The sequence below is a fragment of the Tachypleus tridentatus genome, chromosome 2 (genome assembly GCF_004210375.1).
Source record: "Tachypleus tridentatus isolate NWPU-2018 chromosome 2, ASM421037v1, whole genome shotgun sequence".
In the NCBI taxonomy this organism is placed as follows: domain Eukaryota; kingdom Metazoa; phylum Arthropoda; class Merostomata; order Xiphosura; family Limulidae; genus Tachypleus; species Tachypleus tridentatus.
In genome coordinates, this window is record NC_134826.1 from 89,615,204 (window position 1) to 89,858,996 (window position 243,793).

The window sequence follows — 243,793 nt, forward strand, 5'->3', positions numbered from 1 at the left end:
GAATATCTGAATTCCTTGTTTGAAGAACTGTCAGAATTGTTCAATATCTGATTCCCTTGTTTAAAAAAAAAAAAGAGAATTATTCAGTATCTGTTTCCCTTGTTTGAAGAAAGGACAGAATTATTCAATATCTGACTTCTTGGCTAAAAGAACGTTCAGAATTATTCAATAACTGACTTCCTTGTTTAACAAAAAGACAGAATTTATTTTTTAATATCTGATATCCTTGTTTAAAGAAAAGACAAAATTATACCAAATCTGATTTCCTTGTTTAAAGAAAGTACAGAAATATACAATATCTGATTCTCTTGTTTAAATAAAGGACAGTATTATTCAATATCTGATTAACTTGTTTATAGAGAGGATAGAATTATTCAATATTTGATTCTTTTGTTTTATGAAAAATCATCAACTTTCAATATTTGATTTCCTAGTTTGAAGAAAGGACAGAAACATTGAATATCTGATTTCCTTGCTTAAAGAACGGTCAAAATTATTAAATATCTGACTTTTTTGCTGGAAGAACGGTCATAATTATTGAATATTTGACTTCCTTGTTTGGAAGTCGGACAGAATTATTGAATATCTTTCTTTTCTTGTTTAAAGGAAGGAGAGAATTCTACAATATGTAAATCTCTTGTTTGAAGAAAGGAAAGAATTATTGAATAACTTTTTTTCTTGTTTAAAGAAAGGAGAGAATTCTACAATATCTAAATCTCTTGTTTCAAGAAAGGAGAGAAATATTCAATATCTGACTTACTTTCATAAAGAAAGGGCAGAAACATTTAATAACCAATTCCCTTGTTTAAATGAAGGACGGAATTATTTAACATCTGATTCCCTTGTTTTAAGAAAGCACAGAATTATTCAATATCTGATTCCCTTGTTTAAAGAAAGCGTTCAAACAAGAGTTCAAACAAACGCAAGAAATACTCAATATCTCATTCTCTTGTTTAAAAAATCGAGATAAACATTCAACATCTCACTTCCTTCCTTAAACAACGGACAGAATTATTCAATATCTGACTTCATTGTTTGAGGAAAAGAAAAAAACATTCAACATCTGATTCCCTTGTTTAAAGAACGGACAGAATTATTGAATATCTGAATTCCTTCTTAGAAGAAAGGTCAGAAATATTCAATATCTCATTCTCTTGTTTAAAGAAACGAGAGATTTTACAATATCTGATTCCCTTGTTTAAAGAAAGAACAGAAATCTATAATACCTTATTCCCTTGTTTAAATGAAGGACGGAATTATTTAATATCTGATTCCCTTGTTTTAAGAAAGCACAGAATTATTCAATATCTGATTCCCTTGTTTAAAGAAAGCGTTCAAACAAGAGTTCAAACAAACGCAAGAAATACTCAATATCTCATTCTCTTGTTTAACGAATCGAGATAAACATTCAACATCTCACTTTCTTCCTTAAACAACGGACAGAATTATTCAATATCTGACTTCCTAGTTTGAGGAAAAGAAAAAAAATATTCAACATCTGATTCCCTTGTTTAAAGAACGGACAGAATTATTGAATATCTGAATTCCTTCTTAGAAGAAAGGTCAGAAATATTCAATATCTCATTCTCTTGTTTAAAGAAACGAGAGATTCTACAATATCTGATTCCCTTGTTTAAAGAAAGGACAAAATTATTCAATATCTGATTCCCCAGTTTAATGAAAGAACAGAAATCTATTATTCCTTATTCCCTTGTTTAAAGAAAGGACAGAATTATTTAATAACTGACTTCCTTGAATAACAAAAGGACAGAATTTTTCAATATCTGATTCCCATGTGTAAAGAAAGGACAAAAATATTCAATATCTGACTTCTTTGCTTAAAAAACTTAATTATTCAATACTTGACTTTCTTGTTTAAGGAAAGGACAAAATTATTCAATATATGATTCCCTTGTTTATAGAAAAGACAGAATTATTCGATATCTGATTTTCTTGTTTAAAGAAAGGATAGAATTTTTCGATATATGATTCTTTTGTTTAAAGAAAGGATAGAATTTTTCGATATATGATTCTTTTGTTTAAAGAAAGTAAAGAAACATTCACTATCTACCTTCCTTGTTTAACGAAGAGTCAAAATTATTGAATATCTGAATTCCTTGTTTGAAGAACTGTCAGAATTGTTCAATATCTGATTCCCTTGTTTAAAAAAAAAGAGAGAATTATTCAGTATCTGTTTCCCTTGTTTGAAGAAAGGACAGAATTATTCAATATCTGACTTCTTGGCTAAAAGAACGTTCAGAATTATTCAATAACTGACTTCCTTGTTTAACAAAAAGACAGAATTTATTTTTTAATATCTGATATCCTTGTTTAAAGAAAAGACAAAATTATACCAAATCTGATTTCCTTGTTTAAAGAAAGTACAGAAATATACAATATCTGATTCTCTTGTTTAAATAAAGGACAGTATTATTCAATATCTGATTAACTTGTTTATAGAGAGGATAGAATTATTCAATATTTGATTCTTTTGTTTTATGAAAGGTCATCAACTTTCAATATTTGATTTCCTAGTTTGAAGAAAGAACAAAAACATTGAATATCTGATTTCCTTGCTTAAAGAACGGTCAAAATTATTAAATATCTGACTTTTTTGCTGGAAGAACGGCCATAATTATTGAATATTTGACTTCCTTGTTTGGAAGTCGGACAAAATTATTGAATATCTTTTTTTTCTTGTTTAAAGGAAGGAGAGAATTCTACAATATGTAAATCTCTTGTTTGAAGAAAGGAAAGAATTATTGAATAACTTTTTTCTTGTTTAAAGAAAGGAGAGAATTCTACAATATCTAAATCTCTTGTTTCAAGAAAGGAGACAAATATTCAATATCTGACTTACTTTCATAAAGAAAGGGCAGAAACATTTAATAACCAATTCCCTTGTTTAAATGAAGGACGGAATTATTTAACATCTGATTCCCTTGTTTTAAGAAAGCACAGAATTATTCAATATCTGATTCCCTTGTTTAAAGAAAGCGTTCAAACAAGAGTTCAAACAAACGCAAGAAATACTCAATATCTCATTCTCTTGTTTAAAAAATCGAGATAAACATTCAACATATCACTTCCTTCCTTAAACAACGGACAGAATTATTCAATATCTGACTTCCTAGTTTGAGGAAAAGAAAAAAAATATTCAACATCTGATTCCCTTGTTTAAAGAACGGACAGAATTATTGAATATCTGAATTCCTTCTTAGAAGAAAGGTCAGAAATATTCAATATCTCATTCTCTTGTTTAAAGAAACGAGAGATTCTACAATATCTGATTCCCTTGTTTAAAGAAAGGACAGAATTATTCAATATCTGATTCCCTAGTTTAAAGAAAGAACAGAAATCTATTAATCTTATTCCCTTGTTTAAAGAAAGGACAGAATTATTTAATAACTGACTTTCTTGAATAACAAAAGGACAGAATTTTTCAATATCTGATTCTTGTGTTAAAGAAAGGACAAAAATATTCAATATCTGACTTCTTTGCTTAAAAAAAAGATAATTATTCAATACCTGACTTTCTTGTTTAAGGAAAGGACAAACTTATTCAATATATGATTCCCTTGTTTATAGAAAAGACAGAATTATTCGATATCTGATTTTCTTGTTTAAAGAAAGGATAGAATTTTTCGATATATGATCTTTTGTTTAAAGAAAGTAAAGAAACATTCACTATCTACCTTTCTTGTTTAACGAAGAGTCAGAATTATTGAATATCTGAATTCCTTGTTTGAAGAACTGTCAGAATTGTTCAATATCTGATTCCCTTGTTTAAAAAAAAAAGAGAAATTATTCAGTATCTGTTTCCCTTGTTTGAAGAAAGGGCAGAATTATTCAATATCTGACTTCTTGGCTAAAAGAACGTTCAGAATTATTCAATAACTGACTTCCTTGTTTAACAAAAAGACAGAATTTTTTTTTTAATATCTGATATCCTTGTTTAAAGAAAAGACAAAATTATACCAAATCTGATTTCCTTGTTTAAAGAAAGTACAGAAATATACAATATCTGATTCTCTTGTTTAAATAAAGGACAGTATTATTCAATATCTGATTAACTTGTTTATAGAGAGGATAGAATTATTCAATATTTGATTCTTTTGTTTTATGAAAGGTCATCAACTTTCAATATTTGATTTCTAGTTTGAAGAAAGGACAGAAATATATAATATCTTATTCCCTTGTTTAAAGAAAGGACAAATACCTGACTTTCTTGTTTAAGGAAGGACAGAATTATTCAATATATGATTCCCTTGTTGATAGAAAAGACAGAATTATTCGATATCTGATTCCCTTGTTTAAAGAAAGGATAGAATTTTTCAAATATATGATTCTTTTGTTTAAAGAAAGTAAAAAAACATTCACTATCTAACTTCCTTGTGATAACGAACAGTCAGAATTATTGAATATCTGACTTACTTGTTTGAAGAACGGACAGAATTATTGAATATCTGAATTCCATCTTAGAAGAAAGGTCAGAAATATTCAATATCTCATTCTCTTGTTTAAAGAAACGAGAGATTCTACAATATCTGATTCCCTTGTTTAAAGAAAGGACAGAATTATTCAATATCTGATTCCCTTGTTTAAAGAAAGGACAGAAATATTCAATATCTGACTTCTTTTGCTTAAAGAAATTAATTATTCAATACCTGACTTTCTTGTTTAAGGAAAGGACAGAATTTTTCAATATATGATTCCCTTCTTTATAGAAATGATAGAATTATTCGATATCCGATTTTCTTGTTTAAAGAAAGGATAGAATTTTTCGATATATGATTCTTTTGTTTAAAGAAAGAAAAGAAACATTCACTATCTAACTTCCTTGTTTAACGAAGAGTCAGAATTATTGAATATCTGAATTCCTTGTTTGAAGAACTGTCAGAATTGTTCAATATCTGATTCCCTTGTTTAAAGAAAGGAGAGTATTATTCAATATCTGTTTTCCTTCTTTGAAGAAAGGACAGAATTATTCAATATCTGACTTCTTGGCTCAAAGAACGTTCAGAATTATTCAATAACTGACTTTCTTGTTTAACAAAAAGAGAGAATTTTTCAATATCTGATCCCCTTGTTGAAAAAAAAGACAAAATTATACCAAATCTGATTTCCTTGTTTAAAGAAAGTACAGAAATATACAATATCTGATTCTCTTGTTTAAATAAAGGACAGTAATATTCAATATCTGATTCCCTTGTTTAAAGAAAGCGTTCAAACAAGAGTTCAAACAAACGCAAGAAATACTCAATATCTCATTCTCTTGTTTAAAAAATCGAGATAAACATTCAACATATCACTTCCTTCCTTAAACAACGGACAGAATTATTCAATATCTGACTTCATTGTTTGAGGAAAAGAAAAAAACATTCAAACATCTGATTCCCTTGTTTAAAGAACGGACAGAATTATTGAATATCTGAATTCCTCCTTAGAAGAAAGGTCAGAAATATTCAATATCTCATTCTCTTGTTTAAAGAAACGAGAGATTCTACAATATCTGATTCTCTTGTTTAAAGAAAGGACAGAATTATTCAATATCTGATTCCCGTGTTTAAAGAAAGGACAGAAATATTCAATATCTGACATCTTTGCTTAAAGAAATTAATTATTCAATACCTGACTTTCTTGTTTAAGGAAAGGACAGAATTTTTCAATATATGATTCCCTTCTTTATAGAAAAGATAGAATTATTCGATATCCGATTTTCTTGTTTAAAGAAAGGATAGAATTTTTCGATATATGATTCTTTTGTTTAAAGAAAGAAAAGAAACATTCACTATCTAACTTCCTTGTTTAACGAAGAGTCAGAATTATTGAATATCTGAATTCCTTGTTTGAAGAACTGTCAGAATTGTTCAATATTTGATTCCCTTGTTTAAAGAAAGGAGAGAATTATTCAGTATCTGTTTTCCTTCTTTGAAGAAAGGACAGAATTATTCAATATCTGACTTCTTGGCTCAAAGAACGTTCAGAATTATTCAATAACTGACTTTCTTGTTTAACAAAAAGAGAGAATTTTTCAATATCTGATCCCCTTGTTGAAAAAAAAGACAAAATTATACCAAATCTGATTTCCTTGTTTAAAGAAAGTACAGAAATATACAATATCTGATTCTCTTGTTTAAATAAAGGACAGTAATATTCAATATCTGATTCCCTTGTTTAAAGAAAGCGTTCAAACAAGAGTTCAAACAAACGTAAGAAATACTCAATATCTCACTCTCTTGTTTAAAGAATGGAGAGAAACATTCAACATCTCACTTCCTTCCTTAAACAACGGACAGAATTATTCAATATCTGACTTCATTGTTTGAGGAAAAGAAAAAAACATTCAAACATCTGATTCCCTTGTTTAAAGAACGGACAGAATTATTGAATATCTGAATTCCTCCTTAGAAGAAAGGTCAGAAATATTCAATATCTCATTCTCTTGTTTAAAGAAACGAGAGATTCTAAAATATCTCATTCCCTTGTTTAAAGAAAGGACAGAATTATTCAATATCTGATTCCCTAGTTTAAAGAAAGAACAGAAATCTATAATACCTTTTCCTTTGTTTAAAGAAAGGACAAAATTATTGAATATCTGAATCCCATCTTTGAAGAATGGGCAAAATTATTCAATATATGATTCCTTTGTTTAAAGAAAGAACAGAAACATTCAATATCTGATTCCTTTGTTTAAGAAAGGTCAGAATTATTCAATATCTGATTTCCTTGTTTGAAGAACGGACACAAATATTCAATATCTCTTTTCTTGTTTAAATAATAGAAAGAATTCTACAATATCTAAATGTCTTGTTTCAAGAAAGACAAAAATATTCAATATCTGACTTTCTTGTTTAAAGAACGGAGAGAATTATTGAGTATCTGAATCCCATCTTCGAAGAATAGAAAGATTTCTATATTATCTAAATCTCTTATTTCAAGAAAAGACATAAATATTCAATATCTGACTTCCTTGTTTGGAGAACGGACAGAATTATTGAATATCTGACATCTTTGCTTAAAGAACTTAATTATTCAACACCTGAGTTTCTTGTTTAAGGAAAGGACAGAATTATTCAATATATGATTCCATTGTTTATAGAAAAGACAGAAGTATTCGATATCTGATTCCCTTGTTTACAGAAAGGATACAATTTTTCAATATATGATTCTTCTGATCAAAGAAAGTAAAGAAACATTCACTATCTAACTTCCTTGCTTAACGAACAGTCAGAATTATTGAATATCTGACTTCCTTGTTTGAAGAACGGTCAGAATTTTTTAATATCTGATTCCATTGTTTAAAGAAAAGAGACAATTATTCAGTATCTGTTTCCCTTGTTTAAAGAAGGGTCATAATTTTAAATATATGATTTGTTTTTTTAAAGAAAGGAAAGAAACATTCACTATCTGACTTTCTTGCTTAACGAACGGTCAGAATTATTGAATATCTGACTTCCTTACATAAAGTAAAGACAGAAATATACAATATCTGATTCCGTTGTTTATTCAAAGGACAGAATTATTCCATATCTGACTTCCTTGTTTGAAGAACGGAAAGATTATTCAATATCTTATTCCCTTGTTTAAAGAGAGGGAAGAATTATTCAATATCTGATTCCCTTGTTTATAGAGAGGAAAGAAATATTCAATATCTGACTTTCTCGCTTACTGAAAAGATAGAATTATTCAATATCTGATTCTTTTGTTTTATGAAAGGTCATCAATTTTCAATATTTGATTTCCTAGTTTGAAGAAAGGACAGAAATATATAATATCTTATTCTTTTGTTTAAAGAAAGGACAAATACTTGACTTTCTTGTTTAAAGGAAGGACAGAATTATTCAATATATGATTCCCTGGTTGATAGAAAAGACAGAATTATTCGATATCTGATTCCCTTGTTTAAAGAAAGGATAGAATTTTTGAATATATGATTCTTTTGTTTAAAGAGAGTAAAAAAACATTCACTATCTAACTTCCTTGCATAACGAACAGTCAGAATTATTGAATATCTGACTTACTTGTTTGAAGAACGGACAGAATTATTGAATATCTGAATTCCATCTTAGAAGAAAGGTCAGAAATATTCAATATCTCATTCTCTTGTTTAAAGAAACGAGAGATTCTACAATATCTGATTCTCTTGTTTAAAGAAAGGACAGAATTATTCAATATCTGATTCCCGTGTTTAAAGAAAGGACAGAAATATTCAATATCTGACTTCTTTGCTTAAAGAAATTAATTATTCAATACCTGACTTTCTTGTTTAAGGAAAGGACAGAATTTTTCAAGATATGATTCCCTTCTTTATAGAAAAGATAGAATTATTCGATATCCGATTTTCTTGTTTAAAGAAAGGATAGAATTTTTCGATATATGATTCTTTTGTTTAAAGAAAGTAAAGAAACATTCACTATCTAACTTCCTTGTTTAACGAAGAGTCAGAATTATTGAATATCTGAATTCCTTGTTTGAAGAACTGTCAGAATTGTTCAATATCTGATTCCCTTGTTTAAAGAAAGGAGAGTATTATTCAATATCTGTTTTCCTTCTTTGAAGAAAGGACAGAATTATTCAATATCTGACTTCTTGGCTCAAAGAACGTTCAGAATTATTCAATAACTGACTTTCTTGTTTAACAAAAAGAGAGAATTTTTCAATATCTGATCCCCTTGTTGAAAAAAAAGACAAAATTATACCAAATCTGATTTCCTTGTTTAAAGAAAGTACAGAAATATACAATATCTGATTCTCTTGTTTAAATAAAGGACAGTAATATTCAATATCTGATTCCCTTGTTTAAAGAAAGCGTTCAAACAAGAGTTCAAACAAACGTAAGAAATACTCAATATCTCACTCTCTTGTTTAAAGAATGGAGAGAAACATTCAACATCTCACTTCCTTCCTTAAACAACGGACAGAATTATTCAATATCTGACTTCATTGTTTGAGGAAAAGAAAAAAACATTCAACATCTGATTCCCTTGTTTAAAGAACGGACAGAATTATTGAATATCTGAATTCCTCCTTAGAAGAAAGGTCAGAAATATTCAATATCTCATTCTCTTGTTTAAAGAAACGAGAGATTCTAAAATATCTCATTCCCTTGTTTAAAGAAAGGACAGAATTATTCAATATCTGATTCCCTAGTTTAAAGAAAGAACAGAAATCTATAATACCTTTTTCCTTTGTTTAAAGAAAGGACAAAATTATTGAATATCTGAATCCCATCTTTGAAGAATGGGCAAAATTATTCAATATATGATTCCTTTGTTTAAAGAAAGAACAGAAACATTCAATATCTGATTCCTTTGTTTAAGAAAGGTCAGAATTATTCAATATCTGATTTCCTTGTTTGAAGAACGGACACAAATATTCAATATCTCTTTTCTTGTTTAAATAATAGAAAGAATTCTACAATATCTAAATGTCTTGTTTCAAGAAAGACAAAAATATTCAATATCTGACTTTCTTGTTTAAAGAACGGAGAGAATTATTGAGTATCTGAATCCCATCTTCGAAGAATAGAAAGATTTCTATATTATCTAAATCTCTTATTTCAAGAAAAGACATAAATATTCAATATCTGACTTCCTTGTTTGGAGAACGGACAGAATTATTGAATATCTGACATCTTTGCTTAAAGAACTTAATTATTCAACACCTGAGTTTCTTGTTTAAGGAAAGGACAGAATTATTCAATATATGATTCCATTGTTTATAGAAAAGACAGAAGTATTCGATATCTGATTCCCTTGTTTACAGAAAGGATACAATTTTTCAATATATGATTCTTCTGATCAAAGAAAGTAAAGAAACATTCACTATCTAACTTCCTTGCTTAACGAACAGTCAGAATTATTGAATATCTGACTTCCTTGTTTGAAGAACGGTCAGAATTTTTAATATCTGATTCCATTGTTTAAAGAAAAGAGACAATTATTCAGTATCTGTTTCCCTTGTTTAAAGAAGGGTCATAATTTTAAATATATGATTTGTTTTTTAAAGAAAGGAAAGAAACATTCACTATCTGACTTTCTTGCTTAACGAACGGTCAGAATTATTGAATATCTGACTTCCTTACATAAAGTAAAGACAGAAATATACAATATCTGATTCCGTTGTTTATTCAAAGGACAGAATTATTCCATATCTGACTTCCTTGTTTGAAGAACGGAAAGATTATTCAATATCTTATTCCCTTGTTTAAAGAGAGGGAAGAATTATTCAATATCTGATTCCCTTGTTTATAGAGAGGAAAGAAATATTCAATATCTGACTTTCTCGCTTACTGAAAAGATAGAATTATTCAATATCTGATTCTTTTGTTTTATGAAAGGTCATCAATTTTCAATATTTGATTTCTAGTTTGAAGAAAGGACAGAAATATATAATATCTTATTCTTTTGTTTAAAGAAAGGACAAATACTTGACTTTCTTGTTTAAAGGAAGGACAGAATTATTCAATATATGATTCCCTGGTTGATAGAAAAGACAGAATTATTCGATATCTGATTCCCTTGTTTAAAGAAAGGATAGAATTTTGAATATATGATTCTTTTGTTTAAAGAGAGTAAAGAAACATTCACTATCTAACTTCCATGCTTAACGAACAGTCAGAATTATTGAATATCTGACTTCCTTGTTTGAAGAACGGACAGAATTATTGAATATCTGAATTCCATCTTAGAAGAAAGGTCAGAAATATTCAAAATCTCATTCTCTTGTTTAAAGAAACGAGAGATTCTACAGTATCTTATTCCCTTCTTTAAAGAAAGGACCGAATTATTCAATATCTGATTCCCGTATTTAAAGAAAGGACAGAAATATTCAATATCTGACTTCTTTGCTTAAAGAAATTAATTATTCAATACCTGACTTTCTTGTTTAAGGAAAGGACAGAATTTTTCAATATATGATTCCCTTCTTTATAGAAAAGATAGAATTAGTCGATATATGATTCTTTTGTTTAAAGAAAGAAAAGAAACATTCACTATCTAACTTCCTTGTTTAACGAAGAGTCAGAATTATTGAATATCTGAATTCCTTGTTTGAAGAACTGTCAGAATTGTCCAATATCTGATTCCCTTGTTTAAAGAAAGGAGAGAATTATTCAGTATCTGTTTCCCTTCTTTGAAGAAAGGACAGAATTATTCAATATCTGACTTTTTGGCTCAAAGAACGTTCAGAATTATTCAATAACTGACTTCCTTGTTTAACAAAAAGAGACAATTTTTCAATATCTGATCCCCTTGTTTAAAGAGAAGACAAAATTATACCAAATCTGATTTCTTTGTTTAAAGAAAGTACAGAAATATACAATATCTGATTCTCTTGTTTAAATAAAGGACAGTGTTATTCAATATCTGATTCTTTTGTTTAAAGAAAGTACAGAAATATACAATATCTGATTCTCTTGTTTAAATAAAGGACAGTAATATTCAATATCTGATTCCCTTGTTTAAAGAAAGCGTTCAAACAAGAGTTCAAACAAACATAAGAAATACTCAATATCTCACTCTCTTGTTTAAAGAATGGAGAGAAACATTCAACATCTCACTTCCTTCCTTAAACAACGGACAGAATTATTCAATATCTGACTTCATTGTTTGAGGAAAAGAAAAAAACATTCAACATCTGATTCCCTTGCTTAAAGAACGGACAGAATTATTGAATATCTGAATTCCTCCTTAGAAGAAAGGTCAGAAATATTCAATATCTCATTCTCTTGTTTAAAGAAACGAGAGATTCTAAAATATCTCATTCCCTTGTTTAAAGAAAGGACAGAATTATTCAATATCTGATTCCCTAGTTTAAAGAAAGAACAGAAATCTATAATACCTTTTTCCTTTGTTTAAAGAAAGGACAAAATTATTGAATATCTGAATCCCATCTTTGAAGAATGGGCAAAATTATTCAATATATGATTCCTTTGTTTAAAGAAAGAACAGAAACATTCAATATCTGATTCCTTTGTTTAAGAAAGGTCAGAATTATTCAATATCTGATTTCCTTGTTTGAAGAACGGACACAAATATTCAATATCTCTTTTCTTGTTTAAATAATAGAAAGAATTCTACAATATCTAAATGTCTTGTTTCAAGAAAGACAAAAATATTCAATATCTGACTTTCTTGTTTAAAGAACGGAGAGAATTATTGAGTATCTGAATCCCATCTTCGAAGAATAGAAAGATTTCTATATTATCTAAATCTCTTATTTCAAGAAAAGACATAAATATTCAATATCTGACTTCCTTGTTTGGAGAACGGACAGAATTATTGAATATCTGACATCTTTGCTTAAAGAACTTAATTATTCAACACCTGAGTTTCTTGTTTAAGGAAAGGACAGAATTATTCAATATATGATTCCATTGTTTATAGAAAAGACAGAAGTATTCGATATCTGATTCCCTTGTTTACAGAAAGGATACAATTTTTCAATATATGATTCTTCTGATCAAAGAAAGTAAAGAAACATTCACTATCTAACTTCCTTGCTTAACGAACAGTCAGAATTATTGAATATCTGACTTCCTTGTTTGAAGAACGGTCAGAATTTTTTAATATCTGATTCCATTGTTTAAAGAAAAGAGACAATTATTCAGTATCTGTTTCCCTTGTTTAAAGAAGGGTCATAATTTTAAATATATGATTTGTTTTTTAAAGAAAGGAAAGAAACATTCACTATCTGACTTTCTTGCTTAACGAACGGTCAGAATTATTGAATATCTGACTTCCTTACATAAAGTAAAGACAGAAATATACAATATCTGATTCCGTTGTTTATTCAAAGGACAGAATTATTCCATATCTGACTTCCTTGTTTGAAGAACGGAAAGATTATTCAATATCTTATTCCCTTGTTTAAAGAGAGGGAAGAATTATTCAATATCTGATTCCCTTGTTTATAGAGAGGAAAGAAATATTCAATATCTGACTTTCTCGCTTACTGAAAAGATAGAATTATTCAATATCTGATTCTTTTGTTTTATGAAAGGTCATCAATTTTCAATATTTGATTTCCTAGTTTGAAGAAAGGACAGAAATATATAATATCTTATTCTTTTGTTTAAAGAAAGGACAAATACTTGACTTTCTTGTTTAAAGGAAGGACAGAATTATTCAATATATGATTCCCTGGTTGATAGAAAAGACAGAATTATTCGATATCTGATTCCCTTGTTTAAAGAAAGGATAGAATTTTTGAATATATGATTCTTTTGTTTAAAGAGAGTAAAGAAACATTCACTATCTAACTTCCATGCTTAACGAACAGTCAGAATTATTGAATATCTGACTTCCTTGTTTGAAGAACGGACAGAATTATTGAATATCTGAATTCCATCTTAGAAGAAAGGTCAGAAATATTCAAAATCTCATTCTCTTGTTTAAAGAAACGAGAGATTCTACAGTATCTTATTCCCTTCTTTAAAGAAAGGACCGAATTATTCAATATCTGATTCCCGTATTTAAAGAAAGGACAGAAATATTCAATATCTGACTTCTTTGCTTAAAGAAATTAATTATTCAATACCTGACTTTCTTGTTTAAGGAAAGGACAGAATTTTTCAATATATGATTCCCTTCTTTATAGAAAAGATAGAATTAGTCGATATATGATTCTTTTGTTTAAAGAAAGAAAAGAAACATTCACTATCTAACTTCCTTGTTTAACGAAGAGTCAGAATTATTGAATATCTGAATTCCTTGTTTGAAGAACTGTCAGAATTGTCCAATATCTGATTCCCTTGTTTAAAGAAAGGAGAGAATTATTCAGTATCTGTTTCCTTCTTTGAAGAAAGGACAGAATTATTCAATATCTGACTTTTTGGCTCAAAGAACGTTCAGAATTATTCAATAACTGACTTCCTTGTTTAACAAAAAGAGACAATTTTTCAATATCTGATCCCCTTGTTTAAAGAGAAGACAAAATTATACCAAATCTGATTTCTTTGTTTAAAGAAAGTACAGAAATATACAATATCTGATTCTCTTGTTTAAATAAAGGACAGTGTTATTCAATATCTGATTCTTTTGTTTAAAGAAAGTACAGAAATATACAATATCTGATTCTCTTGTTTAAATAAAGGACAGTAATATTCAATATCTGATTCCCTTGTTTAAAGAAAGCGTTCAAACAAGAGTTCAAACAAACGCAAGGAATACTCAATATCTCATTCTCTTGTTTAAAGAATGGAGAGAAACATTCAACATCTCACTTCCTTCCTTAAACAACGGATAGAATTATTCAATATCTGACTTCATTGTTTGAGGAAAAGAAAAAAACATTCAACATCTGATTCCCTTGTTTAAAGAACGGACAGAATTATTGAATATCTGAATTCCTCCTTAGAAGAAAGGTCAGAAATATTCAATATCTCATTCTCTTGTTTAAAGAAACGAGAGATTCTAAAATATCTCATTCCCTTGTTTAAAGAAAGGACAGAATTATTCAATATCTGATTCCCTAGTTTAAAGAAAGAACAGAAATCTATAATACCTTTTTCCTTTGTTTAAAGAAAGGACAAAATTATTGAATATCTGAATCCCATCTTTGAAGAATGGGCAAAATTATTCAATATATGATTCCTTTGTTTAAAGAAAGAACAGAAACATTCAATATCTGATTCCTTTGTTTAAGAAAGGTCAGAATTATTCAATATCTGATTTCCTTGTTTGAAGAACGGACACAAATATTCAATATCTCTTTTTCTTGTTTAAATAATAGAAAGAATTCTACAATATCTAAATGTCTTGTTTCAAGAAAGACAAAAATATTCAATATCTGACTTTCTTGTTTAAAGAACGGAGAGAATTATTGAGTATCTGAATCCCATCTTTGAAGAATAGAAAGATTTCTATATTATCTAAATCTCTTATTTCAAGAAAAGACATAAATATTCAATATCTGACTTCCTTGTTTGGAGAACGGACAGAATTATTGAATATCTGACATCTTTGCTTAAAGAACCTAATTATTCAACACCTGAGTTTCTTGTTTAAGGAAAGGACAGAATTATTCAATATATGATTCCATTGTTTATAGAAAAGACAGAAGTATTCGATATCTGATTCCCTTGTTTACAGAAAGGATACAATTTTTCAATATATGATTCTTCTGATCAAAGAAAGTAAAGAAACATTCACTATCTAACTTCCTTGCTTAACGAACAGTCAGAATTATTGAATATCTGACTTCCTTGTTTGAAGAACGGTCAGAATTTTTTAATATCTGATTCCATTGTTTAAAGAAAAGAGACAATTATTCAGTATCTGTTTCCCTTGTTTAAAGAAGGACATAATTTTTAAATATATGATTTGTTTTTTAAAGAAAGGAAAGAAACATTCACTATCTGACTTTCTTGCTTAACGAACGGTCAGAATTATTGAATATCTGACTTCCTTACATAAAGTAAAGACTGAAATATACAATATCTGAATTCCGTTGTTTATTCAAAGGACAGAATTATTCCATATCTGACTTCCTTGTTTGAAGAACGGAAAGATTATTCAATATCTTATTCCCTTGTTTAAAGAGAGGGAAGAATTATTCAATATCTGATTCCCTTGTTTATAGAGAGGAAAGAAATATTCAATATCTGACTTTCTCGCTTACTGAAAGGATAGAATTATTCAATATCTGATTCTTTTGTTTTATGAAAGGTCATCAATTTTCAATATTTGATTTACTAGTTTGAAGAAAGGACAGAAATATATAATATCTTATTCTTTTGTTTAAAGAAAGGACAAATACTTGACTTTCTTGTTTAAAGGAAGGACAGAATTATTCAATATATGATTCCCTGGTTGATAGAAAAGACAGAATTATTCGATATCTGATTCCCTTGTTTAAAGAAAGGATAGAATTTTTGAATATATGATTCTTTGTTTAAAGAGAGTAAAGAAACATTCACTATCTAACTTCCATGCTTAACGAACAGTCAGAATTATTGAATATCTGACTTCCTTGTTTGAAGAACGGACAGAATTATTGAATATCTGAATTCCATCTTAGAAGAAAGGTCAGAAATATTCAAAATCTCATTCTCTTGTTTAAAGAAGCGAGAGATTCTACAGTATCTTATTCCCTTGTTTAAAGAAAGGACCGAATTATTCAATATCTGATTCCCGTGTTTAAAGAAAGGACAGAAATATTCAATATCTGACTTCTTTGCTTAAAGACCTTAATTATTCAATACCTGACTTTCTTGTTTAAGGAAAGGACAGAATTTTTCAATATATGATTCCCTTGTTTATAGAAAAGATAGAATTAGTCGATATATGATTCTTTTGTTTAAAGAAAGAAAAGAAACATTCACTATCTAACTTCCTTGTTTAACGAAGAGTCAGAATTATTGAATATCTGAATTCCTTGTTTGAAGAACTGTCAGAATTGTTCAATATCTGACTCCCTTGTTTAAAGAAAGGAGAGAATTATTCAGTATCTGTTTCCCTTCTTTCAAGAAAGGACAGAATTATTCAATATCTGACTTCTTGGCTCAAAGAACGTTCAGAATTATTCAATAACTGACTTCCTTGTTTAACAAAAAGAGACAATTTTTCAATATCTGATCCCCTTGTTTAAAGAGAAGACAAAATTATACCAAATCTGATTTCCTTGTTTAAAGAAAGTACAGAAATATACAATATCTGATTCTCTTGTTTAAATAAAGGACAGTGTTATTCAATATCTGATTCTTTTGTTTAAAGAAAGTACAGAAATATACAATATCTGATTCTCTTGTTTAAATAAAGGACAGTAATATTCAATATCTGATTCCCTTGTTTAAAGAAAGCGTTCAAACAAGAGTTCAAACAAACGTAAGGAATACTCAATATCTCATTCTCTTGTTTAAAGAATGGAGAGAAACATTCAACATCTCACTTCCTTCCTTAAACAACGGACAGAATTATTCAATATTTGACTTCCTTGTTGAGGAAAAGAAAAAACATTCAACATCTGATTCCCTTGTTTAAAGAACGGACAGAATTATTCAATATCTGAATTCCTCCTTAGAAGAAAGGTCAGAAATATTCAATATCTCATTCTCTTGTTTAAAGAAACGAGAGATTCTAAAATATCTGATTCCCTTGTTTAAAGAAAGGACAGAATTATTCAATATCTGATTCCCTAGTTTAAAGAAAGAAGAGAAATCTATAATACCTTATTCCCTTGTTTAAAGAAAGGACAAAATTATTGAATATCTGAATCCCATCGTTGAAGAATTTGTAAAATTATTCAATATATGATTCCTTTGTTTAAAGAAAGAACAGAAACATTCAATATCTGATTCCTTTGTTTAAGAAAGGTCAGAATTATTCAATATCTGATTTCCTTGTTTGAAGAACGGATACAAATATTCAATATCTCTTTTTCTTGTTTAAATAATAGAAAGAATTCTACAATACCTAATTTTGTTTCTAGAAAGACAAAAATATTCAATATCTGACTTTCTTGTTTAAAGAACGGAGAGAATTATTGAGTATCTGAATCCCATCTTTGAAGAATAGAAAGATTTCTATATTATCTAAATCTCTTATTTCAAGAAAAGACAGAAATATTCAATATCTGACTTCCTTGTTTGGAGAACGGACAGATTATTGAATATCTGACGTCTTTGCTTAAAGAACTTAATTATTCAACACCTGAGTTTCTTGTTTAAGGAAAGGACAAAATTATTCAATATATGATTCCATTGTTTATAGAAAAGACAGAAGTATTCGATATCTGATTCCCTTGTTTACAGAAAGGATAGAATTTTTCAATATATGATTCTTCTGATCAAAGAAAGTAAAGAAACATTCACTATCTAACTTCCTTGCTTAACGAACAGTCAGAATTATTGAATATCTGACTTCCTTGTTTGAGGAACGGTCAGAATTTTTCAATATCTGATTCCATTGTTTAAAGAAAAGAGACAATTATTCAGTATTTGTTTCCCTTGTTTAAAGAAGGGACATAATTTTTAAATATATGATTTGTTTTTTAAAGAAAGGAAAGAAACATTCACTATCTGACTTTCTTGCTTAACGAACGGTCAGAATTATTGAATATCTGACTTCCTTACATAAAGTAAAGACAGAAATATACAATATCTGATTCCGTTGTTTATTCAAAGGACAGAATTATTCCATATCTGACTTCCTTGTTTGAAGAACGGAAAGATTATTCAATATCTTATTCCCTTGTTTAAAGAGAGGGAAGAATTATTCAATATCTGATTCCCTTGTTTATAGAGAGGAAAGAAATATTCAATATCTGACTTTCTCGCTTAGAGAAAGGATAGAATTATTCAATATCTGATTCTTTTGTTTTATGAAAGGTCAGCAACTTTCAGTATCTGATCCCCTTTTTTTCAAGAAAGGTCAGAAACATTGAATATCTCACTTCCTTGCTCAAAGGACGGTCAAAATTATTAAATATCTGACTTTTTTGCTTGAAGAACGGCCATAATTATTGAATATTTGACTTCCTTGTTTGGAAGACGGACAGAATTATTGAATATCTTTTTTTCTTCTTTAAAGAAAGGAGAGAATTCTACAATATGTAAATTTCTTGTTTGAAGAAAGGAGAGAATTATTGAATAACTTTTCTTCTTGTTTAAAGAAAGGAGAGAATTCTACAATATCTAAATCTCTTGTTTCAAGAAAGGAGAGAAATATTTAATATCTGACTTACTTTCATAAAGAAAGGGCAGAAACATTTAATAACCAATTCCCTTGTTTAAATGAAGGACGGAATTATTTAATATCTGATTCCCTTGTTTTAAGTAAGCACAGAATTATTCAATATCTGATTCCGTTGTTTGAAGAAAGGACAAAATTATTCAATATATGACTTCGTTGTTTGAAGAACGGACAAAAATATTCAATATCTGACATCTTTGCTTAAAGAACTTAATTATTCAATACCTGACTTTCTTGTTTAAGGGAAGGACAGAATTATTCAATATATGATTCCCTTGTTGATAGAAAAGACAGAATTATTCGATATCTGATTCTCTTCTTTAAAGAAAGGATAGAATTTTTCAATATATGATTCTTTTGTTTAAAGAGAGTAAACAAACATTCACTATCTAACTTCCTTGCTTAAAGAACAGTCAGAATTATTGAATATCTGACTTCCTTGTTTGAAGAACGGACAGAATTATTGAATATCTGAATTCCATCTTAGAAGAAAGGTCAGAAATATTGAATATCTCATTCTCTTGTTTAAAGAAACGGGAGATTCTACAATATCTGATTCCCTTGTTTAAAGAAAGGACCGAATTATTCAATATCTGATTCCCGTGTTTAAAGAAAGGACAGAAATATTCAATATCTGACTTCTTTGCTTAAAGAACTTAATTATTCAATACCTGACTTTTTTGTTTAAGGAAAGGACAGAATTTTTCAATATATGATTCCCTTGTTTATAGAAAAGATAGAATTATTCGATACCTAATTTTATTGTTTAAAGAAAGGATAGAATTTTTTTGATATATGATTTTTTTGTTTAAAGAAAGTAAAGAAACATTCACTATCTAACTTCCTTGCTTAACGATCAGTCAGAATTATTGAATATCTGAATTCCATCTTATAAGAAAGGTCAGAAATATTCAATATCTCATTCTTTTGGTTAAAGAAACGTCAGATTCTACAATATCTGATTCCCTTGTTTAAAGAAAGGACAGAATTATTCAATATTTGATATCCTAGTTTAAAGAAAGGACAGAAATCTACAATATCTTATTCCCTTGTTTAAAGAAAGGACAGAATTATTCAATATCTGACTTTATTGTTTAAAGAAAGGACAGAATTAATGAATATCTGAATCCTATCTTTGAAGAATGGGCAAAATTATTCAATATCTGATTCCTTTGTTTATGAAAGGTCAGAATTATTCAATATCTGATTTCCTTGCTTGAAAAACGGACACAAATATTCAATATCTGACTTTCTTGTTTAAAGAACGGTAAGGATTATTGAGTATCTGAATCCCGTCTTTGAAGAATAGAAAGAATTCTATAATATCTAAATCTCTTGTTTCAAAAAAAGACAAAAATATTCAATATCTGACTTCTTTGTTTGAAGAACGGACAAGAATATTCAATATGTTATTCCCTTGTTTAAAGAGAGGGAAGAAGTATTCGATATCTAATTCCCTTGTTTAAAGAAAGGATAGAATTTTTCAATATATGATTCTTTTGTTTAAAGGAAGTAAAGAAACATTCACTATCTAACTTCCTTGCTAACAGTCAGAATTATTGAATATCTGACTTCCTTGTTTGATGAACGGTCAGAATTGTTCAATATCTGATTCTTTTGTTTAAAGAAAGGACAGAATTATTTAATATGTGACGTATTTGCTCAAAGAACGTTCAGTTATTTAATAACTGACTTCCTTGTTTAACAAAAGGAGAGAATTTTTCAATATCTGATTTCCTTGTTTAAAGAAAGTACAGAAATATATAATATCTGATTCTCTTGTTTAAATAAAGGACAGTATTACTCAATATCTGATTCCTTTGTTTAAAGAGAGGACAAAATTATTCAATATCTTATTCCCTTGTTTGAAGAAAGGACTGAATTATTCAATATCCGATTCCCTTGTTTAAGGAAAGGACTGAATTATTCAATATGTGATTTCCTCAGTTTAAGAACGGATAGTGAATAAGGAGCCGGTTTTTTTCATTCAGTGTATAAGACAATGTAAAAGAATATTTGAGACTGGAGAATAGAAATAAGACGTTGAGGTAAAACAAGTACAAAGACATAAATATGTCTTTTTAAACAAAATTAATGTTTAATATTTTTCACACACTTCGTGGTAGTTCTGTTGTGTTTTTTAAAACTCCGGTTTTTATGAAGTATGCTTGAGGGCTTATGACGTAAAACTTCGGCGTTCAATCCCTGCGGTTGGCAAACTGCATATGCTCTTAAACAAATTTTACATACTGTGTATCTATTTGTTAGACACAAATGTATACAATCGCCTATCTGTACTTTTCCCAAAGTGGGTATGAAAACCTGATTGTAAGGGTTCTAACCCTATGGAAATATAAATGTAGAAGTAGATTTATAAGCGTGCTGACAAGCTACGAATCTGAATTAACAAACGTACAGATATACACGAAGGGAACAAGAACCAATCATGAGGAAACACAACCTGAAAGAAGAAAAGCAGGTGGTAACTAAGCGACGTAAATAAAAGACGAAAACCCGGAATAATTTAAAACCAGGTCTCTTTATTTAGGAATATTTCGAAAACATAATTAAATATTTACTCCTTAAGAGGTTTTTAAATATAAATAAAGGAAAATTTTGTTCATAGGAGGTCCCAGTTCATCTTCAGTGCTATTGACTTTCTTCGGAAGAACGAATTTGATGGATTTGATTTAGCCTGGGAATTCCCTCGGGGGATTCAAGACAAGTCTCGGTTTAGTGAGCTCGCTGAGGTAGGTACAAGTTCCTAATTACACTCAGCATGAATATTGTGTTCCAAGATAGAATTCCAGCATTTTGCTCCAGTGACGGATTAATCATTTAGTCTAGAATAAAGACAACACTCGACTCGCTGAATTTGATGGGTTTGTTCTTTGTCTTGAAAGCATCCAGAACGATGGTTATTTTGAGTGTAGAGCTGGGTATGGCCCTGTATTTAGCGTGCTCGGCTTTAATCCGAAAATTTCTGGTTCGCAGTTTGTTTCTGTAAAAGAACAATAACAAGAAAGAGGGGAGTTCAACTCTTTGAAATCGTGAGTGCATATTATTGTTTACTTGTAAGTTGGTAGTTCGGCGCAACGATTTAAAATGAACTACCTGTGATGTGCGCACCACAAGTGTCGAAACCAGGTTTCTAATATTATAAGCCTTAATTCTTATCGCTGAACTATTAGGGGTTTAGGGTGCATTATAAGAGTGAAATTCAAATCCTACTATTCTTTACCTTGAGGTACGTACGTCGTTTAGAAAACATCATGTATTGTGGCAAATGAAACGGATTTTGTTTGAAATATTTGCACATGCGAGAAGTGATAATAAAATACATGTTAGATTATTAATTATCTAATTCTGATACCTTTTAATTTGATTTGTTGAAACTCCCTTGCCGTTTTATGGGTTTCGGTTTGGAGTTAATGAAATGTTACTCGAAATTCAGAAGCTAAAATAAGCATAGGTTATAAATTTTTGGTGTATTTGTAGACTAGCGGGAAGGCAAGTAGTCAACGACACCCACCGCCTAATTATATTACCCAAAGAAAAGAAGTATTGATCGTCTCATTATAACAACCTCCATGGCTGAAAGGAAATGAGCACTTTCGGTAACGGGATACGGACCCCTGATTGCTTGTCAAGCACCCTTTAACCATCAAGCAATGATAAGCCCATAATTGTTAAAACGGTTGCTTTATTTCGTCAGAAAAGAGTATCCTAAGTGTTGGCGGTGGGTATTTTTGACTAGCTGTCTTAATTGTACTCTACCAGTTCAAAATAAAAGACAGTTATGTACAGATACCTCTGTACATATTGTGAATATTGTGAAAAACACGCCGTGAGTTGTTTACCTTGTTTATAAAACTAAACCACCAGGTGTCAGACTAACGGGCTTGTAAGGTTTATTCCTCGCATAAGCGATATATGTGTTTGTGTATACATCTCGTTTTGTTGAATGATGCTTATAATTGATATAAATGACCAATCGTCCCAAGGTTTACAGCTGCGTCACAATTCACAAGACAATTTAATATGTCAGTATAGCTGATATTTTCTCGCTTAGTTTGTATGAAATTCGTCCATCAGTCAATCTAATAACAAACAAACTTTATTGATACTTGGTTATTAGATTGACGTTTTTCTTTGTTTTTCAAGAAGGAGTAACTCGTAACGGAGCGGAAATTTCGCCCGAAATGTTCAAGATACTTTATAGATGAACGTTCTACACAAATATTCTACCTACCTGCATTAAGCTCTTCCCTAATTTGAATTGAGAGACTGGAGGAATGTATTTAATCAGTAACGGTTCCCTCTAACTTTTATTAATACTCTTGCCTGGTTTGGTTTGTTTTGAATTTCGTGCAAAGCTACACGAGGGCTATCTGCACTAACTGTCCCTAATTTAGCAGTGTAAGACTAGTCATCACCACCCACCACCAACTTTCGCGCTACTCTTTTACCAACAAATAGTGGGATTGGGCGTACTAAATAACCCCAACGGCTGAAAGGGTTAGCATGTTTGGTGTGACGGTGATTCCAACCTACGACCCTCAGATTACTAATCAAGCACTCTAACCACGGACCCTCTTGGAAAGGAAAAGCATGAAATGCTGACGTATCTCAGAACGACTGATATGGGTTGGGTATTAACACGTTTATTGATAAGGAGAGAACAACGTTTCGACCTTCCAAGGTCATCTTAACCTGAACAACATTTTTATTTCAGTTTGTTTCTCGTCATCAAGAAAGAATGCTGACGTCAAGTGTGCACCCTAAATCAATTGTGGGGGGAAGAACTCTGTTAGACGTAACCTATGTATATGAATTAATCTGATCTGACTATCTGACTAAAATGTCTTGCAGGAACTACCATGTGGGTCTCCGAGCTTGGGGGGAGGACATTTCGATCCTGTTGCGGATAAACAACCATTCCCTAACATTTCAGCAGGAAATAGCTTAAACTATATCTCAAGTACTACAGTTTTATAGGTGTTTTATTATTCTTAATTTATCGTTTAAACAACTGCCAGATATTCGCACTTCTTCATATTTTACACAATGTAAGTCAGTAAAATGTGAAAGGTTAAACATCGTTGATGTTGTTTAGAACACAGAATAATTTTTAAAGAAATGTCCAAGCTCAAAACAACAAGTGCTTGTTATCATGTTCTGGTTTTGTGCTGTCCTCTAGTGATTTGTAAAAGCATGCGTATTTATAAAACTTAAAAACAAAATGGTGAAACCAACAACGTTAGAGATTAAAACAGATTGATATTTTGAAAATCCACATAGCTTGGAAGCGCGAAAACACAGAATTAAAATGTTCGTTAACTGGTAGAAAATTCATTTAAAATTATACCTTCACAAACCAAAATAAATATAGCACAGTATTCACTTCCCTTTAACTGTGGTCTTAAACCATGAACACAACACTATACCAACTCATTTTGAATTATAGTGAAAAACAATACTATCTATTATGCACGTATGAGCAACAGTGAATACTGTTTGGTTTTTTTGTACACTCGTGGCAACAGTGAACACTATGTGACCTTCTGTATACTAGTGGCAACAGTGAACATTGTGTGGCCTTTTATATATTGAGGACTACACTGAACAATGTAATATTTGAATCTTTCATATAAGTAAGACGGCTTCTCTAACACAATTTTATACTTTTTACAGGATTTTAAGGAAGCTTTCGTAGGAGAATCTAAGTATTCCCAGAAACCCCAACTTCTTCTGTCATCCAGTGTTCCTGGAAACTTCGAAGCAATAGTTGCGGGATATGATGTCATGCAACTGAACAGGTAGGTTTTTTGTTACTGTTTTACGTTCCTGGATCATTTTTTTTTATATATAATTCTGAAATTTGCTGTTTGGTACAAGTTTATTTTTAATGATAGCTGAATATGTTTCACGGCTTTTGCCCTGAACTTGAGAGAACTTCATCTTTGAAAGTAAATAATGTCGAGTTTGTGTTCGGCGCGAGGTGAGAAATTGACAATGGGCAGAGAACAGATTGTGTAGTTTAACAACAACAAACAAAAATATCCTGAAAAAAGTAAAACTGTCAGCTTCATCTATTTAGAAATTATACTTGTAATTATGATAACAATATATTGTTTGTTAGTTTCAATGTTATCAATATATTATTTAATATTCATTAAAATATTGAAAGCATGATAGTGATTCTACCTCCACTATTTCCTCTAGATATGTTTAATGTTATGACGTACGATTTCCACAGCGACTGGCAACGTCAAGTCGGCCACAACAGTCCTCTTTATCCTTTAGAGGGCGCAAGCATCTATCATAGTAAACTTACAATGGTAAGTATAATTTACATCCGTCGATAAGACGTCTATTTCTCACCCAAAAATTTATCCTAGGTTAAAGCACGTTTTGTGTTTATATCATATGAAATATTTCAAAATTTGGGGGAGGACTTTATTGTAGTTTTGTTGACGCTTATTCTGATCTAGTTTTGTAAATGAAATTGAAGTCACTCATTTAAATTATAATAACCGCAACAGTACATTTTAATTAGCTGCAACAATACGCATAAATAACCATAACAACACAGTTAATTAGCCGCAACAATACATTTAGGTGCGAAGATATATTTGAATAGCTACAACAATACATATGGAATACCATAACAATACAGTTAATTAGCTGCAACAATACATCTGAATAGCCGAAACAATAAATTTGGATAGCTATGACAATACATCCAGGATATCTACATTAGCTGCAGCAGTAGACCTGAATAGTTACAACAATACATCTAGAAAGCTAATGTAGATATCCTAGATGCAGCAGTAGACCTGAATAGTTACAACAATACATCTAGAAAGCTAGTGTCTCTTGTTATTAAACTAATAAAACCAGTTCTTAACCTAGAGGTAAGCGTACTATAAGTCACTGCATCTTTGTTTGTTTGTTTGTTTGTTTTGGAATTTCGCACAAAGCTACTCAAGGGCTATCTGTGCTAGCCGTCCCTAATTTAGCAGTGTAAGACTAGAGGGAAGGCAGCTAGTCATCACCACCCACCGCCAACTCTTGGGCTACTCTTTTACCAACGAATAGTGGGATTGACCGTAACATTATAACGCCCCCACGGCTGAAAGGGTGAGCATGTTTGGCGCGACGGGGATGCGAACCCGCGACCCTCAGATTACGAGTCGCACGTCTTAACACGCTTGGCCATGCCGGGCCAACTCACTACTGAGACCTCTTGTTGGGCATTTCCTACACTGTTTAGGACTTTTCTTTGGTATGGTCTTAAACTTTTGACTAGTTAGTATTTAGGTTAATTTCATTGTGTTCATATTTTCCTTATTAATTTTTTTTTATTTTCCCTTTTCTTATTTTCATTTTTCGAAGCTCTACTCAAATAAGTGATTGAGTCTAACAATGCAAAATACATATTTTTTCTTTATGTTCATTGGCCTTAAGATTTTGGCCAGCAGTGAATATACACTCGGAAGAAGTTAACGTACGTAAAACTTCTTTACACTGTAGAGATTATATGCATGTCAAAAGCACAATTTTTAAATAGTTATTTTCCTCTTGTCAAAAGTTCACTTAGGCTTATACCATTACTTTAGAATCTAAGTTGACAAGCCGAACTGTAGTCTATATTACTGTCACCAAACTATCCAAATATAGCTCTGTTACTTTATCGTCGAGTTACCACAGTTGTATCTTATACTTTTAAACTTGCGCTGCATTCTGTTCTTTTTTGAAAAAAAACAACAAAACTTTCCATCTTATATTTTTTTCTATCGTTAGTTTTTCCTCTTAACATATTAATTGTTAGGCTATATTACCCAATACGACAATAAACTTTGCTTTGACGGAGCTCCTTCTTATAACTTTACTTTCTTGTTTTCTTTCATCTGTCTGCTGTTTCCCGCTTATCTCATACTATTTATATACCTATTACCAAATCGTCTGCTCTTATATTTTCCTCATCAGTGAGTAGCAAACACAACTTCCACTACTCGTCTGCTTTTACCTCTAATAATGAAATGGCCCTCAGATTATGAGAGTCATCACCACTCACCGCCAACTCTTGGGGTATTCTTTTACCAAAGAATAGTGGAATTAACCATCACATTATAACGTCCCTACAGCTGAAAGAGCAACCATGTTTAGTGTAACGGGGATTCGAACTCGCGACCTTCGGATAACGAGTCGAGCGCCTTAACCACCTGGCCATGCCGGGCCCAACTGGAAGATTATAAAACTATTTCTTAGTTAACTTCCATAGTACAAGACATATTCTTGGCCTGTAATAATTAGCTTCCATGTTACATTATTGATGATACAGATCCAGTGGCTGAAGAAATCTGGCTATGGTGGAGTTATGGTGTGGTCCATGGACGACTTTAGGGACTTTTGTGTGGGCCGTCCTTACCCCATATTGGGAACTGTGGCACAAGAACTAAAGGACTACAGAATTTCAAACCTGCCGGATATAACCGTGAACTTTCACAACCAGCCTGGTGAGTTCATTCATCACAAAATGTACAATTCATATTTCTTCTGGCGAATGATAGGGAATTGTGTATCATGGGAACGATTTCAAAATTTGTACTCCAGATAAGTTTATCTTCGGCTAAACAACGGTTTTGTTTCAATACAAAAGTTAAGCATTGTTTTTATTTGTAAGATAAGATAAATGCGGTTGAAATATATTTTTTTTAAATTCGCGCAAAACTACACTATAGCTATCTGCGCTAGCCGTCCCTAATTTTGCAAGGCTAGGGGGAAGGTAGCTAGTCATCACCACCCACCGCCAACACTTTTACCAACGAATAGTGGGATTGACAGTCACGTTATACCACCTCCACGCCTGAAAGGGCGAGCATGTTGGTGTGACGGGGATTAGAACCCGCCAACCTCAGAAAAGAAGTGAATTAAAAGATCATTAAAATAGGGGTGTGAACCCCCTCTTCTCCCAATTAGAGTAACACTATTCATTGTTTCGATTCATTATTTTTTCTTTAGTCTCAAGGAACAGTTGTAGCTTTAACGCATTCTACACAACGGACCATCTGCGCTCTGTTCTTCGCGGGGAATTAAACGATCGGATTTTAGGTTTGTTTTGGAATTTCGCACAAAGCTACTCGAGGGCTATCTGTGCTAGCCGTCCCTAATTTAGCAGTGTAAGACTAGAGGGAAGGCAGCTAGTCATCACCACCCACCGCCAACTCTTGGGCTACTCTTTTACCAACGAATAGTGGGATTGACCGTCACATTATACACCCCCACGGCTGGGAGGGCGAGCATGTTTAGCGCGACGGGGGCGCGAACCCGCGACCCTCGGATTACGAGTCGCACGCCTTACGCGCTAGGCCATGCCGGGCCCGGATTTTAGGACTGTACATCCATAAACATTCCTATGACCCATGCAGAAGCAAAAAGTTTCTAGAGGCGTTATAAAATGAAAATCTTTTTTTTTTTAAATTGTGCTTTAATTTTAACGTTTTAGAGATATACTAGTAACATTTTATACATACGTGTGTGTGTGTGTGTGTGTGTGTGTGTGTGTGTGTGTGTGTGTCATAAGAAACCTAATAAAGTCGCATTGTTTTGTAATAGATAAAACCACTTAGTTGAACCCAGAAATAAAATACTTACTTTTTCTGGCGCTTTATTTCATAAGACTCGAAGAAGAGATTTATTTAAATTTAGCATCTAAATAGAAAATTTATTTTATAGTTCAGGATTATTTCATATGGTATCATTGCAACATAATTGTAATACGTTGTGGTATTAAGTATAAAAACAATCACAAAGTATAATGAAAGAGATGAGTGTTTACCAAAGTACTAACACACTAGTTCCCTAACAGAAACGCCAACAAACAAGAGGGCACTCAGTAGGGAGCATACTTTCGAAACACTAATCATATTACTGTCAAGAATATACGATGTTGTGTGTATTCTAAAGACGGCTGGTGTTTGTATGATTTGTTCCTAGTTTCATCATATCATCCGAGGTTGTTGAGCTGGCTAGTGATAAAACATGTACATCAGTGAAATTAGGGTAAGGATATGACGATTGGCTACTCCTCGTTGGCATTATCCACGTCTTTTATCACCAAATAATAATTTGTTGCTTTGGGCGTCGCGTTCAGGAAAGTTAAAAAAAAAAAAAGATTGTTTGTCGTAATAGTGGATGGAATCATTCTGTTTTGTTATGACTGTCTTCCAAAATAATGGGATACCACACAAACAAGATAAAAAAAAAAGTTGTATTGTTGAATTTCGCACAATAATACTGGAAGTTTACCTGCGGCAGCACTTCTTAAATTGGAATTGCTAAAACTAGAAGGAAGGCAACTAGTCAACATCACCCATCGCCGACTCTTTTACCAATGAATGATTGACCGTCACATTATAATGACCCCACGGCTGAAAGAACGAGTAATCAAGGAAAATAAACATAATAGAGACCTTCAATATCCAGTTAACGAATAACGCAAGAGGTAATATGCTCAACATTCTATTAACAAAAACTCATATCAAGCCCTGGTCATCACCACCAAACAGCCTCCTCAAAAGTGTCGACAGATAAAACGCTGGATACAAACTAACAAGTATCTACAAAGTAAAAATAAATAAAAATAAAATTAATTGACCATCTAGATTCTAGACTACTAACAATGACAATGATTGATTGCCAGCCACCACAACCTTACTTTAAACAAGCACAAATATATTTTTAAATATTTTGAATTACAGATGTCGCTGTATTGAGATGACATTGTACAGATAGACTAAAATTCTTGTGATAAGTTAAGTAATTTTAAAAATCTACAAGTTTCTTACGAAACAAGCTATCAAGATGTAGTCGCCATTTTAACTCTTATCTGTAGAATATAAACTAATGAATATCGAGCAACACTAAAAACAATAATTCATAATTACACCTAAACGATCGAATAGACTTCTATGACAATTTGTTTTTTTAATTTTTAGATGTGAAAGAGGTAGTTTGTAAAGATGCAGATGGAGTCATTTCGTATCACCAAGACTGCTCCATGTACTATTTATGTCATGGTCAACGACGTCACCATATGCCCTGCCCACCAAACCTCGTTTTCAATCCTGACGAACATTTGTGTGACTGGCCGGAAAACGTAAGACTCTTGTTTACTGACGTCATCAGAGAATTCTATTGTTGCTTAGACCTTTATTCTATGCTATTTCGGGCTCGGTTTCAAGGTAATCCTCCAACGGCTGCGAAACCCGTTAACTAAAGGTTATTTTAACCCACGATAACCATTTACCTACCGCTGAACACTGGATGCGATCTATCCTACATGTTTGTATTATTAGCCAGACTTTTAAATCTACCAGACCTGTACCTTTTCCAACTTTTGAAACATACTAAGTTAAATTTGATCCACATCCAGGCCAAATGTCAGAGAGTAATTTGATTTGAGCTAAGAGATGGATATTTGGTATTATATCGGTACTGTTGATATGTTGTACAGAGGCCGGTAATACTACTTGTACTCATTTTCCACATTTCGTTTATTGACTATAAATATTGTAATAATATCTGCGACCAAGAAATAATTTGCATTAGTAAATCAAACACACAACGTTTTAGATTCAACATATCTTGATAACTACAGACAAAAATACAAAAAACAAACAAACCAACCAACCACAATAGATTGCTTGTCCAAAGTCCGGGTTGAAGCACTGAAATGTTGAGTTTACCTGAAATATTTATTTGAGCAAGATTTAATCGAGACTTTGAGTTTTTCTTTCACTGGATTAAAATTTTAAAGCGATTTGTTGCATGCCTGGACTATGAATCCAAGAATTTATGGTTCGTTTCTCACAGGTACAAAAACTTACTATGCCTTTTAAGACTGGGTGCATTATAACAGTAATGGTTAAATCTCACCATTCAGTAAGACAAGAATTGGCAGTGGGTGCTGATGGATACCTTCCTTCCTTCATCAGTTTAAAATCACAGAGAGTTATATGGTGCTAGGCCTTATGTAATTTGTGAGTACATTCTAAAATAATAGTAGTAATTATAAACTGTATATCCAATTCTTGAAATCCAATCAAAACTACAAGTAAATCTGAAGATTGAATATCAAAGTTAAATTTCTCAGTATATCTAATACAGGTAATAGATTACAGATGACATGATTAGCTTGTACATGTAAATAGCCTCCAGAGAGATTTTTGAATGATCGCACTTGTTAGTTTTGAATTTCTTGCAAAGCTACATAAGGGTTATCTGTGCTAGTCGTCCCTAATTTTGCAGTGTAAGACTACAGGGAAGACAGCTAGTCATCACCACCCCCTGCCAACTCTTGGGCTACTCTTTTACCATTGAATAGTGGGATTGACTGTCACAATATAATGCCCCTACAGCTAAAAGGGCAAGCATGTTTGGTGTGATGAGGATTCAAACCTGAGACCCTCACATTAAGAGTCAAGTGCCCTAACCAATGTTCATTAGACTGAAATTAATCAGCCCAATATCTATTTTGCAAAATGCAACTGACCATCGATAAACAGTCTAGTATAACAACAACAAAATTTTATCCATTTAAAGCCCACAAAAGTTATTACTTGTTAATATGTTAAAGTTTTGCACATTAACACCAAAATTACCAAATGGAACAACTCACCACCTCCTTGAATTGGTTTTTGAACATTATTTCATAATCTGTTTATACATTGATGAGTAGACTGGAATGGATGGTGACTGCTATCATAAAAAAAGAAAAGAAAAAAAAGAAACAAGTGTGGAGGGCAACGTTTTGAAAGTCTTTCACCTTCAAAGAATATTCATGTATTGCTTGTGGTCCACTACCTTATTTAGTGCTTTTATTTTTAATACCAAAAAAAACTATTAAAAAACTTTAATGTAGTAATTTTTGAAAATAAATAAACAAAAAAAACCTGAACGTTAGTACTACTGTTTGGAGTAATTTTATTTTTAATAAATTACCTCACAGAGTGTAAACTGTTATACTTTTATGTCTACTTTCACTAACGTGTCTTAGTGAAAAGATCACGTGAATTTTAACAGAATCTAAGTTTTAAGTGCCACATCATAGTTCATGTCTTGATTTCTTCTAGAGATGGGGCCTTTAAAACAGTTGATTTGGAATGTTGAAAAAAAATTATAACATCCACATAAGAGATCTTTAAAGAACTACAACTGCCTGCTGAAAGAAAAGAAAACATTTTGGATTCTAAACAGAAGATGCCCTCAGTTTTGAAGGTGAAACATTGTCTTTTCTTTTTTTAGTCCAATAAAGTTTACAAATTACCATGTCAACTCCACCTGAAGTTCCACTGAAACAATGTGCTTATGTATTGTAGTTCACTTTGACTCCTTCGAGGAACTTGGGACTAAGACCTGGATACCTCAAACTTTCTGAAGGAGTTTCACCTTTTTCTGCTACTCTGTAGTCCACAAGAATGTGTTTTCTGTAGCGCAGCTCCAACATTGGCTCATTTTCCATGACATCTTCTTGTCCTTTTCTTTCTTGAAGTAGAACTTCCCGAAGAAGGGGAGGAAATGGAATTTCTCTTGGCAGAATTCTTTCCACCTTAGGTTCTTTGAGTTTGTAATTCAGGTAATAACCTTCATCCTCCTTCGAAACTAAACAAAAATCTGGTTTATAAGATGTAGTAATTTCCCTGATTCCTGGGAATTTTTTTCCTGAAAAAAAATTTCTTTTTCAAATTACATTCAATATCCATACTAATTTAAGTAATTTAAGTAGACAGCAGACAAAGAACTAGATATAAAAATAAGAAATGTTTACAAAATAGTTTTAAAACATACAAAACAAATACATTTCATAAACATTCAAACATGACAGGCCTAACCACCAACACAACTAAGCACTAGTCAACAAACCCAAAAGTAAACTTTACAATAAATGTAACCTGACAGATTTACATGTTGATGCCACATTATGTTACACAGGGCAATGACAAGTTTGATCTTGTGGACTTACCTCTTGATGTTATGTTACATATAACAGTGACAAGATTAATCTTGTGGACTTACCTCTTGATGTTATGTTACATATAACAGTGACAAGATTAATCTTGTGGACTTACCTCTTGATGTTATGTTACATATAACAGTGACAAGATTGATCTTGTGCACTTACCTCTTGATGTTATGTTACATATAACAGTGACAAGATTGATCTTGTGGTCTTACCTCTTGATATTATGTTACATATAACAGTGACAAGATTGATCTTGTGGTCTTACCTCTTGATATTATGTTACATATAACAGTGACAAGATTGATCTTGTGCACTTACCTCTTGATGTTATGTTACATATAACAGTGACAAGATTGATCTTGTGCACTTACCTCTTGATGTTATGTTACATATAACAGTGACAAGTTTGATCTCATGGACTTACCTCGGAAACATTTTTCCACCCACACTCGGCCAAACTTGTTTTCCTACATGAATAAAAAATTTTAAGAATTAAAGAAAGTACAACTTTTAAAATTGTAATTAAGCATTTCAACCACTCAGACACGTCTTCTTTAGATCAATGCTATGAGTTTTAAGTTTTATAACACCATAGTGAAAAGGTATTCCCCTTTAAATTTCCCAACAGTTACCAGTTTCATGTTCATAGAAGTTATGAAATATTAAAATGTGTTTTTTTGTTTGTTATTGTGTATCTAAAGTCTGGCACTTGGATGGGTGGCTTATTTGTCAATGTGGTGATGAAGTAGGTAACACATACAGTGGATTTACTGTAAATCACAAACTCCATTTTCAACAAAGTAGTTGAGTTAATAAAAGAATTAAGTACAACAGATGAATGTACTTGAAATGATTTTACACAAACATTCTAATGAAAGCTTATCTGGAGTTATTAAATTATGATGTGAGTTAACCTATCTTGCTGTATAAATACATTGTTAATACATAATAAAGAATATCAAACTTCTGATATAGTTGATGATAATTCAGGCACGTGATGGGTTTAATTAAAAGATGTATGACGGATGACATGACTGGAATATGTTTTAGAATTGTGGGCTTGATTCAAATCTTCAAGAGGCTGAGAAAAGATACTGTACACTACACTTTTAGGGGCTTGCTTACTTGAGCATAAGTCAAAGATATATTTAGGGAATATTATGTTATTAGCAAGGAGAATAGCAAATTAAAGTAGAAATCAAAGAAGCAAGAAAGAAACTGGACAGAGTTAGGGTAATAGTTTTGGGGGGAAGAAGAAGGTTGAATGAAAGTACTGGAATCACAAGATAAGCCTACAGCAGCAGTTTCAAGCTAGTATTCAGTGTACTGGTCTCTAATAAATCTAACTTTGGAACAAAATTATCATGTTGTATACATAGTGGGGAGTGTCAGTTGAGTATACTGATAAATCATGCATAATGGGGACCTCCATTATGTATGATTTATCTGTTTTTAGTGGAAGAACATAGAAGGACTAGGACTAGAAATGTTTTGCTAAGTGCTAAAGTAAAGGATATTATGAAGAGTGTTGGCACAGTTTAGTTACTGGTAGCAAGAAACATTCTCTTCTTGTAATGCACATAAGACCAAATGATTATGGAAACTGAACCACAAGAGTTGCTCAGTAAGTTTCTTCAACGGTTTAGGAAGAGAAGTAGATGTGTGATCTTTTCTGGATTGTTCCCTTTGGATTGCTGCAGAAACTAATTACTTAGCAGGATATAAGAATTACATCACAGATAAGCAGGGATGTGCTTAGAGCAACAGGTTGACATGATTAGATGCGTGGTATAATTTTCAGGATAAGGGTAAATTATATGCTAAAGATGGACTCCACCTAATCAGGTTAGATAGTAGGATGTTTGGAGAAGCTTTTAAAAATATTTATTAATGATGGTTTAAACTTACATAATGGCAATGGAGTTTAGGGTATTTGAAATAAATGCACTGATAGAATGGCTAGGGTAATGAGGAGTTTGGTAATGAAAGGTTTTGAGAATAAATTATATAATGGTTCAAAGATACGTTTGTCAGACTTAGACACAAATTGTTGATTCAAAATTAAGATTACTTGTTATTATTCTAATGTTGAGATATTAGAAACAAAATTAAGTTCAGAGCTATAGTTGCAAAATGGAGAACCAGGGCTGTAAGTAAAGTCAGGCATTAAGTAACATCCAATACAATCTTAGTTGCCCAACGAAGTCGAAAGGTTCAGTGGAAGAGATGTCTGTTAAAAACAAAATTAAACTTAATTCATTTTTTTCAATTTTTCTTTGTGAATTACACTAAAAAACTGTTATGAAATGACAAAACAGCTGTTATAAAATGTTTTTAAGCTAAAAAGTTTCAATAGAGTTAGGACTACAATTATTAGTTTTATTTAAATTCTGAAATATCAAATGCAGGTGTGCACTTGTCATGATGGCTTTAGTGACATAATATTGATATTTTTCCTTTGCAACTTAAAATCCCTTTTCACCATAATTAATATTAATTAAACAAATAATGCATTGAAACTGATAATTACTTTTATTACTTTTTGTTCAAACAATAAATTAAAATTATACTTAAGTCCATAATGTTCACTATGTTACAATAATAGATTAAATTGTTCCAACATTCATGAACGGTTGATATGATATTCCATGACCATCAGAACAATTAATGATAAAATTATAGATCGTACAAGACAATGAAGTTGCTAGGCTTGAAAACATTTCTAATCATGACTACAATATATATGCTGCCACTTCAACTTTTAGTTAATTTTTAATAATTTGAAAAATAAATCACAATATATACATACATATATACACACACACATACTTGAAAGACCTTAATAAATCATATACGATGAAATTTCGAGCTGCTAGTGTATAGTGTGACCTATCATACACAGTTCTTTTAACTCTCTCTTCCATCTAAGCCTTAATTCCATAATTACTTAGTTATATATACATGTACACTAATATTATTAAAGTAAATTATTACTATAAAAATGTGTGCAATCTTTATTTTACTGTGGGAGTAAGTATAAAATGTAAAACAAAAAATAATTCTTACTTCATCCATTTGTGGTTCCACTCTTTTGATAATGTAAAAAGTCGGTTCGGGATATCGTTGAAAAGCACTTCTAACAACCAATCTTCCGACACCAAAATTTTTTAGATTACTCAAGATTTCAAACAGCGTCTTCCCCTTAAAATGGGTGATCTTCCCTATGTATGTAATAGGCATTCTTTTGTTTCTACCGAACCTTTATATTAATTAATAACGTGAAATAAAATATTCTAGAAAGGATAAAACTTTACTACCTAAAATTTATAAATCTTGAGTACCACACTTCAACCATTCAAGGAAACTACAACGCCCTCTCAGCCTGTTAATGAAAATGTTTTGAAATGAGATAACAATAATTTTTGTTTAAAAAAAAAAGAAAGACTTCTACTCACTTCATAATAATAGTAAAAAAAACATTCTGTCAAACGTTTCGCAATTGCAACTTCATCAGAGCTAGCAATAATGACGAAACGTTAGCAGATATAAAACATATTATTCATTGATGTCGAGAAAACCCACTTGTAGAGAAACATATATGTAAAAACGGCTCGTTTCAGTTGAGAAAATTTTTTACGTAGAGGAGTGAACAACGTTTCGACCTTCTTCGGTCATCGTCAGGTTCACAAAGAGAGAAGTAACTGATCGAAAGCTGACCTTATGTTTGAAAGGGGTTGTGTAATGAGTGTCGCAATGTAGAGGGCAAGCTTAGATGTTTGAATATACAATTTTATATTATTTATTTTATTATTATTATTTATTATATTATATTTTAATATAGATATAAAGGTGCTCCTTTGTATTGGTTTATTTTGGGCTTAAGTTGTTGTAGAAGTAAGGCTTCTTTAATTTTGCGTTTGTTTATGTTTGTTTCTTTATTTAGTATTTGAGTGTTTTCTATAGTTATGTTGTGTTTATTTGACTTGCAGTGTTCGAAAACGTGTGAAAGTTACTTTTTAAGTTCTTTAAATCTGGTTTCCATTTTTCTACTTGTTTCTCCAATATATAAGTCGTGGCAGTTATCACATTGTATTTTATAAATAATGTTGGTGTGATGTTTGTCAGTGTAGTTTTTACATAGTATAGACTTCAGTTTTGTGCCTGGTTTTCGAATAAATTTGGTATTAACTGGAATGTCATATTTTGTCACTAGTTTTTGCCAAATGTTGGTTATTTTTTTGTTGATGTCGGGAGTATATGGTATGCAGCAGTATATGGTTTCGTGATTTTTTGATTCGTGAGATATATTTACTTTTGTTGGTTGATTTTTGCTTTCTGTCTATGTGTGTGCGTGTAATGTTTTCCACGGTTTGTGGAGGAAACTTATTGATGTTGATGAAGTATTGTTTTATTTTGTGTAATTCATCGTTAATTTTATCTGGTGAGCATAGTTTTATGGTTGTGTTTATTTGGTTTCTTAGATTGTTGAGTTTTTGTTTTCTTTCATGTGCTGAGTCCCAAGGAATGTATAGTCCAGTATGGGTGATTTTTCGGTGGATTTCTGTTTTAAATTGTGTATCGGTTCTTGTAATTTTGAGGTTAAGAAATGATATTTGATTGCTTCCTTCTTGTTCACATGTGAAGTTAATGTTGGGATGTATAGAGTTAATGTGATTGAAAAAATTAAGTATGTGTTCTGAAATTGTAAATCCCGCCATCGTGTCGTCTACATATTTGTACCAGTATAGTGGTGGATGTGATGCTGTGTTAATTGCTTGTGTTTCAACTTGTGTCATAAAAATATTGGCTAAAACTGGTGATACTGGGTTGCCCATGCTTAGGCCATTTTTTTGTATATAGTTGTGGTTGTTGAACATGAAGTTTGTCTTTATCGTGGTGAATTCTATGAGGGTTGCTAATTGGTTGATGGGAATGTCTAATAATGGGTTAGGGTCTCGGATATAGAGTTCTAAGGCTACCTTGCAGGCTTCAGCGGTTGGAACTTCTGTAAAGAGGGATATAACATCGAAACTGGCCATTAAGGCTTTATGATTAAATTGATTAAGATTAGACTTGAAATTAAAAGAGTCTTTGATGAATGAGCTGGCTGATGTTACATATTTGGAGAATGCCCATGCTATGTATTTACCAAGATTGTAATTAAACGATTTATATGGGAACATTATTGGTCGTAATGGACAATCTGGTTTATGAGGCTTGGGGATGCCGTACATCTGTGGTGTGCGTGAGTCGGTTTTGCGTAGGTAGGAATAGAGTGTTTGTGAAATTGTGTTGGCTTTTTTTCATTTTTAGTAGTTTTTTGTTTAGTTGCGTTTCGTGTGTCTTTATTAGATATGTGGGTATTGGTTTAAATTTGTTAGTGTCTGATAGGATGTTCTTCATTTTTTGAATGTATTCATTCGTATTCATTATGACTATAGCGTTACCTTTATCTCCTTTTAGAATTTTTATGTTTTTGTCTTGTTTTAGATTTTTAATGGAATTAATGTCTCTTTTTGTAAGATTATTTTTTAACTTTCCGTTTTGTGAAATTATGTTGATGGTTTTGTGGGAAAATTCTTTGAAAAAATCGTTTAAAATGTTGTTTTAGGTGTTTCTGGGAAATATAAAATTTTAATTTTACCTGGGAAGTTTGGCTGTTGGATGTCAATAAATTTGTCTAAGTTGTCTTCCTTCTGCTGGTTGTTTTCGGTTGTTTTCTTGTTTTTGTTTTCTGTGGAAAGTATCACAAGTCTCCTGGCTAGATCTTCTAAACATGTTTTTATTTGTAAGGTTGGAATGTACCTAGGAGCTATTGCGAAGTTGAGTCCTTTGTTTAGTAAATGTATCTCGTTTGTGTTTAATTGTCGGTCGGATCTGTTAATTATGAGGTTGGTCAACGGTTTGTCATGTTGATGTCTTGTCTGTTGTTTGCATCTTAGTTTTTCTAGTTTTTTTGTTGTGGCAGATCTTTTTGTCTCTGTCATTTCTAGTATTGATTTGATTTATGTTTCGTTATATAAGTCCGTAAATCTCTGGTTTAATGCAGCATGCCAGTTGATGGTCTAGGTTTATTTTTTGGTTTTTGTAAGTCATGTAGTTCTTTGTATTTCGTGTTCAACATGGCTTTAAGTAGTTTTTTCTGTAAATTTTGGATAATGTTTGTGTATGTATTTAATTTTTTGGAATGTTTTACCTTTACAAAATTAGGGGTTAGTTGTTCTTTTCTACATTGTTGAATGAAATAGATGTCATTTCTTCTATTGATAATTCTTTGGTTGAATTTTCTTAGTTTCTTAACGTACGATCGTTTACATATATATTATTCATTGTTATTATCTGGAAAGTAAAAGTCGTTTTTCTTACTTTATTGTCTAAATGTCTAAATTCTTTTAGTTTGCACTACAAATTCGGAAAACACAAAAATACAAATGCGTTTTCTAGTTTACTAATACGCCTTACAAATAGTGTTTTGTAGGTTATTAGAACTTTTAATTTTAAATAGTAAATGGAGATATAATGTCTCTCTCTATATATATACGAGACCAAAATTGTCTCCTAGTACCACAGCGGTATATCTACGAACTCACGCCGCTAAAACTGGGTTTCGATACTCGTGGTGAGCAGAGCAGACATAGCTCATTTTGTAGCTCTATACTTAATTCTAAACAAAGGTACCAAGATTACATACATTATTTTAGGAAGATCACGTATTGAATTTTTAAATGTTGCAACAAGTACTTTAAAGTAAATTTAAGAATTTATTTAAAGTAATACCAATTTTTCGAAAACTGTTCTCTTGTCATAATTTTGGCACAGCTGTTCTCAATTCTGAACTGATACATTAAAGGGAAAGCAGCAATTCAACAACACCCACCGTCAATTTTTGTTTGATCGAATGATGTTAATCTGCTGTCATTATTACAGAGCAACTCATGCACACTAAAATGCTTCGTATGTGTAGCATCAGTAGAATGCGAACCTTTATTTCCCAGATTCACAGCGAGGAGAAGCTAATCACGAGGCTAAGACCGGTCCTTTTCGAAAAATGAAAAGAGAAGTCATTATTCTATACCTTAGAACATATCCTAGAAATATCCGGAATTGCGTTAAAAAGACATACCTTGCAGAAAATACTCTTTCATTTCTTAAATCCAGGCTTATCACCAATACAATTATGATAATTAATAAAAAAAACTGAAACACTGTATAAAGCGTTGCAAATTGAAGTGTAAAATACCATTATTTCCCATTTTCCTTTTTTTGTTTGTTTTAGCACAGAACTACTCAATGGACTGATGAAGCTAGTCCGCTCCGGGAATTAAGCCATGAATTATTGGTGTTTAACTTAAAATTATGGATATATAATATCACTCATTGTCATGTTTAGTTGTCTATACGATCACCCAAGCCTATATATTAGATAGTAACTTAAGATATTTTGAATTATCACATTAGAATTAATAACTACGCTTCGTTTACTAGTCTGTTGTCGTCTAGTTAAGTCCTGAGAAGAATTTGTTTTCATTAATTTGTTTTTGAATTTCGCGCAAAGCTACACGAAAAATATTTGCGCTAGCCGTCCATAACTTAGCAGTGTAAGACTAGAGGGATGGCAGCTAGTCATCACTACCCACCGTCAACTTTTGAGCTCCTCTTTTACCAACAAATAGTGGAATTGATTGCCATAAAATAACGCTCCCACGGTTAAGAAGGAGAGCATGTTTGATGTGACGGGGATTCGAACCCGAGACCCTCATATTACTACTAGATCCCCCTAACCACCTGACCATGCCGGGTCGTAACTGTTTTGTAACTCAACCACTACCGTCTCAGAAATAACCATTCTTAGGACTACTTTAAAGATGATAACAGATTAGTAACCGAATCATAAGATAAAAAGAAATTTAAAAAAGAGGGAGGCAAAAACATGAAACACTATTTTTACACCAAAATGCAAAATGGAAAAATTAAAAAAACAACGTGAAAATAATTCTCAGCCTATGATTTTCGAAATACATTTTACGGCCTGACATGTTATGATGATTAGAACGACCAACCTGCAATCTAAGAGTCATAGATTCGAATTTCGTCTCTGAACTTACTCGCCTTTTCAGCCTAGAGAACACTATAATTTGACGACTAACCTCATTATTCATTGATAAAGAGCTGTTGGTGAGTAGCGTTGATTTTATGCCTTCCCTTAAATCTATCACTTCAAAATAAGAGTCTCCTGCTGGTACAGCGGTAAGTCAACAGATTTAAAATGCTAAAATCAGGTTTTCCTCGGGAGCCTCAGCATATAGCCCAATGTGGTTTTGCTATAAGATAAAACATACACACACTCAAAATAAGAGACAATTAGCGCAGTTTGCCCTTGAATCGCTTGGCGCGAAACTCCAAAGCAAACACATGTGACACCCAGTATAAACTTGCATTATTTACACATAAATCGGATGGACAGTAATTAGCTATTCTGTAACGATAGGTTCCCTCTGTGATTTGAATTTTGTTTTTACTATTTGTTGCGATTATTGTTTATACACTTGTCTAGTGTTCAACAATATCTACAAACACAGACTTTCTTTAAAACAGTTGGTATATTTTTGATAACGCCCTCTAGTGGCTTAACGGTATGTCTACGGACTTACAACGCTAAAAACCGGGTTTCGATATCCGTGGTGGGCAGAGCACAGATAGCCCATTGAGTAGCTTTGTGCTCAATTCAAAAACAACAACAACAACATTTTTGATAAATACTAAACATGCACAAGTCTTCTGGTGACACAGTGGAATGTCTGATGACTTGTACTGCTAGAAACTGGGTTTTGATACCTGTGGTGGGCAGCGCACAGACAGCCCTTTTGGTAGCTTTCAGCTTAAAAACAAACAACAACAAACACATATACATTTTAGGCCTATGATATTATTATTATATACAAATGAATGCAACCTGTAAAAACGTTATAGAAGGAATAAAGTGATTGGTTATTGTTTTGCATTATTTTTTTCTGAACAATATAAAAGAGCTCACCTAATCATAGAACACATTATACCACTAATATCAGAAGTGGGATTATTTTGAGGCAGAGTCCTTACAGTTTTCAGTTTTCTACATTGGAGAAACAAGTAGAAAAATGGAAACCAGATTCAAAGTACACAAAAATTCACCTTTACACGTTTTCGAACATTGCAAATCAAACAAACACAACATAACCATAAAGAAGCCTTACTTATACAACAACTCAAGCCCAAAATTATCCAATACAAAGGAACACCTTTATACCTATATTAATAAGTATATTCAACATCTAAGCACACCCTCTACATTTCTACACTCAATTACACAACCCCTTTCAAACATGCGGTCACCTACCGGTCACTAACCTTTTCTTTCTTTGTGAACCTGACGATGACCGAAGAAAGTCGAAATGTTGTTCGCTCCTCTACTAGTGATTTCTCTACTCAAACCAGTCGTTTTTAAATATATAAGTTTCCTTATAGTTTTGTTTTCTGGAGCATAGTCCTTCTAGCTGGAGAACGTTTCCTACAATAAACAGATGTTTAAAGTTGTGACATATCACAAAAACATGAAGTGAAGTTAAAATTGCAACCTATAATATCCTTTTGTTGTATATTAGATGATGAGTTTTAATTATTCAATTAAAAGGATCACTATATATGTTACTCGTATAGCCGGAGGTGGGAAGGTGGTTGGCGGAGGGTGCAATCACTCTACTTAAATTGAACCGATATGTGTGTGTGTGTTTAAAACACATCTAAGAGGTGTAAAAGAGCCCCAGATCACAATAAAATGCGACATTTTCAGTGACAGTTAAAAACATTTTTTTAAAGGACACGATCCCTGATCTTACTCATTTCCTTTTTCGTCCAAAGTAGTAATCTTTCCCCTTATGCTCTTTCCACCCTTTCATTGGCTCAGGGATAAGTCTACAGTCTTATGACGCTACAAATTGGGTCTAGAAACCTGTGGTGGACGTATCACACATAGCCCATTGTGTACAGTTGTTCTTAATAGCAATCAGTTATTGTAGTTTTCTGCCAATGTACCTCTATTTCTTACAATGAAAGGTGGTAAATCTCATTGGAAAGTTTTATTCAGTGAGACAGATTACAATAAAAATAATGGAAAGTTTTTCTGTTACAATCATTCTGTTGTGAGTTCAATACGGAGTAAAAATATCGTTAGTCTTGATAGTGTATCGAATCGCCTCTTTTATTGGGCCTTCAATGCATTTAGTAACAAAAGTTCTAAAAATTCTGGAAAAGAGAGTGCTTAGTTTTGAGAACAACCAATTTAGTGGGCCCAAACCTGTAATGTGAATCTTCACTCCCTCTAGCGCCACAATGTTAAGCGTAGTTAGACGAAGAAATTAATTTGATGTAGACTGACTAATCATGATGACGATCTGGAGATTTTTTACTTTGATGTCGATTGCGCCGTCTAGTGACAGAAAAAGAAGTTTCTTGTGCCACTTGTATGAACCGCTCAAGTTTCGAAAACCCAACGCCGTCTGGATAATAGCGGAATTACCACTGCAGAACACGTGTGATTTTCCACTTCTGTAAATAGTGGATAGTCCATGGATTTCGCCATCTGTGAAGTCAATGTTTTTGGAAACATTTGGAAGAATGAAGGCATCAGATAGGAAACCCCTGACGTTCGCCAACATAAAATCTAAAAATACATTAACGTCGTTGAAACCGGTACAGTTATTTACTGCTCGCTTAAGAATTAGTTCGTCCGCTTTGAAATCTTCGCCAGCTACAGGTGCAAAAATATAACTTCAGTATTAGAATAATTTAGGATAATTTTAAATAGAAAATTAATTTGAGAAAAAAGGGTCTGAAACTCGAAAGATTTCGAATAGTTGGCTCTTCTTTATCAAGAGTAAACTACGCTTGGATCTTTTTTTTTCTAATTCTTGACAACTTTTGTGCGAGTTTCTATTAAAATTTCAATAGAAAATACAACTAAAATTCAAGTTTCGATACATGCGATGGTTACAGTACGAATATTCCTTTGTGTTATTTTGTGTTAAGAATAAATAAACGAATTTGTTTTGTTTTGGAATTTCGCACAAAGCTACTCGAGGGCTATCTGTGCTAGCCGTCCCTAATTTAGCAGTGTAAGACTAGAGGGAAGGCAGCTAGTCATCACCACCCACCGCCAATTCTTGGGCTACTCTTTTACCAACGAATAGTGGGATTGACCGTCACTTTTTACACCCCCACGGCTGGGAGGGCGAGCATGTTTAGCGCGACGGGGGCGCGAACCCGCGACCCTCGGATTACGAGTCGCACGCCTTATGCGCTTGGCCATGCCAGGCCAAATAAACGAACAACCCTATTTTTTATTAAAATTATTTAATCCTGTTTGACTGAAAGCTAATAAAATTCAATACACAAATTTAAGGATTTACGTCTAGTAATACAATACCTAGTAATAAATGTGATAATAACGCGAAAAAGAGCAACAGCCACCCTTCTTTTAAGCAACGTGAAATACAATACTCTGTAAAGTAGTGGATACGCAACAGAATTATACTTTTTATTAAATCAGCCATTAATTCAGTTGCAGGAAATTATTTTATTTTTCTCTAATGAATTCTTGATTTAATGTTTGCATTGTTAAACGGTGGTTTAGCGGTAAGTTTATGGATCTACAACGCTAAAATCCAGAGTTCGGTTTCTCACAGTAGACAAAATGTAGACAGCCCATTATTTAGCTTTGCATGAAGAAAACAATAACAGTTGTGTAAGTAATCTATAGTGAAGTTTGGAAATGTTATATAATAAAATTAATAGTTTTCTTACTTCTTACGTGACGTTGCAGTTTATTTTACCACAAAGTTACACAATGGGCTATGCGTACTATGCCAACTTACTGCATGGATTCAACCTCAAATCCTAGTGTTATATACATTCAAGTTTACCGCTAAACACCCAGGAGCATTATCTGTGATAAGCAGGTGTTACAGAAGTTTACATTTCATGAAGTTGTTTCTTCATTAATTTACAATTTTCTATATTAGAGTAACAACAACCCACTTAAGGGTTTTCAGTGAATATCCAAGAAGTTTTAAGATTTTAAAGCGACGACTTTGAAAAATGCAATCGTGTTAATTAAACACAATAAAGAATCTAAATTATGAAATATAAAACTATATGAAATATAATTGCACAACAGAGATCAACGAAGAAATTAGATAAAAAATGTGTTTGTTAATTTATCTTAATCCCAAGTTACAAAATGGACTACCTGTTGTCTGCCCACTATGAGGGATTCAACCCGGGACTTTAGCGTTGTAAGGAAGACGAAAAAGTTACTCTTGCAATTTCTAAAGAACGTTTCTTTCATATTTGAAGTAAATACCGCCAGGAGTCTAATTTCAACAATTAAAATAATTTAGAGGGAAGTAGTTTAATCATTTACAGTTATTTTAGGAATGTCTTCTAAGCACTAACGGTTAAATTTGATTGCCCAAAGTCGTTGCTCGGTGCTTAAAATATCCATGGTTGGAGTCCCGTGAGCCAAGGCCAGTGACGCATCTGTGACCACCTAAAATTACTGTGTTTTTGTGGAAGGGTACAGAATAGGCTATTATCACTTTGCCCACCAAAGTTAATTGTCGTAAATTACCTGTTCTCTGTGGCAAACTTTCAAATTAATGTGTGTGTTTTCACGAACTGTGCAAACAGAGAGATTCACACCAAAAACACTGGAATCAACTTAATCCCTGTTAAAATGTAACGATAGACCATACATGTAAACCTAGAAACACTTTTACACTATATCAGTTGAGTTTTATGTTAAACCAGTTCTAGTTCCACGGATTTACGACGCTAAAATGAAGGTTTCGGTTCCCGTCATTGGACACAGCATATAACCCCATGTGGCTTTACTATACACACACACACAGTTTCGTGTGAATATCTATTATTAAACACTAATTTTACATGGAATAAATTTAGTTTGTTCGAGTGTGTATATGTGTTTTCATATTGCAAAGCTACCTCGGGCTATCTGCTGAGTTCATCGAGAGGAGGCCCGGCATGGCCAGGTGGGTTAAGGCGTGCAACTCGTAATCTGAGGGTCCCGGTTTCGCATCTCCGTCGAGCCAAACATACTCGCTCTTTCAGCCGTGGGGGCCTTATAATGTGACGGTCAATCCCACTATTCGTTGCTAAAAGAGTAGCCAAAGGTTGGCTGTGGGTGGTGATAAGTAGCTGCCTTCCCTCTAGTCTTTCACTGCTAAATTAGGGACGGCTAGCGCAGATAGCCCTTGAATAGCTTTGCGCGAAATTCAAGATAAACAAACAATCTCATGAATCAACGACAGGCCTAACTTGTGACTTTAATATCGTTTTCGCATGACGTTCAGCTCCCTCTAGCTAAAAATGAAACAAACTTCTAAAGAAAAATGCATTACCTGCAACAGTGTTTTTCCCTTGAATAAATAAAACAGAAGTCAAATTTAAACATTCATAATCAACAATTACGTAGCTCTTAATAATTAACAATATTGATATTTATAAATATAAATATTACAATCTTCAACTTTGTGAAATACTAAAAAAATTTTTTGATTAACAATAAATCTTATTTCTTCACTCACTTGTTACCTCTAAATTATCCAGTCATCAAATTTTTAATGGTTCTCTTTTCCATAACATATTCTATGAAGGTGGAATGATATGAAATCCATGCTCACTATTTCTCGACATCACTTAGTCACGCCTCTTACTGTTTGTTTGCTTGCTTTTGACTTTCGCGCAAAGCTACACGAGGGCTATCTGCGCTAGCTGTCCCTAATTTAACAGTGTAAAACTAGAGAGAAGGCAACTAGTCACCACCACCAAACACCAACTCTTGGGCTACTTTTTTACCAACGAATAGTGTGATTGACCGTAACATTATAACGCCTCCACGGCTGAAAGGGCGAGCATGTTTGGTGTGGCAGGAATTCGAGCCCGAGACCCTCTGAAGAAGCAACCAACTAGTTTTTACGAGTTTTATATTTTTATTATTTCTTTATTATAGTTTCATTAAAAATTTATATTGACTAATAAATATTATATTTACGTGTGTGCTGACCTTTTTATTTAATTCTGTTTTTTAAGTACACGATTTTAATGTTGATCTCAGCATCAAACTCCGAATAAAGTACAGTTCTTTACTGCAAGGAATCAAAATTTCCACGTGCATGTACAGTAGGAGGGGTTACCAAACCCCTTATTTTTGTGATGTAAAAAAATTATGGTTATATTTTTATTGCACACCTAATTATGGATGATGTAGAAAACGATAAATACTATATTCTTTTGATGAAGCATCGCAATTTCTTGGATTGAAATAGTCGCATACAACGGTTTCTGTTGACACTTAGAATTGGAATAGCGGAGCCGTATTGCTACTGTCAGGATTCGTAGGTCGGATTCTTAACACTAGGTGTCTGTGACTTTTTAACAATAAATAGTAACAGTAAACACGCAGCACACAATCCAGTTCTTTTAAAATAATACATTAAAACAAGTCAAATGTACATAAGTAACATATAAATGTTCGTTGCACTGTTGATTATCATTGTTATATTCAGAGCTATAAATAGTTGTCTCTTCAAACAGTAACCATTCATTTTGTTGACCACATTATCAGTAATTGTTTCTCCAGATTTTGTGTATAAAGGTGGAAGCGTCAATTCATAAGCTTACGTCATCAAAACTCACACAGGAGTTTTTTTTTATATCTGATGTCAGATAAACTGTAGACTTTTACGAGGAAGATTTGACAAATCCTGATATTATTAGTCAATAATTTCATCAATAGAAGACTAGACGGTTTTTTGTATCTCTTCAGAACAGATCTCAGATATCGGCTGACTGCTTAAAAGCATGTTTCAGTGTAGCAAACACCTATATTTTACTGAAACTTTTTTACACTAAATTTATGTTCATGTGAGCATTTGGCATCTGCTCTTCACTAGTTGGATAATTACCTGAGGAAAACTGTGTGCTCTAGCTTTAACACATTAATCATTATGACACTATTATCAGTCTGGGAAAGATTGTGTGTTCTAGCTTTAACACAAAATCATTATGACACTGTTATCAGTCTGAGGAAGAGCGAGTGCCCTAGTTTTAACACATAATAATTATGACACTGTTATCAGCATTGAAATTGTATGTAAGCTATTTATGGAAAATCAGCCTCAAAAGATGGAACTTACTAACATGTTATTTCAGTAGTGACTACAAGTACATATGCATTAGCGAATGATTAAAATAGCTAATATACTGTTATTGTTCAGAGTTGTGTAAATTAGTAATATAATTTGACAATTAATAATTACCTCACACTATGTAGCACAGTGCTATACTATAATAAAACATATTTATCTTAATTTAAGTCTAACTTCCTATGCAGTGTTACAACATAATAATTATTTGTTGGCTTTGGATGTTTATGGATTTTATGTGAACAGCCATGCTATTGTTTAAGCTGTATTTCAGGCAAAATAGCTTGAAGACTTATATCTAAAGTATACGAAACTATCTCACAGTTTGGTATTAATTTGTGTAGTTAGGCTTGTTGAGAAGCTTCTGACAGATCTCTGTGAGAACTCAAGGAAGTAATTAGATAATTGGTTACTCAGAATGGAAGAAGTAAACCTCAGGACAAAGGACATACGAGGGCTGTTCAAAAAATACGCGGACTGTTAGAATTGCGCGGCTCCAGTTAGTTCCAGGGGAATCCGCTTGGTGTCGCTGTGTTTGCACAGATCAGCTGATTACGACGTCATTTCCCGATTGCAGATATCTTCATTTGTGTATCAGCTACGCGGTTTTAAGTGAAGTGCGATTTTTTCGTTTGGTGGATTTCAGAATGAATGACCTGAAGGAGCAACGACTTGCTGTGAAATTTTGTGTTAAACTTGGAAAATCTGCGACTGAAACTTTTGCTATGCTTAACACGGCTTACGGTGATGTTGCTATGAAGCGTACGGCATGTTTCAAGTGGCATGAACGTTTTAAGGATGGTCGACAGTCCATTGAAGATGATGAGCGTCCTGGGCGTCCTTCCACGTCATTATGCCAAATGCGGGCAACTCGACGTCTGATTGTCAGGGAGCTTGCTGAAGAGTGTGGGATATCAGTTGGATCTTGTTACGAGATTTTGACCGAAAAATTGAAGATGCACCGCGTTGCTGCGAAATTCAGCCCTCAGAACTCGTGAATTTTTGGCCAAACACTCGATCACTGTTCTTCCCCACTCCCCCTACTCACCTGACCTTGCTTCTTGCGATTTTTTCTTGTTCCCAAACTCAAAAGACCCTTGAAAGGAACAAGATTTGAGACGATTCCCGAGATTAAGGCAAATGCGACGAAGGAGCTGGAGGACATTACAAAAAAAGCATACCAGGACTGTTTCAACAAGTGGAAACACCGTTGGGATAAGTGTGTGCGTTGGGGAGGAGAGTACTTCTAAGGGGTCCCAGACCTGTAACTTCTAAATAGAGTACATTTTGTTTTATGACGTCAGTCCGCATATTTTTTGAACAGACCTCGTATTGCAGGTAAATGGCTCTGACAGAGACCAGGCATGGCCAGGTGGTTAGGGTGCTTGACTCGTACTTTGAGTGTCATGGATTCGAATCCCCGTAACACCAAACACTATTTGTTGGTAAAAGAGTAGCCCAATACTTGGCTGATGGGTGGTAATGACTAGTTGCCTTTTCTCCAGTCTTACACTGCTAAATTAGGAATGTCTAGCGCAGATAGCCCTCGTGTAGCTTCGCGCGCAATTCGAAAAAACAAGCATAAAATGTCAAAAGCTGGCGAAACTTTAGAATCCAATGTATCTAAAATTTGTAATGAAATCACGTAAAATGGAAGTACTTTTACCCAAAGTTCACTCAAGTTTGTCTATTTCTTATTCAAAATGATGTTTTTAATCCTACCCGTCTCTGGTTATGAATCCAAAATGGGGAGGTAAGGGAAATGTTTAAAAATATGCAGTTTACGTGACCTTTACCAAAAATGTAATGTGGTATTGTTAGAATTACCCTTCATTCCATTGATACAACTAATAAACACACGCATACAAACATTTACTTTAACTAAGAAAAAAAATAAATGTCAAAATGATGAAATGCAATTTGTTGTATTTCATTGAATTTTAGTCGTTTCTGTAATGTGAATGGAAAGCTTAAGGAAAAGACTATAAAGAATTTTGCTTATATAACTAAGATTAATATATTAGTTTCTTATTTTTAACATATACATTTGATGATACTTCCTCTTCATGAATGGTAGTGCGTTTATTTTAACGATTTTATGTAGCTTTAATTAATATAAAATTTCATTCTTGTATCTTTGGTGTTAGTGTCCTCTAGTGTTAAAATAAAATTGAACGTTATAAGAACGAAGACTTTGTTCTAGCTGGCGCGTTGAGTGAGTAGTTTATTTAATAGGTGGTTTGAAGTTGGATGTTCGTTAAATATAATAAAATTAGGGAAAGCAAAGTTTCATAAATACTTAAAGTAGTTGAGAACAATGAGTTATGGTAGTAGAGGTCCGCCTTGTATTGATGGTATGACTTCGTTAAAAGTAGATAATTTAACGTATAGAACAACGGCAGAAGAATTGAAACGTGTTTTTCGTAAATATGGCGACGTTGGTGACGTATATATTCCTCGTCACCCATTTACGAGGGACAGTCGTGGTTTTGCTTTTGTAAGATTTTATGACAGTAGAGATGCAGAAGATGCAATGGATGCATTGGATGGATATCGTTTAGATGGTCGAGAATTAAGAGTACAAATGGCAAGGTATGCTAGACCAACAGAAACATGGCGAGGGCCTCCAAGGGGAGGGAGAAACAGAGGAAGAGGGGGACGCTCACGTTCTCGTTCTCGTGGTCGACGTTCAAGGTCTCGTTCAAGAAGGTAAGTGCTTTTTGATGAATGTAAGTTGTGTAATTAGTACTAAAATAAACTTTAAGTAATATAACTTATTTATTAATTATATTATTTATTAATATAAAAGGGAATTCTTTATTTTTTTAGCAATACTATAGTAATAGTAATGTTAGTAGTAGTAACAGTTAATGATTTAGGGACTGTGTTACTGTTGATACTTATAAGATTAGATTGCCTAATTTTAACGGTATAATTTTAACTTAGAATATTTGTTGTAATTTTGTACGTTAAATGCTAATTTTAAATCGAAAAATTTGTGTAAATTAACTAGAAGAATCTTGAATTCTCGAGGCTGGCGTGATGTCATGTGATTTTGCCTCGTAATGCGATCGCCATTTTGACAAAGGGACAAACTAGCTAAGACAGTGTAGTTACGGTTACGCAATTGATATAGGTCTGTTGTATACACTTATTATCGTTCCTATATCATTGTTTGATAGTCTGATTTTTTTTTAGTAAATATCAGTTGTAATATGTGGAGTAGTATTTGTATGATATAGAGTGAAATGAACATACAGAGTTCTATTTTGACTTGCACATCTTTCCTAATCTTATTGATTCTGTGATTGATAGCATTATCATAACTTATCTCCTATTCATTAGCTTGTTATCGTGGGATAATACGTATTATAATATAAACTACCAGGTCGAAGTAGTTTTTAAAAGTTGTCTTAAGAGTATTCTAGTATGTTAATAGAATTCCACAAATATTTGCTTTATGCTTACTATTAAGGTGAGCTGGAGGGCTGGGTAACAAATAGAAGGAAACTTCAGTGTTTTCAAGTTGTATTTGGTGCATTTGAATGCACAACAGCATATTTGCAGGTTTGGAACAATAAAAGTTTGTCACAAAGACCTAATTGTTACAAATACAAATTAGCAAGTTTTCTAGATGTCTACATCAAGAGTTGCACTTGTTAATGTTAACAGTTAAGCCTAATCCCACATTAACTAGTATGTAACAGAAGGTGTGTTTGAGGCAGTACAGGTAATTTGTTATTGCATTATTTGTGAACAAAAATTCTTTCCTTAATACTAAATAATTCCTCTATTAGAATCTTTTTGACATTTTTAAGTAATGAAAAGAAAATAACCTCATTGGATTCCACAGTCACAAGTCAGATTACATGCAACTAATAAGTAATGAAAAACAATTAAAAATATTGCCTATAAATTGATATTCCACTTCACGAGATCTTCCCATTATAACAATGTACATGGTTTATCAAATTATCTACTAACCTGTTAGCCTGATACTGTAAAATCTCTGTAGTTCCAATAGTCTATCGATTTCAAACTTGTACACATGGATAAGTGAAAATAAAATTGTAAATGAACATGTCAATAAAGAAATATAAGTTTACCTGTGAAAATATAGGAGATTTTGTAACAATGTTGGTTGTAAGCTTATAATACTAGGATTGACAGGCATGTACTAGTAATAACCTGTAACTGTTATAGCATGATGTAATTGATACTACTTAGGCTATTGTAGGATACTCTTTCACGGTATCCATAGCCGATGATATGATATATAGCAAATTGTTGTCAGAACACCACTGTTTGTGTCTGACAATATGACAGATAGTAAGTGGTTGTGAGGACAACATATAGCCTGTTTACAATATCAGTTAATCATTTTTAGACATGCTGTCACTTTTAACTGGGCAGACTGATCTGTGAGTGTCTTGCTAGTCAGTACATAAAAAGAATTATAAAAGGTTTTAAAGTTTTGTTTGTGTGTGCTTCCATATAGCACTTCTAGATCCAATGAAACCCCCAGTATATCAGTGATCCTTATTAGTCTAGTCAGTTTGAACCACGCCCTGTTTTTGGTATACAACAGTCACTTGCTGGTTGCTGACAGATGATGGGCACGTTTATCAGTTGTTGCGATGTTTTTCAAAACAATTTACAACTAGTGGGAATTGTCTTGAAATAAATGTTGGTAATTCAGCATGTATTAGTACTGTGACCATTTTTGTGTTTTGATGTACAGTATTTAGTATTTTGTCTATGTGAGGTTTAGGTATTTCCAACTGAGATTTTTTATTCACAAGCTTTCACAACTAAGAACTATAATTCTCTGGATCACATAGTATTAAGGCCAGTCTATTTGGGTGTGAACAATTAACAGGTTCATAGGTCACCCATGAATGAGCATATTTGTTCAGTGTCATTCTGACATTTCTTTAGTAGTTTTGTTACGTCTCTGCACGTACAAGAAACCACATGAGACCTGTGTTAGTTATTATTTGTGGGTCGGGCCAGTTTGTAATTTTATGCTACTTGAGTACAGTTAACACATCAGAACATAAATGTTTTTGTTACTTATGATTACTAGTATTAGAACTAGAATAAATGAATATTCTGGTTTTTGGGTATGAAATACTTGGGTCTTGTATTGTCAAGAACCACCGGGGTTAAAAATATTGGTTTCTTAGCTGTTTCCTATCAGTTTACAAGAAATTCAAGTACAACAGTCATTCTGTTGTTTCCAAAAGTACCATGGGAACAGATTTCTTTCATTTATGATTTTTCAAAGAAGACCAGAATAATTTCCAGTTTGTTACATGTTGTGCAAAGTCTTGAACTTCCAATAACCATTATTAAAAGTTAGTGGTGTGATAAGTGTTTAAATCTATATGATGTTTGTAACATTGTCAAAACTTCCAAACTATCAGTATTACAGCCCATATGTAGTCTTTGTTGTAAGATTCACTTAATTATCTTTTTGAACAAATGAATTTCTTTTTCTTTCAGCATTCTAACTAATATTTCAAAGGTTTATACACTTTCTAAAAGTCTGTTATAAAACTGTCTACCATAGCAAGTTCTAATAAAAACAAAACCATGTTATAATGCAGAATTAAAGATGGTAGTGTTATTTACAGTTTCAGTGCTATAGTTCAGCTTTTTAATGAACTTATTTACAAAACTGGCATTATATTAGGCCCCTTTACCACACTGAAAATTAGTCTAACGAGAGAGAAACCAGCCTTTGATTACTAAATTTGTTTTTTCATGTTTTGTGTTAGCTGTGTGTTATTGTAATGACTAGTGGAGTGCAAAACTCTTCACATTGAACTTGAGGGTTTTATGGTATTGTTTTGTCCAATGACAGTTTGTGCTGCTAGTTTGAATGTCTTTTAAAATTGTTTGGATATGTGGATGTTTTTAGATTACTTATAATTTGAAAGTAATACTTGGCAGGCAAACTGCTAGAGAATTAGTAATTATGTATGAGAAAAACGTTTTTGCACACGAAGAGAAGTGTTTTGTTTTAATTTGTACAAATTGAGGATAATTTTATTTTGGGTGAACTATTTTATGAATAAAATAACTACAGATCTTTGGTAGTTTTTGTTTGTTTTATTGCATAAGATTTTCTTTTATCTTAATATAAAATTAAGTTTTTATGAAATATTTCTTGCTTCTAATAATGTGTTTACTTACCTTTTTTAAGGTCACGTAGTAGGTCACGATCAAGATCTCGATCTAGACGACATCGTTCTCGTTCGGGGAGTGACAGAAGGAGGAGGAGATCTCGTTCAAGGTAAGAAACGTCTTACTGTCTGTTTTAAGTTCATCTGTATGTGTTTTCCCAAGTATAGTAGGTTTAGATTGTGTTTGTAAGAGCTTCTTGATTTACTTTGCCCATGAGGAGAAAGACCTAAATTACTGGAACTTTGTGTTTTAGTTATTTTTCTATTTTAGTGATCTGTGGCATGGCCAGGTGTGTTAAGGCATTCAACTTGTAATGTGAGGGTTGCGGGTTTAAATCTCTGTCACACCAAACATGCTCACCCTTTGAGCTGTGGGTGCATTATAATGTGATGGTCAATCCCACTATTTGTCTCTAAAAGAGTAGCCCAAGATTTGGCAGTGGGTGGTGATGACTTGCTGCCTTCCCTCTAGCCTTACACTGCTAAATTAGATGGCTAGTGCAGGTAGCCCTAGAGTGGCTTTGCACGAAATTCAAAACAAACAATTTTAGTGATCCGTCAGTAATGTTACTTTGGAAATTTATTAGACCATCTCTATCCTAGCATCTTTATTGCTATTGTTTGTTATCTGACGTGTTCAAATGAATTGTTTATTTATTTAGAATAGAATTTTAACCATGAAGTGTATGTGTGCTAATAAAGTGGGTTTTATCCATCATGTGTGTTTTATTTTTTGTTAAAAAATTATTACAGGTTCTTCTATCACAGTATTTGCTTACATGTAAAAAGATGTTCAGTATAAGGCTCTCTCTTGGTGTTAAGTTTTGCTGCACATATCAGTATTAATCTGTAGGTGTAGGAAAGGGTCCAGTGTTTACTGGAGAGGGTATTATCCATTTCCTGAACTTATTCCAACACTATTGGTAAATAACATGCAGTGACTATTCACTGTACCACATTAACCTGTGAATGTTTTGCATGTACTTGATTATAGCAAGTTTAGAACTATAGAATATTACAAAGAAGTTGAAATGTTTGGTAGTAATAGCACCAAGTTCTGTGTTCTGTTCCCCCTCCTTAGTGATGGGTGCTCATTCAAAGATCCCTAATCTAACATTTTACTTTGTGTCCCCAAGTGCAAATGCTACTTCCATGTATTTTCAGTACATGTTCACTTGAGCTGAACTTGATTATTTGATATTACTGAATATATATGATTATCAATGAATTTCAGGAAAGTAATCAACCAATGATGTTTTCTATTATCCCAACTATCAAAGTAACTAAAATATTACCAGAAAGATTTCTCATTATTTTCAGTTAAGTATCACAATTCACGGAAGTTTATATTAAAAAGATCACTTCTGGTTATTGTTCTTAATTTCCAGTTTATTCAAGTTTTGTGTAAGAGAAATGGATTGGTCGAGTGTAATTGATTAATAAATGATAATTAATTACTGGACCAGTAATTGGACTAGTTCTATTTATCCCAAAATTTACCCTTAAAATGATGACAGTTCCTCACACACCATAAGTAAGGTGTTTGTGATTTTATGTCATCAGAAAGTAAACTGGTCAATTCACCCAGCTCTGCTTTTTAAAGCCTTTATTGTGCAAAAATGCTGTGTCTGGTTTTGCTGGTCAGTACAAATGAATATTGTTATTTATAAGTCCTAAGGAGTCAGACAGTCATAAAGCAAGGTTAACTAGTTAACACAGAGGACCACCTACGAAAGTTGTAATATTTTCAGAATGAGACCCAAAACTTGAGTGCTTTCGAATAGTTGACTTATTTTTCAGAAGAGAAAGTCGTAAAGGTGAGGTACTGGAGGGTGAATTATAAAGAATGAAGACTGCTTTAGTTACCAAAAACATTACAACATTCATGTTTCTTGTTCTTTGAATTAAAATGTGTATTTGTGATGGTAATTAATGATGTAGTTTTTAGATTGACTTGAATTCTTTTGTATTAAAATTTGGAAGAACCTGTTTTGATTTTAAAGACAATTTTTATTAATTAACTCAAGTGACTGTTTCACCCTAGCTTTAAAATTGAAATTTGTTTTAACCAGATCTCCATCATATAGTTGGAGTTTCCAGACTTATGTCTTGAGGTGCTGGTGTTTTAAGTTCTGTACTGAGAAGGTTTTGACCCTCTTAGAAAAAAAAAATGTATTGCATAACTTTAAAGTTATTAAAAAATGATGGTTTTAAACTATTAAGTATGTCCTTAAGTCTTGAATACATTTTTACTTCAAGAGGATTTCTTGTCATCATGAATTAGGAGTGTTCAACTTGAGCCCGACAGCATGATTATTCAAGGAGTATTGGCCAAGCAGGTTGTTAGTTGTGCTTGGAAACTGAATAGTTACGAGTAATGTTTCAAGTCTTGTTTCTTTATTTTCATGGTATCGTAGTTATGCTAGTTTTTTTTTTTTCTCGAAGTAAATTAGCATGCTGTAGTAACCACGTGATTAAAAACTTATTATTGAAATGTTCAGCTAGCTTCTAAAGTGCTAACATACTTTATATGTGAAGTGTTTTTCTTAACTCTAACGTAATGCCAAATTTGCAACTCAGGTCACGTTCTAAGAGCCGTAGTCGTAGCAAAAGCCGGTCAAGAAGAGACAAGAGCGTCAGCAGGAGTCCTTCGAAGAGACGAGAGGAAGAGAGGGAAAGTCGTAGCATTAGTCGCAGCAAGAGTAGGAGTGTCAGTAAGAGTCCATTGAAGGAAAACAATTTTGAAGATGAAGAAAATCACGTGGAACGAAGTAGGAGTCGGAGCAGAAGTAACAGCCGGAGTCGAGAAAGGAAAGAGGGCATGGAAGATGAAGACGAGAAGCAGGAGAGTGAAAATGATGACAGAAGGGAGAGCAGAAGTAGATCGAAAAGTCCCGAAGCAGAGTAAATTTTGTCCTTTGCTTTGGATGAAATAATAGATGGATTGTAAGAAATGGTTGAGATCCTGAGTAAAAAGGAGCTTTTTCTGATGCGACGGTTGACAGAAGGTTACGTGTTTGTTGTTTTTCTTTTTTATTCCTAAGTTGTTTTCTGCATGTCAGTAGATAGTGTTAGAAATATTAAACTGTATGTTAAAGATTTATACTATTTCCACATACTAGTGCTTGTGTCATTAGGAACAGTGGATAAGTTGGTGATCCAGGTTATAGGGTAGGTTGACCATATGTAATAAACAAATTATTTCAAAGTGGGATAGGTTACAGTTACAGAAAATAAGATGGTGGTATTTCAGTTGCAATATCAACAACAGAAACTAGTGTAATTCATGCTTTTCATGGTTGATGAGGAATACAAATTCTGCTGATGGAACTCTAGGTATTAGTTAAATGCTATTAAAATCAGAATGGATTTAATTTGTTGACTGTTCAAGTTCTGTGTGTAAGATTATTTTCTTTGTCACTACAATAAGTAAGTTTCCCATTTGACAACTCCTTTTATTTGATGTTATTGTTTGGGCTCTTATATTAAATTACTTTTTAAGAATTTCAGTTAAAGAAAACTGTAATTTTATTTTTCCTTCAAAAGTAAAAATATAAGAATAATTAAACTGTTGACAAAGAAATTAGAATTTAGATAACAAGGGTTAGAGCACTTTATGGTAGTCTTGTACTGCCTTTAAAAAATGGTTTTGTTGGATCTCGTACATCTGTAGCATTTATTTTGTCTTGCTATTTATGTTAAAAAAAAAAACAACCATCCAAATTTTAACTCTATACTAACTGTCAAAGTGTTTGCCAAATGTGTTATTGTATTGCAATGTTAACATTCTCAGCTCATCAGGTTTTCTTTGCCACTCGATGTGTAATGTCTACATTTCTCAGACTGTGTGTATCAGAATCATAACTCGGTTGTGCTAAAGCTTCTCTTTAATGTACAATTTTATGGAAATGTTTGGTTGACTTAGATGTTCAACAGAACCATGTTCACCGCAATGGAAGTCTCAATGTGTTGATCTTAAAAAGTACAGCAGCAACTTGTGTGAAGTATGATCGTATTTCTGGAAACAGTTTAATGAAAGTTTTTTAAAGTATTTTGTCTTATTTTAACCAGATATGCAGAGTAATGGTATATTTAGGAAATATGCACCTAAGCGTGTTGGATTTTAAATAAATTTACATCATAGTGTTATCAGAGAAAGATAACACCTGGTGTAGCAACATCAATGTACTTTTCTTATGAAGTACTGAACGAATATTTGTTTTACTTAGTAGGTACTTGGTTCAGTTAAAAACGTGTAAAGAATGGAGAAACACTTAATATTATTGCATAATTTACAAAGTTACATCAGAATTTTTTCTTTTTTTGAGTAGGGTTTAAAAATGTCAGTAGATTTGTGCTAAAGGCATATGGAATTTTAATTGGAAATTATTCATTAAGAATGTTGTGCCCAAACTTGTATTTCTTATTTCATTTGAACTCAAAAGGAAGTGGCTAAACTTTGTACTTTGTTTTGCTGCTTGTGAAAATTTGTAATAAAGATTACATCTAAAGGTTCTGGAAACATCAAAATGTAAGTAAGGCTACAGATCTTGAAATAAAGACTAGAACAGTACCTAACAGAAACAAGGTTTGTCAGAAAATAGTGTTTAGTACTCTATATAGTGAGCGTTCAGTATACTGTGTATAACAGTCAACACTTTTGGAGCTGTTGCTTATATATTCTTTACTGGTAATACTACACTTTTCTAGTTAATCATGATTCAAGTCCATAGATATAAATATAGTGGCGTGTTTTGCTATAATTTCCAGTGATGCATAATGCAACATAATTTTCTCCAGTGTGGACCACAAAGTTCACACTTTATTGAGAACACTTGTGTGGTGAAAAGAAAACTACACCTTATCCTATGGTTATTTTTGATTGCTTAAAGAGACCTCAGTGGTAGCATTAAATTCTGTGTTTATTAAACTATTCTAATGAAAAAATTTAATTGTATCATTTTGTAATCATTACTAGTAAAACAAGTGTTGAAGTAGGAAATAAATTTGGCTTGAGAGGCATGACACTAAAGTGAAAGACATCGTCAATTTCCTTCATGTTGGTACGAAGTAGATTGGTCATACTGAAATGTGTAATTGTTAGTGTTTTTCATTTTAGGACTTCTAAATAAGTTTGTCATACATTGTATCCATTTTAAAAAAGCAGTTTGTGGGAAGTATATGTGTACTGTTGAGTTATTGTGAAATTTCTTTTAAAGCTACAGCTTTAAGAGTATTGGAAATTCTGACCTTTACATTCAAAATTGTTGAACAGAAACACCTAAAAATTAGAATTTATATTGTGTGTGTTTAAGTGCTTGATTGTAAAGTTACAATAGTTAATGTTCATCTGAATGTTTGTGTTTACATTGAGTGCTACAATAAAAGTTCAGTCTTTCAAGAGTGATTCTAATTTCTCACATACATTTTTCCACTATCTGTAACTACAGGGGCTGTAGTAAGCAGTAAAGGTGGTATGGTGGCTGGGTTCGAGTGAGACCAGAACCTGGTGACTACCATGTTCCTGAGCCAGTTTGCTGTTTCCCCTGCCTGCCTGCAGAGGGCTGCTGTGCACCAGGTTCACTTGCAGAAAGTCGAGGTCGAGTTGTAGCAGTCAAACAGACGTGTGTACGTGTAGAAAGCAGGAGCTGTTTCAGAGCCTTTTTTTTATTTTGCAATCGTGACCTGGCTTATTCTGTTAAACACTAGTTTGTGAACAGGGTTTATTCAGAGATTTCTTGCCGATGTACATCATTCTTTTTAAGAATACTTTAGCCAAGCTGGCATGAGTTGTAAGAATAGTATAGGGTTAATTTTTTTTCCTTTTTCAGTCTGCTGTCTTTCCCACATTATTGGTGGAATTTAGTTATTATTTGACATGTTTAAAGTGACAGCAAATCTTTTGGAAACTAATAAAATTACACTAGTAAATAACAGTTACAGTATTCACTCTCATACATACTTATCAGGTGAATGGACATCACTACAGTTGGCCTTAGTTTCATCATAATTTGCCAAAATTTAATAGACGTTTTAAAAGAATTGAAGATTACAATTTAGGACCTCTGTCCTATGACAAGTTTACAAATACTGCTTACAAAGGTACTTTATACAAGTTCCATAATTCTGGAAATATCTTGGCAGGTTGGTTGGTCTCTAAGGGCTGTATCAAGATTTGGTTTGTATAAGTTTCATGTTAGTCAACATTTGTTAACCCATTGACTGCAGCTGCTCTAAATGCTCGTGGAACTTTAGTAAACCGTGCACTATATGATACACTCATATTCATCATCAAGAGGCAGACCATATTGTATACAGTGAATTGGCAGTTGATGGGTTAATATTATCCTAATATCCAGGTGTATTTATAGCTTATAATACCTGTGTTGTGTACAATATTGTGTATTAGGGATGGTTAAAGATCTTATGCCTACTTAGTATAGTTTATATACATGCAGTAAAGGTGTCTATTTGAAAACAGGACGAAGTTTTGTCAAGTTTGATTCATGAGTTGTGAATTAATGTTATGTTTCAACCAATCTTAGCAGGTTATTGTTGTGGGTGTGGGTGTTTGACGTATATCTTGCTTTTGCTAGAATTATATAACATTTGTGGTTTACTCTCATTTTTCTTCATATATATTCATGTGGGTCAGTAATTTTCCTTCAGAACTTTGTTGCTTTTCCTACTGTTTTGTAAATTGTGTATTTTTGGGATGTCTTTCTAAATTTAACCAAAATCCATCAGTTACATTATTATTATTATTTTTGAAGTAATTTTTATATTAACTATCTGGTGAATATGTTTACATCCAATTCTAAAGAAAAGTTTTGTTTTAGTATGTGGTTGTTACTTGCTTGGCCCCAGTCAAGCAGCTGAAGATGGGAATGATTTGTTTTTCTTGAAAGATTCCTGAGCACAAATCATCTGTAGTTTTGCTCATGCAATTCAGATGCTGTTTGGTGTATTGGCATTGCATGTTCTAGGAGGCCTTTTACTTGCTAAATTTATTGGAGTATTTAATGTATGGCTCAAGAGCTGTTAGTCGAATGTTACTGCCAAACAAAATAGGGAACTTGCTTTTTGATGGACCCCAATTTTCATTCATGAAATGATTAAGAGATATTTATGTATTGTGCATCTTGGCAACTAGTAAAATATTTTTTTGCTTGTGATGCTGTGCACATTTGCATAAGAACTTTGCAGAGTTATTTTTAGTTAGAGAGCACTGATGGTAACCTTGTTTACAGTTGATAAGTTTGTCGTCAATATTTACTTATTCTTAATGGTACATTCACCTATTAATGTTTAGTTTTGTTGTTATTTGTCCTGAGTTTGGTTGATTGTCATTTAGTTTATGAATCTTAGCTGTGTACTGAATAACTTTGGACCTTTTTGGAGTGAAATCAACATGGAATCCCGCGTATTAAATGGCACGTGAATGTTATTTAAGAAAATGTTATGCATAAAATTAAAACATTTTGTATTTTAAAGGTGATGAAGTAAGGTCAGTTTGTGCTGAAGGTAAAGCAGGTTATCTGAATACAAGGACTAACATGACCTGTGTTTTTAGTTTGGTAACCAGGCTTTGGTGGGAGTTCTTGCACTTGAAGAAGTAAATATTATTACAAGGTATAAAAAATTAGCCTAAAAAGATTGGTTTTAAATTAAGGTTTGTAAAATATTATCCTTGTAATGAACCACAACAGTATGGTAGTACTAACAGTGATTCAGTTTGTTTTAGTTTCTGTAGGACGGTTTCCATGTTTGACAGCTTCAGTATCAAAGATAAAGGAAGTGGCACCCAGAATTATGTCAAGCTTGAACTAAATCATTGAAACAAATCCAGCATCAATGAAGATTACTAAGTGTATGGCAGTCAGCCCATTAGTACACTGACCAAATAAACCTGTTAATGTTTTGGAGCCTGTCTGTATCTTTCTTTTTTGTTGTTTGTAGTTATTAATTATTACCAAGTTAGTATTGTTTCTTAATGTTGTGAGACATTTGTGTAAATTTATTGTTTTGTGTATAATTTTCTTGTAAATGTGGTTTTCAGAGTATTCCTATTTGCTTTGCTAGGGAAACTGGAACTCTATTTATTTCCATGTTCAAGCTGTTTAATAAATATTAGTAAAACCTTTCTTACTTTTAAAATCATCTTTACTTATGTTTTGAGTTCATTGTATTCTTGTACATAGTTTTTAGTTGCCAACGGTCTTGACCAGCTTAAAACTTGACTCTTCAGTATAAATTTCTGGTTTCAGTCATGCTAGCAATTGCAGCTTCTAGTATAAGTTTATGCTTTGTGAGGAAATGCATATTGGCAGTGGAGTTGCTTCACAGGGTTTGTAATGACATACAAACAATCTAAAACCGAAATACCATCATTATTATAGTTGATCTTACTGGTTTTTAAATCTCCTAGCATAGGTAAAATAAAACATGGCAACACAAATGGTTTTAATTCACAGAATGTGCTCAGTGTGTCCACCATTGTTCCTGATACATAAAGCTAGATGAGATACAAAGTTGGTAAGCACACAGTGAGTGATGAAGATTGCTATGTGTGTCAATAATGCAGTTGTTTAATGCTCTGAATTTTCTCTGCTCAGACCAGTTCTTTCAAGTGATCCCAGGAATTGTTGGTGCAGGTACTCTCCTATATGACTGCTGTAATGTGCAGAAGCACCATCTTGCTGGAACCATGTTGGGAAATGCTTCTTCATTGAGCATACATAAGTAGGCATCTCCAGTGACATTTTCACTAAAAAAGGGGAATATGATGCAGTTTTTCCACACCATACCATCACACTAGTAGCACTTCTTTCCTTTGAAAGAGTAGAGCAGTAAAGGTCGTTCTGAGACCAGTAGCAAGTGTTCTGTTGATTTAACTTGTCATTTCCGTAAAGAACAACCTTGTCATGAAACAGAATGACAGACAGAAAATTGGCATTTTGAGCATGTTTTTCTGTAACCTATTCACAAAATTCCACTCATTAGTTGGGATTGTCTTTGCTTAATTTTTGCAGGATCTGAAGTTTGTACAGATGCCATTAGCAAGCTTGAATACTGCAGTGGATGCTACTTTTAGACATTTCTATTGCAGAGGACATTTGCTAAAGAGGCTTTTTGGGACTTTTGCCAAAATGAGCAAGGATAGCAGTAACTGTCCTTGTAGGTCCACTGTGTGGAATATCTTTTGCAGGTGCTGTTTCCCTAAACTTTGGAACAAGTCTACTAACACAGCTCTGTTATTGGCTTGCAGTCTTTTGAGTTCAACAGCAAACTCTCTCTGGTTGCAATTTCCTACAAGTAGAATTAAGTAAACATTATAATAGAATGTAGAGAAATGTCTGTTATTCTATGTAATGTTTTATGCACTGCTGCTGGAGTATTCTTTGAAAATATTTTAAATAAAAAGTTAGCAATTACCCCCACGCACATAAAATATAATTACCTTGGTGCTAGTAAATGATGTAAAAATTAGTTTGGAAGTGAATTAACCTGAGAGAAAGTGGCTGTGTCTGTAAGTAGTGGTTGAAAATGTTTCTGATTTAGTGGAGACACACACACTTGGTGGTTTATTAGAATTAATTTGTAGCTATTATTGGGATAATTAGTTTTGTACCTGTTAATCGTTACTTCACTATCTATATATAGGTATATATATAACTATATATTACCATATGGAAAGAAAATACCTTAGTCATTTGTATATACTAGTTTAAACTAGGTAGCTTTTTACAGCTAAACTGCTGTTTCTCAGGGGAAATATGTTTCAAGAGAAGAAATGTCACTGCTTTACATTCTCGGAAACAATGGCATCATGACCAGAGTGCATAGATGTTTTTTACACAGTTCTATGACCTAGTGTTTTTGTTGATTGATGAACAGTTGTAACCGAGTTGTACTGGCTTTGGAAAAATCCAGCCTTCGCCTGTAATTCTGGATAAGGACAAGTCGAAATGAAGCAAGACTTCATGTATTGGTGGAGTGTTTTGAGGTTTCCTGTATTCTCCACACTGAACGTTTTAATTTTCATTATAAATTAAAGTAGGAACTTTGAAGGTTTTGAGAGAGAGGGCTCTAAAGCCTCATCCCTTTCATCTGGTATCATCTTTGGTCATGTAGATGTGATATCATTGACCACTGATGTAATTTCCGAGTTACCCATTGTTGAACATTGCATTTTCATGCAGATTTCCCATAGAAGAATATTTTAGCTTTCGCAGATGATGGAAGTTCAACCAGGGGTTTAAAGAGTCCCTAAAGGATCTTGGGTGTTTTGAAAGTTAAAATACAAGAAACCATCAGTCTCCTCTACTCCTAAAATAAGTAATTTTTATACCTTCTCTACCTGAATAGTGCCCATTAGCACACTGAACGTTGAAGTAACCTTTGTATCATTGACTCATATTCACAAGAGAAAGATGTCTTAGCCATTTAAATTTGAACAATTTAATGTAATCTTCAAAAAGATTACCTTTTCTCCAATGTTTGTAGCCTTAGTATTGAACACTTTTTTCAAATGACCAAATTAAGATGCATGATTAACTTTTATACAGGTAGTTATAAACATCAGGCTCCAATTTATCATTTGAAAATAGCTGTTTCTGAGCAAAGTGAAGAAGGGTTCCAATACACCAAAATCCATGGGTAATGTATTTTTGTACTAAATCCTTTATAGTTTTGAAACACCAGAATCAATGGTTACTCTGTTTCTATACTAAGTTCGTAAGGATTTCAATACACTTTAAGTCATTTCCAGTACATCCAAAGCCACGGATATTTTGTGTCATTGTCACATAAAAGGAGCCCTGTAGGACCGAATAGAAGCAAAGCTGTATAATTAACATATTTAACTTACATCAGTGACCATTAACTTAGTGTAATATGAGGTTTCGAATTTTCACCATTCTAATGTAGGGTGTTGTGTAGACTAAAGCACAACGTGACCAAATTACAATGCCTCATCCGAGGAAAAGAAGTGAAACCAACCAAGAAGTTCTACACAAGAAAGTTAAAACTTCTGTTTTGTATTATTGCATGATCTTCATCGAACAGAGAATTTCTAGAGCAGGTAAATCAAAGTAACGTGTGTCTGCTACTTGGAATAATACCTCAGTAGTGCACTCATGAGAAGAAGGTAAAAGTATGTTACAGATTTGTTACTTCGACTCAAATCGTAATACAGATACAGGAGATTACGTATAGAATATAAAAAGCTGCGATTGTCTTTCAGATGTGATTATTGTAAAACTTGTCAAATAACAGAGGGCATGCACTCTTGTTTATGTAATCAAACACTTGCCTGAACATTGCGATTAATTCTCGTTTTGTAAAATCCGTGTTGCAGTACTAGGAATGGTACAAAGAAGAAAACGAATAGTGACTGGTTAAATAGTAATGTTTTATTTAGTAAGTAGATCAATACCAAATATAAAATGCTAACTAATGCATAGAAGAGTAGTCGAAATGTTTTTTATAACATTTTGATATTTGACGTATTCACAAGTGCTAAATAAAAGTGAATAACGAACTATATCAGACGCTTTGCAAATTTACCACGGTATAATATTTCAATGAAAAGAAAATGTTCATTTGGTAACACGTAGGTGGTACTTTCAGAACAGAATCTTTATGGGTGTAGACTAAGCATAGTGAGAAGTAATGTAAAATATGCACTTCATGCAAATACAATTCCTAAAGTATAAAATATGAAATAAAGATATAGAAACGTTTTATGAAAAATAATCGCGAATAAAATAAAAATAAATCACTAACATGCTTTTGATGGTTAGTGTGAGGTTTTATAATGTTAAAAATCTGTTTTTGGTACCAGAGCGAGCATAGCAAGAAAATGGTTGAATTCTCAGAGTAGTCGTTGATTGGAAACTTTGGTTGAAGGTAATTAAATTGTAAATGTAAAAATTTTGCTTATATTGTATCGTACATCCTAACGCGAGTTTTTCATCTTTGAGTTAGATTATTTTTAAATAATATTTTGTTTGGTTTGAACTTTGCGAAAAGATACACGAGGGCTATCTACGCTAGCCGCCCTTAATTTAACCGTGTAAGACTAGAAGGATGGTGGCTAATCATCACCACTCACCGCCAACTCTTGGGCTACTCTTTTACCAACGAATGGGATTGATCGTGACGTCTCCACGTTGAAAGGGCAAGCATGTTTGTTGTGAGGGGGATTCTCACCCGCGACCCTCGGATTAACGAGTCGAACACCTGGCTTATTATTTTATGAAAAGTATAGTGTGTTGGCAGGAATCTGAAATTGTTTTTTTATTATTTTATTTATTTTTTCATACCTCTTGTAATGGGCCAATATTTTGATCACAATAATGAATATGCCAAGTAGAGGGAAACACAATTTGAAGCCCCCCTTTGCAAGTACAACGGTAAGTCTATGGATTTACAATGCTAAAATGAGGGGTTCGATTCCCCTCGGTGGACTACCAGATAGCCCGATGTGGCTTTGCTGTAAAAAAATAAAATAGTAATGTGTCTTGAAATAAAGGCCCGGCATGGTCAAGCGTGTTAAGGCGTTAGACTCGTAATCCGAGTGTCGCGGGTTCGAATCCCGTTCGCACCAATAATGCTCGCCCTTTCAGCCGTGGGGCGTTATAATGTGACGGTCAATCTTACTATTCGTTGATAAAAGAGTTGACGGTGGGTGGTGATGACTAGCTGCCTTCTCTCTAGTCTTATACTGCTAAATTAGGGACGGCTAGCACAGATAGCTGTCGAGTAGCTTTGCGCGAAATTCAAAATAAACAAACTTGAAATAAAATTCAAATCGATCTTAAGATTTATGTAGTTAAGCTAGAAATTAGAAGCAGTTACTTATTTGAAACCAAAATAAGTCAGAAAAAAATTATTTCAATATTTTTGTTTATTTTAAAGTAAAACCATACTGGACTATCTTATGTGTTTAACGCGAGAAATCGATCCAGGATTTTAGGGTTGTAAGTCTGTAAACTTACCGCTACCAACTAACTGAAGAAGTATATTTAAATATTGTAATTACTGGAAGATTTCACTAGGTGGCACTTTTATTTGTTGTTAAAAATCCGTTGAATTCTTTATTTTTATACAAGGAGTATGATATGTCTTGAAACTTTACGTAAAAATTAGAAAAAATGTACGATTATGAATACACTGCTTGCCAAAATATGCATTTTACGTTGTTAGACTCCACCACTTATTTGAGTAGAGCTTCGAAAGATGAAAATAAGAAAAGGGGGGGAAAAAACGCTTTTTTTTAGAATTTAATAGGGGAAATGTGAAGACTATGAAATTAGCGTAAATACTAGCTGGTCAAAAGTTTAAGACCATACCAAAAAGAAGTCCTAAACAAGGTAGAAAATGCCCAACAAGAGATCTCACTAGTGAGTTGAACGACCGTCATTGCGAATAGCTTCAAACATTCGCTTTAGCATGGTCGATATAAGCGTTTGCAGAAGGCTAGCTGGAATGTTATTCCAAACGGTGAAGATAGCTTCACGAAGATCATGCACTGTTTGGAATTGACGTCCATTTCAGTAGACTTCCATTGCCATTCACCCCCAAACATTTTCAGTGGGGTTCAGTTTGGGCGAACACGCTGGATGGTCCAAAAGAATTACGTTAATCGCCATAAAAAAAAAGTCCTTTGTCCTGCGGGCATTGTGGATTGCAGCGTTGTCCTGCTGAAAGCTCCAGTCATTTCCACACAAGCGAGGGTCGTCAGTAAATGAGGATGCTTTCTCAAGCATACCAATGTAGCCAACCGCTGACGCTCCCTGTGTCGTGTAAAAATGTCTCCAGTGGGATGTCCTTATCGTGCCAGTAACGTTGAAAGCCATCTGGACTATCCAGGTTAAATTGTTTCTCATCAGAGAACAAAACCTTCCTCCCCTTTTCTACGTTCCATGTTTGGTGCTTCTCAGGAAAGTTTAACCGAGCTGTTTCGTGATGTGGAAGGAGGCGTGGCGTTTGAAGACATTTATTGTTTTTGAAGCCTTTCTCTCGTAGATGCCGTCTTATTGTTCTTGAGCTGCATTCTGCGTCCGTAAGGGTCTTAATCTGGTTCGACGATTGGCTGGTGTCTTGCTGGACAACCCGTCGAATCCTCCTGCTCAATGCCGGCGAAATTTTCTTGGGCCGACCACTTGAAATTCTCGTTCCGTATCCCTCAGGGTCTTTTAAGAAATTTGCAACAGCTTTTTTATTACGCCCAATCTCGCCAGCGATGGCACGTTGAGAGAGACCTTGCTTTTGCAGCTCGACAATTCTGCCACGTTCAATCTCTGTCAATTTTTAGCCTTTGCCATGTTTTTACCCAATGTAACACAGGAATGTCAGTGGGAGTTGACCTCAAAATTACTTTTCCTCGAAACGCATCACAATAACTGAAACCGCAGTTGCATGTTAAATGTAAAAAAACCGGTTTTGTTTCTTGAATCACCCTCGGTATTTCTAGACAGGCAATGAATAAAAACCGTTAACCTCAGTGCAGGCCTTAAGATTCGACATGGCCACATGATTAGGGCACTTGACTCGCAATATAAGGATCGCGGATTCGAAGTCCTGTTCCACTAAACATACTCGCCGTTTCAACCCTGTGAGCGTTATAAAGTGAAGGTCACTCCCACTATTTGTTGGTTGGTAAAAGAGTAGTCCAAGAGTTGGCTAGTCTTTTGGTGGTGAATTAGGGACGGCTAGCGTTTATAGCCCGCATGTAGCTTTTCGCGAAATTCAAAACACAACATAAGTTTCTTTTAAAGAGAACGTTAGCCTAGTTTTCCTTTGTGCTAGGTAAGAAGGAATAGCTTTAAAAACCCATAGGTAATAAAGCTAACACGCAATCTTTTCTCGTCTAACCAAGAAACACGCTCTCTCTCTGCATGCCTATTTCTATTAACATTTCTCGTCTTGTCTTGTTGTAGCTTTGTTTACTTTCCTATTAACGGTTTGAATTTTCCGAGAATAAAAGTGTTCTATTCCCATTCTAGCTTACGTCTGAGTTCAGTGGTTTCGTCATCCACTGACTGATTCCTCCTGGCTCAGACCTAGACGATAAAGACCGGGATTCGAACATATCATACATTAAAGTTAGTCTTATTTGGTCAGTTAAAATTAATATTTATATACTATTTGGTTGGTACGTACACTGATACAGCAACTGATTTTGCTCTGTTTATTTCAGAGGCTTCCAGGATAGGATGAGACAGGTGTGAGCTGTTAACAGTAAGTCAGTGTATGTTAATGGCCATGTAGTCAAAGGTACTCGATTCGCAGTCTGAGTGGTGTGTTAGAATTCCCGTCACTGAACGTGTTCTCCCTATCAGCCGTGGGGACGTTATAATATAACAGTCAATTACAATATTTGTTGATCAAAGAGTAGTCCAAGAGTTGGCGTCAGGCGGTGTTGACTAACTGCCTCTTCTCCAGTTTAAATTAGGACAGCTGGTACAGTTAGCTCTCGTGTGGCTTTGGGAGAAATTGAACTAACCCCAGAACTATCTATATACATATTTAGATTTTTCAAAACCACGCTTAAGTGAACCAAGCTTACAAACGTCAACTGGATCTGCATGGGGAGTTTGGCAGGGACGTGGTCGAATGGAATTGTTGTTATTCCACATCATCGGACCACATATCACGTGAAAACGGACGTTCATTTTAATATGTTGCTGGATGGTGGTAAACTGTTGGGTCGCAAACTTCTCGATTCAAATCCATGCTTATTATCTTGTTAACTGTACCGCGATAAACGCTTAGTTGCGTCGCAACTGCTATTTAGGTTGGATGGTTCTTTGTCGAAACAACAGCCTTTTATATTAAGATTGATAGTATTGCTCTGAACTGGGTACTGGTTTCAGGAGCCACTTGCTCTCCTAAACGCTCTACTGTGCGTTTTTTCCACTCTCATGGAAATAAATTTATATTTCCTTTGTCATCAAAGGGGATTATTTAATAATTTCTCTATAACAAGAAACCATTTCTGTAGAAGAGCTGTACCATATTCTTCTAGTCGAAGTCTATCCGTGGCAGCATTACACTGTCGATTGATTTTTTTCTATTTCACACAAAGCTACCCAAGGACTCTCTGCGCTAGCAGTCTGTAATTTAGTAGTGTAAGATTAGAGGGAAGGTAGCTAGTTATCATTACCCACTGCCAACTCTTGGGCTACTCTTTTACCAACAAAGAGTAGGATTTACCGTCACATTCTAACGCCCAACGACTGGAAGGGCGAGCATGTTTGTTGTGACGGGATTCGATCCCGCGACACTCGGAGTACGAGTGCAGTGCTCTAGCCAGGTGGTCGTACCGGACCAGTTGGATGATTAATAATTGACCACGAATTAGATTTACAAAAGCTAAGATTGTTGCTCGCGGCGACACAGAGCCATCACATCAACATGTTTAAGTGGTTCAAATATAATTAATCCCCATGCATGAGCTACATAAAGAATTTCAAATCAGTAACACTGAGCAATTTCCTGAAGCTCTTAAAACAGAAAACATGAACTTTCGGAGCGACTGATAAATTACGGATTTTCGTCATTTCATTTTTTTTTTGTCATAATAATTTTCGCGCTCCACGTATTTAATTAAAGGCCGTAAATTCTGTTTCACACGTTCTCTGTATGAAAATATGTTTAATTTTAAAAATCTTGGTGAAAGGTGTCTTTATTTGATTGTTATACATATTCAGAGTTTACATAAGGTTGTTCTAGAAAATATCCTGCTATACGCTTTAGTCAGCGATTCATATATGGTCGAAAATTATCGTTCTGTCTAAATGACTGACGCGCGGTTTCTAGGCAACCGAAGTGTATGCAAATATACACAAATATTGTGGAGTGAGAAAAATGTTAGGAGCTCAGTGTTAGGTCGCACCCTCTACGATTACAATTCTTAATTGACTATAGAAAATAACGCAAAGAAAAGTCGATATTGCCTTAATTGACAATTCGGCCATTAGGCTTAGCGTTCAATACCAATGTCGCTGTTGTCTCGTGAAGAAATAAAGAAGCTGGAATTTAATCACACTTATTGCAGTTACGTTCCAAATTAATTCAGTCACGCTTTCGTCTTCCCTTTTTTCACTTCCTTTAGAGAAGTTTCGTTGTCTTTCTATTTACAATGTTTGCCCTAGGCTACGGTAGGGCTCTTTGCGTATAGCCCTAATTTTAGTTAATAGTATGTTCGTTTGTTTTTGAATTTCGCGCAAAGCTACAAGAGGGTTGTCTGCGCTAGCCTTCTCTATTTTAATAGTGTAAGTCTAGAGGAAAGGCAGCCAGTCATCACCACCCACCGCCAACTCTTGGCCTACTCTTTTGCTAACGAATAGTGGGATTGACCGTTTTATTATAACGCCCCCACGGCTCAAAGGGCGAGCATGTTTTGTATGACTAATTAATAGTCCAGAGGAATAACTGATATGGTCAACAGCAGCCAACTGCCAAACTCTTGTCTTGTCGAATATGACCTTAACTCCGATGGACTCCATGAGCGGAGCGAATGTTTGCGGCATAGGTCTGCGAACTATGACTCCTCGGATCACGTTACCCATTATGCTATTTCCGGCCAATTATGAATTTATGAAAGTCAGTAATATCACCATAAAAATTATTTCCGAGGTTCTGTCTGGTTTGTTGTTAAATGCAAATTTATATAGTGCTGTCTTCTCCGCATGGATTAAACATCGATTTTAACGTTTTTTTCCCGAATTACCGGGTAGCTACAAATATTAAATTATTGTTTAAACTAGAAAATAAAACCACTTTTTATCGGCCTTTTCAAATGCAACTCTTCAAAAACAGACCATTTTCTAAACATTTACAGGTTGCATTGAGTTCTTCAATTTATCGAGATATGCTTCCTAATACACTGCTGGCCAATGAACATAAAGAAAAATATGTATTTTTGCGTTGTTAGACTCCACTTATTTGAGTACAGGTTCGAAAGATGATAATAAGAAAAGGGAAAATAAAAAAAAATTCACATTTAATAGGGAAAATGTGAACACTATGAAATTAGCCTAAATACTAGCTGGTCAAAAGTTTAAGACCATACAAAAAGAAGTCCTAAAGAAGGTAGGAAATGTTCAACAAGAGGTCTCAGTAGTGAGTAGCACGGCCATCATTGCGAATAACTTTTTTATGTCCTATGTTTCGTGTTTCTCAGGAAAGTTTAACCGAGCTGTTTTGTGATGTGGAAGTAGGCGTGGTCTTTGAAGACGTTTACGGTTTCTAAAGCCTTTCTCTCGTAGATGCCGTCTTATTTTTCTTGAGCTGCATTTTGCGTCCGTAAGGGCCTTAATCTGGTTCGACGATCGGCTGATGTCTTGAGGGACAACCCATCGAATCCTCCTGCTCAACGCCGGCGAAATTTTATTGGGCCGACCACTTGAAATTCTCGTTCCGTATCCCTCAGGGTCTTTTAAGAAATTTGCAACAGCAGTTTCAGTATGCCCAATCTCACCAGCGATGGCACGTTGAGAGAGACCTTGCCTTTGCAGCTCGACAATTCTGCCACGTTCAAACTCTGTCAACTTTTTAGCCTTTGCCATGTTTTTACCCAATGTAACACAGGAATGTCAGTGGGAGATGTTGACAACGCTGTCAACACAAATGGCTAAATTTCGTTACGTGTTTACCGTTTAACGCTTCTTTTCAGTATGGTCTTAGACTTTTGACCAACTGGTATTTAGGCTAATTTCATAGTGTTCACATTTTCCCTATTAAATGCTACAAATTTTTTCATTTTTATTTTCCCTTTTCTTATTTTCATCTTTCGAAGCTTTACTGAAATAAGTGGTTGAGTCTAACAACGCAAAATGCATATTTTTTCTTTATGTTCATTGGCTTTAAGATTTTGGCCAGCAGCGTATAAACTATCGATTTAAGTATAAGCATCCCTGTTTATAGTGTAGAGGGATGTTGATAACTGATTAAGAAACGTAAACGAATATAATTTTGGTTACGAAGGATGATAATTGAATTCGTTGACCACGCAATTTTCCGGGTGATTTGGATTTACGTAATATTCTAAAGTTATTAATGACTTAGAAATTTATATCAGCGACGTCCATTAAGCTAAAAGAAGATAAACTTAAACGGTTATAAACAGTGGACAAAGAATATTTGAAATTACACGTGACAGTGGAACTCTATTTGTTTCAAAATTTTGCGCAAAGCTACAAGAAGGATATTTGTGTAATGCCGTAATTTTAAACTGAAAGATTAGAGGAAAAAACAACCAATCAACAGTGCCATCCACCAACTAACTCTTGGGTTAGTCTTGTCTGATCGAATAGTAGATTTAATATCCTACTTTTGAGCTCCGAAGTGCAGAGTGCGTTTTTCTCTTTCGGCAGTCGCAGTTTAGGTACGCTAAACATCTGGCCACAAACAGCCTGTTTGATTTGATGCAAAGATATATATCTAACATATAAGATTAACGTTAGAGAACATAGTCACCAGAGGTCGATATGTACTTAACACGTTTACCATTTAGGCCAGCGAAAGTCTATAATAATTACTGATTTACGATGGAAAGTATTAATTTTACAGGTGAGAAACTGTACACAGGAACTAGGTGCTTTTGCACTGATGTTACAAACTCTATCAATTAAATAAAACACAAAAAAAACAATAAACCAAGGTATGTCTGCGGACTCATATCTCTAGCAATAGGATTTCAATACCCTTTGTGTAGTTTTGTACTTAATAACAAACAAAAATTCATGGGTATCACTACAAGGCACTGTTGATATATGTGAGATAAAGATATTGATAAGGGATATTACGACAATACATTGTTAACGTGTGTCAGACGAAGATATTGATAATAGATATCACTACAAGACATTGTTAACGTGTGTTAGACGAATATATTGATAAGGGATATCACTACAAGACATTGTTAACGTGTGTTAGACGAAGATATTGATAAGGGATATCACTACAAGACATTGTTAACATAAGATTTATTTTGATTTTAGTCGATAGCTTTCACTTGTATTATTATAACACACCAATCTACTAAATATCAGTTACATTATTTATAATAATATGAATTACTGGTCGTAGATCCATTTTTCTAAATCTAAATGATTACACATTTGGTGGTTTAATTTCTTTTTGTCCAGTTTTAATTTGGTTTCTTTCTTGTTCTAGAAGTTAAATACGTTGAGAAGACAATTTACAGATTTCTCCATCAAGAAATTGCAGAAAGAAAATTAAAACCGTTGCATAACACTGAGAAATTTCCAATTGTAATGAAATTACGCCTCAAGTAACTGACACAGTTTCTGATATTAGTTATATATATATATACTTTACTACAGTTGACTTTATAAACAACTTAATACAGTTAACAATATATTTGATGACAAGAAACTCACTTGAAGTAAAAATGTATCTCAGAATGGCTGGTATGGGTAGTAACAGTGTTACTAATAAAGCAGAGAACAACGTTATTAGTTTGTTTGTTTGTTTTGGAATTTCGCACAAAGCTACTCGAGGGCTATCTGTGCTAGACGTTCCTAATTTAGCAGTGTCAGGCTAGAGGGAAGGCAGCTAGTCATCACCACCCACCGCCAACTCTTGGGCAACTCTTTTTACCAACGAATAGTGGGATTGACCGTTACATTATAACGCCCCCACGGCTGAAAGGGCGAGCATGTTTAGCGCGACGGGGATGCGAACCCGCGACCCTCGGATTACGAGTCGCATACGCCATAACACGCTTGGCCATGCCGGGCCTAAATTTAGACGCAATTTGAATAGTTTTCACCCATCTACCACTGACGACGACATTTTGATCGGAAGTAACATCTTGAACTCTCCACGATAAAAGACCGAATGAGTTTTTATTTCAGGGAAAATAAAAGTTGCAATACAGTAACCTTTTTTCAATCGGCTAAAAAATGACCTGCAAATACATTTGAGACGTTAAGCCTAAAACCGTAAGAGACATTTTATTAAACTTTAAATGAAAGCGTCCTCTGTAGTTCTGATATTTTGTTAAGATCAGGTTATAAATAACAACATAAAATAATATATCGATATATGTTTGATGAAACACTGAAAGAGAAAATGCACTGCCCATCTAAAAAATTAAAACTGATTTTATTAGGCCGTGAAAAGATATTTTGAAACGTATTCATGATGTACTCTTAAAACATATTTTAGAGTATACATATTAAATAACTATATCGTAAACCAGAAATGTAAAGTTATTATTTATTAAAACTCTTGACGTGTTCAGGCGTTTGACTCGTAATCCGAGGGTCGCGGGTTCGAATCCCGGTCGCACTAAACATGCTCGCCCTTTCAGCCGTGGGGGCATTAAAATGTTACGATCAATCCTACTATTCGTTGGTAAAAGAGTAGACCAAGAGCTGGTGGTGTGTGGTGATGATTAGCTGCCTTTCCTCTAGTCTTACACTGCTAAATTAGCGACGGCTAGAACAGATATCCCTCGCAAATTTCAAACCAATGATTAATTTATTTCGCGTCATCTATCGGGTGATTCTCAAAATAACTCAATAAGTCTGACACTCCTTAACAAATTTTTACCAGACTGCACATACAAGCACATATGTATAGTTTGTTTGTCTCTGTACTTCAGACTCTTTAACAAGAATAATTATTTATTAAACACTGCTGTGTCTAAACCAGTATATAATATTTTACCCATATTCATTTATTATTTCAAATACAAGCGACAGGTGGCGACTAATACTTGTTTTTTTTTTTACCACTTTTACTCGTGTGTTTGACAAATAACGAAACATTTTCTAGCGTTACTACTTAGTCTCGATTACTATTCAATATTATAATTTTTTCTTATAGATATTGTATCAACTAGCAGATAAATCATCATGATAACTTCTAGCTGTTTTTGTGCTTGGATTTTCCTCATAGATATTATTTCTTTCTCTTTATTTCGAGCCAGACACTAATGACTGTTATTGAATCTAAATAGAAATATCTTGTTCTCGAACGAATAGAAGATACAAATGTTTAAAACTATCGATCCCAGAATGACGCTTGGAAAGTCAGCAGACGAGATAGAAATATAAAGGTTTTTATCTAACTTTTTTTACCTTTAACAAGAGGGATGAATACATACATATGTTTAGAGAACAGAACACTAGGACTAGTATATTAGTTTTAAAACAAAATGGTTTTCTGGGTATCTTAACAAATGAAAACTTTGAAGTTAACGTTGAGTTGTCGATATATTATTTTATGTTGTTATTTATAACCTGATCTTAACAAAATATCAGAACTACAGAGGACGCTTTCATTTGAAGTTTAATAAAATGTCTCTTACAGTTTTAGGCTTAACGTCTCAAATGTATTTGCAGGTCATTTTTTAGCCGATTGAAAAAAGGTTACTGTATTGCAACTTTTATTTTCCCTGAAATAAAAACTCATTCGGTCTTTTATCGTGGAGAGCTCAAGATGTTACTTCCGATCAAAATGTTGTCGTCAGTGGTAGATGGGTGAAAACTATTCAAATTGCGTCTAAATTTAGGCCCGGCATGCCCAAGCGTGTTAAGGCGTGCGACTCGTAATCCGAGGATCGCGGGTTCGCATCCCGGTCGCGCCAAACATGCTCGCTCTCCCAGTCGTGTGGGCGTTATAATGTTACGGTCAATCCCACTATTCGTTGGTAAAAGAGTAGCCCAAGAGTTGGCGGTGGGTGGGGATGACTAGGTGCCAGGTGCCTTCCCTCTAGTCTTACACTGCCAAATTAGGGACGGCTAGCACAGATAGCCCTCGAGTAGCTTTGTGCGAAATTCCAAAACAAACAAAACAAAATCCCCCCTAACTGAGGTTTTTGAAACAAAAATTTCGAACACTGAAATAGCATAATTTATCCTTTTTTAAATAACTTAATGATGTCTCATACGCGTTTTACAATAATTTCCTCACATTTTAACTTTTCATGTTAAACTTATCTTCCTGGTATAAATATATGCTAACATCATACAATGTAACGAACCCTTTTTGTAATTTTTTTATCAAAATTACTGTGTATTTCTTTGCTTTCTAAATTATGTTGTCTTGACAACATACATACGAAAGAAGTTGAGCAAGTAAGTGGAATTTTTATTGAAGCGAAACAACTAATATGTACAGACAGTTAGGCTTAGTGAAACTAGACTTGAATATTTTTAATCTTTAAGTGATTTGGTAAAATTAGAAACGTTTGAACAAAGAACAGTTCAGTTGACTTATTAAAGTTTGGTCGGAATGATCAGAGTCCTGAAAGTTTTGGTATTTTCAATAAATATTAAAGTTTTTGTATGTGCTTTAAGAAATTTTAATATTTATAGCTAACATCATATTTTGACAGCATGTTTGTTGTGTATTTCATATCTTAAAAGTCCTATTTTTCTCTCCAAACTTTGCTTTTGTGACCTGGGTAATGAAATTTTCAAATTTACCCATTTTCCAGATCATTCCAAGTAGATTCAGTGCTGAGTAGCTGATAGAGAATTTTCTCGAACTTACAAGAATTTAAGAACTTTCTAGAATGTTGTAGAACTTACGAGAATTTTCAAGAACTTTCTAGAACTTTCCATAGTAATATATATATATATATACAGGGGATCACCACTCACCACTTCAATTTAGTTCTAGCTGCCTAAGTGAATACATAGACTTTTCTGATTTTATCAGAGATGGCATCAAGAGGCTGCAAGCATTCTCCAGACGTATTCTGCTATGTATGTGGTCAATTTATCAAGTTAAGAGCGAAAAAGTACTCTGTGATAGCATCTGTTAAAATGGTTGAAGCCCACAAGGCATATTTCAGCATGCCTGTCGGGGATCAAGACAAACCCTGGGCACCTCATTTTACCTGCAAGCATTGCAAAAAAACTCTAGAAGGTAAGATGGACAATTTTTGCTTGCTTGAGTAATAAGATTTTATATTGTACAAATTTTAGATCTTTTAAAATTTAAATATCTTTCAACTTATTTTTTCTTAAATTTCCAATAGTATAGAAAAAATATCACGTAAAATGTTTTGCGTGAACCTCTTACACATTAGATGTGGATGAAATAAATTTATTCTTCATAATAACAATTTTATTTTGCTCTTTTGCAAGATGGTACAGAGGGGAAAAGAGAGATATGAAGTTTGCTATTCCAAGAATTTGGTGTGAACCCACTGACCACTCAAGCAATTGTTACTTCTGCATGGTGGACTCTTCCAAACGTCGGGCTGCCAAGAATGCATTTGCTATCATGTACCCGCACCTTCCATCATCCATCGCCCCAGTGCCACACTGCCCTGAGCTGTCTGAGGCAAAGGTCAAAGCTGGTGTCTTCATTGGACCACAAATAAAGTAGATCCTGGAGTCCACAGAATTCCACAAGAAGCTCAGTAGGAAGGAAAAAAAAAACTTTGGGGCAGCTTTGTCACAGAGGTTCGGGGCTTCTATGACAATCACAAGGCCGAAAATTATGTGGAACTGATTGAGGCTCTGGTGAAGATCTACCGCAGAATGGGCTGTAGGATGTACTTGAAAGTTTATATTCTTGACGCTCATCTAGATAAGTTCAAGGAGAACATGGGAGCATACTCATAGGGGCGAGGCGAGCGCTTCCACCAAGATATACTGGACTTTGAACGCCACTACCAAGGAGCGTATAAGGAAAACATGATGGGTGACTATATTTGAGGGCTGATACGTGAAAGTGATTTACATTACAGTCGCAAATCTCGAAAAACTACTCACTTCTAAACATTTTTGTATAACTTTAGTATAAATATATGTAAATTTTGATTCATATGTTGTTTTATTCAAACCTTATGTAAATGAAAATGTGCAAATTTTCCCGTTTTTACATAGAAATTAGGTTAGTTTGTAAATTTCATTATCCAGGACACAAAAGCAAAGTTTGAAGGTAATAATGGCCATTTTCTGTACTTTTACAACATAAGCAAATAAGAAATAACACATACTATCCAGGAACAAAATTTGTGTTACGTAGTGTAATCTTTAATTTTTAGTTATTTCACCGCCATAAAATATGTTTTGTTCCAATAGTATGTAATTAGGAACTCGATTAACTTTTATCTAGTTATTTCGGAAATTGGTTATAAAATCGATATTAGAGAGTCATTGTTCTTGACATGTTTTTGTTATTGTTGATATTTCTGTTGTATTAGAAAATGAAGTACTGAACCTCAATGTGAAAAGACAGTTAGACTTTATTGATTTTCAATAAAGAATTCCACGTAACAAGCTTAATTGTTAAAGTATGTAATGTATAGTGAGGAATAGTAAAAAATAGAAGGCGCTTTCGCAATACAGTAATTTCTTGAAAGTTGTTTTTTAGCCGTTTCGCCTGCAATATTTTCGCAAGAAAGCATTTTATCTAATACTTAGTGCGTCATTAGACACGAATAAAAAAGTCATATTAAACAACAGTGAAAAGCTAATATCGTAACTAACCTTCCAAGTGAGAACTACAAAAATACATCTGTAATGGGGTCCAGGACTTCGAGGCCGACGAATCGGGTTTTAATTAATGCGATGCCATAAAATATTCCTCGTATTTTAAGCTGTGGGTGCGTTATAAGAGTGATAGTCTTTACGTGGGTGGTGGGATACTGCTGATTTGTTGGGTGCCTTGTGGTCAATAGTTCAAAATTAGGGACTGTATAAGATAATAGTTTTATCATGAATATAAAGTTATCTTTCCTGTCACTTATTTCTTATTGGAAAGAGGAACGTAATCCTAACCATTGCAGTAACGACGTAAAATAATTTGAGACAGATAAATTGAATTAATGTCCGGAATGCCAAATACGAGGGCTGTTCAAAAAATACGCGGACTGACGTCATAAAACAAAATGTACTTTATTTAGAAGTTACAGGTCTGGGACCCCTTCAAAGTACTCTCCTCCCCAACGCACACACTTATCCCAACGGTGTTTCCACTTGTTGAAACAGTCCTGGTATGCTTCTTTTGTAATGTCCTCCAGCTCCTTCGTCGCATTTGCCTTAATCTCGGGAATCGTCTCAAATCTTCTTCCTTTTAAGGGTCTTTTGAGTTTGGGGAACAAGAAAAAATCGCAAGGAGCAAGGTCAGGTGAGTAGGAGGGTGGGGAAGAACAGTGATCGAGTGTTTGGCCAAAAATTCACGAGTTCTGAGGGCTGAATTTCGCAGCAACGCGGTGCATCTTCAATTTTTCAGTCAAAATCTCGTAACAAGATCCAACTGATATCCCACACTCTTCAGCAAGCTCCCTGACAGTCAGACGTCGATTTGCCCGCATTTGGCATAATGACGTGGAAGGACGTCCAGGACGCTCATCATCTTCAATGGACTGTCGACCATCCTTAAAACGTTCATGCCACTTGAAACATGCCGTACGCTTCATAGCAACATCACCATAAGCCGTGTTAAGCATAGCAAAAGTTTCAGTCGCAGATTTTTCAAGTTTAACACAAAATTTCACAGCAAGTCGTTGCTCCTTCAGGTCATTCATTCTGAAATCCGCCAAACGAAAAAATCGCACTTCACTTAAAACCGCGTAGCTAATACACAAATGAAGATATCTGCAATCGGAAAATGGCGTCGTAATCAGCTGATCTGTGCGAACCTAGCGACACCAAGCGGATTTCCCCCGGGAACCAACTGGAGCCGCGCAATTCAAACAGTCCGCGTATTTTTTGAACAGACCTCGTATATCAATATAGATATCTCGCGTTTCTCGTAATATTAGCTCAATAGCTTTTTTATTACAATTAGACCTAGTAGTTAGAGGGCGCTCGACTCGCAATTTGCGGGTCGTCGGTTCAAGTTGTTTCACCGAACATGCTCACCATTTCAGCCGCTGGCGAAGAGAAGCTCAATAGTTGGTGTGCGGGGCTCACCTGAGATTTATTCAAGGAACAATAATCCACTAGTATAATGAAATTCTAATAAATTTCGTTTGATCACTTGTTGAATTTCACGCAAAGGTTCTCGAGGGCTACATACGCTTGTCGTCCCTAATTTTGATGCGATACACTAGAGGATTATTATTCCTTGAATAAATCTCAACGAAATCTTCATGTTAGTTGTAATAGAGGAAAAGCTTCTTTTAAAAATCGATTCCTTTCTTTAGAAGAATGACATAAAAGGCATTGATATACGGAATGAAACAAAACACAATATCCAATCTTATTTTTGTTTCTATATCAGTGAATCGACCTGTTTTGAAATATAATTTTAATCGTCCATTCGTCACATAGTTAAATATTTTTCTTTTACAAATTTCTGTTGTAAACTATCCAGTTTTCACACTCAAATAGCACGACACAGTTCGACTTAAGATCTGACAAGATAAATATTTCAATATCAATATCTTTAGTCATGAGGATTTTTATATCTTTAGTCATGAGGATTTTTATAAAGACATTCAGATGTAACGTGATACTGATGAAACATGTTCAGCATCTGAAGTTACACGTTTAGATCTGATATGTCATCACGATACCTGATAACTCATCTTCACTGCGTTGAACTTGAGGTTTTGATGTGATGTATTTGTCATCACGACACCTGATGACTCATCTTCACTGTGTTGAACTTGAGGTTTTGATGTGATGTATTTGTCATCACGACACCTGATGACTCATCTTCACTGTGTTGAACTTGAGGTTTTGATGTGATGTATTTGTCATCACGACACCTGATGACTCATCTTTACTGTGTTGAACTTGAGGTTTTGACGTTATGTATTTGTTATCATGATACCTGATGACTCATTTTCACTCTGTTGGACTTGAGGTTTTGATGTGATGTATTTGTCATCACGACACCTGATGACTCATCTTCACTGTGTTGAACTTGAGGTTTTGATGTGATGTATTTGTCATCACGACACCTGATGACTCATCTTCACTGTGTTGAACTTGAGGTTTTGATGTGATGTATTTGTCATCACGACACCTGATGACTCATCTTTACTGTGTTGAACTTGAGGTTTTGACGTTATGTATTTGTTATCATGATACCTGATGACTCATTTTCACTCTGTTGAACTTGAGGTTTTGATGTGATGTATTTGTCATCACGATACATTTTGACTCATCTTCACTGCGTTGAACTTGAGGTTTTGATGTGATGTATTTGTCATCACGATACCTGATGACTCATCTTCACTGTGTTGAACTTGAAATTTTATAGAAGTCAATATTACTTGGTTGAAACTAGCGTTTGGTTATTTTTCTGACGAGATGGCGGTTTGATTTTATTTTGGAATATCTTTTAATACAGATATTTAGATGTGTAATGGAATTAATGTTTCCACTACAACCGAGTAGAAATCGTTATTAGTAAATATTTCGTCGTCATACGTCCTGAAAATGTAAGGTTTTTTTCTTCTCTCCTCAGAGACGTTGTGCATTTGTGAAAGGGGTCTTACCAACATTCTTCTAGTGGGGTGCGTCCACTCGTGACTTCTGGAGATATTTGTCACGGTAGACATCCATTCTTGCTGTGTTAATGGAAACAAATATTCCTTGAAATACCTTTTACAAAGACAAAGATGTTTACTTCAGGTCAATAAATTGATGCAAAGGGTGGTAACTTCCAGTTATTTGGAACTTATATTGTGAAATGCAGGAATAGTTTGTTCTTTTTTAAATACAGGCCATTTAAGTTGTCACTCGATACGACATACGTCAAAAGTATGAAATTACGTATTCGTATGTTTACTCAGTATTAAAATATCCTACGTACCAAAAGTTAGTGAAGAAAGTGTTTACAGGAGATGAATTTTTTTTTTTTAATTTCAGGCATGAAGTTTTTAATGCACGTTCACGTTTGTCTGTGAAATTTAAGCAACAGTTTAAGTTTCTAACAATTGTTAGTATCCCACTAAAAATGGTATCACCCACCGTTTCGGTTGACATACTTCATGATGTATTCAACTTCTTCTTTAAATACGAAACCGTATCGTGAATATTGTCCTCATTTGTATCCCCCAAAGTAAACTAATTTATCTGTCCAAGATGTTTAGTTCCTAAGAAGTAACGTTGTATCACATAAAGAGACCTCAATAGGATTTGGAAAACAAGTAGATTGAAATATCGCAACCAAGGCGTTGAATTTTAACGTGTAACACCGCATCCAGAGGTCCGATGGCAACTAGAATCTTGAGAAACCATGGAACGTAAATCATAATGAGCAGTGACATTTTGCGGATGACCTCTGGTGTCGGCTTTAGTTAGAAAGTTTGGGTTAGCTTATCAGTTGAATAATAAAAATACATGCAATAACTATTCTTCGTAAGGTGCTTATGTTTATTCTTCAGTTGGGCGCACTCGCTGTCGGAGGGATTCCTTTTGGAGTTGTAATTGGTATATGTCTTGCTGTTCTATTCCAGTGGTTTACGTGCCCGGATTTTTAATATAAGGAAATATACTCTGTAGCCTGTTGCACTAAACGTCCACTTCTTACTTGGAAGGTGCGAGTGTGTTATAAGAGTGACGGTCAAATCACTATTTGGTCAGACAAGGATATGCATAGCTCCTGAATTCCCGGTAGGTGCCATTGATATCTGCCCTTCCTTTTATGTATAAGTTTAAAATTAGGTATAGTTATGTACAGAGGGTCTTTTGTGTAGCTTTGCGCTAACATTCTGAAATGAACGAATTTGTTCTAACTATTGGTATTATTTGGCCTGGTTTATCTCTGAAAATATAACCTGATGGCTAGAGTATTCGACTTGCAAAATGTGTGTCGCTGGTTCGAATCCCGTCATCAAACATGCTCACCTTTCAACCGTGGGGGTGTTATAACTTGAATACAACTTTCGTCAGTAAAGAGTAGCCCAAGAATTAGCGGAGGGTGCTGTCGTCCTTGTATTATCTCAATTAAGTTAGAGACAACTAGCACATTAGCTCTCTAGCAGTTGTGCACAAAATTTAACAAACATCTCCAAAAACGTCACTTTTCCTTGACGTAAACAGTTATTAGACTGTAATTTAGGGACTTTCTCTAAACGGTAATATAAAACTGCATCAGAGAAAGCGAAACGAGAAAATCGTTAAATCTTTTATTTTTTTTATTTTATAAGGAAGTGTTAATGTAAGTTATCGTAACTTGATTTCCTCGTGCGGCTGAAATGAGAAATGTTTTAGTTTAGACTTTAGACAAAAACAATTACTTTAAAATGCTGATCTTTTAAGGTTGTCTAGACAAATCCATAAAGATGTGAGGGAAAGAAGAACTGGCCAATCAAGTTGCGCCACGTTACATTAGCGTCCTCGACACTCGAGTATGTTTTTCTAAAATTGAAAGATGAAATTCACATAAAAATAAAAACAGTAATAACTATCTGGCTAATAAATTTTCTTTTACTATTCATTTTCCAAATGAACGTGACGACCAACGACTTTAAATTATGTAGTTAAAGACAAACACTTATTACAGGCTTAACTGCTCAGCATAGCCAGGTAGTTAAAGCGCTCTACTCGTAGAATGAGGGTCGTGGGTTCGAATCCCCGTTGCGCCAAACATGCTCACCCTTTCAGCCATAGGGGCGTTACAGTGTTTCAGTCAATCCCTTTATTCCTTGGTAAAAGTGTAGTCCAAGAGTTGGTGGTGGGTGGTGGTGGTGACTATTTGCCTTCCCTTTAGTCTTACACTGCTAAAATAGGGACGGCTAGCGCAGATAGCCCTCGTGTAGCTTTGCATGAAATTCAGAAAGAAACAAAGAAATACAAGTTAAAGTGAAGATTCGAGGTCCAGTTAATTTAACTTGTGTTTAAAAATAACGGTTTATAAAAGCAGCAAACATTGATTTTACAAAAGTTAAGAACACAATCATGAATGAACACATGCGCGCAAGGTTTACAAAACAAAGTTCCAGATTGACATATTAATCAAAACCTCTTTTGCTTCAAAACACTACTTTTAGAAAATGGAATCTATTTTTATTGATAAAAAGAGTCAAAACACAAGTAAGTATGTTATGTTATTTGAGTGGGTGGAATGCAGAAGAGTCGATGAAACTCGTATCCTACGTATGCAATCCATTTGAAGACCTGTTTACGATACTTGCAAAGTTTTATTCAATCTTTTCTCGACCTAATTATGTAGAAGATGAGGCTGGTATGTCCTGGTGTTAGGGTCGCTGAACTCGCAATATGCGAGTCGCGGGCTCGAAGCTCCGTCTCATAACGTACCTTTGGTGACAGTCAATCCCACTATTCGTTAATGAAAGAGTAGCCCAAGAGTTTCGGCTATTAGTTTATTACTGCTAAATTAGAGACGGTTAACGCAGGTGGCTCTATAGTAGCTATTCGCGAAATTCAACAACGCGAATCAAATTTGTAAGACTTAAAAACTGGCAGCAATAATGTTGTTTACATTTGCGACGCAATAAAGAAAGTAGATTTTAATTGTGACGCAATAAAGAAAGTAGCTTTAGTTGTCACACAGTAGACTTCTCTACGAGTCAGTTGATGCTTACAGATTCATGTTTTGTAACTGTAAGGGAACTAAACAAAACAGAACTAGGAAAAAACCCTGGCTATAAGAAGTTAATGTTGTTAGACGAGAAACGTGTTAATTTTTATAGATTTAATAATATAGTTTTAAAAATATCGCTAGGGCGAAGACGATGCTTTGCGAAGACCACTTCAGCAATTTAATTTTCTGTTATTTTCTTTTAAACACAGTTTTTATAAAAGAGATGCTAGAGAATTAACAATAGTAAAAAATAAAAGACATATCAGTAGTGACGAAGTTTATCTTCTTGTGTTAAGCCTAAGAGAACATAATAAGTAAATAGACATATTCGTTATTTAATTGGTTTCAGTCAATAGTTCCGAAACTTTAAGAGGTAAAAAATAAATTCTTTGGAAAAGTTGAAATATTTGTCCTTAGTTATGAATGAAATATTTATTAAAATAAGACGTATCGCCAAGTTTCTATCAAGCATTGTATACAAGTTTAATTAAACTGACTTAATAAAATGAAGAAGTAAACGAAGCTATTTGTAAATTAAAATAAGTCGTTCTCTTTAAAATAAAAGTTAGAGGAAGCAACCAAACGTTCGTCAAAAGATGTTGAGATGGAGGTGGGTGAGGTTGGTTGAATGAATGACGTTCTTATTGCACATTTTCCACGCATGCGCGTTACTGGTAGTGATATACATCAATATTATATTATCTTGTAGTGAGATACACCAATACCTTAATATCTTGTAGTTTTTTTTGTATTATTTTTTTCTTAACCTTTCTTATAAAATTTATTTTAATAATATTTAAATGATGTGTCTGGCGACCCTACTATAGATTAAATATAGAATGTTCCCGAACCAAATAACTTAATGTTCATTTAAGAGCTTACAGAGATTATGCAAATAGTGTATGTGTGTGTTTTCTTATAGCAAAGCCACGTCGGGCTATCTACTGAGCCCACCGAGGGGAATCGAACCCCTGATTTTAGCGTTGTAAATCCGGAGACATACTGCTGTACTAGCGGGGGGCTATACAAATAGAACCGGAAAACTTTAATATGAAAATATGATATTCTGTTATGTAATTCACGTTTCATGCTAATACGTTTCTTTATTTCTATTTTGTAAACGTCCACTTTTACTACACGGTTAAGAATTTTCGTGGATATATATATATATTATACACACTTGATAAATTCGGATTTTTTGTAATCTGTTGACTAGTACTATAAATTATAAAATTCACCTTTGATGTAAGCGTTCATGTGTGGAATAACTAGGCATAACGAATTACATTGTAGCGTGTTGTGGTAGTACATAAATAACTCGTACGCGACATACATTTTTTAAAACTTTATGTGTATAATACACGGACACACCACCTAACTGAAGCGTTGCACACTACATTTTACTGTACCCAGTGCTGAGTAGGTCTTTCGTTAAATATTAAACTCCTGTGATATTGTATAGCAGTGGTTTAGACATTATATACATACACAAGTAAAAAGGCTATATTAACGGTATCTGACTGACCTGGACAGTGCTAGTGAAAACTTCGGTTGTAAAAGTAGTTCATTTATGATAGTATACAGAAGAAAAAAAAGATTTAACACCTGAATCACCGTACAGTAGGAATGAACGTAAAGCTACCAAAGTACCATCAAGCTACAGTGAACATTGGTATTTGGAAATAATCACATTGCCGGTGACAAGGTATTTCTGAATGCGAAGATACCGCGTAGAAATATTTTATTGTTTACATGCGAGTATGTATATATATTTGTATACGCACACTTACGTATATATATGTTATTAATTTTCATTAACAATAGCTGTTATGATGTGCACCACACTGAGAAGTAAATTGTATTTAGTGTTATTTTTATTTAACTCATAAGCAAAACGCGCATATTTTGGTAAGAACTAACCAAACGACATTATTTGTTTGTTATATTATATCAGTTAACTTTGTTATCACCAACAATAATACATTTATTCCCTAATTCTAATGTACGTACAACCGTTAAAATAGTGAAACTAACTTATAGCTTAAGAGCTTACAGTTTATGTTGGACAGAAATGGCTCTTATACAACTTAGTATAAAGTAATAGACAACTTTGAAATTTATTCCATTATTTGGAATGACGTGGCTGAGGATAGATGTTTCCAATAACACGTTAACCTTATAACGAACCAATTGTAATTATAATTAGAGCACGTGGTTGTTAGTGTCCATAGCATTACTGCAGCTGTAATATTAGTTTTTATTAAATGATTCAGAATCAGTGTCTGTATCGGTGTGTTGTGAACATAGTTTGGGGGATCAGTTGTCTATAGATCGCTCAGACTCAGTGCTTCCAGCTGGTACGATCAGACTCGGTACCTTCAGTTGGTACAATCAGACTCGGTACTTCTAGTTGGTACAATCAGACTCGGTACTTCTAGTTGGTACGATCAGACTCGGTACATTCAGTTGGTACAATCAGATTCGGTACATTCAGTTGGTACGATCAGACTCGGTACGTTATGTTTATGAGCGGAACTTGAGTACAGCTATTCCTAACACAGTGATGTGGAGAAAACCCACTTGTAGAGAAATATATTTGTAAAAACGGCTCGTTTGGGTTGAGAAAATGTTTTACGTAGAGGAGTGAACAACGTTTCGACCTTCTTCTGTCATCGTCAGGTTCACAAGAAGAAGGTCGAAACGTTGTTCGCTCCTCTACGTAAAACATTTTCTCAACCCAAACGAGCCGTTTTTACATATATATTCCTAACATAGAAAGTTGAAGGATAACCAACTTTATTTAGTAAAGTGAAGTTATTAACATTTTACTGTCTAATGTTGGATGGAGGTGTAAGATTTCTGAGTGCAGTTTTTTGTTGATCTCAAGGCTTGGATGACGTCACATAAACAGAATACACTGATAATTGTGTTTGTTTCTTCTCAGAGTTATGTCAAGTGTCACACAGAACCGGTTTCACGAGACTTGTAAACCGGTTCAAACGGAACTCAAATAAGAAAGTCATTCATATCTAGAAGTATTTTAACATTTTTTGTCAACTTTCAGCGATATGAAGCGTGTCACGAATCTGATAAGTTCTCATTAAAACGTAAAACTGTATTTTTCTAAGCAGAGGTAGAAATGTTATGATAGAAGAACCATGTTAAACTGACCATGGAGGCAACTTCAGAACGTACTACGTTGTTTTCGTTCGCTGTTGACCCAAGTAACTTGTTATAATTGAAGTACTGACGGATGTTTGTTTCTAGAACTAATCCACGTGTTTAAGACAATTTTGTTTATCGTATTAAGAACCTCACTCGCTAATGTGTTATTCCACAGTACTAAACATTACAGTTTGTTAATAATGGAAGCAAAGAAATTTCTCTCTTATAAGTAACATTCTGTGTATGTGTGCCTAAACTGTCGAATATACAGAACCGATTGTTGCCAAACCTGGCGTGTTTGTACTATGTTTCTTCCCTTAGCTAAACAAGTACTTAACGCACGCCACGAGTACGTCAAATTATAATTACCGAACCGTGAGACCGATTATTACCAGACCTATCATATGCTCTTAACCTCCTTTTCCTCGGGAGTTGTACGAAGGAATGCTGTTTGTATCAGACCACCTCGATGTCTATCCCGAGTGATGAAAGAGTAGATAAGTTCGTCTTATACGACGTTTAACACGTTTATGTTTTGATGATATCTGATCTGTCGATGAAAGATGGTTAAGAGAGTATAAACAAAATTGAAATGTTAGGTACAAGTAGCTGATTATAATAACACAGCAATCTGGAGTGCCTGCTTACCAATTTTTTATACGTTTCAAATGTTCATCCAAATTTTAAATCGTTCGCCCTAGCAACAGTAGATGTCTTCTACAGCTTTACTTAATATACGATTTTTTATCCACTCTGTACTGCACAGGCTTTACCATTAAAGTGAGGGTAAGACGAATTTAACTGGAACTCAATTAATTTGAGGGATAAATTGACTATTTTTTCAATCACACACACACACACATATATATACATATACATATATATACACATATCTTCTGTTGTGAGGGTCTAGCATGGTCTAGTAGTTAGGGGCCTCAGTTCTCAATCAGTTGGTCGGGGTTTGAATCCTACCACCAAAGATGCTCGCCCGTTTTCAGCTTTTCATTGATAAAGAGTAGCACAAGAGTTGACGGTGGGTGGTGTTGACTAGCTGCCTTCCCTTTAGTCTGTCACTGGTAAATCAGGGACGGCTATTTGCCTTCCCTTTATTCTATCATGGTAAATGAGGAACGGCTCTCATAGTTAGCTCTCGTGTAGTTTTGGGCGAAGTTTTACAAACAAATTTTTTTTTCCCGTTAAAATATGTTTCTTAGTTTTCTTAAAATCTAACTGTGTAAATAACTACATACTAGATGATGTAAAAAGTTAAATGGCCGTCGAAGGCAGTATGTGTGTGGGTAGGTCTTAAGGGTAAGTGTCAGGTTTGGTGACAAAATGTCCATCGGTTCGACAGTTATAGGTGGATTCATACAGAGTCCTTTGTGAGATAATAATTTAGAAACATTCAGAAACCAGAATGAGCCGGGCTTTAAAACGTTGAATAACTTCAAGGAAGCTGAATCTTATAGACCTAAGGTAGTGTAGTATTAAATAACTGTCAACAGTGGAACTTTAATTAAACCCGTGTTAGAGTTTTCTTTGTAGAATCAAACTAGCAAAAAAATTTAAAAAAATCCTTCACTCGATTGCCATGTGTTGAGTGAACCCATATCACGTCCTTCTGGCTTGGATATCGGTTTTGTATTATTTTCTGCTGTTGCTGTAGTAACAACTGTAGAGGTTGTCTGTTTTAGTATACGCAAAGAAGCAGTGTCGAAGAAAATATCGCCCACAAGTGAAACTCAAGTGTTGAGTGAACTAAACACAGTGACTGAAGTTTATTGAAAGTTTCCATCGTTTTTGCCACATTGTTATATATATATTTTTTTTCCCATAAGTGTTGAGCTTGAACGTGTCGGGACCTTTTAGAATTATCGTAAAAGAGAATATATAATTGATTTGCACACGGTAAATTTCCTACTTTCAGGGATAAGGCGTGACTTTTGAATGATTGTGCTGAGATTGCGAATCTGAAGGTTTCTGGTTTGCGGTCCATTGATGCAAAGAAAACAAAACAGACTCTGCACTCTGAATAGTTACAGTTATTCTTACATGTTCAAGAGTTGGCGAAAGATGCTATTTGCTAGCCTCCATCTCTTCACTGTATCATTTGAATATTAGTAATTTGTGTAGCTTTGCGCGAAAATGCTTAAACAAAACATAATATTTCTAATTTAATAATAATAACTATATGAAAACGAAGGTCATGGACAGTGGTTTAAACAACCAGATCTACATATTTCTTGTGATATAATAGACGTTAAGTAACAAGTCCAAACAGCCGTAATTGTCGTTCCTAAGACAGTGTTACAAGGACAAGACAGAACAAGGTTCTTTTTTTGTAATGTTTGTAAAATAAATAAACAAGCAACAATTCAACCTTGTCTTTCATATATTATTTGTCAGTTTACAAAGTGGTAAGTGAAGGAAACTAAACAGTCCTCCTTTTTTAAGGGCTTATAACATTAAAATTGACAGTTTGATCCCAATGTGGTCTCACCTCAGATTTGTGCAGCGTCATGACTAACAAAAACACTTTTCTCCTTACTTACTCCATTGGTGGCTGATTAGTTAACCTTAAGGACTTATAAGGCTAAAAATCACAGTTCGATTCCTGCACTATTCACATCGTAGATAGCCCATAGTGTATCTTTCCATTCAGAACTAGTGGAAATCCTGCTCTGTGCATTCAGATATAGTGGACTGTTCAGGACTAGTGAACATTTTGCGCTGTCCTCCCAGGACTAGTGGACGTTGTCAGTGTGTCAAGAGTTTTAAGAGCGATTTTGTTTTGACGACAAAAATAAAAAGAAGACGCGAGAAATGACCTAAAACATTTGTTTGTCGTGTTTTGTATCCGTATAATTATTTGTAAATACGCTGTTACTGGAAAATCTTCTAACTTTTTCTCATCATTCCGTCAGCTGGGTTTCAAAAGAACGTTGCAGTTTTCGATGCCCAAGGGAAATCTAGTAGCCAGAAGTCTTTCGTCGCTAAGTTGAACCTGTTGTATGATGGACGAGAAGAATCATGACATACATTGATTTTTTGTTTCTAGTTTCTTCATTGTTTGACATTTTCCCTTGAAGTGGGTTTCTCGTCATCATGAGTTTCCTCATTTGAAAGGCGCTGAAACAAATTAGTTGGTTATATGTCAAGAGGGGTCTAATCTGGAGAGGGTCTTACAGAAGGTACTGAAGCAGGTGTCTTGTGTGTTTTTTTTTCCTTAGAGAGTTAACCATTGCTAGAAAGATCAACTCATGATGTTGATACGTTGAAAGAGGGCTTAGCTTCACCTGCATAAAATTTCATGGTCGTACCTGATGTATGAATTTTAGGATCATTGGATCGCGTCAGATTGATATAAATATATCGCTGCAAGAGTAATGTTCATGTCTCGTTATTCGATAAGACGAGAGTAGCTGAAGGATTAGCAGAGGTAGCTGATGACTCGCTGCCTTCCCTCTAAGGAAAGAGCTAATCAGGTGCAGATAACTATTGTGTAGTTCTGAAACAAAGGAATTTCGTCCTAATTTTGAAACTTTATATGTCGTTATTAATGATTTAAATAAATTTAAGCCTATTTTTCTGTTTTTCTTTAGAACCAATATAATTATGCTGACGAGCTCGTCTTATCTTCCATCTGGAAATTATAATTTTACTAGCTGGGCTATTAGCGTATAACAAACATTTTAACCATGTTAGTATTAAGGTTTTTCTCAGTGAGGGTTAGTAACAGCCCGATTCAACATTTTCCATGTGTTTCAGCTACACAATGCACCTTGTTTGTTCAATCCACCACGGGGACTCGAACTCTGGATTTTAACTTTGCAAGACCGTTGGCTTACTGCTGATTCACTGCATGGCCAGTATGTCATTAGTGGGTATATTTTCATTAAACAAGGCTATAGTTATTTTTGGTTGATAAAATAAAGAATAAAATTATCTTGGAAACCATTAGCGTAATAAAAATTACTTTGGAAAGAAGTAGCGTAAATAAAATTTATCTTTGAGAGCATTAGCGTGATAAAAATTACCTTGGAATGGTATGGTAGCGCAATAAAAGATTATATTGGACAGCATTAATGTAATAAAAATTATATTTGAAAGCATTAGCATGATAAAAATATCTTATAATGCTTTAGTAACGTGATAAAAGATTATTTTGAAAAGTATTAGAGTAATAAATATGTTGGAAGGCATTAGTGTTGTAACAATTGTTTTGGAAAACGTTAGCGTAATAAAAAGTATTTTGGAGGGCATTAGTGTGGTAAAAATTATTTTGGAAAGCATTAGCATAATAAAATGTATTTTTGAGGGCGTTAGTGTAATAAAAATTATCCAGGAAGACATTAGCATAATAAGAATTATCTTTGAGACCATTAACGTGATAAAAATTACCTTGGAATGCTTTGGTAGCGCAATGGAAGATTATATTGAAAAGCATTAGTGAAATAACAAATTATATTGGAAAACATTAGCATTATAGAAATACCTTAGAATGCTTTAGTAACGTGATGAAAGATTATCGTGAAAGATTATGAGTGTAATAATTATCTTGGAAGGACATTAGTGGAATAAAAATATTTTGTAAAGCATTAGCGTAATAAGTAATTTGGAGGGCATTAGCATAGTAAAAATTATTTCGGAAAGAATTAGCATAATAAAAAGTATTTTGGATGGTATTAGTATAGTAAAAATTATTTTGTAAAGCATTAGCATAATAAAAAGTATTTTGGAGGCCATTAGTGTAGTAAAAATTATTTTGGAAAGCATTAGCGTAATACAAAGTATTTTGAAGGGCGTTAGTGTTATAAACATTATCCAGGAAGACTTTAGTATAATAAGAATTATCTTGAAATGCTACAATAGTGTAGTAAAAAGTTTATGAATTTGAGGTTTGAGTGTTAAACCTTATTAACTAGTTGCTACAATGATAATTTAAACAATTTAGAGCTTGAAATCTCCCATAACCAGTAAGAAAAAAAAACACTTTAAAATATCAATCGACAGTATATGTGTTAAACCTAGTTGAGCAGTGACCGATATTCATTATGTTAGTGTTAAACCTATTTGAGCAGTGATCGATATTCATTATGTTAGTGTTAAACCTATTTGAGCAGTGATCGATATTCATTATGTTAGTGTTAAACCTATTTGAGCAGTGATCGATATTCATTATGTTAGTGTTAAACCTATTTGAGCAATGACCGATATTCATTATGTTAGTGTTAAACCTATTTGAGCAGTGACCGATATTCATTATGTTAGTGTTAAACCTATTTGAGCAGTGACCGATATTCATTATGTTAGTGTTAAACCTATTTGAGCAGTGACCGATATTCATTATGTTAGTGTTAAACCTAGTTGAGCAGTGACCGATATTCACTATGCTAGTGTTAAACCTAGTTGAGCAGTGACCGATATTCACTATGTTAGTGTTAAACCTAGTTGAGCAGTGACCGATATTCACTATGTTAGTGTTAAACCTAGTTGAGCAGTGACCGATATTCACTATGTTAGTGTTAAACCTAGTTGAGCAGTGACCGATATTCACTATGTTAGTGTTAAACCTAGCTGAGCAGTGACCGATATTCACTATGTTAGTGTTAAACCTAGTTGAGCAGTGACCGATATTCACTATGTTAGTGTTAAACCTAGTTGAGCAGTGACCGATATTCACTATGTTAGTGCTAAACCTAGTTGAGCAGTGACCGTTAGTGATTTCAAGAGGAATTCCAATTTATGTATTTGTGTGTTTGTTAATATCAGCCTCAGTGGTAACTCTGAGGGGTTCGATATCTGCATTGGAAGGCTTAATACATGTGGCCCATTGTGTAGCTTTTTGTTTTAGAACATAAATATAAACAAACAAAATTATGTTGATAATATTAAATAAAAAAAGATGTACGTCATTTGTTGTTTTGGCACTATCACTGAACTCTACGGAGAAAACACTTTTATAGGGGACAAGATGTATAGTTATTTCTTATCTAAAGTGCTTTAAATACATTGACCTTGTTTTCGTCGTGAAAGAAGTTATTGTTGCTGTGTGTTCTGTACAGGATATGTTATAAAAAGTGAAATAAGATTAAATATTCGCTTGGAAGGTACGTAATAACGTTATGTTGGAAGAAAATTGAAGATTCGTTTAGAAGGTAGTACATATTAATTTTGTATTTAATCAGAAAGTTTTGTCAGTCTCTAAAATGTTAAGTTCTCATCGTGGTCTAAAAGTCCGTAATTGGTTGTGATGGTGACACCCGCCTTCCTTCTAGACTCTCAGCTCATAACTAGGAACGGCTGGAGCAGATATCATTGTGTAGCTTTTCTTGAAACGGACGCAGAAACTTTTCATCCCACAGGCTTTTATGTACGGAAAACAGCTTGTTTCGGTTTGTCTTTACACGTGTTAACCTTTAAACAATGAGAATGCTGTAGGTAGCAGCATCACTTGAGGATAGCTGTCGTTTAAGGGTTAAAATCGCATTTCAAGAGCGAGTGGATGACTCCAGAACATCCGTTACGTTAACGGTTTGTTACGTGGTTTCATCAACTAAATACTTGTATACCTATTATGTCTGGAGAGAACGAGCAGCAATTTGATGACAGTCCTTCTTAGTTTAAGAACATCACAACGCCTACACACACGCCCCTCGTGTTAATTAAAACGGTCGAGTTCGTTAGCTCTTGAAGTAGCATCGGAAAAATACATTTTTCTACATTTATGTGCCAAATTATTAGAGACCCACAAATGATTCGGCATATGAGTATTACAAGTGTAGTTCGTCTAATTATCACTGAGGGCGTATGTGTATATTACATAAGAAGTGAGTGCTTTGAAACATTTTTAGGGCAGTTGTTTACAATGAGTGTTGTAGCATTTAAAAGCAAAAACCTCAGTACAATGCTATATATGCGTGTGTGGATACGAGGGTTACCACACAACTGTGGTAGTCCTACTTTATAATTAGACAATACATTCGTTTCTTATTTTCACATAGTTGTATTTAATAAAAGTAACTTTTTATCTGTACAAAACTTCTCTCGAAATAAAAGCTTCTGGTGACTTTCGCTGAAACGTTTAATATGACGTTTCTTCTGAGTGAAACGTGAATAGTAATGCACTGAAAGAACCGATTGTACATGTATTCTCATCGAATTTTAGTTTCAAGCCAGATAAGTTCGTGTAGCCGGAGTTGTTATATTAATTTCTGACAAAAACAGTCTATGAAATGTAATTTTCAAGGTTTTAAGATCCTTTTTATGGGTTTATTGGTAGTTTGTTCATTTTAAAGACAGGCGTCTCGTTGGAACATTGATTTCTATGCTTTATAGCTTATCAGTAAATTTGAATGCATAATTAAAGCCAGCAAACTGGGCTGGAAGTAAAAATTAGGACTTACTTTCTGTAATGACGTTTATAATTAGTATTTTAATACGTATACAGGCATCTGTGTTCGAATTGAAGAATTTATTGTGCAATTTTCAGAAATACAGATATGAAACCAAGTTTGGCATCATGGTCATCTGTGATCTTATCTGTAACCCACTAAGGTCAAGGTTTATAAATACAGATATGAAACCAAGTGTGGTATCATGGTCATCTGTGGTCTTATCTGTAACCAACCAAGTTTAAGGGCTATAAATAATATATGAAACCAAGTTTGGTATCATGGTTATCTGTGGTCTTATCTGTAACCCACGAAGGTTAAAGGCTGTAAATGGTATATGAAACCAAGTTTGGCATATTGTCTTAAAAGATTTTTGTCTTTCAGATTTAAACTCAACCTCAACGTTGAAGTAAAGTAGCCAACAGTAGCCAACTTTCCTATATTAGAAAAGGAGATTTTGTATTATTTGTAAGTAAAAAATAGTGTCCAAAAATGAACATATTAAAAATAAAGTTGAATAACTTTCCTCTTATTTCAGATCACAACAAAATTTGAATATAAACACAAGTAGTATATTTGCAAATTTTAGGTTTAATAATGAATGGACTTCTACAAGGCTTCCATCATTCGCTATAATTAATTTCGTGGTCAAATTCTGAGAAAACGTTTTCCAACACAGCAGAAAGGATAAACAAGACAGCATCACGAATTCAATGTTTCACTTCTTCAAGGTCTTTTGGTTTTTAATGGTAGATTGTTTTCAAAACGCCCCAGAGGTGAAAACCCAGACGGGCTAAATTGGGTGAACGAGCAGGCCATTTGAAAGGTTTTCCCCAACCAATCCAACTCTGGAAAATTTTGGTTTAGAAACACCAACAACTCAATCAAAGTAGGATGGTGCTCCATCCTGTTGGAAGATAGTTCTTTGTAACAAGTCATGAATTTCTTGGAGTTGTGGAATAAATAACTCTTATAACATGTGTAAATACGAATTTCCAGTAACAGAAACAAGAACAAAACACTTACAAGCCCACCACTTTGTTATCTCAAGTAACAATACAGCTATTCAACTTTATTTTTGGTATATTTATTTTTGTACACCCTTACAACAGCTGTTCATTTAGTGCAAGGAACTGTTATAACTTTCAACTTCCAAAGTTCTTATTGTTACGCCAAGTTAGGTTTCATTTGAGATACACGATTGTAACTGATGGACATCGTGTATTCATGGTATATCAAAGAGAAACTTGGTTGATATAGTATTAAATATTCTACGTTCACTTTAACTCGAGTTCTTTGAATTGAAGTTTCATCGCTGTGAAAGCGATAGAAGTACTTGACGTTTGAGAAATATGGCTCTAACCAAAATAAATAGCCAGAACAAAGTTGGTTATTAGAGCAAGGAGTGATAGATCGTTTCTCAACTGCTATCTTTTTCTCTACGTGCTCCCCATAAACTTGACCTTCTCTGATGAGTTATATAAAGTTATATAAAGTAAAATAAGCTAAAAATTCACGATTTTTTTAACCCTTTACATGTGAAGTATGATTTAATACACATAACAAGAACTAGTCTTATATGAAACAACAAAAATCTGGCAGACAACACACACACACGCTCAAAAACCGTCAGCATAGGCATGTTAGCTAAACACCACAGTAGAATAGGGACTAAAAGTGTTGTATCACTTTCATATAACACAGATTAAAAGACGCATTATTTGTTATCATTAGTTTCTGATACTCATAGTTTAAACAATTCTTATTGTTAACCTGTAGGATTCAGTGTTTAAACATTTCTTATTGTTAACCTGTAGGATTCAGTGTTTAAACAATTATTATTGTTAACCTGTAGGATTCAGTGTTTAAACATTTCTTATTGTTAACCTGTGGGATTCGATGTTTAAACATTTCTCACTATTAACATATCGAATGGTTAACGTTTCGAATAATATCGTAACAAACAGTTGATGTTATTTATTGTCTAGTACCCACGTTTTTTCTGTTGCTATCTTATAAAGTTAGTTGAATGTTTGAGAGTTTAAACTTTGTTAGAAGTAAAGCTAGTTTTCTCAGCAGGTAGTGATCTGAAGTGTATGTAGTGGACAGAATTCTATCCCGTTTGTTCCTTTCGATGCTTGAGTAATTTATCAAGATTAGCCAAAACAAATTAGGTGCAAAAACCTTACAGTATGAACTATTTTCAGTGTCCACCGCAGAGACTGAATCGTTAATTCTATCATTATAAGCCTTCGAGCTTACCGCCGAGTTACTGGAGGGCAGACAAAGGGTTGCTTGTTTTACTTACTGCAAAGCTACACAATGATCTGTCTATGCTTTTACCACAACAGGTATCGAAATCCAGATTTTGGTTTGAACTCCATGATGTAGCTGTTAAATCATCCAATCAGAATATAATCATAATGTTGAAACGAAACATTCAACGTTTAAAAGCTGGAAAATGCTTCTTGACTTGTTTTAATAAAATATGTACATTTTGGGGAAAAAAGTAACACACAAATCCTTGATCCATCAAAAATAAAACGTTAGACCACATCCACTTATTAAGCACATAAGAACTGTAGTGCAAAAAATATTTGGTGTAAAGATGACTGCTTTAATAACTACTTGACATTTACCAAAAGACTAAATCGTATGACCATAACCATCAGAGGATGGATCTTTTTTCATCAGGGACAAATAGGGAACCCCAGAAGAAGAGACCCACCTTTTGAAAGTGCTCGGGTTAGATGATTTCGTATTTTTGTGTTTAATTGATGTTTCGAATCTACGTTGCTTTTTTATCATAAATATTTGAGTTAAATCGCGACTTTAGAAAAACGTCTTTGGTGCAGCCACACGCACACGTACACTTGCTAAGATATGTCAAAATACAATGAAAATAATAATTTCACAAAGGAAATACAAATTAAATCTCATAATGTAGGTAGATTAACAATTAGAATTATAAACGGACTTTTTTCTACGTAGGTCGCTTGACTCGCAATCTGACGGACGCGGGTTTGAATCCCCGTCACAAACATGCTCGACCTTTTTGCCGTGGGGGCGTTATAATGGTACAGTCAGTCCCACTATTCGTTGGTAAAAAAGTAGCCCAATATTTGGCGGTGGGTGGTGATGACTGCTGCCTTCCCTCTAGCCTTACACTTCTCTATCAGGGACGGCTAGCGCAGATAGCCCTCGATCAGCTTTGCGCGAAATTCAAAAACAAACAAACAAACATGTAAGAGGGCCGAAGGTTCGTAGTAAGACTACTTTAACGTGAGAATAAAAGTCTGATTATAATTCTAAATAAAAGAAAGAAATAGGTTTGGTGATACTCTATCCCCCAGAAACACCAATAAGGCAAAGATATTCCCAGAATGTCCTTCACAGAATCTCAACATTTCTGTTGTGTATTTTGTGCTAAAGACAGATCTAAACAAACATATTTTTATGTCTTTTACTCTGAGAACTGTTTCTTCGTAGCAGGATATTTCTGATGTCCACAAATTTCGTGAAAGGCATTTTGGTAATGAGGAATGTTTTGTAGAATATGAATAGCATTTTTTGGTTTTTGGCAACTTATTGTAGTTAAGGTATCACACGACATGTAACATCTACTTTCAAGAGTATAAACATCGAATAATCGTAAGTGATCTTAATCAAGCGACTGAATTTATTTCACTTGGACAGAAAATAGTGTTTTGTTTTTTTCAATTCGCAAGCAAAAGATGAGGGTAATAACTGGGATACGTAAATGTTGATGATGAGCCCGACCCAAGTACTTCGAAATTTACTTGTCTAAACGGGAGAACACTGGATTGCATTTCAGTTGTCGAAGAATTTCCACTATTTGAAATAGTTGGCTTGTCAAAGACGGTTGAAAATTGATTATTCTGGGTAGGAACGCCCACTTGAAGTTGGGGTGGTTGTTTGAACGACGTGCCAGCTTTTAGGATTGATCCTGACGTAGCTAAGTTAGAAATGTTTTTTAAGGAGTCCATATCTCTTTCAAACCCACCAAGGTTGTTTTTATCATATACTTTCAAGCCCTGTGTGCTTGCAATTGGTAAATTATCATGAACGTTTACAGTGGACATTAGAAACCGTGACTGCTGGGTTGGTGTCATTATGAATAATCTCGTGTCTAAATGATATTGGGTTTTGGATGAAGACAAGCTCTGTTGTGTAGGTTGTAGAGAATCCTGTTGATGAGCCAAATATATTGCCTGTGGCTTCTGGAACTGGGAAGGGATTAGACATGAAAGGTAGATGATGTGGATGCTGGGAGATGGGCTGTTGTCCTGTCGTCCTTTGGTTAATGTGATTGGTAAGTTCCATTGGAGAGAGGAGATGATATTTCTTTCCGAGATTTTTAAGTTTTGTAGAGCCAAACTTAGTTTGTGCAAAGGTGGCGGTTGTAAAAGTTAGAGGAGCTGTTGAAATGGAAGGAAAATTGTTTCCCGAATTGTTTGGTTTATACGTCGAAGTTAGGTCAGAGGTGAGTAAGGAAGATGGGGAATAACAGAGAAATGTCTGGTTCAAATTCGACGTCACATTGTCCAGAGGTTCGAAGCATTGAGCATCAGGGTTAAAAGCGCCTGGGAAGTTGTACGTCGAAGGTTCTTCACAATTGTTTACTCTGTTGTACAGCCCTTTAACTAGCCCCTTTTCTCCTAGGCGGTACGACACTTCTCCTGGGTCGATACTGAGATACTTTGGTAAGTCCGTCTGAATATCATGTAGATCCACACCACATTGCGCAGCAGCAACGCAAAACACCGGATCCAGAGGGGGGGTTTCAAACAACGGTATCCAGACCCTTTCAAAGGTCTTTTTCTGGGTACCAGTGCCCAGCAAACTTTTGTCGCAATGCTTTTTCAAGTTCCTCAGCATAGTGATTCACTCGCCTTCGTGGTAGTTTGTTGTAAAGAAAGGAAATGAGAAAGTTCAGGGCTACTTGTACTTCAATGCGCATGTTTCTTGGAAACGAATGATCGGTTCTTCACTGTTTGGTCAGCAAGGAGAAACGTTTGTGGTTATTTTCATTTTAAATTTCACGTCGTTATGATGATATCAGATTACTTGAAGAGAGCGATCATAGCTTTCTTCTTCAAACATCTGTAAAAAGACAGAGAATTAAAATCTAAACGTCATAAAACTGAAATGAAGATGTTTAAATCAAATATACAAAGTTAATGTTTCTCTTTGATGATCTGTTTAAAATTGTTAGTTTTAAGCAACCTCCATCGTTTTAACAGAAGTTTAAGACGTTTAGAAGTAAAATTCCACCTTAATTGTAGAAAGTAACAACAGCATTTGTAGATTGTCAGTGTCGTTAATTAAAATATTGAAACATTTTTCGTAAGTTAAAGTTTAGCCTGGTGGTTGGGGCACTAAACTTGCAATACTTGGAATTGAAATATCTCCCAACTTCAGCCGTGGGGACGTTGAAAGGTAACAGTAAATCCTTATTCGTAGGTAAAGTATGGCTCAAGAAGTGGTGTTTACTAGCTACCTTTCTTTCAGTTTGTCACTTCAGAATTAGGGACGACAATTGCAGATAGCCCTCTAGTGTCGTTGCGCAGAACTCCACAATGAAGCAAAATGAACACAAGGTTATTTTATTCTACTGCTCTAGCTTTTAGGACCATGTGTAGAAATATCATACATTTCGTTAATTAGGTATTGCATGTTACTGATGTACATAACAGATACGTGATTGCTAATAAATAAGTCTAAATTAGTTGTTTAGCGCTGTCGAAACGAGGCAGACTTCATTCAGCTGTTCAAACGTGATACAAAGACAACCTGATAAAGAACAGTTACCTAACTGCTACAGGCTTGAATAACTCTTAAAGTATGACAGATAGACTCCTACATAGCTTACGAAATCATTTCACAACAGATTGGTAAAAAAATGGTATGGTACGTGAACTGGACCGTTTTTACATATAATATGGAAATAGTTGTAAGTACTATTCCCCCCTTAACATTTATAAAATAAAAGTAAATTAAGTTACTCAATACAAGACATTCATATCAATAATTCTAGTTAAGTGTGAAGGCATTAGAAAGATTTCATATACGAATGCTCTTGAAGAAATTTAGAATAATTGAAAATGTGAAAAATGCAACTGGAACAGTTCGTATACTGTGGGCAATCAGATGAAGTGAAAGTGTATTTAATACAGCAATATTGATATAATTACCTACATGGAGATGGTTTTGATAGAGGTCAGCGTGGTCTTCTTGTTGTAATTAAATCAATATTGAACAGAAACTAATAAAGTGTTGGAGGGAGGAAAAGGTTATTTGAACCTAACCCTCACGCGTTTACAAGTTCCAAACATCGATACCTGGACCGCAATAACCTGACCTTACCGAGTTTACAATTTCTAAATACCGATACCTCGAACAACTAACGTGGAGATCCTCGTGCACTTCTTACAATTGATATAGAATGTTTATTTGATGGTATCATGGGAAATAAGATATTTAAAACTGAAGTTATTATGTGCGTGCAGGTGCCGCTTGTATCAAAGAACTTGGTAGTGACGTGTACGAAATGTTTGAGAAATTGAATGTACTAGCAGATGTATCGGTGCCATGCACCGCGAGAAGGTTATGACAGTTAACACATCATCCGTATGATTCATTTAGAGACTTCATATAGAAGGGTCGTCTTTCGCTATTATCCACGGCTACATCTTTACTAGGGTTTGTGGCTATGTATGAACTCAACTCTTTCTTTCAGTAAGTTAAATGGCACCAAAAGAACGGGATTGGTCACTCTCTTAGTCATAGAATGGACAGCGTTGTTTGCGACATTTTTACACAAATCACACTAAACTCACGTATTGCCGCTTTTCAAACATTCTGTGTTTATTGATAAAAATCAAACAAAAGACATTTACGTTGTTTGTTTCGGTTATTTTATGCGATACCCGTTACTAATTTTAAGTTGTTAGACTAGTCTTGGAATATTCTAGTCGAATAATAGCATCCGAACCAAAGCGTGGGGCGAGTTTTAAATCAACAGGACACAAACCATGAAGATTCTAACTCACAGTCCAACTCGTTATTGCCGGCTCTAGAGTAAAGTAAGTAGTTAACACCACCCATCACCAAAAAACAGAATACTGGACTATACATTCCTTGGGACTCAGCACATGAAACAAAACAAAAACTCAACATACTAAGAAACCAAATAAACACAGCCATAAAACTATACTCACCAGATAAAATTAACGATGAATTAGACAAAATAAAACAATACTTCATCAACATCAATAAGTTTCCTCCACAAACCGTAGAAAACATTATAAGCAAACACCTAGACAGAAAGCAAAATCAACCAACTAAAGTAAATACAGCTCACGAATCAAAAAACCACGAAACCATATGCTGCTGTATACCATATATTCCTGACATCAGCAAACAAATAACCAACATTTGGCAAAATTAGTAACAAAATATGACATTCCAGTTAATACCAAATTTATTCAAAACCCGGCACAAAACTGAGGTCTATACTAAAAAAACTACACTGACAAACACCACACCAACATTATTTATAAAATACAATGTGATAACTGCCACGACTTCTATATTGAGAAACAAGTAGAAAATGGAAACCAGATTCAAAGAACATAAAAGTCACCTTCACACGTTTTCGAACACTGCAAGTCAAATAAACACAACATAACCATAGAAAACACTCAAATACTAAATAAAGAAACAAACATAAACAAACGCAAAATTAAAGAAGCCTTACTTATACAACAACTTAAACCCAAAATAAACCAATATAAAGGAACGCCTTTATACCTATATTAATATAATAAAATAAATAAAATTATATATTCAAACATCTAACACCGCCCTCTACATTTCGACACACAGTTACACAACCCTTTCAAACATGTGGTCAGCTTCCGGTCAGTTACCTCTTTCTTTGTGAACCTGACGATGACCGAAGAAGGTCGAAACGTTGTTCGCTCTTCTATGTAAAATATTTTCTCAACCCAAAGGAGCCGTTTTTGCATATAAAAGAATATTCTTTTCTTAACAAATAGTTGGGTTTCACTGCATCTTTATAAAACATCCTTAAGGTGCGAAGCGCAATTAGACATGAACAATGAATTATCGGATTCGCAATCTGGGCACGCTTAACCTGCTCTGTTAAAACTTTAAGGTAACAATTTTATCTTTCCGAGATGTGTCATTAAAACAACAGATTTCTATGTACAGCTCATGTTTCAAAATTCCATCTACAACTTATACTGGGTGTATTAGTTCATTTATTATTGTATTTTCAATCCTCATCCAATCCAGTCAAATTATTTAAACGTACTGTTAAATAATATTTGCATATGCAGCAACACCTAAGCTAGAGCAGTGACCGTAACTTCACAGTTATTGAAATTGCTCAGATAAAAACGTCTTGGTATATATTAGATTCACACGCACCAAAATATAATTTCTTTATGACTGAAAAAACAAAACAAATTTTATAGCTTATATACAGATGTACAAAGTTTGGTGGATCGTGCGTTATATATATGACAGATAAGGAGGTGAAAGAAGGTGTGAGAGAGGCTGGGGGTAAGACTTGACCAGGTGAGTTAGAGGTCCAAATGAACAAGATATAGCTAGGTTTTAGAAATCATGGACATAAAGGAAATGTCGCAGAGTAATGTGGAATTTTAAAATTAAATGTTTTGCAGTGGTAGTTTTGTTTTTTGTTACCATACCAGTTTTTAAATTATCACTTCTGAGATCTCTCTCTGTTATCTGTCAGTTTTTCTTTATCTGTTTTTACATGATCACATCTTGGATTTCTCTGTTATCATGTCAGTTTTTCTTTATCTATTTTTACATGATCATATTTAGAATTTCTCTGTGTTATCGTGTCAGTTTTTCCTTTATCTGTTTTTACATGATCACATCTAGGATTTCTCTGTGTTATCATGTCAGTTTTTCTTTATCTATTTTTACATGATCGTATTTAGGATTTCTCTGTGTTATCGTGTCAGTATTTCGTTTATCTGCTTTTACATGATCACATCTAGGATTTCTCTGTGTTATCATGTCAGTTTTTCTTTATCTATTTTTACATGATCACATCTAGAATTTCTCTGTGTTATCATGTCAGTTTTTCTTTATCTATTTTTACATGATCGTATTTAGGATTTCTCTGTGTTATCGTGTCAGTATTTCGTTTATCTGTTTTTACATGATCACATCTAGGATTTCTCTGTGTTATCATGTCAGTTTTTCTTTATCTATTTTTACATGATCACATCTAGGATTTCTCTGTGTTATGTCAGTTTTTCTTTATCTATTTTTACATGATCACATCTAGGATTTCTCTGTGTTATCATGTCAGTTATTTTAAGTGGAATCTCCCAGTGTTTTGCTTGTCTATTTTTAAATGATCACTTCCAGGATATCTTAGTGTTACTATTTAAGGTCTATCCTTTATTGTACGTAATAACTTCTAGGATCTCCGAGTGTGGCATGCCACGGAAAAGGTCTGTCTTCAACAAATCCATATCAGATTTCCCATATTTGGAATGTTGGGACGAATGATCGAGCACAGTTCGTACCCATTGCACGTAACGACACCTGGTGGATCCTCCGTGATTATAACATGTAGTGATTTTGCAACTGAACTATATTTTGGTGAGGTATATAATAACTCTTTTACTGATATAATCTTGGTATTGGCTTACAAAGTGCTAAACCATCACATTAAAATCAAATAAGATATACTATAAAACGTGCCCCTTTGATACAGCGATAAGTCTACGGATTTGCAACTCTAAAATCAGGTGTTCGTTTCTTCTCGGTGGACTCATCAGGTAGTCCGATGTGGCTTTGCTATAATAAAACGTACACACACACATACTATAGAACATTCTTTGTAAGGGCGAATGTACATGTATATTTACAGGTAAGCGCGAAACAATAGTAAGGTTTATCAAATAACACTAACTACCACGATAAATACATTACAAGTAAATAAGACACAAGCGGCGCTACATATCCTAGTTTTTAAACTAACACGTAATCGTTAAAGTAATTAATACTAAAACAGTGTATTTAACAAAGGAATAATAAACAAATAAGTAACAAGAGTTGAGTTTCTGTGTTAGACAAACAAATAATAAACAACTCTCACAGACTTCGTGATCAGGTTTATTATTGCTGTGCAAACTCGAACACAGAACTCTAGCCTTCAAAGCTGTGTTTTCAAAGGAAATATTTCAGAGTATCCTGATTTATGTTAATCATTTTAGCGATATATTTGCGGACTTACACGTCTAGAAACAATTTGTTTAATAGAAAACGCTATATCAGTTGATAGAACTTTTTTTTTCTCAGCTCAAAATCGACACGAAGCAGAAAGTTTACAGATTACGTGAACCCTATATAACACACACTCTACGTTTTCCTAACATTTTATCACTGTAAATAATTTATAATATAAAAACAACATATTAGATGTTATGATAGCCCATTTCTAATGATTAAAGAATGATTTCATGAGATTTAATACTTATTACAGTCTCATCGTTAATTAAAGTACATTTTTTACAAGCATCCTTTTGAATAAAACAAGACAATTTATATTTTTTGTTAGAAATGTTTTCCTTATTGTTGTTATTATGTCCTTTGTAGCTTGAAGTATCAAATCATATTGATGAAGAGACTCCCCCGACTATGAAGAAACTTGAGAGAAACTATCCCTTTGCTGAATCAGCGACCTCTGGTGGTGAGTCTAAAAATGCTACAATGGAAAAAGTTACATCACCACTAGGTAGTGATACGGATGACAACCGATTTGCCAGCAAGTCCGACTTTACCAAGACCTTGAATTCCACGGGCCTGGCTTTAAACGAAAACCATGTCTCGGTTTATCATTATAATCAGGTTGAAGGCAAGAAAAATGGAAGTCCATTGGTGACCAACACAACCAGCCTTCCAATGGGGAAGGAAGAATTGAAATCCGAAAATCCCGCGGAAAATTCCCCTCAGATGATGAAAAGAAAAGCTTCATTATCCATCTGGACCGGACAAATGGCAAACTTCAAAAATCGAGAGTCGCGAATAAGAAACGAGAGAGGCGTGTGTGTCGTCCCCCTATCAAAGAAAGAGAAAGAAAGAGAAGAGCTGCAACAGTTCTTAAAGAGGGGCGCGCCATTTTCTGCCCTCAAAATTCACGACTTGCAAAAGGTTGACTTGCCTCCAAACCTTCCCATCAGTCATCAAATGAAGAAAGCTGCATTTGATTACACCACTAATGGTCATTTGAAAAACTTTGATTTCAATAAACTTCAGATAACGCCAAATTTGGAAAATGGACCTTCTATTAAGAGACCGTTCCAGCTATGTCCAAGTGTTTCTCATGTTGATCTTAAAAGGACCACAGGTTCATCAGTCCTCAGCGCAGCCACTTCTGAAAGCAAACTTGTCAGCATCACCTAAGACTATTATAACTATATTTATACTATTTCATTGCTTTCTATTCTAGGATGAAATATTTTCAAATATCTAGCATTTTACTTTTTCAACAAGCCAACCGAGCAGTCAGAGGTGCTCTAGGTTTCCAACTTTGTCTTCTGAGACGACTCCAATACTCTTCTACATGGCTAACCACTTCTACCATTCTCTTCCCCTTGATGGTTTGTAACCTATTAAAGTTTCCATCAACGAAATGCCTCCTCTTACTATATGCCTGTTTTGTAATAATTTCCTGTTTTATACACATGATTTTATCCGTCTTTATTTCAATCAATTCAACCAATGAAATCATCTTTAAAAAACGTGTTTTGTTCAACATTATATCATTAAAGAAAAAAACCTCTATTAAAGAATATATTGACCACTGGTTATCGAGTGAAGATTGCCCACAAGTATACGATAAACAAAAATACAAATATAAATAACAATCTTTATACCACACATTGGCAACAATATATTTTCGGTAAGTAAAATATGACAGCTAACCCTTATTTATAGGGGGAGGGAGCGAAAGTGTTACATCACACGTGTCTACTAAGTCTAGTTGCATTAAATATGGAAAACGTTTCCAACGTCAGTTGGAATAAAACTTTCACTTACTGGACAAACGTTTGTTTTGTTTTTTTTAATTTCGCGAAAAGCTACACGATGTTTATCTGTGTCAGCCGTCCGTAATTTAGCAATGTACACTAGAGTGAGGGCAGCTAGTGATCACCACCCACCGCCAATTCTTGGGCTACTCTTTTACCCACAAATAGCTGGATGGATTGACCGAACATTATAACGCCTCCACGGTTGAAAGGGCGATCATGTTTAGTGTGATGGGGATTCAAAACTAGAACGCTCAGATTACGAGACGAACGCTTTAACTCACCTGGCCATGCCGGGCTTTGTAGTAACAACACTCTTTCAAATTGTAACAGGATTATATAGATTTCCTTGGAAATTGTGATGTTAAAAATTGTGCCGGTACATAACGGGTTAACGTTTTATAAGACAGAAATTCAATTATCTCGTTTCTGTTGAACAGTCCCCAAGTGGTACATTGGCATTTCTGCGGGTTCTCACTGTTCGAAACCGGATTTCGATACTTATGGTGAGCAGAGCACATATAGCCCATTGTGTAACTTTGTATAACTACAAACAAACTTTTGAAAGTTTTTTTTTTAACACACCAACACGTATACACAAATAGTGAACGTTTTTGAATGCACCGTGCATGAGAATAATCTGAGGCTTTTCAGAGAGTTTATAGATGGCGCTCATGCGTTAGAGATTGATTATATTTTAGCGCTGGAATCAAACCCCGGGTTTTGTGTTGCAAGTTCGTAAACTTACCACAGACTTACTGGGGCTCATGCGTAGGTTAACTTCTGAACATTTCAGCGGCTAACTCTGATAGATAAGTTATTTTCTGTTCTGTATTTTTTAACTCGCTGAACGATCTGGATACGAACTCGTGATTATTCTTACTCATTCATTTCGTTGATGGATTTCTCTCAATTTTGGTTTGTCCGCTTATGACAATATAATTGAAGGAACCAGTGTATACTGCATAGTAAATCTTCTAGCCGCGAACTTTCATAAAGCTACATTTTTAAACAAGAGATGGATAGTCAGATTGTCACGTGAGTTAAGCTGGTTGTCTTAAATCGATTTTTACACCCTATTGAGATCATTTTCACGCCTGGTTAGGTCCACATGTTTCGGGAGCAGTGCGAGATCAAATTTTATGTTATACTGTGTTTATTATTATGTCATGGCGTGTTCGACCTTTACGTTGTATGTTGTTAATAGTTTATTTATTTACCTCGCACTTTAGGTATCTTGATTTGAACAGTGGAAACTCAAGGGCGGCGCTAGTGTTGAAACATACGATGATTCGATCAATAGGCTTATTAAAAAAATGGACGCCGGCACCTGGGGTGATAATTTAAGCAACAAAATGAAATTGTATTATAAAGGACGTAACAGCTAACAACCATGTTACAAGGGCAGCTACAATCGCCTCGTAATGTGTGCCAGAAATAAACAGAAAAGTTTACATTTCATGCTAAACGTGCCTGCCTGAGTTTCATACGTACAATTTTCCAGACTAGGTGTTTTCAAACTGTGTGTCTGACCTGTTGCAGGTGTGGTCTGAAGGGGGCGCGAATGGTAAGTTCAATTATCTTACACCTTTGTTTCTGTATTTTTTGTTTAGCTTGAAAATGAAACGTCTGTAAAGCTGTATCGTCCTAACAGGAAATGAACTCAGTGTATCTTTCTTTTTGTCCCGTAATGACTCAACGGGAAGTCTAAAGGCTTATAACTCTAAAAACTGGCTTTCGATACTCGTGGATGGTGATGGTCACGAGCTGTTCAGAACCTTAAAAGCAATCAGGAAACTGGTAAGAGATGCTACAGTGAAGCCCACAGTGACTTTGAAAGATTTATAAAGTTCCATGTCTTAGATGGGTGTCAGCGTTCACAACAACATCCTGGTCCCCTACACAAAGCTGGCCTGTACGAGCGAGTGGCAAGCAAGAAGCCATTACTGAAAAAGAATCATCCTATACCTTGTATGGAGTTTGTGACAAAGCATGTAAATGATACTGCAGACATGTAGCAGAAGGTTATGTGGTCGGACAAGACAAAAATTGAGCCTTTTGGTCTAAATTCAAAGCGTTACATCTGGCACAAGCCAAACGCAACGTATCACCCAGTCAACATCATCTCAGCTGTGAAACACAGTGATGGCAGCATCATGTTGTGGTAATGCCTATCATCAGTAGGGACGTTTGTCGAGATTGAGGGAATGATGGACGGTACAAAGTACAGGTGAATCCTAGAGGGAAGCACGTTCGAGTCAACCAAGAAGCTAAAACTGGGTCGAAAATTCACATTCCAGCAGGGCAATGCCTAAAGTACAAGACTAAAGCCACATTGGAGTAGTTTTAAAAGAAGGAAGTGAATGACTTGGAGTGATACAGTCAAAGTACTAACTTGAATACAACAGAAAATTTATGGCGAAACTAAAAGATTGCAGTCCATCAAAGATTTCCAACAAACTTGTTAAAAACGGAGCAACTTTGTCAGGAAGAATGAACAAAATTTACACCGTCTCAGTGTGGAAACTGGTAGAGAACTATCTCAAAAGTAATTTTTGTCAAAGACACTTCCATCAGGTACTGACTTTGGGTGTTGAATACTTATGCAATGAGCAAATTTTGATTTATGTATATTATTTGTAGGTTTTGCTGACATTCAACCTCTTTCACACATAACGATGTTAAGTTTGATAATTAGAGTTCTGAATAAAAACAGTTTATGAAGAGATTGTTTAATTTTTTATATTTAATCAAATTTGGTAGGAGGTGAATTATTTTGGAAAGCACTGTAGAACATCCATTGACTAAACTATTTGCCAAATATGAAATATTTTGATGATCTCCAAATAGAGTGTCACTGCGGAATATCGTGACATCTTGTCATGAGCCAGAAGTTTAATTATATTTCTGTTTAAAATGGCTTAAACAGTTAGAGTAAATATTAAAAGTCAATATTGGAGCTCTTAACTCCATCGATAAGTTACATTCATACACTCAAAATTTGTGAGAATTAAATTGGAAGAGGAAAGCGAACCCAATAGTGTATAACACACCTCTCTTCCTGTTACGACACTGACCCTTGAACTTTAATAACAAGTAGTTGACATATTTTGCACTAGACCTTTCTACCCCACCCCCGTGTTGAAAACATGAAATTACCTAATGATCATTTTCTGTTCAGAGATCAATGACCAGTTTTGTAAGCAGTGGCAGATTTAAGGTTGTATGAACCCACGGGCTAATTATTTTTGTGTGCTTTACATCTCATGTAATTTTACAAAGAATAAGTGTCAATGGGCCCTGGAGCTGAGCCCTTTCAAGTCCATACCTAAATGCGTCACTCTCTGCAAGTTAGCACTTTGAATTACATAGCTTTTAAAATTCTCGTCAATGCCTCAGCTATAAGTCTGGGGGCTAGCAACCAGGTTTCAATGTTCGTGGTGGCTACGACACACATAACTTTAAGTGCTGGCAAACATGTTGAAAAATGCTTTATTTTATCCGAAGACTTTTTGGCTGGATTTCTACTTTTCCTGTCAACTCTTATTAGAATGTAATGCCGAGAAACGATGGGCTAAGTGACAACACAACTGACACTTTCAATTGTCGTTGATAGAAGTCTTTCTTTTTTACAATATTGACATTACAGATTGACATAGGAACAATCAAATATTTATTTTTATCTGTCTACAAAACCGTATATTAAACTTTCAGTGTAAGCAGATGTTTATCGTTATCACACAGGAACAAAAATTTATAATTGTTTTTACTTCTCATAATCATTTTGAGTTTTAGGTTAGTTTAATAAGATAACCATCATAGCCTGCTTCCAGTTAAAGTAATTAATGAAAAATACGCTAAACAAGAAATTCCTTATAAGAATAACCTTCAAAATTCGATTTTTAAAACCGATTATTTTGCTAACAATAACAAATATATATTCTTTGCTTTGAAATTTCTTTAGAATCTTTAAAACATAATTTTATGATTATTTTGGAAATTACACAGATTTCATCATGGGTATTCTGGACGTAAAATAAAGTGTACTGATTAATATAAATACATGTATAAGAGTAACTTCTTCGAATCTCACCGGTAATTCTGAAAGCTTGTAATGCAAACAAAAAACAAAAAAAATCTCGTTTAGATGCTCTCAATGGGCACAGATAGGCCAGGCTTAACTACAAAAAATGCTGAGCATGGTCGGGTGGTTAGGGCGCTGGACTCGCAATCTGAGGATCACGGGTTCGAATTCCAGTTACGCCTAATATGCTCGTCATTTCAGCCGTGGAGACGTTATAATGTAACAATCAATCCTAGTATTCGTTAGTAAAAAGAGTAGCCATAGAGTTGTCGGTGGATGGTGATGACTAGCTGGCTTCCCTCTAGTCTTACACTGCTAAATTAGCGACGGTTAGCGCCGATAGCCCTCACGTGGCTTTGTGTGAAATTAAAAAACAAACTGAAGTACTGGAATTCCATTGTGATATATCTCAAAGCAAAGATTTATAATGTTTCTCTCCCTCTGATTGGACGAGAAGTGAAATTAATTCGTAGGGTTGATCTATCAAGAGCACCGTTAGAAGTGCAGGTATAAATACAATCAGCTCGGTTCTCTCATTAGTTCAATTTATCTGTTCTTTTTTAAAAAATTTCATAGTTTCTGATTCAGCTGTTACAGGGAGTACGGTTTTCTCTTTCAATGTCAGAATTTGAGCTCAACTGAAATGTTTTTAGTTCGATGTGTGTTTAGACTGTTTTCCTTTTGAACGTGTCTTTAAAGCCCTGTACACATTGCTGTCTAAGGCCTTATTAATTCATACATAGAAAACCCAAAAACTAACAGATCGTAACGACCACTGTAGTTCAATACCATAGTTAATGCGGCGTGAATAACCTTGGCCGTTAGGGGGCGTTGTTACGTTTAGCACGAGATGCGAACCATTGAACAAAAAAAGTGTGATTTCTCACATTTCTTAATATCCTGACCATTAGGGGGCGTTGCTACGACCAGTCATCATGTGCATGAAGGATTCTAAGTATTCTAGCTTGCATTACTTTATCATTGTCAGTTATATATTGGATATAAGTGATAATTCAGAGAAACTTTTAAAAATATTTATCTGCATGTGTTAGCATATTCGATAATAAAAATGGTTTTAAAGATAAAACCATATATTAAGTATAATCTAAGAATCATTTTTAACTGCGTACATACGAAGTCGCACTTACAGTTTAGTCTTTTATATAGCAATCTATACATATAAAGTATTTCATTTGTGTCCTCACCCTCTTCTCAGTGACTGAGCGGTAATTCTGCATGCTTAGAACGCTAAACATCTGAGTTCGATACCTGTGGTGGACATAGCTCTGTTGTGCTGAGCTACAAAATAAAGATAAAAAATTTTGTACGAGTGTAAGGATATTTATTTTTCATTAGCTCAGCTATAAGTCTGAGGGCTTGTAACGCTAAAAATCGTGTTTTTAACCCGCATTGGGCTTAATGTAGGTAGCCTATTATATAGCTTTGTGCTTAATAAGCAACAAAATCGAACAAAGTGAAAACAACAAAACGGTAAACATTTAATTATTTGTTCATTTATTATGCACTCTGGTGGCTAATCTGATTTATAACGTCAGAAAGTAAAGATGGATCCTAAATATGTATAAATGATAATTATTACGTCACATTAACGTCATACTTTATAGACTTCTTTATCTGTGGCATTTTAATATTTGTGTCTTAATCTTAACCGCCTTCCTTAATGTCAGAAAAATGTAGGGCTAGTTAGACGCTCATGATTTTGTAATCATTTTCTTTTACTGGTAAACTAGGAGCTATTTATCCCCCACCTCCCTCAAAGCAACCCCTGTAACTCATAAGTGTTATAAAATATTATTAAAATAAAATGTTTGTTTTATAGCAACACTAGGCTTCGAACCCCGGATTATAGCGTTGGAAGTCCTGAAACTTAACGCTGCCCAATTAGTGAGGGTAAAAGAGAAAAGACGAGATTAAATTAATTAAACAGAAGGTTTGATAATGTAGCTTTTTGTTACACATCCGATACAAATTAAATTAATTAATGCTCTCAGTAAGTCGAGGACTTGTTCCGCTAAAATTTGATGTTCGATCCCTAAGAGCCCAGCATGGCCAGGTGGTTAAGGCACTCGACTTGTAATCTGAGGGTTCCAATCCCAGTCGCACAAAACATGCTCGCCCTTTCAGCCATGGGGGTGTTATAATGTGACGATCAATCCCACTATTCGTTAGTAAAAAAGTAGCCAAAGAGTTGGCGGTGGGTGGTGATGACTAGCTGCTTTCCCTCTAGTCTTACACTGCTAAATTCAAAAACAAAACAAACAAAAACAAACGATCCCCGAGGTAGGCATATCACCCACATCTCATTGTGAAGCTATGTGCTCAACAACAAATATTAGTAAAAGCAACCCTGTACTTAATTTTACATTTTTTTCCCCCCGGATTATGCCAATATATCTCATACAGCGAGATGCGGCGCAGGAAGCCACGTAAATCCAACAATATACAAAAATTTAGTGATGCTAATGTCAAGCGAAATAATTTTAAAAGTTTACTTTGTAATCGAATAGCAAATTTCACTATGATAGCAATAGTGCGATTTAACAAATAAATTGTAACTTAAAGCATTGCTGTTTAAATTGTGTATTTCACGTTATTAAATCATAAAAACTAATGCCATGGAAAATCGAGGAGGAAAGGTGGACTGTGGTCCTGCAAAATGTAAATCTTTTTATAACGCTAAATATTGGGTTTCAATACCCGCTGAGCCCAACACAGATAGCTCATCTTGTGGCTTTGTGCTTTATTACAAACAGTGTACATAAAATAATGTTTGATGTAAAGCGCTGTGGATATTTGACCTTGTTTGTTTTGTTTTTTTTTTGTCGTCGCGATGTCTAAAGATTAACCCTAAACTGAGGAGTTCTGTCTCAAATCATGTGACTGTTTTGCTTTTCACTTCGGGAATGCTGGAAATAAGAATAACGAAACAATATTGAAAAGATTGTAATCACCAGTGAGATTTGAAAGCTTGGTTTTAAAAAAACTATTATTATTATTTTAGTTATTTATTAATTTAATTAAGAAAAAACTTCCTTTATTTCTATGTATGTTAATGTGCTTATTCCTCGTTTGACGTTGTTTCCTCGACCAGGGGCCATGAAAAGCTTCTTGTTAAAATACGAATTTAATCTTAAGCCTTTTTTATTATGTTATGTATATAGACACACAAATACACACAAACACTGATATATTCGTGTTTCAAAAGTCCTTAGCCTACGTTATCCGATTCCGATCTCAGATAAACCATAAATTTTAAAGCAAAGAGTATAAGATTATTAGTAGACTGTCTGGTTTCGATTATCGTCCTACGGTACACGTTAATTATTCATTACTGTGTATTTAGAAAGTGTGCTGCGTAGTTGATAATTCAAATAAATAAACCACAAGTACCTCAAACATTAGGCCACAAAAATAACCAAAACTTTTGGTTTTTGCTCATTACAAAAGGTACACAATTGGCTATCAGTGTTCTACACACCACGTTTGTTGAAGTCGGAGTTTTAGTCTTATAAGCCTTAACATTTATCGATGAAGGAAGGGGGGAGGCAGCCAAAACGAGATTTAAAAAACACAAAATATCACTATGTTTCCAAGTTTGCTTTACATTTTTAAAACCTCATTTTAATTGTTTTTAACTTTTCTCAAAGAGTGAAATAACGTGCGTGTAGAAAATATGTTTTTCCGGAGCAATTCTAGCATGCAATAAAGGGAGTGCTCGTAGTGTAAATGGTTTTAATAACTTTCTCTAGAACATTAAGCAGTATTAAATATACACCAGTTTTTGGCAAAGTAACATTGAAATTTGTAATTTGCCTTACCAGTGAGGGGGGAAAAAACATACCATATTTTAAGCTTCGACTATCTTTATATTTTGTTTGAATTTCGCGCAAATTTACTCGATATCTGTGTTAACCACAACGATAAACTAAAGGTAAAGCAGCTAATCAGCACAGCCAACTGCCAACTCTTAGACTGCTATTTTACCAACGAAAAGTAGGATTGACTATATCATAACGCTCAAACAGCTGAAAGGGCGAGGATGTTCGATAACGGGGATTCAAAATTGCTACCCGCAGATTATGAATCCATTTTTTTTCTAATAATCAGAGCCCTCTATACTCTGATAATTACACAATGTAGATCTTGGTAAAAATGTATTTTCAATATGGCTGGTATGGGTATTAAAATGTATTTTCAAGATGGCTGGTATGGGTATTAAAACGTTAATTAAAAAAGTAAATTAACCTGTATTACATAAATATAAGGGTTCCTAATCTGGTGGTTTAGGACCACTAAAGTAGGTAACAACCGCGTCAGTCTAGATTGTTGTTTTATTTTCAAAGTTAAATATATAATAAATCACGATACAAGATATTCATAGTGTCACGTGAGTAGTGATTGCGCTTAGCCATTTAAAAAGGTTGTTGTAACCACTTTGTTTAGTCGTAACATTTAAATTGGTTATAATTTCTATTGTTTGTTTCCACGAAAGACACAGCTGTGGCAGAGATCTCTATTGTTCAATCTTGTCTGTTCCTAATTCTGAACTGCGGAACAAAGGAAAGGCAGCACGTGCCGCCGGAAACAGGTAGTTTTAGCTACGGTTGAACTCAGCGTATTTGATAAGTGCACGTCTCGAACTCGAGACCCTTAGGTCCTACTATCCGATAAGTTACTCACTTTCCTAGTTTGTTCTGTTAAACGGCGGTTTTATGAAAATAATAATAATGTGGAGCAAAAACAGTTTAGTAACTGTACTTGAAGCACCCTCTATACGTTTGAACTTGTTGTTTCAGTACGTTATTGACTTGTACCAAATATAACACCTGTGTACCTCGTATTTTTCTTAATGGCTCATTATTATTGGAGTATATGCATTTAGGGCGTGTTCACCAATATCACTAGAGTATACAAATTCCAAGACATGTTTATCATTTTCATTGAAGTGTATAAATTTGGGGCTTGTTTACCATTGTCATTGGAGTGTACAAATTCGAGGCGTGTTTACCATTAATTGTTATTGTTGTATAAGTTGCAACTATATCTAGTTTCAATTGTTAAGTCTTGTTAACTATACTCTTCAAAAAAAGAAACGCAAAAGGCAAAATATGAGACAAATTGTTAACAAGTTTATTCCGGGTAGTTCTGTATGACATGTGTGAAACTTTGCACATTTACTGCTAAACATCCAAAGTCTGCAAAGGCAAAGTCCACGCTCACTAGGTGAAGTTTAACGTCATTCAACGTCAATAATGAGTATGCCCCCCGTGAGCATCAATAACTGCTTGGCATCTCCTGCCCATGGAAGCGATGAGATGACGAATCACATCCTGTGGAATGGCTGTCCACTCAGCCTGCAAAGCCGCTGCAAACTAAGGTAGAGTCTGCGGTTGAGGTTGTCGCCGTCGCAGACGTCGGTCCAACTCGTCCCAAAGATGTTCGATGGAGTTTAAATCTGGTGATCTGGAGGGCCAGGGAAGAACGTTGATGTTGTGGTGTCTCAAGAAAACAGTGGTGAGTCGGGCTGTGTGAGGACGGGCGTTGTCATGTTGAAAAACGTCGTTGACGTTCACCATGATGAGTTGCACATGGGGCCTAAGAATCTCGTCGATGGTTGCGTACGGTCTGATCGGAAATCCTACGTAGCCATGCTATGGTTGAGGCAGTAGACGTCGCAGTGGTGGTCCTATCCCGAAGGTGACGTAACCGGATGTTGCGATCTTGTGCGGGCGTGGTCACACGAGGTCTGCCAGATCGTGTACGGTCACGAGTTGATCCATGTTGTTGGTGACAATTCCATAGCCTTGTGATGGTGCTTGGGTGGACATTTACAGCTCTGGCAACATCTTATCGAGATTCGCCTGCTTCCAAGCGACCAATGGCGTTGTTGCGTTGTGTTTCAGTCAGTTTTGGCGTAACTGTATTGCGTGTCGGTGGCTTAACACTGAGCTATGGAAACCGAGAACCCGTCACTCTTATAGGGATTTTGCACATGTTGCACTTGCAGAACATGCAGATCTCTCAAACAAATTTATTGGACACGCATGCGTTTTGGCGAAAAATCCGATGTTTTCCTCCGTTTTCAAAGTGCACAACTTTTATTGTCATTTTGGTCTGACAATCAGTGCCTTAACACGTGTAACATGATATACTCTGAGCTTGTAACGTTATTACATATATTTCTCTTTAAAATAACAAAAATATCCCTTTTGCGTGTCTTGTTTTGAAGAGTATATATGGAGAATCACACTAACAAATTCTGTTTGATGTTACTGTTTGCTCGTTGGTATTCTCTTCACCAAAGAAGAAAAACAAAACACATTTACACACTTTGTCATGTGATGAAGGGACTCAGAAAGGCCATAAAGTTGTTCTATTCATACAAAACATTATAAGAACTTACGAATGAAAGCCAAGAAGAACGCGATATGTCCTCAACTTCATAGCTGTTATATCCGCTACTAACGAGGCCTTTCATTTTGAAGCTATTATGGTTAGGAAACTAAACATTATTCAGTGTAGTAAAATCACCTGTGGTTAGTAAGTAGAATGACGTCTATTTGATTCGTTAGGGTTGTCTAGCTGCGAGTTTACTGTTAATCCATTCATGGTTAGTTCGGGGGGCGAGGTTGTTAGGCTGCGAGTATACTGTTAATCTGTTCATAGTTCACGACCAACTGCCGCCAAGAAAAACGTGTTTCGGAGATATATTTTCCTAGTTCTTAAAGTTTAAATTCTTCAAAACTTTTAGTCGGTCAAAGTATTACGTCACATAAACGTCACTAATGCTACAATGTTTTCACGGAACGGACGAAGAATGAGGTTTTAATGATTAATTAAATCTAACTTAGTTCATGATATCGATTTTTATGGGCTTCATCACGAGATCTTCACATATATGTGAAATATTAAGAGAGAGAGTAAGAGAGAGTAAATCAGCGAACTAGAACGTTGTTCACTTGAAAGTTAACGAATTATTTTTACAACACATTAGAAGAACAAACCTGAACTAATATCTTACTCAATAACAATTATTTGATTTTTGTGTGTGTGTGACACTTGACTAACATTCCTCTAGCGGAATTTAAATACAGTTAAAAGCGTAGGTGAAAGGACTGAATAGATAAATAAATATAAATAGCTCACCTTTAAACAGCGAAAGTTGATAATAAAAATTCTCTGTGTATAAAAGTAGAAAAATACAAAAACATATGCAACACGTATCTCACCTCCTCATCACAAACGCAAACGCAAACTAACGTGGCAGGGGTTTAGTTTAGAGCGAGAAAAATCGTAAGAATTCTCTCTCTAACTGGGGTGTTCAGGAACGTTGTGGTTCCTCTTCGTTCCCTTTCGTGAAAGGTTATTAGTTTTAGTTTTATTTATTTATTTATTTATTAAATAATTTTGACTCTTTTTTTGGGTGAAGGAGGTCATTCTTAATGTTATCCTAGACCGAGGCAAAGGCAGCACCGGAGAGAACGGCCAGGTCCCGTCCCGAAAGGCAGAAGTCAAAGTAAATACGAACACGAATTCAAACGACCCGACTCAGGGTCTGGCAATAAAGTTGCCTGTGCTGGGATCTAAAAATCCAAAGCCTAAGTTTTTGCTGTGAGGGGAAACGGGAGTGCCCCGAGAAAACCCACTTTCACAGGACAGACGCCGAAAGTCTTGCCTGTCCTGTGCCCGATATCTGAAAAAGAGAATACATATTATTAACATGAGTTTAATTCTTTACATACTTTGTTGTGTAATTTGTAATTCTTGAAATATGTTGTAAGGTGAAATGTATATTGTTGGTGCACTAGTTAATTTGTATAGTGATGCCGTTAGTTTGTTTCTGTTTTCTGCTTTTAGATAATATTTGTGTGATATTTCCGTTAGTCTATTTCTAAGTGTTGGTAAGTTACTGATTTGATGAATATAATTTACTGGCGTGAATAACGGTAGACTGAATGCAGAACTTAGTATTCTGTTCTGTTGAACTTGGATTTTCTGGAGTGTGTTATTTGACATATTGTATGTTACTTGACATCCGTACTCTATTAGTAGACGGATGTAAGCCTTGTATATTTGGATAATGGTGTTTGGTGAACATTTTGATTGTCTGCTGGTTGGAGTCATTAGGTGTGAAATCCGTTTTCTAATTGATGAGTGTATATTGTTAACATGTTTTTTCCATGTTAGTTTTGTGTCGAAAGTGATGCCAAGGAATGTGATGTTTTTGCTCATGTTAATGGTCGTATTTCCTAGTGATAATTTTATTTTTTCTAGATTTTTTCTTTGTTTTTTTAATTTCCTGTAGAAGGTGATTGCTTGTGTTTTGGTTGGATTTAACACAACTCTCCACTTGTTGCTCCATGTTGAGACGTTGCTTTGTGATTCTTGTACGCGAGACATGGCCATCACTGGGTTTCTGGAGGTGCTCCAGATAGCGATGTCGTCTGCGTATTGTGAATTATGCGTGTATGTTAGATTTGGGAAAGGTATGTCACTGACGAAAATTATGTATAGAAGTGGAGAGAGGACTGATCCTTGGGGCACTCCTGCGGTTATATTAAATGATTTGGATATAGTTTTATTGACTTTTACTTGTGCTGTTCTATCTGTTAAGAAATTTGAAATCCATTTAACTATCGTGGGATTTATTTGCAGGTGTTTTAGTTTGTATTTGATGGCATTGTGCCATACGCTGTCGAATGCTTTTTTGACATCTAGGAATACCCCGATGGTTACTTGATTGTTGTTATAAGCTTTATAGATTGATTCGGTGAGTCGTGTGAGGCGATCTGTTGTTTGCCTATTTTTCCTGGAGGCATTTTGAGATTCTGGAAGGATATTATTCGATTCGCAAAAATGGAGGAGACGGTTGGAGATAATTCTCTCCATCAGTTTGCCAAGGCAGCTTAACAGACTGATGGGGCGGAAATTATCTGGATTGGTTCTGTTGGTTTGTTTCTTTGGGATCGTGGCTATGATGGCTTTTTTCCAAGTGTCGCTAGTGAAATGTTCATGATGTTTGGGAGGTGTTGTAACAGGAGAGTAGAGCTTTTTTTCAGAATAATGTTTGGTATTTGGTCATCCTCATCACATGAGCAGACGAAACTTTATATACTTTCTCTCAGTGTTGCTGTAGCATTCCGCCATTCCATTCGTTATAGTTGTGCGTCAGGTTCGGTCATCGTCCGCTTTATAATGTAGAGCCACATTTTATATTTTCTTCATTTTAGTTATCCTCTCTTGGAAGCTAAGATGTTTTTATGTTTTTCAGGAGGTGATTACGTAGTTTGGCAAGGATGCTGGTATTTCAACATAAACGCTAGTAACGGATTTTATTATTTTGGGGTTGTCAACGCGACGTTTGTGAAAACGCAAAGCAGCACTGATTTTGCACCAGATCTTTCGCCCTTCTGTTGCCCAACTTTATGTTTAACTTGTCGATTAACTCGGCGGACGCGACACATATAACCCACTGAGTAGCTTTTGGGTCAAACAAACAAAAACATTTCTCATCCCCTAATGTTGACTTTTTTATTTCAGGATTTCGCGTATACTACATAGAGGCAGTCACAAGGGAACATAAACACCTCTTGAAGTAAAAGATAACTTACCAATTAACATACGAACACAAAGGAATATAAACACCTCTTGAAGTAAAAGATAACTTACCAATTAACACATGAACGCAACAGGACATAAACACCTCTTGAAGTAAAAGATAACTTACCAATTAACATACGAACACAACAGGACATGACCATCTCTAGAAACCAGAGGTGTTGTGGTGGATGGACTCTGTGTATAAGTTTACTTTCAATGTTCTTTTCATGTAAAAATATTCTTATACTACAAACATCGACTGAAAAGTTTCATTCCATTTATAAGTTCTAAACTTCATGTTTGTAAGAAAGGCCGAACACCACTTTCCATTCCGTGTTGACTATCTGCGCTCTGTTAACAGCGAGGACTCGAACCACCTATGTGAACGGTGAAAGTGTGTAAACCTACAGCTGACCCATCAGAAGTCCTCATACCAAATGAATTCAGTTTGTTTGATATTCACGCATAGCTACTCGTGGACTATTTAGAAGCTCTAGTCAGCTGTAATTTTGAGCTGATACACCATACGGAAAGAAGTTAGTCAACAACACCCACTACCAACTCTTGAGCTACTCTTTACCAAAGAAAAGTGGTATTAATATCATGGTTTGGTTTGGTTTTTGGAATTTCGCACAAAGCTACTCGAGGGCTATCTGTGCTAGCCGTCCCTAATTTAGCAGTGTAAGACTAGAGGGAAGACAGCTAGTCATCACCACCCACCGCCAACTCTTGGGCTACTTTTTTACCAACGAATAGTGGGATTGACCGTCACATTATAACGCCCCCACGGCTGGGAGGGCGAGCATGTTTGGCGCGACTCGGGCGCGAACCCGCGACCCTCAGATTACGAAGCGCACACCTTAACGCGCTAAGCCATAAGGTATTAATATAATAGACTTGAACATTATAACGTCCCCCACTCATGGCTAAAAGGGTGTGCATGATCGGTGACGGATTTCGATTCCGCTACCCACAAATTGCAAGTCGAGCGCCCTCTAGCCACCAATACGAGTTTATTTATAATCCATTTGTAAATATATTTTAGTCAAATACATCTTTGACAGTTAGTAACAAGTTTATGAACTTTCATTCTAAATGACAGGCTCACATATTTTTCGATTTATACTCTAGATAACTAGAGATGACTAAATAAGAAATAATATTAGCGTTCTTCAAAGAATAAAATACCACTAGGTGTCGTACAGTAATGTTTTTCGTACACCACTCCTCGTTACAGCCAAGAAGATGTGTATTTTTTGAAACGATTGAACAATAAAACTACGAAATGTATAATCAGTACTTTATTCATGAGCTAAATAAATAAACTCTCCCATTACGGTGGCACAGCAAAAAGTCTGCGGATTTATAACGCTAGAAAGCGGATTTCGATACCAATGGAGACAGAGGAGAGATAGTCTATTAGGTAGCTATGCGCAAACAATTAAATTAATAAATTAATTCGTTAGAAAAAAAGACATTAATTACGAGCTCTGTAAGTTCGTGTTTAAGTCTTTAAAACTATAACTGTGAAATGACACGTTTTTAAAGGGACCATTCACAATCACTATTTAGTGATCGGTTATTATTTATACGGAAATCATTTTTTGTTTACCTGTTAGGAGACGCTTGAATCGCTATCTGTTAATCTTTCAGCTGTAGAGGCGTTATAATTGGATGGTCTAAATTATCAGTTCAAGCAGTTATTCATTTTCAGTCCGACATGTATTATTGGGTTATTTAAACTTCATGTTTTGGAATTATTTGTAATTAAAACAAATGATTATAATTGTTTCGTCCGTAAACAAAAATTGGAGTCAGTTTCACATAATATTGTGAAATTGATTGGTCAGTGAACCCATAAATGGAAAATGTGTTTTTATAAAAACACATCACCTGTTAACAATGTGTTTTTTGTGGTTGTTTTTTACCCAACTCAGACCTCGCACGCGACACAGCTGCTCATCCATTTGTTCTTGGTACAGTTTCACCCAGTTATAACTCACAACCTTAATATCACCACGAACACAGTTTAGAATAGATCTGGCATGTTAACCCTAAAACAAACAAGGATACAAAAATATCAGTCTTACATTTTACGTTGAAGGTGAATTACACTGACCGATGATGATGTCCTAGAAAACTGAAGATGAATGACACTGACCGATGATGACGTCCTACAAAAGTGAAGGTGAATGATACTGACCGATGATGATGTCCTAGAAAACTGGTTGTTTTTGTTTCTCGTTATGCAAAAAGCTACTCAATGGGCTATCGGTGTTGTGCCCGCCCACGAGTATCGAAACATGGTATTTAACTTTCAGTTTACCGCTGAATTTCTGGGGGTTTTATTTCAAGAGAAAGATTCTTGCTGGAGTGAGCTATGTTTACACTGTGATTAATATGTATCGGATCTCTTTGGAAGTTCGATCAAAAACAAATTGTTTTCTGGTAAGAACATTTTTCGTATTTGATGTTTCTTCTCTTTATACGACAGAGCCGTCTAAAGCGAGTTGGTGTCTTTACTGTCCGACGTTTTAAACCAAGACACACAAAACATGGAGGTAATAAGTTGCTATTTTGAAAATATTTTCTAGAATATATAGAAGAAATTGTGTGTCTCGAAAATATTCGTTTCTTTGTTTTGTGAGGTCAAGTCATTGTCCATGAGCAACAGTGCAAGCACATGTAGAAAACATCAAACAGGTAAAACAAGATAAAACCAAATAAACAACAAAAAAAGAAGCTTTGATGTCAGTTAATAAAACGTAACTTTATTTAAATATTAGGTGTGTATTATCACCTTTAAACTTACTTTGGCTCTCTGTGTGTCACCACTTTACTGAGATATCCAGTTTATAAGTTTAGTTTTTCATCCGTGTTGCAGCCAAATAAATAACGGGCTTTGACGAGCAGCAGGTTGAGAAACATGGTTGTAGGTTTCCAAAACTATCTCCAGACGCCTGCGTCTGCCCTCAAAGTATATTTGTTGTTGTTAAGCACAGAACTACACAATTGTTGTATTTTTTAGCGTTATAAGCCTACTGATTAATCGCTGAGCCATTAAGGGAAAGGGGTGCTATTGTCAAAGAAGATGCCCCGAGATCGAACTCTCACTCCTGCCCTTCTGGACTTTCCTAAAATTGGTAGTAATCATAAAAATAAGTAACTAATTAGTAACTTCACTCGAATTATCGTATAAGCGAGTGGTGGTCGAAACTGTATTCCGTATAACCCTAGAGTTTCGCCAAGGGTGAGTGAGCAGGGGTTCCCACAAACATAAGAGGTAATTGCTGTTTTTAGGTATATATTTGTTGAGTATTGATTAGTCATTGACCAAATATACTTTTAAGTCGAAAGTATTTTTCTAATTTTATATGGTTGATACTTTCGTACAGGCTAATTCGTAAAGATGGGTTAAATTATGGGTTCAGTGACGAAAGGAATGAATTAAGAGAGTTTGGAGACCACTGGTATAATAGTGATTGGTGTTTGTGTTGATACCGAATAGACAATTAGATGTATTGCATCCATTAAAATAAAGTCCTGTTGGTTTATTTTTAAACTATTTAGAAATAAGGGATAGCGACGTGCGATATCAGACCTTATCTTAAATGGTTTCAAAGTGTCGTTTCTAGCAGTAACAAATTATATAACGGGCCATTGAAAGACGTATTTAATGACGTCACTCTTTTTTTTTTTTTTCACGCGCTTTAGCACACTCCACATGACGACAACGGGAAAGCTTAAAGTGCAGTGAATGTTTTATTCCAACTGACGTTGGAAACGTTTTCCATTTTTAATGCAACTAGACTTAGTAGACACGTGTGATGTAACACTTTCGCTCCCTCCCCCTATAAATAAGGGTTAGCTGTCATATTTTACTTACCGAAAATATATTGTTGCCAATGTGTGGTATAAAGATTGTTATTTATATTTGTATTTTTGTTTATCGTATACTTGTGGGCAATCTTCACTCGATAACCAGTGGTCAATATATTCTTTAATAGAGGTTTTTTTTCTTTAATGATATAATGTTGAACAAAACACGTTTTTTAAAGATGATTTCATTGGTTGAATTGATTGAAATAAAGACGGATAAAATCATGTGTATAAAACAGGAAATTATTACAAAACAGGCATATAGTAAGAGGAGGCATTTCGTTGATGGAAACTTTAATAGGTTACAAACCATCAAGGGGAAGAGAATGGTAGAAGTGGTTAGCCATGTAGAAGAGTATTGGAGTCGTCTCAGAAGACAAAGTTGGAAACCTAGAGCACCTCTGACTGCTCGGTTGGCTTGTTGAAAAAGTAAAATGCTAGATATTTGAAAATATTTCATCCTAGAATAGAAAGCAATGAAATAGTATAAATATAGTTATAATAGTCTTAGGTGATGCTGACAAGTTTGCTTTCAGAAGTGGCTGCGCTGAGGACTGATGAACCTGTGGTCCTTTAAGATCAACATGAGAAACACTTGGACATAGCTGGAACGGTCTCTTAATAGAAGGTCCATTTTCCAAATTTGGCGTTATCTGAAGTTTATTGAAATCAAAGTTTTTCAAATGACCATTAGTGGTGTAATCAAATGCAGCTTTCTTCATTTGATGACTGATGGGAAGGTTTGGAGGCAAGTCAACCTTTTGCAAGTCGTGAATTTTGAGGGCAGAAAATGGCGCGCCCCTCTTTAAGAACTGTTGCAGCTCTTCTCTTTCTTTCTCTTTCTTTGATAGGGGGACAACACACACGCCTCTCTCGTTTCTTATTCGCGACTCTCGATTTTTGAAGTTTGCCATTTGTCCGGTCCAGATGGATAATGAAGCTTTTCTTTCATCATCTGAGGGGAATTTTCCGCGGATTTTCGGATTTCAATTCTTCCTTCCCATTGAAGGCTGGTTGTGTTGGTCACCAATGGACTTCCATTTTTCTTGCCTTCAACCTGATTATAATGATAAACCGAGACATGGTTTTCGTTTAAAGCCAGGCCCGTGGAATTCAAGGTCTTGGTAAAGTCGGACTTGCTGGCAAATCGGTTGTCATCCGTATCACTACCTAGTGGTGATGTAACTTTTTCCATTGTAGCATTTTTAGACTCACCACCAGAGGTCGCTGATTCAGCAAAGGGATAGTTTCTCTCAAGTTTCTTCATAGTCGGGGGAGTCTCTTCATCAATATGATTTGATACTTCAAGCTACAAAGGACATAATAACAACAATAAGGAAAACATTTCTAACAAAAAATATAAATTGTCTTGTTTTATTCAAAAGGATGCTTGTAAAAAATGTACTTTAATTAACGATGAGACTGTAATAAGTATTAAATCTCATGAAATCATTCTTTAATCATTAGAAATGGGCTATCATAACATCTAATATGTTGTTTTTATATTATAAATTATTTACAGTGATAAAATGTTAGGAAAACGTAGAGTGTGTGTTATATAGGGTTCACGTGATCTGTAAACTTTCTGCTTCGTGTCGATTTTGAGCTGAGAAAAAAAAAGTTCTATCAACTGATATAGCGTTTTCTATTAAACAAATTGTTTCTAGACGTGTAAGTCCGCAAATATATCGCTAAAATGATTAACATAAATCAGGATACTCTGAAATATTTCCTTTGAAAACACAGCTTTGAAGGCTAGAGTTCTGTGTTCGAGTTTGCACAGCAATAATAAACCTGATCACGAAGTCTGTGAGAGTTGTTTATTATTTGTTTGTCTAACACAGAAACTCAACTCTTGTTACTTATTTGTTTATTATTCCTTTGTTAAATACACTGTTTTAGTATTAATTACTTTAACGATTACGTGTTAGTTTAAAAACTAGGATATGTAGCGCCGCTTGTGTCTTATTTACTTGTAATGTATTTATCGTGGTAGTTAGTGTTATTTGATAAACCTTACTATTGTTTCGCGCTTACCTGTAAATATACATGTACATTCGCCCTTACAAAGAATGTTCTATAGTATGTGTGTGTGTACGTTTTATTATAGCAAAGCCACATCGGACTACCTGATGAGTCCACCGAGAAGAAACGAACACCTGATTTTAGAGTTGCAAATCCGTAGACTTATCGCTGTATCAAAGGGGCACGTTTTATAGTATATCTTATTTGATTTTAATGTGATGGTTTAGCACTTTGTAAGCCAATACCAAGATTATATCAGTAAAAGAGTTATTATATACCTCACCAAAATATAGTTCAGTTGCAAAATCACTACATGTTATAATCACGGAGGATCCACCAGGTGTCGTTACGTGCAATGGGTACGAACTGTGCTCGATCATTCGTCCCAACATTCCAAATATGGGAAATCTGATATGGATTTGTTGAAGACAGACATTTTCCGTGGCATGCCATACTCGGAGATCCTAGAAGTTATTACGTACAATAAAGGATAGACCTTAAATAGTAACACTAAGATATCCTGGAAGTGATCATTTAAAAATAGACAAGCAAAACACTGGGAGATTCCACTTAAAATAACTGACATGATAACACAGAGAAATCCTAGATGTGATCATGTAAAAAATAGATAAAGAAAACTGACATAGATAAAGAAAAACTGACATAACACAGAGAAATCCTAGATGTGATCATGTAAAAATAGATAAAGAAAAACTGACATGATAACACAGAGAAATCCTAGATGTGATCATGTAAAAACAGATAAACGAAATACTGACATAACACAAAGATAACACAGAGAAAAGAAAAACTGACATGATAACACAGAAATACTAGATCATGTAAAAATAGATAAAACTGACATAACAAAAAGATGTGATCATGTAAAATAGATAAAGAAAACTGACATGATAACACAGAGAAATCCTAGATGTGATCATGTAAAAGCAGATAGATAAAGAAATGTAAAAGCTGAAATACTGATGATAACACAGAGAAATCCTAGATGTGATCATGTAAAAACAGATAAAGGAAAAACTGACACGATAACACAGAGAAATTCTAAATATGATCATGTAAAAATAGATAAAGAAAAACTGACATGATAACAGAGAAATCCAAGATGTGATCATGTAAAAACAGATAAAGAAAAACTGACAGATAACAGAGAGAGATCTCAGAAGTGATAATTTAAAAACTGGTATGGTAACAAAAAACAAAACTACCACTGCAAAACATTTAATTTTAAAATTCCACATTACTCTGCGACATTTCCTTTATGTCCATGATTTCTAAAACCTAGCTATATCTTGTTCATTTGGACCTCTAACTCACCTGGTCAAGTCTTACCCCCAGCCTCTCTCACACCTTCTTTCACCTCCTTATCTGTCATATATATAACGCACGATCCACCAAACTTTGTACATCTGTATATAAGCTATAAAATTTGTTTTGTTTTTTCAGTCATAAAGAAATTATATTTTGGTGCGTGTGAATCTAATATATACCAAGACTTTTTTATCTGAGCAATTTCAATAACTGTGAAGTTACGGTCACTGCTCTAGCTTAGGTGTTGCTGCATATGCAAATATTATTTAACAGTACGTTTAAATAATTTGACTGGAATGGATGAGGATTGAAAATACAATAATAAATGAACTAATACACCCAGTATAAGTTGTAGATGGAATTTTGAAACATGAGCTGTACATAGAAATCTGTTGTTTTAATCACACATCTCGGAAAGATAAAATTGTTACCTTAAAGTTTTAACAGAGCAGGTTAAGCGTGCCCAGATTGCGAATCCGATAATTCATTGTTCATGTCTAATTGCGCTTCGCACCTTAAGGATGTTTTATAAAGATGCAGTGAAACCCAACTATTTGTTAAGAAAAGAATATTTTTTTATATGCAAAAACGGCTCCTTTGGGTTGAGAAAATATTTTACATAGAAGAGCGAACAACGTTTCGACCTTCTTCGGTCATCGTCAGGTTCACAAAGAAAGAGGTTACTGACCGGAAGCTGACCACATGTTTGAAAGGGGTTGTGTAACTGTGTGTCGAAATGTAGAGGGCGGTGTTAGATGTTTGAATATATAATTTTATTTATTTTATTATATTAATATAGGTATAAAGGCGTTCCTTTATATTGGTTTATTTTGGGTTTAAGTTGTTGTATAAGTAAGGCTTCTTTAATTTTGCGTTTGTTTATGTTTGTTTCTTTATTTAGTATTTGAGTGTTTTCTATGGTTATGTTGTGTTTATTTGACTTGCAGTGTTCGAAAACGTGTGAAGGTGACTTTTTTATGTTCTTTGAATCTGGTTTCCATTTTTCTACTTGTTTCTCCAATATAGAAGTCGTGGCAGTTATCACATTGTATTTTATAAATAATGTTGGTGTGGTGTTTGTCAGTGTAGTTTTTACATAGTATAGACCTCAGTTTTGTGCCGGGTTTTTGAATAAATTTGGTATTAACTGGAATGTCATATTTTGTTACTAATTTTTTGCCAAATGTTGGTTATTTGTTTGCTGATGTCAGGAATATATGGTATACAGCAGCATATGGTTTCGTGGTTTTTTGATTCGTGAGCTGTATTTACTTTAGTTGGTTGATTTTGCTTTCTGTCTAGGTGTTTGCTTATAATGTTTTCTACGGTTTGTGGAGGAAACTTATTGATGTTGATGAAGCATTGTTTTATTTTGTCTAATTCATCGTTAATTTTATCTGGTGAGTATAGTTTTATGGCTGTGTTTATTTGGTTTCTTAGTATGTTGAGTTTTTGTTTTGTTTCATGTGCTGAGTCCCAAGGAATGTATAGTCCAGTATTCTGTTTTTTGGTGATGGGTGGTGTTAACTACTTACTTTACTCTAGAGCCGGCAATAACGAGTTGGACTGTGAGTTAGAATCTTCATGGTTTGTGTCCTGTTGATTTAAAACTCGCCCCACGCTTCGGTTCGGATGCTATTATTCGACTAGAATATTCCAAGACTAGTCTAACAACTTAAAATTAGTAACGGGTATTGCATAAAATAACCGAAACAAACAACGTAAATGTCTTTTGTTTGATTTTTATCAATAAACACAGAATGTTTGAAAAGCGGCAATACGTGAGTTTAGTGTGATTTGTGTAAAAATGTCACAAACAACGCTGTCCATTCTATGACTAAGAGAGTGACCAATCCCGTTCTTTTGGTGCCATTTAACTTACTGCGTCCCTCGAGTATGAAAACAAGAAATCTATACTCTCGTGGAAGCGTACATCAATCACAGCTGTCACGTGACCTCTTAAGATGGCTGTCGCTCTGCTGGACACATACGGGTTCCATAAGCGTACGATAAAGTCCGGACTTCCTGTAGCTAAAACATCAAGTCGACTAGTGTAGTCGAAACATCTTATTCCCTGTGTAAACGTGAGAAAAATCCGAAGTCAGTAATTCTGAAGGATTTCTAATCGGAAGTAAACTACGTAGATAAGAAATTAAATGCCCTGAACGTTACACACACGTTGTTGAATACATTCCTTAAAAATACTTGTACGACAAATAAACAGACCAGAAAACTAACATTTGTAATTACTATATGTAATTAAGTAATCTTATGACAGCCCTCGCCGATTACTTCGTTTTCATCCATTATCCAAATAATACTTTACGAAGCACGATCATCATAGGAAATTTAGATGTGGGTGTCCCAAGGACACGGGAACTAGGGGTGCTGAGGGTGCAAAAGCTCCCCTCTAGTTTGATATGGTTCTTATGAAGTAGCAGGTTTCAGTACCCCTTGGCTTGACATAGTTCTTATCATATAGAGAATTTCAGTACCCCTACTGCAGAAACTGTTCCGTCGCCAGCGCGCGTGAATCGCCCTGGAAACTTTCAGTATTATCAGGAACTTTTGGAAAAAGTTATTTCAGCCAATTACAAGAATTACAAGTGACTTCCGTTTTTTAAGTTCCTGGTTGTCTAGAAGACTGGTATTTAATGGCGAAACATTCGCAGCCTTAATAAATACACCAAGATATACAATAAGGCAAAGCTGCCCATGAATTTTTATTAGTAGAAACACGTACATTAAAAAGAGACTGGAATGTATTGTAAAGGATTAGTATCATAAATATCTGAAACATTTAATTAGCAGATTTCATTTTTTGTTGATCTCTGAGAATAGTTGGAGGTATTTTATTTAATGACATCAGCGATGACGATTCAGTTCTAGGGTATCTAATTTCTACTAAGGATTCCTCTCTTCTAAAGCAACTAGTTCGCTCAGTTACAGAATGTAAAATCATAACACTGATAAATTTAGAAAGGTTGAGCCTCCCTGTCACACAATATGCTCGCTCTTTCAGCCGTTGTGGAGTTATAATGTTACGGTCAATCCCACTATTCGTTGGTAAAAGAATAGCTCAAGAGTTGGCGGTGAGTGGTGACGAGTAGCTGCTTTCCCTCTAGTCTTATACTGCAAAATTAAGGACAGATAGCGCAGATAATTCTCGTGTTGTTTTGCGCGATATTCAAAACAAACAAAACCAAAGGTTGAGCCTATAACAGTTTAGGTTGAAGACAAAGATATTTCTCTATTGTAAAAATCCACCTAGTGGAAATTATTTTGAACTATGGAGGTTTTATTTTAGAATATGCATATTTGTGAAGATAAGTGTATTATGAGTGATAGATGTGGAAAATTATCTGTGATGAAATAAACAAGATTTTTTAGACCAGATCTGGTGGCCTAGTGGTTAGTGTGCCAACTGAGAGTCCAAGATTTGAGTCTTCTTTTTTTTGCTACACACACACACACACACAGATCATTTTCCTCACGTAGGTGCCACAGCTTAGTTGTAAGAATAGCTGTCAAATCCTATTATTAAATTAGAGTGTCCAAACAGTTGGTGGTAGGTGTTGTTGATTAGTTTACGTTTTATATACATATTTTTCAAATTTACAAACTCGTCTGTTATACATCACTTATAGATATATTTAACCTTTTTAAATTCAAAACATTTTAAAAGTAATGATGATAAAGCTTAAGAACCTGGGAAGAAATTGCAGTTAAGACTTACTTTAAGTATGGAAAAAATATACGGTTTGTTTTTGTTCCATACATCCTGCATCACTAGGGAGCGTTGACTGTCTTGTGCACACGTGATTATTTTCTCATTCTCAGCATTATAGATGAGTCGGTAGATGGATGTTTTGTGCACTCCTTCGAGTACTCGGATGGTTGTGTATTTTCTGTGGTATTTGTCTAAATCCTTCACAAAGTTACGAAGAAATGGATGTAAAATATTGTACGTTAAGAAGATTATATTCACAAAGTTCTTATCAAAGTAAACTACTTATTGAATAAATCAAACATGTATAAGTCTACATGATTCTTGGATTTCATGAAGAAAACCGACATGAAAGCCTATCTTGTTCTTTTATTGGAAAACCCCACTGCAGTAGACTAGTTTCGTCGAGTCCACGGCTCATTGTCAGTGTTTTGAAGAGAAAGGTTTGTAAAGTAGGCCTCACATAGTTGTAGAATCTGTTTGGTTGTTGGTGTTACATGAGTATGCACTACGTTTTTCTTTTTAAAAAATAATATATAATTCTCTGTTTCGTCAAGTGGTTACTCTCGGTGTTAACGATATTTTCGGTCATAAAGCTAAGCTTGCTGTTTAATTATGATAAACTAGGAAGCCGCGGGTTGGTAGCGTTAGTGAACAGCTTTTTAAACACAAGTGTATCAAACTGTCCTCAAACAACGTTTAATAAAGCGGTAACGCAAGCCAGAAATTAGAGTTTCGGATGACGGTCGTGGGCTGTGCGACTTTTATATTCGGCACCCCCTGAAAAATTTGATAATAAATGCTAGTTGCAATGTCGATTTTGACGCCCGTTGAAGTGGGCATCCTGTATATGGGGACACGTGCCACCTATCCGAAGAGCCGGTACTGACTAAAAGTCGGAGCTGCAAGTAAAATATTAACTAGTACAAGATAACAGGTCACGTTACTCAATCTCGGAGCGTTTATCTGGTGTTAAATATTATCTTGTACAAGTAGGCCTAACTGCTAGCAATGGTGCAGTAAAATGAGCCTTACCAAATAAGTTACTAAGATAGACTACTACAGAATAAAAAAAAAAAAATTATAAAAACATCATGAGTTTGTGAATTTAACATTTTCAGGGGCAAGTGTCATGACCGTTTAAAAAAAATGGGGAGTTTTAGAACCGTTCGTTTTGTTCCGTCTGTTTTTACTTGCTCCTTGCTGAGCTATAGAATTTATTGTTTATTTTGGGTTCGTTAGAACACTTTTCTATAGTGCTGCAGTAATATAACTCTGGACTATCTTCTTTTTATAGCTGTTGGCTTTATGGGTTTCCAACAAGGGCTCATCATCCCGTGTTCGTTTTTTCAACTTCGAAAGACAACAGCCCATTTCTTTCAGGCATGTGTGATATGTCTTGTTTATTATACATATTATCAACAGGAACGTTGAAAGGGAAAGGAAGCGAGTGAGTGGTGCGGCCCCAACAATATTCCATTTCTCAGCATAAAATCCAATTTTTTTGTGAATTATGTTGGGAAAATTTTTTCCGTTGTTTTTCAGCAGGGGGACAGGGACTCGTGAGAAAAATGTACAACTTTTAGCAGGGGGAGAGGGACTCGTGAGGAAAATGTACAACTTTCAGCAGGGGGAGAGAGGGACTCGTGAGGAAAATGTACAACTTTCAGCAGGGGGAGAGAGGGACTCGTGAGGAAAATGTACAACTTTTTGTTGGGACGAGTTATTAGATAAAAACGAGGCGCCTAGAAAAATTTGACAACGTGAATATAAAATTCCTAAATCTATTTTAAATACACTGTTTAAATCGGGGAGAGAAACACAACACTTTCCATACCCCGACAACACCTATTCTGTAGGGTTTGGTTTGTTTTGAATTTCGCGCAAAGCTACACGAGGGCTATCTGCGCTAGCCGTCCCTAATTTAGCAGCGTAAGACTAACTCTTGGGCTACTCTTTTTACCAACGAATAGTGGGATTGACCATCACATCATAACGCTCCCACGGCTAAAATGGCTAGAGTGTTTTGGTGTAATGAAGATTCGAACCCGCGACCCTCGGATTACGAGTCGAATGCCTTAACCACCTAGCCATGCCGGGCCATTCTGTAGGGAAAATTCAGCCATTAACCCCACTCACCCCACAAATAAAGGGGCTTTGTCCATGATCACCAGCAGATACAGTATTACATATGAAGGTAATTTCGAGTTTTATTCTTAACATTATCGATTACCTCAACAGCCGTTAAACGCATTTGTTCCAAACTATTTCTACACCAAGTTAATTATGGGTCCAAAAGCAACTATTCTGATTAATTAGCACTATAACCCGATTGATTGATTACTTATCGAATCCCGTTAGTTACCAGTAGAATCCCATAAGTTGCTCCTTCTCTGATTTCCTGCAATCTTTATGTAGAAACTTTACACTGACTGTTGTAAAACCTGAACTTTAAAACAAGTGGAGAAAGGGGTCAGTAACAAAACCAGACACGACTAGCTAGGCCTACTCTCTCTCTCTCTCTCCGTCAGCTAGAACTTGCACCTGTTATTTTACAGATAGGTTTAAGGTAAAGGATTATTTTTTACTCCGAACATCAGGGGTGTGGACACTGGGGGTGATTTAAGGCGAAACCCTCATTTGAGAGTTGTACTCGCTATTTCCAGCAGGGCAAACCTGAGATGTATTTTTTGATTTTCAAATTCTCTACAGTACGAGGTCGACTGACATGAAACTATTATTTTTTCTGTTGTCGCTCCCTCCATAAAAACTTTTTTACCCTATGCCTCCCCCTAAAAAAAAAATTTCAGACACACCCCTAGGAAGGAAGAGCTAATGTTTATATTCTCAGAAGACGTATAATTTACTCTCACATGTAGATCATATCTTAATGTAATGTTTTGTACCAAAACAAGAAACAACTTTAATTCGATTTTAAAAAGCCTAAGTAATATTTACTAAAACAACGTTTTGTATAAAATATATAGAGGTAATCATGGGACGTGACTGGTGCTGACCTCTTGAGTCAAAATGTTATTAGTTAATAGAAAACCATAATTCTATGAGAAAACTACCCGATTACTGTTACGCTTGTAGTTACATGTTAATTAACCTTAAGTGATTAAAACGTTTTGTTTTTCTCACGAGGTTGTGTACGGTAGAATAATGGTTGCCTTACCGAAAATGAAATTCGTTCCACACCTTCCATGTTTTGTCGATAAAATAATGACGTCATAGGCTGAAGAAAGAAGAAAATGACAACGTTTCCATTTCCACTTCCGGTCAGTAGTCTTGCTTCTCCGTTATCCTGAATTTAAGAGAGCACGCGTTAAAAAATAGGTAGTAATTCCTGTTGCTGACCACCTATCTCCAGACTGAAGTGTCCACTTGATCGTCTGTACAGAACCGAACTACAGGTGGAGCAACGTGTTAGTAAAGCTTTAATCGGACTTTTCAGACAGTCATTGCTGATTCCTGTTGCTACAGGATTGAAACCGTTTTGAGAAGGTAAATTTAGTAGTCAGTCGCTACTGACTTGTGTTGCTACAGAATTTAAACCAGTTTATGGGATTTAACCTTTGGTTTAACAGCAAGTCGATAATTACGGAGAAATTTTGCTTTCAGCACGAGTCTCCCAGAAGTAAACATTGATTACAGAATTATTAAAACAAAGTGCTAATTAGCAATAGTGTAGTTTCAAGACCAACCACTAGATGGATGATTAGAAATCTCAGCTTATATTTGATCAGTTTTCAATAATGAATGAAATACTTTATATTAATGTATTATCAACAGTTGTAAAAATACAATGACGTCGAAGCAAAAAACCTGAATAGAAACTAAAGATATTTCATGTGTTTTTAACGAAAATTTCATATCATTCGCTAATATATGTTAAATTATGTAATATTAATTTGTCCAGATGATAAATATCTTTGAAGGAGATTTCTGTCATTACAAGGCAGTGAAGCGTTTAATGTCTTAAATATGTTAAATTTGATACACGAGAAACGACACTTTTATTAAGTGAAATTCGCAAGAAATTAGACATGACGCAACCATCATATTGATTTGCGTTAAATAGCTACGTGACAAATAAGGTATGACTACAGTTTTGTTCATCTTGTTTTCAAACGCCACGTATTTAAAAACGATAACCCTGTAAATTATTAACTTAGTCAGCCACTAGATAGTAGCACTGCTGCTATATTCGTATTAGTAAGTCTTCAAAAGAAACCGAACTTGTCTCTTGAATGACAAATAAGAGGCGATTACGCACTAGATGACAGCACTGCTGCCAATTTTTAAACTAGTAAGATCAGAAGAAAGTGTGTGAAGAAGATTTTATATTGCGATGTTTGTTGATCCTAGGGGGGGGGACCTCTATTGGTTAGAACATTTTATATGTATGTTGAAAGTCAGTACAGGTCACGAGTATGAAACGTTTCAATGCTACAACTGTAACGAACTACCTTGTGTGTGTTTCATATTATTTGTTTTACCTTAGTAACCTTGTCACAGAAGGTGGTTTTATGAAAGGTTTATTTGTTACATAAATACTGGCGGTACATTACAGAAAAATAAGAATAAACAGGACTTACTTCTTTCCTAACCCAGTAGTCCATGCATAAAGGCACCTGTGGAAGGCCTAAGTTAAAGAAAGACAAACCCAGTTAAAAATCATTGTTTTAAAGGTTTTGATAGATATTAGATGCATTACTTTATATGGTTAACAAGTCAAAAGGAAAAACCACAAAGGAAAAATGAAATAAAACTAAAAAGGAAATGGATAATAAAGATGAACAGCTAAACTACCTCCATCAAAACTAATCACAAAACTACCTCCATCAAAACTAATCCGGGCACATTTAACCAAGAGTACTTGTATCATTCTACAGGGTGTTCGGAAAGTCACTGTGCAGTTTTGTAATCATATTTTATTCAGTCTATTTCAAGCCAACAACTGATAGCGGTGAAACAAAATAAGAAGGATCCAGGCCTGTATTGATGCCAAAGTGGGTCACTTTCAACATTGTTTATAATTGTCATTCATATTTACCTCCTGTATTCTATATTGAAACATGTCTGTTAATAAATATACAAGTGCACAGTGACTTTCCGAACACCATGTAGTTTTAAAATAGATAGAGATAAGAAACTAGCTAGTAGTTAATTGAGACAACAGATGGGTAAAAACTAGGAACTATGTATAAGACCAGTTATTTTACCTAGAGAAATTATACTGATGTTAAATAACTAGAAAATAAAGTTTTCGTTGTACTTCTATTACACTACGTAACACAACTTTTGTTCCTGAATAGTATGTGTTATTTCTTAATTGCTTACGTTGTAAAAGTACAGAAAATAGCCATTATTCCCTTCAAACTTTGCTTTTGTGACCTGGATAATGAAATTTAGAAATTAGCTTATTTTCTATTTGCACATTTTCATTTACATAAGGTCTGAATAAAACAACATTTTTGAATCAAGATTTACATGTATTTATACTAAAGTTAAACACAAATGAACAAACATGTTTAGAAGTGAGTAGTTTTTCGATATTTGCGACTGTAATGTAAATCACTTTCACGTATCCAGCCTCCAAATATAGTCTCCCATAATGTCTTCGTTATACGTTACCAGGTCACAAAAGCAAAGTTAGAAGAGAAAAATAGGTCTTTTTCCATCTACTTTAGGCATAAGCAATTGAGAAATAACATTTTCTGCTCAGGAACAAGTAAAAGTAAAAATTTTGTTTTATAGTGTTACTTGCAAAGAACATGTTTATATTTAAAGTAATACTTCTGTCAACACAGGGACATCTAAGCCTAATTATTTCAGAAATTAATGCTTTTAATTTTCCGTAGTTAAAATTTCACACCTTATAAGCGTTGTTTTGCCTCACCGTATAAACTATGCTACGTCTAATCATACCAACTATGCTATGTCTCACCGTATAAACGAAAGACTTCCACATGGGTGCTGGCTGAAATATCTATAAAATGGATGCAACTGTTCGTCGTTGACACAGCATAGAATTTACAGGTGCTCATATAAACTGCATCAGTAACAGAAGCTGGAGTAAAACGCTTTGAAGAGGCCGTCCCGTCTGTCGTCATTAGTCGATCTTCAATATCCAGGTCGTACTGATTCTGGAGTTTCAAATTCTGTTCTGTAATTCCTACATTCCCAAGCTTTGGAAAAGACAGCAAGTTTCTAGTGTTATCCAGTTACAAAGATAGAACATTACATGATGCAATAAACACACGTTACTTACATATTGGAAGAGACAGCACGTTTCTAGTGTTATTCAGTTACAAAGACAGAACATTACATGATGTAATAAACACACGTTACTTACATATTGGAAGAGACAGCACGTTTCTAGTGTTATTCAGTTACAAAGACAGAACATTACATGATGTAATAAACACACGTTACTTACATATTGGAAGAGACAGCACGTTTCTAGTGTTATTCAGTTACAAAGACAGAACATTACATGATGTAATAAACACACGTTACTTACGTGAGACAAAGAGACAACAAGTTTCTAGTGTTATTCAGTTACAACAGGGGTCACCAAACTACGGCCCTCGAGGTCATTTTGTCCGGCCCGCCAGCAGTTAGCTGCTTGGAAATAAAAAGTGACATTTCATCAAATGTCTGACTGTCATAAAATAAATCACACCGATGGTCGCTTTAAGCTGGCAAACACAAGACGTTATGATAAAAAGAAACAAGGCTGTCACGCGCATTTTTAACCAATAGGAAAATTCTTCTTTCATTCTTGCTGCCCTTTATTCACATTGAGGCTAGTATCTATGAAAGCATTAGGATTTCGAAAACAAGTACAGACTTAACCCTCGTCCTATCGACTCGTCTTGTAAATTCAACGGCCTAGGATTACCGCTTCAGCAAGCTCATATCTCTTAGTAGTCGGGTTATGCGCTTTTTTGTAACTCGATCTCAGGTAAGTGTCGTGGCAAACATACGTTTCAATATATTTTGTTTGTGCGTTCTTGGACAAGTACAATACTTTTCTCACAGCGTTCTGTGTTTTTCGTTTTCAGATCCTGTTTTTTTTTTTTCATCCATCGTTATGGCTGCTTTTAAAAGAAGAAAAGTGGCCTCTGAGTGTCGTGCTTTCAATGAAGAATAGGGAGAAAAGTACTTCTTTGTGGAAACAAAAAACCAGAAAACTACTTGTGTGATATGCACCGAAAGTGTTGCCGTTTTGAAAGAGTACAATCTTTGGCGTCACTATGAAACAAAACATCTATCAACATATTTGAAATTTTCAGGAAAGTTCCTTTCTGAGACATGAATCCATGAAACGTGTTTTTGAATCTCAAAAGAATCTCCTCACGAGAAAGTTTGCTGAAAATGAATCTGTCACTCGTACAAGTTACAAAATAGTGCATAAGATGGCAGAGTGAGGAAAACCTTTTACCGACGGCAACTTCATCAAAGAGTGTATGATGGAAGCAGCAAATGAGCTGTGTCCTGAAAAAGCCAATTTCTTTGAAAGTATCAGCCTTTCAGCAACTTCAGTTGTACGAAGAGCAGAAGAACTTGGAGAGAACATCGCATTACAGATACGCCAAATATCTAGAAACTTCCTATGGTATTCTCTGGCACTGGATGAGTCTACTGATCTCTCGAGTACGTCACAACTTCTCGTGTTCATTCGTGGAGTTAATTTGGACTTTCAGATCACGGAAGAGTTGGCATCAGTTTGCAGCATGCACGGAAGAACAAGTGGAGAAAACATTTTCATGGAAGTGCATAAAACTTTGCAAGACTGTAGCCTTCAGGGGAATCAGCTTAGAGGTGTAACAGTTGATGGAGGAAAAAACATGGCTGGAGTAAAGAAGGGTCTGGTGGGGCTGATCAGGAAACAGTTGGAAGATCTTCAACTACCAAGCGCTCTGTTCATACACTGCATCATACATCAGCAAGCACTCTGTGGAAAAGACTTGGATATTTCTTGCGTACGGAAACCAGTCATTTCTGCAGTGAACTTCATTTGGGGTCATGCACTTAATCATCGCCAGTTCAAGGCGTTTCTTGAAGAAATTGATTCAGATTCCTGTGGCTTACCTCATCACATAGCGGTGAGGTGGCTCAGCTGCGGTAAAGTCTTGTCTCGTTTTTATAAGCTGAGAAGAGAAATAGATATACTTCTTATCGAGAAATATAGAGCCGATCCACTTCTGTCGGATCTAACCTGGTTGTCAAAGTTGTCATTTTTGGTTGACATCACATCCCACATGAATGAATTGAACTTGAAACTTCGGGGGAAGAATAACCTTGTCTGTGATCTCTAAAGAATCATTAAAGGATTTCGGAGAAAGTTGTCATTGGTTGAAGCACATTTGGAAGGAGAAAACCTCTCTCATTTTCAGTGTTTCAATGAGTTTCATGTTGGAATCACAGAAGATGTCAACCTAGAGTTACAGAAAAAGATTATTGGTGATTTAAATAAGCATTTTTAGAGAGATTTTAGATCTCGACAGAATCGAAAGTGACATTCTCGTTTTTCAGAATCCTTTTGATTGTATCATTGATGACGTGCCAGTGGAACTTCAGCTGGAGGTCATCGATTTGGAAGGAAATGACTTGTTGAAAGCAAAACACAGAGAGGGGCAACTTATTGAATTTTACAGCTGCATACCTGAAAATGATTTTACAAAGCTGAAGCAGTTCGCATCTGGTATGGCATCAGTGTTCGGAACAACTTATGTCTGCGAACAAGCATTTTCAAAAATGAAGTATGCGAAGTCAGTACATCGATCAAGGTTGACTGATGAACATTTGAAAGCAATTCTAATGTTTGGTTTCAGCAATTCAAAACCGAACATTGAAGATATTTTGAAAGCCAAACGCCAATTTCAAAAATCTCTAACATTTTTGCGGCTTAGTGAAATTCAGATATGTACTCACTATGTACGATGTGACAATTGTTTTTGCTAATGTCACCTTCTTTAATACCCTTTTGGTAAATAAAAATGTTGGTTGTATTTAGGTTTGTTTCTTATTATATGTGTGTGTTGCATGCTACTCACACTTGGCTAATGTGGCATCCTAAACTTAGTGTTAAGTCTTTTACATAGAGCTTTCGTTCTAGCTTATGAGTATTGAACATAATGATCATGTGGCCCGTACTTCTTATTCCCCAACTAATCTGGGCCCCTGTGAAAAAAAGTTTGGTGACTCCTGAGTTACAAAGTCAGAACATTACATGATGCAATAAACCCAAGTTTCCTAGCCTTGGAAGAGACAGCAAGTTTCTAGTATTATCCAGTTACAAACACAAAACATTACATGATGCAATAAACACACGTTACTTACATATTGGAAAAGACAGCAAGTTTCTAGTGTTATCCAGTTACAAAGACAAAACATTACATGATGCAATAAACACACGTTACTTATATATTGGAAAAGACAGCAAGTTTCTAGTGTTATCCAGTTACAAAGACAGAACATTACATGATGCAATAAACACACGTTACTTACATATTGGAAGAGACTGCAAGTTACTAGTGTTATCCAGTTACAAAGACAGAACATTACATGATGCAATAAACACACGTTACTTACATATTGGAAGAGACAGCAAGTTTCTAGTGTTATCCAGTTACAAAGACAGAACATTACATGATGCAATAAACACACGTTACTTACACATCGGAAGAGACAGCAAGTTACTAGTGTTATCCAGTTACAAAGACAGAACATTACATGATGCAATAAACACACGTTACTTACATATTGGAAGAGACTGCACGTTTCTAGTGTTATCCAGTTACAAAGACAGAACATTGCATGATGTAATAAACACACGTTACTTACATATTGGAAGAGACAAGAAGTTTCCAATGTTATCCTGTTACAAGTATAGAACACTACATAATGTAATAAACACAAGTTATCTTGCTACAAACACTGGACATAGATGGACTGTAACTTTTGTTAACAGAGCTAAACTTAACCTGACTTCTTTGCTCAAGCCCTATTATTGATCGTTTCATCAGACATTTTTCTACCATACCTTTCCTACGACGATGTACACTTTTGATGGTGGCGGAATTAGAATAATCTTGGCCACGTATTCCGTCTGAGGGAGAGAAGTGTTAATAATTTTACTTCGTTACTTGATTAGTGGTTTATCAAGTGTTAACTAGCATTTGGAAACATAAAGTTAGAAGCTTTAAACTGTATAAGAACAAAATCAAACAGGGATTCAAATGAAAATAAAAAACAGCAAGTTTAGATGAAAGATAATATTACATATGGTGGGGAACCGAAATAGGCATGTGTTGACCCTGTGGCTAAACTTTATTTCAGAGATAGTGTCCCGGGCTCGAGTCCTTGCAATGAGTCAAGATATTCTCCCCGGCTTAAGCTGTACATTATAAGTGTGATAGTCAAACCCTCATTGTTTGGTGGTAGGTGTTGCTGACCTTCCCTCTAGCCAGTAGTTTAGAGAGAGCCTCAGTATTGTTGAGGTTAATATAAAGAAACCTGAAGCCAGTCCTGAGTGTTCGTTGTGTATGGTTACATCACAGAAATAAGTTGGTAACACTAATTATTTTTATTTTCATCTATTTAGCCCCTGTAGCTCGGCGATAAATATTAGGGTTCATAATTTTAAAAACCTTGTACAGATTTGCTCATAATAACAACGAAAATTTCCCTGTGGTTTAATGGTAATTCTGACAAATTCTAACGACATTTCTTGTCTATTAAACAACCCGTTCTACTAGTTACGAAACTTTTTAATGCTAGTTCCTAGTCGATCTCTCGTCAGTTTCTAGAATTCTACATAGTTTACAGTGTCGTCAAATGGTGTAGGAACTCTTTTTTTTTTTTCTCAACTCACTAGATATTGTATCACTACACACAAAATATATGTATTGTTATTGAGAAAATAATGATATTATATTGTCGTAGGAAGTAATCTTGGACTGGAGTGATTGGGTCTACAGCTAAACAATGTGACATACGATCCGTATAAAGAATACTATTTCTAGATGGGTTTGGAGACACCCCCCTTCCTCCCCCCAAAAAAAACTTTGAAGATTTACTGTGATGAGATTGAACCTTGAGTCATTTTAACTACAAATAGTGAATACACACAACGTAATATATTGAATTAAAGTTTTATTACATAAGTCGAAGCTATACGTGTCATGAAAAACTGGCCGGTCAGAGCCTGACTAACCTTACCATTTCTTACGATCTTGCACTATACATGTGTATGTGTATAATTTTGATAAGTGAAAATTTAGAAACTAAAATAGCGCGCGATAATCGCGTTAAAGTTGACATTCGTGGCTCACCTTGGTATGAGGGAAGTACTTGTATTCGTAATTCGTACTTAGAGGTGGTATCAGCCACGGTTCGGCTTTCTTCATTCGCTGTTGCAAATAGTCCAGTACGTCCTCCCAAGTAATAAAACTCTCCCTATCAGAAAATTCTTCGACCTGTTGAAAATGTTTATTGAAGTTTTTATTTTGTTATAGTTTTCATTTTATCGACTTTAATTGGCGAGTGTCACAGAGTGAGGGTCGGTTAACTGGAAAAAGTCAGACACATTCTAATAATTTAGTAAATCTTGATTATGGATTAGTTATTAGTCTGAACAGTGTGTATGTAATTGGTATAACATGCTAGACACGAATGTAGATGTCGTGAGTGGAGTAAATTAAATGTTCGTTGCCCTAACTTAATTTAGGAACGGATATTACAACATAAATCATTGTATAGCTGTTTTGTTGTTAAAAGTATGAAACGCTCGTTTACTATAGATTAAACTATATGCAATATTTGTTCGTTCGATGGTGAAATAAAAACTCGTTTGTAAGAAGAGATAAGTAACTGTTCAAAGTTTTGCTTTTCTTAGCATAATTAACATTAAAAGTAGAATAAAAATACATAAATGTACTAGTACTCAAAATAAAGATCACTGTTTTCAAAAATTTTGTTGGATGAGGATCAAAAGTTTTGCTTTTCTTAGCATAATTAACATTAAAAGTAGAATAAAAATACATAAATGTACTAGTACTCAAAATAAAGATCACTGTTTTCAAAAATTTTGTTGGATGAGGATCAAACCAACCTTTATGACCTTTGTCAAGTGATAATGTGTAAACGAAAAAGGAATAGATAAAAACACAAAAAATCATTTCCCATCAATTCATTTCAAGGATAACATCTTATTTCTCGGTAAAAATATGCAGAACGGGAGGACTTGTGGATTGGTTCGTTTCGTGTGACGTATGATCCATTTAATGTATTACGAATGTGGAATTCTATTTCAGTTCGTCGGAAAAGCCATAAGAAGGGTGAAACGAGCGAAGTTTTACAAGTAACGAAAGCGAAATATGGACAGTTTTTGTGTGAGACAAAACTTTCTTTTTTTTTATAATAAAATTGACATAAAGTTTAATAACTTATATTTTTCAGTTTTATTTTTTATTTTTCCCTGCAAAATAAAATAAAAATATGTTCATCCTTCTGTCAGTGAGGTAGAAGTAGCGAAAATAAAATTTCGCACAGAATTAAATAGAGCGTGTTTCATCTCTTTCACACGATTTGGCATGGCCAGATGGTTGAGGCACTCGACTCGTAATCTGAGGGTCGAGGGTTCGGAATCCCCGTCACACCAAACATGCTCGCCCTTTCAGCTGTGAGAGCGTCATAATGTTATGGTTAATCCCACTATTCGTTGGTAAAAGAGTTGGCAGTGGGTGGTGATGACTGGCTACCTTCCCTCTAGTCTTACATTGCTAAATTAGGAACGGTTAGCGCAGATAGCCCTCAAGTAGCTTTTCGCGAAATTCAAAACAAACCAAACAAACTCTCTCTCACACACACAACAATCATGCGCATAACGTCCATGTTATTGTATCCTGGTGGTGTGTAGAATCATGTATATTGAATTTGTTATAGTTGATTGAAAACTTTTGGTTCAGTTGTTTTTATATTCTTTATATAAATTATGTGACGCTTTAAGTTTGCTGAATAAAACAGTATTAAAGTATTTTTAGCCAAAATGGTTATTTTTAAACTAATATTGTATAACTACGCAAGCGTTTGACTTACGACAAATTATGTTTAGATACGCAGAGAGAAAGAGATATAAAACTAATTTTACAGGGTTCTTGATTTGTAGTGTTTTATTCTGTCTCGTTTCGCCCATACAACTTTTACTCGTACTGATAGGCTTAGAGCGTTGACTACGTACCTGGTGAAAGAAACGTATGGCTGCCTTTTGGTAACGCTTAGAACCCATAACTCGGTTAACTGCTAACACAAACGATTCCAATGGTAGTGGGGGGCTTCTAGATCGATGTTGAGTGATGCGTCGATTAGCTGTTGATACAAAATAAAATTTATTTATATGGTATTCATTTGTGCATGCATAGAAACATAGTAATGACTGTTGGGTGAATTATGGAACTATATCTCCAAATTATTTGATGTAAACATATTTATTGTCAATTAATATTAAGAAATATTAATTCTGATTTGGCCTAATTTTGGTTCGATGAAAATAATTTAATCCTGCTCAAAAAAAAAAAGACTAATTGAAACTAATAATATACAACTACGCAAGCGTTTAACTTACGACAAATTATGTTTAGATATGCAGAGAAAAAGAGTTAAGCCTATTCTGTAAAGAGATAACGTAAGTTAAACCTACTTTTGACAAAATCAATGTACATTAAGCCTACTCCTAGTAAATTTAACTCGTGCTTTCAGTGCTTTGATCGATCCTGGTAAAAGCACTTCCGACTTTAAAAATATGTATTTTTCTCAAATTAACAGTAATTTGTTACGAAAACTCAAAGTTTCTGGATATTCTTGTTTTCAAAATAAATTTCACAGACAAAACCATTACCGAATGTGATCAGGATTTTAACAACGACTTCTTACATAAGAAGTTAGTAAATGAACAATGCTACTTTTATTAATATACTGGCAAACGCGCACACCAAACTTTCCTTAGTAAAGCTATTAATGGAATTTACAATAAAAACACCAAATGGAAAGAAATGTGTTTCATATTAAATTACTTCTTCACCTGATGTTTTAGGCAGGAGACTTGGGTCAAAGAAACATGCCCGAAGTCGATATAGATGGCGTGGTTCGAATCTATCTTCTAAAGGAATATTTTCGTCTCTGCCGTTATCTTCTAGAAGTGATGATCTAAAGAGCCACAGTGCATTAGAAAATTTTAGGCTTAGTAATCCAGTATTTTATATCAAAAAGCGTTTTGACAATAGACGTACTGAACATCAAAGGAATTATGGATAACGCTTGCTCTTCTGAAAAATTTTCAAATGGATCGGTCGGTGTTTGACATTTTCAACCTAAACGGCTTAAATGACCCGGTCGTAAACTCATAGTGTTCAAGCATAGTAATCCTAATTTATATTTTCGGACTACGTTTAACTGAGTAGCAGGATTGATCGTCACGGTTGTAGCGCACTCGCGGTTGAAATTAGAGCATATTCAGCAGAATGAGATGCTTAAACCTAGATCTTTTGATCCCCAGCCTGGTACGCTCAACAGTGTAACACTTCCGCCCTGGAATCAGTGGGAAATGACCACTAAAACTCTTAAGATTTCCTTCAACGTATACTTCCCTTATTTACAATGCACACACCTTGTACTTTTATCTGATTTCATATTTGGTATTGGCTGAAAGAAAACCTGTGCAATTCTTTTAAACTTAATTTCAAACATGGAACAATCTTTATCTTAAACTGAATTTTGTATTTGTGTTGAAGCTACTAAAATTATCTGTTGCCGTCACTTAATCAGAACTAATAACCAGTGGGAAAATAGCCACTCACCATCCAGGCTAAGGGATTGACTGCCAATCTTATAATGCAATCAGAATTTTAAATTTGGATTGACCCTTCCTCCGAGATTAGTGCGAATTAGTGACCGCTATGACTTTAGTAATATACATGTATGTATAATTTTATAATATCACTTATCGTAAAAAGATTACATTCCCCAATGGTAATGTGTAATTTCGAAACATTTCTTAAGAACAGATAATTATAGGATAAATATTGTTTTAAGCAAAAGTTGTATATTTGTTGGATGAGGTTAAAATTTCCAAGTAAGAGATTTCTACAAATCATTTGAATAATTTTGGTTTTGCAAACTCTGTATTTGCTAACTCAAAGATATTCATATCCTAACAAGAAAAATGAAATTAATACCTAGTTAAGGCAACTTTGACAATGATAACCTCGAATAAACGATTAACATATTTGCCAATGAGCTTTTAGCATGATTCTTTAGCGATTTTTGGTCATGGAAAATTCTTTCAGTCTATTTTAACTCCAAGGTCTTCTCTTACGCATAGGTTCTTCAAGTGTTATCAAAGATTCTCAATTGGATTTAGATCAGGACTTTGACTAGACCATTCCAGAACCTTGATGTTATTCTTTAACTGTTGTGAGCTCCCTTCCAATGGCACAGTGGTATGTCTGCGGACTTGTAGTGCTAGAAATCGGGTTTCGATACCCGTAGTAGGTGGAGCACAAATAGTCTTTTGTGTACCTCGTGTTTGATAACAAAACGAACAACTATTTTGAGGTAGATGTTGATGTATACTTTGGATCATTGTAATGTTTGGACGTCCAGATACGCTATAAGCTGTGTTTTGCAACAGAAAATTTCAGATTATTAGCTAATAGTTTTGGCAAGCTATAGAATCCATTTTCCATGTATGAGAATTGAGTTTTTCTATTATCATTAGCGAAGAAACAGACCAATAGAAGGATATCACCATTACAGGTCAAACAACTCTATAGAAGGATGTCACCATTACAGGTTAAACAGCCCCACAGAAGGATGTTATTGTTAGAGGTCCAACAGCTCACAGAAGGATGTTACCGTTAGAGGTCAAACAGCCCCACAGAAGGATGTTACCGTTAGAGGTTAAATAGCCCCACAGAAGGATGTTACCGTTAGAGGTCCAACAGCCCCACAGAAGGATGTTACCGTTAGAGGTCCAACAGCCCTACAGAAGGATGTTACTGTTAGAGGTCAAACAACCCCACAGAAGGATGTTATCGTTAGAGGTCAAACAGCCCCACAGAAGGATGTTACCGTTAGAGGTTAAATAGCCCCACAGAAGGATGTTACCGTTAGAGGTCCAACAGCCCCACAGAAGGATGTTACCGTTAGAGGTCCAACAGCCCTACAGAAGGATGTTACCGTTAGAGGTCAAACAGCCCCACAGAAGGATGTTACCGTTAGAGGTTAAATAGCCCCACAGAAGGATGTTACCGTTAGAGGTCCAACAGCCCCACAGAAGGATGTTGCCGTTAGAGGTCCAACAGCCCTACAGAAGGATGTTACCGTTAGTGGTCAAACAGCCCCACAGAAGGATGTTACCGTTAGAGGTTAAATAGCCCCACAGAAGGATGTTACCGTTAGAGGTCCAACAGCCCCACAGAAGGATGTTGCCGTTAGAGGTCAAACAGCCCCACAGAAGGATGTTACCACCTTCTTGCTTTATATTTTTTTCTTTACTCTTCCTCTGATTGTAATCCAAACGTATCGACTACACTGCACAAAAAAGTTTTTGCTTCTTAACACTGTTGGGTATTCTTTATAGATTTTTGGCTGCTGATCATGAAAATCACATCCAAATTTGTCCATTACGTACCGTTTCATCGAAATCTTCAGTTTTGTCATGTTTTTTTCTTATATTTGTGTCCAAAAATTTTCGTTTCTGTAAGAAACCTATGAACAATGTTTTGTGCAGTCTCAGCATGTCCAGGCATGAAATCAGGCCAGATTGGAAGCTATTCTGTAGAAGTATGCAGCCCAAGCATGCGTGGGCAGGCCGGAGCCAGCTTGACACTGTCTTAGTAGGCTATAAAAGTGGCTTGCGTACACAGATGCTGCTCATTGGATTTATATAGACCTCATAGTGTGTACGTATTGTTTCAGAATATAGCATTGCCTCAGTAGCACTGTAACAAGTAAGTTAGATGTTATAGACGTTTTACAGGACGTTTGGTGTCGGTCAATATGTCTCGTCAATGTCGTAACAGCCGCGATACATTCTGCTATATTAGTGGCGAATATACGCTTGTTCATCAGAGACGCTCAATGACTGCTCTTGTGAAGAAAGCATATCATCTGTACTTCGGCTGTAAAATTGGTGATCAAGACCATGAATGGGCGCCTCACATTTGTTGTGCGACATGTGCTGTCTGTCTGAGAGCTTAGGTCAGAGGCGCTCGAAAGACAATGCCGTTTGCTGTCCCGATGATATGGCGAGAACAGAAAGACCATGTGACGGACTGTTACTTCTGTTTGACTAATGTGTTTGGTTTCTCTGCCAAAAACAAGAAGTCAGTTGAATACCCTAATCTGCCTTCAGTAATGAGACCCATGCCACATGACAGTCTTCCAATTCTGAAACCACCAGAGGAATGGACCTTAGACGAACCAGATGAAGAAACTGCAATGCAGGGAAGTGGCAGTGACATTGACCCGGATTTTGAACCGTGCTCCTCAGTCGATCCACATCCCATAACACAGTCAGAATTAAACGATCTGGTCAGAGATTTGGGTCTGTCAAAAGCAAAAGCCAAATTGCTGGGTTCGAGACTGCAGGAATGGTGTTTGCTGTCACCAGGTACGATATTTTCTGTTTTTCGAAGCCGCCAAGATGATATAACCAAGTTATTTGCACAAGTTGACAGTCTCTGTTTCTGTGTTGACATTGAAGGATTGTTCTCTGCTTTGGGTTGTGATAATGACCCGTAAGAGTGGCGTCTTTTTATTGATTTATCAATGTTAAGCCTCAATGCTGTTCTGTTACACAATGACAACGTTCACCCTTCAATACCTGTTGGCCATGTAGCACACATGAAAGAAACCTACGAGAACATGGAAATGTTGCTGAAGCACATCCAGTACAGCACGCACAACTGGAATATCTGTGGAAATCTGAAAGTCGTTGCTCTGTTACTGGGACTGAATCTTGGCTATACAAAGTACTGTTGTTTCATCTGTAAATGGGACAGTCGTGCCAAAGAGTCACATTATTCTAGACAGAGCTGGCCACTCCATAAAAAGTTAGTTCCAGGACAGAAAAATGTGGCGCATGAACTGCTTGTCAACCCCGCAAAGATTTTTTTTTTGCCTGCTCTTCACATAAAATTGGGTCTTATGAAGAATTTCATGAAAGCAATGAACAAAGAAAGCGAAGGTTTTCGTTATTTAAGACGGATGTTCCCAAGAATAACTGAGGCCAAGATCAAAGAGGGCATTTTTGTTGGCCCTCAGATCAAACATGTTATGAGTGACAAGTGGTTTGAAGATCTGTTAGTTGGGCCAGAAAATATTGCCTAGAAAGCTTTCAGAGACGTTGTTGACAATTTTCTTGGCAATTACAGAGCCCCACATTACATTCAGCTGGAAGACAAACTTCTCAAAGCATACAAAACAATGAAGTGCAACATGTCACTCAAGATTCATTTCCTCCACTCACACTTGGACTTCTTCCCCGCAAATTTCGGTGCTGTCAGTGACGAACACGGTGAAAGGTTTCACCAGGACATTGCTAGAATGGAAAAACGATATCAGAGCAACTTGAACCCGTCAATGCTTGCTGACTACTGCCGGACACTGCAATGTGATGCACCGGATATTAAATACAAACGAAAATCAAGAGCAAAACACTTTTCATTATGTTGAACTTAATAGCGTATTAGAAACATAAACGCAATTAAATACGTTATTGCCGGTAAACAGTTAACTGTCTATTTCTCAGAGTTCCTACGTGATGAAGCAAAACCAAAACTATATTTGTACATACCCACCAGGTACAATCAGCAAAAACTTTTCAGGAAGCAAAACTTTTCAAAATAATTGTTGTGCAGTGCTATCAGAATGATAAAATAGTCCATTTGTTTCGCCATTTTACAAAACTTTCATCCATAATTAATGCCCGTTATCCAAATGATGATTTGGAAAGTTTAAATCATTGTTGTTCTTGACATTTTGTTTTTCTAAGAACGTCTTTTGTTCTTCGTCCATTGAGACTTCACTACGTAATATTCAACCAATGGTTGGAATGGAAACTCCAACCCAACTTGCAGCCAGTTCATCTCAAATACCACTGGCATTCAATCTCAGATCCTTCTTTTCTTTACCTAATTTTTATCCTCCGTGAAAGTACCTCTTTCTTCTAGACCTGACAACACTTATTCTTGTTGATGATACATTGGGATAACCAAGTTCTTAGGACTCCTTACTTCACCACTTTTATGATAATTAATAAATGTCTGCTTAACATCTTCAAATACCACTTTTAATTTTACCAAATTATGTTACAGGTAACGATGACGAAAACTACGTGCTTAACTCTTTTGTGCTGTCTAAGAATATTCACCTACAGTTCAGGATTTTTTAGAATTAGGTTCTGCGTTATCAGGTCGAAACTTCTTGTACGTTGTTGTCATAGTACCAAAGAGCTATGAATATTTTTGAATGATCAGTTTTTGGAGTTCTGCAAAATCATTACTAAAATAAAGAAACGTAGAAACCAATTTGTAACGTTTTTCCTGCCTCATCTAAAAGCTAACCTTTTGCTAAACAAAAGTCCCAATATTATTAAATGGCGTTAGGGTTATGCAATATTTTGACGCCAACTGTGCATTACACTATTCTATGTTAATCAACAGTACGGCAAGACGTTAAACTAGAACAACAATCGATTACAAATGTTTAGTGGTTCTGTTGATGTAATTAATATTACTAAAACTTCAATACCTGGACTGTCTGCTACTTTCACTGGCCCAGGTACAGTTGCTACTAGACCTTGATCTCGACTTTACTTCTGGTAATTCTGGCAACTTTAATAAACTCATCTTCACATAAAATGATTTTAAGGACGGTTTTATTCAAGGAGACAAATTTGTTATTTTTCCTTTTGCTGTCGAACTGGTTGGTTATTTATTGTCTGCTTCTTTCTTATTTCTTTCATTTTGACAATCACTTCGTCTGGCAATCAAACGTTCACGTCTAAAGAAAGAATCGACCATTCTTAGTTCTCGAATATTTTGTCGTTACATGCGACCCTCGCAGTAGGTAAGGTGTTTGTTCGACATTATAAGATAATTTATTGTTAATAAAGACATATTTAATATTCCTAACAACTGGCCGAAACGGTAAGCTGGCACGTGCAATTACTAATTCACGTTTGTTGGAATTATGACAGATGCGCTGCAAGAGAGAGAGAGAGTGCTTCTAACCGTAACACATGTCGTTCTGTAAGAACCCTGGTGTCAGACCTACGTGTTTCTGAACTCGATTAACTACAATAATGCATATGGTCTAGGTGGGCTGTACAGTGTACACATATTGTGGCTCAACAAACTTCCGAAAAAGCTTCAAGTATCAACAAACCGTTGCTAAGCAACACGAATTAAGCAAGGCCCACAACGAGATAAAAAAAGTAGTGTGTGATTGCAATTTCGTGCACATTATAAGGTATATCATAACGGTTGCACACGGATTTCTATCCTCTTTAATTGGAAGTTTACAATATTACTCGACAGATGGCAGCATATTTCCCCTATATATTTTTTGTAACAATATTTAATAAGCGTGATAACCTTTAATTTTTAACACTATTATCATGGAATTACTTTTTATCCGAAAAGAAATAATAATCTGGAGTGTAAATAAGTTTGTTTGTTTCCTACTTTCATTATTACTTTCTGTGAGCCTAATGAATTTTAATGTTTTTTTTTCAAACAAAAAGCTGTTCTGTGATATACAAACAGACGTTTTTCAAAGTATTGTTGTTTTGGGCAATTCAAAAGATTTTTATTCATTTAGAAAAGAATCAGTGATGTAAACTGTTTTGTCTGTCTTGACTGTAAACCCTAGAGTTCGTGGTACGAGGCCCATTGTCTTAAAATGTGCTCCAAATTTTGGAGGTCTGGCATGGCCAGGTGGTTAAGGCACTCGACTCGTAATCCGAGAGTTACAGGTTTAAATTCCCGTCACACTAAACATGCTCGCCCTTTCAGTCGTGGGTGCGTTATAATGTGACAATTAATCCCCCTATTCACTGGTAAAAGAATAGCCCAAGAGTTGGCGGTGGATGGTGATGACTAGCTGTCTTCCCTCTACTATTACACTGCTAAATTAGGGACAACTAGCGCAGATAGCCCTAGTATAGCTTTGCAAGAAATTTAAAACAAACCAAACCGAATTCTGGAATCGCAGGTTCGTTATGGAAATGAAAGGCCTACCAATAGGTCAGATAAGAGTAGTTCAACCGTTAGCAGACGGTGCTGTTAATTAGCTGTCTTTCCTGTGAGTTATGAGCTCAAAATTAGGAACGTGTATGAACATGTAGGATTTTGTGTAGCATTGCGTGAAAATTTTCAAAAAAGGCAAACAAATATAGAATGTTACCAAAACTCTCCACTAGATGGCTTCCTAAAATTAGTCCGTATACATACTCTTTGGAATGATTATCTCTCGTCTGTGCTAATGAGTATTTGTAAGAAAAGTTTCAGATTTGGTCCGCAGTCATTTTATGCCGAAAGCTAGTTAATTGTGGTAATCGGAAAACGACGAGCTTGGAGAGAGAAGATTTTTTGATACGGGTGGGCGCTTTTGTTTAACAATGAAAAAACAAAAAACAGTTGACTTCTTGGTGGGGAAATCTAACTTTACAAACATATTGTTGTAACGTTCGCTGTCTGCTTCTTTTCAATTGTGGTGAAAAAAATCAACATCCAGTTTGTTCATTTGCTGCCTGCTTCTTTTAAATTGTGGTGAAAAAAAATCAACATCCAGTTTGATCATTCGCTGCCTGCTTCTTTTAAATTGTGGTGAAAAAAATCAACATCCAGTTTGTTCATTTGCTGCCTGCTTTTTTTTAAATTGTGGTGAAAAAAAATCAACATCCAGTTTGATCATTCGCTGCCTGCTTCTTTTAAATTGTGGTGAAAAAAATCAACATCCAGTTTGTTCATTCGCTGTCTGCTTCTTTTAAATTGTGGTGAAAACATCAACATCCAGTTTGTTCATTCGCTGTCTGCTTCTTTTAAATTGTGGTGAAAACATCAACATCCAGTTTGTTCATTCGCTGTCTGCTTCTTTTAAATTGTGGTGAAAACATCAACATCCAGTTTGTTCGCAAATTAGTGAATTTCCCTTATTCTTTAACATTACTACAAGCGTGAACACTTGTAACTTGCTGTAAGCCTACGTTCGCATCCACGCTAACTACAGTGTACGCAAGGTGTATAAAAATGGTTAATCGTATAGCAAACAGTGAAAACAGTTGTCATTTTTACTACTGCTTCTAACTCCCTATTGTGCTAAAAGCGTTAAAGCAAAATTATAGCCAAATTAGAACTGTCTTGTAATGCACCCTCTATCCAATAGATACACTGTAATATTAAAAATACAGAGTGGTTCCAAATGATATTTTCTATTATAAAATTTAATAATTAATCAACTAAGGAAATCCAATCATGCAGTTTTTAACACCTTGTATCCAGTTTCAAATAATGTTTATTGAAAAGTCGGTTTACTTCTTTGTGTGTACCATGAGTGGCTCTCATGAAGTCCAACCGATATTGTACACTGCTGGCCAAAATCTTAAGGCCAATGAACATAAAGAAAAAATATGCATTTTGCGTTGCTAGACATAACCATTTATTTGAGTAGAGCTTCGAAAGATGAAAATAAGAAATGGGAAAAAAAAAATTTGTAGCATTTAATAGGAAAAATGTGAACACTGTGAAATTAGCTTAAATACTAGCTGGTCAAAAGTTTAAAACTACACTGAAACGAAGCGTTAAACGGTAAATACGTAACGAAATTTAGTTATTTGTGTTCAAGCATTAGCGTTGTCAACATTTCCCACTGACATTCCTGTGTTACATTGGGTAGAAACATGGCAAAGGCTAAAAAGTTAACAGAGTTTGAACGTGGCAGAATTGTCGAGCTGCAAAAGCAAGGTTTCTCTCAACGTGCCATTGCTGGTGAGATTGGGCGTAGTAAAACTGCTATTGCAAAGTTCTTAAAAGACCCTGAGGGATACGGAACGAGAATTTCAAGTGGTCGGCCCAAGAAAATTTCGCCGGCGTTGAGCAGGAGGATTCGACGGGTTGTCCGGCAAGACACCAGCCGATTGTCGAACCAGATTAAGGCCATTACGGACGCAAAATGCAGTTCAAGAACAATAAGACGGCATCTACGAGAGAAAGGCTTTAAAAACCGTAAACGTCTTCAAAGACCACGCCTCCTTCCACACCACGAAACAGCTCGGTTAAACTTTCCTGAGAAGCACTAAACATGGGACGTAGAAAAGTGGAAGAAGGTTTTGTTCTCTGATGAGAAACAATTTAACCTGGATAGTCCAGATGGCTTCCAACGTTATTGGCAGGATAAGGACATCCCACTGGAGACATTTTCTACACGACACAGTAAAGGAGGTTCCATCATGATCTGGGGTGCTTTCTCCTTCCATGGAACAATGGAGCTTAAAGTTATACAGGGGCGTCAAACAGTAACTGGCTACATTGACGTGTTGCAGAGAGCATTCTTATTGACTGAAGGTTCTCGCTTGTGTGGATGTTTTAGCAGGATAACGCTGCAATCTATAATGCTCGCAGGACAAAGGACTTTTTCATAGCGAGTAACGTGATTCTTTTGGACCATCCAGCGAGTTCGCCCGAACTGAACACCAATGAAAATGTTTGGGGGTAAATGGCAAGGGAAGTCTATTGAAATGGACGTCAATTCCAAACAATGCATGATCTTCGTCAAGCCATCTTCACCACTTGGAATAACATTCCAGCCAGTCTTCTGCAAACACTTATATCGACCATACCAAAGCGAATGTTATCAGTTATACGTAATGACGGTCGTGCAACTGACTACTGAGACCTCTTGTTGGGCATTTCCTACCCTGTTTAGGACTTTTTTTTTGGTATGGTCTTAAACTTTTGACCAGCTAGTATTTAGGCTAATTTCATAGTGTTCACATTTTCCCTATTAAATGCTAAAAAAAGTTTTTTATTTTTATTTTCCCTTTTGTTATTTTCATTTTTCGAAGTTCTACTTAAATAAGTGGTTGAATCTAACAAAGCAAAATGCATATTTTTTCTTTATGTTCATTGACCTTAAGATTTTGGCCAGCAGTGTATTTCAGTCCACGTCTGCTGCAACATTTTCACAGCTAAAGTGGCGATGGTGTTTGTTATTCTGATCTTAATTTCCGTGATGTTTGATATAGGTGTGTGAAAAAACATACCTCCGTACTTTTATCCTGTACTGTAATTACGCTGCACCAAAGTTAGTGGTGTGGTCTCTTTGAGCCAAATGAAGCATTGTATTTTATCTTAGACAGCTATTTTACAGAGTAACACTATTCACTGTAGTGAAAAACAAACATAACAATAAAAATTGTTTGAGCTTGGCTTTATAATGCTGAAAATGTATGGTTATATTTCCTGAATTATTTAATTATTACATTTTAAAATCAGAAAGATATTTTTGGGTTACCCTGTATGTAGCTGCCAGCAATATATAATAATCTGATACCAACGTTAACTCCGTACGAAATGGCTCTATAAGACTGTAAGTAAAAGAGCGCTGAGAGCCAGGAATAGCCCGACATGGGTTAAGGCGTTCGACTCGTAATATGAGGGTTGCGGGTTCGAATTCCCATCGCACCAAACATCATAATATGACGGTCAATCTCATTATTCGTTGGTAAAAGAGTAGCCGAAGAGTTGGCGGTGGGCGGTGATGACTGCCTTCCTTCTAGTCTTACACTGCTAAATTCGGGACTGCTAGCGCAGATAGTCCTCGTGTAGCGTTGCACGAAATTCAAAAACAAACAAACAAATCAGTACTTCGTGGACTGTTTTGTGGCCCACAGAGGTGATTATTGATGGCTGAGAAGTTACATCACTATTAAGAGGAAGCCCAGTTCATTTCTTTTCTCTGTAACCCGCTTTGAATAAAATAACTGATAAAGAAATGAAGGGGGAAAATGGAACAAAAATTATGCATGATAAGGGCAGGTGTGAACCTTTCGTCGTAGGTTCTGTAACAAGCACGTCTTACTTCGAGTTGCTACCGATCCTGTGTTATTAGTTAACTCATCAGTGCAACACATCGTATAAAGTATGAGTTGAGAAAAGAACCACCTCCACTTAGAAGTTATTTGTTTAATTTCACGAAAAGTGAAAGCTACTTAACAAATACTCTCATCAAACAAAATTCGTTTCGTTGGGAGGGCTCAGATGACGTCATAATTATCCACAAGCCACACCCCTTCTTCTCGCACTACTTAAATTATCGACAATTTTTAAGCGTACTGGCAACTAACACGTGCTCTTGAAGAAAGCAAGCTCGTGTTCTTGCAAGAAGTGTTCAACTGGAACTATACTGCTTTAGCTGTTTGCGCATGCACGTATGACCCGGGAACTTGTGTACAGGAATGTGCTGGTTATCGACAACTTTGCTTCTTTTTTTTTTTTAATATTGTACATCCTTCACGTGTTATTTAGAGCTTCTAAACATGAAAGACATTTAAAAGACTTGTTGGAGATGTGTTTGTTTTGTTTTTTCCTCCCTGTAGAAAACAACCTCAAATTTTCTATTTGTGGAACCATCGACCTGGTTAAGAGATGTGTGGTCAAGCATGGGGGTCGTGTCTTGCCTCGAGGATATTAACCGTACTGTTCGCGCGTTCACGCGAATCACGAGCATTTATTACAAGTGACTTTAACTATGCTGGGAAAACAAGTACTTCTTAACAGTGGATAAAGTTAGCAACCGACTACTAATTCGGTAGTTGTAGCTAGCCTTTGTCGTCATGACAACGCGTCAACAACCCTGCTGCTGGCAACCGCCGACATTGACACCTATCTACAGAGAACTGTAAGCCATCAACAGTATTAACTTCTTTAAAGAATGTGTTGGAGAAAAACGTTAGTTCTTTTTTTTCATGTTTAGGCTTAAGCGGCTCTACGTTTGTGAGAACAAGCGTTACCTACTTTATTGAAGCGTTATGTAAAAACGTCTCGTTTGGGTTGAGAAAATTTTTTTACGTAGAGAAAGTTATTGATCAATTTCAATATATTTAAAATTTAGTCTATAAATGTCTTAATTTTAATATATGAACGTATTTTGACTTTTAGGTTTTGGCGCAGGATAAATATAGTTATAAACCATCCTTTATTTTGATATTTTTCTCGCTCGCTATACGTGTACACAAAGGTAGATTTATGTGCGTGTGCCATTTATTTTTATGTTTTAAGTTTTTGAGACCTAAATGTTATCCCGTTGTTCAAATCGAAATATACCCGGATAATTTATTTGTTTAGACTATGTGCATTCTGACCACTTCAGAAATCGATCCCCGGATTTTAGCGTGTAAGTCCGCAAGCATAGCTTTGAGCCAAGAGGGCTCCATATAATTCAAACCCTGCGAGATCTTCTCGCAGTATCGTGAGCTACATTAGCCAATCAAATAATATTTCAGTAGCAAGTTGAATATATTATAGATTTAACGTAGTCATTTTCATTTTGTTTTTGGGCTGATCAGTTTCAGTTCCCAGCGTGAGATAAGGACAGGCGAAATAATAACGTAGTTTGTGTCACAAGGACAAACACTTTAATCGTTATGTTACACACCGAACAGAAATCAACTTTCGGTTCGTTTACGGGCTGATTTTTATCTGAATCGGTACAGAAAGTACAACGTGACCCTGTTGTTGTGGAAAAGATATAAATGTATTTGTTGAGATAAGGAACGTTCTGTTCTCCCCTCCATATTTTTGTAATGTATGTACTTCTAGTAACTTGTTATCATACTGTTTAACAGAATTGCTTTGTTTGTTTGTTTCCCCTTTCCTGTGATGTTTGTTATTAATATATCTGTTAGTGTTTATGTATCGATACTACAACAACGTATCAATGTTTGCACACCGACAAGCACATTGAATTGTTTGAACGATAATTTTCTTAACAATAGCAATGAATAAATATAAAATATACAGTCAACCACTTTGGTTTTAAAGTGTATCCAATATGATTGCCTAGTGGGCCATTAAAAACCGTTTTTTGTACTCCATGTGTTATTTCAATAACGAAGATTACTTTGCGTTTGTTTTTAAACAAATGAGACTAACTACAGTGTGTTATTGACAGAAACATTTGAGCTTTCATACATCCAGCAAAACAGAGCGCTCGGGTTCACTGAGTAGCTGCAGTGGTTTATTTCAGCTGGATTCCATTTTTCTTTGTCATTTACTGAGCGCAAAAAAAAAGACCACTACCAAAGTGACAGTTGTCATTTATATAAGAAGAATCAAAGGAAAAAAATTATTTCTTATGTGAAACTGGTGAATGAAGGTTAAGAGTGGTAGACAGTGTATCCCTACCGCAGTGTGGGTCCTATTTCCGCAGTCACCTCCAAAACCTAGGGTACATTTTATATTCCCGCATTGTAGCTTGTAGCCTGGGATTTTTTCAGTTGATGAAGCGTTTTTTGTTTAATTTGTTTTTGAGTTGTAACAAACTAATATATAGTGAACAACAACAATAAGTATGTATAGTCAAACGCGTTCCTTCTTTTCACGTGTTTTTTCCTGTTCGTGTTCACTCCTATCTTAAAAATATTTTTTTCAAACACGAGCTGGAGGAAGTACTGTTTATTTGTTTGTTTTTTCATGAACTTCCTTCACAAAAGAAATATTTTGACTCTTACTATCTCTTTTTTTCCCAGATTGACCGTTCATGATATACGATTACTAACGGATCGATTCTGGTATCAATATGTTCAGGAGATAACGTGACAGACAGACAGATACATTGTTACGATATAATACATATATAACCCCCCGCCAGTACAGCGGTAAGTCTATGGATTTACAATGCTAAAATCAGGGGTTCGATTTCACTCGATGGGCTCAGCAGATAGCTCTATGTGGCTTTGCTATAAGAAAAACACACACATTTAGATGCTACCACATTAGATGTTTATATTAATGTATCACTTCTAGCTCTATTGAAACAAGCCTGTTTGTCTGTATCAGCATGGAACAAGCCAGGCGATTAGGATGCTCCACTCACAGTCTGCGGGTTCGAATCCCCGTCGCACCAGACATGCTCGCTCTTTCAGCCATGGGAGCATTATAATGTTGTGATCAATCCTACTATTCATTAATGAAATAATAGTCTCAATATTGGTGGTGGGTCATGATGACTAGCTGCCTTTTCCCTAGACCTTCACTGCTAAATTAGGGATAGATAACCCTCGTTTAGCTTATCGCGAAATTTGAAAAACAAATTATGTTGGTATTATAATATCGTGTATGTCTGAACTTGTCATAGTAAAACGTCACATTTGTCTGACCTACTTTAGAATAGACTTGGAGGAACGTCATTTGAGCGAGCCAACCTGTTTGCGACAGCAAACGCACCTAGTTTAATAGGGCACTTACACGTCTGTGGAAAAGTTCCATCGGCTCGAGATCTAGTAATAGAAATTTTCTAATAAGAGTGGGTTTAAAGTAAAAATAAAAAAATAAAACTAGGTCAGGTAAACGTAGAGGCTTATACCTTGTGACTCTGTGTTGAACCGTTTGTTTGTCCTGGAGGAAAACCTGCTTCCCTACCCACCGAGAATGTCTTGTTCGTTTTCTTAACACCGTTTCGTTAGGTAAGTAAGTCCACATCACAGTAGCAGACCCGAAGGAACACCCTCACACCTAGCTAGGCCAGAGACTCGAGTGTCTACGTGTCTGCAAGATGGTAGAGTGTTTATTAAAACTTAAATTTTATCTGAACGAACAAGCTTCATCGTAGTAATGGCACCGCAACAATAATGAAAATTAACAATGAAATTAAAGCAGCATTGTTCCTATTAAATCATTTACAAAAACACCCCCGGCATTTTGGGGGGATTTAACACCAAAATTCGAAGTTATAACCCTGCTGTTGGCACAGCGCAGAAGAACCTATTGTACAGCTTTGCTCTTAAACCAAACGAGTACGGCCAGACGTAGCTTAATGGCTAGTCTGCCCAAACTGAGAATATGAGGGTTCATGGTTTAGGCCCCATTGCCATAACATGTTTTTTATTTCTGGGCTAGTAGGGGCAATGTAAGAGTAGCAGTCAAACCTCACTTTTGGATCAAATAAGAACAGCCCAAGACTTGGCAGTGTGTGTGTGTGTGCTGTTGACAGGCTGCTCTCTGGTGTTTCAATTCAAAATTAGGAACAGCTGTAAACAAATGGACATTTTTGTACTCCAGCGCAAAAAAAAATCTTAAATAAGAAAAAAAAATAAAAGCTAGTGATCCATCTGAGTAGGTTTTGTTAACGGAACAGTGGTTAGCAGTACTCAGGTCAGTTCAGGCTCATTTCTAAACCTTCAAAGTGTTTCTTAAATTTCTGGCGTTTAGTCAATAAGGCAATAATTCTATACGGTCGTCTCCGTCGTGAAAGGTTTATATTTGTTAGTACCAGAAACGTTTCGTGGTTTAGGTTTATTTCAATTTACAGCTTTTTCAGTAAGAATAAGTTTTTAGAATAGATACTACAAGTTTTTAAAATGAAGATTGTTTTGTTCATATGAGAATGATCACGCTAGTGATCGAAACGTCGTACTTATTCCAGAAACTTGCTGTAAATTATAGTAAATACACTTTATCAGTAAGTAAACTAAAAACGAAATTTATAATTTTCTTGCAAAGTAAAGGGAAGGGGCCCAAGCTCCTGCCTTTCTTCCATAAAAATTATAACAGTTACATGATTACCACAACATACCCCTGATTCCATACTCTACTCGCTGTATTAAAAAAAAAAGGATTTCAGCTTTAAGTTGAATATCACACAGTGGTGTGCAGTTTTTTACAGTAAAATACAGTTGTAGTATTCTGTTAGGTGTTAATATGGAATAATTTACTGTTTAATTTTAGAATTTAAAAGTGTTTACAAGACCGATTTAATAGGAATAAAAGACACCTGTTTACTACTTATGGATTTTCATTCTATGTTTCCCAGAGACAACCCCCAACCCCCATAGTCTCATCTAACACCTCTTCCCCCCTTTTAAAAAAAGATTTGAAAAATTCCATTACTGAAGCAGTACAAGGGCTATCTGCATATAATTGCCCTAATTGTTTTACTGATAGTCTAGAGGGAAGGCAGTTAGTCAACACCGCCAACTCTTGGGCTATTCTTATCCAACAGTTACTAACTAAAGAAATAGTAGTAACTGTATCACCACTTATTTAAACTTTCACTTGTACAAAACACACACACATCAAATATATATATATTGTTTTTTGGCGGAATACAATAACGACGTTAAAAATTTTACATGCACGTAAACTTTGTCTAAAATACAGCGACATCTGTGTGTAAATATTTATAATACGTATTTTTGCCAAACATAATAATGTCTAACAGTTTTTCTCTGTTTACGGAAAATTCACTCAAAGATGAAGTAACCTTAATAGCGTATTGAAAAATATGAAAACAGATAGTATTATCATCATAATATACAGATATTATGAAATTCAAGTTTTATCGTAGATAATTTTATCGTATTTCTTCTCATCCAATTTTCAAGTCAATTTGTAACGATTGAATAATGAATTATTAGTTACTTAATAAATCGTACGTTTTAGTGTTAGCCATCCTACTAGAGTATTTAAAGTAGCTGTTGTAAAACAAGATATAAATATTCTTTCCACATCGTGATTGACCCAAAACTTTCAGTCGACCCTGTTTAACCAACATTTCTTACGTCTTACTAATTATTGAAAACAAAAGTTTAGTCACGTGTTTATCTAAAGGACTCTAGTCTAGTGTGAGGATTCCAAGAAATATAAAGGACATCACTGTTAATAATAAACTAATTAGGTGTATTTATAAACTCTTCCTGTTTGTATGTTTTTAAATGACTATTGAAAAGATTGTTCTAATCTTTACTAATAGATGTCGCTAGCGTGCGTTGTGCATATAACATCGTATTTTAGCAAAGCTCGTCAAAGCTGCATTGATAAAGGATTTATACTCGTATATGTAACATACATGTACTTATACAACAATGAAATATAGAATTAGCGCCTTTAAAACTGTATTTTGGATATTAAGAGAGTTGGTTAATAAGAATCAGACGATACCTGAAACCAGAAAGAGTTGTTTACTGAGAATCAGACGATACCTTAAAGCAGAGATAAATGTTCAAGTCAGCTACTTTGTTACTCTCTGCCTGGCAGGATTAATTGGCGCTGAGAACCCTGTTGATGGGCTGATTGCTGGAGTTGCCAGCCCGATAAGAGAGAGAGTTAATTCTCTGTCTTTCATAGATTGGTTTGTTCTTTATTTAACATGTGGTTTTAGTGTTTGTTTTGTACAGTTGGCTGTAGTCATTTACAGTTAACTTAAACAGTTAAGTATTTAACAGAAAGAAAGATTCGTAGTTATTCTAATAATATTCATAGACGAAACAGAAACCAGATTCTTAAATTGGCAACTCTACATCGAGTTTGAAGGTAAATATGCATCAGCGTATGTTAACATTATTTTTAATCGGCATTGTTATAGATAACGAAATAAAGGGTTTTGTTTTGTTTGTTTGTTTTTGGAATTTCGCACAAAGCTACTCGAAGGCTATCTGTGCTAGCCGTCCCTAATTTAGCAGTGTAAGACTAGAGGGAAGGCAGCTAGTCATCACCACCCACCGCCAACTCTTGGGCTACTCTTTTACCAGCGAATAGTGGGATTGGCCGTAACATTATAACGCCCCCACGGCTGGGAGGGCGAGCATATTTGGCGCGACACGGGCGCGAACCCGCGACCCTCAGATTACGAAGCGCACGCCTTAACGCGCTAGGCCATGCCGGGCCCCAAATAAAGGGTAAAGAGCGACCTCTGCCAGTATTCTGAAATAATGTACAACAAGAATGTTTAACCATCAAACAAATATTTTACCGACTGAATAGCAAAAGTTTACCATAGGCCTTTTTCTTTTTTTTTTTTCCTTAAAGCAAACTTCAGTGTGTTTGTTGTGATAGGAAGTATTATTTTTTTTTTTGTTATTACAGCTTGTTCAGTTTTACTCTATTCGCTTCTGTTTCAGAGTTGAAGGTTGTACATGCATTTGTCAAAAGCGATGTCGTGGTGATCTTTGTTGTTGTCATGGCAACCAAACTAATGTTACTTCTAACCTTCCCGAAGAAAGCACCTTGTCAACACTCGAGGAATTCGATTCCATCAAAGACATATTAGCTGTGAGGTAAGTTTCCTTTTACGTTGGCCTTTTATTTTTGTATGGTTCAACCATATTAGTGTCTGTTTGGAAACGTGTAACATAGGTATGGTGACAGATGAGACGTGATGGGTTGCGTTCACGTTGATGGTTTAATTCAAGCAGTCAAAAATCATCATCCTTGAGTGTATTGTAGAAAAACAACAACAAAATAATAACACACACAATAAAAGCAACAACAGAATAATAACACACAATAAACAGAACAACAGAATAATAACACACACAAGAATAACAATTACGTAACGCCGTCTCTACCTAATACTGTATCTCGGAACGGCTGGTACGGGTATTAACACTTTTATTAAGCAAACAGAGAACAACGATTCTACCTTCTTAAGTCATTTTTAGGTTAATCTAATACTATTTGTACTTGTTTTATCTGTGTAACTTTGCCCACACAGGCTTTAACAGAGGATTATTTGTTAAACATGGGCTACTGACAGAGGCTCATCTGTTAACCACCACGGGCTACTGACAGAAGTTCATCTGTTAACCGCAGACTGTAACAAAGGCTCATCTGTTTGTTTTGAATTTCGCGCAAAGCTACTCGAGGGCTATCTACGCTAACCGTCCCTAATTTAGCAGTGTAAGACTATAGGGAAGGCAGCTAGTCATCACCACCCACCGCCAACTCTTGGGCTACTCTTTTACCAACGAAGAGTGGGATTGACCGTAACATTATAACGCCCCCACGGCTGAAAGGGCGAGCATGTTTGGTGTGACCGAGATTCGAACCCGCGACCCTCGGATTACGAGTCAAATGCCTTAACACACTTGGCCATGCTGGGCAGGTTCATCTGTTAACCGCGGGCTACTGATTGGTTGTGTTAATCCTGTACCTATTTCCCTAACTCCGTTTTTCCTATTATTGTATTATATGCAATCTAACAGATTAATTGTGTCTCTAGGAGTTTATTACAGTAGACATGATGGTTACCTGTATGATCTCTGCTTCTCCCTAGTAACAAGTGTTCCCTAAAGTCAGGTGAAATTTCTAGTGAAGGAGATGATAGGATGAATGAAGTCTCACGATCTACCATCCTGTCAACCAGATAATAAAGTAACGTTTGACAGTAGTTAACAACAATTTATGTTTAGTTCTTGTGGTGTAAACACAAGTATTTACGTATCTTACGTTTGGTAGAAACTTCATGTTATTTGTTTCATCTGTACTCGTTAAAGGTTTAAGATTGGTTTATAACGGTGTCTGTACTGATGTGTTTTTAATCTTTTACTTCCTAATGTTAAATAACCGTAAACGTGTTACATTGGCAAAACTCAGTAGCATTCTAGGGTTCAGATCGAATAAAGTGCTTAGTGGTTAGCGTATTCCAGACCGTGAATTAGAGAATTCTTTGTTCGTGACCCGTTGCCTTAAAAACACGCTATACCTATTGACGGTCAATTTCTATTCGTTGATCAGATGAGGAATTGACCAAAAGTTGGCGGTGGATCTGTGGAATAGATACTTTATCTGTGACCTATAAGGTCATCATTAGAGAGTGTTGTGAGCAGACAGCCCTTGCAACAACCAGACTTGCTGTTACAATTGACAGATGGCTTTATTTACTCAGAAACAGGGAGACGAATCTATTTTCTGATTTCATTTTGACCGAATCATCTCTAAATTTGTTGTTCTAACTGATGGAAGGGTTTGTTTCCCTGAAGGTTTGCAGACCAATCAAATTCTCTGATTTTATTGTTTGGACGAATTAGCAGTAAAGTTTGACAGTAATATCTCTAGAAACTGGTAAAAGAAAAACACCTATTCATGATGGTAATTGACTGGTATGAGATTTAGAAAAACTGCATGAAATAAAATTATATATAATTATAGGGACGCATGCAGAAAGTTAAGATGGGGAGGCTTCAAAGCAGGTGAGATCGTAATGGGGTGTATGTGCCACCATAAATATTTCCAATTTAAATAAGTTCTTCAGGGGGATGAAAAATTTTGAGTTCTAGCGAAGGGGTTGTGGGGGAGCGATGCTTGTGATTGATTGTGTTCTTGGCTGATAAAATTTTATGTTGTATAAAAATATTATCACTGGTTACAAGTTAACAGTTTCCTGAATAAAATTCATTGGACGGAACGTAGCCTCATGGTAATGTGCTAAACAGCATATCAGAAGATACATAGTTCGAGCCGTGTTATGGCACTAAACACGCTAGAAACTTTCAACTATATATATATGTGGGGGGGGGGTAACCGTAGTAATCAGTATTCTGTTAATAATATTCCTGTAGGCGGCTGGTTCTCTTAATCCCCTTTCTTTCAGTTTAAAACAACAAATACTAAGAATGAACAGTTTTGTTTGTTTCTCACCATCTACACCTTTAGTGTCAGAACAGTTTTGTTTGTTTCTCACCATCTACACCTTTAGTGTCAGAACAGTTTTGTTTGTTTCTCACCATCTACACCTTTAGTGTCAGAAAAGGAAAAAACAAATTCAGGTTCACGTGTCACTTATTTTGTCGTCAGAGACTAAGAAGATATTTACTTAAAGATACGGTTATCTCAATAATTATACTGGATCTTGTAAATAGAGAAGAAACACAAGATATTTTTATTTTCGTGAATTCAATCGGCAGGAGTACAATTGCCGTATCGCTTCATTATGGTTGTCATGACAACCCTTCTCAAGATGTGGGTTTACCAAGTGTGTGTGTTTTCCCCCCACTTTCAGATCTTTCACTCTGTTCTGTCAGAGAGACAGATGAAGTGTTCCACTAGAAGTGTCTTTTGACAGTTATTGGTGCCATTATTTGATTATTGTGCTAGGAAGGTTATGTTTCATGATTTGGAAGGTCGTGTGAGCCATGTCCTGACAGTTGTGTCTTAATGGTTAGTGTATCGTGATGTGATGGTTATGCGAATCAATTTTGATTGTTATTTGGGTAATAATTTTATAGTTACATGAGTCATGTATTGATGGTTATCTAGGTTATGTCTTGACTGTTATGTGAGTAGCACACTGGTTATATGAGTCACTTCCAAACAGGAAAGCAATTCCTTATTTACCAATATGTACTTAACGCTAAACTAATATGAGATCCATGTAATCGAATACCTACACATATTTTGCATCGGATTGTCATGGGCCCATGATTTTACTAGTTACACGTCCCCCAACAATTAACAAAAGTGTAAATAAAAATTGCCGCCCACCTTACAATCCGTCTCACTAATTACTATTCCTTTTAGATCAACGGCTATTGATTTCACCCAATTTCTTTAATGGTTCTTTGCACTGAGATTTGTAACAATAAACTACTCAACAAGATGCGAGATGTGGACCAAGATGGTAGTGATAGGTGTAAAAAAAAGTCGGTGCTTTCATGGCTGAACAACCACTAAACCGTATACAGACAAACTTTGGCGTTTTGTTTATTTCTTTATAAACGAAATAACCAAGTTGTTTCGGTATTTAGTCCTAATGACGAGTTTTCGACCATGTTTATAAAATATATTATTAGTTCTTTGCACGTCATCTTAATTGGAAAAGCTCGATAGAGAGATTTTTCTTTCTTCACGTCTTTTCAAAAATTATAATTCTAAGAAGGTATCTAAATACTTATGGACGAGGAACTGGTTATTGGTTTCTATTTATAAAACAACTGTAGCTCAAGTAAAGCAGTATGTAGTGTTGTAACGTGTTTGAAGCACCTGATCAAACGTGATCTGTCAGAAGGGAGTAAACCTAATCACGTGTTCTCCGTGCAGTAAAGATGTGCAGAAAACACTTCCATATACAAGTGTCATGTCATGTGTGTTTATGTAGAGAATAAACAACAAACACTTCCCTATACAAGTGTCACGTCACGTGCATTTATGTAGAGAATAAACAACAAACACTTTCCTATACAAGTGTCACGTCACGTGTGTTTATGTAGAGAATAAACAACACACATTTCTCTATACAATGTCTTGACCAGCTAGTTGCCTTTCCGCTAGTTTGTCTATATACAAAACAGAGACTTAGAACCAATACAACTGTACGTTCCTGACAGACTGTTACCTTCTTCAGTTCTCTGTCGACCAATGTTTTAAGTCTAAGTTTTCTTCCTTTGAGAAAAACAAGTTACCACATTGTACAAAGAATGAAAGACTGTTTGTTTTGTTGCTTTTTTTTCATTCTAGAAGTTCAAACAAGTCATTCTATTTGGAAAGAATCGAAACGGTACCGTAGTCTACCTGTATAAAACCTGCAACAAGAGTCTTCTTTGATGCTATTATTTCTGCTGCGAACAAGAGGGATTTGGTCACAACCAGGCTTGAATCCACAAAGACGATTAACTCTTAAATTATCAGTTCGACGTTGTCTGAGTTAATAATGGAACAGTCATAAACATTAAAACAGATATACATTACAGTATATATGTATATGTATATATATATATATATATATATATATTAGGCTTAAGATGAACACAGACAAGATTATAAATATTTTACGGGATTAACACGAAGTATAAGCTTAATGTTTCAAAGTTACCATATTTATTTGTTTTATTGATGAACACACGATTACACATATAACTAGATAATAACACAAACATGGTGCTGGGTGATCTACAACTTCAGTGTTTATTACTGTAACCACAACATGGTGCTAGGCGATCTGCACTTTCAGTATTTATTACTGTAACTACAACATGGTGCAAGGCGATCTACCCCTTCAGTATTTATTACTGTAACCACAACAGGATTTAGAAAAACCTTGACGTTTGACGATGCACATCTTGTGTAAAAGATAAGTTGAAGGTGTTAATATGTTTGAAATGCAAAAAGACCTCCATAATTCAGAGTAAATTCGACTCTGACTCGGTTTTGGTGAGATATATAAACTATAGATATAAATTCTAAACAAATTACGACCTGAAATCAGCTTGTAGTCAGATGAGGAAAAAGCTGGGACATCGACCTCAACGCCTCTACTAGATATTTAGGGACCCTCTCATTAGATAAAGCAGTCTTTTTGCTTATGTGCATTAAACGAATCTTTGGAAAGAAAGGAAGGAAACGGTGAGTGACGCGCTTCTAACTGTTCATTACAAATAGACAAAGAATGATGTAACACGATGTTTGTTCTTTCGACGTTTCGACTGAAAGTTTTCTGCAGGATAGTTAGTGTGACACCGAAATGTTGAGGTCCTGTTATGACATTCTTAATATCATTTTAGCTTAGTTTCAATTCTTCATTATGAATAACGATTATTCATTACGAAGTGAAACCAGTAGTTTCCAGAAACTGAGGTTTCACAAAGTTCTATATTGATTGCTCTGTAGATTCTAGTCAGTCAGTAGGAAGTATACAGGCAAATTATTATTTACTTTTGATGTCTTTTAGCTCTTTTGTTACGAAAAATATCTTGATGTCCCCAGATCTTTTTGTATTGTATTAGATTGGGAAACACTGGTGCAGAAACAAAACAAACTGTTGTAACATTTTTTGCAGAACATTCACATCATCAGTTTATCATCGGAATCACACGATGGTGCTGAGTGGCACGCCGCCAGAGGGCGATACGTGTATCGCCTTCAAGCAATAATGGAGTGGTGCAAAGAGTAACCAGGTGGCGCGTTGCTACGCGCGAACTCGTAGTTTGAGTATTACACAACAAAGAGCATGTTGTTAGGGTCAAGGAAGTGACACCAGAGGCCGTGTTAGTGTAATGATCGCGAAGATAGATCTACGTGACCATAACTTTATAATAACAATCAAACTCTTAAAATTAATAATATAGTCTAATTTTCATAATGTTGTGTTTATTGTTTCCCTTGATAAGTAAAACAGTATACTATTTTAATCTCATGAACTTCATAGTTTTTCCTTACTTACGTTTCACAAAAACGGACAGTTTTGTTAAGGATAGTGTTTACATAGCTAAATAATTCAGTAAGATGAGGACTACATTGTAGGTTGTCTCGACATGTAATAAACATCTAAATTTAATTACATGTAAAACTATTATTTGTATTGGTTTACCATAAAATTGAAGCTTTCTTACACAGTATTTCATTTCGGTTTAAATTTCATTTATAAATATTTGTGTTATAAATGAGGACAGTGTTATGATGTAGACTGCATACAGATTTAAACTTGTCTCAACTTATGTTTATAGTTATTATCTATATATTTAACTGCATGTAAGACACTTGTTTCTATAAGTGGATAGTGTTGCTAGCACCTTTAACGTACTGCTTAAAAATTTTTATCACACCTAATGGTTCACTTTCTTAAATATTGAAGGTAAAAGTAGACTGCGTTTTCATTATTTAGTATATGTTAATATACTGATCATAGTTTTTGCTTCTATGTTTAATTTACATGGCATACTTTTTGTATTTTCTAGTATTTTGTATATAAAAAACTTACGAGTCATTAATTCGTATAATTAATATATAACAATTGTCCTTAAAAGTTTGTTTGTTTGTTTTGGAATTTCGCACAAAGCTACTCGAGGGCAATCTGTGCTAGCCGTCCCTAATTTAGCAGTGTAAGACTAGAGGGAAGGCAGTTAGTCATCACCACCCATCGCCAACTCTTGGGCTACTCTTTTACCAACGAAATAATATATTTCGACCGTCACATTATAACGCCCCCACGGCTGGGAGAGCGAGCATGTTTGGCTCGACTCGGGCGCGAACCCTCAACCCTCAGATTACGAAGCACACGCCTTAACGCGCTAGGCCATGCCAGGCCTGTCCTTAAAAGAACACTTGTTTAAGTTTCACGTTTAATTTTATAACTTAATTTGTTTTGCTAAAGTTTAAAGGATCTATATAAATAACTATGTTTAACCGTAACAGTCCTTATCTTCTTGCATATATTTTCATTTAGAACATTAAATGGACTATTACTTATAGGTGTTCTTTATCTCATATATCTGAGATCATTAACATTGAATGTAAACAGTAGAAAAGTGAACATATACAATTACCAAATGGTATGGATACTTCAACCCTAATGGATGTTTAGGCTAACTCATCACAGCTAATTGTGTGTCAGTGATGACGAGAAAACCCACTTGTAGAAAAAAAAATGTAAAAACGGCTGGTTTGGGTTGAGAAAATTTGTATGTAGAGGAGCGAACAACGTTTCGACCTTTTTCGGTAATCTTCAGGTTCACAAAGAAAGAAAAAGGTAACTGACCGATAGTTGACCACATGTTTGAAGGGGGTTGTGTAATAGTGTTGTAAGGTATGTTAGAACCCCCTTCAAACATGTGGTCAGTTATCGGTTAGTTACCTCTTTCTTTCTTTGTGAACCTGACGATGACCAAAGAAGGTCGAAATGTTGTTCGCTCCTCTACATAATTGTGTGCCAGTCTTCACAAAGAACAATCAATGTTATTAAAAAGTTAATTTTAAATTGATCTATCTGCGTGTGGTCATACCAACACGTCCTCTAGTGTCATTTCCTGACTTTAGAAACATACTTTTTTTGTATAACACACAAGTTACGATGTCATGCTTAACAGTGCACACTCTGGTAGCAGAAACTACCTTCATCAAGTGTCATGGCACCTGTCACGGAGGCTTAGCAAGGCGCCCTTTGGTTAAAATTCGTGGAACTACGACGTCATCATCTCTACCCCTACTCTACTGCTTGAGGTGGACACACGTTTCGCCCCTGGTGGCATACCACTCAATACGCACCCTAACTACCATGTTAGACTAAGCATTTCGCCTGGACTAAATTATGAAAACAGTGAAAGGTATTATTGGTACACTGGTAGCGTGATGGTCGGTTTACCCCTTACCCCCGGACAAAGACAGTTCATGTTAGTTGCGTCATATAACATGGAAGACTACAAATCTCAAGTAAGTTATTATAGTTTGTACAGTGAAGATGGCTTTAGTTTTACCGTGTAGTTAGCGTATTAAACTGAGGAACAGAAGGGAGGCACAATGTCAAGTGTGAGCCACTGGTGAACCTCCAGAAGGTGTTGTTCCCACCATTGCACATAAAACTGTGTCTTATGAAACAATTTGTCACAGCTCTTGATAAGGAGCCTGCAGCCTCAAGTACCTTCGAGACGTTTTCCCTGAGCTGTCTGAGGCAAAGGTCAAAGCTGGTGTCTTCGTTGGACCACAAATAAAGATCCTGGAGTGCGCAGAATTCCCCAAGAAGCTCAGTAGGAAGGGAAAAAAAAGCTTGGGGCAGCTTTGTTGCAGTGATTCGGGGTTTCTTAGACAATAACAAGGCCGAAAATTATGTGGAACTGGTTGAGGCTCTGGTGAAGAACTACGGCAAAATGGGCTGCAAGATGTCCGTAAAAGTCCATATCCTTGACACTCATCTTGATAAATTCAAGGAGAACATGGGAGCATACTCAGAGGAGCATGGCGAGCGCTTCCACCAAGATATACTGGACTTTGAACGCCGCTACCAAGGAGCGTATAACGAAAACATGATGGGAGACTATATTTGGAGACTGATACGTGAAAGTGATTTACATAACAGTCGCAAATTTCGAGAAACTACTCATTTCAAAACATGTTTGTTCATTTTTGTATAACTTTAGTATAAATACATGTAAATCTTGATTCATATGCTGATTTACTCAGATCTTATGTTAATGAAAATGTGCAAATTTGCCCATTTTTCATAGAAAATAGGTTAATTTCTAAATTTCATTATCCAGGTCACAAAATCAAACCTTGAAGGGAATAATGGTCATTTTCTGTACTTTTACAACATAAGCAATTAAGAAATAACACATACTATCCAGAAAAAAAAATTGTGTTACATAGTGTTATAGGGAAGACAGCTAGTTAAAAAAAATCCACCGTCTTCTCTTCGGCTCTTCGTGTCTGACGGTGTTTTGATATTTTCACCACCACCGTTGTAGCACATTCATAGCCCTGAAGTGCGAGTTGCATTTTTCTTGTAACATATAAATTAACATAATCTACGTTGTTACAGATGTAATATTTAGTTAGAGTTCTCTGCCGCTAGGAGTCTGTAAATGAGCTTAGTTCTGTACCACATCTTGTGTTGGAGGAGGGGCGACAAACACCCGACTGCCAATCACAGTCGTCTTTGAAATAAATGTTTAAAAAAGACAATATCAATAAATTATTAACTGCTGGCCATAAAAGAAGAAATCTGGAGGTTTTATTTACCAAGTTGCTTATGAGAAAGAAGGTAAGAATTTAACACCTGTCTATGATGGAGAGATAACATCAAATCAGTTTGTATATCCACTGTTGAAGTAAAACTTTATAATAAATATATTTGTGGAAGGATATACCGCATAACAAGATATAACTAGGTAACTAAAGAATCTAGAGATATTTCTGGCTGTTTTCTATGTGCTATAAGATTTACGACAGATCGCTTTTCTGTCAGACAAGAGTAGCAACTGACAGAACGCTTTTCTGTCAGACAGCAACTAGCCGTGGTTTTCGTTTACTAGCTTTCTTCACTCCAGTCGGTCAGTTTAAGACGAATTAATGTTATTCGATAAGAGAAAATTAATTAATATTAAGCTTTGAAGGAAAATGATTTTGATTGTCAGTTAGTTATTGTCTTGTCTACAAAAACTCAGATCCACACATATAAATAACACTGCACAACAATTTTTGCAAAGTTTTGCTTCCTGACAAGTTTTTGCTGATTGTGACAGGTACCTGGTGGGTATGCACAAATATAGTCTTGGTTTTGCTTCATCACATAGGAACTCTGAGAAATAAACAGTTAACTGTTTACCGGCAATAACGCATTTAATTGTGTTTATGTTTGTAATACGCTATTAAGTTCAACATAATTAACAGTGTTTTGCTCCTGATTTTCGTTTGTATTCAATGTCCGGTGCATCACGTTGCAGTGCCCAACAGTAGTCAGCAAGCATTGACGGATTCCAGTTGCTCTGATATCATTTATCCATTATAGCAATGTCCTGGTGAAATTGAAGATTTCGATGAAACGGTACATATAGGCAAATTTGGATGTGATTTTTGTGATCAGCAGCCAAAAATCTATAAGGAACACCCAACAGTGTTCAAGAAGCAAAAACTTTGTTGTGCAGTGTATTTACTCAAAATGTGTTTATTTTTATTGTTAACTAAAATATAAAGCACTCGAACATTGAGTCATTGGAGGCATTATATAAATAACTGTCTTAGCCTAATATACTCTTCAAAACAAGAAACGCAAAAGGGATATTTTTGTTATTTTAAAAAGAAATATATGTAATAACGTTACAAGCTCAGAGTATGTGATGTTACACGTTTTAAGACACTGATTGTCAGACCAAAATGACAATAAAAGTTGTGCACTTTGAAAACGGAGGAAAACATCGGATTTTTCGCCAAAACGCATGCGTGTCCAATAAATTTGTTTGAGAGATCTGCATGTTCTGCAAGTGCAACATGTGCAAAATCCCTATAAAAGTGACGGGTTCTCGATTTCCATAGCTCAGTGTTAAGCCATCGACACGCAATACAGTTACGCCAAGACTGACTGAAGCACAACGCAACAACGCCATTGGTCGCTTGGAAGCAGGCAAATCTCGATCAGATGTTGCCAGAGCTGTGAATGTCTACCCAAGCACCATCACAAGGCTATGGAATCGTCACCAACAACATGGATCAACTCGTGACCGTCCACGATCTGGCAGACCTCGTGTGACCACGCCCGCACAAGATCGCAACATCCGGTTACGTCACCTTCGGGATAGGACCACCACTGCGACGTCTACTGCTTCAACCATACCAGGGCTGCGTAGGATTTCCGATCAGACCGTACGCAACCGTCGACGAGATTCTTAGGCCCCATGTGCAACCCATCATGGTGAACGTCAACGACGTTTTTCAACATGACAACGCCCGTCCTCACACAGCCAGACTCACCACTGTCTTCTTGAGACACCACAACATCAACGTTTTTCTCTGGTCCTCCAGATCACCAGATATAAATCCCATCGAACACCTTTGGGACGAGTTGGACCGACGTCTGCGACGGCGACAACTTCAACCACAGACCCTACCTCAGCTTGCAGCAGCTTTGCAGGCTGAGTGGACACCCATTCCACAGGATGTGATTCGTCATCTCATCACTTCCATGGGCAGGAGATGCCAAGCAGTTATTGATGCTTACGGGGGGCATACTCGTTATTGACGTTGAGCGACGTTAAACTTCACCTAGTCAGCAGTGAATGTGCAAAGTTTCACACATGTCATACAGAACTACCGGGAATAAACTTGTTAACAATTTGTCTCATATTTTGCCTTTTGCGTTTCTTTTTTTGAAGAGTATATAATTGTAATTATAATGGTTTCAAAACTATTTGTCCAATTAATGTTTATTTGTTGTTTATTGCAAAGCTACACGATGAGCTAGCTATATGTGCTGTACCCACCACGGGTAGCGAAAATCAGTTTGTAGCGTTATAAGTACGCAGATCGGCCGCTTTGTCATTGGAGGATGTGAGTGGGGAACCCGATTTAAGAGTGGATAAAGGAAAAGCAGTACCCTAAGTATCTGATTCCTTAATCAAGAGAAGACGGGTAACAAACTTAGATACAATGTGGCGTATTTGAAAATACGAAGTACAAGAGACACTGAAATATTCAACCCTGTGGACTGAACGTAAAGGTCGAGGATACCTGTTTCTTATCTACTGACTAGCGTTGTTCAGCTCTTTGAATCCAATAACGGAATTGACTGCAAATTTTATAACGCGCCAACAAACGAAAGTATGGCATTTAACATGCCTAAAACCCCCATCGTTCAATACGTGGCCCAATATACCAATAAGTCACGCCCAGCACCTGTAAAGCGAAAGTAAAAGGTGATGATTTCGGACAAGGAACCAATACATTAAAGTATTGACATCAATACTGACCATTTTTCTAGTCCAATGGGAAGCTCTCGCTGCTTTGATTAGATAAACCTGGAGAAAATAGAGGGTATGCCCCCCAAAATATTTTGACCCAACAGTGAATGATGCCCCTTTGAACGGGAATAAAGTTTTGTGTAAAGTACCATAGAAGGTCGATGTTTCCATTATAAAATTCAGTAGTCATGGTTAAAATAGCAAACAAGACCCCCCTCTCAATTCAGATATATCCTGCCACCTATGAACATGTTTTTTTAATGCCATTTCGTGAAATGTGCTTCTAAGAAAAGCCGTCATAATCCATCTTTAAATACGTATCATATAGATTGTTTAGATTTTCTTCTCTCAAATACATCTCGGAAGAAAAGTTGTTTAACTGCATTTTTGATTTTTATTGGAGTAAGACTTCTATGAACTTGTGCGATATTTGGACTCTTTTATCTTCAGAGATTTTCAACAGTCGTCATTATGTTTGAAGTGGAAGAAGGAAGAAATACTTGGCATTTAGTCCTACCGTTTTACTGTGTGTTTAGTGTTAACAGTTGTAGACAGATATTTCTTGTGTTCTTACAACGTATAAAGTAATCGCTTCCTCCTATTCTCTTCAGACAATATTATCTGAATCAGGTCAGCTAACAAGACAAGAAAATAATACAAATGTGAACACCAGACTTCTTGGAAATTTATTCTTTCAGCTGAATCAATTATATTTATTTTGCCTGTGACTATGAATAGAAATGGATGCTCACTGTTTCCTCCAAGTTGACTTAAAGTTTGCTAATCTCAAACGTATTAAACCCGATCAATTCTTTTTTCTGCAACTATACAGCAACTTTTAGTGGACTAGAGTTTTAAGATTTTATTTTGGTATGTCCGTTAGGCACGTTTATCAGCAGGCTCGTTCGTGTCTTGGTTAAAAGCGTTTTAGGTTGCAGATGTAAAGGTTCAAAGTTCGAAACGTGATGGCCTGGCATGGCCAAGCGTGTTAAGGCGTGCGACTCGTAATCTGAGGGTCGCAGGTTCGCATCCCCGTCGCGCCAAACATACTCGCCCTTTCAGCCGTGGGGGCGTTATAATGTGACGGTTAATCCCACTATTCGTTGGTAAAAGAGTAGCCCAAGAGTTGGCGGTGGGTGGTGATGACTAGGTGCCTTCCCTCTAGTCTTACATTGCTAAATTAGGGACGGCTAGCACAGATAGCCCTCGAGTAGCTTTGTGCGAAATTCCAAAAACAAACAAACGAAACGTGATACGCCGCTGATCCTCTACTGAATTCTCAAACGTTTGGACGAGTTATGAAAGTGACAGAAAATACCAATATCAGATTATTAGTACTCTGGAAGCGGCAGGTGCTACTGGGTGAAGCCTTTTCAGTGGTCAGCATTTCTGATCTAAAAAGAGGCAATGACTAAACTTACGATTCTCTGACTAGCACGTTTAGTCATTATGTCGTATTCGAACTCAATTAGGTAAAAAATACCAGTACCACATACCACCAGTAAGTGGTCCTTTAAAATACTACATTATATGATTACAATGAAAGTACCAATATCACATACCGCTTGTCAGTGGCGGTTTAAAATACAATTAAATGATTACAATGAAAATACCAGTACCACATACCACTTGTCAGTAGCGGTTAAAATACTACAGTTATATGATTACAATGAAATTACCAGTACCACATACCACTGTCAGTAGCAGTTTAAAGCATCATCTAATGTATGAGTGTGATATCTGAATATCCGTTTTAAAGCATCATCTTATGTATGAGTGTGACATCTGCTGTCTGAATATCCGTTTTAAAGCATCATCTAATGTATGAGTGTGACATCTGAATATCCGTTTTAAAGCATCATCTAATGTATGAGTGTGACATCTGAATATCCGTTTTCTCAGTGAGTAATAAATGTCTTTGTTGATATCACATTGTTATTTTCATGGTGGTTTGAAGTGGAATTAGTCAGCATTTTAAAATGTTTATTGTAGTATTTCACTGACGTAACAGGAACTGATACAAATGATCCAGTAGGAATTTAGTGCCTTTTTTAAACGTTCTTTTGTTACAGTCAACACCTTCAACTTTTTCAAACGTTTGTCTTACCTTCCACTTCGTTCTGATATGTTCTTATTTTCTCTTAATGGAAATTGTGGTGAAAATGTAATACAATTGTTAGCCACGTCTCACAGTTCGTCTTGGAACAGAACAAGTAAAGAACAGCAGTTTGTAACGTTACTCATACTCGTGAAGTGACTTCTCACAGCTGCCTTTAATACTGAATAATAAAAGGTTTGGTTTGGTTTAAATTTCGCCTAAAACTACACGAGCCCTATCTACGTTAGTCGTCACTAATTTAGCAGTAAAAGACTATAGGGAATGCAGCTAGTCACCACCACCCACCGTCAAATCTTGGGATACTCTTTTACCAATGAATAGTGGAATTGACTGTAACATTATATCGCTCTCACAGGTGAAAGAGCTCTATGTTTGGTGGGACGGGGATTTGAATTCGCGACCCTCAGATTGCGAGTCAAGCACTCCCTTACCGCCTGGTTTGTATTGAAGGGAAGGCACGTAGTGGGATTTGACAGTCTCTTTTATAGCGCACTCATGTTCCGAAAGGGCGGAACGAGTTTTATGCTGCAGTGGAACTCGAACCGTGAACCATTGGATTCACGAACCCACCGTGCTATCGAATACAGTTGGTTGAACTCCTTTTCTATTGAGCTCTTCACACATTAAATTGAAAACAAAATCGCGTTTATATCATATTTTTTCTTAATATTGCTTCATTTGTCTAAGTTTCTTTTAGTAAGATACATAATGCAAAATCTCTTTCGTTTTCTGTTTTGTTTGTCGTAAATCTATTCCTAACCACTTCTACATTCTTGCTTAATTATTAGGCAAGTACCAAGCTCTCGTCTTAATTACGTGTGTTTAATTAGCACAGAGCTCTGAACGCTAGCCAGGCTTGTCACTACATTTGTGGTTAATAGCATATAAAATTAACAAACACTTTTGAATAATGCGGAGTATGTTTGAAAGTTACTTATCAACAGTCCGTCAAAATAACATAAATTTAAGTAGATATCATTATACTCAGCGACCTTTATGGAATACTGTTTTGGTGGGGCAAATTAATTAATTGCATTATTATGTACGCAATTTAAAATTACATTACTAATTATTTATATATGAGCAATAAGTGTGTACGTGTTTTGGACTTAGTTAAAGCGTCTAGAAAAGTTTGTTTTCAGCTGGTGATTCATAGTTGCTGTTGTAGACAAATACATAACGAACTACGTTAACTGCTCGACAACAGTCGTTCCTAAGCTGTTAAGGTTTTGGTGATTACATTTTCACAAGTTTTCAGCCATAGAAGCTGACGTAATAATTTTATTCTGTAGTTGTTGAAATTACTGGAGGTATCTGGTTTTGGAAAACAGTACATATTATTATGTAAAGTTACACATATATTTCATTTTAATGAATTAGTGCTCTACTTTTACTGCGCGTGTATAATCAGAATCAACAGAAACTGTTTGTCTTGGAACAAAGTAACACTGGAGTATCTGCTCTGTCCACCGCGGCGTCATTGAACCCGGATTTTAACGTTGTAATTTCGCGAACGTAACGCTGTCCAACCGGAGGACATTAGCACAGATTTTTTTCATTATTATTCAGCAGTTGTTTATCCCCAAAGGGATGACAGTGAGGTATAACTTTTGATTTCATAAAATGGTGAAATTGATTGGAGTTTACGCTACAAACACGTGCTTTCGTGTATATTTGCCACATTGTTTTTAATTTGTCATTTTCGGATTCTAAGTCCGGAACATGTTAAAACCATATTTCAGATTTATCAGGTGTTCTGCCAAAGAGGCCTTTCGTAATACTAAACCTCCGGATGATTAGAATTGTACTGTCCGATAACAATAGCTTTTCAGAACTGATCAGTTGAGAAACCAAAGTTTCTCTGAAACACATTTTTTATAGAAAAGTAAAACCCCCTTTGGATGTTACGAAAGGCCTCTTGGGCGATGATTTGTGACAGACAATAGGTGATTGTGAAATAGTATTTGGACATGAGAGAATCCATAATGGACAAATTAAAGGAATAGAAATAGTAATAATCTGTGTTTAATGGGGTTTTAACCACAAATTTCAGGTCTGCTTATTTGCTTTATCTAAACATAACTTATCTTTGGATAAAAATCTCTATACGCGCGAGTGATCCTTACGTGACACTCAGACTTGTCAGTAAAATATTTTTATACACCAGTAGGCCTAACATCTGTGATCAATGTCACGTTAACGAGAGATCGGTTTTATTTTTGACATTTCTCTTAATTTGTCTACTGCCCAAGAGGTTCTTCGTAAAATACTAGAACTCATTTAATTATCTTTACGTGACACTACAATCGTCACTATCGCATTTTTATATACAACTGACCTTCACGTAAAACTGAACCTTGTGTTCTTTAAACTATTAAACACCAGGAAAAACAATATATTATATAAAATAAGGACAAAACTGAACCTTGTGTTATTTAAACTATTAAATACCAGGAAAAACAATATATTATATAAAATAAGGACAAAACTGAACCTTGTGTTCTTTAAACTATTAAATACCAGGAAAAACAATATATTATATAAAATACAGACAAAACTGAACCTTGTGTTCTTTAAACTATTAAATACCAGGAAAAACAATATATTATATAAAATAAGGACTTTTATCTCTTTGTGAGATTTGTTCCCAGGACTGAAATAATAATTAACAGGTTAGGAAGTATGAACATTTCAAGTGATTCGTAGCTATGTTTGTTCAACTTATATAAATAAACAAATATGTATTTATGAAGTGTAACATACTTGTTTGTAATTAAGCACAAAGCTACACAATGGACTATCTATGCTCTACCCACCACGGGTATCGAAATCCGAATTCTAGTGTTGTAAGCCCATAAACATACCGCAGTACCGCTAGAGGCATAACCTACGGCATAACGGGGGTTAACAGATACTACAAACAGCCTATGAAATGTGTAACATAGATTAACAGATACTACAAACGGTCTATGTAACGTGTAACAGATTAACAGATACTACAAACAGCCTATGTAACGTGTAACATAGGCTAACAGATATTACAAACTGCCTATGTAACGTGTAACGTAGACTAACAAATACTATATTCGGCCTATATAACGTGTAACATAGGCTAACAGATACTACACTCCAGCCGATATAACGTGTAACATAGGCTAATAGATACTATAAACGGCCTATATAACGTATGACATAGGCTAACGGATACTACACTACAGCCGATATAACGTGTAACATAGGCTAACGGATACTACAAATAGCCGATATAGTGTGTAACGTATGTTAACAGATACTACACTACACTCGATATAATGTTCCATTTTGATTGTTTGTAAGTCAAGCAATACGATGACACTCCACACGTAACTCGTCCGTCATGTCCTCTTATTGACCGGTTCATCATAAAGGAATTCACGTGATATCAAACAGACGGAGAAACTTTTAATGTGAAGAAAGAAGAATAATAGTATTATGAAGTGACCAGCCTGACGTAAGTGTTCGTGAAACTTTACGTAGACTTCTTCTGATAAACGTATCGATACTTTCAAAGTAGAAATACGTTCACTGCTTGAGTTCCAGTTACATTTATAAAGATATTCACGGCTTGAGGTTAGCTTTAGGTCGAGTTACACAAACAAACTAAAAAGAAATAACACCACATGATACGATTTAACACGTAATTAGTTTTCTGGTTTCTAGCTAGCCCTGAATTATTAACAAACACCAGAAGATTCGTTCGTGTAGTTTCTTTCATTTTGTTGTAATATTACTGAACGACGATTTTTGTTTACAGTTTTATATTTTGTCCATCAAAAGTAAAATAGAAGATATAACCTGTAGCTTTGATCCACCACAAGACCCGTCTACTCTTATAACGTACCCATAGTCCTAGCTTGTTTGTTTGTTTTAAATTTCGCACGAAGCTACTCAAGGGCTATCTGCGCTATCCGTCCCTAATTTAGCAGTATAAGACTAGAGGGAAGGCAATTAGTCATCACCACTTACCGCCAACTCTTAGGCTACTGTTTTACTAACGAATAGTGGGATTGATTGTCACATTATAACGCCTCCACGGCTGAAATGGCGAGCATGTTTGGTGCGACGGGGATTCGAATCCTCGACCCTCAGATTACGAGTCGAACGCCTTAACCTACCTGGTCCTAGCTATTAGCATCTGCTCTCAGACTCTGTTTTATAGTGAACATGTTTGCAGGGAAGCCTTCTCACATGAATCCATTCTAAATATCTTTGTTATGGTTACTGCCCGTACAATTCTATTTGACGTCATCTGCAATGAAATGCTGGTGGTAGTGTTTGAGATTCGAACATGTAGAGAAAGGCTTCAGTACACTAGGAATGGTTTGTACAAACATATGGACCCTATAGAGGCTTCTGTCCACTAGAGATGGTTTGTACAAGCCTGGGGACTCTAGAGAGGGTTCAACCACTTGACAACGGTCAGGTTAAACTTCTTGACAGCGGTCATGCTAGTGTTTTTGAATGTCTTCATCAGGATTTGGTTTAAAATTTCAATATATTAGTTAGACATGTAGAGAACCAAAGGCATTGACAAACAAACTAAAATAACATACAAACACAAGAAATGTTATAATAAAGTTTACTGCTATATCTGATTGACAGATTAGTGAATAGACTTTAAACACTTAGCATTTGAAGGAAGGCTTGTCAATCACGTAGTAAAAACAAGAAACGCCGACACCATGCTCGTATTCGACTTAAATAAACTGGCCTAGTAGTTAAACTGGGCGTAGTTTAGTGACATCAGAAATAATCTGTCACGTGAAAGTAGTCAATACATAAGAGGCTATCTACGAAGTCATGTTACAGCCACAGAAATATTATATAGAAGTTTTAACTTCACAGAAGTGTTATATAGAAGTTTTAACTTTCCTTCTCACTAGTTATGGCCAGCTAGGAAATATCAAAGTTTTATGAACAAAAAGACAACCCAAAAAACAATGAAATGTAGTGAGGCGTTATTCTTTGTAACTTAACGGTTTTTATCATATTTTGTAGTACATATTTTATTTTCTCTAAGCCTAAATATTTATATTCTTCTAGCGACCTGTCATAAAAAAAAGAATGTTGAATTCGACATAACTCGCGTGGTTTTCACAACAGTGACTGTTTAAGGGGTCCGGCATGGCCTAGCGCGTTAAGGCGTGCGCTTCGTAATCTGAGGGTCGCGGGTTCGCGTCCGAGTCGCGCCAAACATGCTCGCCCTCCCAGCCGTGGGGGCGTTATAATGTTACGGCCAATCCCACAATTCGTTGGTACAAGAGTAGCCCAAGAGTTGGCGGTGGGTGGTGATGACTAGCTGCCTTCCCTCTAGTCTTACACTGCTAAATTAGGGACGGCTAGCACAGATAGCCCTCGAGTAGCTTTGTGCGAAATTCCAAAACAAACAAACAAGACTGTTTAAGTCTGTCGTTACTGGTAAAATTTTTATGATGTAAATGACATCGTAGGTTGTTTGCTTTAACATCAAATCTGTTGATAGTGTCATTAAATCAAAATGTTTCACTGAAGCCGTAAAACACACCCGTTAATAAAGGACTGGATGTTTAGTTTTTTACATCATTTAACAACATGTTTCAGAACATAAAATTATGTATTATTTTGTAATAATTTAACTACTTTTATAAGCCCTTTGTGTGGTCTTTATTTAATTTAAACTCCAGATGATATTTTATAAACAATAATAAATAACAACTGTTACAGAACGTATTTAATGTTTACCTCTTTTCACATTAACATCTTATAGTTATTAAGTAGTTCCTTCTGTTTTTGTTATGTTTTAAGAACGTGGATACCAATGCACGTGTTTCATGTCGTTATGAGAACATTAAGTCGTTTTGGTTCTGTTAAAAAAAATGAGAAAATTTAAAGGATCCAATATACGCACGGAAAGTCGTAATGGACGCTACACGAAGTACATAGGTTTTCAAAAAGCGCCACCAATACTTCTATGCAATTACAGCTATAATCACAGTGATGAGTACCTGCGAGACAGTAATACTGCGCATGCTCGGAAAACTAATGTTCAACAATGGTTTCGTGTGAGTTTAAAATACAACGAAACAATTCTCAGAAAACAAATAAAAACAGACCACCTGATTACGGAACTGTTTGTGGAAAGTCGTATCTCTACACGAATGTATCTGTGAATAATACATGTTACCCTTAGAGGAGCCAGAGTAAGTGCGGTTTATGTACTTCGGCCATCATGAAACATTTATAAGTATTTTCATTAGAATCTGTGTGTCATCGTATGGGAAGGAGGAAGAGGTCGATGAACCTGACCCTTCCAGGTCTTCAAAGACCTAAATCTCGATACCTGACAGTATTTCACAATGGCGTGCGATAATCAGCAATGTAACAAACATTTGACTTATTTTAATATATTAATTTAAAACAAGTGGACTGTTTGCTGTTAAAATTTATCGTCAACGTGTCACAGACACCTACTGTAAAAAACCTGATAAAACTTTCTTATAAATAAACGATACCCATGTATGTACGAAGACATGCACAGTTTTTACTGTACATTAATTGTGGGTTATTTGCTTTTTCTTGCAAATTCTATCAATTTTTAATTTATTACGAATATTCGTATAAATAGGACGAGTATTAACAGGAGAACCATCTTTTTAGAGAAACCTTATAATTTACACATCTATCAAATAACGTCTAACGCAGAGAAAACCGTGTTCCTTCCGTCTCCAATCTTATTGGTTCTTACCAAACTAACAGACGTCGCAGAATTCTTTTCAACTCCACACGACGTGAAGAAATGTATTCAAACATATACAAATAACCCTCTGTTCAGAGTTTTAACGTGTACTGATTTTTTATTTCCAGTACTTAGTTTTGATTCACCATCTCTTCTGTACAAGATTAGGTTACTGAGAGAAACTTTCAATTTTGAAACTTTTCCCTGAGGTTATGGATTGGAAAGAAAGAACCAAATTCGTTTCTCTATTTTCCAGTCCAAGCATTTTTTTATCTCTTGTATGTTGTGAATGATATGGCGCTGGGCATTAGAGTGGCGAAAACACAGTATTTTTATAAACACAGTATAGTTGTGTTCTCCAAGGTCTGTTTTACAAGTGTCTAAAACATTTCATTTTTAAAGGAAAATTGTTTGCTTTTTCACACCTAACGTTGTCATGTAGAAATAAACACCTCAAAAAGGGATTGAGTTTTAGGGGGAAGCTTTTCCCTACCCTATGGAAATAAAACCCTTTATATTATTTATTATTTAAGACATAACATAAATGGTTTGAAAGTGTTTAGTATTGATGTGTAGATAAGTACTAATTGCTCAAAGTTATACATTATTAATCAGATAAGTTTTATTTATTACCTCAAAGAGGGCGTGGAGCTGCTAGTCCTCGTTCGACTCAGTGTGATACCATAACATATTCTCCGAGCTGTAAGTGCTTTACAAGAGTGACAGTCAGTTCTAGCGTGGATAGTGAGTGGTAGGGTGATGGTAACTGTCAGCCTTCCAAGGTCAGTAGTTCAATGTTAGGGACAAGAATAGATAGGCTTAGTAACTTTACCATAAACATAAATACTTACTTCATAGACAGTTATAGTACGTGACCTCACGAGAAGACCTACTGTACTTAGATTATATTTTTCAAAACACCCTTAGAAATCTGACACTCAAATTTCTTTAATATGCAGACAGCTCCACGTTACGAGTTCTAAGATGCATGAAATGTTATTTACTGGATTGTGAAATGGAATGTTAAGTACGAACGGCACCTTATGCAGACGTGGGCTAAACGACTACTTAATCAACTCCTGGCTTCCGATACAGCAGTCCCTAATTTTGAGAGGGAGGGCAGCCATTCGCAAGAGGGCGCTTTGTTCGTTTCTATGAACCGGATAACAGAATTAACGGTTACGCTTATAATGCGTCTATAATTGAAAATTTGAAACGTATTTAGAGATCACATATCGAACCTCGGACTTTTCGACCTGCAGCCCCAGAAGCTCATCATTAAATCACACCCATAGATGGATATTAAATAAGTAAAAAGTCATCTAATTATGTTATATCTTTTATTGTAATTTGTTTCACTTATAAGTCACAAATTTGCTGCTGGTCGTATGGAAAAGTAATTTCAAATTCAGGTGTTTTTGAACTGTATTTCAAAACTAACACAGCATGAACTTCGATTTGTTTTAACATTCCGAGTTTTTGTGCACTCTAAGTTTGTCCAGTAAAGCATTAGCTGATAATCGAGATGAAATGATTTTTACAAACGTTGCATGACAGTGTACTTAACATTCAGAAACTGTGAGGTCGGGCTCTTGAATGACTATGAGTGTGATATGTCCCAGTGTTTCGGTAATGTATCATAAACCTTCTGCTTTAGTTTTACTTTAAACTTTCAATTTAGCTTAGCCAGACGCTGTGCCAATACATTCAATTTAACCTGGACAGACACTGTCAGAATACATCAACTTTAACCTGGACAAACAATGTCTCAATCCATCCAAGTTAATCTGGACAGACACTGTCTCAATACATCCAATTTTACCTGGACACAACTGTCATAATACATCCAGATTACATCAGTCTTCGTCCTTTGTTAAAGTACGTTATACACAGTCAGCTTGTCCCGTTTCTAGCGTATTGGAACTTCACATTACAACTTATAAAGATACGACTAAACCAATAAGTTATATTTAGATTGGAGTTAACAAGTTTCACCCCTAGAGAACAATAAAACAAGAAAGTTATGAAGCTGAACCCAGTTGTTAGTGAACAGAACCAAACAATTAGGGATACACATCTGAAAGTGTGCTTTCCAACAAGCTCTTCGAATGAGTAGCATTTGAACCCTCGTAGTTCCGTATCCTTTGGTGGACTACGCAACACACCATTACATTGAAATGGGGGGTATCCTTAATGATTTAAAAGATCAAACATTCTCCAGCAAACTGTCAGAGAAGTCATCAATTATGTAGGTAATGGTCTCGTGGATCGTCTCTTCTCCTGACGGCTACTTATTTCTGTTGTTGATGTAAGCACTGGGAAGTCATCAGTTTCAGTATACGAATGAAAACAAGTCTTAAGGTAACTGTGTTATTGGCCCGTCATGGCCAAGTGGTTAAGGCGCACGACTCGTAATTCGAGGGTAGCGGGTTCAAATCCCCGTCACACCAAACATGCTTGCCCTTTCAGCCGTGGGGGTGGCATAATGTTCGGTCAATCCCACTATTCGTTGGTAAAAGAGTAGCCCAAGAGTTGGCGGTGGGTGGTGACGACTAACTGTCTTTCCTCTAGCCTTCCATTGCAAAATTAGGGGCGGCTAGTGCAGATAGCCCTCATGTAGCTTTACGCAAAATTTAAACCAAACCAGTATTATAAAATTTATAAATGATAACCAAAACTGTCAGTGATATACAGGGGTATAGGTTTACTTGACTGTACAGCCTCTGGTATCGTCACATATTGCATACGTTTACTCGACTGTAAGCCTTTGGTATCGTCATATATTGTGTACGTTTACTCAACTATACAGCTTTTGGTATCATCACATATTTTATACGTTTATTCCACTATACAGCTTCTTGTGTCGTCATATATTATGTACGTTTACTCGTCTATACAGCTTTTAGTATCGTCACATATTGCGTACGTTTACTATACAGCTTCTGGTAGCGTCATATATTATGTACGTTTACTCGACTATACAGCTTTTAGTATCGTCACATATTGTGTACGTTTACTCGACTATACAGCGTCTTCTATCGTCATATATTATGTACGTTACAGTCTCTAATATCGTCATATATTGTGTACGTTTACTCAATTATACAGCTATTGGTATCGTCACATATTGTGCACATTTACTATACAGCTTCTTGTATCGTTATAAATGTAAGTTAACTCGAATATACAGCTTTTAGTATCGTCACATATTGTGCACGTTTACTAGACAATACAGCTTTGGGTATCGTCACATATTGCGTACGTTTTCTATACAGCCTTTTGTATCGTTATATATTATGTAAGTTTACTCGAATATATAGTCTCTGGTATCGTCATATATTGTGTACGTTTACTATACAGCCTCTGGTATCGTCATATATTGTGTACGCTTTCTCAACTGTACAGCTTCTTACATTGTCATATATTGTGTACGTTTACACGACTATACAGCCTCTGGTATCGTCATATATTGTGTACGTTTACTCGACTATAAGCCTCTGGTATGGTCATATATTTTGTACATTTATTCCACTATACAGCTTCTTGTATCGTCATATATTTTGTACGATTATTCCACCATACAGCTTCTTGTATCGTCTAATATTGTGTACATTTACTCGACTATACAGCTTTTGGTATCGCCACATATTGTGTACGTTTACTATACAGCCTCTGGAACCGTCATATATTTCGTACGTTTACTCGACTGTAAGCATCTGGTACTGTCAGGTTTTGTGCATGTTTACTCGACTATACAGTCTCTAGTATCGTCATATATTGTGTACGTGTACTTAACTATACAGCTTTTGGTATCGTCACATATTGTGCACGTTTACTCGACTATACAGCCTCAGGTATCTTCATATATTGTGTACGTTTACTCGACTATACAGCCTCAGGTATCTTCATATATTGTGTACGTTTACTCGACTATACAGCCTCAGGTATCTTCATATATTGTGTACGTTTACTCGACTATACAACCTCTGGTACCGTCATATATTGTGTACATTTACTCGACTATAAGCCTCTGGTATCGTCATATATTGTGTACGTTTTCTATACAGCCTTTTGTATCGTCATATATTGTGTACGTTTTCTATACAGCCTTTGTTATCGTCATATATTGTGTACGTTTTCTATACAGCCTTTGTTATCGTCATATATTGTGTACGTTTACTCGACAAAACAGCCTCTTGTATCGTCACATATTGTGTACGTTTACCATAGAGCCTCTGGTATCGTCATACATTGTGCACGTTTACTCGACTATACAGCCTCTTGTATCGTCATATATTATGTACGCTTACTCAACTGTACAGCTTCTGGTATCGTTATATATTGTGTACGTTGACTCGACTATACTGCCTCTGGTATCGTCATATATTGTGTACATTTACTCGACAAAACAGCCACTTTTATCGTCATATATTGTGTACGTTCTCTATACAGCCTTTGGTATAGTCATATATTGTGCACGTTTACTCGACTATACAGCCTCTAGTATCGTCATATATTGTGTACGCTTACTCAACTGTACAGCTTCTGGTATTGTCATATGTTATGTACGTTTACACGACTATAAGCCTCTGGTATCTTCATATATTGTGTAAGTTTACTCGATTGTAAGCATCTGGTACTGTCAGGTTTTGTCCATGTTTACTCGACTATACAGTCTCTAGTATCGTCATATATTGTTTACGTTTACTCAACTATACAGCTTTTATTGTCGTCACATATTGTGCACGTTTACTGTACAGCTTCTTGTATCGTTATATATTATGTACGTTTAGTTGAATATACAGCTTCTTGTATCGTTATATATTATGTACGTTTAGTCGAATATACAGCTTCTTGTATCGTTATATATTATGTACGTTTAGTCGAATATACAGCCTCTGGTATCGTCATATATTGTGTACGTTTAGTTGTTTATAGAGTTTCTGGTATCATCATTTGTTAGAAAATAAATAGTCACTTATTGTACGAATATCTGTATTTGTTTCATTATCTGAGGGTAGTGCACTTTTTAATTCGCAAATATTAAGAAGAAATCCATGCAGTCAAATACACAATAGGTTAAGAGTTAGGCGTAACTTTTGAACTTACAGAGAAGCATGTTTTAAGGCAGTTAAATATTCTATCTCAAATATACAAACATCTTTCTGTCTCGTGTGTAGTGTGTTTAGTTGTCTGTTGCTAATACGTATTTACGATTTGAATATTTGGTTACTAATTGCTACTTCTGAAATATTCAGCCAACATCTATCTTGTTACTGAACTTTGTTCCAAGTTTCTTCTTAATTTTTGAATATACATAATAGAGGTATAGAAAGAGCTTCGTAGTAAAGCCTATTTACATCAACTCGGAAGCAGCGTCTTCTGTCATTGTCATGATTAGTAGCGTTCTCTAGCGGTTCTATTTATAAACAATAAATTAACTCCCCTGCCAACAAGAAACAACTGTAATTTTCATGGTTATTTGTTTCATTTAGCTAGTGAAAATTAATAGTTTATCTTTTATGTCATTTGAAAATATCTCTGGCATTTCGATCTTGTTTAGCAGAATCACTCGTTGTCTACCTTATGATTTTAATACTCTGTAACAACGATTAGAAAAAAAAAAAAAAACCTTTAAATTTGCAACTAATTAGTTTGGAAAGGATTCTCCATAGATGTACTTGTTACCGTGATGTAAACCTTCTGTTGTCTATAATATTAATTGTTTTCCTTTGTGTGGGGCCCGGCATGGCCAAGCGTAATCTGAGGGTCGCGGGTTCGCATCCCCGTCGCACCAAACATGCTCGCTCTTTCAGCGGTGGGGGCGTTATAATGTGACGGTCAATCCCACTATTCGTTGGTAAAAGAGTTGGCGGTGGGTGGTGATGACTAGCTGCCTTCCCTCTAGTCTTACACTGCTAACTTAGGGACGCCTAGCACAGATAGCCCTCGAGTAGCTTTGTGCGAAATTAAAAAAAACAAAAACAGTCCTCTGTGTGATACATTGAAAGCTACAGTGCAAGTTATATGTTTTTAAAGCAATAATTCATCATATAGAGTGGGAAGGAATTGGTGTTGATTAAAAGTATTGTTTTTATGAAGGTAAAAATACCTAAACATTAATCATATATTTTGATTATTTGACCAACAGAAAGTAATTAAGTAATTCTTGGTACCACTAGAAGTAGAAAACTTAAACAAAATTATTTAATTTACAAGAAAAGTTAATAAGGTTTACATCATGCAGATATGTAAATTAGGCTGATGAACTTATGTTAATGAGTGAACGGGAAGGCAGGGAAAAAGTTCATACTGGTTACAAAACTTCTTAATTGTTATAATTTACTTATAATAGCTCCAGCCAGGAGGTCATCTGTTAACGCTGGCCATGGCTGTCTATTCTGTTCCTTCCTCAATCACTGTAGCTGACCTGCAACCATTCCGTGACATCTGTGACCCATTTTCTCCACGGTCGACCTCAGTCGTCCACCTTGACCTTTATCAAAGTTCTTTGGACCTTATATGCTTTCATAATATGTCCCAAATACTGGAACATTCTTTTCTGGATCTATTTTAGTGTACACTTTATTTTGGCCATTTCCAGTATTTCCTCTGTAAAAGGTGTTTTTGAATTTGTTTAAGACTCCACATTTCCAACGCTTCTGTATTGTTCCAGAATTCTCTGGTTAGTTTTCAAGTCCACACCACACATAAAAATGGAAAGTACATAAACTGTTATAAGTTTCTTCTCTATGTTTAGATCCATTTTCTATACATATTTTACTTGGTACCCACATTTACCATCTTCTGTTATTAGTTGTCCAAACTTGCCCACTTGTTCTACTGTGTCCACTCTGATGTTGACTTTAACTTGTACATCCTCACACTGTGATTTTGTTTTCCTTCCGTGATGACGAGAAAACCCACTTGTATAGAAAATTATATATTTAAAAACGGCTGGTATGTATAGAGAAAGCGTTAGTAAAGGAACGAACAACGTTTCGACCTTCTTCGGTATCGTCAGGTTCACAAAGAAAGAAAGAGTTACTGACCGGTAACTGACCACGTGAGTGAAAGCGGTTTTGTAACTGAGAATAGGAATGTAGAGGGCGTGCTCAAATGTTGGATATATTTATTAATATAGATATAAAGGTGTTCCTTTGTATTGGTTTATTTTGGGCTTAAGTTGTTGTATAAGTAAGGCTTCTTTAATTTTGCGTTTGTTTATGTTTGTTTCTTTATTTAGTATTTGGGTGTTTTCTATGGTTATGTTGTGTTTATTTGATTTCCATGTTTGAAAACGTGTGAAGGTGAATTTTTATGTTCTTTAATCTTGTTTCCATGTTTTTACTTGTTTTTTTAATATAGAAGTCAGAAGAGTTATTACATTGTATTTTATAAATAATGTTGGTGTAGTGTTTGTCAGTGTAGTTTTTACATAGTATATGCCTTAGTTCTGTGCCTGGTTTTTGAATAAATTAGGTATACAGTGGAATGTCATATTTTGTTACTAGTTTTTGCCAAATGTTGGTTATTTTTCTGCTGAGATCGGGAATATATGGTTTCGTGATTTCGTGGGGTATATTTACTTTTGCTAGTTGATTTTGCTTTTTGTCCAGGTGTGTGCATATGAAGTTTTCTACGGTTTGTGAAGGAAACTTATTGATGTTGAGGTTAAGAAATGATATTTGATTGCTTTCTTCCTGTTCACATGTGAAGTTAATGTTGGGATGTATAGAGTTAATGTGATTGAAAAAATTAAGTGTGTGTCAAAGTTACAAGAACCGATACACAATTTAAAACAGAAATCCACCGAACATCACCCATACTGGACTATAAATTCCTTGGGACTCAGCAAATGAAAGAAAAAAACTCAACGTACTAATGTAAAACAAATAAACACAGCCATAAAACTATGCTCACCAGATAAAATTAACGATGAATTAGACAAAATAAAACAATACTTCATCAACATCAATAAGTTTCCTTAAAAAACCGTAGAAAACATTATACGCACACACCTAGACATAAATCAAAATCAACCAACAAAAGTAAATATACCCCACGATTTAATAATTCACGATACCATATACTGCTGCATACCATATATTCCCGACATCAGCAGAAAAATAACCAACATTTGGCAAAAACTAGCAACAAAATATGACATTCCAGTTAATACCAAATTTATTCAAAAACCAGGCACAAAACTGAGGTCTGTACTATGTGAAAACTACACTGACAAACACCACCCTCAACATTATTTATAAAATACAATGTGATAACTGCCACGACTTCTATATTGGAGAAACAAGTAGAAAAATGGAAACCAGATTCAAAGAACATAAAAAGTCACCTTCACACGTTTTCGAACACTGCAAGTCAAATAAACACAACATAACCATAGAAAACACTCAAATACTAAATAAAGAAACAAACATAAACAAACGCAAAATTAAAGAAGCCTTACTTATACAACAACTTAAACCCAAAATAAACCAATATAAAGGAACGCCTTTATACCTATATTAATATAATAAAATAAATAAAATTATATATTCAAACATCTAACACCGCCCTCTACATTTCGACACACAGTTACACAACCCCTTTCAAACTTGTGGTCAGCTTCCGGTCAGTTACCTCTCTCTTTCTTTGTGAACCTGACGATGACCGAAGAAGGTAGAAACGTTGTTCACTCCTCTACGTAAAAAAAATCTCAACCCAAACGAACCGTTTTTACATATATATTTCTCTACAAGTGGGTTTTCTCGACATCAATGGAGGAAAGTGTTATTCAGTGACGAGACTTATTTCTTCGTACAGTGTCAAAGAAGTCTGCATGTTCGCAGATCTCCAGGTGAGAAACTTCGAGAATCTCACATCAGTTAGTTCGTAAAACATCCCTTGAAGAAGATGTTTTGGGGCTTTTTCAGCTACTATGGCGTCGGAGGCTTACATATCGTAGAAGGTATGATGCGAGGACCACAGTACATCGAAGTTTTGCAGAGAAAAATCGTTCCAGAATTGAAAAAGAGATTTCCAGATGGATCTGGCATTTTTCAGCAAGATCTGGCTCCGTGCCACACATCGAAACTTGTGAAGAATTTTATGTTTACAACGCGAATAAAGGTGCTGGACTGGTCTGGAAACTCTCTGGACTTAAATCCTATTGAAAATCTTTGGGCGATTTGTAAAGAAAGACTTCGAGGAAAAGACTGTACTACGAAAGATAAGCTAATTGAGGCCATAAATGAGGTGTGGTACCGCGATCCAAAAATTAGTAAAGATTGCAGTCAACTCGTAGACTCGATGTCAAAGCGGATTAATCATCTTTTGAAAAATAAAGGCGGTCATATCATGTATTAATTTGTGAGTAATTTTTGGATTCTCAGAAATAAAACGCAAAAAATTGAAGTAAATCGTAATTTTCCGTCTTGTTTTAATTAATTTGCACTTGGGTGTATGCACACACCTGGACAAAAAGCAAAATCAACTAGCAAAAGTAAATATAACCCACGAAATCACGAAACCGTATATTCCCGACAGCAAAAAAATAAACAACATTTGGTAAAAACTAGCAACAAAATATGACATTCCAGTTTATACCAAATTTATTCAAAAACCAGGCACAAAACTAAGGCATATACTATGTAAAAACTACACTGACAAACACAACACCAACATTATTTATAAAATACAATGTGATAACTGCCACGACTTCTATACTGGAGAAACAAATAGAAAAATGGAAACCAGATTCAAAGAACACAGAAAGTAACCTTTACACGTTTTCGAACACTGCAAGTCAAATAAACACAACATAACCATAAAAATCACCCAAATACTGAATAAAGAAACACACGCAAAATTAAAGAAGCCTCTCTTATACAACAACTCAAGCCCAAAATAAACCAATAGAAAGGAACATATTTATACCTATATTAATAAATATAATCAAACATATAAGCGCGCCCTCTACATTCCTACACTCACTTACACAACCGCCTTCAAAGATGTGGTCAGCTTCCGGTCAGTTACCTCTTTCTTTGTGAACCTGACGATGACCGAAGAAGGTCGAAACGTTGTTCGCTCCTCTATAAAGTGCTTTCTCTATACATACCAGCCGTTTTTACATATATATTTCTTTTCTTTATGTTAATGCTCAACCCATACATTAAATTTCGTCTACTCACTGAGTCCATTAATTTTCTAATGGTTCCTCTGAATCTACCAGTAGAATTGTATGTGAATGACATTATATTAACCTTTTCAATTCTTAATTCTAGAAGCTCGTCTATCTCTATAAATACCTGTTCTGTGTTGTTGTCTTAACCACACCTAACGCTGAAAGTGTTTAACTGACCTTCTTCTAAAAGAATACTTGCTCTTCGAACCAAGTACTGGTTATGGATGAATCTGACAGCTACACCGTCTGTGTCTTTCTTGGTTAACACATTTATTATCTTTTGATGGTACAGAAGTCTCCTTTAGTGTATGGTCTTGTTCACTTCCAGATAATTATCAAACTTTGATATAAGATTCAATATTTCTTCTCTCGTGCCTGTACTTTGCCTAAGCCTAAATCCTTATCTTATCTCCGACTCCAAAATGGTCAGATTTCTCCCTAACTTGATTTTTCAGCATTACTTTCACGAGGCGAATCGTCAGGCTTATTTTTCAGCGTTGAATACATTCCATTGCTTTTTCTCTTTTGACAATTTTATGAATAAAGAGTGGCTTAAATCACTAGGTATGTGATCAGATTTGTAGTTTTGTTACTATCATTAACATTAACTTTGATACAGGTGTTCTGTTGTTACTTTATCAACACTTCGTTCTTAAAACTTGAACCGGTGTCTCCCTTTATCATTCTGGACTCTCCATGATTAGGGTCATTCTACAAGTTAATTATGCACTTTGTCTATCTTCTGGTCATTGCAACTCTTTTAAACATAATTTTGCCATCCTTATATTTGATACACACACTATCTGACCTTATATCTCTTTTTTATGTCAATAAATGTTCCATCTTTTGCAACATGGCTCTGATCTCGTGGTTTTTCTCAAGTTCCAAGACCTTATACCACGTCTCATTATATATACCATATTACTTTCGCTTGCTTACATGCTTTCTTAACTTTCTCTCAAATTTTAAGAACAAGAAAAAAGGTTTTGTTGTTGTTATTTTCAGAGATTTTTTGAGGTTGTCATACTCAACAATCCATTTATTTTGAGAACAAAGTTACTTTTTCAGAATATTACTACTATACTTCAAGAAAGAAAAAAATCAAATCAGAAAACTCCTAAATAATTATTCCGACTAAAGTACGAGATAACATAGTGCTGTTTGTGAAGTGGTGGACAAACAGTTCATGTTTTGTTAAATCTGTTGCCAGATTTTGAACGAAGTAGGCTTTAGTACATTTTGAACTAAGTAGGCTTCAGTACATTTTGAACTAAGTAGGCTTTAGTACATTTTGAACTAAGTATACTTGAGTGGCCGACACTGTACATTTTGAACTAAGCAGGCTTTAGTGGCTGACACTGTACAATTTGAACTAAGTAGGATTTTGTGGCTGACACTGTACATTTTGAACTAACTAGGATTAATGGCTTAAGGTGTAAATTTTGGATTAACGAGGCTTAATGGCTCAAGCTGTATATTTTAATATAATTAGGCTTAGTGGCTCTCTGTGTCAGAACTCGTGTATGTACATTGTTGAGGCTCATTTTACGTCTAATACTTTTTAGGTATAACTTTAAAACTATGCAAGAAAAGTGTAATGACATAACAACGTACAAAGCAACCAAAACCTATTATGAATGCGCTATTTTAAAAGAGCACAGGTTAGAAAGCTAGATATACCGGAATGAATATCCCACACGCCGATTTTATTTTAAAATAAAAAATAAAAATGTAGCATTGGATAATTGGTAAACGTTGCCTTACAACTGATTTTTGAAATATCAATCGTTGTTATTGACTGACATTCTAATGTGTCACAAACTCATAATATGGAGAGCATTTTTCTATGGTCTCGGTTATATTATTGATGCTTCGTTTTAATTTTCAATAATAAGTTTTATCATTAAGTAACATCTCCTTGAAGCTTCCAAAAGTAGCGCCACTAGTGTTTTTATTGATCACTAATAGGATGGAGTGCCCGAATCTCTGTGTGTTTTGGAGATTTGAACTTCTTCATCAGGGAAAGAAATGATGGTAAATATTTTGTTTCGGTAATGTAACAGATACTTACAGTTTTTCTTCTAGTTTTCGACAGTCTTTAAACCCTAGAGGACTTTTCTAATAACTTCGTACAAGAAATTAAGTACTTAATTATTTTAAATGAAATAGGGATAAAGGATAATGTTTAAAACTGCAGAGGTGGAATATCCATCCATTTACTTCCTATGTCATGCATGCTAGTTGATAAATATCGTACTTTCCTTTTATAACAGCTTATATTTTAAGGTTTATCATTCGCGAATGTCTTTTTTTTTTTTAAATCATGAACATTAGTTAGCGTATACTCTCGTTTAAAAGCCCAGGGGGAGCTCTAGTAACTATGAGAGAAATGAAAATATTATGTCCTTAATAGATGAGAAAGATTGATCTCTTTCTAATTTTTTGACATTGGATAAAGTTTAAGAACTGATTCTTTGTTAAAGCTGCATTAACTGGAATTGATTTTTGTACAATCAGAGAAGACATTTATGAGGTTTCGGATTTCATGATGGCCCAGTCTCATTATGTTGTTGATATTTGTGCGAATTGATTTTATAAAATCACAAATATTCAGATCACAAAATCATTACCTTTGAGGTCAAATAACATCACCCCAAACGTTGGCGGTGGTTGCTTTTGTTTAATTACTTTACTTTTATCGTATCATCTCCAAATTAGGGACTACCATGTGCAGATACCTCTTGAAAATATAGTCAAACTCTCCGTCAAAAATGGCGTTCCATCTTAACTACAGTACACAGTAATTTATATGAAATATTGGGCTCAGCATGGCCAGTGGTTAAGGCTATCGACTCGTAACCTGAGGGTCGCAGGTTCGAATCCCCGTCACACTAAACATGCTCGCCCCTTTCAGCCGTGGGTCCGTTATAATATCACGGTCAATCCTACTAATCGTTGGTAAAAGAGCAACCCAAGAGTTGGCGGTGAGTGTTGATGATTAACTGTCTTTCCTCCAGTCTTACATTGTTAAATTAGGGGCAGCGAGCGCAGACAGCCTCGTGTAGCTGTGCGCGAAATTCAAAACAAACAAACAATACACGAAACGTCACTGTGAGTATGGCGTTTCTTTTACCTTAACCCAGTATTAAAATGTTTGTTTTTTCTGTAACACTGTGTGTTTTCAGCTATTTTTTATCTTTGTTTAAATTCAATGAATGTTTGTAATGTTTTTATATATTAAAAGTGGTGACCTTCATTGATAAGAAAAATAACATTTTTTAAAAATATAATCAAACCCACACGTAGAGTCCTAGTCAAAGACATGTTCTTGTTGTGAGGAGAGTACTTCTGTTTGAAATTGTGTTTTGTGGTAAATAAATTGTTATTGTACACACCTTAATTATTTCCCTATTTGTCTGAATCTTCAATACCCAAAGTGTGAACATTTTTAAGGGCTTTTGTTTGTGGAGCCATTCAATAGTTGGCGCCATTTGTATTTGTTATGTCGGTCACATAGATAAATAGATATGTACGTCCATTGTAGTAAGATTAGTCTCTAACATTAGCTATTTAACCCTTAAACGGCAACCATCATGAATTGATGCTGCTACTTATAACATTCCCACTATTTAAGGGTTAAGCCTCGCGATGGAACGTGTTTTTCAAAACAGTCGTTAGAAAGTTGCAATGATAGTAAACTATATTATTGTATGTTTTAGTTTCAAACAATTACAGAACATATAGATTTGAAATTTTTTGTTTTGTGAGACACAAATTTTCCTCAAAAGTATGTACGTTAACAATGATTGTTTTTGTTCACTCTAGTCATGTGTCAGAAAAACCTACACCAAAGAATAAACCACCATTTATGAGAGCTAAAACTCTTCCAGCCATGGTCACCCCGAGTCTCAGCATCATACAAGTCCAACCAGAAGTAAACAACACTTTCCAAACCACAGGTAAGTAGAAATCATACGAACAGGCTAAGTATTGTTTAATAAGTTCTGTTTTTATCCCATTATAATATTTTGTTTATCTAAAGTTGTGTACAATTTCAGAGGTTTCACCAATCGTGAAAGAGACTGTTCAGTGTTTTTAGACGTCATTAATTTCATTGAGTTACCCAGTATCACATCTCAAGGTTTTAGTCTCTGCTACACCACACGTTTATCACATTGTCTGTGTTAATATTACGATCTCTCTGTACCTAATGTCCGTCTCGTCATCACAACATAACCCAAAATAAGACAGACATGTCTCAAGATATAACATAACCAAAAAGGAGACATGTCTCAAAGTACAACGTAACACAAAAGAAAACATGTCTCAAGATACAACGTAACCCAAAAGAAGACATGTCTTAAGATATAACGTAACCCAAAACAAGACATGTCTCAAGATCCAATATAACTCAAAACAAGTCGTCTCAAGATACAACATAACACAAAACGAGACTTGTCTCAAGATACAACATCCCAATGAGAACATAGCCAAAAGCCAATCTTTCAGTCTACGTCGATTTAGAAATTTCTTGCATTAGATATTTATTGCTGTTTTATCTTTTAACACTTCAAATCTATCACACTTTCTTTCCTGTCGAGACCCGGCATGGTCAAGTGGTTAGGGTACTCGACTTGTAATGTTAGGGTTGCGGGTTAGTATCCTCCTGACATCAAATATGCTCGCTCTTTCATCCCCACGACTGAAAAATAACACGAAGGTTCTATCTAGATTCGAAACCACAATGAGAAATCGGGTTTACGATTGATTTTCTCGGAAACGAAAAGAGAAATGCCCTAACAATCACAGATTAGTTTCCATCTGCCTGCTGTCTAATTCACTTCTAAAGTTTAATTTGTAAATAGGCTTTATTTCGGTACACCTTTTCTAGACAAATATCCCAATATTCGTGATGGCGAGAAACCCACTTGAAGTAAAAATCATCTTTGTTAAGGATAACCTAAGATGTTCTAAACGTTGTTCTGTAATTTATTTTAATTAAAGTTTTAATAACAGATAAATATGGAAGACAAAAATCTCTTTTTTTATTTTTTCATCTATGATAGTGACGAAAACACTTAACAGATGACGATGTTTTCCCTGTTCTTTGAATGCGGAAGTTTTTGTACAGTTTATGTACAAAGGAGCTTTCTTTTGTACCTAGCAAAAAATATATGCGAAATAAACATTTTTTATGATAGAGTACATCAAAAAAGTTAATTATTTTTAGTTTATGGACTTTATACGTTCATATATTGTGGTTCGTCTTACCTATAACTTTATCATCTTCTTTCTCAAGGGATAAGTTTCTCGTCGATTTCACTTCGGAAAAACCAAGGAAAACCCTCTCTTCAGAAGATTTCAGAAGATGGTTACAGTAAGTTATATGTCACATTACATAATTATTGTTGTACATCTTTTATTTTATGGTGAACTTCTAAACACAATACTTGATTTGGGTACATTGAAAATAGAAATGTAGGCCCTCCCTAAGCCTATAACTACATAACAATGTTCTAGGTACCTTGTTATCAGTAGAACTACTTAACAATGTTCTAGGTACCCTGTTATCAGTAGAACTACTTAACAATGTTATAAGTTCCGTGGAATCAGTAGAACTACTTAACAATGTTCTACGTACCTTGTTATCAGTAGAACTACGTAACAATGTTCTACGTACCTTGTTATCAGTAGAACTACTTAACAATGTTCTACGTACCTTGTTATCAGTAGAACTACTTAACAATGTTCTACGTATCTTGTTATCAGTAGAACTACTTAACAATGTTCTAAGTACCTTGCTATCAGTAGAACTACTTAACAATGTTCTACGTACCTTGTTATCAGTAGAACTACTTAACAATGTTCTACGTATCTTGTTATCAGCAGAACTACTTAACAAGGTTCTACGTACCTTGTTATCAGCAGAACTACTTAACAATGTTCTACGTACCTTGTTATCAGTAGAACTACTTAACAATGTTCTACGTACCTTGTTATCAGCAGAACTACTTAACAATGTTCAAGGTTCCGTGGAATCAGTAAAATTACTAAATAATGTTTCAGTTTATTAAACACTATTTTTATATTGATCACTACTGACCTAAAGGCTTTGTCTTTTAAAACAAACAAAAATATATTTTGATTTAATTTGTTGTTTTTGTTAAGGAGATTACCGTACCTTCATTCTATTCTCTCGCATCACGTTTTAAAAAAATTACGTTTCAAGTTCCACACTTGGAAACTTTAACTTTACAGTTGCACGATTTTACAAATCAATCTAAAGTGTTCTTTAGACGAAACTAAAGTTTTACGTGTTTCTCGAATGATTATGTCGTTGTTTTCTTAAGTTTTCAAAGCAGCTGTCAGAAGCTGTTGTAAACTAATATCTCCCGAATCGAAAACATTTTTTCCCAGCTTTACATTTGATAGTTCTGGAATTCCATCGCGCTAACGTTTCTAGAGGTCCTATAACTCTTGTTTTTACTCCCTCATACATACGTGGAAAGTAAAATCCAGTCTGGAGACGTGAGAATGCTAGTGTTAGATCAGGGAATACTGGAAGTGGCAGCAGATAGTGAAAGAATGATAAAAAAACACGTAACAAATTGTCTTTTTCTTAAGCGAAAATCGGTAAAAATCAAGTAACGTGATAAATATAAATATCTCGCTTTGTTTGCGAAACATCCGCCAGACGCAAGAGCAGGTCTAATCGTGGCCTAGAGTTTATCGTAAGGTCCAAATATCGAGCTGTCATATATCGCTGAACACGATCTGGTTAAGAGTAAAAACAGCTTATGCGGTGGGGATTACTTACTGAACGTCATTTCTCTTTGGTCAGCATTTCATAATTGTGGAGAGTTTGAGACTTGAACATTTGGCCCACGTGTCTCACAACCCACCAGTGAGGTTGAAAATATCAACTATTTCATGTAATAATAAGATTTTATCACATGTTCTCCTTTCCTCCGACAAATACCTCTGTACCTTAATCAGTTTCACCATGAAATAACCAATCTTCTATTTCCTTGCGCACGAATGTCTTGTAAGTACGTTATATAAGGGATTCTCAAATCTCTCACCTAAGGAATCCTCAAATCATCTTAACTGAAGTCTCCCCACCTAATGAATATATAGATTCTGAATATTTTTCAGCTTGTGTATTTCCAACGACTCCCCCTGGGAGGGTTTGCGGCCCCTAGTTTGTAAACCCCTGCAGTTTGTGAGCCACGACATGGCTTTCCTCGAAGGCCTAAGGAAAACACCTGCATGTTACAGCGCAGTCTAGCCTAGGAGAGCTAGTTTGAATGAAAAAAGCGTATTATGGTTTCTAAAAAACTTCCTACACCTAGAGGTTGATGCTCTCAAAAGAAGGCATCGGTCCTAACTTACTAACTAAATTTAAGATATGCTAAACGTCCCAATTGTGTATGAGCCTCATTTTAGCAGCACACATAGACTTGTACCAATCGTTTGCTGTTCCAAGATTTATTTTATGATGAATTGTGTTCCCATAGCAACACGCGGTATTATCGTGAAGCGTGACGCAATTGCTCGTCACAACACTCATAAGTATTACCCGAGACAGTCGAGGTGCTCTCGAATACGACTTCCCAGTTATGGAACCAGATAAACAAGATAGAAGAGTTGTTCCAACAGGGATGAACCCCTTACGAGGGGTGGGACAGAGGATCAGGAAATGGCGAAAATTTACAATAGAGAAATCCAAGTCTGTAGATGCTTACTATTTCACATGTTCTCCAAGTGAGCGTCGTAGTCGTTTACCCAGACCCCAGACAGTTGACTATCCCTATCTGAGTAAGTTTACTATTGCAATGTATACTTCTTGAACTCAAGGTCTCATTTCCCGAATTCGCTGTAACGCATAACACCTAACGTTGTTCGTGAACCTTTAAAACAAGACAGGTAATTTGTTCACAACATGGCATTGTGTTAAAACATTGACCAGTAAAGATATCAAGTTTGTTCATAACGAAGTATTATGTTAAAACACGACCAGTAAAGATATCAACATTGTTCATAACGTAACATAATGTTAAAACATTTATCAGTAAAGATATCACGTTTGTTCACAACATGGAATAATGATAAAACATTGACCGGCAAAGATATCAAGTTTGTTCATAACTAAACATATTGTTAAGACATTGACCGGTAAAGATATCAAGTTTGTTCATAACTAAACATATTGTTAAGACATTCACCAGAAAAGATATCAAGTTTGTTCATAACGTAATATAATGTTAAAACATTTATCAGTAAAGATATCAAGTTTGTTCACAACATGGCATAATGTTAAGACATTGACCAGTAAAAATATCAATTTTGTTCATAACGTGACATAATTTTAAACATTGACCAGTAAAGATATCAAGTTTCTTCATAATGTAACATAATGTTAAAACACGGACCAGTAAAGATATCAAGTTTATTCACAACATAGCATAATTTTAAGACATTGACTAGAAAATATATCAAGTTTGTTCATAACATGACATAATTTAAAACAATGAACAGTAAAGATATCAAGTTTGTTCACAACATAACTTAATGCTACGACATTGAACAGTAAAGATATCAACTTTGTTCATAACGTAACATAATGTTAAAACATATACCAGTAAAGATGTCAAGTTTGTTCACAACATAACATAATGTTAAAACACGACCAGTAAAGATATAACGTTTGTACACATCGTGACATTTAGTTAAAACACGGACCAGTAAAGATATCAAGTTTGTTTACAACGTGGCATAATGTTAAGACATTGACCAGAAAATATATCAAATTTGTTCATAAATTGACATTATTTAAAACATTGACCAGTAAAGATATAATGTTTGTTCACAACATGGCTTAATGCTAAGACATTGACCAATAAAGATATCAAGGTTGTTCACAACGTGACATATTGTTAAAACATTGACCAGTAAAGATATCGAGTTTGTTCATAACGTGACACAGTTTAAAACATTGACCAGTAAGATATCAACTTTGCTCATAACGTAACATAATGTTAAAACACGTACCAGTAAATATATCAACTTTATTCATAACGTAACATAATGTTAAAACATTTACCAGTAAATATATCGTTTTTTTAAAACATGGCTTAATGCTAAGACATTGACCAATAAAGATATCAAGTTTGTTCACAACGTGACATATTGTTAAAACATAAACCAGTAAAGATATCAAGTTTGTTTATAACGTAACATAATTTAAAACATTGACCAGTAAAATATAAAGTTTGTTCATAACGTAACAAAATGTTAAAACACGGACCAGTAAATATATCAACTTTATTCATAACGTAAAATATTGTTGAAACATTGACCAGTAATGATATCAAGTTTGTTCACAACGAGACATAATGTTAAAACACGGACCAGTAAAGATATCAAGTTTGTTCATAACGTGACATAGAATAAAACATTGACCAGTAAAGATATCAAGTTTGTTCACAACATGGCTTAATGCTAAGACATTGACCAGAAAAGATATCAAGTTTGTTCACAACATCGCTTAATGCTAAGACATTGAAGAGTAAAGATATCAACTTTGTTCATAACGTAATATAATGTTAAAACATTTACCAGAAAAGATGTCAAGTTTGTTCACAACATGACATAATGTTAGAACATGGAACAGTAAAGATATCGAGTTTGTTATATATGTTAAAAATATATAAAATGTTAAATGTTAGTGTTAAAAAATGTTAAAACATTGATTAGTAAAGATATCACGTTCCTACACTTCGTGACATACGGTTAAAACATTAACCAGTAAAGATATCAAGTTTGTTTACAACGTGGCATAATGTTAAGACATTGACCAGAAAAGATATCAAATTTTTTCGTAACGTGACATAATGTTAAAACACGGATCAGTAAAGATATCAAGTTTGTTCACAACATGGCATAATGCAAAGTCATTGAACAGTAAATATATCAAGTTTGTTCATAACGTAATATAATGTAACAAAAGCCACCAGTAAAGATATCAAGTTTGTTCACAACATGGCATAATGTTAAGACATTGACCAGTAAAAATATCAAGTTTGTTCACAACGTGACATAATGTTAAAACACGGATCAGTAAAGATATCAAGTTTGTTCACAACATGGCTTAATGTTTAGACATTGATCAGTAAAGATATCAAGTTTGTTCACAACGTGGTATAATGTTAAGACATTGACCAGAAAATATATCAATTTTGTTGATAACTTGACATAATTTAAAACATTTACCAGTAAAGATATTTAGTTTGTTCACAACATGGCATAATGTTAAGACATTGACCAGTAAAAATATCAAATTTGTTCATAACGTAACATAATGTTAAAAAACGGATCAATAAAGATGTCAAATTTGTTCTTAACGTAACATAATATTAAAACACGTACTAGTAAAGATATCAAGATTGTTCATAACGTAACATAATGTTAAAACATTGACCAGTAAAGATATCAAGTTTCTTCAGAACGTAACATAATGTTAAAACACGCACCAGTAAAGATATCAAGTTTGTTCACAACATGGCATAATGTTTAAACATGGACCAGTAACGATATGAAATTTGTTCACAACATGGCAAAATGTTAAGACATTGACTAGTAAAGATATCAAGTTTGTGCTCAACGTGATATATTTTTAAAACATTGACCAGTAAAGATATCAAGTTTGTTCACAACGTGACATAATGTTAAAACACGGATCAGTAAAGATATCAAGTTTGTTCACAACATGGCTTAATGTTTAGACATTGATCAGTAAAGATATCAAGTTTGTTCACAACGTGGCATAATGTTAAAACACGTACCAGTAATTATATCAACTTTATTCATAACGTAACATAATGTTAAAACATTTACCAGTAAAGATATTTAGTTTGTTCACAACATGGAATAATGTTAAAACATTGACCAGTAAAGATATCGAGTTTGTTCACAACGTGATATAATGTTAAAACACGGATCAGTAAAGATATCAAGTTTGTTCACAACATGGCTTAATGTTTAGACATTGATCAGTAAAGATATCAAGTTTGTTCATAACGTGACATAGTTTAAAACATTGACCAGTAAAGATATCAAGTTTGTTCACAACGTGGTATAATGTTAAGACATTGACCAGAAAATATATCAATTTTGTTGATAACTTGACATAATTTAAAACATTTACCAGTAAAGATATTTAGTTTGTTCACAACATGGAATAATGTTAAAACATTGACCAGTAAAGATATCGAGTTTGTTCACAACGTGATATATTGTTGAAACATTGACCAGTGATGATATCAAGGGTGTTCACAACATGGCTTAATGCTAAGACATTGACCAGTAAAGATATCAAGTTTGTTCACAACATGGCATAATGTTAAAACATGGACCAGTAAAGATATCAAGTTTGTACGCAACGTGACATATTGTTAAAACGTTGACCAGTAAAGATATCAAGTTTGTTTACAAGGTGACATTATGTTAAAACACGGACTCGTAAAGATATCAAGTTTGTTTACAAGGTGACATTATGTTAAAACACGGACTCGTAAAGATATCAAGTTTGTTCACAACGTTGTATAATGTTAAGACATTGACCAGAAAATATATCAATTTTGTTGATAACTTGACATAATTTAAAACATTGACCAGTAAAGATATCAAGTTTGTTCACAACATGACATATTGTTAAAACACGGACCAGAAAGATATCATGTTTGTTTAAAACGTGACATAATGTTAAGACATTGACCAGAAAAGATGTCAAATTTTTTCCTAACGTTACATAATTTAAAACATTGACCAGTAAAGATATCAAGTTTGTTCACAACATGGCATAATGCAAAGTCATTGAACAGTAAATATATCAAGTTTGTTCATAACGTAATATAATGTAAGAAAAGCCACCAGTAAAGATATCAAGTTTGTTCACAACATGGCATAATGTTAAGACATTGACCAGTAAAAATATCAATTTTGTTCATAACGTAACATAATGTTGATACATTGACCAGTAAAGATATCAAGTTTCTTCACAACGTAACATAATGTGAAAACACGCACCAGTAAAGATATCAAGTTTGTTCACAACATGGCATAATGTTAAAACATGGACCAGTAACGATATGAAATTTGTTCACAACATGGCAAAATGTTAAAACATTGACCAGTAAAGATATCAAGTTTGTGCTCAACGTGATATATTTTTAAAACATTGACCAGTAAAGATATCAAGTTTGTTTACAAGGTGACATTATGTTAATACACGGACCCGTAAAGACATCAAGTTTGTTCACAACGTGGCATAATGTTAAGACATTGACCAGAAAATATATCAACTTTATTCATAACGTAACATAATGTTAAAACATTTACCAGTAAATATATCGTGTTTTCAAAACATGGCTTAATGCTAAGACATTGACTAATAAAGATATCAAGTTTGTTCACAACGTCACATATTGTTAAAACATAAACCAGTAGAGATATCAAGTTTGTTCATAACGCAACATAATTTAAAACATTGACCAGTAAAATATAAAGTTTGTTTATAACGTAACATAATGTTAAAACACGGACCAGTATATCTATCAATTGTATTCATAACGTAACATAATGTTAAAACATTTACCAGTAAAGATATTAAGTTTGTTCACAACATGGTATAATGTTAAAACATTGACCAGTAAAGATATCGAGTTTGTTCACAACGTGATATATTGTTGAAACATTGACCAGTAATGATATCAAGGGTGTTCACAACATGGCTTAATGCTAAGACATTGACCAGTAAAGATATCAAGTTTGTTCACAACATGGCATAATGTTAAAACATGGACCAGTAAAGATATCAAGTTTGTACGCAACGTGACATATTGTTAAAACGTTGACCAGTAAAGATATCAAGTTTGTTTACAAGGTGACATTATGTTAAAACACGGACTCGTAAAGATATCAAGTTTGTTTACAAGGTGACATTATGTTAAAACACGGACTCGTAAAGATATCAAGTTTGTTCACAACGTTGTATAATGTTAAGACATTGACCAGAAAATATATCAATTTTGTTGATAACTTGACATAATTTAAAACATTGACCAGTAAAGATATCAAGTTTGTTCACAACATGACATATTGTTAAAACACGGACCAGAAAGATATCATGTTTGTTTAAAACGTGACATAATGTTAAGACATTGACCAGAAAAGATGTCAAATTTTTTCCTAACGTTACATAATTTAAAACATTGACCAGTAAAGATATCAAGTTTGTTCACAACATGGCATAATGTTAAGACATTGACCAGTAAAAATATCAATTTTGTTCATAACGTAACATAATGTTGATACATTGACCAGTAAAGATATCAAGTTTCTTCACAACGTAACATAATGTGAAAACACGCACCAGTAAAGATATCAAGTTTGTTCACAACATGGCATAATGTTAAAACATGGACCAGTAACGATATGAAATTTGTTCACAACATGGCAAAATGTTAAAACATTGACCAGTAAAGATATCAAGTTTGTGCTCAACGTGATATATTTTTAAAACATTGACCAGTAAAGATATCAAGTTTGTTTACAAGGTGACATTATGTTAATACACGGACCCGTAAAGACATCAAGTTTGTTCACAACGTGGCATAATGTTAAGACATTGACCAGAAAATATATCAACTTTATTCATAACGTAACATAATGTTAAAACATTTACCAGTAAATATATCGTGTTTTCAAAACATGGCTTAATGCTAAGACATTGACTAATAAAGATATCAAGTTTGTTCACAACGTCACATATTGTTAAAACATAAACCAGTAGAGATATCAAGTTTGTTCATAACGCAACATAATTTAAAACATTGACCAGTAAAATATAAAGTTTGTTTATAACGTAACATAATGTTAAAACACGGACCAGTATATCTATCAATTGTATTCATAACGTAACATAATGTTAAAACATTTACCAGTAAAGATATTAAGTTTGTTCACAACATGGTATAATGTTAAAACATTGACCAGTAAAGATATCGAGTTTGTTCACAACGTGATATATTGTTGAAACATTGACCAGTAATGATATCAAGTTTGTTCACAACGTGACATAATGTTAGAACACGGACCAGTAAAGATATCAAGTTTGTTCGCAATATGGCTTAATGCTAAGACATTGAAGATTAAAGATATCAACTTTGTTCCTAACGTAATATAATGTTAAGACATTTCCCAGTAAATATGTCAAGTTTGTTCACAACGTGACATAATGTTAAAACACGTACCAGTAAATATATGAACTTTGTTCCTAACGTAATATAATGTTAAAACATTTACCAGTAAAGATATCAAGTTTGTTCACAACATGGCATAATGTTAAAACATTGACCAGTATAGATATCGAGTTTGTTCACAACGTGACATATTGTTAAAACGTTGACCAGTAATGATATCAAGTTTGTTCACAACGTGACATAATGTAAAACACGGACCAGTAAAGATATCAAGTTTCTTCTGAACATAACATAATGTTAAAAGACATTAAGTTTGTCAGGTTGTTTGTTGCGAGATAAATAATAAAGATAAACATTGTTAATTAATACGTACAGTAAACAACATATTACACTTAATAATACACCAACATAGTTATAGTAAGATACACAACAAGGATACACATGTGAACGTTATAATATACCAACATAGTTATAGTTAAATACACAACAAGGATACACATGAAAACTTAATAATACACAACCATAGTTATATTAAGATGCACAACAGAGTTACTCGTGTAAATTTTATAATACACAGCTCGGTTCATATACATGTTTCACGAGCTTGCAAAGCGCGAATGACCGTTAAGTCTGAATATATGCGCTCTGTAAGATATTTCACGTTTCAACTTGTTCATAACTCTCTTATATATGTATTTCCAGAGCACCCAGTTTTAAAACAAAATTAATCACCCCATATCTCTCCACATCTATAAAACTCCCTCGATCATCTACCTATGAAACATAATTGTTTAAAATTACATAATATTAAAGTGTGTCCACTGTTGTTTATTTAACACGGGTAATCAAACCTTGCATTTCAACGTTGTGAGTACGCAAACGTTCCACTGGCCTGCCGAGGAACAATAAATGGTGTTACTCGGATGCTGGAATTGTGTTTTGAGGATAAATGTTTTCATTATTTCAAGATTTAAAAAAATGCAAAATACTGTTCTGACTAAGCGCCATCTGGCGAGACATGACAGCTTCTCACCTACATTGTTGATCGTCCGTTTCTCTTAAATTGTGAATCCAAAAATACGTTAATTTTTACAATATATATAAATGTTCTGACCTCTCGTTTCAGAGGGAGTCCTCCAGACTTGCTGTGTTAAAATCCAGGATTCGATTCCCTGCAGTAGACACAGCAGATAACTCATTGTGGCTTTACTCTAAAATAGCGTATCAGTAACCTTTCACTGAGTTCCTTTCTTTAATGTCGCTTCATCATTAAAACACACGCATGCGCTCTAGGAAGATTAGTAATCAAGATATTAATGGGGTAAGAAGGAAAGCAGTATTTGTAAAAATATCGTAATTAGCGAGAACTTAGCTGCCATCTTTAGTTTAAAGCAGTAATCTTTATGGCCAAACACACGCACAACTTTTAAAATCATGTTTTCTTTAAGAGCTCTGTTAGAGCATCAGTTAAAGGTTACGTAATGCAGATAGCGTACCCTGCTGCCATCTGTAGTTTAATACAGCCACCTTTACGGCTTTGTTTGGAACTTTAAAAATACACACATATACAACCAGTGAAATCCGAACTTCCTTGGATTCTGCTCAATGGTAACTAAATGATTTCGTTACCCGTTGTTACAAAAGCGTAAATTTGTTATTTCAAGAAGAAACGGGTAGGCGAGGTGTTGACAGTCTGTCTTTCTTTTAATCTATCAGTTTAAAAATAGGGACAGTTATGCGCAGCTAACCCAGTGAGTGGTTTTCTAGAAACAGTGGATCATGTCAATTTTCTCTAGATTCATTTTCCTAAACTATGAAGCAACTGTGAAGAAGGCAAAGTTTCTTTCAAAAAATGAAGAAGAGAAAGTTCCTTCTGTAGATGAAGAAAACAATTAGAAGCTTTATCTTGATAAAATAAGTAGAATAAACAGTTGGATGCATTCTTACTCTAATCTCTGGGGTTATTCTATGGCTAAGCCTGAACCTTTGTGTCAGTAAGGCGTGGGGTAGAGTTTTCTAATAATATGTAGTAATATTGATTTTGTCACAATGTGTTTCGGGTCTGTCTCAAAGATAGAAATGGGCAGAAACGGTCGTTGAACTCTGTTCTGTCTCAAATTCGTCTTTTTATTTTGCATAACGAAATTGCACCGGCGGTAATACTAGCCCTTCGTCATATACCTGACTTTATGATAACACCAGAAAACTCCATTTACTAGGTGACAAGTGTCATTCTGTTTGTTTCTTCAAAACAAATCTACCCGTTGTTTCCACCCGGAATTTTTAGTTTTAAATCTGTAAACTTTCCGTGTCCCACCTGGGAGACGGGATAATTCATTAATTAAAGATCCCAGCAGTTGCCTTTTTTTCTTTTTTTTTAAGAAATGACCAATCGTTTATAACAATCCATCTGTCAATTCCCCTTGACATTTGTTTGCGTTATATATGACGTAAATCACAAAAGGAACTGACGTACCGGACGTGACAAATATTAACATCAGAGAGAAAATTATACGTTTAACTTGATTAAGAATTTTAATTCACTGAACTTGGTTTATTCACGTTAAATGAATTGGGTTTGCTAAGTTTTGGGTTTATTCATGTTTAAACGTGCCGTGACGAGCTGTATGTGTTAGGTTTTGGGTTTATTCACGATTTAACTTGCTGTGACAAGTTGTGTTGTTAAGTTTAGACATTTAAACTGTCTGAAACTTTCTTTAATTAATTAAAATTTAATGCCTGTTACTAAAGCTTCGTACTTAAGTTACAAAGGTTTTGAAATGGAAACAGTTGTTTTTCGTACACTTTTCTACGATTTCTACTAGACTCAACACGTCCTAACCAGTTACCTTTTGACATGTCATCATGCGTCACTTTGTCGGATTTCTAAAAAAATCAGGACGAGTTAACGATCTCTGTATGTTTCACAATATCGTCATAACTTTGTCATGTTTTATTCATGTAATTTTATAGGTTTATTTTAAGTGTCTGTACGTGTCTATGTAGCCAGTTTCACTTTTCATTGTTTGTTTGATATTTTAACACTAGGATAAAAATTGATTTCGAACCTCATTTCTGGTGTCCTACCCACACATGTTGTTTTGAAAGATTTTATTTAAATGTGAGTTTATTTTTGTGTCTGTTTTTACTAGCCTGGAGTATGATGACCACAGAAGAAGAGGTTAACACAATCTCCAAGTCTCCTAGCGTCTCTCCAGTTTCCAGCCGCCCTCCCATGTCTCCGACTAGTTCCCTTACTTCTCAACCTTCAGGGAGTAAACAAGGGTAAGTGACTTCATTGGATAAGTGTAGACTATAACACGAGATATCCGTGTTACCATCTAAACAAAGATGTTTTATTGTAGCTGTGATATTAAAATTGGACAATGGTTTGTTACTGTAACTTAGACAATAACATTTTTTTTTGTTAACCTGAAGATGACCTAGGAAGGTCGAAACGTTGTTCTCTGTTTATCAATAAAAATGTTAATACCCATACCTGCCCTTCTGCGATATAATAACATGATTAGTACCATTTAAGTTAATATTATTAATGAAAAATGTTCTATTAATAGTTCTCGGTATGTTAGTTATCTATAGTACGGCAACACTGAGTTACTTCTGTTAGTTATTATCGCTCCAGGCCTAAGCCTAATGAAATTAAGGGTCTCAAACAGTGAAACACACAAAATCTAAACTTAATGTAATATGCTGGAAGCTAAGGGTTTCCAGTAGTGAACTGCTGTTTTATTGTTATCATACTGGCCTAATATAACCTAAGAATCTGCAGTAGTGTACCATTGTTTTTGTGCTATCCACTAGACTTAAGCCTAATATAACCTAAGGATCTCTAGTAGTATTATCACACTAGACCTAAGCCTACTATAACCTAAGGGTCTTCAATTGTGAACCACTAATTTAAGCCTTAATTATACATATTTAGACATGAATGATAAATTGTACGATAGAAATTTAGCAAAATACATTTAACTAAAGTGGCCTGGCATGGCCTAGCGCGTAAGGTGTGAGACTCGTAATCCGAGGGTCGCGGGTTCGCGTCCGCGTCGCGCCAAACATGCTCGCCCTCCCAGCCGTGGGGGTGTTATAATGTGACGGTCAATCCCACTATTCGTTGGTAAAAGAGTAGCCCAAGAGTTGGCGGTGGGTGGTGATGACTAGCTGCCTTTCCTCTAGTCTTACGCTGCTAAATTAGGGACGGCTAGCACAGATAGCCCTCGAGTAGCTTTGTGCGAAATTCAAAAACAAACAAACATTTAACTAAAATAATTGATCTTTGTTAGTTAATAAAGTTTCCAGTGTTTTATTATTGTTATTTAGAGGGGAGCAGTCCCGGACTGGCTTAGCCAAACTGGCTCGATTCCTGTCACCTAGAGAACGACTTTCGGCATCCAAGACAAGCCAGTTCTTCAATGAATTGTCTCCATCCGAAGTGTAAGAATTATATCACATAACTATGGAATTATTTAACTTGTTAGACAGACAAACAGGAAGATATATGAAGATATATTCTGTCTGCATAACAGTGTTTATAACGACAGTAAAGTCATTGTTCCAATTTTCTTCATACGTTTTTCGTAACCAAAATTGAATGTTCTATGAACTCTTAAACCTAATGTGTTTCATTGTTATTATTTTTAAACAGTATCTACGCCTAACACAATATGCTAGAACATAAGGATTTTCAATGGCGAATTACTCGTTTTGTGTTATCACACTGGGCTTAATTATTTTACTGCGCACGCACGTGTAAGTTTGTTTTAATTTCGCGTGAAACTACATGAGGGCTATTTGCGCTAGCAATCCCTAATTTAGCAGTGTAAGACTAGAGGGAAGGCAGTTAGTCATTACCACCCATCGCCAACTCTTGGTCTACTCTTTTACTAACGAATTATAACGCCCCCACGATTGAAAGGACGAGCATGTTTGGTGGGAGGAGGATTTGAACCCGCGACCATTAGATTACGAGTCGAACACCTTAACTACCTGGCTGTGCCGGGCCACCGCACGTGTAAGAAACATTTCCATTCATGAGAGTTATAACGTATCTCACATTTCATCATTAATTCTTAATGTGCTGGTGGGGCCCAAATATTTTTCATGTATTTTTGGTCGTTTATATAAACTTGTATCGTTGCTGTTTGAAAAATAGGTCGTACAGTTAGGGTTGACATCAACCGTGTTGGACAGAAAAAAAAAACACACACAATTTTTTCTTTTTGCAATACTGTAACCCTTTAACCAGACTCGTGCACTTACACTGTAAAACAACAAACTTATTAGCTGTTGGATTCTGTTTTAAAATTGGGAAAAAAAGATCGTGTCTCGGATCACTTCTCATGGTGGTACTGTAATAAAGATTTTTTAAAATGTTTTGTTTAGATTTTTAAGGCCTAGAATGAAATCGTGGTTTGCCCACCCGACTCTCAATTTTGCTGCTGCGGATCGAAACCCGTCACCGAACATGTTCGACCATTCAGTCGCAGGGGCATTGTAACGTCACAATCAATCCCACTATTTGTTGTTTAAGAGCAGCCCAAGAGCTGGCGTTGGTAGTGTTAACTAATTGCTTTTTCTCTAGTCTGTCACTTCAAAATTAGGAACATCTAGTTAGATAGCCCTGAAGTAGATTTGCGAGAAATTTAAGAAATAAACAAGGCTATCTTATTACATTTATTTTTCTAAATTACTGGAACTACTAGCTTATCATCAGGATGTTTTTGCTTTTGAAATTTATTGCTGTTGTTTGATGCTTTGTATAGATGATAGAAGTTTTAATTTCAGTCCATGTTTACCTCTAAGCAGCGACACAGCTGCTACTCGAAAATCTAGTAGCATTGACAGCCTTTTAGAAGCTTCTATAAAAGATACTGTTAATATCCGGGACGACTCACTGACACTCTCTACAATCTCAACATCGGCCCCTCTAAGTGCAAACATAATTAGTGGAGCCCTCTACGTTTCAAAGAATAAAGCCATACCTCCTTCTCCTAGCGTTCCTTCCAAATTGGAGGTCCATAGGAAAGGAAATATTCCCTGTTCCCCCAGCGTTCCCAGTCGACTTCCAAAAGGAATTACAGGTAAGAATAATATTGAAATAATGACATCGTAGTGTGTAAAATAAATTGTCGCAATAAGTCATTAAGTTATTACCACAGATGGACCAGGTGTGGTCTAGTGGTTAGCATGTCCAGACTTTGAATTCCAAAATTCATGGTTCACGACCAGTTTTCACAAAATCACATCTTGCATTGTAGTGCCGTAGCTGCATTATAAGAGTGACGGTCAAATTTCACTATTCGATAGACGAGAGTAACCCAAGAGTTGGCGGCTGGTGCTATTGACAAGAAAATCTCCATCTAATCTGTCTGTTCAAAATTAGAGACGGCTATGCGCATAGAACACTTGTGTAGCTTTTATACAAATTTTCAATGCATAACACAGAAAAAACTTTTATCAATATTTTTCCCCGTCTGATGTTTTCTGGTGGCAAGGGGGCGCTTGATTCACAACTTGAGGATGGTGGGTTTAAATCCCATTCATCAAACACACTTGCTCTTTCCGCCGTGGTGACATTATAGTATGAAGGCTAATTCTACAATCACTGTTAAATTAAAGACGGCTAGTGCAGGTAGCACTCGTGCAGCTTTGCGCGAAATTCAAAACAAACTAATCAATATTTCTCTCGATTCCCTCTTTATTCATTTTCCTACCACCACCATTCTCTAATTTTCTTTTTTAACATTTTAATTAGATTTAAGTAACGAAACTCAGCAGAATTTAGATACACCCTTTGTGGCGCATGCACGTCGTCCTCTGGTATACATTTATTCTAGAAGAAGCCATAACTAACTTCCTGTAAAACGTCTATACACAACGAACCAGCCGCCTCTCACTTCGGTAGACAAAGAAGACAGTAAGCTCATCAAGTTTTAGAAAACTCCCACAGGACTTAATCACTTCTAAACCTGACACAGAGAGACAGTTGTGATTCGTGAAATATCCGTCAGGGTTCTCTAGATGCATCTTTCTCTCTTCTCTAAATTAACCATTGTACAGATTTCAAGATTATGAAAGAGGCGGGAATAAAAATCAATAAGAGTGGTTTTGAATTATTTGCACGCGCTTAATTCCTTAAGGGTTATCAATATTTGTATGTGACGCCAGAAATATTAGGCCTAGCCATAAAGCCATTTATTTAACAGATTCCTGGCATGGACTGTTCAGAGGAGCTCTTGTCTCGCAATGTGTTGGCCCCTGGATCCAAACCCGTCGTCGACATACACTGCTTTTCAGCTGTGTGTGAGGGGAGAGGGGGAGATAACAATGTAAAAGTCAGTACGGGTATGTAATCCAAGACTGGAATATATTTACATCAAGAGAATCAGGAAAACTGGTTGTTTTTCTGTGAATTGGATACTTTGACTTTTTTTTTTAAAATAAAAAGCCACAGACGGTAATATGTTAATCTTTCCATATTTGCCTCACTACTATAATCTCAAGAACAGGAAGCATCGACAGAGATCTATTCTATTCGTTGATTCGGTACTTTCACTGAAACAGACTAGTTTTGTCGGACTCACATTTCATTAGTGATTCTTTGATGAAATAAATAAATCGTGCCTAAAAATCAACTGTGAAACGCAAGCGTTGGTCTTAATCTCGGTAAAGAAAGCATTCTTAAATATTCACGGATAGTTAATAGAAAGCATTGTCAAGCACACACGAATCTACTATACTGTCGTCAACAGAAATTATTTTATCCTATGTATTCCTAGTCCATTGGAGGATTGCTACCCCAGTGGCAAGCGGTATGTCTGCGGATTTTCAAAGCAAGAAAACGAGTTTCGATACTCGTGGTGGGCAGAGCAGAGGTAGTCCATTGCGAAGGTTTGTGCTTTACCTCAAACAAACAAAACCATTGGAAGTAATACTTTAGAAATAACGAAAATATATTCATCGAAGGACAGTTCACGTCAAAAGTCAGTGGCGTAAAGGTCAAAGATTCTTTGGTATAAATTTCAATTAAGACAGGTTACGAATGTTAACCGCTAAAATCTATTTGTTGAAGATGTCGGAAAGACCCACAAAAGACCTTTCGCGGATAGCTGCCCCTAGCGAAAAACTAACGAACTCATCAACATCGCTAAACACCAACTCTTGAAATAATTGTTACTTACATTCGCGGCTACATGGCCAGGTGGTTAAGGCACTCGACTCGTAATCTGAGGGTCGCAGGTTTGAATCCCCGTCACACCAAACATGCTCGCCCTTTCAGCCATGTGGGCCTTGTAATGTTACGATCAATCCCACTATTCGTTGGTAAAAGAGTAGCCCAACAGTTGGCGGTGGATGGTGATAACTAGCTGCCTTTTCTCTAGTCTTACACTGCAAAATTTGGAACGGGTAACGCAGATAGCCATCGTGTAGCTTTGCGCGAAATTCAAACCAAACCACTCGCGGATAAAAGATGAAGGAAACATTTTTATGGGAACAGGACACGAATCATAAACATTTGGATTCACACTTATTTCCCACCCATCTAATGTGAAACAGAAAAAAAATCCGGTGAAACCCCTACCCACACCCCGACTGTAGTTACATAACGATCTTTATTTTTATTGTTGTTGTTGTAAATTGAAATTAGATTTTCTAAGTTTATAATACGAGCTTGGCTTTCAGTCTTAAGATTAGGACTTAAATTTTATGTGATTTGAAACTAAAACACGTGAACAATGCTGTTTTACTTACTTTTTACATCTGTAATATGAATATTACGTAAAAACGACAAACAACCTTAGAAAAAAAAACAAGGTTAATTATTTGTACCCGACGTTTCGGCTTACGCCTTTATCAAAGGTAATGAACATTATAGTGTTACCAAAATGATTTTAAATGTGAGTAACCGAAAATAAAACAGCTACAATATTATAATGGAAAATCTGTACATGATACAAGTGTTTATCATTAAAATAAAGAAAATAATAACATCAAAACAGAAAAAAATGATAAAATTAATAATCATAATAAGATGTTGAAGGCATCAGGTATTATGCCTATCAATGGAAGGGCGTTTGCATTGAACCAAAGGTGATTCCTTATATTTTTGTCAAGAAACTTGTTACAAGTTCCTAAAATGTTGATTGTATAAGGCGTTCCATTGTTTCAGGTTGGTTACACCTGTAGTCCTATTGTCATGGCACTGTTTATGCTCCTTTATATTTAAGCCATTATTTGACGAAAGTAAGTGTGTGTGTACCTCCTTATAACTCGCAAACTGCTGGACAGTTTTGCACCAAATCTGGCGTGTTTCTTAGACCCCCAGAGAATGACATAAGGGGGTCGACTGTCAGATCCCACATTCTATATAACCCCAAAGTTTTTTAAGTGCTCCCCACAGAGGAATAACGACCAATAAATAACACGTTAAGTGAGATAGAAAGATTTCCAGGGTGACCCCTGTAACCTAATAAAGGTCACTTGGAAATAAATACATCATTTTATTTCGTCTCTGCCCTAGTATTGTTTTCTTAGAACGTATGTAAGTTGTTATAGATAAAAGCTTAGAATCTAATGTGACAAAAAATGTAGAGTTAAAAATAATATTACGGACTCATTACAACCTGGCAAAAAAGAATAATTCGTGATGAAGAGAGACTCACTTGAAGTAAACTTGTTTCTCAAGATGGCTGGTATGGGTATTAAAACTAATAAGAAGGTCGAAACGTTGTTTTCTACTTTATTTCAATAAAAGTCTTAGTACCCATACCAGCCGTCTTGAGAATTCAAAATAACAGTATTAAGACAAAATTAATTCTATGTATATATGATCCAGAGATAATCTGTTTATAACAGAGGTGATGAGTTATTAATAAAACAGAGTTAAAAACAAAGGGTGGTTCCTACTTATTGTATGTTGTTGATTCGGTACAGGACTTCGACAAGGGAGTGTAGAAGAGTTCTTGGAGAACCTGACCTTAGCAAGAGGAGAAAGAAAACGAGTACAAGAAGTCAACAAATTCAGTATTGATCTCCAAGGTGAGACGCAGTCGGTTAAGTCAAATTCAGTATTGATCTCCAAGGTGAGACGCAGTCGGTTAAGTCAAATTCAGTATTGATCTCCAAGGTGAGACGCAGTCCTTCAACCAGAACTAGAAAAATGAATTTTTTTCTTATGGATTTCTTCTTTGACCCAGTAAAACGACAACTGAATAATTATTAATATTATTTATCATTTGTGTCCCTAATTTTATTTTGTTTAGACCTATTGAAATTCGGATGTACAGTACTACACACACAAACTCTTCTAGTGGCTTATAACACTTAATATCGGGGTTCGATATCCGTGGCGGGCATAGTGCCGATAGCCCAATAAGTAACATTCATTTAAAATAATGCGTACCTGACCTCTGTGGACACTTATTAGTGTCAAGCTTGATTATAATTATTAGTTATGTTTCTGTTATGTGTTTGCTTTGTACGTTTTCATTTTTTTTCTCTTATTTTAAGAAATTGGTGAAAGGTTTATTTAATTCATACGTGGATTATAAAACAAAATAACTTTTCATTTTGATAACATAATTTCTCAATAAATATATAAGGGTTAGCTCTCTATGTGAACTTACAACGCTAAAAACCGGGTTTCGATGCCCCTGATGGGCAGAGCACAGATAGCCCTTTGTGTAGGTTTATGCTTAATTACAAATAGAAACAAAAATTAATAAAAAGGGTGAAAATGTTTCACGAAATATACAAATGATACAATATATATGTGTATTTATCACGAGATATACAAGTGATACAATATGTATGTGTATTTATCACGAGATATACAAGTGATACAATATATATGTGTATTTATCACGAGATATACAAGTGATACAATATATATGTGTATTTATCACGAGATATACAAGTGATACAATATGTATGTGTATTTATCACAAGATATACAAGTGATACAATATATATGTGTATTTATCACGAGATATACAAGTGATACAATATGTATGTGTATTTATCACGAGATGTACAAGCGATGCAATATGTACGTGTATTTATCACGAGGCCCGGCATGGCCTAGCGCGTAAGGCGTGCGACTCGTAATCCGAGGGTCGCGGGTTCGCGCGCGCATCGCGCTGAACATGCTCGCCCTCCCAGCCGTGGGGGTGTATAATGTGACGGTCAATCCCACTATTCGTTGGTAAAGAGTAGCCCAAGAGTTGGCGGTGGGTGGTGATGACTAGCTGCCATCCCTCTAGTCTTACACTGCTAAATTAGGGACGGCTAGCACAGATAGCCCTCGAGTAGCTTTGTGCGAAATTCCCAAACAAACAAACAAACAAAAAAAATTTATCACGAGATATATAAACGATGCAATATATACGTGTATTTATCACGAGATATACAAGCGATACAATATATACGGGTATTTATCACGAGATATACAAGCGATACAATATATATGTATATTCTCCTACCTTTCACAACTTTTTTCCATAGTTTCCAAAATGCAAACAAACATGAAACATTTCAGTGTTAAAACGTTGAGCTATTTAAGCCCCTCCAATAATCTGACTGCTCAACCTTCCTTTAACTAATTATACCTGCCCAGCCTCGGACTGTAGACACACGTGAGATGAACTTATTGTACAGTTGGGGGTTCGACAAGTTTTATGATAACAGCTTTATCACACCACTGTTTATTTAAAATAAAAGACGAAAGAAGACAATACCGGTCATGGTTTGTGCTTTATTTACAGTATTATTACTTCGCTTAAGTGTAAGTAATATCCCCCCTCAAGTTTCAGTTTCATTTAGTACGAGTATTTGTAAAAGAAAATGTCTATTTTCTGGTCTTTAAGTTAACCAAAACGTTTTTTAATACCAGTAAATATAAAAATATTATGAATGTTATTGTGCTAATTCGGTTAACTGACAAATCAGTTTTCATGTTTTGAAACCTAAAAATGTCAACTGATCGATATCTTTCGCCGTTACTGTGGCAACTAACCAAACATTACGTGTGTGCGTGTAACATTAATGCATGCAAAGATAGGCGCCGAAGATATGTTGATATTGTTTGTGTGACAAATGAGACTTTTCAAAGCCCTAACAGTTTTCTTAACCCTAATTCTTCTATTGAATTCCTTTCAGCTCTCTTTGTTGCTGTGGTGCACGGGCATGTGGAACGTACTCGGAGTATCTTGGAAACCACCGATGTTGACGTCAACAGGTAGGCATGGCTAGTTTAATATGTATGCCAAAAGTTAGGAATAGACAATGAGTGTGTATATATATGTATTTATAGACAGAGTGTGTATGTTTTGTTTCTTGTTTCGGTTTCTTATGTGAAATAAAAGCATGCAAAACCTACATAATCACTATTCAATAGATTTTTATACTGTCATTTAAGAGTCTATTCTATTTCTTAAACAGTTGAAATTTGTCTAAAGTTCCTGAGACAGTCCTTCATTAAGCGTCTATTTTTATTTTTCGTTAATTGATTAAACACACTGGGATCTGCTGTGTTCACTGTGGAAAGTCGAACCCAGATTTTAACGTTGTAAGTTTGTAAACATATAACGACCCCTGGAGTGCAGACAGTTAGTTTTCCTAATTACGCCGATCTTTCCATTTCTCTCAGGTGTCACGTGTTTATGTTACAGTAAGACTACTCAGAAATTTAAAAATATAATACTCGTGCTGCGCCCATCATAGATGACCCATTGTGTGGCTTACTGCTTAACAACAAATAATTAAATAAATAAGTTTTGTATAAATATATATATTCAGTTTGAATGGTATACAAATTAAGTTATTTTAATCACCAACGCATAAGGTTCAACAATTAAATTTAGACATAATTACTAAACATTTAAATGGCAAACGCCTTCCAAGCCTAGCACTCTAGCGACATATGATGTTCCCCACCTTGAATCATTATTGTATCTTCGCCAGTATTAAAAAAATAAGTTATTACGAAATAAAGTATGTTCTAAAATCATGGAACAGCTACAAACAAAAGCTTAGTGAAAAGTTGGGACTTCGTGTGAAGTTTTGAAACAACAGACTAAGAAATCCTCTTTAGAATCAAAATAATTAACTTGATTTAAAGTATTGGCTTCCGAAAATAGAGTTCTTAGAACGAGGGTTTATATCTGGGTTCCTCTTAATGGCCACATTTAAATCGTAATTCGAATGGCCTTTCCATACCTTAAGTTGGTTTCCTTAGGTCTAGAAAGTAATTGACACTTGAACATTTGAAGTGGTATATTTGATCGGAGTTAACCTGGTCTTTTTATTATTTTTTTTCGCAGCACCAATGGAGATGGATTTAACCCACTGGATATTGCTATCATGAGTCACTGTGTACCGATGATAAAACTACTACAGTTCCATGGAGGGAAGGAAAGCAGGCGATGTGAGTCTTGAGTTATTTTGAGATTCTTGTGCACGTGCATTCGTAATTTATATTTTCATGCTTTAACTAAAAACTGTTGAACAGATTTTATGTTTTGTTTTAATATAGCAGCGGCGTATCTTTCCTTTTCGGAATCTTCATGGTGACCAATTGGTTATTTATATTCGATTTTGTTTTATACACCAAAGGAGAATTTAAAATTCGAAGACCTCATTGTGTAGAAATCTTCGCAGTTTACAGAAAGGCACCATCTCGCGGTAGAAAGCAACAGCTTGGAGTAAAACTTTGTACTTTTATATGCAAAAACGGCTCGTTTGGGCTGAGAAAACACTTTTACTCAGCCCAAACGAGCCGTTTTTGCATATAAATTTCTCAACAAGTGGGTTTCTCGTCATCACTGATTAAACTTTGTACTTGTTTGAAGAGCGCTTCCAATTTTGAAATTGCTGTTAAGCCTAATTAATCACAAAATAAGACCTTTTATAATCAAACATACATAAATATCTTGCTGTGTTTATAATAAAGGACAAAATAAAATCATTTTATAAACAAATTGGCCACGGAACTGGAAATGTCAGAGAATTAAAATAAAAAGTTGAAAATAAGTCGAGCGCTCAATCTGCTGGTTTTGGGTTTGAATCACTGCTGTGAACATTCTCTCCCTTTTAGTCGTTGATGCCTTATAATGTGATGGCCAACTGATTATTCGTTGATAAAAGAACAGCTCATCAGTTAAATTATGGATGGCTCGCTCAGATAGTCTTTAAATAGCTTTGCGCAAAATTCGTATCAAACAAACTGTCCTGTGTTAAGTCATTTGGTACTAGTTAAGTAATTCAGGTGTTCTTAAATTATGGACCACCCGCTAGTACAGCGATAAGTCTATGGATTTGCAACGTTAAAATCAAGGGTTCGATTCCCCTCGGTGGGCTCAACAGATAGCCCGATGTGACTTTGCTACAAGAAAACACACACCTTAAATTATGGATTGCGACATTTAGGGATGGTAATTTGTGTTACAGTTTTTCGTAATTTTAGAAGATAAACCGCATGTGTCAAATGTACTCACTTTTTCTTTGGTGTATGAAAATTGGGATTGGTTGGGATGGTGAAAGCAGTTAAAGTTTATAAAAGGGTGGTCTTAGTCCAGAAAAAGAAGTAACAAACCTCTGACCTAATTTATTGTATTTTAATATTTACGATCATGTTTCACGACCCTCGTTTGAAGATGTTTCTGTGTCATGTCCTAGTTATAAAGTTATTGTTTTTCATGTATAAAAAACATTAGGAACAAATTTTAAAAACAAAGTACAGCTTTTATGTTTCATGAACTAAATCATTTTGCCACCTTCTTTCGTCCAGTTTCTTCAAAAGAGAGTCGAACCAGCCGATTGGTCAGTCTGGTCAACGAAGCGGAGAGATGCAGGGAAGACTTGACCACGTGTATCCTTAACACGGCTACCAGTGGTACTCTGTCCACAGCTCTGTTGAAGGTAAAGCTGGTTTGGTTTTACTGACAATAAAATTCACGTTGCGTATGTTTTAAACAAATCTTATTTTATTTTGTTTTTTCTTTCCCTGAAAGAATGAACTTTTAATTTTTTTCACTAATTTTTAACCAAAATAATTCTGACTTTTATTTTTAAAATAAAAATGCTGATTTTTGTAGCCAAACATACCACAATTTTATTTTATTTTTTTAAAGATATCTATAACAGTTATTTTCCCCCATTGGGAAATCAATCAAAGCTCGTGAACTATTTATTTGTCTTGTCCATTTCAGAAAAAGGAACGGCAGCTGACACTATGGCAACGGCGGCTCCGCTTCTTGAAGCGGATGCGAGATGGGTTTGAACAAATCAGTAGGTTGACATTTGTTTCTCGGCTGATAAGCTTACACTTGCCTTTGTTTCAAATGCAACATCTTATTATACGCAACGATCAGTCAGGCGTGGCCCAGTAGCTGGTAACCGGACTGTGAATCCGAGGAATTTTAGTTCGTGACCCATTGCTGCAAAACAAAAACAAAAAAAAAACGCACTCTACACTGTGACTTTTGGTGTGTAATAAGTGTGGCGGGGAAACCCCATTACTAAACTAGGGTAGCGTAATAGTTGACGGTGGGTTCTGTTGACAAGTGGTCCTTCCCTCTTGTGAGATAAAATACTGTGTAACTTTTTTCGAATCTTTCAACATAAACAATGAAGTCAGAGTCACTAAGACTTAAATATCAATAGAAGCTATTAACTGAACACAATTCCTTCGAGTCGGAAACTTATTTTAATAACTTTAAACGAAATTATTAATTAGGCTTAGCTCTTTGTTTTTATTGAGAAACTTAATTCAAGTGCAAGTCTCCTAAAATTAAGCTGACCCAAAAAAGGAAAAAATAAAAACATTATAACCCTTCAAAGTTTCATTTAAAATATTCAGGACCTCCAGATCCACCAAAGCACGTGCAGTTAGAAGTTATAGGAACCAGAGCTCTTCAAATCAAAATCAGCGAATCCGATACGAGTAACGATACCCACTGTGTTGTAACGAAATATAAAGGTGAGGTAACTATAGGTAAATGGATAGCTATAAATCTAGATATATAAGATTGACTTATTTTTTTAGATGTAGTTCTCAAGATTATCTGATGCCATAACTCTTTGACTGGTTTTTAATGTTGCTTTAATTAAGAAAAAAAAAAGAAGACTGAAATCCGAAGTGTAATTATCTTCGGATTTGTGTCAAAATCGAGCAGCCGATTCTCATTGGTTGGTTGTAACTTTCTTATTGCAAAGCCCCATCGGGCTATCTGCTGAATCCACCGAGAGGAACCGGACCCCCTGAATTTAGCATTGTAAATCCGTAGACTTACCGCTGTACTAGCGGTGGACTCTCATTGGTTGGTAGCTATATTTAAAACAAAACAAAAAAGCAGCAGCTTGATTTGTTTTCAAGAAAAGTTCTTGAGAAACTGACCAATAGTCTCCTTCGTACTTTCAATCTGACCAATAGTCTTCTCTTTCGTATTTTTATATCAAATTTGTTTGGTAGATCATTCGACTTTGAGAGCCATTTTATGGTTTTATTTGTTTTCTTTACTTTAGTTATTAGGTTTTGTTGTCATATCCTTTCACTAAATCCTTTAGAGTTTCCTTGGTTTTTAATAGTTTTGTTCTTTTTTTTCCAAAAAAAGATAATTATCACAGAAGATCATTTATGACCCGTGATAACAAAATCTATTGACCTATAACACTGTTGGAATTCAGTTGAAGTTTTATAATTTGCAAGTGAATACGGCTCTATAAACTGATTCCATTGCAAAGTCACGATAAAGATTTTTCTGACGCTAGATGATTGATGAACTTTCGAGTATGTATAAAGATGAGAAACACAACACTGCGCATGCGTTGATTACCAGGGCTCAATTTGTTATCCTGGATCATAACACCACTTCGTGTTTGATACATAATATTAAAAAATGTTTCTATTTTAAATTATATTCAATCTAGTTGGTATGTATTGTCTTTTCAAATCCTGTAATTTTTATTTAATACTTAGGAAGTTTGGAGCTAGATTTTTATGAGAATACTTCCAATCAACTTGACTATAGGACTTGTAACAAGCTCAGAACAAACAAACAACTGTAGAGACAATAAATCAACCAAACGCAATCCTTGTTTCCGTGTTACGTGACGCTAAAACATCTTGTAAAACGCTAACGAACCAAATATTAATGGATTTGTTTTCGAACATTACGAATACAAAAATGTGTAAACACGACGAGTGTTGTGACGTCATTAATTTCTCCAGAGGGCTTGAAACAAGATGATAGGCATCGTGATTGGACCCTTTCCTGATCGCGTGATGTACATTAGCAACATAACCAAGTGAAAAAGATAATATTTGTGTCGCACCTTTCAAAATAGCTTTAACCTTGACGATCAGAGTTTTGTGTATGAGGGAGGGCTTATGATGTCTTAGCAATGATGTGGTTTAGGTTATCAGTCCTGTTGTAATATACAGGGTGTCCCAAAATAACGTTTACACTCTTTGGATCATTATAACTTGCCTTGTTTATTGATTTTAATAATGAAACAAGATACATATGATAGCCAAAGGATTTATTTAAAGATTTAATACTGAAATCAAGAGAAAAAATAACAAATAAAATTCTTCCCAAGGAAAACTCTCCTTGGTTGAAATTGTAAAATGTCACAATTTGCTTGCTTCACTTCAGGTGTTCAAACTAAAATCCGTTCTGCTCCAGACACATCTCATAATGGGAAGAAATAGAAGTGCACACATCAAACACCATTTCATCTGGTATTAAAGCACATTGTTCTTCAATTGCAACTCTCAATTCGTCAATTGTTGCCCTTTTTGTGTTGTAAACTTTGTCTTTCAGAAACTCCCACAAAAAGAAACCCATGGGTGTCAAATCTGGTGATCTAGCAGGAAATTCTACACTTCCTCTTCGTCCAATCCATCTGTCTGGCATAGATGCATCCAGATATGCTCTCACGTCGCGATGGAAGTGGGGAGGAGCGCCATCCTGCTGGAAGAAACACTCTTCTTCTCCAAATTGTTCTTGGATGCGTGGCATGGCAAACTCTTGTAGCATGTTGAGATAATTCAATTCTGTTACGGTGTCTTGGAAAAAGAATGGTCCGATGAGTTCCCTAGCAGACAGACCACACCACACAGTCATTCCAGGCAAATTCAAGTGATGTTCCTCTGTAACATGTGGATTTTCTGTTTCCCAGTAGGTGCAGTTGTGTCGATTTATTGAGCCATTCAGCTTAAACGTTGCTTCGTCACTCCAAACAATTTTGAGTGGAAATTCATCATCGCCTGCACATCTAGCAAGATACCATTCACAGAACTCAACCCTTCGATCAGGGTCATCTTCATTCAGAGCGTGAACAAGCGATGGGATGAAACTTTTGAATTGGGAACGCTTCAAAATGCGATGAACGCTGGATTTAGGGATACCTGTTTCACGAGACAGTTGGCGCACTGATTTTCATGGAGAATTCAGAACATTATCAATGACCTCTTGCTCTCTTGTTAGGCTTGTTGATGATCTTTTTCGACCGGAGCGACCCTTTCTCATATGGTGGAGTGTTCCGTGTTCATCAAACTTGGCAATGATGCGTGAAATGCTGGGGCGAGATGGCGCATCCATATGGAACTTTCTAGTAAAACGTCTTTGCACTTCAGCTTTGTTTTCGACTTTCCATAAAGTTTTGAGAATGAATATTTTGTGCTCGATTGTAAGCTGATTATCCGCCATCGTTGGACACAAGTCAAATCTGAAACAAAAGAAACGGTTTATTAGCTATACACAGTCAAAGAGTGTAAACGTTATTTTGGGACACCCTGTAATATGCGTTTCCACTAAATCTCTAAGTAAATTATCACGTGGTCAGTGTCATACTGCAGTCTTTATAAAGTGCTGAAAGAACGAATCCACGAATTTCAAGTTTCTTCGCCATAAACCTAAACCTCAAATTTATCAGTTTTAAAATGACTAGTCAAAATTCACGTTATCGTAATTAGGAGGCTATAAGTGTAAGAACCAAGTCTGCTATACGTATATACAATTTCATAACGAACATTTCATTATTACAAAGCCAAACGTGACCTTGTGATTAGCGTACCGAGGTCCAAGGTTCGAGCCTGTGAACGCGCTATTCACTTTAAGCCGTTGGTGCGGTATAAAAGTAAAACTAAATTTTTCCTTTTCGGTTAAGAGCAGGCTTATAAACGGCGAGTGCAACCGTCTGATTGCCTTTCACTTTTATCAGTATTTCAAAGTTGGGGAAACTACGTGTGAACCTTTGGATCTCCGACCTGGCCAGTTAGCCCTTATGTCACATAAAATATCAAACAGGTTGAAATATTACTAAAAACCATTAACACTTAACCCCCGAAAACTTTGTACTCTTTGCCAAGCAACTAATGAATGTAATAACTCTTTATTATAATTATAAATATAACTTCAAAGACTTATAAACACTGTGTTAATAAGTGATAAAAATACCAGCGTTTTAAGTTGAAATAGATTTACGGCTTTAAGTCGGGAATGAAGTTGATATAGTCTTACCGTTTTAAACCAAAATCGGCTTAACATTTTCAGTAATTTTAAGGTAGGATTAACACTTTAACTTAATTCAAAATAGGTTTAATTATTTGAATAAAGTCGATATAGGTTTAATACTTTAAGACAAGTCAAGATAAGCTTGCTGTTTTGGGCCAAGTCAAGATAGGCCTAACGTTTTGAGTAATTTTGAAATAATAGGCTTAACGCTTTGAGTTAAGTCAAGACAGGTTTACAGCTTTGAGTAAAATCAATGTTTTGGTTTTTTCTATGTTTTACATCCAGTCGATATAAGCTGATCTGATGAAAGAAGATCTCTCCAGAGTTATTTAAACTAGCAAAACTTTAATTCGAATTATTTATCTTTTAACGTTGATTGTTTTTTTAATTTTTACTTCGAAACCTAAAATTAAAATTTCAACACCTTTCTTCCTCCTCTGTTTTCATGAAATGTAGTTGATTGGAGCCGTCATGAAGATTTCAGTCTCCTAGCAGGATCTCAAGACATTACAGACCTTCAGCGACTGGAGGTCACTATTCCAGATCTGACCCAGAGAAGACATTACTATGTAAGAGTGGCTGCTGGAAACACTAAAGGCTTCAGTATCTTCCAAACAACTTCTCCTCCCTTTGGTGTGCCCTCTAGTGAGTTTTTCTTTACGTCAACTTGTAAATACCATAAAATAACTATTTGCTATATTGATCCGCTGTTCCAATATGAAAGTAGTCAAATTTTTATTTACTTTTTATAATTGACTCTTAAGGGGTTGGGGGTAGAATACAAAGTAAAAGTTCTCGTAAAGTATCTTAATATCGGAGCCTGTCATGTTCTGGTATTTAGAGCACTCGACTCGTAATATACTGGTTCGAATTAGGTCATTTTAACCGTGGGTGTAAAGACGATCGATCCCAGTTTTCGTTGGTAAAAAGTAGCCTAAGAGTTTGCGGTGGGTGTTTTTTGGCTAACTACCTTTCCTCTAATCTATCACTTCTAAATTGGAGAAGACTAGAACAGATAGCCACTAAGTGGCTTTGTACGCAAATCAACAAAGTCAAACAAACCTAATATTACAAGACGTAAGTTGTCTTCTAGTTTATATAATTTCATAGGAATTAAACATGTAGGTTAATCGAGTATTGCCTCTGAACAATAAGATAAGATAGAACGAGTCTCATCTATGACTATGAAAAGTACTTAAACTGACGGAAAGAATAGTTAATAAAGAAAATTCATTATTATTTTAGGCTGGAAAGATGTAGAAAAAAAAAGCACTCGAGGAATTGGAAAACTTAAAGAATTGGAGAACATTTTTCATCAAGTTATCAATTCTAGACCTGCTCATGCAGCAGAGCTTAAAGGTTAGTTACGAGGCCTAATTTAATTAATGTTTAGTTGTTAAACCTAATTTATAATATTGTCATGTTAAGCACTTGTTTTGTTGATTTACGTATTGAAAGTCAGGTATTTCGAATGCTATCTATTTTTCATTCCAAATGTATTAATTTTAATTAAAAACTTCTAATCAATCTACTTAATACACTTAATTTACACTTGAGAAACCAGTCTGGTATTATGGTAGTTAGAGTGACACGACGCCTACCGCTAATGAGCAAAGTTTAATAATTCCTACGGCCATCATCACTCGATAATGTATTGGTAATTAATCAAATGCGCATCTGTATTTATAACAGATTCCGTAAAATTACAAAATAAAACCGGTACACTATTAATATTTTTTTATTAAAATGAACGAAAATAAATCTAGCTTTGAAAACAAGTAAAAATCTAAGTTGCTGTTGTCCACAACCGGAGACTCAGGCTAGAAATAAACATTTATTTCAGGAGTATTGGACCAACCATTAGATACACCTTATCAACAGAGACGTCAAGTAAAGAGAAACATAAAGCATCTGTTCACGTCAGCCCCGAGATTTCAGAAAACTCTTAAAAGGTATATAGGTATTGTATTGTTTTTAGGGTAGTCACCATTTGTCTACCTAATTAATTACGAAGTGTTTTGATACGTTAATATTTTCATTTTAAATATATGTAGTATTCTCAGTCATTGTACCTGAAAAATACCACAGCAGTTTTAGTCACACTGACATACAGTTACCTTAATAGTTTCACCATACTGTATGTAACGTATGACTTAAAATAACTTATACAGAGAATGTTATATTACAACGATTTGGAGTCTTACCACGTCATTGCAGTCCATATCGACATGGTATGTCTGACCATTTGTACGTCTTGAAGATGGCTCTGCGACGTATATTCCAAAGCAAAAGTTTCGGTCGTAAGTTTGTCATATCCGCATGTTTTCTATACGCTCTGTTTCAACATTCAGATTTTACACCTTCGTTGGAAATAATATGAATATCTGTTTCATTATCTAGCTACTTTAGGCATGCGATGATTGAACGAATATGTTGTGGAAGCAACTTGTGTCACTTTTCCAGCCAGAAATCCTTTCTGTTTATGCTATTACTGTTTCTTGGAGCAGATTGATAGCTTTTACCACTTACCTTTATCTTCGTGGATTTTAATCTGTTAAAGGATACCACACTTTGCTTATGACGGCTGAAATACGACTTGTTACTGATCCTTTACAGGATGACTCTGGTGCCAAATTTTGATCGGTATTGCTTTGTTTTCCAGCACCATTAACTACAAGCGATATCCCGTCTGTGAAATTTTGATTTTCTATCTGAAGATATATTTATGATCTGAGTATATGAGAATTCTGTATCAGAAACGACTGTTACTTATTCTTACCAAAATCGATCAGTTTTCGACTGCATTACCTCAGTAATGAAATGTCAAACAATATCAAAATGTAGTTTTAATAAATTCCGTCCCACCGCGATTTTACACGGGCTGTATCTCTTACGTGACTTGCCGATTTTCAACTTCAAAACTGTTTTGGTATAATGTACTCAGCCCTCTACATTCTTGTCTTTTCTTTAATACAATATTAGGTTAGTAAATATTTTGAGGTTAAATTTTCTCGCTTTTGGACTTTTATAAATACGTCGGGAAGTTCGTGAACACGAACGTTTTACTGTTTGTTTCTTTTGTTTCCAGAGGAGTTCATCTGGCTTGTCTCTTCTACAACGAAGGTAAGGTTCTTGTAACAACAGAGGAAGTACTGCCTGTTGTGGAAATCGACGAGAGCTACCCATCTTCTCTTCAGACGGATTTTTACTGGTTGATGAAGGTTAGTGTTAATCAAGTAATACTTTATATTCGGTACCTGCAGCGAGTATATCCAGGGTTCGATTCGTGTAATAACTTGAGTGACGTATAAAAGTTCAACATACGTCAGCGTGAGATTATAAATTGATCATTATTGTAAAGAAAACGAGTTTCCTGTTCAAAGTTTGGCGTTATCATAGTTTCCGTTTTATTAGAATCTCTCCACAGGTGTGGCCAAATCCGTTTCTACACACATTTTTTTTTTATAAAGGCAAATTTTGTTGGTACTGCGTTTTCTGTCTAGATATATATATATATATACATAAACGTTATATTATCCTTCCAGATCCGTTAGGTGGCGTTACATTATAGTGAACAATTCTTATAAAATTATGAATTTTATACATCACGTGACGTTTAGTTTTTCTTTCATATTTTTGTTTGTTTTAATATCGCGCAAAGCTACTCGATGACTATCTGCGCTAGCCGTCCCTAATTTACCAGTGTAAGACTAGAGTGAAGGCAGCTAGTCATCACCACCCCCTGTCAACTCTTGGGCTACTCTTTTATTAACGAATAGTGGGATTGACCATCACATTAGGACGCCCCACGGCTGAAAGGGCAAGCATATTTGGCGCGACGGGGATTCGAACTCGCAACCCTCAGATTACGAGTGAAGCACCTTAACCACCTAGCCATGCCGGGCCTCATATTTTTGTGACAGTGGAATTGTGAGAGATCAATAGATTCTTTTCTTTTCAAAAAATGAGTGGATTGTTTCATGTCTGTTGTGTTCCGTAAAGTACAAGAGGTTAAGAATGGGATGGAGTCTTAAATTCTCCCCTTTCTTTAGTGTATATGATAAATCATCGGCGCTGTGTCTGTCGCAAAATAATTGTTTCATTGCTGTAATTTCTCACGTTCACGGTCTGTGCATCCATGGTGGTATTCAGTGTAAGTTCATAGTGCGCTCCTAGTGGCATTTAATGTACGTTCGCTATGCGATAGTTAGTCTGATCTTTAGAAGCCTTACTCATACAACAACTCAAGCCCAAAATAAACTAATACAAAGGAACACCTTTTATACCTATATTAATAAATATATCCAACATCTAAGCACGCCCTCTACATTCCTACACTCAGTTACACAACCGCTACCGTTCTTTAACCCTTTGTTTCTTTGTGAACATAACGATGACAGAAGGAGGTCGAAACGTTGTTCGCTCCTCTACTAGTGCTTTCTCTACTCATACCAGCCGTTTTTAAATATATAGTTTTCTATACAAGCGGGTTTTCTTGTCATCACGGATTTCAAATAGTGTTTTATTATTTTGAAAGTTTTAACTCGTTGAATTCGTTACCTTTCCAAAGAATGAGGTTAAAGTATTATGATTTCCAATAATCAGTACTTATATTTCTGGAAGGTTATCAGATCTCACGTGAATATATTTATACCTCGTGTTGTACCTTTTTAAACTTAGTTTGACTACTGGACGTAGCATATGTCATACTGTTTGTATAACTGAGACAAAGTATCGCTCACACCTAGAAATGTTTTGTCAAAAATCTCCATATCTATGCATGGTTGATGCAAAAGAATGCTTACCACTTTATTTTCAGTTTCTCCGACATGACTGCTATATAAAAACAGTTTCCTTTTTTGCCACCAGGTCGCTTGTACATGGGAAGATATCAAAACACTACGACAAGACATGGAAAAGTCACAAAGTTCTTCTGTCTTGCACTTCCGAAGTAAATTGCTTCAAGCCGTTGAACAAATGCAGGTGATTTCAGTAATAATAAAAACTTTAGCTGGCGTGTCTAGCGTAATGTCAAGTTGAAATAAATAATAAAAACATTAGCTGGCGTGTCTAGCGTAATGTCAAGTTGAAATAAATAATAAAAATATTAGCTGGCGTGTCTAGCGTAATGTCAAGTTGAAATAAATAATAAAAACATTAGCTGGCGTGTCTAGCGTAATGTCAAGTTGAAATAAATGTAATAGCAACAAAAAAATCTATTTTTTATAAATTCGTAAACATTATATTTTACAGACGTGGTTATAATTCGTTACCAACTTTTTGGTGATAACAAAAACAAGGTGTAAAAATTATTTCCGATTTATTTTTATTAAGTGTAATAAAATAACGACCCGGATGTATATTTTGTTAGCTTAATATTTCGCCATTATAGCTTCGTCAGCAGTTAACGATAGCATATAAGTTCTCTAAGCTGGGTGTCATTTTAGTTACCTTGGTGGAAATGTCTCGTACCGAACTTCAGTGTGCATTTAACAAAGTTAAAAATAAAAAATTCCGAATCAATGTGTGAATCTTGGAATTGTGTGTGTAGGTGAGTGGGTGGATGTAGTTCAGACTAAAGATACAAGTAAAGAAATACTTCCAAAGAGAGTAGATAAGTAAAACAAAACATTTCAACTTTCGATATTTAATATTTATTGTGACATCCAGAAAAATTTGAACAATGTTCAAGTGGGCCCGGCATGGCCAAGCGTGTTAAGGCGTGCGACTCGTAATCTGAAGGTCGCGGGTTCTCATCCCCGTCGCGCCAAACATGCTCGCCCTTTCAGCCGTGGGGGCGTTATAATGTGACAGTCAATCCCATTATTCGTTAGTAAAAGAGTAGCCAAAGAGTTGGCGGTGGGTGGTGATGACTAGCTGCCTTCCCTCTAGTCTTACACTGCTAAATTAGGGACGGCTAGCACAGATAGCCCTCAAGTAGCTTTGTGCGAAATTCAAAAAACAAACAAACAATGTTCTAGCGCCATTTTAGTTATAGTATAAGTTAATATAACTAAGTTTCACTATAGCTTTTCGTGCCATTATAAAATGTCAAATATTTTGTTATAAACAAAAAATATCCTCCCAACTTTTGACCCAGTATCGAAATGCCCTTTGGAATGGGTAATAAAAAGTTATGTACAATTACCAGGGCTGTTTGAACATAGCAAATAAAATGATACTTCCCATTTAAATTTGTTCTGCCACCGGTGTCTGAAATACTAGTTATTAAATGCAGTTTAACAATTTCAAAATTATAGGGATTTTCATTTCCGCTTTTGTCCTTACCGAGTTTGCATTTTTTTTAATCAGGAAGTTTCAGGCAGTTTCCCACTAAAAAACTGTATAAAAATTGTAACAAAAGGAATTGACGTAAGAAATGATAATATAAATGTTAGCTTTAAAATTCTTTCATACACTATTAAACATTCACCGTTCAAGCTGATTTTGTTTCTTTTTTTCCCCTAATTGTTTACACCTGCTTTTTCCCCTTAGATGGCGCTAGGTGTTCAAGACATTGGACAATTATACTATAAGCCGATCAAAGACAGCAAAACAATTGTTGTTTTAAGTACAATAAAGTATATCTCCGATCCAAAAAAAATCACTATCTTATCGGTGCGGTGGCTCCCTCTAGCGAAAATCCTGAGAAAACATCCAACTCTGAATCTCAGTGACGCAGAAGAGACACCACATGTTAGCGAGTTGCTGTTGTCGTCAATACAGGTATTTTTGTTTAGTTTTAGTGCCAAAAAAATGATTTTACGAATTTATAAAAATATCAGAAACCTCCAACTTGTTTGTCACCGGTAATACTGTAATGGTGCGTTTTCACATACATTAGTCTGGCATGGGTTAGCGTGCCTGGCTGCGTATCGTAAGATCCAAAGTTCGCGACATCATATACATTCAGTTGTAAGTGCGTAATTAATTTTGTTATTCGTTTCAAAGACTGGCAAAGCCCTTATGGTGGTCAGTGCTACTGTTTGGCTGCCATTTCTCTGTTTAAATGTTTCAAAATTAAAAATGGATATATCTGAACACAAGAGTCTCTGGCCTGATTTTTTTATACATGGTTTCGTTCACTTTAAAAACTTTTGTGCATATGTTAATGTAATTTTCTGACCGAGTGCATGTAAGTCTGAGGTTTCATGGTTCTAGTACCTTTATCTCCAATAACAAAAAAAAAGATTGTGCTACTCAATTTAGGGCTGTGTGTGCGTTATAGGGGTGAGAGAAAGAACCCACCATTAGGTCTATACATAAGAAAAGTAAACAAAACGAAAAATAGTAGTTGATTTTTACCGGTTTATAGCATCTGTTGATTTAACGGTCATTTGTTTCAGCATATGATTAACTACAATCAGGAAAGTACAGCATCTTTATCACGTGGACTGTACCTGGGTTACATAAAGCTCAAGAGTTCTGTTGATGTTATCAGAGTGTTAGCCCCACGAAGAGCCCCGAACGTGCTTCCTTTCAGTCGGATTCGGGAGAATCCCCACGTGTCTCGGTGAGTTGTAAAACCCGCCGTAAGGAGGTTTATCTCGTCTCAAATATAGTTTTTTTACCCTTTTTTATTCGACTTGATGTTTCCATTTCAGAACTCAAACCAGAATTATGTTACAAATCTTATACTGTATCTGTAATTTATTGTGCATGGTTATACTGAATTAAACACACTACTACACGTCTATCTACTTATCTAGAAACAACCTTTCGAAGTGCAAGTTTAGTCTAAACCCTAAACAGTGGCATAATGTTAATCCGGCTGTTGTCCGGCGCACATGAACTGTTCTTTACCCTCGCAGAATAGGGCTAAATATTATATTGCTGAACCTATACGAGTTGTTTGTTGCATAAAGTTGTTTTAGCAACTTGGAAATGCAATAAATTGAATCACATAAAAAATGTTTAAACTGTGACTTTCTAGACCTCTTTTTATCTTGTATTTTTAAGGTCGTAAAAGTGTCTGAAATATAATATTTGTGGGTATTGAGGCCGTGTCTTGTTTTAAAGTTAGGTTTGTTTCGTACTTAACAGTATTACAGTACCTTGTGTTTATTCTATCTAAGCCTACACAATATTCGAACACTTAAGTTTAGTTTGCCATGTTTTGTCTAGTAGGCCAATATATCACCTGGACCTGGAACACAAAATCGAGTTTGGCTCGTTTGGATAGACATGAGCAGTGCTACTTATGCAAATGGTGTAACTATGCCTACTGCAGTTGTGTTTGTTTGTATTAAGTGTCCATATTCAGAGACGTAACATCAGTTCAGTAACTTGTTAAATCAGGAAGCAAGATCAAAGGTTTCATGTTTTTGAGATTTTCTACAAGATTCGACACGTAAAGAAATCAACCTGAGGTAACCCAGAGGTGTTGATGATTTGGTTCGACTATCATGTGGAAGGGTAAGTCTGCTCGGAATATTATGTGTATCTAGAAACTGAAAGAAAGTGACTGTCATCTAGTCACCAGATCTAATGTAATCAGCAGACGAATGGAAGACAAACTTATTGAAGTAAGGGAACTGGATACCGACACCGACAAACCTTTCTGCTTGATGATTCGTTTGAGGTTTGAAACTTTCAACTGATTTATTAGAAGTTAGAACAACATTTTAACATAATGAATGAGTGACCTCTCAATGGTGAAATATTTCTCGTTAATACTTCTACTGTTATGTGATCCAATAAATAGTGTTCAAAGCAGATGTCTTCAGGTTTTTAATTTGGTTAACTGGTAGTGCTAGGAACCACTATACAGAATCCTTAACTGAGTCATGTATTCCAAAGACGGTTGGTAGGGGTATTTAATACTTTAATTTAACAAATTACGGAACAACGTTTCAACCTTCTTAGGTCATCTTCGGGTTAACAAAGAGAGTTTGCAACTGACCGTTGTTAGGCACATGTCTTGGGGAATTGAGTATAAACGGTTACGAGATTGTAGGGCGCGTTGTAGTTTGTTAGGTTATTAATGAGTATAGGTATAAAGGTGTTCATTTATATCAGTTCAGTTTTGGTTTGAGTTGTTGTATAAGTAGGGCTTCTTTGATTTTACATTTGTTTGTATTTGTTTCCTTACTTAGTATATTGATGTCTTCTGTGATTATGTTGTGGTTAAATTGATTTGCAGTGCTCAAAAAGGTGCGAAAATGTTTTTTGTGTTCTTTATATCGAAAAAATATGAATAATGTCAAATTAATCTGTTAGTTTCTCTTGATAGGGAAGAGTGGGACTGGATTAAGGCTCTGAATTCACAAAGAAATTATGCGCCATCTACCGTTCAACTGAAATTTCAAAAGGCAATTTCCTCGGCAGTCAGAATCCTGTTTTCGTCTTACGACATTCCGTTTGAAGAAATAGGCTTACACAGGTAGTTGTGTTCTGAAATCTTTTCCCTACACCGTATCTTTTATAATTACGTTAATGATTATTTTTGTTTATTATCCTTTTATAGTACTTAAGATTTATATGATTTAATTTCCATTATTCTTATTTTTTTCGCAAAATATATAAATTTATCGCATCTATCCACAGGTTATACGATATTGATGTTATAGAGTTGAGCACCAACGTTTCCTTTATCCTGGTGCTGCCACCTGTTGATAACATTTGTTCTGTGCCAGGTCAGAATGATGAACTAACGTCTCGTATGGATTGCATTCCTCTCCCAATCCAAGTGTTTGAAATACGTAAGTTATTAAACTTGTGAGTTTTTAATAACCTTCTAGTGTATTTCAACTGATATAGCTAACTGCAGAGATACACATATATTTGTATATATTATAGGAGTCTCTTAGGTTTCCGCAGTAGTTGTTGTTTAAACACGTAACTTGCACATAGCAACCGTATAATTTTTTTAAAAACATTCAACTGTTTGAAGGATCCCGGATTGTAAAACTTAATTTAACCTTCTACAAAATAGATTATAAATATTTTATTACTTGAACTTTTCGAAATATATATTTTCAGTGTCAAATTTCACGAATCCTTGTGTTGATATTTTGAATTTTCCAAGGTTCCTTATGTCTAAGTTTACATTAACTTCTTCTGTTTTATCAACAGTAAATATGACAACTTACCAGAGTAACTTCATCGCCCATTATTCTCGACTCTCGTCAATCCTTGAAATGGACACCCTCATGGCGCAGCATGCACATAGAGAGGTAAGCCCAGTTTCTGTTTCTTACTGTTATACACATACGAATATTTATGTTCTCTTACATAAAATCAAAAGTTTCTAGCCCTTTAACTGGAAGATTGAAGGTTTAACAAGTTTAAAGATGAATATATATAAACATAATATTAGGTTTAAGTACATAAAATACGAGGTTAGATAATTTAAACACTTATCAATATTTGGATGTAGTGATAATTATTTATTCTTGTTCGAATATTTATTAATGTTTATGTTATTGATAAATAAAAGGGGGACCCCTCCTCTTGTATCAGATCCGGTATGTACAGCAGTTGAGGAAAGGTGACAACATTGACACCAAATTCTAGTTACTTATTTGGTACTAGAAAAGGCAACGCTTCTGTTTTAACTGTTTAACGCTTAGCTTGTCCTAACTTTATACTTTTTCGCTAGATGGCGTTTGAAAAAGAGCTGAGAGACCAATGTGTTATTAAATACCTGGATTTGGGTCCACTTCAATAGTTTGTGACAAATCCGAGCACAGACAGGGGCCTTCGTTTTAAGTTTTGCCTAAATCCAAATTTGTAGTAATAAAAAAGCTTCAATTGGGATAATTTTTAAAACATTTTTTGAAATAACGACTGAAAGCTGGATAACTGTCATTATTTGGATAAAAGTTTTGAAATCATTCTAGAGTTCATTAAAAAATCAAAAATATTTTATTATATTATTTCGTTATCTATATTTCTAGATTATTATATTGCAGTAGATCCCTGTTAATACAAAATGGCGATTTTATAAACACTGCAGTATCATCTAGCTAACCCTAACTGGATTATCCTTTTCCAAATAACCCCTACCAGTAAGGGATATTGTAAAAGATATAAATCAGTGTCATAAAATTATCGTGAATTTTATATATACATATATACTCTTGTTCCTTTCTGCTGTTAAAAGAACTAAAATTTACTGTTATTGCTTTCAAAAAATATATTGTTTTGTCATTTCACTGTCATTTCTTCATCTGGAGCTAAAACATGGACAATACAACTATTATAATAGGTATAATTTACCAGTTTCAAGTTTTAAATAAGTAAAAGACAATTAAAACGTGTTTTGCTTGTGTATTTTACACAAGGCAGTGGAGGAGTTGTTTACCTGTAAACCTGACGGTGAAAGACAGTAATACTAAAAGGCCTAAGGGTGTGCTTGTATATGACCCTCTCATCTTCTAGGCATTCTTCACGAGTGAAGTGGTATCAGCTAGAGAAAGGTTGTGTCAGCTCCAAACGTTCCAGACTCAAGTAGACAACATTTGGAAAGATGTCCGCTGGATCATGGACATTCTCACATTCGCAAGAGATAAGCAAATCAATGGGGGACTCCCTCTCAGCCACATTTATCTACATCGGCGTGGCTCTCCGTCCCCAAAAGTCTCCCCACAACAGTCCCCTGTGAAAGAGCACCCAACTTCTTCACTGCGTATGACGTCATCCACTTCAGAATCCAAGAACTCTGACACAAAGGGAATAAGAAGGACGTACTCTACATCCAAATTGGGGTCAGATTCTGTAGGTCCAGAGGTAAAGCTGAGTCAGTCGACAACTTTTGGCCCTAAGGCTTGCAGTACTGAAAGAGTTGGTGTTAGTTTCAGTATTGGCCACAAGGATGATACGATGTCGCTGGCTTCTCATAAATCAAATTAAGTACAGCATACGCAATATTCTAGTATCAAAGTGAAAATCCTGTAGTCCAAGAACAAGAGAGAGGTTTAGAAATAAGTGTAAACAACATGAATTCGTTACTTGTATAAAAACAAAATAAACACCTGCATGGGGGAACTGGAAGTCAGTACTTACAAAAGTCGCTTTTGATGTGAAAGTTGTTTTCAGTGGTTAATACAACCAAGCAAAACATCTTAAACTAAAGAAGGGACTTCTATATCTTCAAAACTCTGTCAATGCCCCCTTGGAGTTTCTGTGTCGTAGAACACTTACCTGGAATTGTTACATATAGAACCTCGTGAGATAAGCCTCCTACATGTCTGTATGGTGTAATCTTTCTCACCTACGTCGCGGCTTTTACAATTCAAAATATAATCATTGTTAGAGACGTGTCTACCATCCCATATAAAGTGATTGTTAGGTACACAAGTTAGAATGTAACCGTCATAAATTCTGACGGTTATCAATTTACTGATACCACGAGCATTAGATGACTGGTGTCGAATAAAGTTACGAATAAAGGTAGACACTTGTGTTTATATTAGACTCTTGGTGGTTTCGTTTATGTATAATATTGTTCCGCGGTATTCCATACAAACATTTCTTTGTCGCCACTAATGTAATAATAATTCTGTAATAAAAAAGCTGCTTTTTACCCTTTCATAATATTTCACACATGAACTTGTAAATCACGGTAATAGTTAACAGAAAATACAAGTACTTTTGGAATGGATTATAAAAATTAGAGTCAAATCTTCCTATTGGAATTAGAGTTGGTAATGTTATGATGGTGAGTAGCCATTTTGTACCTCTTTCATTAGTTTAGTGAGGGGCGATTAGTGTCGCTAGTTCTCATGCATGCTTATGTTAAACACTGTTATGTCAATTTACACTTACAATACCATAGAACATTAAATCACGAGCAACGTCATAGGTCGGAATACCTTTCTATGATGTAGGCCTTTTTGGACATAAACCTCAACTTATATATCATCTCCATATGTTTGTACAAACTTAACTTGGGTTTTGAAGTCCTACCTTTTAAATGTACGTCCCAGCTACAGAGAAAGGGTACAACCATACGATAATTATTTACAACTAAATATATTTCTTGAAGTCTCAAAATAACTCACGAAAAGCATTTTTCTATTATTAGTTACGTTCTTGAATTATGAGAAAAAAAGACAACCCGTAGCGACACTCGTAACATAAGCGCTAATTGTCATGCTCTTTGCTTGAAGTTTCCCTATTCCATCATTTCCACACAGTTTTTCAAGTTATGTTTTCTTGTTGGCATTCTGTGGTAGATGGATAAAAATTGGTCTGTTTAAAAAAAAAAAAAATGTGACGTGGTCAGATAAACTCATCTGGAAGTAACTTTATTTAATAACAGTACACGTAATGTAAACAATATAGTAATGATACTTGTACAGTGTTGAGTGTACGACACAGGTTTACGAGTTAAAACAAAGAAACTCACAAAAAACGAAGAATAAAATCCGTACTATGGAAAAAAGTAGCTAAAGGTGTTTACACCAGTCTATGAGATGAACCGAAATTAATTTATTGCAAAATAAAGCAAACGTAAAGTTGTAATGAAGACAAACTTAGCTGATATAAAGAAACGTCTGAAGGCTTGTACAAACAATGATTAAGCATATGATTTAAAACGAATTGCGCACGCGTCTTTTCATAAGGAGAAAAAACACCATAGCAGTTGTATTTAGTCTAATCTTATTTTTCCTTATTTAGTAAACTGCACGTGTGAAATACTTTGCAAATACAAAAATTAAAGTTGAAATCGAAG

The 243,793-nt window shown here is 35.1% G+C and overlaps 7 protein-coding genes, 1 non-coding gene and 1 pseudogene across 29 annotated transcripts; 6 read left to right on the top strand and 3 right to left on the bottom strand.

Annotated features, from left to right (window-relative positions):
- Positions 1 to 24,518, top strand: part of LOC143245553 (chitinase-3-like protein 1 pseudogene) — a 72,421-nt pseudogene extending 47,903 nt beyond the window's left edge.
- Positions 24,519 to 24,930: 412 nt separating this feature from the next.
- On the top strand, positions 24,931 to 31,377 carry LOC143244482 (chitotriosidase-1-like). The gene is made up of 3 exons (XM_076489226.1): positions 24,931 to 25,036; positions 27,043 to 27,217; positions 29,699 to 31,377. The coding sequence occupies exons 1-3, from the start codon at positions 24,935 to 24,937 to the stop codon at positions 29,977 to 29,979; spliced, it is 558 nt and encodes a 185-aa protein (XP_076345341.1). The 5' UTR covers positions 24,931 to 24,934; the 3' UTR covers positions 29,980 to 31,377.
- A 291-nt stretch (positions 31,378 to 31,668) lies between these two features.
- Positions 31,669 to 36,414, bottom strand: mRpS34 (mitochondrial ribosomal protein S34). The gene is made up of 3 exons (XM_076489225.1): positions 35,791 to 36,414; positions 33,149 to 33,191; positions 31,669 to 32,423 (listed from the first exon to the last, which is right to left on the bottom strand). The coding sequence occupies exons 1-3, from the start codon at positions 35,962 to 35,964 to the stop codon at positions 32,068 to 32,070; spliced, it is 573 nt and encodes a 190-aa protein (XP_076345340.1). The 5' UTR covers positions 35,965 to 36,414; the 3' UTR covers positions 31,669 to 32,067.
- Positions 36,415 to 50,139: 13,725 nt separating this feature from the next.
- On the top strand, positions 50,140 to 62,097 carry LOC143244483 (uncharacterized). Of its 2 annotated transcripts, XR_013025105.1 has the most exons (4): positions 50,150 to 50,693; positions 54,193 to 54,282; positions 56,753 to 57,180; positions 59,623 to 62,097. XR_013025105.1 is itself a non-coding variant. In XM_076489227.1 (3 exons), exons 1-3 carry the CDS (start codon positions 50,302 to 50,304, stop codon positions 57,078 to 57,080), a joined length of 810 nt encoding a protein of 269 aa, XP_076345342.1. In that variant the 5' UTR covers positions 50,140 to 50,301; the 3' UTR covers positions 57,081 to 59,573. The 2 variants fall into 2 exon arrangements, 1 of the variants encoding a protein (XP_076345342.1); XM_076489227.1 differs by lacking the exon at positions 59,623 to 62,097 and having other exon boundaries at positions 50,140 to 50,693; positions 56,753 to 59,573.
- On the top strand, positions 55,681 to 55,824 carry LOC143245717 (small nucleolar RNA SNORA79). The gene has a single exon (XR_013025690.1). It is a non-coding gene; the product is annotated as a small nucleolar RNA SNORA79 (small nucleolar RNA).
- Positions 62,098 to 99,953: 37,856 nt separating the features above from the next.
- Positions 99,954 to 101,355, bottom strand: LOC143245554 (protein Tob1-like). Its single transcript, XM_076491913.1, is given in 4 exon segments — positions 99,954 to 100,213; positions 100,332 to 101,039; positions 101,042 to 101,072; positions 101,075 to 101,355. Coding segments are annotated over 4 exon segments (1,143 nt in total). The 5' UTR covers positions 101,219 to 101,355.
- Positions 101,356 to 105,463: 4,108 nt separating this feature from the next.
- Positions 105,464 to 108,067, top strand: LOC143236185 (uncharacterized). The gene is made up of 2 exons (XM_076474475.1): positions 105,464 to 105,932; positions 106,927 to 108,067. Exons 1-2 carry the CDS (start codon positions 105,819 to 105,821, stop codon positions 107,731 to 107,733), a joined length of 921 nt encoding a protein of 306 aa, XP_076330590.1. The 5' UTR covers positions 105,464 to 105,818; the 3' UTR covers positions 107,734 to 108,067.
- Positions 108,068 to 120,112: 12,045 nt separating this feature from the next.
- On the bottom strand, positions 120,113 to 153,359 carry LOC143245555 (uncharacterized). Its single transcript, XM_076491914.1, has 14 exons — positions 152,852 to 153,359; positions 147,120 to 147,244; positions 146,280 to 146,407; positions 144,373 to 144,516; positions 143,082 to 143,147; positions 138,978 to 139,218; positions 137,626 to 137,672; positions 136,203 to 136,331; positions 133,034 to 133,225; positions 131,231 to 131,371; positions 128,247 to 128,432; positions 126,855 to 127,252; positions 126,254 to 126,404; positions 120,113 to 120,157 (listed from the first exon to the last, which is right to left on the bottom strand). The coding sequence occupies exons 1-14, from the start codon at positions 152,947 to 152,949 to the stop codon at positions 120,113 to 120,115; spliced, it is 2,091 nt and encodes a 696-aa protein (XP_076348029.1). The 5' UTR covers positions 152,950 to 153,359.
- Positions 153,360 to 158,429: 5,070 nt separating this feature from the next.
- Positions 158,430 to 242,525, top strand: LOC143244484 (ankyrin repeat and fibronectin type-III domain-containing protein 1-like). 21 transcript variants are annotated; one of them, XM_076489228.1, is made up of 24 exons: positions 158,432 to 159,001; positions 165,219 to 165,374; positions 200,145 to 200,278; positions 201,619 to 201,696; positions 213,733 to 213,865; positions 214,898 to 215,032; positions 216,383 to 216,678; positions 220,532 to 220,636; positions 222,755 to 222,833; positions 223,918 to 224,021; positions 225,384 to 225,514; positions 225,805 to 225,883; positions 226,455 to 226,574; positions 230,572 to 230,760; positions 231,361 to 231,474; positions 231,959 to 232,067; positions 233,204 to 233,336; positions 234,985 to 235,098; positions 236,611 to 236,841; positions 237,462 to 237,628; positions 239,348 to 239,497; positions 239,662 to 239,816; positions 240,190 to 240,290; positions 241,498 to 242,525. In XM_076489228.1, exons 1-24 carry the CDS (start codon positions 158,937 to 158,939, stop codon positions 241,966 to 241,968), a joined length of 3,549 nt encoding a protein of 1,182 aa, XP_076345343.1. In that variant the 5' UTR covers positions 158,432 to 158,936; the 3' UTR covers positions 241,969 to 242,525. The 21 variants fall into 21 exon arrangements, with proteins under 21 accessions (XP_076345363.1, XP_076345365.1, XP_076345343.1 ...); XM_076489229.1 differs by having other exon boundaries at positions 216,401 to 216,678; XM_076489231.1 differs by having other exon boundaries at positions 158,433 to 159,001; positions 216,404 to 216,678.
- The last annotated feature ends 1,268 nt before the right edge of the window (positions 242,526 to 243,793 follow it).

Excerpts from the sequence above, each read along its gene's own strand:
- LOC143244482 (XM_076489226.1), top strand. The coding sequence starts at position 24,935 with ATGACGTACGATTTCCACAGCGACTGGCAACGTCAAGTCGGCCACAAC. Across the intron at positions 25,037-27,042 it reads ATCATAGTAAACTTACAATG|ATCCAGTGGCTGAAGAAATC; the intron begins GTAAGTATAATT and ends TTGATGATACAG. Across the intron at positions 27,218-29,698 it reads GAACTTTCACAACCAGCCTG|ATGTGAAAGAGGTAGTTTGT; the intron begins GTGAGTTCATTC and ends TTTAATTTTTAG.
- LOC143245555 (XM_076491914.1), bottom strand. The coding sequence starts at position 152,949 with ATGAGTTTATTAAAGTTGCCAGAATTACCAGAAGTAAAGTCGAGATCA. Across the intron at positions 147,245-152,851 it reads GAAAGTAGCAGACAGTCCAG|ATCATCACTTCTAGAAGATA; the intron begins GTATTGAAGTTT and ends GTGGCTCTTTAG. Across the intron at positions 146,408-147,119 it reads TCTCCTGCCTAAAACATCAG|CTAATCGACGCATCACTCAA; the intron begins GTGAAGAAGTAA and ends TTGTATCAACAG.
- LOC143244483 (XM_076489227.1), top strand. The coding sequence starts at position 50,302 with ATGAGTTATGGTAGTAGAGGTCCGCCTTGTATTGATGGTATGACTTCG. Across the intron at positions 50,694-54,192 it reads TCAAGGTCTCGTTCAAGAAG|GTCACGTAGTAGGTCACGAT; the intron begins GTAAGTGCTTTT and ends ACCTTTTTTAAG. Across the intron at positions 54,283-56,752 it reads AGGAGGAGATCTCGTTCAAG|GTCACGTTCTAAGAGCCGTA; the intron begins GTAAGAAACGTC and ends TTTGCAACTCAG.
- LOC143236185 (XM_076474475.1), top strand. The coding sequence starts at position 105,819 with ATGTTGGGACGAATGATCGAGCACAGTTCGTACCCATTGCACGTAACG. Across the intron at positions 105,933-106,926 it reads CTGAACTATATTTTGGTGAG|CTTGAAGTATCAAATCATAT; the intron begins GTATATAATAAC and ends TGTCCTTTGTAG.
- LOC143244484 (XM_076489228.1), top strand. The coding sequence starts at position 158,937 with ATGACAACGCGTCAACAACCCTGCTGCTGGCAACCGCCGACATTGACA. Across the intron at positions 222,834-223,917 it reads ACCGATGTTGACGTCAACAG|CACCAATGGAGATGGATTTA; the intron begins GTAGGCATGGCT and ends TTTTTTTCGCAG. Across the intron at positions 236,842-237,461 it reads TGCTGTTGTCGTCAATACAG|CATATGATTAACTACAATCA; the intron begins GTATTTTTGTTT and ends CATTTGTTTCAG.
- mRpS34 (XM_076489225.1), bottom strand. The coding sequence starts at position 35,964 with ATGCCTATTACATACATAGGGAAGATCACCCATTTTAAGGGGAAGACG. Across the intron at positions 33,192-35,790 it reads TGGAACCACAAATGGATGAA|GAAAACAAGTTTGGCCGAGT; the intron begins GTAAGAATTATT and ends TTATTCATGTAG. Across the intron at positions 32,424-33,148 it reads GGTGGAAAAATGTTTCCGAG|GAAAAAAATTCCCAGGAATC; the intron begins GTAAGTCCATGA and ends ATTTTTTTTCAG.